We start from the raw sequence: 288358 nt of genomic DNA on the forward strand, positions 1-288358 counted from the left end.
ACAATACTTTGATATACTCAAATCTCAAATAGCTAAACTGTGAAACACCGCCATCTTGTGATGAATCAACATCCTGCAAAAAGTAGCAATGCAGTGTGTTACATATTATTTCTAAATCAAGCTGTCAAGCTGGGAGCAAACTATTTATAGAAAAAAGGTGGGTGCAATATATTTATGGAACAAACAGGTGCAACCTATTTATAAAACAAGCTGGGTGCAATCTAGTTATAGAAAAGATAGGTGAAATCTATTATTTTAATAAGGCAGATGCAATCTATAGAACAAGCTATGGTGAAAATACAGCGAGCGCTCAGGATAAAAATGCCATAAGCTGCGTGTGCACCAATATAGGAACCCTAAAACCTAGTGAACAATACCAAAATAAAGAAATGGTGCAGCGCTAGAAAATACTATATAAAAATATTAAATAAAAATAATAAAAGTGTACTTCAAATTCAATAATAATCAATAATCCAGGTTATAATTTATAGACATAAGTGAATATAGTGCTATGAAAGGCGCCAAACATAGATGTGATCTTGTGAATAGTCTATTATCCAAAAAAGTGTCCATAGATTTGTGCAGGCTTGACGCGGTCAGGTCAGCATATTAGTTCTCCATATAATTAAATTGCTCTAGTGACTTCCAGTAAATCCATGTGACTTAATCCATGCGAAAGACTGTAAGAAATGCGCACTCACCAGATGCGCATATTATATGCGCATTAAGCTGAATATGAGTCTGTAGGGAGCCCCTTTAAGTAGATCTGCCAGACAGCATGAAACCAGGATCCCTCCTCTGGACACAAGCTTCCTCTGCAGCCACGCTTCCACTGGGGTCCTCTGCAATCCTTAGCTCAGGTCAAAGCCAATAACATAAATGCCTCATAATTAGAGATGAGCGAATTTCTCAAAAATTCGATTCGGCTGATTCGGCGAATTCCAGTGTGAAATTCGATTCGATGCGAATTTCTTCGCTACGAAGATGACTTATAAAAAGGGTTTCTAGGCTTCAGAGAGCCTTTAAATTAGTGCAGAACACTGTACCTTTAATTTAAATGCCCTTGGAGATGAGGAAAGAGAAGGAGAAGGAGAAGGATGAGAAGAAGGAGAAGGAGAAGGATGAGAAGAAGGAGAAGGAGAAGGATGAGAAGAAGGAGAAGGAGAAGGATGAGAAGAAGGAGAAGGAGAAGGATGAGAAGAAGGAGAAGGAGAAGGATGAGGAGAAGGAGAAGGATGAGAAGAAGGAGAAGGATGAGAAGAAGGAGAAGGAGAAGGATGAGAAGAAGGAGAAGGATGAGAAGAAGGAGAAGGAGAAGGATGAGAAGATGGAGAAGGAGAAGGATGAGAAGAAGGAGAAGGAGAAGGATGAGAAGAAGGAGAAGGAGAAGGATGAGAAGATGGAGAAGGAGAAGGATGAGAAGAAGGAGAAGGAGAAGGATGAGAAGAAGGAGAAGGAGAAGGATGAGAAGAAGGAGAAGGAGAAGGATGAGAAGAAGGAGAAGGATGAGAAGAAGGAGAAGGAGAAGGATGAGAAGAAGGAGAAGGAGAAGGATGAGAAGAAGGAGAAGGAGAAGGACGAGAAGAAGGAGAAGGATGAGAAGAAGGAGAAGGAGAAGGATGAGAAGAAGGAGAAGGATGAGAAGAAGAAGGAGAAGGATGAGAAGAAGGATGAGAAGAAGGATGAGAAGAAGGATGAGAAGAAGGAGAAGGATGAGAAGAAGGACAGTTCTGTGACAGTTTCTGTCTATTTCTGACAGTTCTGGGACATTCACTCCATACAACTGTTTCAACCGCTGTATGGAGGGAATGTCATGGAACTGTCAGAGTCCCAGAACTGTCATTAATAGTCTATTTCTGACAGTTCCATGACATTCCCTCCATACAGCGGTTGAAACAGCTGTATGGAGTGATTGTCCCAGAACTGTCAGAAATAGTCTATTTCTGACAGTTCTGGGACATTCACTCCATACAGCTGTTTCAACCGCTGTATGGAGGGAATGTCATGGAACTGTCAGAGTCCCAGAACTGTCATTAATAGTCTATTTCTGACAGTTCCATGACATTCCCTCCATACAGCGGTTGAAACAGCTGTATGGAGTGAATGTCCCAGAACTGTCAGAAATAGACTATTTATGACAGTTCTGGGACATTCACTCCATACAGCGGTTGAAACATTGTATCTATTTTTTTCCATAAATGACATTCTGCAGATACACTTAGAGGAGCGCTGCAGATACACTTTTTGCCGGCTTGGAATTATTCTTATTTTCATCCTACTTCTTCTTTTTCTTCTTATGAGGATGAGGATGAAGAAGAAGAAGTAGGATGAAAATAAGATTAATTCCAAGCCGGCAAAAAGTGTATCTGCAGCGCTCCTCTAAGTGTATTTGCAGAATGTCATTTATGGAAAAAAATAGATACAATGTTTCAACCGCTGTATGGAAGGACAGTCCCAGAACTGTCAGAAATAGTCTATTTCTGACAGTTCTGGGACATTCACTCCATACAGCTGTTTCAACCGCTGTATGGAGGGAATGTCATGGAACTGTCAGAAATAGACTATTAATGACAGTTCTGGGACTGTCCTTCCATACAGCGGTTGAAACATTGTATGTATTTGTTTCCATAAATGGATCCATTTATGGAAACAAATAGATACAATGTTTCAACCGCTGTATGGAAGGACAGTCCCAGAACTGTCATTAATAGTCTATTTCTGACAGTTCTATGACATTCCCTCCATACAGCGGTTGAAACAGCTGTATGGAGTGAATGTCCCAGAACTGTCAGAAATAGACTATTTCTGACAGTTCTGGGACATTCCCTCCATACAGCGGTTTCCGGCAAAAAGTGTATGTGCAGAGTTCCTCTATTCTGCAGATACACTTAGAGGAGCTCTGCAGATACACTTAGAGGAGCTCTGCACATACACTTTTTGCCGGCTTGGAATTATTCTTATTTTCATCCTACTTCTTCTTCTTCTTCTTCTTCTTCTTCTTCTTCATCCTCATCCTCATCCTCTTCTTCTTCTTCTGAGGATGAGGATGAGGATGAAGAAGAAGAAGAAGAAGAAGAAGAAGTAGGATGAAAATAAGATTAATTCCAAGCCGGCAAAAAGTGTATGTGCAGAGCTCCTCTAAGTGTATCTGCAGAATAGAGGAACTCTGCACATACACTTTTTGCCGGCTTGCAATTATTCTTATTTTCATCCTACTTCTTCTTCTTCTTCTTCTTCTTCTTCATCCTCTTCTTCTTCTTCTGAGGATGAGGATAAAGAAGAAGAAGAAGAAGAAGAAGAAGTAGGATGAAAATAAGATTAATTCCAAACAGGCAAAAAGTGTATGTGCAGAGCTCCTCTAAGTGTATCTGCAGAATAGAGGAACTCTGCACATACACTTTTTGCCGGCTTGGAATTATTCTTATTTTCATCCTACTGCTTCTTCTTCTTCTTCATCCTCATCCTCATCCTCAGAAGAAGAGGATGAGGATGAGGATGAAGAAGAAGAAGAAGAAGTAGGATGAAAAGAAGAATAATTCCAAGCCGGCAAAAAGTGTATGTGCAGAGTTCCTCTATTTCTGACAGTTCTCTCACAGCTTCTTCACATGAACAGTGGTTGAAACATCTGTATCCTAAATATAAACTAATAGATACAATGTTTCAACCGCTAAACATGTGTTCCTTCTGTCAGAGAACTGTCAGAAATAGCGGAGCTCACTGCAGGGACACTTTTGCCGGCTGATCGGGAAATGTTCGATTCGCGCACCCGAAGTAGGCAAAATTTCGGTTTCGCCGCGAATCGAATATTTCCTGAAATTTGACTCGAATTCCGGTTCGCCTGGTTCGATTCGCTCATCTCTACTCATAATGTAGTATTAAAAGATAATTTATTGCTTAAAAATAGTAACTAGAATATCATCCAAGGAATATCCGCAATTAATGGTTTAAAAAAGCTATATATTAGCTGCTGAAAAACATGTGGCTGCTCAGCCACTCACTAAGATGGTCGCCGGACCTTCTTGCGGCTCCGGCGGCGTGACGTCACGGCGTACGGCTTCTCCTTGACACGTTTCGTGTGCATGCATGTTTTCAAAAGGGGTGTGCCTAACGCCGGACATCCATTATTTTCCTTATAAACCCACGAGGCGCATACATTTAGCTGGCGCCATTTTTCTGAATACCAAACGGTATTACGTTAAGCGCCATTATACTGGCGACCAAATATTCTATTTTTAAAGCGTATGCGCGGGTGCCACATCTAGAAAGATATACATATATCGGGCGCCATTTTCATGAAGCCCTAGCAATACAGGAAAACATACTTAATCAATACAGTATATACAGTGAAGGAAATAAGTATTTGATCCCCTACTGATTTTGAATGTTTACCCACTCACAAAGAAATGATCATTCTAAAAATTGAATGGTAGGTGTATTGTAACACTGAGAGATATAATAGCAATAAAACATTAAAAACAAATGCATGTCTAACAAATTATGCACTGATTTGCATGTTCATGAGGAAAATAAATATTTGATCCCCTATCATTCAGCAGGATTTCTGCCTACCAGATGTCTTTCATAAATGTAACAAAGTGAGATTAGAAGCAGTCTCTTAAAGGGAGTGCTGCTAATCTAATTTTGTTACCTGCCTAAAAGACACCTGTCCACAGGAGCAATCAAACAATCAGATTCCAAACTCTCCACCATGGCAAAGACCAAAGAGCTGTCCAAGGATGTCAGGGACAAGATTGCAGACCTACACAAGGCTGGACTGGGGTACAAAACTATCGCCAAGAAGCTTGGTGAGAAGGTGACAACAGTTGGTGCAATCATTCGCAAATGGAAGAAACACAAAACAACTAACAGTCTCCCTAGGTCTGGTGCACCATGCAAGATCTCACCTCGTGGAGTGTCAATGATCATGAGAACAGTGAGTTATCATCCCAGAACTACACGTGAGGATCTTGTCAATGATCTCCAGGCAGCTGGGACCACAGTCACCAAGAAAACAATTGGAAACACACTACGGGGACAAGGATTGAAATCCTGCAGTGCCCTCAAGGTTAATCTGCTCAAGCAAGCACATGTCCAAGCCCGTCTGAAGTTTGCCACTGAACATCTGAATGATGCAGAGGAGGACTGGTGGAAAGTGTTGTGGTCAGATGAGACCAAAATCGAGCTCTTTGGCATCAACTCAACTCGCCTTGTTTGGAGGAGGAAGAATGCTGCCTATGACCCCAAGAACACCATCCCAACTGTCAAACATGGTGGTGGAAACATTCTGCTTTGGGGGTGTTATTCTGCTAAGTGCACAGGACAACTGCACCGCATCAAAGGGACGATGGACGGGGCAAAGCGTTAAATCTTGGGTGAGAACCTTCTTCTCTCAGCCAGGGCATTGAAAAATCAAAACAGACAAACACAGGAAGTCCAGGAAGTCAGGTGCTGCCTGCCTGTTTGCTGATTGGTAAGTGCTGAGTGAGCGGGTATGGTTACCCAAGTGACACCAGCCTGCCTTGAGCTGATCAGTTGCAGGAGCACATGCAGAGGTAGAGGAGGGTGCAGTTTTGCTGTCTGAACAGTGGACCTGTCACAAGGACCACATAACCTGGACTGTGAAGAGCGGCTGCTGCAGACCCGACCGGGTCGGACTGTTAGTGAAACACAAAGCTTGAGCAGAGAGAGCCCAGAAAGAGGAGAGAGATCCAGAGCAAATGTGGTGAAGGCCAGAGCCAGCCTGAGTCTAAGCAAACGCCCAGAGCAGACTGCGGAGGCCAGAGGATTCAGGTAATTAATTTGCTGACCTGACACAGTCATCTACGTGTCATCTCTATCTCTATCAAGTGCTCAGAAGATTTTCTCTTCTTGGAGAGTTATTCAGCCTCTCCTGGTGTACCACCCCAAACCCCAGATGAAATCTCCTCTTCACCCAGCTGCCTGAGGGAATCCCTGAGTAAGAGTACCCAGAATCTGTCTCCTTAAGTTCAGTCCCAGATGGGGGCTAGCCAGGTTTCCCTCCTGAATTCCCCTTCACCTTGTCTGGCCCAGGGGGTGTGGGATTACTCACTCAGGCCTTATGCTTATCTGGCTCCTTCCCTGCCTCTCAGGCTGCGTCTCTCAGGGGACAATGAGGCTAAGAGATCCTCCCTTCCAGCTTCTCCACCTGTAGGTGGGCCCCTCTCCTGGACCCCCTCCCAGGCTCCACACTCCATCCTGCTCACTCGATCTTCCACCCAAACTCTCCTGCCCCTGGACAGGCTTGGTCACTCTTAAGGGCTGTCCTGACCCCATACCAAGCCTCCTGCTTGGGGATTGACCATGATCCCTTGAGAGTGCAGACCAGCTCCTCCTCACCTCTACCCACTGAATTCTAGAGACTTCTCCAAGTCTCTAGATCAGGGGAGGTTTCAGAGAGCTTATCTGCAGAGCCTATCAGCCCTAATCCAAATTTGACCCCTCTGGCTATTACACCAGGCTGCTATTCAGCCTCTAACTAAAAAATAATTAATTTGCTCCCCATAGCTTTCCTATTAGGGTGCTACATTTGAAGAAGAGGTATTCAGAAAATGAGGTGCTGCACAACCCGTGCTGTGCGCAATATCACTTCCTCCCAGCTCCCCAGTCAGTTATTTTTTTGGGGGGAGAGTGCAAGTAGCTGGTCTTGCCTAGGGTGCAAAATAGTCTAGTATTGGTCCTGATTGCACCTATTAGTTCTGTAAATAGATTGCACCCAGCTTGTGCTATAAAGAGATTGCACCCAGCTTGTCCTATATATAGATTGCATCTAGCTTGTCCTATAAATAGATAGCACTAAGCTTGTTCAATAAAATGGTTTTCACCTGCTTGTTCTATAAACAGATTGCACCCAGCTGTGCCTATAAATCGATTGTGCCTTGCTTGTCCCTTACAGATTGCATCAAACCTGTACTATACATAAATAGATTGATCCCACTTGTTTTAACAGAGGCTTAAAGTCTTTACTGATGCTAAAGGGTTAGGTCACCTTTACCAAAAAACTGCTTATGCAAGAGAGGAGCACATGCCTGTAGATAAAAACAAACTGTGCAGCTTTTACTAATGTTAGATAATATTCTTTCTATATGTGTAGGCTTTTTAAGTACTTCTGAAAGCATGATTGAAAAACTCCCAGAGATGGCATTATCCTGTCCTGCCTTGCTAAGACACTCCCAGCCGTCACTGCTTACCTCCATCACCACAAGGAGTGAGGTCTCAAACACCCCACACGTGAGCTCCGCTATCTCCTCTGTTTAAGCACCGACGTCTTCAGAGATGATGTGACAGGGGGGTGAGAGCATATGCAAGGGGATTTGAGACAGCTGGGAGTGTCTTAGCAACATACTAGCAACAAGGCAGAACAGGATGAAGCCTTCTCTATAAATAGATTGCCCATAGCTTGTTCTGTCCCTCTTATTCTTGATCTACACCTCCTCCCTGGATCAGCTGATACTATTTACCAATACTTTTTCTATGCTGATGACATCCAAATCTATCATTCTACCCCTCACCATATCAATCTATTCACACATCACTAATTTACTAACAGACATATCAATCACTTCCATCAATATGGAAGTCACACCACTTTCTCAAACTCAATCTATCTAAAACTGAGCTCATATTTCCTCCCCAAGCACCCCTTCCCCTGACTTCTCTGTCGTGATTGATGGCATAACTATCAGCCCATCCCCACATGCCATGGTGCTAGGTGTAAGGTATGCTAGGACTCTGAACTCTCTCTTCAGCCCCACATCCAATTGCCGTCCAAATCATGCCTCTTCAATCTCCACAACATCTCCAAAATAGGCCCTTTCTTAACCAATGACACCACAAAGCTTCTAATTCACTCCCTTGTTATATCTCACCTCAACTACTGCAACTCCCTCCTCATTGCTTTACCTTTGCATCTCCCCTTCAGTCCATCATGAATGTTTCTGCCAGACTTATCCACGATACCGATCGTTCAGTGTCAGCTATACCTTTCCGCCATTTGTTCTATTGGCTTCTGCTCACACAACAAGTAAAATTCAAAATGCTAACAACAACTTACAAAGCCATCCACAACTCTGCCCCAAGTTACATCACTAACCTAGCCTCAAAATACCATTCAAACTATCCCCTGTGGTCATCAAGACCTTCTACTTTCTAGCTACCTCATCACCCATTCTCACCTCCATGACATCTCCAGAGCCTCCCCATCCTCTGGAACTCCTTACCCTAATCTGTCTGACCATCTCCTACTCTATCCATCTTTAGGCAATTCCGGAAAGTCCATCCTGCTTCTAACTAATAAAATATCTTTTTTATTTTCTCCATCAGTTTATCCCCCACATTAATTACCTTTTGTATTTCTTGACCTTCCCATTTAGATTATAAACTCTAACGAGAGGGGCCCTCTGATTCCCTGTGTATTGAATTGTAACTGTACAGTCTGCCTTCATTTTGTAAAACTCTGTGCAAACAGTTGGCACTATATAAATCCTGTATAGTAATAATAAGGCCCCTCTCACTTGGGCAATCAAACAGGTCTACCTGTCAGTTATTCAGGTGGGCCTGATCTGAAGGTCCATGCATTCCTATGGACAGGTGGGTGTAAATAGACTTGGTCTGATCCAGTCCACAAACAAAAATCTTCAGTTTAGATGGATCGGATCGGAGGGTAGTCGGGTGTGTAAACAGACACAGGAGTCCATTTACTCCTGACCACCCATACAGCAGAGCTGGCTCCGTCCGTGTCCGCTCTGCATAAATTGATGTGGCATCTGCCCGCTCTGTTTCAATCAGCAGGGGGATCTCTGAGCATATCCCCTGCTGATCAGAATGGAATCCGTCCCATGTGGAAGGGATCTAACAATCCCTGTTGTATTCAGGCAATATTTGCCTATGCTTGAGTTCAGCTTTAAAATGTGAGAGCTGCATTTTGGATTAATCAAATATACTTCAATTAATTGGTCTAGAATATGAGCAAAGACTACAGATGGGAGTGGGGGGTTATGGTTTTATTTTGAAAGATCTGGAATATCTTGACAGATAGTTGAAATGAGCATTAACCTCAATGAAAGACCTGATCATATACTGCACTTCATATATTTTGATGGATTTCATGATTGGTACAGCCTTTAGAGCCATTAGGCCTAAAAATGTAAGGTTCGTCTTTAAAAAAGAAAATCATATATAACTAAGCTTATGGGTCAGTGTAAAGAAAGTAGTCCTATCTACCCTGATAATGCTGTGTATTACATGGATTTTACAGACTGTATCACTGGTTTAAATGGAGATGTAATAGATTGGGTGTATTCATCTACTGGGATTGAAAGATCAGTTATATACTGTACATAGAGTGATATTTATTCAAACCACATATTATAACTAAAATCATATTCATATTCATGGATATTCATAATAAAGTGCCTGTGTTTACTACAAAAAAAGTGTCTGTGCTTTATACAGAAAAATGTCCAGTGCTCAGTGCTGTGCCTCTTCTGCTCTCTATTTAATTAATCTCTTTCTTCACCCAGCAATAACTATTATTATACTCTGTGCTTCACACCCTACGTGATCCTTCACTTCCACACCAGGGAACCCTCCTGATCTCCATGACCCCCTAGTTTCCAATGGGTCATTAAGCACTTGTATCCCCCAGGGGTTAAGCCATCCAGGACCACCTCCACTTCTCAGACAATTGTAGCTCCAATGCTTGAACACACATGGCTTCTCTTCTCCCTTCATCAAGGGACACTTTTTTTGTATTAAGCACTTTGATATGAATTTTCATGATTGTGATTTTGGTTATAATACATGGTTTGGCATGAATATAGTATATAGCGCTGTACTTTAAGATCGTTTAAATATAATTTTATGTCCTAAACATAATATATCCATAAAAAAATATATACAACACTAATACTCCTTCACCACTTCAGAACTTTAAAACATCTTTAAAACATCAACAAAGTTTCTAGGATGTATCTCAAGAGCCCTGCTCTTCTGTACCTGCTGCTGCTCCCTCTGACACAATTACAGGCAATTCCTGGCTGTCAAAATGACAGCTGGGAATTCCTGTGCAGCAGGGGCAGCTGTCAAAATGCAGCTGTTCCTGTGTAAAATGACACTTGCAGATAGTCTGAGTATTGTTACACTGTAGTTAATGTTTCATTTCAATGTAGATAAAAGGTGTAAATTACAAAAGTAAAAAAAAATCCTATATAAATAGTATTTCAATTTAACCTCTTCACTCTTGGTAACCCTAATCGGTTCTAGTTAGCTCCTTCCCTTAGCTATTATTTTTCTGCTGATTTTATATGTAATATATATATATATATATATATATATATATATATATATCATTAATATTTACTTGTTATTTTTGGGTGGTGTTGCATGAAGAAATTGATGCAAAAACATTAAAAAAGCCTTTTCATTTTCAACTCTGCCATGCTTTGTACAAAAACATAATTTTAGTAAACAATAATAGAATAAAATCATTCAATGTTTATGTATTTTTGTCTAAAGAATACAATTAGAAAATAGAACAATTTTTGCAAGCGAGTAACTTTACACTTGGCATAATGCAGTCAGGCAAGTACTGTTCTCCTGGCAACCGCCAAACCCAGACACATCCATCAGATTGCCAGACAGAGAAGTGTTATTGGTCACTGCAGAGAACATATCTCCACTACTCTAGAGTCCAGTGGCAGCGTGCTTTACACCACTGCATCCGATGCTTTGCATTGCACTTGGTGATGTAAGGCTTGGATGCAGCTGCTCGGCCATGGAAACCCATTCCATGAAGCTCTCTATGCACTGCTGTTGTGCTAATCTGAAGGCCACACAAAGTTTGGAGGTCTTTAGCTATTGACTCTGCAGACAGTTGGGGACTTCTGTGCACTGTGCGTTTCAGCATGCACCGACCCCGCTCTGTCATTTTACATGGCCTACCACTTGGTGGCTGAGTTGCTGTTGTTCCCAGTTGCTTCCATTTTGTTGTAATAGCACTGACAGTTGACCATGGAATATTTAGTAGCAAGGAAATTTCAGGAATGGATTATTGCACAGGTGGCAACCTATCACTGTACCACGCTTGAATTCACTGAGCTCCTGAGAGTGACCCATTCTTTTACAAATGTTTGTAGAAGCAGTCTGCATGCCTAGGTGCTTGATTTTACACACCTGTGACCATGGAGGTGATTGGAGTACCTGAATCTAATGATTTGGAGGGCTGGCCTAATACTTTTGGCAATATAGTGTATGTAAGGGTTTACCACCACCAATTAATGACAAAGTTGTTGTTAAATAAATAGGCACAAATTGGAAATGTATAAATGTCTCTGCTCCCTAAGGGGTATATGAGAGCTTAACCCCTTCACGCCTAAGGGTAAAACAAATCGAAATGCCTAAGCACAATTTTGCAACGTTGGCATGTGTTAGTAAAACCGTATATATAATCACAACTACTTTGTACATCCAGGTGAATTATACCGGGTTTTTTTTCAGGACAAATTGGGCTTTCATTTGGTGGTAAATGGTAATTTATATCTCCTGATTTCTTTTATTATCAAAGGAAAACTAGCCCAAAATAGTAAAAAAACAAATAATTTTTTTGATTTAGCTGTGTGTTTCTTGTAACTACCATAACCTACCACCAAAGAATAACCCAAAATAAATTCTCCAGCTCTTGACGATCGCAGCGATACCATATATGTGTATGTTATTTGTTGTTTGTACCCGTAATACAGCCCAGAAACAATAGTGCGCATTTTGTTTTTGTCTTTTTTTTTTTTCCCTAAAACACACTGACATTGACACTGACTGACACTGATACCAATTTTTTTTTAAATCCTGACCTTTGACCCTGACCTTGACCCAAACAATAACCCTGGCACTGAACTAGATCAAACCTTGATCTAGGTATTTTTTCTTTATTTTTTAATATTTATTTATCTTTTTTTTTTTTTAACAAACATTTTTTTCCTCTCTATGCCAGGAGTTAGAGAGATACGATGTATCTCTCTCCTCCATTCATAGAGAGAGAATAAAACAAGGGGGCCGGGCTGCACAGTGACTGATCACTGTGATAGTCAGAGGCTATCACAGCAATCATGTGACCCGGAATCGGGAGTCCCGGATCGTTAGAATGGGACCCGGGGTTCTCAGTGACACCGCGGTCTTTGTGCTGGGTGTGTGCAGTGCAGCGCGCTACCAGCACAAAGACAGGTGCGCAAATATGCGGCCCCACGGAAAAAAAAACAGTTCCGTGAGACCGCATATTTGTGTGATGTCGGCGTCAAGGGGTTAAGCAAAATATTTAAAATAAACTTTGCTAATTTAACTCCTTTCTCCTGGCCGCAGTCATATATGCGGCCTCTCGGTGGGTGAGCCTTAACGCTACGTACTCAAAAAAACCCAGAACTTTGCCGAGAGCTCTCACCAAGCGTGCTTCTGGACAGTTACCGGTGGCTAACGGAAAGCGCTCATGCTCTATTTGCAATACAGAGTTTTTCGATCACGTGACTGCTGTGACAGCCAATCATGGTGGTCATATGATCAGAAACTCCACCCCGCCTCTAAAACCCCTTAAAGGACAAAGGGGTTAAGAAATATGCAGGGAAAGACACACAAGACAGCCCAATCTTTTTTGATTTATTTGGTTAACTTTATTGGTTATTATAACTGATAAACAACCACACTATTCATTATTAAAACGTACAAACATTAAAAAGTGCACTATTACATTTGTAACAAGTACAGTGTTAGAAATCAATACTGATTCTGGAAGGAATTGGTGTGCTTGGATACCACCACACACTTCCTAAGTGCATTTATACTTTTATTCATTATTGTAGTGCATTACTCCAAAGTGTAACTATTCAGCCCCCCCCCCCAAAAAAAAACACATATAGATTTTGTATAAGGTAAAAAAGTAACAAAAATTTGTGAATTTCATTTGCAATTTTGTGAAAAATTGACCTGTGAAAATTGGTTTTAACATCTAAGCCACAGTGAGAAGTTCAATGGACAAATCACATGACACAGTGAATTCAACTGCTACTGAATAGACAGTATCCTGCTCTAGAAAACAGCTCATTGAGTAATAGGACTATGGTGATGAAATGTGATGTATTTCCAGGTGATCAAAGGATCCATTGAATAATAATATCCAGCCCTTCATTTGTGTGATAACCATAGGACATGTGCACATCTTAATAGGGGCAGTGTAGCTTATTAAAATGTACCGTACAAAACATCTGTAAACAACAAAGCTATTGAAATGCAAGTACAATATTCTTGATTTTTTTTCTCATCTTACTTTGCTTTTCTACATTTGGGAAATCTTAATATTTACTAGAGTTCTAAAATTTTGTGGAAGCCTTTACAACAGCACAGAATTTAACCCTTCATGGGCTTCTATGCCACAACAAGAATTTCTGTGGCAAGCCGTGGTGTTTCACTAACATCTTGCGTGACTAAGTGAACTTTGTCCGTATGTCAGCCATTGCTTATGATAGAATTGGGAAAAAATCCTTCCCACAGCTTTAGAGCCAGCCATTTCTTTGATATGATCCAGTCATTTCTGGCATCTCTATGGTATTCTTTCCTTTCGATGCTAGTGGATTTCATATTGCTTTGAGGCTTATCACAGATATGATTAGTTTAAAAGCTATCACACTGAGTCGCTAACTTTCCTGTTTTGGTGCTTTGTTCTGCTCATCTGTGGTTTTCTCACTTGGAGTTGCTTGCTCATTTTCCTCATCACCCTCTGTAATGCAAAAAGATAAAATAAATATAGACGCATGAGATACATTTCCAGAGCAATAAAACTGTAGCATACCACAAGACAAGTGGACACATTTTTTTCCAGACTTTTCTCTGGAAAGCACAGGTCTCTCGTGTCTGAATCCAGAATCAGAAATGGAAGGAGGTCATTGTATTTTCAATTATTATTATACAGGATTTATATAGTGCCAATAGTTTGCTCAGCGCTTTACATTATAACAGGAGACAATACACGAGACAGTACAGTAACAATACGATTCAATACACGAGGGGCTCGAGGGCCCTGCTCCTTGGAGCTTACAATCTAGGAGATGCTTGGTCAACTTTACTTTGAAAGCAATACAGTAATAGTAAATGCTATAGTATGGATGTGTTAAGGGCATAATTCATTTTGGGAAGGCATTATCTCCTATTTCCTTTATACAACACCACATATGAGGTTGTGAAAACCATAAAGAGCAGCATAAATGAACCACAAGACTCTTTTAGCTCAGGCAGGTCTCAACCATCTCAGCAGGGTTCCAACTTATAAACTGTGCATTCTTGCTGAAGCATGTGGTCAGGTCATAGCTACCATGAGGCTAGGTGATAATTTTACATCATGCAATGACTTCTATAAATGAGGAAAGGTGGTATTTTTATTTTGTCTTACTGCTCCTTAGAGCAAAGAACAGGGTCCAGAGACATAACCAGAACAGAAGCACGGTGAGAAGACCCAAGATTTTAAAGCAACTGAAATCTTAAATGGATTTCAACACAATTGTACTTTTATAATAGTTACATAGTTAGGCTGGCTGAAAAAAGACAAACGTCTATCCAGTTCAATCATAGAAGAAAAAAAGTTATAATTTTTTAATATTCTATTTATATTTTATAAATAGGCAGCATGATATTTCAGGGATAGCTGTATTTGCTCATATTCACTTTTTTTTCTTCCCAGAGCAACATTGTCAACTCAGGGTCAGCATGTCTCCTTCCTGAGCTGACACGGACACACGCTTCAGACTTTCTGGGCAGGCCCTCTAGGTCACAATGAATGGATACCTTCCCTTCTCTGACTTGGAATGCTATCCTTCTTCACACTGATCATTTTAAGCTGACACATTACACACCGCCACTAAGGAATGACAGCTGCCTACGTAGGGCTGTGGTTACTTGTACACTGCTGGACCCTGATGACCTTACAACAGTGACACAATATGGCTTCATCTGGTCAATGGAGTCAGCCAGAATCCCTAGACCCATTGTTTATATTCTGGTGAATGGGGTCAGAGATTCTGGCTGATGTCACTGATCAAATGTGGCCTTATTTTGAAAAGGATATTAGCCAATATTCCCTGCTCCTTTATTTTAACCTCCCTGGCGGTATTCCCGAGTGTAGCTTGGGGTAAAGTTTCTGTACCAAAAGCGGTAACCCCGAGCTACACTCGGGCTTACCATGCGGCGCTGCATAGGGAGTCCCTGCAGAGCTTACCTTGTCCTTCGCTCCCGCGATGTGTCTCCTGCAGCATCCCTGGCCATCTCCTCCGGCTGATGCCGGCATCCGGCTTCTGTGTTCCGGTCCATGTGACGTCGGGACGTACGGGCGCTGGAGGCGGCGGGAAATTTGAAAATTTAAAAAAAATGTCATTTTTTTCAAAACGAATTTTACATAGTAAAACATTGCTGTTTCAAACCATTTCACATACATGTTGTCCCTAGTGCTTTGTCCTGTCCCCTGTCTGCATTTTGACTGTTCTTTCTGCCTGGAAACTTAGAAAAGTCCATGACGTCCAAAAAGCGTCCCTTTAGGTCAAAAGCGGTTTTAGATCAGCTAGAGAACAACGATAGTAAATCAGAACCACTTGCAGAATTGAGTGATAATGATTCGTGGAGAAATTCGTCATCAGACACTGAAAACAATTTTGCGACTTTGCTCAGTGATGTGAGAACTTGGCGCTATATTTCAAATTTCAGTGTTTTTGGTTTGATTATATTATTAAATTAAATGTATTATTATTATATTATTATTTTTTATGATTATTTATTAAATTATAATTTATGATTTTGGGTTTCAAATTTTATCATACCCGGGATGTTTAATAGACTCTTGTTCGGACAGATTTCAGTGAGTTATTCCTAAATATTACAGCCTACAATAAAAAAACTACATATTTCCATGCAAAATAATGGTACCGCTTTCAGCACCAAATATCTGAAATAATCATACCGCTAGGGAGGTTAAAGAGGACTCACAGAATATGTTGTTTCCACCAACAGAGCCCACAACCACTGCCAGGTACCCTTCATATGTTGAGGGCATATGGCCTAATATGGTTCAAGCAGGCTTCATGCTTAGATAAGGGTCTGTTGTGGATTTACGGAAACCCTACAACTTTTTTTAAAAAAAAAACATCGGTTGTTATTGTGCACTATAACAACCAATGACTGTTGCTAGGACACAGGCAGCTGTTTTTGTTTCTGTGTTCCCTTTATAATCTATACCAGACCCTCATCTTGGATAAGGGTCTTGTGTGAAGAAAGGGAATACCCCTATTGTTTAAAAAAGAGGGAAGCCAAGAAATGGCCATTTGTATTTTCATTTTTTGCACAAATCATAAAATAGACATTTTTGGCCAGAAGAACAGTTCAATAAACAGTATATATTTTCTTTGTGTGAGAAATATTTTGAAAACTTTGTTTAAAAAGCCTACTTTACATTTTATTTCCCCATTTAAGGCAAAAAGATAAAGTTTTCCAAAGACTTGCTATGCTTCTTAAAAGCACTTTGGACTGTTTACGCTCCAAAATGGAGTTATTTTGTGGGTGTTTCCACTGTGGTGCTCCAGGACCTCCAAAAAGGCGATAGGCAGTCAGTTAATTATATGCATAATTTTTGCACCTAGAAAGCCTGAAGGTGCTGCTAAGATTTTGGGCCTCTCTATGTGGTTAGGCAGTGAAAAAGTCTCACACGTGTGGTATCACCACACTCAGGAGTAGCAGAATGTGTTTTGGAGAGTAATTCTAAGTATGCCCATGCTGTGTTTTAGAAATATCTTATTAATTGACAAATTTGTGTAAAAAAATACATTTTCATTGTCATTCTGCATTTTCCAAAAACTTGTGACAAAAAAATAAAGTCTTCAAAAGACTAAACATACAGTATTTATTAGAAATGATATTGGGGTGTTTGCTTTTCAAAACGTGGTCATTTTCTGGATGTTTCTGCTGTCCTGGTTCTCCAGAGTCACCAAAAATGTTATAGGTAGTCAGGAAATTAAATGTGTAATTTATGTGCCTGGTTTACCCGAAGGTGCTCCTTGGTTTTTGGGCCCCTCTATGTGGCTAGGCTGTGAAAAATTCTAATGCATGTGGTTTTGCCATACTTGGGAGGAATAAGAGAATGTGTTTGGGGTGTACTTCCATGTATGCCTATGTTGTTTGTAAAATATCTTAATAATGGACAACTTTGTATAAAAAATATAAATTTTAATTTCTGAAAACTTGTGTCAAAGAATGACTCACTTTGCCTTTCAGAAAATACCTTGTAGTGTTTGCTTTTCATTTTGTGGACGTATCTACTGTCCTGGCACTTCAGGGACTCAAGAAATATGATTGGTAGTCGAGAAATTAGATACGTCATCTATGCTCCCTGAAAACCCAAAGATGCTCCTTGAATTTTGGGTCTTTCTATGAATCTAGGCTATGAAAAAGTCTCACACATGTAGTATCCTCATACTTAGAGGCATAGCAGAATGTATTTTGGGGAGTCATTTTAAGTAAGATTATGCTGGATGTGAGAAAACCTTGTAAAAAATACAACTTTGTGGAAAAAAACTAATTATATTTCATTTCTATTCATTTTCTAAAACATTGTGATGAAAAACTTACTTTGAAAAGCTCACCATACCTCTTACTAAATACCTTGGACTGTCTACTTTCCAAAATAAGGCAATACTAGGGTTTTAAGAAATGAGATAGGCAGTCAGTACATCAGTACTAATCAATTATAAAATATATATACCATAGTTTGTAGACTATAACTTTCAGACTAAATAATATACAATGATGTGGGTTATTTTTACCAAAAAAATGTAGCAGAATACATTTTAGCCTAAGAAAGATTATTTATTTCAACAGTTTTATATAAGGAACTAAGAAAAACATTTTTTTCAAGAAATGTTATTTTGTTTTTAAGCAGAAAACAAATAAATCCAATGGTGAATAAATACCACCAACCGAAAGTTCTATCTATTTAATTTGGGTAAAGTGTTGCATGACTGAGTAATTGTCATTTAAAGTGTGAAAGCGCTGAAAATTGAAAAAAGGCCTAAGCAAGAAAAGGGTGAAACAGTCTGGTCTGGAGGTGGCTAAAGGAATTGTGCATTTTTCACACCTGAGCAGAGCCTACTCCTGGTGACTTAAAAACTCTTTTTTCATGTGTTTATCAGGCACTTTACAAGTGTTTCTGCCCATGTATCAAGTTTCAGGAATTTTTTTCCTGGGCTCGGCAAGGGGAGGAGAGCAGTTTTGTAGGAAAAGAGGAGTTATTCAAGTGTACAAATGCGCGTATTTTGAATTTATAGGTGCTCTGATTAAAGTCTATTGGACCACAAATGCCTAAACACACTAAAAAAAGCACATGTACTTTTTTGAGCGTAGGGAGAAGTGGGAACAGGGACAATTAGAAAGAAATGGAATTCTGAATGTTGAGCATAGTCAGGCATAGGGAAATGCACAGAATAAGTTTGAATGGGCTTAATATTTTACTTTAAGCACTACTAAAAAAGTTGTTTCCTGAGTTAAAGTGTTACTAAACCCAGGACCCTGCATTCACTAAATCTAGTCTCCCATAGTACACAGAAATGCAATTACTATTGTAAATATAAACTGATAAATACCTTTCTAATCAGCAGTATGTAGCAGTCTTATGACTTCTATCAGTGACAGCACTGGTTACAGCTTGTAGGAGGAGATTTCATTCTCCTGTAGGAGGATGCAGGACCCCTGACCTCTGTCTGGACAGTGCTGATTGGGACTGTGCTGATAACATGCACCCTCCCAAGAAAAAAAAAAACCTCTCTAGCAATACACACCAAACTGAGCATGTGCAGCTTGCCCCCGAGCCTCTGTTCTATCAGGAAATATTTGGGAGACCATGGAAGAAGGGGGGGTTCAGGGAAGGCAGGATCAAACATCCTTTTCACACAATGTGGAGAATTAACACCTTAGGTTCCACAGTGAGTATAACAAACATGCTTTACTGCATATATAGACTGATTTTACTGTTGTGGGTTTAGTAAAAGAAAATATACATTGGTACATGTCCTCCCTGGTGTTCAGCTCCCCAGGCTCTTTGTCTGAAAATACCTTGCCTATTAAATCCGAAAATGTATTTCAAGATTCGGCTCCCATTGACATAAATAGGGTTCACATTACCGTTCCTGAACTTTTTTATCAGTTGAGTGGACATCCACGAATTGAACCCAGGAAAATCCCTAGTCAGTTCTTCAGAAGGAAGGATTGCAGGTGCCCAGTATACTTCACGTGAAAAGATGTGCCATCTGTAGCACTTTGTCTCTGTGATCTCTTTCACACTTCATCAATCTGTGACAGCTGCATTGCCTCTCTTGTAACTTCCTCTTCACCATTCTCTCACACACCAATTCTGAACATGATACTTACATGGATCTTTGGCTAACAAATACCTAACACCACTCAATTTGTATTTCCTGATGGAAGTGCTTTGATTTCAGCCATATGATAATGCTGGCCATAGATGGATCTTTTTTTTTGCACAGTACTGTACATATGAACTGTATTACCTGACAAAGAATTTGTATTTCTGTTCATTCAATCCTGAGAGATACAGTACAGCCCTGTCTGCCAGTTGAGGGGCTCTGATTTTTCTGCTGGGTAACATGCGAACAATTCCAACAGAAATTCAAAAGTACAATGTTGGTATATATAGTGGTGCTGATCCCCTGTGTGCTAGATCCATGCAGCCATTTTTATCACGTGAATTATTTTTCCCATTATGGAAGTGAGTGGAGCCTCATGTCTAAGTTTTGCTGTGGCCTCAAAAAGCCTAGAGCCGCCCCTGGCTGCAGTATTGAATGGGCTAGGAAATCCGTGTCTCAGATGGCAAACTGTGATGAAAGATGTACTGAACTGGAGCAAGTGGAAACAACAGAATCCCTTGTAACTTGTGACAGTCTGGGCTATGGAACCCTCTCACCCGGTCTGGAATCTTAGCAGAGTGAAGGGTGGTCTCTCAGTTGGGGGCCCCCTTGCTCTCTCAATCCCTCTAAGGAAGAAGTGATGCAGATGATGATGCCACAATCTGCACTAACTTCTCACACTCATCCTCACCCTCTCACAGTCTCTTTACTTCCTCCCAAGAAGTTCCTGGGCTTTTGATTATGTAGGCTCCTGCCCCTTTGCCAGCTCTTCTGGGAAATGTAGTCTCTTACAGCTTGTCTGGGTACAGAGGTCCTGCTATCAGCACACAAGTTCACTAATCCTTTGCTATGCTATATTAAATTGTTACTAAACTCACAACAGTAAAATCAGTCTGTATATGCAGTAAAGCATGCTTGTCATACTCACTGTGGAATCTAAGGGGTTAATCCTCTGCATTGTGTAAAAAGGCCATTTGATCCTGACTTCTCTGCTCCTCCTCTTGTTCAAATGTCCACGTCTTATCTTCCTGACTGAACCGTATCCATTCTGCACATGCTCAGTTTAGTGTGTATTGCTAGAGATATTTTTTTTTCTCCTGGGAGAGTGCATGTGATCAGCACAGGGCCAATCAGCACTGTCCAGACAGAGGTCATGGGTTTTGCATCTTCCTAGAGCAGAAAGAAAACTCCTTCTACAAGTTTTAACCAGTGCTCTGCTGGACACTGATAGAAGTTCCAAGACTGCTCTAACTGCTGATGAGAAAAGGTATTTAGCAGTTTATATTTACCAAAACAATTGCATTTCCATGTTGTGTGTACTGTGGGAGACCAGATATAGTGAATGCAGGGTCCGGGGTTTAGTAACACTTTAAAGTCTGTAATAACTAAACTGCAGAACACTGCCATCTTGTGGTTAATTAACATCAAGCAGTCAGTAACTGTGCAATGTAGTTACATATAGTGCTCAGCATAAATGAGTATGCCCCAACAGATTTTTCACTTTCCTTTCAGAATCTACATTTTCTATGGGACACTATACTACAAAATACTCCCACAAATGTGGGCCATTGATTGCAAACAAGATTTGTTAATTTGCACACACAAAAAAGTATTGAATGAAAGTCTTAGGAGCAATGCTAAATTTTAGACAACAAAATCCTAATTAACAAGAATTCAGCTACAGGTGAGTCTAATTATTCATTAAACAGGTATCCAGCAGACAGTTGATTATAAAAGGGCATTACTTAACAAAGAAAACCCCTTCCCATTTCATTCTGTCATTAATGGCACTACATGGAAAAGAAATGTCTGAGAAAGAAAATACTTTATTTACACAAGAAAGCTGAAGGCTACAAAAAGATCAGCAAAGCTTTACCTATTAGTCAGAATACTGTAGCAAAAGTGATACAAAAATTGCAACCGTTTCACAGAGACGTCTAGGCTGTCCACATGAGTTAACAGCTCGACACGAGTGTCTTCTGATGAGAAGGGTTGAAGAAAATTGCCATGCAAGTTCACTGCAGTTAGCTAAAGAAGCAGAAAGCCAAACTGGGGTGATTGTTTCCCATGACACAATATGGCGGACACAGCAGAGGAATGACATGCACTGTGTTGTTCATGAGGGAAGCCTTTTCTGAAACTCATGTACAAAAAAGCCTGCATAGAATTTGGCAGGGACCATGCTGAAAAAGAAGTAGACTACTGGGACTCTGTACTCTGTTTTTGGAACTGATGGGTTCAAAACTATATGGCAGCGGTTCTCAACCTGGGGGTCGCGACCCCTTTGGGGGTCGAACGACCATTTCCCAGGGGTCGCCTAAGACCATCGGAAAACATATTTCCGATGGTCTTAGGAATCGAGACACCGCTGCTGTCTCCGGCGATGTGTGGGCGGGATGATATGCTGCCCCTGTCACCGCCTCCTCGCCGCTGATTGGCCACCGGAACTGTAGCTCAGGAGAGGCACACAGGCGGCCAATCACCGGCGAGAAGGTGGAGCTTGGAGAGGAGGAGCCGAGCGGCAGCGCGCGGAGATCGAAGAAGATTGAGGGAGCTGCAGGAACGAGTGAAGAGAGAGGCCAGAGAAGGAAGACAGCTGACAGGTAAGTGCAAATTTTGCTGCTGCAGCCAGGTATGCAGGCTGTAGATGGGAGAGGGAGAGAGCGAGCCCAGGCTGGAGCAGGAGTCAGCAAGGTAAGTATCATTGGTGTCAGTGGAAGGGATAGTGCCCCATCATTTGTGTCACTAATACCAACGATGGGGCACTATTCCTCCCCCCACTGACGCCAACGATGGTGCACTATTCCTCCCCCCACTGACGCCAACGATGGGGCACTATTCCTCCCCCCACTGACACCAACGATGGGGCACTATTCCTCCCCCCACTGACACCAACGATGGGGCACTATACCTACCCCCACTGACACCAACGATGAGACAGTATTCCTCCCCTCACTGACACCAACGATGGGGCACTATTCCTCCCCCCACTGACGCCAACGATGGGGCACTATTCCTCCCCCCACTGACGCCAACGATGGGGCACTATTCCTCCCCCCACTGACGCCAACGATGGGGCACTATTCCTCCCCCCACTGACGCCAACGATGGGGCACTATTCCTCCCCCCACTGACGCCAACGATGGGGCACTATTCCTCCCCCCACTGACGCCAACGATGGGGCACTATTCCTCCCCCCACTGACGCCAATGATGGGGCACTATTCCTCCCCCCACTGACGCCAACGATGGGGCACTATTCCTCCCCCCACTGACGCCAACGATGGGGCACTATTCCTCCCCCCAATGACGCCAACGATGGGGCACTATTCCTCCCCCCACTGACGCCAACGATGGGGCACTATTCCTCCCCCCACTGACGCCAACGATGGGGCACTATTCCTCCCCCCACTGACGCCAACGATGGGGCACTATTCCTCCCCCCACTGACGCCAACGATGGGGCACTATTCCTCCCCCCACTGACGCCAACGATGGGGCACTATTCCTCCCCCCACTGACGCCAACGATGGGGCACTATTCCTCCCCCCACTGACGCCAACGATGGGGCACTATTCCTCCCCCCACTGACGCCAACGATGGGGCACTATTCCTCCCCCCACTGACGCCAACGATGGGGCACTATTCCTCCCCCCACTGACGCCAACGATGGGGCACTATTCCTCCCCCCACTGACGCCAACGATGGGGCACTATTCCTCCCCCCACTGACGCCAACGATGGGGCACTATTCCTCCCCCCACTGACGCCAACGATGGGGCACTATTCCTCCCCCCACTGACGCCAACGATGGGGCACTATTCCTCCCCCCACTGACGCCAACGATGGGGCACTATTCCTCCCCCCACTGACGCCAATGATGGGGCACTATTCCTCCCACTGATACCAACGATGGGACACTATTCATCCCACTGACATCAGTGATGGGGCGCTAGTCCTCCCACTGCAAAATTACAGTTATGAAGTAGCAACGAAAATAATTTTATGGTTGGGGGTCACCACAACATGAGGAACTGTATTAAGGGGTCGCGGCATTAGAAAGGTTGAGAACCACTGCTATATGGTATTGGAAAGGTAAGAAGTACAAAGAAAAATACTTGGTGTCTACAGTGAAACATGGTGGTGGCAGTGTCCTTCTGTGGGGCTGCATGAGTGCTGCTGGTGTTTGGGAGCTGCATTTCATTGATGGTATCATGAATTAACAGATGTGCTACTACTGCTATATTGAAAGAGAAGATGCTACCATCACTCCGTGTCCTTGGTCATCGTTCACTTTTCCAACATGACAATGATCAAAAACACACATCTAAGGCCACTGTTGCATTTCTGAAGAGCAGGGTGAAAGTGATTCAGTGGCCAAGTATGTATCCTTATCTGAACCCAAAAAAAACCTATGGGGAATTCTGAAGAGACAAGTTGAGCGTCACTCTCCATCCAGCATCCAGGCTCTAAAAGAGGTTGTTCTAAAGAATGGAAAAAGATAGATGTTGCAATATGTCGGCAACTTGTTCATTCCATGCCTAGAAGACTTGGCGCTGTCCTTGCAAACCATGGAGGTCAAACAAAATACTAGATGTAGTAGTTGTTATTGTGGAGTATATTCATTTTTACTTCAACTAATTTGAGTAAAACTGAATATTTTGTGATCTAAGTTGTAATGTAATGAGTTAAATAAATGTTCTATAAGACTCAATTTTGTAAAAATCTTGGAAATTGTTCTTGTGTTGTGTATTGAGATATTGATTAAATTCTTACTTTTCGAAAGGGGTGTACTCATTTATGCTGAGCACTGTGTATATATATATATATATATATATATATATATATATATATATATATATATATATAAAAATATATATATAATTATTTATTACAGGTACTTATATAGCACTGTCAATTTACACAGTGCTTTCCATAAAACAAATATATATATTTCTTGACCTGTTTGGTTCTGTATAGCAATTCTGTTGTTGGCTAGTTGTTGTTAGAGACAGAATTCTATGTCCTAAATAATGGCTGCTGCAAAGCCAAATGATGGTGTCACACTATGGATTGTGTAGGATGCAGAATAAACAAGCAACTGGCTATCCCAGGCTAAAATTATTCAAGGAAACCATACTTTTCACAGTGACAGACACTTACCTGATTTGTTTATATCAAGCTCTGATAACTTTATGGCTAATTCACTTGTGTTCCCTCCTGCTGAGGTGAGTATATCATGCAGAGCATTCCTTCTTCCCGTTCTCCCTGAGGCTATGAAATCTGCATATGTAGATTCCACATCAGTCATTGCTACTAAGTATCCTCATAGCAGTGCCTATAGAGAAACAAAGAAACAGATTTATGAAATATTTCACAATTTAGGAATACATTAACGCCAAATGGTCATTCCATCCCAAATTGATTGTGAACATATACCTACAGTGACCATCAAGTTACTGTATCAAAACTTAAAGCGGAACTTCCATGAAAAATGGAAGTTCTGTTCCACCTCCCCTTCCACTTCTGCTTTTGGAACTTGGATCCCTGGACAGGTAAGTGTCCTATTTTTAAATGTCAGCAGCTATGGTATTTGTAGCTGCTGACTTTTAATTTTTTTAAAAAGTGACTGCAGAACCGCTTTAAGTGTAAAAAAGATCTACAACAGCCCCAAAACTCTATAATGCAAATTCCAAGTTCTGCAAGGAAGGATGGATTTTGATCTATCCTCCCCTTCATCACTATTGGTCAACAAGGCTACCCAACACAGAGAATAGAGCATCAAAGTGTCAAGGAGAAAATTCTTCCAAATAAAGATAGAGCCAGAAAAAAAAAAGCAAAAAAAAAACCTTGTTAGGGGATCTAGCTCTTTATAAAGTTTGCTAAAAGAAAGAAAACACACACACACACATGACAAAGGATGCCTGCAGCAATATGGCTTAGCTAAATCTCTACATTATCTTACCTGCATTAAGGCAAGAAACTTCAGACAAAGACTTCTTAGGCTGCTTTTATATGGACAGAGAGAGGCATAAAAAATGTTTGGTGTAAAAATCTGGGCATTTTCCAGCTCTTATGGAGCTTCATGTGCTGCAAATAGTCTGCAATACAAGTAAGTAGCTCCGTGGACATAGGAAAATGCTCTGCTTTTTGTGCCCAGCATTTTTTATGCTTCTCTGGGTACTGGAAGGTGGCTGTTAGAATACAATAGGAGCATTGGGAGATGTATATAGACTGTATAGCATGGATGGAGGAATCAGTTAATTTTTTTTTGGTTCAGCCCACATGCCAACTTTAGGAAGCCTGTAGGTAATTCAGCTCATCTGTCCATATCATGAAATAGGTTTTTGGTGTAATGATTCTTTAAAATTATAAAATGTGTGTAGGGATCTGCTGCCCTCTACTGTTAACAGCTGTTATCACAGGATTATGTATAATTATGTAGAAACGCTGCCTGTCTCGGGGAGGGGCTTTGAAAACCCAGAAGGAGGAGGTGAGGAGAGAGAGACAGAGATCTGAGCCACATGGCCTTATATACACAGGAGCTGCTACTGCTGCTGTATTTTCACCCAGATCACAGGCAAAATACCATGCAAGTATGCATCGGGAGTTTTCTGGTAGTTGCCGGTAACTGTGGTGGTAGCATGCAGGGCACAGAAAGATGTTTGCATAGGGCTGCATATATGCTGCCTCTCGGCATTAAAGTCCACCTGCCAAGAGGCCTGCATATATGCGTAAGGACAGCAGGAAGAGGATAACTAAAGCTGCCCATAGTGTATTTCTGAATTCTTGTGACAGAATTATTTCTGTCCTATTGCTGTTATCTCATACGCACAATACCAGATAGCTAGGACTGTATGTGTGTAGTGGTCATCTTGCTGTATGTTTGTAGGTGAACCTGTTTATTGCAATATAGTTTATACACAGTTCCTGTTATTCTAGTTAACCTTGTCCCTTTTTGGTCTGGCATTCTATAGCTAGTTTTTGCTTTAGGCTCGATAACCAGCATAGGCAGGTTAGGTTTCTGTGGCCATGTCGGAATCATAGACTTAGAGTTCCAGGTAAGAAATGTAAAAGGACAGAGGAGACAGGCTGACTCTGAATTCCAGTGCCACACCACAGTTCCTACCCTGATAAGTGCCGTTCCAGGCTAGTTTGACAACAATTGGAGGATCTCCCCTGACTGCAGATCTTGTCTTTAGGTCCCCAACACAAAGATCATCCTCAGGGGTCCATGCAACTGGACATTGCTGCAACATTGATTTGGAGGTATCTTTATTAATGACTATATACCCAGGTAGATATGTGCACAATTCCACCGGGAGTTCTGTCGGGCTCTTTCCTGAATGATAAAGATATACATATATATATTTATTGTATAGTTAATGATATATGCTGGTCACAATAGTTATTCTGAGCCAAATTACTTTGACTTTGTATGGAATACTTGTTAATTTCCCAGGAAGGGAATGCCCTCTGGTCACAAAAGTCCTGTCCTGGATGGAGGCAACGCCACCTTTATTATCAAACCCACTCTTCCACTTAGCAAAGTTTTGGTTCTCTTATTAACCTGGAGGTTTAGTGCACTATCCTGTTTGGGGAGGGCCATTCCCTATACTCCCCCCACAAAAAGAGGGCTACATGTGCTGGAACTTACAACTGCATTAAATGTGTATCTTAGCTTGTAGTATAACATGAACTGGAACTCTAGTCAAAACGTTTTCTCCCGTTTTGAACTGTTGGGAGCTGGGAAGAGTTGGAACTTCTGAGATGTGTTTTATTGATGTCTGAGGACCCTTATTGGAAATTAATCTCAGTTTCTATATTTGTTACTATTTTGTCTTGGACAGATAGCGTGAGGAAACATAAAGCTTTACAATACAGGAGTGGGGGAACTCCCAATGGGGACCTATGGCCTAGCAATAGGTAAGGTGGGATTTACCAATCTTTGGGCAGTGTTTCTTTTATTAACAGTTTCAGGACAGGAAGTGCTGAGACAAATTAATTCGGGACACAGGCAGCAAAATAAACCTGACAGAAGTTCTGCTTCTTCTCCATCATAACCAAAAACTGTAAAAAGTATTTGGTTGGAGTTTTACATTGATGTACAGCAGCACAATGGCTTAGTGGTTAGCACTTCTGCCCTGCAGCTCCGGGGTCTTCAGTTTGAATCCTGGCAAGGACAATATATGTATAGAGTTTGCATATTCTGCTTTTGCTTCTATGATTTTCCTCCAAAGCGTGGTGATAGGTAAATGGGTGCCTGTCTAACTTGGCCCTAATGTGTATGTGTGTGTATGTATGCACGTGAAATAAAGATCTTAGATTGTAAATGTAAATCGTACATTGTGGGTACCATATAGATGCCTGTAATTAATAAAAATGGCAAAGTCAGAGGAAACACAAGGGCATACATTTTATGTTTTCCCAGTAAAAGGAAAAATGAAACCGTACCAACAAGAAGATGGACCTGAATAAACTGCTGGTGTAGCAGACGTTGAGTATTGCTCATCTCTATATAACGGCTGTATTCTTTGTTTTTTTTAAGACTTTAATTTTTATTTGAGTGCATGTTCATGTGCCCCAGTTTTCATTAATAGATTTTGTATGGTTAAGACGAAGACCAGTAATAGAAACCAAGTTGACAACAACTGTGTGTACCATTCTAAAAATAACAGATTAAACAGATTGCTGAGTAATGACATATTCAAAGTGATAAACTTCAGCACACTAAATGTTGTAATAAGATCTGTGCTTTTCAGCCACATTTTCTATACCAAAGGCTGTTTCTGCTCTGCAAATGAACCACATACAATAAATGAATGGAAACTGATTACAGGCAAGCTTGAAAAGTGCATCCGTTTTCTGTAATGAAGAATATAAGATACATGGCGAGGGGCTCCAGGATTTTTGTTTTCTCAGATATTAAGAAGCTCTGGTGTGGTTCATGGAGCCTGGAAGCTTTGGCAAGCTTTGGGTGGGTTAAAGCCTCCATTCCTTGGACTACATCTTATCTGGTAGCCATTATAAAGCTTGCCACCAATGGATCAAAATCAGCCACGACTGGATAAATTTCAACCCATGTGCAGCTATTCCTGTTTGAAAGAAGTCAGTTGTTACTGTGGATTGACTTCTGTTGAACAGGCATGTTGGAAAATGTTTGTCGATCAAGGGCTGCAGCTGCTGATCAGTACAATCTAACTGCTATTGTTGACAGCCAGTACCAGAATATAATGTCCGGGCTGGGGAATCTCCTCCATCCACCTTCCTTGTGTGGATAGACAAATCTGCTTGTTTTTTTCATTAAGCTGGCTGGCTGATTGCAAGAAACATGAATCATCTATGAACAGCTTTAGTCTCAGTTGTATAGAGGCCTTTTTATACAAGTATGCGAGCTGACTGTTTTAAAGGACCCCATTAGGGGACACCCCACTATTCAGTGTAGATAGTGGCTTGAACACACAGATATTTATGCTTGTTTTATGCTATGGATTTGATGTAAAAAGGCTTCCTGCATTGTTTACTGCCTTGCTGAATAAAAATTGCAGGATAAACCAGCTCGGACAGGCTCTGGTAGAGAGGCAGGTGGTGGCATAGCAGTGGCACTTCTATTTACTAAACACAAATACTCCTGCGCTTGGGGGTGAACTTGGTGTAACTACGGATCCGTGTGGAAGATCCTGGATATTGCACGCCTTGCTGCCCTCAAAAGACTGGGGAAGTCCAAAACACTGTATATAAAGAAAACAAACTGAGGGCGCACGGGCCTAGTGCATTACCTAAATACATTTATTGATAAAAGTAACGAATGGTGATATACTCACAAATGACAATGACAAAAAAGCTCATCATAAAACACAGCAAAGTCCGGTCTGCCTGTTATGATGATCCCCACAGGAACACTGGATCTCCAACAGGAGATAAAGCTGAAGCCTACCTTATCATCTTTTGAGATGTTACCCAAGTTTTCTGCTAGTGCCCTTTTTAACAAAGGATCCCCAAATAAGATGCCCAGGAGTATGCTAAATGTAGAGGGGGAATCCTAGCCAGGCTCGGGGTTACCATGATCATTTGAGCACAGTCTTTGTTTGCTTAGAAACATGGCCCTGGGAACATGTATGATTTGTTTCACCTTACAAACAAGTGATTGCAATCAAAGGTGGCCAATGATGTAACTTGGGATCTGACCTGTTGTGTTTACATTACTGCAGTGCCGAGGATCTGTCATTTAGCAATGGGAGTACAGTTGGAAGGTATCGTCGGGTGGTGAGTTATGATTGCCAAGGATTACATTACCCTATTATCATGAATGCATGAATTAAATTCCTGGACAATATAATTAACGTGGAATTACAATAGGGGATATTAATACAAATTATTTTTGTGTTTCTGTTTTATTTCAAGTTAAAGAACTTTCTTTTTTTTTAAAGGTATCTATGTGTTTATTTACATTTAACTCTTTTGGAATAGGTAAGGGTTGCTAATGTACCCCCTGTACTTAGTCTTCTGTGATGGGGATAACTGGGAGATCTCTTATTGTTGAGGGAGTATTTAGATTCCACTATAAATCCCTTTAGGCCTCATACACATTGGGTGTATAGTTGTGGTGCATGAAACTCTGGCTGTTAGGTACAGGTGGAAAGTGCTGGCAGACCATCCATCTCATGAAGATGAAGTGAAGATACTGTATAATATTCACACCGAGAAGTGTTGATTGATTAATACTCTACTGGTGCTTTTAGCCCTGTTTACATTTTCTTTTTTAATCTAATGGCAGTGTTTCTTCTAGGGAAAGTTAGCCCATATCACCACACTGATTTAAAGACTCATGTTAAAGGAAATTCCCTCATGGGGACTTCAAATACCAAACAGTCATCTAATACCTTGCTTAATCACGTCCCGTATAGACCATACCTCATTCATTTCTTCTAATGCATCATTATAGAATATAGGGTCATATTATATTCTCCTGTATTATATTCTCCTGTCCTTTTGTCTTGCCACTTTTGTGCCTTTGATTACTACTTGGGAATCCAGATCCTCACCACCCACGCATGGAAAATTCGGAGATATTCTCATAGTTGACCTCACAAAAGTACACAGAGGTATATCAGCTACTACAGACGGATGGCATGCATACTGTATCTGGGAATACCTGTATTATGAATATCAACTACCCATCAGGGAATTATTGTATGTAGTATCATCACTGAATAGAGTCATAGCTGCCAATAATCCTGGGGTTTTACACACTGTTTCACAGTGTTCCATGCAGTATTCAGGACACATCGCAAAGTGGCAGCAGGGTGCAGATTGTCAGCATTTCAGCACTTGGCATTGGAATAGCAACCGAGACCTCCTTAAAAAATCATAGGGCCCTGTATAGTTCAGCTGACAGGGTTCCCCTATGTTGGGCACACAGAGGAGAAGAATAAGGTATGCATGCAACAATAAACTGTGAAGGGGATTAAATCCTGAGCTTACATGCAGAGTGCAGAATGTATGTAAAAAGTGCAGGGGTTAGGAAAGGGTAGCATATGGAGCAGTTGCAATGTTCTGCAGGCTTCAATGCGAACATTTAATAATAACAAAAAATACAATAAGTGTCAATCAATGCAGTCACCCTAACAATGTGACGACATTACACATGTAATAAATGCAGAAAATACTCAGTGGGTGTGTCCAAATTTACAATACACCCAAATTTGCAGCTAAACACCATATTTCCTTTCCACCCCTTAGATAAATCTATATGTATAATGATGATAGGGCAACATATGTTAAAAATGCAAAAATTTGTGTTTTTGATATAAGTTGCGCTACATCATTATACATATAGATTTGATACAGCCCACCTTCCACCTCTTCCAATAATCATACCTCCCAACCTTTTGAGATGGGAAAGAGGGACCCCTATTAGCAAAAGTATGTATGCATATGAGACACATCCTGCCATGCCCCCTTAACCACTTTCCTACCGGGCACTTTTACCCCCTTCCTGCCCAGGCCAATTTTCATCTTTCAGCGCTGTCACACTTTGAATGACATTTGAGCGGGCATGCAACACTGTACCCAAACACAATTTTTATCATTTTTCTTTAGACAGATAGAGCTTTCTTTGGTGGCATTTAATCACCACTGGGGTTTTTATTTTTTGCTAAACAAACTAAAAAAACTGAAATTTAAAACAAAAAACGTTTTTTCTTTGTTTCTGTTATAAAATTTGGTAAATAAATAATTTTTCTCCTTCACTGATGTGCACTACTGAGGCTGCAGAGCTGGGCACTGATAGGCAGCACTGATGGGCATTGACAGGCATCACTTGTGGGCATTGACAGGCATCACTGATAGGCACTGAAACGAAGCACTCATATATGGCACTGATAGGCAGCACTGATGGGCACTGATAGGTGGCACTGACTGGCACTGATTGGCGGCATTGAAAGGCAGATCTGAAGGGGCACTGATATGTGGCATTGAGATGCACTGGTAGGCACTGATATGTGGCATTGATGTGCACTGATGGGCACTGGCATGTGGAATTGATGGGCACTTACAGGTGGCATTGATGGGCACTGACAGGTGACACTGATGGGGCTACACTGATCATCAGTGCCCTGATGATCAGTGTAGATGTACTCTCTGAGCAATGCCAATTACCGGCTCTACTCTCCTCACGAGCTGTCAGCGGGAGGAGAGGACTGCCGATAACCCGTATTTCCTATTTACATGTGATCAGCTGTGAATGGACACAGCTGATCATATGACAGAGCCGACGTCATCGACTCTTTACAGTGATCGTTGATCCGCTGTGACCTAGGCACCACCGACCGCCGCACCGCATGCCCCCATCATATGACATCCTCCCAGAATGAGAGAACTGCCGACCTCCAATCATTACCTTATATGGCGGGCGGGAGGCGGTTAAAGGAGAATTATACAAGAAAAATGATTAGTTAAACCCACAAGTGCTTTTTTTAACACTACTATTCCTTTATATTGGCTTTTGAAATTTACAAATGCAGCAATTTAAAAATTGGATGAAAGGTTTAGCACTGGGAAACACAGTTTGGAGCTAAGCATTAATACTTCCACGTTTGGGTATTTTTCTCAATGAAGGACTGCACTGTTATATGGAGAATTGTCAAATGTTCAATATACATTACAAGACTTAATAAAGAGGAGCTTCACCCAACTATTAGAAAACTAAAAGTCAGCAACTATATAACTGCTGGCTTTTGACCTCTTGCTGCCCATTTAACTTATATGTGTGGCAAACAAAGAGGGTGGGCTTTAATGCCACATGCCGCACATATGTGCCCATGAGCAGCAGAGCACAGTAACCAAACTGTCAAAGCCCATACTCATGATTGAGAGTTGGCAGGACAGTTTCCTGATCATGTGACCACTGTGGCCAATCACAGTGGTCACATCGTCAGCTGATCATTCCCACCCCCTGTGCATGAAGGGGCTAAAAAACATACATTTACCAGTCCATGAAGTCCACCACTGTTGTCTTTGCACCCAAAGTCATTACAGCTCTCTTTGTACCCAGATTTGGGAGCTGGCTGTCACCTCCTGTTAACAGCCCCCCCGCCCGATACAAATGCATGTGATCCTCCAACTGTACACTTTGAAAACATATCAAATCTCAAAAGGGAAAAATGTCATGCTGGATATCTATACTGATATGGACTGGGTAATGTGTTAGGAACGTAAGGATGTCCCATCATTTGATAGAAATTAACATTACCAACCTATTGAGGACTGAATTCAAAGACACCCTGAAAATCAAAGTGAAAAAATGATGCAGCAGGCTAATCCATTTTGCTGAAATTTCATTGCAGCAATTCAAAATGGTACTCAGTAGTTTGCATGGCCCCCATGTGCTTGTATGCATGCCTGACAACATCGGGGCATGTTCTTAATGAGATGATGGATGGTGTACTGGGGTATTTTCTCCGAGATCTGGAACAGGGCATCACTGAGCTCCTGGACAGTCTGAGGTGCAACCTGGAGGCATCAGATAGACTGAAACATGATATCCCAGAGGTGTTATATTGGATTTAGGTCAGGCGAGCGTGAGGGCCGTTCAATGGTATCAATTCCTTCATCCTCCAGGAACTGCCTGCATACTCACGCCACATGAGGCCGGGTATTGTCGCATACTAGGAGGAACCCAAGATCCACTGCACCAGCGTAGGGTCTGACAATGGGTACAAGGATTTAATCCCAATACCTAATGACAGTCAGGGTGCCATTATCTATCCTGTAGAGGTCTGTGTGTCCCTCTATGGATATGCCTCCCCAGGCCTTCACTGACCCACCACCAAAACGGTCATGCTGAATGATGTTACAGGCATCATAACGTTCTCCACAGCTTCTCCAGACCCTTTTACATCTGTCACATGTGCTCAGGGTGAACCTGCTCTTATCTGTGAAAAGCACAGGGCACCAGTGGCAGACCTGCCAATTCTGGTGTTCAAGGGAAAATGCCAATCAAGCTCTATGGTGCTGGGCAGTGAACACAGGGCCCACTAGAGGACATCGGGCCCTCAGGCCACCCTCATGAAGTTTCATCTGTTTCTGATTGTTTGGTCAGAGACAGTCACACCAGTGGCCTGCTGGAGGTCATTTTGTAGGGCTCTGGCAGTGCTCATCCTGTTCCTCCTTGCACAAAGGAGCAGATACCATTCCTGCTGATGGATTAAGGACCTTCTACAGCCCGGCCCAGCTCTCCTAGAGTAACTGCCTGTCTCCTGGAATCTCCTCCATGCTGTTGAGACTGTGCTGGGAGACACAGCAAACTTTCTGGCAATGGCACGTATTGATGTGGCATCCTGGAGGAGTTGGACTGCCTGTGCAACCTCTGTAGGGTCCAGGTATCGCCTCATGCTACCAGTAGTGACACTGACCCCAGCCAAATGCAAAACTAGTAAAAACAGTCAGAAAAGATGGGTAGGGAAAAAATGTCAGTGGCCTCTACCTGGAAAATCATTCCTGTTTTGGGGGTTATCACATTGTTGCCCACCTAGTGCACCTGTTGATAATTTTATTAACACCAAAGCAGCTGAAACTGATTAACAACCCCCTCTGCTACTTAACTGACTACATCAATATCCCAGGAGTTTAATTGACTTGATGCTATACTCTGATTAAAAAGTGTTCCTTTAATTTTTTTGAGCAGTGTATATCCCAGAAGGCTGATCGGTGGACCAAGACTACATCATCCTCGCCTTGATGAGGAATGAGATAGTGGGTGCAAATACTCACTGCTACCCAAATAAAAAATACAAATCAGTATTATAAATAGGGTAGGGGGTTCTTAGGATGGTGGCATGTATGAGTGAAGGACCGCTTTAAAGTAAATCGAGACCTAAAACTCCTTTCTATTGCTTTTTATTTGTTTGGAGATCTAATTTCCATAGGTTTACTAGTAATGTTTACTATTGCCCTAAATAAGTTTTTGGCTTTCATCATGCTACTAAGATGAATTTAAAAAAGAAGGCAAAATAAATAACCACTTGTTACTAGAGAAACAAAATAATCAAACTGAAAAGCTAAAAAGCAATATAAAATGTATAAAATAACATATGGTTCTGGACATCAAACTGCATTTCCAATCAATTTTTTTCCCAATCATTTTTCCCAAGTTAATAGATAAGACAGGTAAACTGTTTGTATTCAGGCTTATTTTGTTGATACCGATCAATGACACATGGGTAAACAGCAAACAGAAGTAGTATATTATTGTTAAAGTGGTACTAAATGATATCTTAATTCTTCAAAATTAATCCACACATATCCACTACTTAATGGCCCTGTAATCTATGTTTCATGAAATTGTTTCTTATTGTGTTTTTCTGCCTACTTGTGATGTCCTTTGTGAGCTCCATAACTTCTCCTTCCTCCCCTTGAAACAAGTAGTGCATGTTGGTTGTGGTCATGTGTACAGCTCTATGCACACTACACACAGGGCCGGTGTTTCCACTAGGAAAACTAGGTGGCCGCTTAGGGCGCACTGCCACCTAGGGGCGCCTGGGTGCAGTACAGGCTGGCACTCTCTCTGTGTGGGATGCTGCCACGTCATGAATAATCCTTCAGCTGAGAGGAGGGGTGGCAGAGGGGAGAAAGTTCCAGCTCTTCTCCTCCCATTCATCAGCACAGGCAGAGCTGCGCCTGAGAAGGAAGGTAATGTCTGACTCTGATGTATCATGTGAGTGTGACCCGGCTGGCCAGACATCTATCACATGTGCAATGTGTTGGTGAGTGATGACATCATCACGATCCCACAGCCTGCTCTTCTATTGCCTGCTGGGCCTGCTGATCGGTGTCATTGTTGATGGTGGTGTGTTGTGTCGGATCTGTCACTGTGTGGTCACAGCATTTTATCTTCTTCCATTGCCTGGGGAATTCCAGCCTTGGATCTGTCAGAGTGTGGATCCATTATCCTCCACTCACTGCAACTGTCCCCTTGTCACTGCCAGCCACAGAAACAGTCCATCCCTGACACGGATTTTGTCTTTAATATTGGTGCTGGTAGCATCTTATGGCATGGAGTAGTTTTGTGTACTGTTAAGTTAATATTTTCTACTGTTTTTTACAATTTTATTTATTTATTTTTTTGGGGTGGGGGCAGAGGTAGCTGGTCTTGCCTAGGGCGCAAAATAGTCTAGTACCAGCCCTGATTACACACCCCCTAGTCCATCTCAAGAGGGCTACATTCCTACATACAGTGAGACTATGGAAAAACCGATGTAGCCACCCTCTAACAGGAAGTTGGATCACAGCAGCAAAGAAAAAGGAATTTGAAGATTTGGAGGAGGCTGAGAGCAATAGAAGGTACTTTTCTGAGTGTCAGAACACATACCTTAGTAGAATTTAGTCTTTTTAAACCAGAGTTTAGTGTCAATTTAAGTGTCTGTGACCAGAATAATGTTGCATTTTGAATAATTCTTCAGTGTTATGTGTTTCTACTCTATTTTCAGCCACAGAACAAAAGTTATGGAAGGTGTCAAAAGCCAGAGATGTTGCACTGTTGATGATGACTTTGCAATCACAGCATTGAAATTTAAAAAGTAAAACAGATTTCTACAGTGTATGTAGAGCATGTCATCAACCCATTCACATTTTTAATGTGCATAATGAAGAATAATTAATATATTGTTCATTTTGAAAACATTTCCCTTACACTAAATAAACTATTGCTCCAAAAGTGGCAGCTCTAAAATATATCTGACAGTAATCAGCACGCAATACTTATAACGTCAGCTGTACACATACCGAATGTGTAAAAGGTAAAAGTATCAGGGGGTGTGGAGGCCAACTGTTCACTACAATAGTTTAATAAAGCAGAATTACTCACTTTTCGGTTTCTTGCATACAGAATCCTGGTGGAGGAGGCCTTAGGAGTGCTATTTACATCTCACTGCTGGCAGATTGCAGCCTCCATTGCTGCTTCTCTATTTATGGATTGCTATGTCATCACCTTGCTAAAGACTGTGACAGCTGTCCCTATAAGTGACGTCCCTATTAACCAACTACTAAGTGCTGGATGGAAGCACTCCCTGCAGCCTGATAATACAGTCATTGTAATTAGAAAGTAAAAAATATTGTTTTTATATATAATATTTTTTGCTTTCTACTATAAAACATATCCAATAAAAAAATGTTAAAAATGTATTCTGCTACATGTCTTTGGTAAAAATAAAAATCTCAAAATGCGTATATTGGTTTGCGTGAAAGTTAGTGTCTACAAACAATGGTATATATATACTTGAATTTGTATTTTTTTTTTATACTAGTAATGGCAATGATCAGTGACTTATAGTGGGACTGTGACAAGCAATCTGATACTAACTGACACTTTGCAGGAACTGGGTAACAGCCGTTGACATCACCAGTCACACTAGTACAGTGATCAGTGCTAATTCATTTTTTTTCACTTATATAATAAAAAAAAATACAAAACCCAGTGGTAATGAAATGCCACCAAAAGAAAGCTCTATTTGTGTAAAAAAATTATATAAATTTCATTTGGGTACAGCACTGCATGACTGCACAATTACCAGTTAAAGTAGTGCAGTGCCAAATAGCAAAAAATGGCCTGGTCATGAAGGGGGTAAAAACTTCTGGAGCTGAAGTAGTTAATATTTATATTATAGTATTTAAATACACTTTAGATTCTTCAAATCCTCTCATGATGCTTCACTGCGCATTTTCCTGCAGGAGGCATTCTGAACTAAAACTGTGTTTGTATAGGGCATCCAGTCATGTACAGGTGAAACTCGAAAAATTAGAATATCGTGCAAAAGTTATTTATTTCAGTAATGCAACTTAAAAGGTGAAACTAATATATGAGATAGACTCATTACATGCAAAGCAAGATAGTTCAAGCCGTGATTTGTCATAATTGTGATGATTATGGCTTACAGCTCATGAAAACCCCAAATCCACAATCTCAGAAAATTAGAATATTACATGCTATCAATAAAACAAGGATTGTACATAGAACAATATCGGACCTCCGAAAAGTATAAGCATGCATATGTAATCAGTACTTGGTTTGGGCCCCTTTTGCAGCAATTACTGCCTCAATGAGGCGTGGCATGGAAGCTATCAGCCTGTGGCACTGCTGAGGTGTTATGGAAGACCAGGATGCTTCAATAGCGGCCTTCAGCTCTTCTGCATTGTTCGTTCTCATGTCTCTCATCTTTCTCTTGGCAATGTCCCATAGATTCTCTATGGGGTTCAGGTCAGGCGAGTTTGCTGGCCAATCAAGCACAGTAATCCCACGGTCATTGAACCAGGTTTTGGTGCTTTTGGCAGTGTAAGCAGGTGCCAAGTTCTGCTGGAAAATGAAGTGAGCATCCCCATAAAGCTCATCTGTGGAAGGAAGCATGAAGTTCTCCAAAACCTCCTGGTAGATGGCTCCGTTGACCCTGGACTTAATGAAGCACAGTGGACCAACACCAGCAGATGACATGGCTCCCCAAATCAACACAGACTGTGGAAACTTCACACTGGACTTCAAGCATCTTGCAGTGTGTGCCTCTCCATTCTTCCTCCATACTCTGGGTCCTTGGTTTCCAAATGAGATGCAAAAGTTGCTGTCATCAGAAAAGAGGACTTTGGACCACTGAGCTACAGACCAGGTCTGTTTTTCTTTAGCCCAGGTAAGACGCTTCTGACGTTGTTTGTTGTTCAGGAGCGGCTTGACAAGAGGAATACGACATTTGAAGCCCATGTCCAGGATCCGTCTGTGTGTGGTGGCTCTTGATGCACTGACTCCAGCCTCAGTCCACTCCCCAAAAAGTCCCCAACACTTTTGAATGGCTTTTTCCTGACAATCCTCTCCTGGCTGCGGTCATCTCTGCTGCTTGTGCATCTATATCTTCCACACTTTTCCCTTCCACATAACTTTCTATTAATGTGCTTTGATACAGCACTTTGGGAACATCCAACTTCTTTTTCAATTACCTTTTGAGGCTTTCCCTCCTTATGGAGGGTGTCAATGATGGTTTTCTGCACAACTGTCGGGTCAGCAGTCTTTCCCATGATTGTGATTCCTACTGAACCAGACTGAGAGACCATTTAAAGGCTCAGGAACCCTTTGCAGGTGTTATGGCTTAATTAGCTGATTAGAGTGGGACACTTTGAGCCTAGAATATTGCACCTTTTCACAATATTCTAATTTTCTAAGATTGTGGATTTGGGGTTTTCATGAGCTGTAAGCCATAATCATCACAATTATGACAAATCACAGCTTGAACTATCTTGCTTTGCATGTAATGAGTCTATCTCATATATTAGTATCACCTTTTAAATTGCATTACTAAAATAAATTAACTTTTGCACGATATTCTAATTTATCGAGTTTCACATGTACAAAAAATGCTGCCGTTTTTTTATTCCCCTTTAGAAAATGATCTTTGAACAGCCCTCATTTTAAGTGTATTGAAATTTTTTTTTTGATGTAGTAGAAAAGACTTACAACCCCTGTTCATTTATTTTTTTCTGTCTGTGTTCCATTGACGAGATTTCCCTCTGTTTCTGGTACTGTTAATGCAACAGTAAGTGCAACAGCAATCTTTACAAAATGGGGTAATTCCCTCTTAGACAGTTATTACCATAAGAGGTGTCCCCATGGAAAGATTTCCTCAGTTATTGTTCTGGTGACAGCTGTAAAATTTTGGATTTACCATGACTTGCTGTTTCAGTGATAATGGTCCCCGAAACAAATGAAGACAATGAACCTTTCCAGAGGTTCAAACCCTTTCCCACTGCATCCTAAACTTAAAAAATGTTTTGGCTATACATTTAAGTACATCACTTTTTATCTATGAGGTTTTCTCAGTAGCTACTAGATGTGTGTGATTCGTTTTGTTCTGATGTATCCAAATTCTGAATCACAATAGTAACAAATGTAAATGAATCCTCCAAAATAACGAAACAAAATTAAATAAAAAAATTCAAATTTGATTTGAATTTGGAAACAAATATGAAATGCAAGCATATTGCAATTCTTAGATGTCAACACTTCAGCAGTCACATTAGAATAGAAAAAAAAAATCAAATTTAAATGCCAAATTTGAATTTTTTCGAATTCAGTTGAATTGGATTCAAATTTGAATTAAATTTGAAAATGAATAAAAGGAAACTAAACGAATATCAATAATAATTTAACAAATTTAAACAAAATTAATTATTAATTAACAATTAATATTAGTTAATTAACAAATCGAAACAAAATACTTTTTTTCACTCTGCACATGTCTAGTAGTCACTAAAGTTGTTGCATAAGAATTGTCAAGAAGTTATGGATGACAAAATGACATTGTACAGCATTGTGATGTGCCATACCCAAACAATGCTCAGCAGATCAGTTGACCTTCTAAGCATTGTTTGGGTATGGCCCACCACAATGCTGTACAATGTCATTTTGTCATACATAACTTGCCAATTCTTATGCAACAACTTTATTGGCTACTAGACATGTGTAGAGCGAACTATTAATTAATAACATAATAGTTCATTAATAACTATTATATTTAACTACTATTATGTTCTTTATACATTTTCATTCTAAATACTAGGCTTCATTGCAGTGTACCTATTGTTATACCATATGTTCTCTGTTAGTTCTACCAGATATGCATTAAGTAGAGCCGAAACAATACTAGATTGATGTAAAATCCAACAGGGATAGTGGGAAGCCCTCATAATGTATACAGGGGTGTGCATCAATATAATTGATGGGAGATTTAAGAAATTATCAGGTGGTAAACTGTCCAGCATCTACCAAAAACTCAGTTTTAGGTGGACTGACTCCTTCGTACTGGTGCCCCTTGTTCTGTCTCAGCAGGGGATCCTAGATTTACCCCTGCTGAGCTGGATCAGAACTGAAATGGATGTCACATGAACGGACAAATGTAAGGGGATGTGTGTCTGCTTATATCCGCCCATATTGGGTTAGGCCTGCAAAGTGGTCTGGATATTTCTTGCATTTGGCCTGACGAACCTGAATGAACCTGGATGTAAACGTATGCACTTAAAGTGCTACTAAACCCACAACAGTAAAATCAGTCTGCAGTAAAGCATGCTTGTTATGCTCAATGTGGAACCTAAGGGATTACTAGTCTGCATAGTGTAAAAAGGCTGTTTGATCCTTTCTTCTCTGTTCCTTCCCTTGTTCAAGCGACCACCACTTATCTCCAGACTGAACCATAGGCATGCACATGCTCAGTTTGGTGTATATTGCTAGAGAGGTTTTTTTTTTTATTGGGAGAGTGCATTTGATCAGCACAGGGCCAATTAGCACTGTCCAGACAGAGGTCAGGGTATTTCTATCCTCCTAGAGCAGAAAGAAAACTCCTCCTACAAGCTTTAGCTAGTGCTCAGCTGAACACTGATAGAACTCACAAGACTGCTCTAACTGCTGATGAGAAAAGGTATTTATCAGTTTATATTAACTAAAATAATTGCACTTCTATGTTCCGTGTACTGTGGGAGACCAGATATAGTGGATGCAGGGTCCTGGGTTTAGTAACACTTTAATATGTTTTTTTTATTACAACACTGAGAATACATGAGTGCTGATAACGGAAACAGACCCTACTACTACCTCTGTTATTTTAAGAAAAAACTAGGTAAACCTAGCCTATATGGGAATATGGGAACAAAGCTAAAGGAAGACTGTGCAGGAGCCTGATATTGCACCTACAATCTGCTGGTCATGGGTGCAATGCTCTGCAGGCTCCAATAGAAAAAAATTGCAAATACATTTTTTTTACCTGCAAAAATATGTGCATTGATTGTTATTTTTTTGAAAGTGAACGTATCCTTTAATGTTAAATTAGTCTCAGGGGGTTCATTTTATAATGAATCTGTGCTTTGTATTTTCGCCTGTCTCCTCAACTGAACCCATCTAGGGAAAAATTTAAAGCGATATTCCCTGGCTCCTAACACCCTCTTACAAGTCCTCTCTGCTCCTCCCAAGAAATCCCACACTCTAGCTACCTTGTCTCCTCCTCCATGCTATCCTCCAGGACCTTTCCAGATCCTCTTTCCTTCTCTACAACTCTCTACCTGAACCTATACAGATATCTTCCTTTCTGTCCTTGAAAATGCATCTCTTTGTGAAAGCCTATCCCGCTACTACTGGAATTTTACTTCTAGAACAACTCATCCCCACACAGTTACAACCATCTGTGTCACTTGTCCTTCTCTTTTAGAATGTAAGCTCTCACAAGCAGGGCCTTCCTAACCTTCTTGTGTAAATTTGTATTGTGACTGTATCGTCCCCTTATTTTGTAAAGCACTGCATGAACTCTAGATGCTATCTAAATGCTGTATAACACATGTCAACACAATTTCATGTGACACTCGCACCTCTCCTGCAGCTGCGGCACCCCCTCGTTTCCACCCCCACTTTGTCTCAGCATTCAGCAACAGAGAGGAGGACAGAATTCCTCTTCCAGACCCTGCGCTTTCTGCTTCCCAGCTTCACCCCCAGCTTCCTCCTGGCAGCAGCACAAGGTAAGGGGGGTGCACTGTGATGTAAGGGAGTCTGGGGGGTTCTTGACTTCTGATGGTGAGGGGCTCTTGAATCTGATGTAAGGGGGAGTGGGGTGCGCTGGACATCTGCTTATAATTATTGTGAGAATAATACAATCTTATGCCAGTTGAAAAGGAGGCTCATAAACCACTGGTATCATCCACAAGAAACTTTATTTGACATTGCTCAGACAGAACAACATGCCAGAATCATTATACAGTCTTAAGCCCCCTTCACACTTGAGCGCTTTGAGGCTTGAAGCTCAAAAACACGAAACAAACAAAAACACATTGTTTTCAATAGCCCTTGTTCCCATCTTAGCGTTCTGTCACGCAACATGAACTTTCTTTGTGCATTTTTTCAAACTTTTTGCTGCACGTTTTCTGCTCAGAAAGCAGCTCTCCGCTCCTTTTTCAGCAGCACTCCACACTTTTTAATTGAAAAACACCTGGTAAAAGCGGCAAAAATATGCAATTTTGCAAAAAAAAAAAAAGCTAAAAAAGGCTTGAAAAAAAAAACGCATGGAAACACAATGCTTAGGTGTGAATGTAGGCTAAGAGAAACAACTGGTCCTTTGAGGGCGACCAAAATGCTGATATGGCCCATGACAGGGATACAGTCTGCAGTGTGTGCATTTCCATAGTTTTACTCAAGTCACAATCCAATAAACACATTGGCACTGCCCCCAGTCTCTGTATTGGTCTACACATTTTTTATTTTATTTATTACAGGTAATTATATAGCACCGTCAATTTATGCAGCACTTTAGATGTACAGCACATTTATGTCAGATTGTACACTCCTTGAGGGTTAGGGACTAAGGGGTCTCATATCCATACATACACAGGCCAATTTTAGAGGAGCCAATTAACCTACCAGCATGTCTTTGGAGTGTGGCAGGAAACTGGAGAACTCAGAGGAAACCCACGCAGGGACAGGGAGAATATGCAAACTCCAGGCAGATAGTGCCGTGGTTGGGATTTAAACCAATGACCCTAGTGCTGCTAGGCAGAAGTGTTACCCCCTTAACCACTGTGCTGCCCATTAGCTTGTAACTTACTTTATGAACTGGGACTGACGTGAATGTTTCTACCCTGGGACTATGTAATATGTTGGCTCCAATTGTCATTTGGGGACAGTTGATTTCTTTATTATTATAAAATGAACTGGCATTAATTATGAAAGAAATGGTGATAAACAAAGTATTTATAATGAGCGAAGCATGACTTTTACTTCCTTGTATTTGCAATGATCAGACCGATCAGATTGCCAGTAGTATAGATGAGCAGAGTCTCTTGATCTGTCATTCATGGACATCTATTCTGTTAGTGAGCAGAATCCTTTTGTATATTTCTTGACTGATGTTATTGGCCTGATTATCGAGTAAACTGTCAAGGCTTCTCTCTAATAAAGAAGTATTATACTGTATTCTCTACCAGTCAGTAAATGCAAGATCTCACTAATTCATGGACCAGTGATCTGTAAGTGAGAGGTGGGACCCCACACTGTTAGAGAGAGCCCCCCCTCCCTGTAAACTAGCGAAGGGTCCAAATTACCCTTTTGTTAACTTTTTAAATGGGAAACATTGTGACTATTTACTCAGTGAAGCAAATCTCAGTTACCACTGAGCCCCATCAACAGTAGAGAAAATTTCTTAATATTTGATCATCATTGGTCATAATATGAAATATCTGCATTCCCTCATTGTCATAAAACATTTTTAGATTTCCAGCTGCAATTTGCTTGGTCAAATTAAATTCTAATTAGTGGTTATGGGGTAATAATGTTGCTTCTTAGCAACTATATTTTAGTAAATGAGGTCAGACATGGAATATAAGCTAAATGAAGGGAGTGGAAAGTGGGTTGCTATCCTATACAGTATAATTATTTGCTAGAAATGCCTGTTATTCAAACAGTTAAAGAGAGAGCATACCCCTGACCAGTAGCGAACTGTCTGTAGATATTATGTTCAGATGTTGGCAAGTATGGAATTTATCTCTTCCTCATGCACAAACAGCTGTTGTTTTATACTGGGTACAAGTGAAAATGAGAAATGGATAGCCTTATCAGCTGCTGTTTGGAATAAAAACTTTACTGACTAACACACCCTGTAAATACCTAGGAGGGCACGGAATGGTAGTTTGCCTGCAAACATACACTCAATGGCAACTTTATTAGGTACACCTGTTCAATTGCTTGGTAACACAAATTGCTAATCAGCCAATCACATGGCAGCAATTTAATGCATTTAGCAACTAGACGTGATGAAGGCAACTTTCTGAAGTTCAAACTGAGCATCAGAATTGGGAAGAAAGGGGATTTAAGTGACTTTGAACATGGCATGGTTGTTGGTGCCAGACAGGCTGGGCTGAGTATTTTAAAAACTGATGATCTACTCGGATTTTCACGCACAACCATTTCTAGGGTTTACAAAGAATGGTCAAAAAAAGATAAAATATCCATTGAGTGGCAGTTGTGTGGATGAAAATGCTATGTTGATGTCAGAGGTCAGAGGAGAATGGGCAGACTGGTTCGAGATGATAGAAAGGCAACAGTAATTCAAATACCCACTCATTACAACCAAGGTATGCAGAATACCATCTCTGAATGCAAAACACATCGAACTTTGAAGCAGATGGGCTACAGCAGCAGACGACCTCTCCTGTCAGCTAAGAACAGGAAACGGAGGTTACAATTCGCACCAGCTCACCAAAATTGGACAATAGAAGGTTGGAAAAACATTGCCTGGTCTGATGAGTCTCGATTTCCCTAGAGATGGTTGTGTGTGAAAAGCCCAGTAAATCAGCAGTTTTTGAAATATTCAGACCAGCCCGTTTGGCACAAACAACCATGCCATGTTCAAAGTCACTTAAATCCCCTTTCTTCCCAATTCTGATGCTCACTTTGAACTTAATCTAGTTGCCTTCACCATGTCTAGATGCTTAAATGGTGTTGATTGAAATCTCTTTTATTAAAATAAATCCAGTTATTAAAATAACCCAGGTCATTAAAGTTGAATGGGGATACAACTATGGGAGGTATGGCAGCTGACCTGTTTTTTAATTACTTCCCTGCCAGCCACCATTGAAAACATCATTGGAATGACATATCTCTCACCCAGCTTGGTACAGTGGCTGATTTTCATGGCTTTGGTGGGGTGTTTGTGTTTTTTTTTACTAATTGTAAATGCCCCTCAATGCCTGTAAGCACATTGGTGTTTACAGGCATTTGGAAGCAAAACAAACTCACTGCCAGTGCATTCAGAAGCAGCAGTGTTTTGTCAGAAAAAATGCTTGACACACCTAAATGAGTGTAAATGCATCTAAACCAGGGCTTGAAAAAGCCTCTTGCCCACTCGCCAAATGCGAGGAGAATTCCTCTGTGTTGAGCGGTGAGCACAGATGAAGCATGGAGCGACTGCACCTGCGCTCCAAGCCTCATTGTGAAGCTGAGTTCTGGTTTACAACTTTCGGTCTCCGGCTTCTGCGGCGGCACCGCCACCAAGGGGACAAGTGCAGGAGAGGTCCGCTCTCCTCCGCTGAGAGGAGACACCCTCTCCACCACCGTGGGGGACTCAGAGGGATTAGGAGTAAGTACTGTATACAACATGTCCTATCACTATAATGGAGTACAGGGGAGCTGGGATATACATTACTGTGTACATGTCATCACTTTAATGGCGTACAGGGGAGCTGGGATATACATTACTGTATACATGTCATATCACTATAATGGAGTACAGGGGAGCTGGGATATACATTACTGTATACATGTCATATCACTATAATGGAGTACAGGGAAGCTGGGATATACATTACTGTATACATGTCATATCACTATAATGGAGTACAGGGGAGCTGGGATACACATTACTGTATACATGTCATATCACTATAATGGAGTACAGGGGAGCTGGGATATACATTACTGTGTACATGTCATATCACTATAATGGAGTACAGGGGAGGGGGGATATACATTACTGTATACATGTCATATCACTATAATGGAGTACAGGGGTGCTGGGATATACATTACTGTATACATGTCATATCACTATAATGGAGTACAGGGGTGCTGGGATATACATTACTGTATACATGTCATATCACTATAATGGAGTACAGGGGAGGGGGGATATACATTACTGTATACATGTATTCACTATAATGGAGTACAGGGGAGCTGGGATATACATTACTGTACACATGTCATATCACTATAATGGAGTACAGGGGAGCTGGGATATACATTGCTGTACACATGTCATATCACTATAATGGAGTACAGGGGAGCTGGGATATACATTACTGTATACATGTCATATCACTATAATGGAGTACAGGAGAGCTGGGATATACATTACTGTATACATGTATTCACTATAATGGAGTACAGGGGAGCTGGGATATACATTGCTGTATACATGTCATATCACTATAATGGAGTACAGGGGAGCTGGGATATACATTACTGTATACATGTCATATCACTATAATGGAGTACAGGGGAGCTGGGATATACATTACTGTGTACATGTCATATCACTATAATGGAGTACAGGAGAGCTGGGATATACATTACTGTATACATGTCATATCACTATAATGGAGTACAGGGGAGCTGGGATATACATTACTGTATACATGTCATATCACTATAATGGAGTACAGGGGAGCTGGGATATACATTACTGTATACATGTCATATCACTATAATGGAGTACAGGAGAGCTGGGATATACATTACTGTATACATGTATTCACTATAATGGAGTACATGGGAGCTGGGATATACATTGCTGTATACACGTCATATCACTATAATGGAGTACAGGGGAGCTGGGATATACATTACTGTGTACAGTTTTATATTTTGGAACTTATTCTAAAGAAAAATGTAATTTCATAAGCTTTAAGGGGGCGTGGTTGGGGCGAGTTGGGGGTGGGGGTTGGGGCAGGCCGGGGGTGGGGCTGGGGGCAGATCTGGGCAAGGTTGGGTGGGGCAACTGATGGAGAGTAAGTTTTGTGACCCGCTAGTAGGTCTGGACTCGAAATTTTAACCCCTGATCTAAACGGATGTTAACATTAGGCACGATAAGTGGTTGAGCGGTAATTCGTTTTCATGGCCAGAATAAATTATTATTATGGCCAATTAAATTAATTTACACGCAAGCACTTGATGCTCCTAAATGTCTCTTAACGCGCCTAAACCGGTTTACAAAAATGCAGCTTTAGGGACATTTTGATGCTGCTTTACAACTGCCAGTTGAAAGACGTTCAGGAGTGCTGGGCAAATGCCTAGTGTGCATGAGGCCTAAATCTGAACTCTGGGCACAAAAAGGCTCATGTAAAACGATCCCTCAATAGCTACAAAAGATATATTTTTACTATGTGTGCACCAAATGCCTTTGCAAAGCCAGATATTACCTAAGTAATAATATACTAAAGTTAAAGCTGAAAGCACACAACTTTTTTATTTAAATATTTTTTTCATTAGCTGAAAAGGATGTAAATCCATTTTGTGTGCGCCGAATGCCTTTGCAAAGCCAGTTATTATCTTGTAAATGTAGCAGTGACATTGTCACACTGCTGCAGGGAGCCTCTGCAGAGAGCAGAGCTGTGGGAGAGAACCAGAAGTCCTACCCACTACAGGGTACCTGCAGAAAACTACAGGAATGGGCGGAGACCAGACCAATCACCCTGCACAAGGAAAGAGAGCAGCAGTGACCAGTCTTTATTGCTGGAAGTTCCTACACAGATTCAACATTTCACACTGGACATACTGTACATATGTGGAAGAAATGCACAGCACTTCAAAGTAAAAATATATGTGGCTTTTGTATTTGGTTGATATTTGCTTATCCTAGAGTTCAGCTTTAAATGTATACTTCAAAGTCTATGGGAGATTTAAATATATTTTGTCAACCCCCTTTCTATTGCATTGCTAATTTTCTGTTTGAAAAAAATATTTTTAATAACACCCATTAGTATGTGGTATTATCATTTGCCCACTTGTATGTTCTGTCTTGTGTTTGCCAACTGATGAGGCAGACGGCAGTGTTTATGCATAAAAAAGACAGTGTATTCCAACACAGTTCTTACAGATCTAGTGTTTTCTAAATAAAAAGACACAAAAATCCAAACACTGATTAACTGCCTAATATGATTTGTGTTGGTGCCTTCTCCGTGGGGATTGCTTGTTACATGAGGATGAATCAATTGTAACAAGTAGATTAGGGTCTTAGAAGAGCCTCTTGTGCCCAGACTGGATATCTGCAATGCCAAAATAGGCCATGGCTTAGGATGGCAAGGCTGCAAACCACCCACACATCGTATTGCTGACCAGATCCATGCACCCAGAACCAGACTGATAGCAGAACACAGAGACGATTTTCTCTACTTTATTATGTCTACAGTAGGCATACTGAACCTATGTCTTTGGGCCTGTCTTGTTCCCATTCTCGGTATGTCTTGTACAGTATGATAAATAGCCAGGCACTAAGGTAGGAAAAAGCAGCAAAACACAGTTGGCCTAAAGCAGTAGGGTGGCACATCTCCCCCACGTCTTCAATCATCTCCATCTCCAGCCAGGCTTTTTCCATTGACCACCAATATCAGTATTTGTACTGGTCACCAAGTGTAAGGGGACTCTATACTAACCACCACTGTAATTACATGGGCCACTATTGTGTCAGGGGCATTGGTGGACAGAATTCCATTGTTATATTGGTGGATAACATAAACATCCATGTTATATTGGTGGTCAGTTTAAAATCCCTTTTAAATCACTGTGTAAGGGTTGAAGACCATGCTGGACTGACTCAATCAGCCATTGATCATGGGTGGGTGGGGAAGTGGGCGAGTGAGAAGGCTTCCCTTCCAATGATTTGTGCCCAACTTGCAAGAGGGTGATGGTAAGCCCCCTTTTTGGACCCGGACTGCTGCCTCTGGGTAGGCCTTAAGGTCATTTCCACATGCAAACTAGGAAGAGTATGTGGAAAACACACACGCTGTCCAGCAAATATAAGTTGGAAGATGAGCTTGGAAATTACAACAAATTTGACAATCCAACATGTTTCGGGGAACAGAGACTCCCCCTTCTTCAGGGATGTTCCTGTATGCTAAAAAACGGGGATGTATGTCTGAATGCTAGCTCTGCTTGCTGTGGCAGCATTGAGGCTCTTGACATTGCCTCGATGAGCACAGCCAACACTCAAACATACATCTGTTTGATCTTTGTGCTATAGACACACCTGTTTGGGATTCTTCCTCATTTATTAGCATACAGGGACAGCCCTGAAGAGGGAGAAGTCTCTGTTCCCCTGAAATACGTTGGCTTGTCAAATGTATTGCAATTTCCAATAAACGCCTTCAGTATAAATGTCACCCCATCATATGAGTTTCTACCCTGGCTACCATTGTAATGGGAGACTCAACCCTGACCACCTTTGTAAGGGGGACATTTATACTGACTACCAGGGTTGTACGCTAGCCAATGGGTTCAACTACACTGACCACCAATACATCTGAGGATTCTACATTGAATGTCAATGGTCAGGGTCATGAATGCCATGGTTTACTATACCTAATAAGGTAATGGGGGCATTTACACTGAATACCAGTGCAGCAGGTGCTTTTATTTTGACTACCAATGTAAAAAGGGCATTTACACTCAATACCAATATAATGGGGGCATTTAAGCTGAATACCAATCTAACAGATGCTTTTAAACTGACCACCAGAGTGACAGCGAGATCTGCACTGACCACCAATGTAACAGGGAGATCTACACTGACCACCAATATGACAGAGAGATCTACTCTGACCACCAATGTAACAGGGAGATCAACACTGACCACCAATGTAACAGGGAGATCTACACTGACCACCAATATAATAGGGAGATCTGCACTGACAACCAATGTAACAGAGAGATCTACACTGACCACCAATGTAATGTAGTCATATACTGATCCCTAAGGTAATCATGGGGGCTGAGCTTGCTGGATGAATTTATGAATTTGTTGAGAGCATCACATGATGGGGGGGTAATGGTGACTAATTATGAGGGGGTGAACATTGGGGTGCTGGTGGTAGGTGAATATGAGGGGTCTTCACATTATGGAGCAGGGGCGGACTGACAACTCATGGGGCCCCCGGCAATAGGGGATCATGGGGCCCCTGTGTCTTTGCCCAAAAAAAAAGCCTATGAAAAAGGTACCAGGGGCATCTCATGGGGCCCCCTACTGACCCTGGGCCCTCGGGCAGTGCCTGAGTTTCCAAATGGTTAGTCCGCCCCTGTTATGGAGACTTCGGATATGGAATTAAACTTTTGCCCATTCTAATAGAAAATTAGTTCTGGCTTTACATATACTTTTGGTGGACCAAAGGTAACAAATAAAAAAAATACTGATTGAAATACAGGATTTACATTACAGAAGCTTACCGAGTACATTCCCTACAGCAGCCTGTAATCAAGGAACAGATGGCTCACATTATATTATGTCACTGGGACAGATCTCTTAATATTATTACATTGCCCATGCCCAAGGAAATCTATGTGAGAGGGAATGAAATAAGTGTACCACACTGAAGGCAAACAATGGTGCAGACTGCCTGTAGGTGTTGGATTACACTTTACATTTTTGAAAATATATTATGATATAGCTAAAGTGGTAGTAAACCGCCAACATCAAATTTAAAAAAACTTTTCCGCTGCAAAATAATGTCAAAACTCTCACTGAGAGAGTGAAGTTCCACTTTAAATGTATCTTTTAGGTGGTCTTGTTGGGTCAAACTTTTCATGTGCGATTTGTGGGGGAGGGTTAATATCTAGCTTATTCCATGCTTTGTTACCTGAACAACACAGATACGTGTATTCCACAATACTTTTAACTTATGTACAAAATCAAACCAAAAAGCAAACATTTGATATTACCAATAGCTTACCGATTCTTAGATGTGACGGCTGCATTTGTTTCCTTTTTTAGGCTTTCTTTATAATATTTTCACCTGGTGATCTGGCCAGTAAGTCTGTTGTTTTATAAACAGAATAAGCTGCCCTGCAGATATAACAGTGAGAGTTTTGAGACAAACTATTTACCACTGACAGGGGTGCTTACAATAGTCCACTTAGTCATGTAAAACCTTTGTAAAAAAAAACTGTTGCTGTAACTACTTATAAAGTTTTAGCTGGAGTTTGGCTTCAATTTGTTAGTGTATCTAAATCTGCTAGTACATATAACACTGGCCTTTCCCAGATTAACAATTCTGCTGTCCAAATGTACCCCCTTCCCCACACACTTATTCCAGAGTGGGGGCACTCTAATACAGAGGGGACAAAAGCCTAAAAAAGAAAACTAATGCAACCACCACTTTTAATGATTGGTAAGCAGCAATATATTACGTTTTTGGTTTTGGGATTAATGCCACTTTAAACTGTTAATATGCAACACTTGTTTTAAACTTTTATCTTTTGGCAGTTCAGTGTAAGCTGTGCCACTCTAGTACCTAGTATGGTCTATGTTATCCTAAAGTGGACCTTGAAGGTATGATGTACACCCTAAAATATGTCATTTATGTACCTAGTACTTTTTTCACACTCCATGGTCTTCCTTCCCTGCTGCGGGCACTATGTTCAGTGAACTGGCAATCAGTTTGACAACTAGATCTTGCACTCTGCTGGAGAAATACAGAAAGCAACTCATGTATAAACAAAACCAACTATGGGTTGATTTATTAAAATTGGATACTGTAAAAATTGGTACAGCTCTGCATAGAAACCAATCAGCCTCCATTTTTTTTTAATCAAAGTTTAATTGAACAAGCTGAAGTTAGAAGCTGATTGACTGCCATGCACAGCTGCACCAGATTTTACACTCTCCAGTTTTAGTAAATAAACCCCTGTGTGTGCAGCCTTCATTCATAAATACATTGTAACAATATTATTGTTACAATGTATTTAGTTATTTTATGTGCCGGTTCCTAAAAGGGTTAGGAAAATTTAGTTTTTGTCTCTCTCTGTAGCCAGTGGTTGATTGCTTTTTGTTGTTCTGGGTTTCACAGGCTGCAGCTTTGATTGCTCCTCCCTGCATTCCAGAACTGGAGAGAGACCCAGCCTGCAGGAACTGTCTGCCCTCCTTGGCTATCCAGTTGGAGTCTGCAAGTAGTTCAATGTGGTCCCAGCTCAGGGAGGGCTTGGGGGCTGACTGCCAAAGAGAAAACAGTCTGGAGTAAAGTCTGCTAAGGATCTGCAAAAAACACACACAGAAAGGAAAAGGCTCCTCGTGCATTACCACCAAACAAATGTTTTCAATTCCAACAGACAAATGAATACTCGCACAGCATAGTCAAGTACCAACCTTGGCCTTCTGATTGGACAGAAGGCTTTACCTACTGCCTCCACCTGTCAGCATTTTCACTGCCAGCACACATGAAGTGCAATGCAGCCTGATTGGCTCTCTGCCCTTTCTGAGTGTTGCTCTCTAGGGTATTACTGAAAGCTTATATCAAGGCAGATCTGAATACTTATATTTAATATATTTAATAACATATTTGTGAGTTTTGCATGAACTCAGTATAAAGAGCACCTCATTCTCAACAGCAGAAGCAGAGCATAGTCAATGACCAATCCTGGCCTTCTGATTGGACAATGGGCTTTACCTGTCAGCATGTTCACTGTCAACATATATGCACTAAAACACAGCTGGATTGGTATCTAGAGTTGACCTGCCCCCCTCTCCTCTGATTGTTGCTGTACAGGGAATTGCAGGAAGCTTATATCAAGACATTTTATTTATTTTTATTTATTTCAGGTACTTATATAGCGCCATCAATTTACGCAGCACTTTACATATATATATTGTACATTCACATCAGTCCCTAACCCTCAAGGGGCGTACAATCTAACTTACTTACAGTAGCTTAATTTCCAAATACATTTGTGATTTTTCAATGAGCACATGCATTAAAAGAGCTGAACTTTTTGCGGCTTAGTTATGAAGGAAATTGAGCATCCGCAAACAGAAACAAGGATTTCAGTTTGTGCTCAGATAGCTGTCTTATTAGAGGCTGGGGACACAATATTGTAGAAAATTGTCATTTTCCTAAAGCTTTCAGTGTTATATGTCACAACCAGGGGTGGACTGACAACTCATGGGGCCCCCGGGCAACAGGGGATCATGGGGCCCCTGTTTCCTCTGCCGCACTCAAACCACACCCAAAAAAGCCTATGAAAAGGTACCAGGGGCATCTCATGGGGCCCCCTACTGACCCCGGGCCCTCGGGCGGTGCCCGAGTTCCCAAATGGTCAGTCCGCCCCTGGTCACAACTGTTTTCAGCACAAACTGAATTTAGTGAATAGTGAGTTTAGTAAAGGATCTTTTTATTTTAAATAACAAATATTTTATACTTACCTGCTCTTTGCAATGGTTTTGCACAGAGCAACCCGATCCTCCTCTTGTAGGGTTTGGGCCTCCTGTCAAGTACCCCCTAGCAAGCTGCTTGCTGAGAGTACACTCTTGCAGTCTGAAGCCCGAGTCAATAGACACACACAGTGCAGCTTGACTACGCCCCCTGCTCCCTCATCACTGGTTTTGACTGACGGCAAAAGGAGCCAATGGTTCCTTCTGCTCTCACTGAGTCTAGTGAGGAGGGAGAGAGAGAGAGCAGTGCCGCTGCCCTTGGGCACAGCGCTAGAACGGGCTCAGGTAGGTATTTTGGGGGGCCAGGGGGAAGTTGCACCTAAAAGGTTTGTTTTTTTACCTTAATGCATTTTTTTACCTTTAGCCTTTACAATCACTTCATGCCCAAAAGAAAACATTAATTATATTGCAACTTATCAATTCTTTGATGTGGTGGCTGCATTAGTTTTCTTTTTTATGCTTTCTTTCCTTCATTTTCACCTGGTGATCCAGCCAGTACGTCTGCTGTTTTTCAGCAGAACAAGTTATGCAGTAGTTAGAGGGTTGAGAAAAATCATTTAACATTGATAGGGGAGCTTACAATGGTCAGCTTTGAAATATTTATATAAAATATTAATTCCAAAAGAAAAAAAAACTGTTGCTGTAACTGCTTATAAAGTGTTAGCTGGCTTCAACTTGTTAGTGTTTCTAAATCTGCTAGTACATTAAACACTCCTCTCTCCCCCAGACTCACAATGCTACTACTGTCCAAAGGTATCTCTGTTGCTCCTTCACCCAGAGTGGGGGGCACATTGGAAGTGTGTTACTGACCAGATCACCAGGTATAAACAGAGGGAACAAAAGCCTGATATAAGAAAACTAATGTAGTCACCACTCCTAATGACTGATGAGCTGCAATATATTACATGTTCGGTTTTTAGTTTAATACCGCTTTAAGGGGCAGCTCACACCACATGCTTTTCAGTTGCTTTTTTTGCATCCAAAATGCACAGAAAGTAGGTTATATGGTTGTCAATGTCATAGTTCACATCAGCGCTTGCAGTTCCAGTTGCAGAAAAAAAAGTAGAACAGGCTGCATTTTTTCTCCACAGAACTGTACTGGAACGCGCTAAAATGCATTAAAAACGCACTGGCATGCACATGTACCTACTTAAATTGAAGAAAAAGAGAGGGGGGAAAATGAACTGGAATGCATCAAAAATGCACTGGAGGGTTAAAAAAATGCACTGGAACGCACCAAAACACGTAAAAAATGCGCATGCAAAAATGCATTCGGAATGCATCTGGACTGCGTTTCTATAATGTGAACCGGCCCTAAATGGTACTAACTAAATGGTTCAATTTTAGATTTTAAGGGCCGGTTTATACTATAGAAACACAGACCAGATGTGTTCCGGATGCATTTCTGTATGCACATTTTTTATGCATTTTTGGTGCGTTTTGAAGCATTTTGCGGCATTCCAGTGTGTTTTTTTATTCACTCTAGTTACTTTTCTCATCTTTTTCTTCAATTTAAATAGGGACATGTGCATTCCAGTGCATTTTGGAGTATTTTGGTGTGTTTTCAGTGTGTTTCTGATGCATTTTACCGCATTTCAGTACAGTTCTGTTCAGAAAAAATGCAGCATGTTCTACATTTTTTTTTCTACAACCGGAACGCACTGGAACTGCAAACACTGATATGAATTATGACATTGACAACCATATAACCTACTTTCTGTGCGTTTTGGATGCAGAAAAAAAGCAACTGAAACGCATGTAGTGTGAACTGGCCCTTAAGCGCGCTTTAAAATAGTCAGGCAACAGATCTGAAGCACTTTCTATAAGTCAAATGTACATATTCTCCAGCACAGCACGGATCTCGATATGGTCCAAAAAGGTTTTTATACCAAAAAGATTACATCACAAAGAAAAGTGCAATGTTTCGGAGCCACGCAGAACCCCTTCGTCAGGCCTTTTAGGATCACATCGAGATCCGTGGTGTGCTAGCGAATACGTATACACGTTCGCCTGTGTTGTTTCCAGTCCCAGATGGTAGTTGCTACAACACCCTCTATTGATGAGCCGTACTTCCAGGAATTTGTGCGCAGCGAATATAGTTAGGGCTCATGTACACTGCGGTTGATAAACTGACGTTCAGGAGCTGTTCAGTGTTTTTTTTCATCAGCCCCTGAACTCTCCCTAATGTTTTCCTATGTGTCCATGTACACTATGTTGTTTAGTCGTTTACAGGCAGTTGAGTTTACAGTCATTTTTTTAAAACGCACCAAACTTGCATTCAGGAGTAGATTTTACCTGCGTTTCAAACGCTTGTATACGCGGTCAACAACGTTTATAAGCATTTGCGTTTACAAGCGTTTTTTAAATGTTCCATGTCCAGATGCTGTCCAGAGCCTTTTTTCATCATCAGAAATGCATGTAAAGTGTTTTCCATGTATTCAAAAGCACCTAATACACCAGTGCAGTCAGTTCCAGGTTATGCGTGAAGGAAAAAATGGTAGAACGTGCTGCATTATGCTCATGATGGGATCCATAGTGAATACAACCAGAAAAGATGGGTAATCTCAACACATACTGCTCTTTCTGCTTCTGCTCTCCCTATTCCTCTCAAAATGTCTGAAAAAGTTAATTTGTTACTATTTTTCAGTGCATTCTTGGCATTTGGGAAGGTCTCCTGAGGTTATCTTTTAAAAACGCTTCTAAACGCAAACGCACATAAACGCGGTATGCAAACGTGGCTAAACTGACATTTTTTAACCTATCAGCAGTCAGTTTCCATCATTCAGAAGAGTTTTCCAAACGTCCCGTGTACATGAGCCCTTATAGTTTACTTTCTATAAGTCAGAGAACCTGCTTCAAGCATTTCATCTATGATTTGCTCAGCAAACCTCACACTTCAGTGTCTGGGCAGATCCTGCCTCCTTTCCAGCATCTCTGATCTGGGCCAAGGAGTTTATTAATGGCAGGAAAATAGATCATCTGAAAAAACACCTAGACAGTGAATACACACCTAGACTTTTAGGAAGAACTGCAGGATCTGTTTTATTTCCAGTACACCATTCCGCTCCCTTGGCTGTGTGCATGTTCATTTCTTAGGCATCTGTAATTTAAGATCAGGCAGATGCTGTTGCCTGGCAACAGTGCATGGCCTACATGGTACCCGTCCTATGAACCAATGGCTAGCTGGATTTTTTTTTTCTCTCTGTACACATGCTACAAAAGAGGCCATTGCACAATTTTAATAATTAATGATCCACCAGGAGGACTTCAGATTTTTAGCCTAGCGTGAAGCCGCCTGGCTGCAATTAATCACTGAAATGTAACCTAGAGAGTTGTGATCTGTACAACGTGCCACCCTCGCTATCATCTAACGAGAATAGTAGTCTCTCCCCGTGAGCTGGATAATTATGGATTTATAGCCAGGACATATGCTGTGCATTGCTTACATAACACGATTAATTATTAATGCAATGTCATAGGAAGTCTTCAAATGAGTGCAGTGTCTTTTTATTAAGATGAGCCCACGTTTGGCTGTAAATCTCAGTAATTGCACAATGCATCCATCTATAGAGGAACCAGGATGCATGTCACATTCATACAAATGACACAATCACAGATCACAACTCATTCCAAAATCACAAATAGAAATAAAATCTTACCTTTAATGGTCGTCTAATGCAGAAATTGTTTCCCTGGTGGATTTGCTGATTCCAGCTGTGTGATTGTGCGGATCCTGGGATCGGTTGCTTGTGCACTGTTAGAATTGCAGGCAGACAATGTCAGTGTTCCTCATCCAGACAGCAGCTGCTGCTTCTCTTTTTTTGGAGGCTTTTGTCACGCCTGCCTAGTGGCCTTTTTTTTTCCTTTTTCAAGAAGCTTTATTTGTAGAAGGTAGAGACAAGCAGCAAATCTGGAGCATTCATAGGTGAGAATAGAGAAGTTGAATTTAGCAGGTTGAAAAGAAAAAAATTACAATAAGATGAATTTACTGTTTTGACTTTTATGTAACTATTCACTGTTATGTTAAGCCAGGAGTGGGCACACATAGAATGAACCAATTGTTTCTTTATTTAGATTTTGAAAAGATCAAACTATTTTTCAATTTTTTATGGTGAAATTAAAATGCAATCTTTATTTGTAGGTTGAATTAAAATGCAATTATACAAGTTGAACAGACAAATGTACTGTCTTTTCAAGCGAGGTTGAAATGTGTGTAAATAGAACAGCAAGATTTTTGAAGATTGGCAAAGAATACATGGGAATGCAGACCGCACTTTATCCCTCTTCCCCGAATAACCATAATTTAATTTCAAAAAATGACACACACACTACATTTCTTTTTTGGCATAAAATGTTTTGGCCGCGGCACTTTTATTGGCAATTACACATAATATAAATTAAATTTGCAATATAATTTATTCAAACATCTTACACTTTAATTATCAATCATGAATAAACTTGCTCAGTCTTTAACCTCTTCACACTGACCGAATGCAAATGTGTGGCCTCCCGGCGTCTGGGCATATTTGCGTTCTATTAAAAAAGAACATATGTGCTGAGAGCGCGCACCCTGCGCACTCCCAGCACACATGTTCGGTACTCACGGAAAGGTCCCGATCTCCTCTTTCGATCGGGACCTTTCCCGATCATGTGACCACCATGATGGCGTGTCACGGCGGTCACATGACCCTAAACCCTGCCCCACCTCCCAGCTTCTGAAAGCCTTAAAGGGCCGGGAGGCGCCAGCACCAAGGGGTTAAGGACTTCAGCTATCTGAAAATTCTATCAATAAGTCCCCCTTTTCTATAGAAAAGGTGACACAAATCACATATATAGTGCCTTGCGACAAGGAAAGGAGGGTGGGGAGCCCGTTGGCCAACTCTGACCAACTGTGGAGGATATATTCACGGAGTGCCTTTATATAATGAGCCCCCAATATTCCAGAATGTTCCAAGGTCATGTGGTTTTCCCGCTTTTTTCCATGGTCATGTGCTTAATCTCTTCTAGCTTTTATCCTTATCTGATTTCTTAACGGGGCCCTAACCTAATTTCTACCTATTTCTGAAGAGAAAATTTTATTTTTTTTATTTTATTTTATTTTTTTTTTTAATTTTAAATATAGAGGGATGGAGTCTGCATGTCCATGCTTTTGGGCTCTTATATTAGAGCCCTTGTTTTTCATTCTTATTGCATTGTAACATTTCTCTGCTTTGTCAAGTCAAAAGTAGCCATACATGTAATCCAACTGTTTGTACATTTTGCTAAAAAAAAAAAAAAAATCAAACCATCTTCTTATCATTTCTTTTGTTTTTAGGTTAAATTAAAATGCAATGATAAAAGTTTGCACAGACAATCAGTCTTTTCTCACAAGGTTTTAATGTGTGTAATATGACAAATATTTTTGAAGATTAGCTTGGAAAAAAATGATTGCATTGTAGCATTTTACTGACTTGTCAAGACAAGAGTGGTTACACACATAGTAATCTAATTGTTTCTATATTTCAAGAAAAAAAAATGGAAACAATCTCTTGCAATTTCTTTTTTGGCTGATTCAGAATGCAATTGTAGCGCTAACCTCGAAGGAACGACTGAAATTTAACCGGCTCTTTACCAAAACTAGTGCAGAGGCAGCCAGGCACACAGTGACACATTCACTCTTGCCTCAGTAATCAGGCTAGGGGATGTCTTTTTAGGATTGATGAAGAACTTGAATGGGGTGTAGGGTTGATATGGAGTACTCCAGATTCACTGAATATTCACAGGAGGACTTGTAAGCAGGTTGAAAAAAGCCAGATAAGTGCTTCCCCAGATGTGATGATAGGGGTTAATGCCTTTCCCGGTTCTTTGGCTTTTGGTGGGATCTTTGGGTCAGAGAGAGCAGCCACCACTACTGTTGCCATTATTAAGCCTTACTTCTTGTCTATGGTCTTGCCCATCTCTCTGGTTCCCTAAAGAGAGCTGCATCTGGGAGGAGTACAGGGATGCTACTGTCTGTTGTCAAGATGTGAAGTCATCAGAACTTGGGATTCTCCACGAAGACACCAGCTGCTGCAGAGTGCCTCTGATGGACTCTGTATTTACATGGACTTTGCCTCTGCAGTTACACCGGGGCAGCACATAGCTTGGTTAGGAGTAGGGATTAGGGAATTAGGAAGAGACTGTGTTTATGGGACTGTTCTGTCCATGTTCTGGACCTTTTTCTACCGTTTTGCACTTTATTCTGTAAAACTTTGAAACATTGCCCTTTTGTCTACTCTGGAGTTATTTGAAAAGGGATGTAATGCAAGTAACCGGCACAACCTTACACTTTGCCTGCCACTTGGGTCACATGGGGTATAAAGAGTGAGCACATTAAGAGTCATTCTAGTGCAAGTGTAGCACCCTCCTAGGTAGCTGGGGGAGCTAGACACCAATGGTTAGATAGGGGCTGAGCAGCAGCCCAGGTGTAATAGCCAGACTGGGGTCAAATTGTGGTAAGGGTTGAGAGGTTCTGCAGGCCAGCCCCTCTGGAATTTCTCCCTGCTCTAGAGCTTTGGAGGAAGGCTCTAGAGGCAATGGGTGGATCTGAGGAGTGGCTGGCTGCATTCTTGAGGGATCTCAGCCAATCCCCAAAAGCAGGCTTGACAAGGGGGGACACCCTTAAAAGTGTTGGAGCCTGTTCAGTAGTAGGAGAGTTAGAGGAAAAGTGCGGGTGGGAGAAAGAGAAGTGAGGCTGAGATGCAGGAGCCTGGAAGGGAGCCCAGGCTGGTAAGGGCTTACCTCCAGCTGGAGGGACCTTGAAGGGAAGAAAGCTGTGGACTTCACTGGCCCCCTGAGAGAGGACCACCTGGTGTCAGGGAAGGTGCGTCCCAGCTGATAATCCTGGTAGCAGCCACCTACCCCACAGCAGCACAGGAGAAGGACTCAGTGAGTACTTCTACACCCCCTGGGCCAGAAAGGAGAGAGAGCATTTGGGTGGGGAACCTGACTAGCTCTACACCCAGGACTGCTACATTTCATATGGCAGCTTTGGACTCCCTTGCCCAGGGATTCCTCCAGACAAGCTGGGTAAAGAAGAAGATTTATCTGGGGTCTGGGGTGGTACACCGGGAGAGGCTGGAGAGCTCTCCTAGTACAGAAGTTTTGACTTTGGGACTTGCAATATAGTTCCGGAAGTTTAACCTCAGTTACCATTCCCTTGGGCATCCCATACTCCCCTTACCATGTCCGAGTGCTACATCCCTAATACAAATTCAAAACAAAGCTCAAGGACTGGTTTTCTGTCTCCTGATACAAGTCTGAACAGAAAATGTATAGTGCCTGGCTGTGCAGGGCCATAGGGGGACCCAAATCTTTTGCAACTCCTAAAGGGGTAGTGCTACACAAGTTAAACATGTGGCTGCTATAAGCAACAGAAGGTACAGTCAGCAAGCAGCCTGTCATAACATGTGCCTGTTATAGGTGGAATTGCCTCTAGGCACGAGGGAGATGTTGTTGGCACTCCCTAGGCTGCATTCAGTCTCCCATGGAAACCAAAACAGAACTGCAGTGCAGAGGTCTCCATCCTGTACAGAGGTACGGAAGCTGCTACCAGGACTGATAGTGGGAAATCCTGAACTGGTGGCTGTCTTCAGTGTTTGGCACAGCCTGCCTAATTGCAAGCTACAGTGGAACAATCTACATTTACACAGGGACCCAAGAGTTAACTGGAGAACAGTTGTGCAACTGTTGTCCCAGAGCATTGGTGAAAAAACACTTTTTAGCCATGTACAGGGGCCAAAAACCAACGACCACCTTAAGGCTTTCAAAGGGCATAATGTCCTCATTTCACTTCCTGACTACCTATCACATTTTTGGGGGCCCTGGAATGCCAGGATAGTACAAACACCCCTTCCTATTGACTTTTTTTGGGGAAAGTAGACACCCCAAGCTATTTGCTGAGAGACGTTTTGAGTGCATGTAAGATTTTATTTTGTGCCACAAGTTTTTGTAAAAAGACAAAAAATGTTTTTTTTTTTACACAAAGTTGTCACTTTAATGAGATATTTATCACACATGCCATGGGTATATGTGGAATTACACCGTAAACACATTCTGCTACTTCTCCAGAGTATGGAGACAACACCTGTGTGAGACTTTTTGGGAGCCTAGCCGTGTACGGGGGCCGAAAACCAATTACCACCTTCAGACTTTAAAAAGGTGTAATTTCCTCATGTCACTTCCTCACTACCTGTTACAGTTTTGGAGGCCCTGAAATGCCAGGATAGTACAAACACCACCTCAAATTACCCTTTTTTGGAAAATAGACACCCCAAGAAATTTGATAAGAGGCATGGTGAGTATTTTTCAGATCTCATTTTTTGTCACAAGGTTTTGAAAAAAAAAAAACATTTTCATTTTCTTTCTTCATTTTCCAAAAAATTGTGGCACATCATGCCTAGGCATACATTTTTTTTGAGAAATCTCCTCCTGCAGCTTGCAGGCACTGACTTACGTATGCTGAGAGAAGCACCCTGCTGCTATCAGAATAAACAGATCATTGCTGCAGCGGATTGGCATTCCTGCAAAGCAAACAACGATTAACAATAATGATGTAACATTAACTCAACAAAACAACATTTGTTTACTAAAATCTGTGCCAAAAAAGTAAAAAAAAAATGCAGAATCATAGGAGCAATCTTCCCACTGACCAACCCAGGTCCCTTATACTTAGGCATACACTTTTTTCACTGCAGATGAGAAATTCCTCCTGCAGTGCTGCAGGCATTGACGTATGTATTCTGAGAGCAGCACCCTGCAGCTGACTGGGGTTCCTGTAAATAAAACCATGTTTAACAATAAAACACAGTAACAATATAGCGTCACCTTAATAAAACAACAACTTTTTATTCCTTTTTTTGTAGTTTAACTTTTTAGAACAATAATTTTGCTAGCCTTTGATTTTAAGGTCTCTTAAATGTGATGGCCAGTTTCCTGACTACCTAACATCTTTTGAGACCCATAGAATTGTATACCCTAGACCAGTGATGGCAAACCTTTTTGAGCCCGAGTGCCCAAAACTGCAACACAAACCAACTTTTTTATTTCAAAGTGCCAACACTGCAATTAACCACTTGCCTACCTGGACGCATTGACAGACGGCACTGATCGGTGGCACTGCTGGGCATTATTGATGGGTGGCACTGATGGGCAGCACTGATGGGCGACACTGCTGGGCACTGACAGGTGGCACTGCTGGGCAGCACTGACAGGTGGCACTGCTGGGCAGCGCTGACAGGCGACACTGCTGGGCACTGATGGGTGACACTGCTGGGCACTGATGGATGACACTGCTGGGCATCATTGATGGGTGGCACTGATGGGCAGCACTGATGGGCGACACTGATGGGCACTGACAGGTGGCACTGCTGGGCAGCACTGACAGGCAGCACTGCTGGGCAGCACTGACAGGTGACACTGCTGGGCACTGATGGATGGCACTGCTGGGCATCATTGATGGGTGGCACTGATGGGCAGCACTGATGGGCGATACTGCTGGGCACTGACATGTGGCACTGCTGGGCAGCACTGACAGGTGGCACTGCTGGGCAGCACTGACAGGCGACACTGCTGGGCACTGATGGATGGGACTGCTGGGCATCATTGATGGATGGCACTGATGGGCAGCACTGATGGGCGACACTGCTGGGCACTGACAGGCGACACTGCTGGGCACTGATGGATGACACTGCAAGCAATCTCACCTCTGGCAGCGTCGGTGTGGCTTCCAACCCAGCAGCTCATTCCCATCCACGCTGAACACGTTGCCCCTGGCCCCGGAGCAGTGTGGGAGCCTCTTCCTCTCTTCCGCGCCCATCCCCGGGTACATCACCCCTGGTGCCAGAGCCGCATTGGAGCCGTTTCCTCTCGTCCACGCCCACCCTGGCCCCAGAGACATGTGGGAAATGTAGTTTGATGGGGATCCAGTGTGGACGAGATCTGGATGGCCGGTGCATGCGCACTCATCATCCTCTTCTTCCTGGCGTGCCCTCTGAGATGGCTCTGCGTGCCAGCTCTGGCACGCGTGCCATAGGTTCGCCATCACTGCCCTAGACTGTGCTGTGCTGTACCCTAGACTAACACTCCACTAGTGTGTGGTAGAGGTGGAAGCAGTCCTTGATACAGAGACCAGGTTGGCCAGGACAGGAGGCACAGAAAAAACATTTGTCACATCTTATTCTGTGTCTGCTACAGACACAGCATCTTTTTTGGGGTGACTTATGGGTCAAAGTACCAGGGAAGATATGAGGAAAATGCCTTTTCATGCAGCTGGCTCACTGCATCTGGATTTGTGATTGATCCTCAGTACCTTCTGGATACAAAAGGCCTGTAATGAAATTTTAGGAAGGATCCACTTCTTCCTGTTGCTTTGTAAATCACAAAAGCATTATATACAGCCAATTGAAATATACAGTATATATATATAGACAACTTTTTACACCAGCATCTACCTCTGCGGGAAACTAAGTACGGCTTCATCATTTGGTCATTGACGTCCACGTCTTCCATATAAAGATTATTTTTGTTGACACAGAGAGGCTTTTCAATGACACCAGATCCCAGGCAAATGTGGACTGTCTTGTCTGCTTGAATGGAAGACAGGATGAAAACATCCCATCTGTCCTTCCTTTTTACTGCAAGTAATTCATGATTGCACAAGCAGGCTTTCTGCCCTTTTCAATTCAGGTGTTAACCAGTCGTTGGGCGAAGCCCTGGTGATTAGGTCGCACGATATGCCAAAGTGTATTCTGCTACATTTGTTTGGTGAAAATAACCCAAATCAGTGTTTATTATTTAGTCTGCAGGAAAGTTATAGAGTCCACAAACTATGTTATATACTGTATATTTGAAAATTGATTAATCCTGATGCACTGAAGGTCTATCTCATTTCCTGAGGCCATTAAAATTCCAGGAAAGTACAAATACCCCCAAATGATAGTCCAAGGTATGTAGTCAGAAGCTTGGTGAGTTTTTTGAAGTTGTAAATTTTTGTCACAATTTTTTGGAAAATGAAGAAATTAAAAATAAATGTTAATAATTTTTTTAATTTACTTACTGTCACCAGTACGGTAACAGCGTCATCATATACCTGGTATGGCAGTGAACAGGGACACTAACTGATGACAGTATGCAAAAAAAGCAAAAAAAAGTTTTTTTTTATTTTTTTTGTTTTTTTATTTTTTTATTACATTTTTTTCTTTTGGGTTTTCTTTTAGTTTTTTTTAAACAAACGGTGACCAGAGCAATACAGTGCGGTGATTTACTAAAACTGCAGAGTGCAAAATCTGGTGCAGTTCTGCATAGAAACCCATCAGCTTGTCAAAGCTTAATTGAACAAGTTGAAGGTAGAAGCTGATTAGCTACAATGCACAACTGCACCAGATTATGTACTCTCCAGTTTTAGTAAATCAACCCCACTCTTACCATAGTAACACTGCCACTATGGGGAAGTCATCAGGATTATTTTTTACACACTATAATTGCTTATACCAATGATTTTTACTAGCATAAACAACAATTGTTACTGAATGAATTGATTAATTCAGTAGTTACTATTGTTGTTAGCTGTGATTGGCCACAGCTAATCACATGGTACAGATGGGCTGTGAATGGCCCTGTATGTACCATGTGATCACTGTGACCAATCACAGAGATCAACACAATAGTACACAATGGATGGTGTGAATGAGCACCATTCATTGTGTACAATTGTCATGTAATCTGCTGTGATTGGTCACAGCCAGCACATGGTACTGACAGCAGCCAGTAAACTGATAGTGCCGTGGGAACTGGTTAATGATCACTGCCAAATATGGACATGAACTCTGATTTACCTCTTGAAGACTGATTGCAAATTATGGACTCTGTCTTTAATGGACTCTAAAAACTCTTTGCTGCTACTCAGGTATGATCACCCTATGGGCACTAGAGCACCTCTGTACAGGAGTTTGTGTGAGAAGTTGCTTTACCTGTATGTTTTCCTTTCTTCAGTAAAGTTACCAATAACTGCTAATGGTTACTCTGGTAGTGAAGGGGGTTAAGTACTTGGCACCTTCACTGTGGCTGGATCCCCACATTTTGGGACCGGACCCGCGGCACAGTGTACCTAAGCACCAAGCCTGAGGGTCACGGGAGAGATGTAGAGGAGCCCTCTGAAAGAGAGAGAGCAAGCATGTAGTAACAGAGTAAGGTTCATTTCCAGTATCCATTAGTAAAAAAGAAAAATAAGAGAGCCATCACATCTAAGAAATGATGAGCTGCAGTTTAATACATCTTTGTTTTTTGGATTTAATACTGCTTTAACCTCTAGCTCATGAATATTTTTCTGACTTGGGTAGATTATAAAAGATTGGAAGCACCTTTCCAGAGCTCTCTCTCTGGCTGCCTTCTGGGCATCAGCATCTGTTTTTGGTGGTTGCTGATATAGGATCCACTGCTGATTCAGTATATCTGTCCTCCTATTTTGCAATTTGGGTAACTAGCACCCCAAACCCTCTCTCCAATTAGAGTACTGCAATAATTAGTAAAGAAAACCCTTGCGACTGGAGCCTGATTATTGCTAGAGGTTTGTCAGCGAATTGTTGGATCCAGGTACAGGGTAGGTAGCCAAAGGATAGGCAGGAGGATCCAATTATTTCTGGTGGTTCCCTACAAAGTCAATACTACATCTGTAAGCTGATTAGCTCAATTTTTACATTGTTTTTCTAAAAAGTTAAAAAAAAGGGTAAGTTAAAAAAAATACATTTATACTCAAACATACACATACAATGAGCAGTAAAGTGTTATGAGGTATGTAGCACATTTCTGTAGAGCACACAAGGTTTTCTAAGCAACTTCAAGTGAAGCGGGGGCTGGAAGATCCTCAGGGTTTTGTCAGATTACACCAGTATTTCTCAACCTTTTTTCAGTCAAGGCACCCTTTAAAAATTTGAACAATCTCGAGGCACCCCATTTTAAAATGTGAAAAACTATTCTCATAGCTTTATATAATGCAGCAACATCCACACATGTAGGGTACCCAACATTCGAGGTGATTTATTCTTCCAAAGCAAATACACTTTTGAACACTGGTACTAACTAGTATTCCTGTGTTTCTCTTCTCCCCACTGAGCTAGTGTGACCCCAGCACTGATGGGCAGGGGAGGGTCAAACTAGGATGCTATGCAGGCAACCAACATCCTTCTTACCAACTGACGATGTCATTGGTTGTCAGGATGCTGGAAGGCTAGAAGGTCGTAATGGTGCACAATGAAAACATGTGGCTTTGTGTAACTAAAAGGTAGGCTTGTTCCACCTGCTGGCTTGTATACATGTTTTTAGGCATTTTGCCAAAGCACCCCTTAAGAAACCCCAAGGCACCCCAGGGTGCTGGATTATACTATGCATTGCAGCGACAAATTTGCTTTAAGATAAAATATGAAAATCTCTTCAAATCAGGTTTAAAATGGACAGTTGAGAAACATATTCTTATCTAGTGTATAAGTGTATATGAGTATTTGTACTTTCTTGCTTCCTGATTTAAAAAAAAAAAAAATTAAAATGGTGTTGGCCTTATGAGTCAGCAAACTTTGCAAAGCAGATGAGACTAAAATAGTTAAAGGGATGCTTTGCCCCACTTACAGATGCAATAAACATAAACACAACTTAAACCCCTTTTTTTTCCACTCTGCAACTGACTGCTTCTATGACAGAATCTCTCCCCTGTCCTGCCCTGACCTGGCCACTTCTGTCTACAACAGTTCACTTTCATCCACACTAGACTCACTTGCTCCTCTAACTACACGAAGTATCAGGCCCCAACCATTTCAACCGTGGCAGACTGACAACAGAAATCTTAAGCAACATAGTCGTGCACTGGAGAGATTGTGGCATAAAACCAAATCTCAGCAAGAATTCTCCCTATTATAAATCTGTTTTCTTAACATACAATTCCTCCCTCCATGCTGCCAAACAAGCCTACTTTGTCACTCTTATTAATACCTTGTCATCCAGTCTTCGTTGTCTCTTCTCTACTTTTAACTCTCTACTTTCTCCACCTCCACCCAGTAACTCACTCACTGCTTACGAGATTGCAAATCATTTTGAAAACAAGATTGATGCAATTTGTAGGGGCATCTCCACTACAGAGACATCTATCCCACTTAGCATACCTTATACTAAACCTCCCTTAATACTTTCCTATTTTGACCTTGCTACTACTGAAGAGGTCACTAAAGTTTTCTCAGAAGCCCGATTCACCACATGCTCCCTGTATCCAGTCCCTGTCCACGTCCCCTTTCAACTGCTACAGTCACCCTCTTCTTTGTCCTATGCTCCCTCACTCACATCTTTAATCTCTCCCTCTCTAATGGTGCCTTCCCCACCCCTCTAAAGCATGCCCCATACTTAAAAAGCCCTTGCTGGACCCCACCAATCTGAACAACTTAAGACCCATCTCCCTTCTCCTGTTTACCTCTAAATTCTTACAGCGTTTAGTCTACAATCGCTTGAGCTCCTACCTCACTGACAACAACCTTCTTGACCCTTTTCAGTCTGGCTTTCGCTCACTACATTCCACTGAAACTGCCCTACTAAAACTCACTAATGATTTACTAACTTCTAAAATCAATGGCCACTACTCCATACTCTTACTACTTGACCTCTCTGTGGCTTTTGATACTGTTGACCATCCCCTCCTCAAAAAACTCCACTCTCTTGGTCTCCAAGACTCTGCTCTCTTCTGGTTTTTCTCCTACCTATCACAGCGCTCCTTCAGCGTTACCTATAACTCCTATAGTCTCCTCCTCTCTACTTCCTCTTTCTGTAGGGGTTCCTCAAGGTTCTGTCCTTGGACCCCTACTTTTCTCCATCTACACCTCCTCCCTTGGTCACTTGATAAACTTCCATGGCTTTAAGTACCATCTCTATTCTGATGACACACAAATATATCTTTCTACTCCTCATCTCACCCCTTCAATCTCCTCTCACATTCCTAACTTACTAAGTGACATATCAGCATGGACGTCACTCCACTTCCTCAAACTAAATCTTTCTAAAACTGAGCTCATACTATTCCCTCCAGCCTGTGCCCCCTCCCCTGACTTCTCCATCAAGATCAATAATGCAACCATCAGTCCCTCCCCTCATGGCAGGGCACTAGGTGTAATCCTAGACTCCCATCTGTCCTTTCAGCCCCAAATCCAATCACTGTCCAAATCTTGTAGACTTCACCTCTGCAACATCTCCAAGATATGCCCGTTCTTAACCTCTGAAACCACTAAGCAACTTATTCATTCCGTTGTTATCTCTTGCCTTGACTATTGTAACTCTCTCCTCATTGGTCTACCTAATTGCAGGATATCCCCTCTTCAGTCTATCATGAATGCTGCTGCCAGACTCATCCACCTTACTAACCGTTCCACATCTGCCATCCCTCTGTTAATCCCTCCACAGGCTTCCCACTGCCCAATAAATAAAATTCAAAACATTAACAATAACATATAAAGCCATTTATAGCTCTACCCAAATTACATCATAAATCTTGTCTCCACATATCACCCAAACCGTCCTCTCTGCTCCTCCCACGACCTCCTGCTCTCTAGCTCCCTTGTCTCCTCCTCCCATTCTCATCTCCAGGACTTCTCCAGAGCCTCCCCCATCCTCTGGAACGTTCTACCCCAATCTATCCGACTATTGCCTACTCTGCCCACTTTTAATCGATCTCTGAAAACCTCTCTTCAGGGAAGCCTATTCTGCCTTCAGTTAATAACGGAATCTTCTATTCCTCCTATGAGTTCATCCCCCACAGTTATTACCTTTTGTACCACCAGCCCCTCCCACTTAGATTGTAAGCTCCAAGGAGCAGGGCCATCCTGACCCTCGTGTATTGAACTGTATTGTTGCTGTATTGTCTCCTGTTATATTGTAAAGTGCTGAGCAAACTGTTGGCACTATATAAATCCTGTATAATAATATTAATAAGCTTACTTTGTTTTGGTGGCAGTAAGTGTTTATGGAAGGAGGAGTCCTTCAGTGCATGACTTCTACTAAATGCAGTCATCCTCAGCAAATCACCCAAGCTCTAAAGTTTGTAACATTATTTCCACTTCTATGTTGCATTCTAAAGGAAACGTTTTTGAGAGAATATAGAGATTGTTATTGCTGACGTCTTCTTTTTGAAATGCTAGATGCCTGGTTGCTATGATGTTTCATTGTATTGTTAGAAACATCTAACTTTTGAAGAGATCTGGTAGAAGTCTAGTTCAGAAACTAGTTTATGGAATCCAGCCAAACAATTATAGGATGAGTCAGAAAGTTGTCTAGGGCAAAGGTTGGCACTTAGATCCGGTGGAAGAAAATCAGCTTTTACCAGGGGCGGACTGACAACTGACGGGTAATAGGGGATCATGGGGCCCCTGTGTCCTTGCCCAAACTCAAAAAAGCCTATGAAAAAGGTACCAGGGTCATCTCATGGGGCCCCCTACTGACCACGGGCCCCCGGGCAGTGCCCAAGTTTCCAAATGGTCAGTCTGCCCCTGGCTTTTACTGTTGCAGATATGGGCTTCCCCATGAAATAAAGACAAAGAAGCACACTGGACTTCTACAAATCCACTAAAATATGGTAGTATTTTCTGCAAAGTGACCTTAATGTGGTTCTCAAGTTTGGCCTACTGGTATTTCCAGAAACTATGTAGTGTTCCTGGGATTGGGTGAAACTAGGTAAGCAGAGAACCAGTAAGCTGATTTAAAGTCAGTAACACAGAAGTGAGGCACTAGAGCATGAGAAAGGCCAGACTCCCAGATCAAGCTGAGGTCAAAACCAATAGAATAGCTAGTTCAGATAGATATCAAATAAATCAATGCAGAGGCATGGCTTGAAGCTTGTGGGCCCAAATGCAAAAGTTGTCTTGGGGTCCCCCACTACCACCTGTAGCTTCCACCGTGCCAAGATACTCCATGTGGCCAAAGAGTTACTTCGGATCTTTATTTACATATTGAAAGGCTAATTCACAAGATTTTGGAGAAACTGTCCACATTTTGACATACCTCTCCAATTCCTTTAAATAACTTGGAGCAAGGGTAGGCATCCTTTGAGAGGTGGAAATTTACCTGAACAACATGAAAGATCAAAGATCACTGGGGTTTGGCACTCTAATTTTTTTTGTCAGTAGGGCAGAGGTTGGTGTCAGTAGGGCAGTGGACTGTGTCAGTCAGAAGAGCAGTGGATGACGTCATTAGGGTAGTGGATGGTGTCAGTAGGGCAGTGGATGGTGTCAGTAGGGCAGTGGATAGTGTCAGTAGAGTGTCAGCAGTGCAGTGGAGGGTGTCAGTAGGTCAGTGGTGTCAGTAGAGCATCAGTAGGGCAGTGAATGGTGTCAGTAGGGCAGTTGATGGTATCAGTAGGGCAGTGTATGGTGTCAGTATGGCAGTATATGGTGTCAGTATGGCAGTGTATGGTGTCAGTATTGAAGTGGATGGTGTCAGTAGGGAAATGGGTGGTCTCAGTACGGCAATGGATGGTGTCAGTAGGGCAGTGAATGGTGTCAGTAGGGCAGTGAATGGTGTCAGTACGGCAGTGGATGATGTCAGTAGAGTGTTAGCAGAACAGTGGATGGTGTCCGTAGGGCAGTGGATGGTGTCAGTAGAGTGTCAGTAAGCCAGTGAATGGTATCAGTAAGGCAGTGGATGGTGTGAGTAGAGCAGTGGATAGTGTGAGTATGGCAGTGGATGGTGTCAGTAGAGTGTCAGTAGAGCAGTGGACGGCGTCAATGCAGCAGTGGATGGTGTCAGTAGAGTGTCAGCAGAGCAGTGGATGGTGTCAAAAGGGCTGTAGATGGTGTCAGTAGGGCAGTGGATGGTGTCAATAGAGTGCCAGTAGAGTGTCATTAGGGCAGTGAATTTTGTCAGTAGGGCAGTGGATTGTGTGAGTGGAGCAGTGGACAGTGTCAGTAGGGCGGTGGATGGTGTCAGTAGTTTTTTATTTTTGTTATTTTATTTTATTATTTTTTTACCATTTTATTTTTTTTTACAATTGTAGTTTTAATTATTTTTTTACATTTATTAGCAACCCTGATGGGCACTTTGGTGAAATATCAGGGGTTTAAACCGACCCCTGATGTCTCACTTTTGAGACAGAGAAAGGATATTGAGGAAGCAGTGCTCAATGTCAGCCTCAGCTGCACAGATGAATGAATAGGAAGCACCCTGAGGCTTCCTGTTCATTCACAAACTGAAGCATAGAAAAAAAAGTTTATTATGCTTCAGTTATAAATGAACACACAAGTGATCGGTACTGATTGCTTACTGTGTATCCATTCAGAAAAGGAAGGGTCTGGTAAATATGACATACTTACCGGCCCCCTCCCCGCTTCCTGAAATAATCCTCCGCAGCAGGTAGTGGGGGAGGGAACAGAAGAGCACCCAGGCAGCAGAAATAAGAGAAACCCAGAAAGGAGGGGTGGCAGTGGTGGCACATACAGGAACCAATCCTTTCCATTTACCTCCTGCAGCTGCTAAATGCCGCTAGGAGGGAGAGGAGGAGAAGCTGGCTTTTAGTGGCTGCAGGAGGGAAATGGAGAGGACTGTTTCCTATATGTGCCACCACCACCACCCCTCCAGTCCAGGTGTGAAAACAAATGTGACAAGGAGGCCGCATGGACCCCCTGGAGCATGGGCGAGATTGCCATTGTGACCTCTGACACTATGTCAGTGTTGGGGTCCCTTCATGTCACACAGGGGATCCCCAGCTGCCACAGCACTACAAGACCCAGCATGTCCAGGACACACCCCTCCCCCATGCTTGCTCCTGTCACTCCTCACACATTAGATTTCCCCAGTACAGGGAGAGCTTGGGGAAGTCTCAGTCCCCCAGCCCTGTGTCCTTGACTGTAGAGTGCTCTCAGTCCCTCTGCACATCCCACCCTCCTCCCCCCATGCTCCACTCTCACCTCATCTCACTTGCTGCTCTGTTGTCTCATCTCTGGCATGTGGACTGGCTCCAGTTGAAGATAATTACCCCCCGGCTGGGCCCCAGCCATGTCTGATGGCAGATCAGGGGCGGGGCAACACATAAAGAGGGCAGTGAGGAGAGATCATCAGAGACTGACTTGGAGAGAGAGGTTAGATGAGGATTCAGGGGATCAGGGGGTGGAACCCACTCACAGAGTGGCATGGACAGGGAGGACCCAGAGATGAGACAGTCCGTGTACAGATCAGAAAGAAGCATGTGGAAGTGGCAGAAAAACAACCAGGGAACTAGTATTCCTAAAATGAGGGAAGCAATGGCAGCCCCCAAATTTCTTTCAGTACAGGTTTCCTTTAATTCTAGTATTGTAACCTGGACTGTAACTGATAACTGCTGTGGAACTTCTTCCTTTGTTGCTGTTGTATTGCTGTTCTCCAGTGTGGACAGGGTTAAACTGCAGAAGTGCAGCAGCCATTTACTTTGCAATACTTGTCTGTGGAGTGTCTCCAGTGCAGGGTCAGCAATCTTGGCTGGGTTTGATTCGATCCTGAAGGTGACTGACTGGCTTATGCAACAGAGCATGAGCCCTGTCTTGAACTTGACTTCTACTGGGTCTGGTGAGAGTAAACCATCATAAAAGTTAATCTTCTGTCTGGTGGGAACCGTTGTGCTTTCTTCAAGAGCTCCAACTTTGCCAGCCAACTTTTTTTTCATTATTCACTAGCCAGTGTGACAAAACCAGGACTGTTATTGAAAGTTATGGCTGTCTTTGTTGTACACTGGTGTTAGGTAAATGCAGCTCAGTTCTGTTGATTACTGTTGGAATATTGCAGGTGTTTAACCATATCTCTCGGGGTATCGTTGTTGTCATATTGATTGTTTGGATAACTTGCTAATCCTGTCTTCTTTTAGGCTATGCTTGGCCCAATAAATTCTTTGAAATATCTCAAGGTATGTCGGTAAGTGCCGGGTGAGCGAGGTGAATCATCTCAAGGTGTGAGGAGAAATCACAAAACAGGGAATGTAAAGAATTATGTAAGAATATATATATATATATATATATATATATATATTCTGGCATAAATGGGTATAGACACCCTAATTTGAATAACAATGGCTTAGATGTGAAGAGATCCCTTTAACTAGAGATAGCAATTTGAGTCCTGTGATGTTTAAAATTCCTGATGCAATAGTAGTCTTTGTCTTCTGCTAGCAATGGTGGGACCCATATACAGTAGTGAGTACTGGTAATTCAAAAAAGATAACAGATAGGCTGTGGTAAATGCTCGAAGCAAAGATCTTTTGGTACTGAGGTGTAAAGGTGTCTGCATGCAGTGTCTCTAGAGGAATGCAGTGTTTCTAGAGTGTTGTCAGAAAGAGCAGCAGAGATGACTGATTGACGACTGGATAGTGACAGTCCTGATGCAGTGAAGCTAATGCGATCCCATGTGGTGATTGTCGCCACCGCTGTGCTGAACAGGTATGCAGTAGTAGCCAGCAATCTGTCTCTGGAAGAGAATGGCATTCCCCCTGTGTTCAGTTCTGAATTCTGAACTCAGTGCACGAGCAAGTTCTTTGCTGTTGTCTGATGTCACAGAGCCTGTCCAGGCTCTGAAAAGATTCCAACCATATGTCAAGAAAAGATAAAAAAACCTTCTGTGTGCAGCAGTCCCCCCAGCCTCCTAATACTTACCTGAGCCCCATCGCAATCCAGTATTGTGCATGAGAGCTTCGGCTCTCCAGAGACCTGCTGCTGTCAATCACAGCCAGTGAGTCAACGAGGAGAGAGAAGGGGCAAGGCCAAGCATTGTCTCTGTGTGTGAATGGACATGCAAAGCAGTGTGGGGGGGGGGGGGGGGAGTTGGTGCTGAGAAGAGGAGAATTGTGGCTGCTCTGTGCAAAACCACTGCACAGAGCAGGTAAGTATGATATCACTTTAAGGGTTTTGTCCACTACATTTTATTCGCTACTGTAAATTTTATTAAATAATTCATTTCAAGTTAAATGCTTGTTCATTATATGATTTTTTTGACAAATCAATTATTGTAACATACTAATGTCTTTAAATTGATCGATCAACAGAACTCAACTTTGGACATTATGGCCCTGATTTACTAAAGTGCACAAATGGCATCTAGGCGCATTTCTGTAGGCTAAAGTCTGCTTTTCATTGGAATCCATCTACTTTTAGGCGGCAAAGACATTTACTAAAGAAAGCGTCTAACAAATAGATGCAAAAGTGAATTTACTAATGGACACAATGAAGGAATCCATCTAAAAAAGCAGACGTCCTAGAAGCACATCTAAAGGAATGAAAAATCACAGTAGAAACATGTTCACATTGAAATTTGCTTCCCCAAATATCTGGACTTCACTTTAAAGAATATATTCCTTTTAAAAAAATTTTTTTCAGTGGGTAAAAAATAGATTTTTAGGGAATTCATGATTGTCAAAAAATAGACGCCTTTCCAACGTCTATGCACTGATAGAAATGCGCATGTGCAGAACAAAATGTAACAGTCTAGTGTGGGCGCTTTTCTTTTAGACGGTGTTTAATAGTAAATCTCTGTGTGGAGTCCTCTGGAAGATGGCAATCGAGTCCGTCTACTGTGTTTAGTGTTAGTTCTATTGATTCTATTTTTGTTTCTAATCCTTTATAATGATTTTCTTTAATGGCTTTACATATTTTGAAGATCTAGATAATATATATTTTTGACAGCTGAATCTAAAAATAAAGGTTGGCAAATAAAAAAAAAAAATGTGAATGAGTATGGGGTACATGGTCCCGCTACTCATTCACGAAAAACAAAAAGAGTAGTGTGAAAAAAAACAGGACACGTGTCCTTTATTAAAAGAAAAGAATAAAAGAATGTCCCCCGCAGTAGATCCAATGTCAATCCCGATGTCTGCTGCTGCCACCAACCCGAAAAAAGAATTTTAAAAAAAAGGCTCCACTCCCGACGATGGGTCCTGGCCATCTGCCTCTGAGCTGACTTGACAGTTCTTAAATATGTAAGGGCGGGGCCACCCAGGGAAATCACGTATGTGACCCCACCCCAGGTGACATCAATGATGTCACCTAGGGCGGGGTCACTTGGGTGATGTGCCGGGTGGTCCTGCCCCTTACATATTTAAGAACTGTCAAGCCAGCAGAGCAGGCAGAGGGCCAGGAACCATTGTCGGGAGCGGAGCCTTTATTTTATTCTTTCGGAGCAGCGATGGGCATCGTGATTGATGTTGGATCTACTGCGGGGGACACTCTTTTATTTTCCTTATTTTAGTAAAGGACTTGTCAAAGATTGTCTCCTGTCTTTTTTCACACTACAGTTTTTTTTTGTGAACGGGTAGTGGTACCATGTACCCCATACTCATTCACATGGGGGGGTGGGATCTGGGTGCCTCCTTGCTAAAGGGGGCCTTCCAGATTCCGATAAGTCTCCCACCCACAGCCCCCCACAACCACAGCCCAGGGTTGTGGGGAAGTGGCCCTTGCCCCATCAACACGGGGAAAAGGTGCTTTGGGGGCAGCCCCTCCCTCCCAAAAGCACCCCCTATGTTGAGGGCTGGTGGCCTGGTATCATTCAGAAGGGGGGGGGGAGCGCTCTCTCATTCCCCCCCCTTTCCTGACCTGCATGCTCAGATAAGGGTCTGGTATGGATTTTGGGGGGTGGGGGCCCATGCCATTTATTTTTTTTGGCGTGGGGTTTTCCCTCAAAATCCAATTCTTTCTTTTTCACAGAGAAAGTATGCAAACTCCAGACAGGTGCTGTCATGACTGGCATTAGAACCCATGACCCAAGGACTGCAAGCCCTGAGTGCTAACCACTAACCCACTGTAACAGACAGAGTGTAAGCTGGAATGTAGAATAGTAACATGATTAAAGAGAATGAAGACATATAATTAGATTGGGAAATTAGAACTAGACATTCAAATTATTTGAGAAATAAGTCTGAAGATGTTTGACATTCGAAAATAGGATGTATGACTTTGTAACATTCATTAGGAAATGCATTAGTTGGCTGATCATTTTTGCAGAAAAAAAGGCAAGAAAATTAATAGAGGCAACAATAATAGCAACAAACAGAAAAAAAAACTAAAAAGCTATTAAAACAAGGCACACCTATGAGTTTTCTCATCTGGCATACAGTTAAACGCAAATGGGACAAACCCCGTGCTTATGCGCCACCTAGGGACCATATCCGGCGTTGCTCCTACAAATGCATCTATGTTGTCTAGAGATTTACGAAGAGAATTCCGTCTATGTGTTACACGCTTTTTAGTCTGCCTGCTAGACGTTTTTCTGACCGCTGAAGGGTCTTAACTGATTTAATTGAGTTTGACTGAATGTTCAGCGTCTGCTGTTGGACACTATTCTTAGTAAATCAGGGCCTATGTGTGCTGGCGTACCTTCCATACTACATTTAGGGTCCATGCTCACTGGCTTAAAGAAATGCCAGTGCTCTCGGCAGATAAAAAAAAAGCTAATTTTGAGCTTTTTTTGTACTAGCGTGTAGGAGCATTTAGGGCTTTTTTTTTCTGCCAGATATCCGCTCCCAAAAAAGAAAAACAGAAGGGGTTTTATTCTGCCTCCAAATGCTGAACTTAAAATATGCCTGCATGGACACATAGAATAACATTAGTTGCTTCTCCAGACAAAACGCTAAACTCCTCTAGGAGCATCGATTGTTTAATCCAGTGTGCATGGAGCCTGACTATAACTGACATTGTCACATACAGTATGTGTTGTGCAAGCATTTGATTTTCCTGGTAGAGTGTTGTTAGTGCCACTGTTGCAATAAAAAGAAAAATATGTGTTTTTAAATGTGTTTTGCTTTTGAAATGCATTCATAAAGCTTTGGGTTTGTATGTGTTTTTCATGCTGGGCCATTGAAAACAGTAAAGTATGTGTTTTCTGAAAAGGGAAGGGGAAAAGGTGTAGGTTGCATTTTGCAGCAACCTATACACAAGGAGGAAACTTTGCTGTTGAACACAATGATAGAAATTTCTCTTTCCAAACAGTAAGCAAACTGGTACAATGGAAACTGGCGCTTGGGTTTGAACTCACATACATACATTGAAAACTGCTAGTACAATGGTATGGTAATGTTCAGTATACATGTGCTGTACATGTGTGGTAAAATGCACAGATTATTATATTATTATTATATTTAATTTAATTTACACTGGGATATATATTAGAGGTGTAGTTGGTATCTATAGAAGCATGCAAGGTTAATCAATTGACAAAAAGCACAGAAATGCTGCAATCTGAGCAAGCTCTTATGGAAAATTTCCAGTTGCCCACATTTTGAGTTCAATGCTAACCCCCCCCCCCCCGCACAGAAACACCATAGAAAATGTATTATCATTTTATTCAATATTATAGTATTTCTCTATGCGTTGCTGTGGCTTGTGGTTTACTAAAATAAAATCAGCATCTGATCGGCATCTTATCAGTGCTGGCACCCAATGGCTGAGAGGGCTGACCAGTGTGTTCTGGTGGAGGGGCAGTCCCCCTGTCAGAACAGAATAGCTCAGCAGGGAGATTGCTATACTAACATCAGATAGTTAGTACAGCGAGCTCCAAGTTGATAGTGTTTACCAGGCATTCTTAGGCCCACAATTAACCCCTTGATTGCCCCTAGATGTTAACGCCTTCAAAGCCAGAGTCATTAGTACAGTGACAGTGTACAGTATTATCACTGATCACTGTATTAGTGTTACTATTAATGTCAGTGTCAGTCAGTTAGTGTACCTCCCAGCCAGCGTCAGCTAGCACCAGATTCCCCACCACAGTATCACAGTCCCACTGTAAGTCGCTGATCACTGCCATTACCAGTATAGTGCCAGAGCTGCGATAATTCCAGTATACACTATATATTGTTTGTAGATGCTATAATCTTTGTGCAAACCAATTAATATACACTTATGTTTTTTTTTACAAAAGACATGTGGCAGAATACATTTTAGCCTACATTTCTGAAGAAAGTAGTTTTTTTGATCGGATATGTTTTATAACAGAAAGTAAACCGAAATATTGTTTTCTTCCAAAATTCTTGGTCTTTTGATCTTTACAGTATATAATGAAAAATAAAAGACCCAGTGGTGATCTAATACCACAAAAAGAAAGCTATATTTGTGTGAAGAAAATTATATAAATTATAATTGGGTATAGTGTTACATGACTGAGCAATTGCCAGTTAAAGTAGCACAGAGCTGAACTTTCCTGCAAAAACAAAAAGTTATACACTGCTCAAAAAAAATGAAAAGAACACTTTTTAATCAGAGTATAGCATCAAGTCCATTAAACGCCTGGGATATTGATCTGGTCAGTTAAGTAGCAGAGGGGGTTGTTAATCAGTTTCAGCTGCTTTGTTGTTAATGAAATTAACAACAGGTGCACTAGATGGGCAACAATGAGAAGACCCTTAAAACAGGAATGGTTTTACAGGTGGAGGCCACAGACAATTTTTTCCCTACTCATCTTTTCTGTTTTTCACTAGTTTTGCATTTGGCTAGGGTCAGTGTCACTGCTGGTAGCATGAGGCGATGCCTGGACCCTACAGAGGTTGCACAGGCAGTCCAACTCAATCAATATGTGCCATTGCCAGAAGGTATGCTGTGTCTCCCATCACTGTCTCAAGAGCATAGAGGAGATTCCAGAAGACAGGCAGTTACTCTAGGAGAGCTGGACAGGGCCGTAGAAGGTCCTTAACCCATCATCAGGACCGTTATCTGCTCCTTTGTACAAGGAGGAACAGGATGAGCACTGTCAGAGCCCTACAAAATTACCTCCAGCAGGCCACTGGTGTGAATGTCTCTGACCAAACAACCAGAAACAGACTTCATGAGGGTGGGCTGAGGGCCCAATGTCCTCTAGTGGGCCCTGTGCTCACTGCCCAGCACCATAGAACTGGATTGGCATTTGTCATTGAACACCAGAATTGGCAGGTCCGCCACTATCACCCTGTGCTTTTCACAGATGAGAGCAGGTTCACCTTGAGCACATGTGACAGACATAAAAGGTTCTGGAGAAGCCGTAGAGAATGTTATGCTGCCTGTAACATCATCCAAGGCATATCTATGGAGGGATGCACAGACCTCTCAGGCTAGACCATCGCACCCTGACTGCCTTTGGGTATCGGAATGAAATCATTGGACCTATTGTCAGACCCTGCGCTGGTGCAGTGGGTCCTGGGTTCCTCCTGGTGCACGACAATGTCTGGCCTCAAGTGGTGAGAATATGCAGGCAGTTCCTGGAGGATGAAGGAATTGACACCATTGAATGGCCCCTATACTCACCTGATCTAAATCCAATAGAATACCTCTGGGATATCATATTTCGGTCAATCCGATGCTGCCAAGTTGCAACTCTGACTGTCCAGGAGCTCAGTGATGCCCTGGTCCAGATATGAGAGGAAATACCCCAGGACACCATTTGTCGTCTCATTAGGAGCATGCCCGATGTTGTCAGGTATGCATAAAAGCACGTGGGGGCCATACAAACTACTGAGTACCATTTTGATTGCTGCAATGACATTTCTGCATAATGGACTAGCTTGTTGCATCATTTTTTCACTTCAATTTTCAGGTTGTCTTTGAATTTAGTCCTCTGTAGGTTGATAATTTTCATTTCCACCAATCTATGGGACATCCTTACGTTCCTAACACAGTACCCAGTCCATATCAGTATAGATATCTAGCATGAGATTTTTCCTCATTGAGATCTGATATGTTTTCAAAGTGTTCCTTTAATATTTATTTAGCAGTGTAATTACCTCTCTGGGGTCCTATGACTTTTTTTGTTACTTTTGTAAACGTAATGTAGGCTCCAACGGACTCTTCAGCATTTGTCACTTCTGGGAAAGCTGTGTATATGTTGGCATGCATTAAACCTCATAGATATGAATTATATCAAAAGTCAAACCATGTTTTCAGTTTTATATCAAGCATGTAATGATTAGAACAGTGTTTCTCAATCAGGGTTACTCTAGAGGTTCATAGGGGTTTCTAGAGCAATAAGCAATATCTGCCTCTCCTTTAAGTTCCCACTGACACCATTGATCTTTTTAGCTATCTGTAACGGGGTATTTCCTCCCCATGACTACAAGTGTAAGGAGCGTTCTTCCCACTGACCATCACACAAATGTACACTATATTTCCAGCAGTACTGGGACACCCCTCCAAATCATTAGATTCAGGTGTTCCAATCACCTCCATGGCCACAGGTGTATAAAATCAATCACCTAGGCCTGCAGACTGCTTCTACAAACATTTGTGAAAGAATGGGTCACTCTCAGGTTAATTCAAGCGTGGTATCGTGATAGGTTGCCACCTGTGCAAAAAGTCCATCCATGAAATTTTCTTGTTACTAAATATTCCACGGTCAACTGTTAGTGGTAGTATAACAAAGAAGAAGCAATTGGGAACAACAGCAACTCAGCCACAAAGTAGTAGGCCACTTAAAATGACAGAACGGGGTTAGCACATGCAGGGGCGCACGGTGCGTAGAAGTCGCCAACTGTCTGCAGAGTCAATAGCTAAAGACCTCTAAACTTTGTGTGGCCTTCAGATTAGCACAACAACAGTTTGTAGAGAGCTTCATGGAATGGGTTTCTATGGCAGAGCAGCTGCATCAAAGCCTTACATCAACAAGTGCATTGCAAAGCATTGGATGCAGTGGTGTAAAGCACGCTGCCACTGGACTTAAGAGCAGTGGAGATGTGTTCTTTGGAGTGACCAATCATGCTTCTCTGTCTGGCAATCTGATGGATGTGTCTGGGTTTGGCGGTTGGCAGGAGAACAGTACTAGCCTGATTGCGTTGTGCCAAGTGTAAAGTTTGGTCGAGGGGGGATTATGATGTGGGGTTGTTTTTCAGGGCTTGGGCTTGGCACCTTAGTTCCAGTGAAAGGAACTCTTAAGGTGTCAGCATACCAAGACATTTTGGAAAATTTCATACTCTCAACTATGTGGGAACAGTTTGGGGATGGCCCTTTCCTGTTCCAACATGACTGTGCACCTGTGAAAAAAGCTTGTCCATAAAGACATGGATGAGCAAGTTTAGGGTGGAGGAACTTGACTGGCCTGCACAGTCCTGACCTCAACCCGATAGAACACCCATGGGATGAATTAGAGTGGAGACTGTGGGCCAGGCCTTCTCGTCCGACATCAGTGGCTGACCTCACAAATGTGCTTCTGGTCAAACATTCCCATAGACACACTCCTAAACCTTGTGGACAACCTTCCCAGAAGAGTTGAAGCTGTTATGGCTGCAATGGGTGGGCCAACTCAATATTGAACCCTACAGACCAAGACTGGGATGCCATTAGAGTTCATGTGTGTGTAAAGGCAGGCATCCCAACACTTTTGGCAATATAAAGTATCATGAGTTGTAGATATAGTAATTGTTAGCAGGGTTTCTCTGAGACCAGAAAGTTATTTTAGGGGTTCGTCTGTGTTGAAAAGGCTGAGAAAGGCTGGGTTAGAACATTTGTTAATTTTAAATTTATTTTTTTTGCCATGGAGACATAAAAGAAAGTAAGAGGAAATATCTTTAGATATAGCCCCTTTTAGACAGTTGTTATTGTAACAATTGTCTTCATTGGAAGATTTCCTGTCCTGTTCTGTCGAGACCCATAACATTTTGCATTTGCTGTTTTCTGTCCACTGTCAGCTAGATAAACAGAGATGGCGAATCTCACCTCTTGCTGATTCACACGGGTGCAGTGCAGATTGAAGCTTCACAGTTAACTGATACAGTAGCTGTTCAGTGGTTCAGGTCAGGTTTACATCAGGTTCAGGACATATTTAGATCAGGTTCAGGTCAGGATTTTATCCTGTTCACAACTGATGACATGTGAGGTTTAGAATTGGTTCCAGTCAATAGCCTGTAATCCTCACCTGAACCAGACTGCGCTGCTCAGAAATTGTACAGGACTCTTTCTCAATCCGCACTGAATCTGCACTGAATACACGCTGCCAGTGCACCAGACATATGTGAACAGGCCCCCTAGGAAGCAATGTTATTTCACATGTCATGTGACTTGGATGCTGTTCAAACAGCATCCAATCCGCATATACATATGTGAACTGGCACTAAGTGATTATTCAGTGCTGGTTCACATATGCTGTGATTGGATGCATGACATGTGAAAAACATTGCTTCCTAGGGCGCCTGTTCTCATATTTCTGGTGCAATGGCGGTGTGAAATTCAGTGCGGTTTGGAAAAGAGTCATGTACTATTTCTGAGCAGTGTGTTCGGGTTCAGGTGCAAATTACAGGCTATTGACTTCTATGGGAACCATTTCTAAACCACATATGTGTGAACAGAATAAAATACTGAGCTAATCCTGTCCTGAACGTGATGTAAACCTGACATGAACTGCTGAACAATTACTGTATCAGTTAACTGTGAAACCTGAGCTTCAACCCTACCAGCACATGTGTGAATCAGCTCTCACTAGCAATTTAAGTAGTGCCAGTGAGCTAATGAAATTCACCCATGTAGCTCTAGCCTCAGGTCTCACTCACACGGACAGGCATACCCGGCTGCCTGTGGATTCTTTCCGGCAGTGGAACAGCTTTGTGCACACAGTATTTGTGTAAAGCAGTGGCACGGCCACTTTTACAAATGATTGACCAGTACTGCTGCTGTTCACATGTAACCACTCTTCTGAGCTGGTAAATGAGAATAAAGCCTCTCACCATCCCTGGACACAGACAGTTTATGTCTAGGGCTGATGTTTCTGGCCACACACAAACTGTGACCTCCATGACCAAGCCCCCCGGTGGGCGGGGTGAAACATGTCAGAGGGTGTGGCCAGTATGGCGGCTGATGCCATTCCTCTACATTAGACTCCTGAGTTGGTTGAGCAGAGTCCATCCCTTCACTTGTATTGGCTGACATACAAGCTGGCCACACTTAATCGCCCAATTTGTATGCGCCCATAGCACAGGATCCTGCTGCCTCTAGATACGGCATTTAACCTCTTCTGAACACAGCCGCCTGTCCGTTCTCATTCGCTCTTCTAAATGAAGCCTAAAGCTGTCATTTATAATGTAGCAAATATACCTCTTTACCAAAACGTATTCCTTATCTTCAGAGTCATTACTGAATTTAAGGATTCCCAGATCTGAGTCTTCTAACATTGTGGAAAAGTGCAACACTAAAAACCTGCTCAGAAAAGAATAATTCAATTCATCGGATAGGTGACATAGCATCCACGCGTCAGCTTAAAAACATTTAAAACCTTACATTTTGTTTTCTTTCTACAGGTCAAGTTCATAACATTGTAATCTTGCAGATTCTATAGTTATCTTGTGATAGTCATTTGGGAAAGGGCTCATGTACACTGCAGCTGATAAACTGAAGTTTTTTCAGCAGCCTCTGAACTCTCCTTTATGTTTTTCTATGTGTCCATGTACACATACAGTTGCAAGAAAAAGTATGTGAACCCCTTGGGATTACGTGGAGTTTTGCATGAATTGGGCATAAAATGTGCTCTGAACGTCATCTAAGTCACAACAATAGAAGAACACAGTCTGCTGAACATAATAATACACAAACATTAGATGTTGCCATGGTTTAATTGCACATAACATGTAAACATTCACAGTGCAGGGAGGAAAAAGTATGTGAACCTTTGGACTTAATAACTGGTTGACCCTCCTTTGGCAGCAATAACCTCAACCAAACGTTTCCTGTAGTTGCAGATCAGACCTGCACAATGATCTGGAGTAATTTTGGACCACTCCTCTTCACAAAACTGTTTCAGTGTAGCAATATTCTTGGGATGTCTGGTGTGAATCGCTCTCTTAAGGTCATGCCACAACATTTCAATCGGGTTGAGGTCAGAACTCTGACTGGGCCACTCCAGAAGGCGTATTCTGTGCTTTTGCAGCCATTGTTTTGTTGAATTACTTGTATGCTTTGGGTCATTGTCCTGTTGCATCACCCATCCTCTGCGGAGCTTCAGTTGGCGGACAGATGGTCGTACGTTTTCCTGCAAAATGTCTTGATAAACTCTGGAATTCATTTTCCCATCAATGACAACAATCCGTCCAGGCCCTGAGGCAGCAAAGCAGCCCCAAACCGTGATGCTCCCTCCGCCATGTTTTACAGTGGGAATGAGGTTTTGATGTTGGTGTGCTGTGCCTTTTTTTCTCCACACATAGTGTTGTGTGTTCTTCCCAAACAACTCAATCTTGGTTTCATCTGTCCACAGTATATTTTGCCAGTAGTGCTATGGAACATCCAGGTGCTCTTTTGCAAACTTCAAACGTGCTGCAATATTCTTTTTGGACAGCAATGGCTTCCTCCGTGGTGTCCTCCCATGTACTGCATTCTTGTTTAATGTTTTCCTTATTGTAGATGTGTTAACAAAAATGTTAGCATGTGCCAGAGATTTCTGTAGGTCTTTAGCTGACACTCTGGGATTCTTCTTTACCTCATGCAGCATTCTGCGCTGTGCTCTTGCAGTCATTTTTACAGGACGACCATGCCTAGGGAGAGTAGCAACAGTGATAAACTTTCTCCATTTGTAGACAGTCTGTCTTACCGTGAACACATGAACATCAAGGCTTTTGGAGATACTTTTGTAACCCTTTCCAGCTTCATGCAAGTCAACAATTCTTGATCGTAGGTCTTCTGAGAGCTCTTTTCTGCGAGGCATGGTTCACATCAGACAGTGCTTCTTGAAACCAGTAAACCCAAAACAGGTGTGTGTTTTTTAAGGGCAGGACAGCTGTCAGCAACACATCCAATATCATCACACTGATTGGAGTCAAGGTTGGCTCATTCCTGGCTCCAATTAGCTCTGGGAGAAGTCATTAAGCTAGGGCCTCACATACTTTTTCCTCTCTGCACTGTGAATGTTTACATGTTATGTGCAATTAAACCATGGCAACATCTAATGTTTGTGTAGTATTATGTTCAGCAGACTGTGTTCTTCTATTGTGACTTAGATGACGTTCAGAGCACATTTTATGCCCAATTCATGCAAAACTCCACGTAATCCCAAGGGGTTCACATACTTTTTCTTGCAACTGTAGTCGTTTACAGTCATTTACAGACAGTTGAGGTTACAGGAATTTTTTTTGAAAGCCCAAAAATCACGTTCAGGAGTAGAATTTACAGGTGTTTCAAACTCCAAACACTTGTAACCGCGTGTAAACGCTTGTAACTGCATGTAAAGGCGTTTACGCGAGTTTGTGTTTAGACATGTTTTTGGGCTGTTCCATATCTAGATGCTGTCCAGAGCCTTTTTTCTTCATCAAAAGAATGCACAGCATTTTCCATGTATTCAAATGGACCTAGTACATCAGCGCAGTCAGTTCCATATTTCACGTGAAGGAAAAAATGGTAGAACGTGCTGCATTATGCTCATGATGGGATCCATAGTGAATACAACCAGAAAAGACAGGTAATCTCAACACATACTGCTCTCTCTGCTTCTGATTTCTCTATTTCTCACAAAATGTCTGAAATAGTAAATTATTTACTATTTTTCAGTGCATTCTGGGTATTTGGGAGGGTCTCCTGAGGTTATCTTTTAAAAACGCGCATAAACGCAGTAGGTAAATGCAGCTAAACTAACGTTTTTAAGCTACATTGTCTAGCAGTCAGTTTCCAATGGTCAGAAAAGTTTTTCAAACGCCCTGTGTACATGAGCCCCTAATGGATGTACTTTTCTTAGTAGTGGGTTAATGACCATATTCTATTGCTGAATAAATAGCTGATGGGTTTAGACTCCACAATACATTTTTTGTAAAGCATAGTTAGGTAATCAAAAAGCTTCTGAAAGAAAACACACAAAACAACAATCAAACATCATGAAGTCCCAGAACAATGGGAAACCTATGGTGCATAGATGATTACTCAATATGAATATGATTCTATACTGCTGTTCATATTTTTATTTGAGTGTATTATGCTGCCCTCTTGTGGATATATTTAAATATACACTTTATTCAACCTCTAAAGGGATCAATTTCTCTCTCTGTTGCTCCACTAGCTACTTCCAAGATACTTCTCACAGGGAGGTAAAGAACTATATTTAACATAAAATACTGATGTTATGTTGCCTATTAAAATATGTTAATATTACACATAAAAAACTAAAAGTTGTTCTTTAACACAGGCATCTTTACATTTTGGAAATTTTACACACAGGCAGAAAAATCTCAAAGTGCTGTGCAAACTGTTGGCGAAATATAAATCCTGTATAATAATAATTTCAAGACCTCTGAAACCAAAATTCAAGAACTAGCCAATGATTCTAAACATGTTTTTTCTTCATTTAGTGGTCCTAGTCTGGATGATAATAAAGTGGCAATGTGTAATTAAGCCCAGAGTAGCTGACTGTACTTCTGCTGCTAGGGGAAAAAAAATGTGCGACCAATGGCTGTACAGTTTTTGCGTCTGGATGTTATAGTCTCAGGTCTGCTGTGACTAATAGTAAATGTGTATCTGATTCTAAATAAAAATAAAGCTGATATCTATATTTTGTTGACAGGGCAGACTGACCATTTGGAAACTCGGGCACTGCCCGAGGGCCCCGGGGTCAGTAGGGGGCCCCATGAGATGCCCCTGGTACCTTTGTCATAGGCTTTTTTGAGTTTGGGCAAGGACACAGGGGCCCCATGATCCCCTTTTGCCCGGGGGCCCCATGAGTTGTCAGTCCGCCCCTGTTTGTTGAGCTTGTGTTATTAGATTTCTGATCACCTTGCTCCCTAAAGCTGAAATCCGGCTTAACTTGTAATTCTGTCTATCAGTTCTGAGATGCGCAAAACTCTGCCCCACAGTAGAACCCTGTTTAGCAGAAAAAAGACACTTTATCTTACTTTGCTGCATTTTCACTTTCGTTTACAATGAAGCCACCCTGTGACTGAACAGTGAAAAGAGAAGCAGCATACGGATGAGCTCATCTCTTTGTCACTCTGCTCTCTTCTCCTATCAGTATGGTTGCTTGCACTGCAGAACACTTGACCAGCTCCCTATAACGTTGCACCATGCCCCTCTCTGAGTTCTGCTGTACAGACTGCAAGAGGTTGATGCAAAGTCAAATTCAGGCAGTTACACTGCTTGCATTAAAAAAATGTATACATTTAGGGATCCGTTCACATCTGGAAATATGGGATCGCCGCAATTCTGTCCGCAATTCCGAATAGTGTGTTCAGGTGCCATTGATTGTTAATGGAACCTAAACATGGTGCAGTTTTGGTATTGTGGCATCTGTGGTGGTTTCTGTTTTGAGACATCTGAACTGGGAAGCTGGGTCTGTACTGGGTGGGGGAAAGGCTATACTGGGGGGGGGGGGGGGGTGTCTGTGTTGTAAAGCTGGTTGGTCTGTGCTGGACAGGCAGTTTGTACTGAGAGAGTAGGCTGGGGGGGAGGGGGGAATAAGGGATGTTGTGGTAGATCTTTATCATAAGGAGTATGGATGGGGAGTGAATTGCATTAAGCAGAGGGGATCATTTTGGTGGTACTTTGTAATATGGTCTGTGCATTAGGGCTCATTTATACTAGTGGTTGGGAAGTAGTAAAACCCCTCAGCTGAACCGCAGTTTTACCACCTCCCAACCACAGCTCCTTTAGCTCCAGAGGCAGCGGCCAGGGGTGTACACACAGTGGTCATGGTGCTTTTGTTCATGGCCATGAAGGAATTATGTCTTTACCTATTATTGGGGGCTTGCAGGCAAATTCTTTCTTCTATAAATAAATAAAAAGGAGCACCCTGGAGTTCTTTGATCTCTTCCATGTTGTTCAGGTAGGTCTCCACCTCTTAAAGGTTGCCTTCCCCTGACCGTTCTCAGTTTTGACTATACCACCTTCCTCTCAGGAGGTGGTGCGTTTCAAACTGTGCAGACACAAACCAGGCGAGGGTGTTTTTCAGAATTAAAATGACTGTATGGTATATCAAATACATTTGTGAAAAACTTAAAGAGTAACTCCACTTTTGTTGAGAAAAAAACATTTCCCTCTTGGTGATCTATGTACATTGCAGGGATTTTAGCACACTTTTTTTGCAGATTCCTGCCTTTGTTATTCTGGAGAAATAGCTGTTCGTCTGTGTCCATGTGCAGAGTGAATCTGTATGGAAGTGATTATTATTAACAGCTGCTTCACTTGCAAGCCTTGAGGAAAGTGGCAGGGTCTGCATCTCTTGATGATTTCCCTTTGGAAGCATCTCACCAAAAATTATATTTTTTGTTGCAAGGGATGCCCAAAATCTGACTTATATTTTAGTGAAGACTTCTAGGAAAATCAAAAAGCCAATCACACAAACAGGAAATTACATTTCTGGGGGGTGTTCCGTATACCATCTGTGTACAGAACAGTGTGTAAGCTGCTCAGTTAGGCCAAAATGTGTAAACACATGATAGTTTTTTCAGTGAATTTATGTTATATAACATCAAGAAAAAAATGCCAGTCTGAGTGTACACAAGGGCTGCAGTCTTGGATCCACTCTGAAGCAAGGTGCATCACTAAACATGTGCAGTTCATTTTGTTCCGAATTGAAATTTGGACACATTTTTCATTATTTGGAAATTTGCTTGTATCTGAATTTCCAAACACAACAATAACAAATTTAAACGAACCCAAATCAAACATTTTAGAAGCATCCGAATGAAACAAATTATTTGGAATTAATTTGATAATAGCCGGTTGTTAAGGAGCAGTCGGCTGTGGCTTCCTTAGCAACCATGCCTCATATAAACAAACCAGTGCTGACATTAAAATGTAAAAACAATAGCGTAGACCTCCCCAAATCCTTACCAGACCCTTATCCCAGCATGCAACCTGGCAGGTCAGTAAAAAAGGGGGGGGGGGAGCTCCCCACCCTTCTGAATCATACCAGGCCACATTCCCTCAACATGGGGAGGTGTTTTGGGTCAGGGGGTTCCAAATTCCAATAAGCCCCCTTCCGCAGACTCTCACAACCACCGCCCAAGGTTGTGGGGAACAGGCGCTTGTTCCCAACAACATGGGGACATGGTGCTTTGGGGGGGAGCACGCCCGTTCCAAAGCACCCCCCTTGTTGAGGGTATGTGGCCTGGTATGGTTCAGGAGATGGGGGCGCTCGCTAGTTCCCCCCCTTTCCTGACCTGCAGGGCTGCATGCTCAGATAAGGGTCTGGTATGGATTTTGGGGGGACCCCACACCATATTTATTTTTAATTTGGGGTTCCCCTTAAAATTCAAACCAGACTTGAAGGTTTTATATGGATTGGGGAAGGACCCCCACACTGTTTTTATTTAGAACAAATTTAAAGCCAGCAATTGATTTGTTTACATTCTGAAGTCAGCGGGGAATCCCACTGGTAGCAAATGAGTCATGGTTGTTAACCGCTTCCTACCCGGCCAATGCACATAAACGACCAGGTGGGAGCTTCGCCGTTCAGGAACGTCCTTCAGAACATGCGCACAAACACGGCTTCGTAGCTGCGCGCTCTCAGTGTGCCTGTGTCCCTTGGACACAGCGCAACACTGCTCGGCAGCAGGGCTCTCTGATTGGCCCTTCTGATCACATGACAGCTGTGTCCAATCACAGCCATCATGTAATGTCAACAATCCGCCATTCAGTTGAACGGCTCTGCCTCTCCTCACACAGAGCCCGTAAGTGAGGAGAAGCACAGCCGATCAGCGAGTACACACAAGCACATCGCCCACACATCACTCTGTCACAGTACCAGTGATCCACATCTGTGATCCACATCTGCCACAGTACCAGTGATCCACATCTGTCACAGTGCCAGTGATCCACATCTGTGATCCACATCTATCACAGTGCCAGTGATCCACATCTGTGATCCACATCTGTCACAGTGCCAGTGATCCACATCTGTGATCCACATCTGTCACAGTGCCAGTAATTCACATCTGTGATTCACATCTTTCACAGTACCAGTGATTCACATCTGTGATCCACATGTGTCACAGTACCAGTGATTCACATCTGTGATCCACATGTGTCACAGTACCAGTGATTCACATCTGTGATCCACATCTGTCACAGTACCAGTGAACCACATCTGCCACAGTACCAGTGATCCACATCTGTCACAGTGCCAGTGATCCACATCTGTGATCCACATCTGTCACAGTACCAGTGATTCACATTTCTCACAGTACCAGTGATCTATATCTGTGATTCACATCTGTCACAGTGCCAGTGATCCACATCTGTCACGGTGCCAGTGATCCACATTTGTGATCCACATCTGTTACAGTGCCAGTGATCCACATTTGTCACAGTACCCATGATCCACATCTGTCACTGTACCCATGCTCCATATCTGTGATCCACATCTGTCACAGTACCCGTGATCCACATCTATGATCCGCATCTGTCAAAGTGTCAGTGATCCACATCTGTCACTGTACCGTGATCCACATCTGTCACCGTACCCGTGATCCATATCTGTGATCCACATCTGTCACCATACCCATAATCCACATCTGTGATCCACATCTATCACAGTGCCAGTGATCCACATCTGTCACAGTACCCGTGATCCATCTGTCACAATACCAGTGATCCACATCTGTCACAGTACCAGTGATCAATATCTGTCACAGTACCAGTGATCAACATCTGTCACACAGTATCAGTGATCCACATCCGTCACAGTGTACCAGTGGTCATCCACATCTGTGCCAGTGATTCACATCTGTATCAGTGATCCACATCTGTCACGGTGTACCAGTGTAAAATTCACATCTATACCAGTGATCTACATCTGTCACAGTGTACCAGTGCTAATCCATTTCTGTACCAGTGATCAACATTTGTCATGGCCTACCAGGGTCAAATCCACGTCTGTCAGTTTACCAGTGCTCAATATCTGTCACAGTTTACCAGTGCTCAATATCTGTCACAGTGTACCAGTATCAAATCAACATTTCTACCAGTAATAAACATCTGTACCAGTGAACATCAAAATGTCTAAAAAAATTATACACCAGCGAGGAGATACTGAATATGACAGACGAGAGTAGTGGGGAACTTTCTTTGTCAGACTCAGATTCTGACTATGAACCACTTGAAAGCAGTGGGTCAGCAACGGATTCTGAGGAGGAGAGAGTCCAAACAAAGAGGTTCAGGAGATCTGAGGAGGAGCAGGCATCCACCAGTAGCACAGTGGCAAGTACAAGCAATGCAGCACTCCCAGAAGATAGGCCGGCATCCAAGGGTAATTCCATTGTCCTGGTGCTCTAGGGCCTTCAAAATTGTGATAGGTAAGCAGGAATTGAGATGTGTAATTTATGCCTCCAGAACGCCTGTAGGTCCTACTTGGATGTTGGGCCTCTGTATTTAGCCAGGCTGTGGAAAAGTCTTGCACATATGGTATCCCCATACTCAGGAATAGCAGAATGTATTTTGGGGTGTCATTTTTGGTATGTACATGCTATGTGCTAGAAATATCTTATAAATGGACAACTTTATGTAAAAAAAAAATACAGTTTCTTTCAACATTTTCTGAAAACTTGTGGAAAAAAATTACATGTTCAAAAGACTTATTATGCCTGTTAGAATATATATTGGGGTGTTTTCTTTCCAAATGGGGTGATTTTGTGGGTATTTCCATTGTCCTGATGTTCCAGGGCCTTCAAAATTGTATTAGGTAGTCAGGAAATGAGATGTGTAATTTATGACTCCAGAACACTTGTAGGTGCTACTTGGATGTTGGGCCTCTGTATGTAGCCAGGCTGTGAAAAAGTCTTACACATGTGGTATCCCCATACTCAGGAGGTGCAGCAGAATGTGTTTTGGGGTGAATCTGCAAGTATGCATATGCTGTGTGAAAGAATTAATCTGTTAATATAACAGTTGTGTGAGAAAAACTAATTTATTTACTTTTTTCATTTTCCAAAGAATTGTGGGGAACAAATTACAGATTCAAAAAACTCACTATGCATCTTACTAAATATCTTGGAATGTCTACATTCCAAAAATGGGTCATTTGGGGGGTATTTGTACTGTCCTGGCTGGTTAGTGTCTCAAGAAATGAGATAGGCTGTCACTACATCAGTTTTGATCAGGTGTGTTCAATTTACAATGATTGGTACCATAGCTTGTAGACTCTATAACTTCCACACAGACCAAATAATACACGATTGGGATTATTTTTACCAATGCAATGTAGCAGTATACATTTTGGCCCAAATTTATGAATAAAAATTACTTACAGTTGCAAGAAAAAGTATGTGAACCCCTTGGGATTATGTGGAGTTTTGCATGAATTGGGCATAAAATGTGCTCTGAACGTCATCTAAGTCACAACAACAGAAGAACACAGTCTGCTGAACATAATACTACACAAACATTAGATGTTGCCATGGTTTAATTGCACATAACATGTAAACATTCACGGTGCAGGGAGGAAAAAGTATGTGAACCTTTGGACTTAAAAACTGGTTGACCCTCCTTTGGCAGCAATAACCTCAACCAAACATTTTCTGTAGTTGCAGATCAGACCTGCACAACGATCTGGAGTAATTTTGGACCACTCCTCTTCACAAAACTGTTTCAGTGTAGCAATATTCTTGGGATGTCTGGTGTGAATCGCTCTCTTAAGGTCATGCCACAGCATTTCAATCGGGTTGAGGTCAGGACTCTGACTGGGCCACTCCAGAAGGCGTATTCTGTGCTGTTGCAGCCATTGTTTTGTTGAATTACTTGTATGCTTTAGGTCATTGTCCTGTTGCATCACCCATCCTCTGCGGAGCTTCAGTTGGCGGACAGATGGTCGTACGTTTTCCTGCAAAATGTCTTGATAAACTCTGGAATTCATTTTCCCATCAATGGCAACAATCCGTCCAGGCCCTGGGGCAGCAAAGCAGCCCCAAACCATGATGCTCCCTCCGCCATGTTTTACAGTGGGGATGAGGTTTTGATGTTGGTGTGCTGTGCCTTTTTTTCTCCACACATAGTGTTGTGTGTTCTTCCCAAACAACTCAATCTTGGTTTCATCTGTCCACAGTATATTTTGCCAGTAGTGCTGTGGAACATCCAGGTGCTCTTTTGCAAACTTCAAACTTGCTGCAATATTCTTTTTGGACAGCAATGGCTTCCTCCGTGGTGTCCTCCCATGTACTCCATTCTTGTTTAATGTTTTCCTTATTGTAGATGTGTCAACAAAAATGTTAGCATGTGCCAGAGATTTCTGTAGGTCTTTAGCTGACACTCTGGGATTCTTCTTTACCTCATGCAGCATTCTGCGCTGTGCTCTTGCAGTCATTTTTACAGGACGACCATGCCTAGGGAGAGTAGCAACAGTGCTAAACTTTCTCCATTTGTAGACAGTCTGTCTTACCGTGGACACATGAACATCAAGGCTTTTGGAGATACTTTTGTAACCCTTTCCAGCTTCATGCAAGTCAACAATTCTTGATCGTAGGTCTTCTCAGAGCTCTTTTCTGCGAGGCATAGTTCACATCAGACAGTGCTTCTTGAAACCAGTAAACCCAAAACAGGTGTGTGTTTTTTAAGGGCAGGACAGGTGTCAGCAACACATCCAATATCATCACACTGATTGGAGTCAAGGTTGGCTCACTCCTGGCTCCAATTAGCTCTGGAAGAAGTCATTAAGCTAGGGCCTCACATACTTTTTCCTCCCTGCACTGTGAATGTTTACATGTTATGTGCAATTAAACCATGGCAACATCTAATGTTTGTGTAGTATTATGTTCAGCAGACTGTGTTCTTCTATTGTTGTGACTTGGATGACGTCCAGAACACAGTTTATGCCCAATTCATGCAAAACTCCACATAATCCCAAGGGGTTCACATACTTTTTCTTGCAACTGTATGTGCAAACTTTTATAACAGAAACGAAGAAAAATACAATTTTTTCAAAATATTCGGTCTTTTTTAATTTACAGAAATAAATAACCCAGTACTAATTAAATACCACCAAAAGAAAACTCTATTTGTATGAAAAACGGATAAAAAATTAATTTGGGTACAGTGTTGTATCACTGAGTAATTATCATTCAAAGTGTGAGAGCGCTGCAAGCTGAAAATTGGTCTGGGCAGGAAAGGGGTATTAGTGCCCAGTATTGAAGTAGTTAAGAATGCCATAACCAGCCGGTTCTTAAAAAAGTCTCTCCCAAAAAAATTAAACGTCAGCAGCTACAAATACTGTAGCTGCTGACTTTTAATATAAAAACACTTACCTGTCCAGGGATCCAGCAATGTCCTCACCCAAGTCTATTCTTTAACCACTTGCCGACCGCAGATAGCCGAATGACGGCTTGACCACAGTCGGCCAGTTCTGAGAGGGCGTCATATGACGTCCTCCCAGAACGCGTCCTCCAGTGTGCCCCCGGGGGCGCGAACCTGCCGATCTCCATGATCGCTGTGTCCTACAGTCACAGCTGATCACATGATGTGGCAAAAGGCCAATCACAGTGGCCTTTTACCACATGATCAGCCGTGTCCAATGACACAGCAGTTCACCGGTAAAAGCAGTTGCCGGTTATCGGCTGCACTTTCCTCACGCGGTCATGGCATGAGGAAAGTACTGCCGATAATCGGCAATTGTCAGAGGAGGGATCGGCACCGATTATCAGGGCGCTGATGATCAGTGCCCAGCAGTGCCACCCACCAGTGCTACATACCTGTGCCCAGCAGTGCCGCCCACAAGTGCCCAGCAGTGCCACCCGCCTGTGCCCATCAGTGCTCAGCAGTGCCACCCACCTGTGCCCATCAGTACCTATATAAGATCATAACAGAATATGCAAAAAGGAAATAAAGGCTGCAAAAATTGAAAACGAGCGACAGATTGCAAAAGATAACAGGACCAACCCCAAAAAATTCTTCAAATATATTAATAGTAAAAAGGTTTGGTCCGAGCATGTAGGCCCTTTACAAAATAATCTACTAGAGTGGGTGACTGGGGACAAAGAGAAGGCAAATTTATTTAATACCTTCTTCAGCTCTGTATATACAAAGGAGCATGGGGGAGCTCTTGTCCATAATGGGCATGGTATTGACACAGCTCCAGATGATCCACATTGGCTCACAATTGATATGATCCAAAAATATTTAGACAGAATAAAGGTGAATAAAGCACATGGACCGAATGGCATACACCCAAGGGTCCAATGTGGTGCCATTATTTAAAAAGGGGTCAAAATCTTTATCAAGTAATTATAGACCTGTTAGTTTAACTTCTATAGTTGGGAAGATACTGGAGAGTTTAATAAAAGACCACATAGACAAGTTCTTGCTGGTAAAAAATATTTTAAGCAACAGACAGCATGGATTCATGAAAGACAGAAGTTGTCAAACAAATCTGATTTCTTTTTATGAGGAGGTAAGCTAAACCTTGGACAGAGGGGTGGCGGTGGACGTGGTATACTTGGATTTTGCAAAAGTGTTTGACACAGTTCCCTACACACGGCTAATTTGTAAGGTAAAGTCTACAGGCTTGGAAAAATCCGTATGTAAATGGATAGAAAACTGGCTAAAAGATCGTATTCAGAGAGTAGTGGTTAATGATTCATACTCTGAATGGTCTGGGGTCATCAGTGGTGTACCCCAAGGTTCAGTGTTGGGACCCTTACTTTTTAATGTATTTATAAACGATATAGGGTCTGGGATTAAAAATCCCATTTCAGTCTTTGCAGATGACACCAAGCTGTGCAGTGGAATAACGTCCTTACAGGATGACTTCAACTTACAAGCCGACCTCAATGCACTGTTTAATTGGGCAAATATGTGGGAAATGAGATTTAATGTTGATAAATGTAAGGTTATGCACTTGGGGGTTAAGAATATGCATGCATCATACATAATAGGGGGGGTACAACTGGGAGAATCTATGGTGGAGAAGGATCTAGGGGTTCTGGTAGATCACAAGCTTAATAATGGCATGCAATGCCAAGCTGCAGTTTCTAAAGCGAGCAAAATCCTCTCTTGTATTAAAAGAGGTATAGACTCCAGAGAGAGAGATATCATATTACCCCGATACAAATCATTAGTAATACCTCACTGAAATATGCAGTTCAGTTTTGGGCACCAATTCACAAAAAGAACATTGGGGAACTGGAGAAAGTACAGAGAAGGGCAACCAAACTGATAAGAGGCATGGAGGAGATCAGCTATGAGGAAAAATTAGAGGAACTGAATTTATTCTCTCTTGAGAAGAGGAGATTAAGGGGGGATTTGATCAACATGTATAAATACATCAGTGGTTCATATAGTGAACTCGGTGTAGAGCTATTCACCCTGAGGTCATCACAGAGGACAAGAAGGCACACTTTACGTCTGGAGTAAAAGAAATTTAATCTCCAAACACGGAAAGGTTTCTTCACAGTGAGAGCTGTAAAAATGTGGAATAGACTCCCTCAAGAGTTGGTTCTGGCCAGCTCAGTGGATTGCTTCAAAAAAGGCCTGGATTATTTCCTAGATACACAGAATATAACTGGATACTAACATTTATAGGTAAAGTTGATCCAGGGAATATCCGATTGCCTCTCGGGGGATCAGGAAGGAATTTTTTCCCCAGCAGGTGCAAATTGGATCATGCTTTGCTGGGTTTTTTGCCTTCCTCTGGATCAGCTGTGGATATAGGATTATAACTTTTTTTTTCTATGGTTGAACTGGATGAACTTTTGTCTTTTTTCAGCCAGACTAACTATGTAAGCACCTAGTAGTGCCACCCACCTGTGCTCAGCAGTGCCACCCACCAGTGCCCATCAGTGCCACCTATCAGTGCCCAGCAGTGCCGCTAGTCAGTGCTGTCAGTCAGTACCACCCATCAGTGCTGCCTATCAGTGCCCATCAGTGCCGCCTATCAGTGCCCATCATTGTTGCATATCATGCAGCATCATCAGTGCCGCCTCATCATTGCCAGCTCATCAGTGCCACCTATCAGTGCTGCCTATCAATGCCCATCAGTTCTGCCTATCAGTGCCTATCAGTGTTGCCTCATCAATGCACATCAGTGAAGGAGAAAAATTACCTGTTTGCAAAATTTTCTAATAGAAACAAAGAAAAAAGTTTTTTTTTTCAAAATTTCTTCTTTTTTTTTTTAGCGCAAAAAATAAAACACCCAGCAGTGAGTACATGCCACCAAAAGAAAGCTCTATTTGTGTGAAAAAAATGATAAAAATTTTATATGGGTACAGTGTTGCATGACCGAGCAATTGTCATTCAAAGTGCGACAGCGCTGAAAGCTGAAAATTGGCCTGGGCAGTTAGGGGGTATAAGTGCCCAGTAGGCAAGTGGTTAATCAGCTTCAGGTGCAGGCATCAGCATCTTAGGTAAGGGAAACTGACAGTGAAGCATCACAGCTGGTTTCTTACTGCACATGTTTGGAATGACATTACATTTTTTTCAAAGAAAACAGTGTGGGGTCCCCTCCAATCCATACCAGGCCCTTTCGGGTCTGGTATGCATTTTGAGGGGAACTCCACGCTAAAATTTAAAAAAAAATGGTGTGGGGTCCCCTCAAAATCCATATCAGGCCCTTAGGTCTTGTATGGATTTTAAGGGAAACCCCACACCAACATTTAAAAAAAAAAAACAGAGTGGGGGCCCATACCAGACCCTTAGCAAAGCATGAAGCTCAGCCAGGCAGGAAAGGGGGGGGCAAGCGAGGGCACCCCCATCCTGAACCATACCAGGCCACATGTCTTCAAAATGGGGGGGGGCTCCCCCCAAAGCACCTTGTCCCCATGTTGATGGGTACAAGGGCCTCTTCCCCATAATCCTGGGTGATGGGGGTCCGTGGGCAGGGGACTTATCAGGATCTAGAAGCCCCTTTTAACAAGGGGGCCCCAGATCCTGGCCCCCCATGTGAATGAATATGGGGTAAATAAAAACAAAGAGACAGTTTTTGACAAGTCCTTTTAAAAAAGAAAAAGTCCCCCCAAAGTAAATCCAATGTTGATCATGATTAACGCCAACACCACCACCGACCTGAGAAAAAAAAAGGTCGTCACTTGCCTCCTGGCATCTGACAGCTCCGGTTCCCACCAACAGTAAATTGACAAAGGGGTGTTTAGCAGCATATGTTCTAGACTGATAGGTCAAAATGTTAACTATTTTGCTGTAAGAGGAGGCAGTTTATTCACCGAAGGGCTGCACAGCGGTACAGTGATGAGTGTTCTTAGGAAACAGTGAAGCACGGAGGAGATTCCTTGCAGGTTTGGGGATGCATTTCTGCAAATGGAGTTGGAGGTGGAATAGAAGGTGAATGGGGAGAGGAAGATCAGCAAACCAGAGGCGCAGCAGGGCTGGGGCCCAGGCCAATTTTCAGCTTTCAGCGCTGTCGCACTTTGTATGACAGTTGCATGGTCATGCAACATTGTACCCATATGAAATTTTTATCTTTTTTTTCACACAAATAGAGATTTCTTTTGGTTGTATTTAATCATCACTGCGTGTTTTATTGTTTGCACTATAAAAGAGCAAACAAATTAAAAGAAAAAAGGTGTTTCTTTGTTTCTATTATAAAATTTTGCAAACAGGTAATTTTTCTCCTTCACTGATGTGTGTTGATGAGGCTGCACTGATAGGCAGCACTGATGGGCAGTGATAGGCAGCACTGATGGACACTAATGAGGTGGCAGGATAGGCAGCATTGATGGGCACTGATGGGCGACGCTGACTGATGGCACTGACTGACAGCCCTGACTGGCAGCACTGACTGATGGTACTAACTGGCGACACTGTCGGGCACTGATGGGCGGAACTGATGGGCAGCACTGCAGGGCACTGATGGGTGGCACTGCTGGTCAGCACTGATGGGTGGCACTGCTGGGCACTGGTGGGAGGCATTGCTTGGCACTGGTGGGTGGCACTGCTGGACAGCACTGCAGGGCACTGATCATCAATGCCCAGATGATCAGTGTTGATCTTCTCTGTGACAGCTGCCAGTTATCGGCAGTACTTTCCTCATGCTGTGACAGTGTGAGGAAAGTCTTGACAATAACCAGCAACTGTATTTACTCTGTTGTCTGCTGTGTCATTGGACACAGCTGATCACATGGTAAAAGGCCACTGTGATTGGCCACGCCCCCTCTCTTTTCTCATTTAGCTCACTGTCTGTGATTGACAGTAGTGGGGGCCAATGGCCAGTGAGGAGAGGGAGTCCCAGGATAGCCGAGACTCCAGTGCACATTGCTAGATTGAGAGGTGAGTATTAGGGGGGGCTGGGGGGGATGCTGCACAGAGAAGGTTTTTTACCTTCATGCATAAAATGCATGAAGGTACAAAAAAACTTTGAGCTTTTAGAACCACTTAACCCCCGGTTCACTTATATGCGGCCTTGCGGGCCGCGTTTTGCACGGGCACGAGAGCCCATTCATTTGAATGGACTCCCGCACCCGTGACACGCAGGGAAGAAGTCCCTGCACTCCTTTGGATAACGCAGCCCGCACGGGAACCTCGGTTCCCAGTACGGTTGTGTTTTCCAGTGCGGGCGGCGTGCCATTAGAACTAATGGCACCTGCCCCCAGGTCCGCATTTCTTTGTGCACAGCGGCACCAACCGCACAGATGTGAACCTAGCCTTAAAGTCGAAGCAAGTGTAAATGAGCCCTAACACTGCAAGGAGCGCTTTAGCAGTTAACATCCGATTGAATTTTCAGTTGAAATCTCTTACAATCATTCCAGGTGCATCAAAACAAAAGGTGTTAAAAATCTTACAGTTTGTTTTTTTTGGGAACCAGCTGTACCATAAGTAGAAAAGCCTGTTTCCTGCCAGTGTAAGCCATGTACCGGGGTGGGCTCCCCAGGATACAGTGAAGTCACGAACGAGGAAAGCAACCCCAACACAAGCTTTTGCCACAACAGAATTTTACTTAGATGTGGCAAATAAACACAACCACAAATGCTGGAAACATACAATACATTTACATACAACCAGCCCAAAGGCTGAGACCCTTGTGCTGCACAGCATGGCGCCTTCTGATGGATGAAGGTAGAAAGTGAAGTAATTTACCTACTGGTGGGCACAACTAAGCTGCCACACCTTACCTGTTATTACCCTAAAAGAGCAGGAATCAGTGTATGGGTGTATGGTATGGGCTAGCCTGCAGTGCAGCACAACAGCTTACAATCTTACACAAATCTACAGTATTCCCTCTCCCATAACTGGTCCTGTAGCACGTGCCTGAGTATTCCTTCTGAGCAAAATGCCAGCCTGGCTTGAGTTTGTAGGATTTTATCAGCTCTCCAATGTGAAATGTCACTTTAAGTTGTGGAGTCCTTCCAATGATCAGTAACAACACTTGTGGCCTGACACAAACAGAGACCATTACTAACTAACTATAGGCCTGGACTCAGTCTCAAGGTGCCAACACTGAAATGAGGTGCGTGCACAATCTTACCGACCCGGGTCTGCTTTTCATCCTCTGGTGACTCTGAACAGAACAAATGTGTCTCCAACAAGCATGCGGTCTCGCCGTATATGTTGCTTAGTTCCTCTGCTCTCATCAGCCTTCCTGGCAGCAATCTCATCAGCATTCCTGGCAGCAATCTCATCAGCTTCCTGGCAGCAATCTCATCAGCTTCACTTAGCTGCCGCTCTGGTTATGGAGGGACGCTTTCACACCTGGATGTCATCAGATTCTCAGCTCACAGGGCCCCTTATTCACCATGCTCCAAAACATGGCTTCTCTCTCTCCTTCCTGTTCTCTCCAACTCTGTGTGCAAAACCCCACCTCTTCATGAATATACAAATATCTATGCAGTCTAAGGCTGTGTTACAAAAACAGTGACATCTTGTGGCTAAACCGCAGAATGTCAGTCAAAACATTAATTTACTTCCACACAAACAGTGTTCAAACAATGAGAGCTGTTTCCCCATATCACACCAGCATGCTACAAAGAAGAAGCCTTGCTTTCTGTGTGGAAAGAGTGGACTCTGCTGAGGTCCGACACATCTCCTGCTGATTCACAACTACAGCTCCCCAATCAGTAGGGAGCATGAGCTTCGCTTATTGCAGAGCTGTACTATAGGTCTGACTGGGCAAGAAGCAAGTTGAACCTGTGCAGAGGGACCACTGCTTCCATACAGAAAGCAGAGGGTCCTACTTTACATCATTCTGGCAGGGGGCAGGCTTTTCCACTCAGAGTGTTGTTGCTTCCTAAAAAAAATGTTCAGACACAAATGCTTATAAATGCGATTTGCCACGTTTACAAGAGTTTTGTGTTTGAAACGCTGATAAAATCGACTGCTAAACGCAAGTTTTCTGTGTTCAAAAAAACGACTGCAAACTCAAATGTCTGTAAATGACTGTAAAGGAAGATGTGTACATGGACACATAGGAAAACATTAGGGTAAGTTCGGGGGCTGCTGAAAAAAACACTGAACAGCTCCTGAACGTCAGTTTATCAGCTGCCGTGTACATGAGCCCTAAAGAGAACTGAAAGAGGATAGAAGATTTCAATTAGGAGAGCTGGCACCAAAACAAGTACTGGCCCTTGTGCTGATCTTTAAAACAAAATATAGTAAATATATAAAAGTGTATAAAATCTGACGAGATGTGGACATTATCACAAACTCAGTACACAAGTTCAAACATCTCTGCTTCCACTTTGATGTCAATTCCAGTGCATGACACCAATATACACTAAAGATCAGCTCCTGACTAATAACCTCCGACTAATTAATATTTAATGTAATATAAATCACCTTGCACCAATATTCGGGTAATATATTCTTTCCTTCAATAAAAATATGATGCCCTTTCTGGACGATTGGACATTTCCATAGCACAAACCTATAATATTAATGCGTATTTGCTTTAGAATGGCCGCATTACATCCACATTTAGGCAGTACATTCAATTTGCATTTCATGCAAAAAAAAAAAGATTTCCGAATCCACCAAGTGCGTAATGGATAAGTATCACTCGGTCCCCTTCAGCAATCTAATCATTGCAGGTAATGGTCTACGCTTCCGACTGGATTAATGCACCTTAGAAGGAAGGCTTTAATTCAAATATGTCTCATAGTTCACAACTCAAATGGGCTCCAAGCTTCAATCTTCTACTTTAGCCCATATAATTTAATGACTTTTTCTACAGTTCATTCAAAAAAGAGTGTGCAGGCTTTCGGCTCATTTTACCTGCCCTTTCTCTACCCCCGAAGAATGAGGTCATATTGAGGTCACAGTAATTGCGCTTCACAAAACCAACAGTGGAGGGTATTTCACCCGCCAACGCCTCTTCCCTCTACCTTGTGAATTTCATAATAAATACAAATAAAAAATATATTGCATTGATAATCTGCTCTTTGTGAACACACAATGAATTTTTATTGCCGTATTCAAATAATACGCTTTCCTTTTCCCCAGTGTCACATTCCTCTCTGCAATCCTCTTTTTTTTTGTATGTGGGTATGGCATTGCTTGTTTGTGATTTTCTGTGATCTGTTGAAGGAATTTATTTCTTCAGTCTCAAAGGTAAATTGATGTGTCAAAAATAAAAATGACATGACACATTAGAGTTCTCTCGGATGACATGGAAATCAGAACTCAGCTACAGAGCCAGTTGGTAAAATAGTGCCGAGAATGTTTTTAGGATCACATAAAAATTCATGTTACATGATGACTAAAATCATTTGCATTATGGACTAGGATATATACAGTATAGTAGATGTCACTTGGCCTGGCACATTTGTGAGCAACTGCTACCTACGTTAGGAGTGTGTCTAGCGGGCTGACAATGTGGCTGCTATTTGCAGTGTCAGACAGGAAGAGATGTTACTGGCAGGATCTCCAGGCAAGAAACTTTTCAAAATATTCACAAAAAATGATATACTTAACCTCTTCCATACAGGACACTTTTACCCCCTTCCTGCCCAGGCCAATTTTCAGGTTTCAGCGCTCTCACACTTTGAATGACAATTGCGCGGTCATACAACATTGTACCCAAACTAAAATTTTACCATTTTCTTCACACAACTAGAGCTTTCTTTTGGTGGTATTTAATCACCACTGGGGTTTTTATTTTTTTCTAAATTAACAAAAAAACCCTGAAAATTCTGAAAAAAAAACACGTTTTTCTTTGTTTCTGTTATAAAAGTTTGCAAATAAATAATTGTTCTTCATAAATTTAGGCCAAGATGTATTCTGCTACATGTCTTTGGTGAAAATAACCCAAATAAGGATGTATTTTTTTAGTTTGTAGGAAAGTTATAGAGTTCACAAACTATGGTATAGATCTGAATATTGATCAATCCTGAAGTACTGACGGCCAATCTAATTTCTTGAGGTCTAAGAATGTCAGAACAGTACAGATATCCCCCAAATGACACCTTTTTGCAGAGTAGACAGTCTGACGTACTTCATAAGAGGCATGGTGAGTTTTTTGAAGCTGTATTTTTTTGTCATAATTTTTCGGAAAATGAAAAAATAATAAAAATTATTTTCACTTTTTGTTTCTACATACTGTCACCAGTGCAGTACAGCGTCATCATATAACTGGCATGGCGGTGATTACGGACACTGGCTGGTGACAGTGTGAAAAAAAATAATTATAATTTTTAAGCAAGCATTTACCTAAATGACATCGATTCATTCAGGGTTTTTTTCTTTTTTTGTGCTTAGCTGTGATTTGGCCACGGCTAATCACATGACAGAGCTGGGCTGTGATTGGCCCAGCTTGTGCATGTGATCGCTGTGACCATTCACAACTATACACACAAATATACAATGGATGGCATTAATGAAGCCCTCCATTGTATACAACTGTCATGTGACCTGCTGTGATTGGTCACAGCAGGTCACATGGTACCTGCAATGGGGCCGGTACTCAGATCTGTCATCGACCGTGTCCGAGGTACATGGCCGGTGACAGATCGCGCCGCTGCACAGATCTGCAGGCGCGCATGCCCGAAAGAACGCCATATGGCGTCCACCCGGAAAGGTGAGTGTTTTTACCGGCCGCCATTCGGCCATAGGCCGGGCGGGAAGAAGTTAAAGTGGGACTTTACCTATAACAACTTAATAAAAATAATGTTCTTTAGCAAGCAACATACATTCCACATAACTATGCTACCAAAACTAGTGTGTGCTGTAACTTGCCTCCAGCATTGTTTCTCTTTCTTATTTGCTGGAAGCTGCCATTTTGCTGAAGCCCTAACCCCCCGAGCAGCAGTAAATCTTTAGGCTGACAGCAGATCTGCCTCTACATTTCTGGCACAGTGGCAAAAAACAGAGAGCAACTGAGCATGTGCAGAGCAGGGAGAGACAGCGTATTACTGGATTTTAAACAGTATAGGCACTTATTTTTAATGTTTTACATAGCTATACCTGTAAAAGGGGCCAGCCTGAAGTGATCTAGCAGGACTTAACTTTCAATTTTCTGACTAGCTGTAGTAAACTTTGTTTTTAGAAATTGCTGAAGGACAGGATATTTATGACAGAAGAGACCCTACTAGCCTCTTATGTCATAATGCTTCCTCCTGCCTGTCAGCCATCATGTACATTTATGACCTCGATCTGTGCCTCTGCAATATGGCTTCCATGAGCATGCACCGGAGTGACATCATAGCGGCCCAGAGAATCAAGCACCCCAGGGTACAGAATCCAGAATAAAGACCAGACAAAGATGGAAGCCCCTGGGATCTTCCGGATCAATCGCAGTGCTGGAGGGCTCAGTTTGACAGGTAAGTATGCCATAATGTGCTAATAAACTGTGCATACTAGCACATTATGGCATAACCCACCTGGTGGCCCCTAAAAAAGAAGAAATGATATTGGATTTCTGCTTTAAGAAAACTGTACACAGTAAGTCAGGATGCCAAGAATACTGAATCAATTTTGGGGGTCTGTTCTGTTTCAAATGCCGCTTTATGCATTGACATACCACTTTAGACCCAGTCTGTCTGGACAGTATGGTCACCTGCTGACTCGTCACCATCCACAGGTAGCTTAACTCTTCAATAGGACATAGGAGTTGAATCCAATGCAATTTCAGCACAGAAGATGCTTTTCCAGTCTTTTGAAGTGTAAGACGATGAAGACTCTGTCTCTGTGAGTAGTTAACACTGACAGAAGGAGCATGGAAGAAATGTGAAGGGGATGAAAAATGGGGAGGACAGAGGAAAATACCAAAATCACATTAGTAAACACGATGAAGTGGCACAAAATTGCCCCTAAATGTCAGCATACTGCAAAACTATAATAATCTCATGCAGTACAAGATATACAAAATACATGAGAATGGACAGAACAGGTTCCCTGACATCACCGAAGCATAATATTTAGTATATGTAATGTTTCAGAAAACTGTCAGACACTGTGGAAATGCTGCAGTAGATAGTCAGAAACTAGGGACATACTCCAGGAGACAGTGATTGTGAGTATGCTACAGGAGATGGTCAGAGATTGCAAACATGCTGCAGGAGTGGTTGGAGACTAAGGACAGACTGCAGGAGTGGTTGGAGATCAAGGACAGACTGCAGGAGTGGTTGGAGACTAAGGACAGACTGCAGAAGTGGTTGGAAACCAAGGACAGACTGCAGGAGTGGTTGGAGACCAAGGACAGACTGCTGGAGTGGTTGGAGACCAAGGACAGACGGCAGGAATCGTTGGAGAGCAAGGACAGACTGCAGGAGTGGTTAGAGACCAAGGACAGACTGCAGGAGTGGTTGGAGACCAAGGACAGACTGCAGGAGTGGTTGGAGACCAAGGACAGACTGCAGGAGTGGTTGGAGACCAAGGACAGACTGCAGGAGTGGTTGGAGACCAAGGACAGACTGCAGGAGTGGTTGGAGACCAAGGACAGACTGCAGGAGACAGTCAGAAACTGCTAACATGTTACATACGACTGTTGGAGATCACTACCATTACAGTCCCTTAAAAAATCAATGTCTTCTACATTTATGTTCCTTACACATGGGAAATGACTGGTGCCATATTTAAAGTTGAACTCTAGGCACAAAAACATTTTTAAATATACTCCTCAGTAGCCACAAATCATATAAATCAACATTATGTTCACCAAATGTTTTTGCTAACCCAGTTATTTTCTTGTAAAATTAGCAGTGACATCATCACTATGCTGCATATAGCCCGTACAGAAGACAGAGCTGTGGTAGGGACCAAGCAAGCCCGCCCACTACAGACTGCGGAGAACTACTGGAGAGAGGTGGGCACAAGGTCTTATCACCCTGCAAAAGGAGAAAGAGCAGCAATGATCAGTCTATTAAAATAGGAAGCTCCTGCAAATAGGCAAAGTTTCACATTCTGTCACTGCACAAATCTGAAAGAAATACACAAAGGACACCATGAATCAAGCAACAATATACATGCTTCATGTATTTAGACTCAATTGTGTGGGCAGCATTGTGGCTAAATGGTTAGCCCCTCTGCCTGGCAGTACTAGCATCGTTGGTTTCGAATCCCAACCATGGCACTATCTGCTTGGAGTTTGCATGTTCTCCCTGTGCCTACATTTGTTTCCTCCAGGTACTCTGGTTTCCTTCCACACTCCAAAGACATGCTGGTAGGTTAAATGGTGCCTGTCTATATTGGCCCTAGTATGTATGAATGTGAATAAGAGACCTTAGATTGTACGCTCCTTGAGGGTTAGGGACTGATGTGAATGTACAATATATATGCATGTAAAATGCTGCGTAAATTGACAGTGCTATATAAGTACCTGTAATAAATAAATACATTTGCTTTGCTATTCTTCTCAGCAAGGTGCATTATAAAAGGTTACTACATAAAAAGAGAAGAGGAAATGAACAGTACAGAAAAAATAATGTATAATAGACTCAAATTAGGGAGGCTGTGCACCCTTAAATATACCCAGTGAAATGAATGGCATCAGGTGATGTACAGAGATAAAACTCTTCCTCCTACATAAGTTGTTCTCTTCTCTACAGCCATTCAAATCCAGAATTTAAAAATCTTGCCTGCGCTGTTGGAAAACAGGGTGGAGAGCTGAAATTACACACTACAGAGCTCAATGTGCAGAGCTCTGAGAGCTGATTAGAGGAAAAAGACACACCCCTATTCACACAGCACACAGAAACAGAGCTGAGGCTGTCAGTCACAGGCTATGTGCTAGAGTTCCATCCCGTCACCTTTTTCTGACACTTAGTGCTCTGGATTGAGAACAAGTACACACTATAGAGGGATATGCTTTGTTCATAGCTCATGCCTAAAGTTTCCAACCACTTTATTGCAACTCTGTATTCATTCATTAAAGTGGCAGTAAAGACTTTTTTTTTTCTCTTGTACTTACAGGTAAGCCTACAATAAGGCTTCCTTGTAGGTAGAGTAAATATCTCCTAAATGTGCATAGTTTAGGAGATATTTTACTTTAGCAGCGGAGCATGAGCACTGTGCTCATGAGACAGCCGTGCGAGGCTCCCACTGGCATGCGTGGGAGTGATGTCATCGCAACCTGTCCATTCAAATGGCCCTAGCCTGCGAACCCAGAAGGAAGACTGGATAAACATGGAAGCCCTGAGGAGCTGAGACAGCATTTCACTGGAGGGCTTCATTTTCACGTAAGTCTCTCACAATGTGCTAGTATGCAATGCATATTAACACATTATGCTCTTAACTGGCAGGGAGAAGATTTTTTTTGTTTTATCTTTTTGCTGTTTACTACCGCTTTAAGACGTCATTGAATGTAAATGTTATATTCAATCAGTGTAAGTAGCTGAATTTTACTGGGTATCAATCGCTTGCAATCCTCTTTATAACAGCACTCAGAAAAGGAGAAAAGGAGAGGGGGAGGACAGGGAGCCAATTATAAATGCTGTATGTAAACGTGCTGACAAGGAACATGCTCATAGGAGAAGAGAGCAGAGTGATAGATGAATTCTCCAGTCTGCTGCTTCTCCTTTCACTGTTCAGTCATGTGCTGGGGGAGGAAGAAGACCAGTAAGTGTAAAAACTGGAGCAGAAAAATTCAAGTCTCTTGCCAGACAAGGATTTGCTGTATTACCCAAGTAAATCTTAAAACTAAATGGAGAGAAACACAGGTAAAACAGTCAAAGGATTCATACTCCATCAATATTTGGACTGTGATACAATTTTTATAATAATGTTGGCTATTCTAAGCCACCACAATGGATATGAAATCAAGCAATCAACAAAACTGAAGTAAAGACTTTTAGCTTTAATTCAAGCTTTTTAACTGAAGTATCATATGAACTGTTTTGAAATTACACCCATTCATATAATGATAATTTCAATATTTTGTTGAAAATCTTTAGCCGTCAATGAATACCTGAAGTCCGGAACTCATGTTTCCTCACTAGTGATGCCTTACCAGGCATTCAAAGCAGCTGTCTTAAGTTGCTTTTTGTTCCTTGGACCTTCAGCCTTCAGTTTTGTTTTCAGTAAGTAAAATGAATGTTCAGTTGGTTGACTGGTCAGATGTCTTGCTCTTGGGTTGCTTTTTCCAATTGTGTATTGGTTCATTGCCCATCTGTATTGCAATGCATGGTTCTGTTAGTTTTGCAGCATTTGGCTGAACATAAGCAGAGCTCCATACACTTCAGAATTTATCCTGGTGCCTCTGTCAGCAGTCTTGTGACCAATAAACCTAAGTGGCCTGGTTCCACAGACAGCTATACATGCTTAAAACTTATCACTACCTCCATAATGTTTCAAAACTGAGACTGAATTCACAAAGCTTTAACAAAATATAGATGGGTTTTTATTTTAGCCAGGAGGCTATACAATTCAAATCTCATTGGGCTCAGCTGAAAAGATTGTCCCCTTAAAATGAACATCCTTATTCAGGTGTTCTGACTTTGTAAATAAAGAAGACGTTTGGGATATCAAAAGAATAAACATACATATTCACCTATGTGGCTAGGACTGAGAACTGAACAATTATATAACCAGTGATTGCTCAGTTCTCAGTCATCACTGAGCAGAAAGTGGCGAATGTCAGTGGCGCACTGAGAGGCTGAGCCAGCTGCTGTTCAGGCATTTAGGTGGACCTTGACCTTAAAGTTGAGATCCCTCCAGAGTCTGGACCGACTCTGTGACATCAACAGATAGCAAGCTTTAGTCCACTGTTGGCTGAATCTGGGTCACAGGAGTGCAGAAATAAGTGCACTCCTGTGACCCAGAAGAGAAGTACGGCCAAAAAGCCTTTCCCATACTTCTCTTTTAAGTCTATGTTACGGTATGCTTCTGGTATTGAGCTGTTTCTTCCCTTCTCCATACTCCTTTCTTCTTACCGTTCTGGTACACTGATCTTAGTTTCATCTGGCCAAAGAATATTGTTCCAGAACTGGGAAGGCTTTTAGATGTATTCTGGCAAAGTCTAATCTCTTACTATTCTTGATTCATAACAGTGGTTTGCACCTTGAAGCAATACCTCTGTATTTACTTTCAAGAAGTCTACACTTGAATAAAAACTTTGGCAAAGTCAAGCCTCCTCCTACCTCCTGAGGAGTATTCTTGATTTGGCAAAATTTTTTGTCAATGACCATAACCCTGACTGGGACTTTGATGGTATCAGACTAAATCATAGTATACTAAAGTAGTATTAAACCCTCGACATTTTTTAGCTTAATTTATTGAGCACAATAAATGAGACATAAACTACAGTATTAGCTTAAATTACATCTGCTAGGATGCTTGAAGACATTTTGGCAGACTTCTATGTATTTTGGGGAATCTTTGGAGGTGTCGGTATGCCTTTATTTTTCGGGCAGTGCACACCCTCCATGTTATTTTTTGACAGCATTTTGCCTATTAGCCCAGGAAATAGGCATTTTTGATTTGACTGATTTGACTCCAATTAATTTCATGGGTTTTATGTTTGCATCTAAAATTCTTTGAAGATTCTTCTTGAAGATTTGTCAGACAACCTTTGCTTTCTTTTCAGAATCAACATTTTCTATGGGACCCTATTCTGCAAGATACTCTCACAAAATGCGGGCCATTGATTGCAAACAAGATTTGTTATTTGCACACACAAAAAGTGTTTTTCCTAACAAATTCATTCAAGACCATGTTACAAAAATGAATACACTCCAATGAAAGTCTTATGGGCAAAGCTAAATTTTAGACAACAAAATCCTAATTAACAATAGTTTAGCTACAGGTGAGTCTAATTATTCATTAAACAGGTGTCCAGCAGACAGTTAGTAGCTTAGCAAATAAAACCCCTTCCCATTTCATGCTGTCAGCAATGGCACCACATGGAAGAAGTGTCACAAGGCCTGAGAAAGAAAATAATTTCTTTACACAAGAAAGATGAAGGCTACAAGAAGATCAGCAATGCTTTACTTATCAGTCAGAATACTGTAGCAAAAGTGATACAAAAATTTAACAAAGATGGAACTGCAGCCATCTCAGAGATGTCCAGGCTGTCCAGAGAGGTTAACACCCCAACAGGAGCGTCTTCTAATGAGAAGGGTTGAAGAAAATCACCATGCAAGTTCACTGCAGTTAGCTAAAGAAGTAGAAAGCGAAACTGGGGTGATTGTTTCCTGTGACACAATACTGTGTGCACTGTAATAATGGCATGCATTCCTTCCATGAAGGAAGCCTCTCCTAAAGCCCATGCACAAAATAGCCCACCTAAATTTTGTCAAGGTCCATACTGAAAATGAAGAAGACTACTTGAACTCTGTACTCTGGAGTGATGAGGCCAAGATAAATGTTTTTGGAACTGATTGCTTCAAAACTGTATGGCGTCGCAAAGGTGAGGAGCACAAACAAAAATGCATGGTGCCTACAGTGAAACATGGTGGTGGCATTGTCCTTCTGTGGGGCTGCATGAGTACTGCTGGTGTCGGGGAGCTGCATTTCATTGATGGTTTGAATTCACAGATATATTGCTCTATATGGAAAGAGAAGATGCTTCCATTACTCCATGCCCCTGGTCGTTGTGCACTTTTCCAACATGACAATGATCCAAAACACACATCTAAGGCCACTGTTGCATTTCTGAAGAAAAACAGGGTGAAAGTGATTCAGTGGCCAAGTATGTCTCCTGATCTGAATCCAGTCAAACACCTATGGGGAATTCTGAAGAGACAAGTTGAGCATCACTCTCCAGCATGCAGGCTCTAAAAGAGGTCATTCTTGAAGAATGGAAAAAGATAGATGTTTCAGTGTGTCACCAACTTGTTCATTCCATGCCTAGAGGACTTGGTGCTGTCCTTACAAATCATGGAGTTTGTTGTGGGGTATATTCATTTTTACATCAATTAGTAGAACTGAAGGTTTTGCAATCTAAGATATATTATTAACCTTACGTTCATGTAATGAGCTAAACAAATTTTCTATAATACTAAGTTTTGTCAAAAGTTTGGAAATTGTTCTTGTGTTCATTGAGATATTGATTAAAATCTTACTTTTCAAAAGGGGTGTACTCATTTATGCTGAGCACTGTATATATATATATATATAACAGATTATAGAATAAACTGTGCACTTTTTGTCTACAGTAACATTAGTTGTTTTAAAACTGTCTCTGGTTAAATGTGCACTTTTAGTATAGTACGTCTTTTTGCCTGTAGATTGCATGAAAATAGTTATCATTATTTCTAAACAAAGCCTTGTTTGTTTAAAAAAAAAAAAGAAACTATTGTAATATTTGGGTATTCTAAGTGATCTCAAAAGAACTGTGGAATCAATAAGCCCATTGCTAAAATGTAAACAGATTACACAGATACAAAGGGGTATGAGAGCTGAAGTGGTTAAAGACTGTTTTTCCATTTTCACTTGAATGTACCTTTAAGGATTCATTAAGCTTCTTGTTTTAATAGCTCTGCCAATTATCTACAAAAAGAACAAAAATTTTTTATGCTGCCTTGAACCTTCTCCGTTTTGAAGGCATCTGTACCTCACTAACCACAGACTGTATTAATGATTTAAAATAATAATACACAACCACAATGAATGTTCATAATGAAGGTACTGTACAAACATTACCATGAGGAATTGCTTATTGGAAATTTTAATAAACCAGCTTATCTGATGCAGGCAACATTATAGTTTGATTTTATAAATTGCATCATTCTTGAAAATATCATTAAAGGGATCTTTTTTCTTCAGATCATTGTTTCTTTTTTTATCTGCTTTTTGATGTGACCTCAGACTTTCTATATGACAGAGAAGGAATGAAATATAAAATGTTCTTTAATTGAACTTCACTAAAGTCAAAGAAAAACGTTGTCCTATATATTTTTATTAATAAAAACTCCAGGCAAACAGCTAAACAGGTGAAAGACATTTGTTTGCTAAGTCTCAAGATCACAAACCTTGCGAGTTTCATACCTAGGTAGTTGACACATGTAGTACTAACCTCTGAAGTAGCCACTGGATGTATTGGGTCCCCTGTTCCTGTGCCCACGATTATGAAAATAGCACCATGCACTCTAACACACTTGGCAGAGAGGGGGAAATTTGTATACAGTTACCGGCCACTGTATTAGGTACACCTGTTCAATTGCTTGGTAACACAAATTGCTAATCAGCCATTCATGTGGCAGCAACTCAATGCATTTAGGGATCTAAACATGGTGAAAACGACTTGCTGAAGGTCAAATTGAGCATCAGAATGGGGAAGAAAGGGGATTTAAGTTACTTTGACTGTGACATGGTTGTTGGTACCAGACGGGCTGGTCTGAGTATTTTAAAAACTGCTAATCTACTAGGATTTTCACGCACAACCATCTCTAGGGTTTACAGAGAATGATCCAAAAAAGAGAAACTATCCAGTGAGTGGCAGTTGTGTGGATGAAAATGCCTTGTTGATGTCAGAGGTCAGAGGAGAATGGGCAGACTGGTTCGAGATGATAGAAAGGCAACAGTAACTCATGTTGATATGGAACAAAATCTCTGAGGAATGTTTCCAACGCCTTGTTGAATCTATCCCATGGAGAATTAAGGCAGTTCTGAAGGCAAAAGGGGGTCCAACCCAGTACTAGCAAGGTGTACCTAATAAAGTGGCCGGTGAGTGCATGTACTGTTAGTAAATATACCCCAATGTCTTAAGGTTTATAGACACCAATAATGAAAAACATGACTAATGCTTTTTTTGGCCATACTTCTCTTGTGGGTCACATGAGTGTACTTACTTGTGCTCTCCTGTGACCCAGAATCAACTGACAGTGGGTTAAAGCCTACTGCCAGCTGACAACACAGAAGTTGGAGCAGATACAAAGATAACACCTCCTGCTCTCTAGGAATCAAACCAGGGGTGGAGGAATCGAGGAACCTCAAAACAATTCCACCAGTGCATGGATGGATGTGCAGCTCTACAACAAGGCTGGGGAAGCCTCGCTGATACTGTGAAGTGAAGCAAAAAGAAAGAGCGCACCAACCTTGCACATTATCTCAGTAAATCAGTGATTTTATTAAATAAAATATATATACTCACAAACAAGGATGTAAAACAAGCATTACAGATCCTCAAAGGAACTAAGAAATGTAGAGCCAATGTGAGTCATGTCACGAGGGTAGACTCTCAAAGTGAGTCTGATGCATTTCGAAGGAAGCTCTGATGAAGAAGGGTCTCCCTTTGAAATGCATCAGCCTCAACTTGAGAGTCTACCCTCGTGAAATAACTCACATTGGCTCAACACTTCTTAGTTCCTTTGAGGATCTGTAATGCTTGTTTTACATCCTTGTTTGTAAGGATATATATTTTATTTAATACAATCACTGACTTACTGAGGTAATGCGCAAGGTTGGTGCGCTCTTTTTGCTTCACTTCACAACACAGAAGTTGGTTCAGGCTCTGGAAGGACCCCAACAATAATGTTGGGATCTACCCAGATGCCTGATTGGCAGCTGAATCAGCCTCTCAGCACACTGCTGAAAGCCTGAGCTAGCAGCTCCTGCTCCCTCCATTGCCCAGCACTCTAATCAGCTCTGGAGGAGCACAGCAGAGAGCCTGTGACTGACAGTCACCACTCTCTGCTCAAATCGGGCTGAGAACTATGATATCAGCGATCATGTAATTGCTCATTTCTCAGGCATAGCATCAGACCAATGCTGCAGCAGGGAGGTGAGTATGTATGTTTGTTTTTTAAAATCCCACACTTCTCCTTTAAGCAATAGCAAGATATGCACTGCAATAAGGTAAACAGTAGAAGAAATATACTGCAAAATGGATAAACAATAGAAGAAATGCACTGCAGAAATAATAATTGGTATAAAGCACAACCCTATAATGGGGCAATCCAATGGGGAAGTTATACCACTACAATTGTTCAGCAGTCAATGTGTAGTAGTCAATTTTTTTCTGCTGGTCAGCTTGTTGAGGCCAAAAACTTTTACGCTGGAGTGCTCAGATTAGTGCTCCTGTAAGAAATGATGCAGGTGCTAACAATGTGTTACCTGCAGATACCTCTGTCCCTTTAAACCCATTTACGTGGAAAAGCACAGGTAACTGCAATGATACACAGAAAACAATAATTTTCTGTGTGTCATGTACAGACAAATACACAGTGTTACATGTTTGCATAACATTGCACTGCTCTGTTTTGTTCTGCATGGCAATCCACAGAAGCACAGCATGCTACTGTGCAGTGGTATGAATGAAGTGTCACACTGTACACTTCAAATGAAGTTCACAAAAAAAAGAGAGCTGTGATGTGCATCACACCTTTCCCTGCTGCACTGCTCTGCAGTTCTGTAGATTCATAGGACAGATATAGAGGATTGCAGATCCCAGGAGACTCTGGGGCAAAGGGGGACTGAGGAGAAACAGTGTAGGGGGTTTTCTGAGGAGATGATTGCACAACCAGCTGCTAGCAGACAGTTCACCACTGCACCTGAGAAAGAAAGACACAGCGTCAGATCTTCTGGGACAAAACACTGTGTAGGCAGCTCTGGTGTGGGCTGTAGATCAGTGTGACTAGGTCCTTAAGGTCAAAGTGTCGTGTGGTTTTGGCCAGCAGCCTCTCACCAACTCCTATGTCAACAGATGATCTCTTTCATATATACTGGGTGAAGCACAATTTGTGTCCTCAGCATCTTTCCCATTGATCAGGCAGCAGGAACTATCGGCATCCATGATGCTCTTCGATGCCCCAGAATATCTGCCACTGTGCCTTTCACTCTCAAGTGCAGTGGCAAACAGTCTGGATGTGCATTCATTTCCTCAGAGAAGCCTTCACACTTCTTCTCCTTAGCCCAGGAAAATGGAACAGGAAACCACCTCCCTCTCTTGCCCCCAGAGTCTTCTGGGATCTGCAGTCCTCCATATCCATCCTATCAATCCAATGCAATCTATGTGAAACTGCAGTGGCTCCTCCCCCTGGCCGAGGCTGCACAAACTCCCTTGTTGAGCAATGCAGATACCTGGGTTACCTCTTCATCTCCCTCCTTAAATTAAACCACAAATCGTCATCATCATTTCTTCTGTCCATTTAGCAGGAAGGTGATCTAGAAGGCGGTGTAATTTTGAACCAGGAAGTTGTAAAATGATCTTTCTGGCTGTGCAGTAAGTCAGGAGGACTGATTGTTCTGAATTACACATTCTCTAGAAGTTAACGGAGAAGTAGGACCAAAGCTCTTTTGGCCCTACTTCTGTGGATTTCAGGAGTGCAGTTCATTCTGCACTCCTTGACCTGTTTTCAGATGACAGTGGGCTAAAGATGTTACTCAGCCGATCCAGGATTTGGAAAGTCCCAACCATATGGTTGGGATCCAACCAGATTCTTGACCGGCATGCCGCTGAGAGCCTGAGCCAGTCACTCCCACCCCTTCTACAGTCTGGTGCTTAAGTGAGCTAAGATACCAAACAAAAAAGCAAGATTATTGCACTAGTTCAGATGGAGGGACCTAGCAGAAGTTCAGCTACCTTTGGACCAGCGTGATCAAATTCTGATTTCTATCATAAAAGAGTGAAAATCTCTTTGGAACGAATTCACACACCACTAATAATATATATATGGGCCGGCACGTTGGAGCTCAGGGATGAAGAGTGAATTCTTAGTATGCTAAAGTGATCACTAAATGGATGATAGGAGCAGCAAAATAAAGGTTCCTTTGAGAAATCCAGGTTATTATGTCTGCATGCAGCGTCCCTATACTGTGAATAGCAGAATGAGAGATTTGGGGCATCTGCCCACTCATAAGTCCTGGTTACTAGGGCAACGTCCACAATGGTTGCAATGCAGGCTCTGAGATGGATGGAGGATGGATACTTGGTTGGCCGGCCGAATGTTGAAGTCAGCAATCTGTGTCAAAGCCCGCACACTTGCTCAAGCTGCCGAACAGGAACAATGTTCGGCCTCTCAGTGTTGCCCGGCGATGCAGATCCACCAGTTGTAGCATGGCTGCGGTGGGCAAGGCCGTGGCAGTTTATTATCCCTTTGTGTAGAACAGTGGTCCCACCACTCTGTAGATGATTCCAGGAGGGAGAGAGAGCCTGCCAGAAGCAATTTTATATATAGCCTCTCCCACAGTCCACTTCGCTGACAGAATTCTGGGATGTATAGTCTAAAGAAGACTCAGAAGAACAAGGATGGCTGCCCACAGGACTACAAGTTCCAATGTCCACTGCTCTTGATCCAGGAAGCAGAACTACCCTGCTCTATAGTCAGGAAGTGAGGTGAAAGTCTGAGTGTAGCACAAGAGGGGAACTAGCTGATCTGTGGTTCCAAGGATGATGTCTGTCCTCTGTTTTCAGCTTGTAACAGCCGGAACCTGGTTACATCAGCAAAGGTCTTTTTCGATTCATGAGTGATAAAAGATCTAGCTGGATGTACTGTATACTGTTCATGCCATACAAACACACTTGCCTTAACCCTTCCTCAATCCAGATTGCATTGCCAATCATTGCTAAAGCCCTGAAGAAGGTGGAATCCTTTCTCCGAAATGCTTTGACTGTATCTGTTGTGTCTGACAAATAAGGGTTTTAAACAAATTGCAAGTGAGATGAGATTTTGTACTAGGCACTCCTAATCACACACTGGGCATTTATCTGTTGGGCAATTGGATTATTGTGATTAGAAATGCAGGAGCCTAGGCCCAGAACCGGGTCCTTTCCTTTACCTTAACCACTTAGGGACTGCTTATCACAGATTTATTGCTGCTGAGCTGAATCACATACTGTACATGTACGTGATTCAGCATTTCTAGGTAGGGGGAGTGTGCTGTGGCTGTGCTGTCATTCACTACAACACAAGCTGATCAGCAGGTCCAGGCCAGTGATTTACGGCCAGGACCCACTGATCGGCTGGGCGAATGACAGAAGAGAGGTCTGTGTTGGTACACCACACAGGGCTCTCTACGGAGGGCAGAGATGTGGCTTTTTTTCTCCCTGCAAAGCTGGGAGTAAAAACAGTCACATTGCTTAGTAAAAGAAGCACACTTTACATTTGTTATGCACATACTTGCCCAAAGTGTTAATCCCTTCCCAGCCAGTGTCATTAGTACAGTGACAGTGTATATTAGCACTGATCGCTGTGTTAGTGTTACTGGTGATGTCATTGCCAGTTAGACAGTTACCACAAAGTGTCAGGTATTGTCAAATTGCCCGCCACACTATCACAGTCACACTATAAATCACTGATTGTTGCCATTACTAATATAAAAATAAATAAATAAATCTTTCAATTTACAATATATACCATAGTTTGTAGACACTATAACTTTCACGCAAAACAATGAATATACGTTTATTGGGATTTTTATTGGGATTTTCTTTTTACCAAAGACATGTAGCAGAATACATTTTGGCCTAAATTTATGAAGAAATTAGATTTGTTTTATAGCAGTAAGTAAAAAAATATTTTTTCATTTATATAATATAAAATAAAAAAACAGTGTTGATCAAATAACACCAAAAGAAATCTCTACTTGTGTGAAAAAAAATTATATAAATTTAATTTAGGTACAGCATTGCATGACCACGCAATTACCAGTTAAAGTAGCGCAGTGTCGAATATCAAAAAGTGGCCTGGTTGTGAAGGGGGTAAAACCTTCCGAAGCTTAAGTAATTAAACTAAGCTCCAGCAAAGAATTTTTGACACCTTTATTGTAACCTCTATCCAAAGTGGTCCAGCGCTATCACACACCTACCAGAATGTATTATTAGAAGCATTTTTGGTTATTTTACTATGTAAATCTGATTAGTAAATTCCTATCTTTGCTGACAGTTTGTAGCTGACAGAAAACAAATTTGATTTTCCGCTTGCAGATATTTAGAGTACATATAATATCATATTGAAATACTATAGTGCATTGCTTGTATTGGCCAGTGATATCTACAATCATTTAAACTATACACTATAATTTCAGAGAAGTCTTTTTAATTACACAGGAGACCTTGGAGACCCGACTCTATAATTAAGGCTGTGCATTTCTCCACTATATACTTTTCCTTCACATTTGGAAAATGGTATTCCAGCCATAAATTACTGAAATATATTATCACAGTCATCTATTAGTACAGTATGGCTTTACTGTTGTTTAAAGAAGTACTTAGAAGCCTTGCTTAATTACATTATATAGTTCCTCACCTTATTAACTAAAGTAAGGCTGTTCTGTAGTAGATTAATCTTGGACAGCCATTAAAACATGTCTAATTAAGTGGAGGGAAGAGACAGTATTAGAAGATACATCACTTCATTCTTACTTGAGCCCTCCATACAGACCAGCTTATGATTCTTCTAACTGAACCACAGAACAGGGATTGCTTTATTTCTAATTGCTTTATTTTGTTATAATTCTATGATTCTCCTATCTTTAGTTGCACATTTGTTCCTGATAAACAGACATAAAATAGGAGGAAGAATATTTGTGGCACCTTTTGGTCTTTTGATAAGGATCCTTGCATCTGCCTGAAAAAACATTAGTGAAAGTCATAGGGGTATTTGCCTAGAGCACAATCCCTCCAGGGACACTCTGAACCTGAAAACCTATGTTGCAGATCTCACTTTCTCTACTCTGATGCACCCAGGGCTTTTTTTCTCAGAGAACAGTTGCAGGAACTCAACCATGTCCTCCCCAAAACACCCCCCACCAGACACAAACACATGCACAAGCAGCATGACATAGTAGGTGTGGCCAGAATTCAGGAGTGCATTACACACAGTGTGCAGAGTTCAGGGGTGTGCTATACACAGAGTGCAGAGTACAGGGGTGTGCTAGGTACAGAGTGAAAAGTTTAGGGTTGCATTACATACAGAGTGCAGAGTTCAGGGGTGCACTACATACAGAGTGCAGAGTTAAGCCCCCTGCCACAGCTGCTCACCTCAGCATCCTCTATCGACATCTCACTTTCACCGCTCTTTATCTCTGACCTCTGCACAGAACCCCCTCTCCGCTGCCTTCATCTTTCCCCTCCTCCTTAAAAGCTCCATCATCTTCCATGTATCTTACTTTTGCTGCTGTATTAGGCTGAAGCACTCTGAAGTACCTCTCTGCCTCTCTCACTTGCAAGAAGATCATCCAGCGGGGGTATCAGCATCTGGGTACCAGGGAAAAAAGAAGATCACAGAGAGTGCAGACTACCATGCAACCTCTCCCACTCATGACTGCACTGCTCCCCAGGCATCTTCATCTGCCTTGTCCCTGCCCTGCACTCAGTGGGATCTGCTCAGGAGATCTGATCTGTTGAAGCTGCTGGGAAACAAACTATTATTTGTAAACACAGAAGCTGGACTTCTGTGTTTGCAAGGGTTAGTGGTGAGCAGAGAGCAGAGGGTCTGAGCGGAGGTGGCGGAACTGATTTCCACCAAGTTCCAGCTGAATAAAAAGCCTGGGACACACCCATGTTGGTATTATTCCCAAGGTGAAAACTCACCAGATAATAGGACCTCACACAATGAAAAGGTCAATATAAATTTTTATAGTTATCATGGCTGGCATACAAGTATCCTGGATCTTCAGTCTTGTTCCAACAGCATTTTCATGTGAGGTAATGCTGGCTTTTTATGAATGATGATTTTACTTTCATAGTTTTAATAAAATGGTAATACACCAATAGAGCTCCCTCTTTTTTTTATAATTTACTGTGACCAGAAGTTTTTACTGTTTTGAAACAAGGAGGACTGACGATAGAGGATGTGTATAAAACAGCAATGCTAATTGTACAAATGCATATTTACCTCTTTTTACACTGTGATGTCCTACTATCTGGTGAGGTTTCACCCAGAGGTTATGGTGGTGTTCTGTTCACAATGATTGTTAGAGCCTGGCCACAATCTTGGAGGCCAGATTGTTCTTCTCCTTTGGTTGTGAATGGCCAAAGGTTTAGTCTCACTTCTAGAGAGCATCTTGCAAGCTTCTGTAGAGATTCATACTAGAGCAGACTGTTTTGTGAGGTTTTTAATGTTTTTATCATTAGTTGGCATAACAGTGGGTGGTGTCAGTAGCGGGATAGTAGATATCTGTTTTATTTCCATGACATAAGCTTGTGTTATTCACTCTGCAAACTGGTTCTCTCTCGTTTTCATTTTTTTGCACTCCATATGTACATGTGTTATATGATAAACTGTATATAGGATGTACAGTACGATCATATCTATCTAAATGGACAGCTTAATGTCTGTATACATGAGATGTTAGCAAAGCTATCACTTTTCTGCCTTCAGAACCATGTGTGTTACCTGTTCTTGTCAAAGCTTTCAGAAAGCAAGTCCCCTTCTCAGGGAAGAAAGTACAGCTTACTACAATTGAGGATTTCAAAATACATATATTGTGTATCATGATGCAAAAATGTCAGTACGAAGACATTTCTCCAAGCTAACATCAGCTTCAAGCCTGCTTTGGAGGTTTGAATGTGATTGGTGATGCAGAAAGAGAAGAGGTTTAACAACATAGGCTTTGGGAAGTGTAATCCTTCTGCTCACCGGATGACCCTCTAATAAGGCAGAGCTGACCCTCTACTAAGGCACATGTTCTTATTCTGCAAGGTATTGCATACAACATTAACATTATTATACATGAAACTAACTTCCTAATTTTAGCACAGTTGCTGCCTTTGCTGCATAATTTTATTAGCTCATGGAGTCCTTTCTTTTGTTGCTTGGAATAGTTCTTTAATGGCAAGCTACAGGCAAGTGAGTTTTTAAAATGTATTTTGATTAAATCAAAAATGATGAGCTGGAGGGCCGGGAGATGTAAACTTTCAGTACCACTCATTTCCAGCTTGCTATAGAAAAAGGTTGTATGTAGTGGTCCCCTCCTGCCAGGCTATTTTAGGCTGGGTGCACACATGTCCGGTATATCGTATGTGATTCGCACAGGAACCACGCCACATCCCTGTGCAAATCACATGCGAATTGTGTGCGGTTGGAGCCATACATTTATTAAGACTCAAATCGCACCACATCCGCACTAAAAAGGTGCAGGACCCTTTTTTTGGTCTGCACTAGAATCGGATCGCATGGGTATTCACACCCATGCGATGCGATTCTGCACATCGCACCGCATTTTGCGGACCAATTTTGGGGTGTTGTTAATTTAACATAAAGTTCGCATGAACGGGGTGTGATTGTGATGCGGTGTGGAATTTGCACAGAAAACACTGCAAAATCCATACCGCATCACTATGAATCCAGGCTGTAAGTGGTAATAAAAGCAAATAGTTTTTTTACCTTAATGCATTCTTTGCATTAAGGTAAAAAAAACTTTCAAAAGTTGCTCCCCTCCACCTCTGTTAAACACAGTGCTGTGCACTGGAGCCTTTGTCGCCTGCTGCTGTCAGTCAAATTCTGCGAGAAGGGAGTGGTGATGGGGTTGAGCAATGCTATGTGTATCTATAGAAACACACAGCCCAGCTCAGTATTGAGCCTGCATGGATGGCAGTCCGCTTGCTATGGGAACACTTGGAGAAGAGGAGGAGTCAAGATCACTGGTGGGCAACCTCAGAAGAGGAGGTTCAGGGTCAATCTGTACAAAACCACTGAACAGAACAGGAAAGTATAACAAGTTTTTTTACTTCCAGAAAAACAAAACAAAGCTTTCCAACCCCTTTAAGAAATATTGTGGCTAAGGGATTCTTAACAAAATATGAAGATGAATATGGATTTTGTAGCCTAGCTGCACTGTCTATAGATAACTGGTGCATGGCCTATGTCAAAAAATGGTAATTTTGAAAACTGCTGTCAATATAATGTTAGTTTTGGTATTTGTTCTGCAGACTCCTAATGGTTTATTACATTCTTAAACATGATGGGTAATCATAGCACTGCTAAGTAAACCAGTTTCAGCAAAAGTTACAGGGACAATTGACCTTGGTGCTCTTCCCATTGGTGACTGCCCTCAGTGCTACACTCATTGCTTTGAAAATTAGCCAACTTTTACAAATATATGACAAATCTATGGTTATTCTGGCCTTTCTGGTCGGGCCTTTGGCTCTTTGTAAAACTTTAGCCACTAAAGTCTATGAAATGTACAACCTCAAAGCCAAGCTGGATTAGCTTTGTTTTATCGTCATTTAAAGATAATGTACCATGTTCACAATATGTTTGTAGATACACATGTATATCACATAAGTTGTAAAGTTATCTATTCAATGTGTGTTAAGGTATGTATACTTTATGGGGCAGCCCCATATTTTCTCAGTATATATTCAGGCCCTTCCGCTTGCTTTACAGTGCTACACAATGATTGTGCTTTTATTTACTAAAGGGGTAGAGGCCATTCAATTTGCAAAGTGAGTACTTATTTGGGAAAGAGTATGTTCATTGAGTAAAGTGAGTATTGGTAACTATGATGAACCTGTGTTTGGTTGAACATTTTCTTTGCTATTCCAACAGCTTGTACTTTTTAATTTGAATAAATAGAGCAGGGAGGTTTGTATTACTATCCACTCTCTCTATTTGTCCTGGAACAGAAAGTGATAGAAAGGTATATAGGGGATATATTCCAATGGGGCCATCTATTCAAATAACAACTCCAAAAGAAGGGTTTTCCCCTGACTTAGGAGCCTTCTTTTCTCTTTCTGTTGGGTCGCAAAGACAGGAAGTGGTAGGAAATTTCCCCAAAGCGGCATAGACACTAAAGAAAACCCTGACAAAGATTTTTTATTTCCTGCTCAATTCAAAACTAAGTAAGAAATATTTTGGTTTGTCTTGTACTTCAGGTAAAATAATACAACATATGCCAAAATATATTTTAAGCCAAAAATACTTCTGCTTTAAACATTAACTTTTCTCCATCATTAGTTTTTCTTTTTAACCTGCTAATTGCAATAGCACTAACGAAATGATTCTATAAATAATGTATTGGATTCCCAATTAGCTTCAGTAATTAAGGCGTTATACCAGAAAAATGGTTAAGCAACTCCTATATCATAGATCACATGCAGAGATGAGGAGTTTCAGAAGTTTGCTTGGTAAATGTAATAAAGATAAATAAGCATACACATAATAATTATTCATTCATAATTACATATTTTACTAGATGCTTACTCATAACAAATTAATGTATGCAATTAAAAATAATTTTAACCCTCCAAATAATTAGTCATTGAAATTGCAATTTAAATAAGATGTACTGACTGAGTTGAATTGGTAATTGCATTACATTATTTATATGTTCATGTACTTCAGCTGTAAATGAAGGATTAATATAAAGCTGATTGCTGGGACTATGTAGTATTTCTTATCTGCTAAAATGTTTACTGTGGAATTGTTCATAATTTCAAATTAAATGCTTGAAAAGGAAGAAAAACTCATTTTGCTTGCAAAAGCAAACTACTGTTTTATAATCTGCATTGTACATAATGAAGCTTTCATTAAGGATCAAAATAAACATGTATTAAAAACCTGGGACGGAACTGAGGAACTGCCTCGTTATGTTAACATTGAAAATAATTTCCTAGTTAGTCCTTTTTTTTCTTTAATGAATATAAAGTATTTAGCTGTGCTACTTACTTTTCCATACTCTATTTTGATGATATGTCCTGTAAATGGTACTACTAGCGTCAAGCAGAGAAACACAGAGAGATAATTCTACTATGATCTTTACAAAGACCTTTGTCTCTGTCGCTTGTCTGCATCAGACGGTCACTGCTACTGCTCCACAAACTTTCTTTTTTTTTCTCCTTCTTGTGTGCATCAATGTCATGCACTGTGTGACAAAACTGGCTACTTTTAAGATGAATCAGATGATGTCTTTTTGCTAGATTTGAAACTTTTAAATATATATACAGTATAGTATGATAAGGTTCTTCTGTAGTTGTTGTAATAAACCTACAGATATTTTAATAGTCAAAGAGACTCCTTTGACAATGATAAACCGCTCAGGCCAAACAATAGGATATTAAACAATATAATGGTCAAAGGTTTAAAGTGGTAGTAAAGTCTCCCAAAAAAAAAAAAGAAGAGGTCCCCTTGTAAGTTATCTTAAAACAAAGCTGTCCAGCAGTGTGCTATCACCGCTAACAGGGCTTCCATTTTCACTCGGTCTTCCTTGTGGATTTGTGGGCTCTGACTATTTGAATGGCCGAGCCACGATGACGTCACTCCCACGCATGCATACAAGAGTCATGGTCATGGCACAGTGATCTGAGTGGCATACTGAGGTGTACTCTGTATGCTTTTAATTCAGAGCACTGCATGCATGTGTCGGTGACCTCGACAACTACTGAATTAGAGAATATCTCCTAAACTGTGCGGGTTTAGGAAATATTCAATGTATTCATTGTACCTACCGGCAAGCTTTATTATAAGCTTCCCTGTAGGTACAAATGACCATGCTGTGCTTACTACTGCATTAAAGTAGTTCTAAAGGTTGTGCAGCTCCTGTCCCCCCTATAGTTACCTGAGCTGTATTTTGATCCAGTGCTGTGTACGAGAGCAGAGGTTCTCTCTCCTCACTGGATAGAGAGGCAATGGTTCCCGCTGCTGTCAATCACAGCCAGTGAGGAGAGAGTTGGGGCAGGGCCGAGCTGCACTCTGTGTTTCAATGGACACACAGAGTTTGGCTCAAATACCCCCATCGAAAACAGCTTGCTATGGAGGCATCCAGTAGTGGGGAGGTGCCACGATTGGGGAAGATGGTCTGATTTCAAGGCATCAGGAGAACATATGGAAGTAGTGGGAGTCCCAGGGATCTGAATGGAGGTAGTAGAATAAAGGAAATTTTTTGTACGGCAGTAGCAGGAATAGGAGAAGGGAAAGAAAGATTGGAGGGAAAGAGAGAATAGTAAGAAAAAAGGAAGAGTTGGAAGCAAGGATTGAGGAGAAAGGTCATAGATATAGAACGGAAAGTTGGAAAGAGAAGGGAAGAGCTATATGGACCGGGGTAAATCATTAGGGGGGGTGGGTAAGAGGTGGGCTGTGGGGAGGCGGGATTGGAAAATTTCAGGGGAAAGCTTGTATTTTTGGATGTAAATGATATTTTGCTGTGTTTTTGTAATGGAAAAAAAAAGTTTAATAAAAGATGTAAATAAAAAAAAATAAAAAGAAAAGAGAATCAGTTTAATGAGTTTAGCCCGGCTTTTGGCTACTTTTTTTTAACTATCCCCCCCCAAAAAAAATACTCATCTGAAATCTGAAACTGTCCTCTACAGTAATATGTTATTGTTAATCTCCTCCATGTTCTGGATGTAATGCCAGTGTCACTCAACCTGGAATATTGAGGACATACTGTAAGTGTAGGGTTCATAGACATACTCTGTGAAAGGGAATCACCAGGGTGCCCAGCATTCACTGTGTAGTAGTGTAGAGAATGTTGCCGCCATCATCATGCAAGTACAGCTCTCGGCATTATTGAGAGCTTCCTAGCTTGGAGAAGAGGCAAAGCAGAAGAGGATCCTGCAGCATCAGGTGACTGATTGAAGACTTTTGGGAAAGGTTAGTAAAAGAAATAGCATAAAATACAAGCTTAGGGGACATTCAGTAGGGAGAGGAAGGAGGCAATGGTAGGAAAAGTCACAAGCTTGGAGTGGGACTAACTGCCTATTGGTCTTTATCCTCAATACTTCTTGAGTCACTGACCTGGAAGAAGAATGCAGCAAGTCAGAACTATAATGTACACTTGTTTTGGGTCAGTGACTGAAAAAGTATTGAAGGCAGAGGGGCAGTATGACAGCCTTGCAAATAGTGTTTTCAGAAAGAGAGCAGTATATGCAGCCCCTGTGTCTCTTTCATTCTCCTTCTTAAGGGCCCATTCACATTAGAACGCAGTGTGGGAGACCTGCGTACCACGCTGTTTTCCCGCACCACATTGCAGTGGGTGTCAGTGCAAAGTTAATGACACCCCAAACACATGTCGCAAACAGAGTGCGTTTGCCGACATCGGATTGAATAGTATAAAATTACCATGCAATAAAGTTGCAGTGCGCTTCAAAAAGTAGTGCATGCACTGCTCTTGGTACAAGGCAGTGTGATTTCAGTCTATTCAAAATTAATGGGCTGAAATTTCACAGCAAAGAACGGCATGTGCATCACAGAGCAACCGCACAGCGTTACAGTGAAATTGAAATGCAGTTCTGAATGTGAATGAGCCCTAAAGGGTATATCTGGGCAAAATAAAAATTAAAAAAATAAATACTTTATATCTCTGTAACACATGCACATGTCACTGTTTTCTCTCTAAAAATGCTACAAGTACAGAAAAATGCCTGTTGATCCTGCCAGAAATCTAGTGTTCTCCTAGCTCTCTGCCGGGGCTGACAACACAGTGCTCCTGCTACACTGAAATCCCAGCAGTGTTGTCAGCCTTGCCTGATGTCTCCCTTGCTGGACTATAGAACACCTTTTCCTCTCCCTATTATCATAAGGTAAAATGGAGGTGTTCTGAAGTCCAGAAGGGAAGAACACAGATAGGGAATATTGTATGAAAATAGGGAGTCACACAACACTTGCCAGCCCAATTACCATGTGTAGAAATAATAGCTTCAGCTTATCTCCTCCCAAGCCACACCCCACTGATGCGTTTCACCCTCCCACAGGCCCATGGGAGGGTGAAACGCAACAGAGGGGCATGGCTTGGGAGGAGACAAGCTGAAGACTTTTTCTACACGTGGTAATTCAGCTGGCAACTGAGGTGCAGCTCTCTGTTCTTTTTGATACTCATTTTTGGCAGGCAGGATTCCGGTACCCAGCAGCATTGAAGCCACCAGTTGCCTGTTTGTGTTTGGAGTGGTGCTCTTCATTATTTCTTAGGGTCACAGGGAATCTTGTATAGTAATATATTGTAAAGATGTAGTTTTGTAGACCTAGACTAGGCTCTTTAGCTTTTTTAAAATTCATTCATGATCCTTATATATGTTCTGCTTTCAGGCACTGCAAGGAAAATCAAATGCATTGAACTGTTGTTTGACTCATAAATTGGAAGAAAGTGGATACATGACCCTGAAAAGATAGCTTATAGCTGTTTTTTATATTAATTGTAACCTTTTCTGAAGTGGCTGAGATAAACACTTCACCTTACATTCAGGTTCCTCAAGATGTTGCTCCCTCAGTACATTTACCATCACTGTCTGATTAATTAGGCAAATTAGGGAAATTAGCACATTAATTAGGAAAATTAGCACATTATGAATGCCCTTGTGATGGTACTGATAGGGATTTCCTTACTGCCCCTGCAGTTCCAATAGCAAGAACTTCCTTACATCCAGGTATTTACCAACAGAAGAGGGCTGTAAACTAGCACTAGGATGAACTGGCTTGTAATAGATATTGTTCTTCACGTTTTGCTCTACATTAACACCTGATAAAGACATATATCTGAAACTCCTTGCCCTACATGTAGATACAACATTTATGCAAAATAATTCTATCCCCCCATCTCTTGTGGACCACAACTGCCCTAAGAAGGGTTGAATGATAACCTTTTGAACAGGTACTATTCCCTGTATTGTCTAGATCAATATAATGTATTAAGAGTTATGACCAGTTTGTCTGCAGTGTGTTGCAAACAAGCAAGCAGGATGGAAAACACTTTAAAAACTCTCTTGACTCCTCTTAGCAGCAGCAACATACTGTACATCTCTATCAACTGTTCTGTTTTTGGATTTACAGTCTAGGTGTGGATGGTTAACGCTCTACTTTCAGTTAAGCACAGGTCCCCCAGAACAGTGCCCAGCCCCCCATGCCATTTATTTGACAATTCCTTGCTTAGTAGCCTAGAAAATAGCCATTACTGTTTTCTTTAGATTTGGCTCCCATTTACTTCAATGAGGTTCAAATTTGATACCTGAACCTCAGTAAGGTTCAGTGAATCCACCCCAAACTGGACAGGTATATGCAGCTTATCATTTATTATAATTTATTATTATAAAGCAATATATGAAATATTAACATACTGTTTCTAATTTTCTATTTGATAAAGAGGACTTATCTTTAGATACATATGCAATTTTCATGTTACGTACATGCATGCAAAATAATGTTGCTCTGTATAATGTGACAAGAGTTTATTAATATAGAGAGATCTGCCTTAAAAGAAGGTTCTAATGGTCGTAATGGAAAAACATTAAGGTTGCCATCTGTCTCTCTTCATGGGGACAGTCTCTTTTTTGAAGGGTCTGGCCAAAGGAAACAAGCACCGCGAGCATGTTTTTGCCCACGAGCTTGTGCAGGATAAACATTACAATGTGCACGCACCTAAGGAACCCCAGCTGGAGTCAAATAATGATGGGTAAAATACCACTAGTTTTTCTCTGTGCATCAAGTACTCTTGACCTCTGCTTTCCATTTGTCTCTTGCTCCTGATCCCCGCACTCTGTGCACTACTTACTCCTCACCTCTCCTCTCCTTCCATTACTTTCTCCTGACTCCTGCACTCAGTGGATTACACACTTTTGACCTATAGCAGAGTAAGCTGACTTTGTATTAATCATACCCCTTTAAACCCCTCTGTTACTGCATTTTTGCGACATACACAAGTTGTGGCGTGTCACTACCCAACGTTGGCAAAAGCATTGTGGGCCTTTTTTCTACATATCTGTGATAGTTTCAGGGAGTGTCAAAAATGTGGGCTTGATTTTTTGAATGTGAACGTGTTCAGTGGAGTGTCCCCAGATGTCATTTTGAAAATCTGGTAACCTTACAAATTATTACAGTGTAAGACATTTGGGATAGAGGTTGTGGATGGGATTCATTTTCTTCATTTTAATTACTTTCCTGTTGAAAAAAATAAAGAAAAAACACCAAAAACTGCCATGATTAGCCCTCTTTAGTCCAAGGTGGTAACAAAGGATTATGTAAGTAACATGTAACATTGTATTAAGAATAATGATAAACCACATCTTTAAATGTCTTTCATTTTAGGTGAATTCAGAATTACAAATGCTTTTAGTATCATACCAAAGTCTACTATATGCTTTAAACATTTCCTCCACAGTACGACAACTAAAATAGAACTCTTACCAAAAATGTTTTTAAGGTAAAATAATCTAATCAATGAGACACATTGCATACCTGACATAGATACTAATAAAAGTGCTTTTACTGCTGTCTGTGTCGCTGTTTGAGAGATTCGCCTCCCTTTCTGTTTCTGTGACACATGAACACATGACAGGACATTAACCTAATGAGGAAGCAGGCAGTATAAGGCAGTATGAAAACTTAATATAGGTTCTTTTTCTTGCCTATTCAGTTTAAAACTAGAAATATAGGCCTAAGTTCATATATACATTTGGTAGAGTGATTCCTCCCTGCAAATCACATGCGGTTTGCTTGAACACCAATGCGGTTTTGATGTGATTTCCCAACTGCTCCATTTTGGATTCTGCATTCTCTATAGGTTTTTCAGAGACTCACTCACTCTCACTCTCTCCCTCTCTCCCCCCCTCCTCTCTCTCTCTCCCCCCTCCTCTCTCTCTCTCTCTCTCTCCCTCTCTCTCCCTCTCTCTCTCTTTCTTTCTCTCTCTCTCTCTTTTTCCCTCTCTCTCTTTTCTCTCTCCCCCCACTCATTTCTAGTAGCAGGTTGTACATCCTTTTGCCTTCAGAGCTGTACATCCATGATGCAAATCTCCTGCTCCACCACATCCCAAAAGATCTCCATTGTATTGAGATCTGGTGACTGTGGAGGCCAATTGAGTACAGTGAACTCATTCTCATGTTCAAGAAATCAGTTTGAGATGATTTGAGCTTTGTGACATGGTGCATTATCCTGCTGTAAGTAGCCATCAGAAGATGGGTACACTGTAGTCAGAAAAGGATGGACATGGTCAGCAACCATAGTCAGGTAGGCTGTGGCGTTTAAACGATGCTCAATTGGTACTAAGGGATCCAAAGTGTGCCAAGAAAATATACCCCACACCATTACACCATTGATACAAGGCAGGGTGGATCTATGCTTTCATGTTGTTTACTCCAGATCTGACCCTATCATCTGAATGTTGCAGCTGAAATCGAGACTCATCAGACCAGGCAATGTTTTTCCAATCTTCTATTGTCTCCCCCCACTGTGTGAATGAGTAATGGGTACATAGTACAGAAAAGTTAATTTAGTAAATAAACACACCACACATTGGCTAAAAACAAAAGAAAAAGTCCCACTGTGTAAATCCACAGTAAATCATATTGTTCAACACTGTAGGTCCAAGTCAGTCATGGTGAGCGATGCCCTGCTGAAACAAAACATGCCAACCTGTGTTTTTGATGCACTCTCACTGCGAAGGACATTTCCTGACCTGATCTTGATATTTGGTCAGTGATGCCACCTGGAATCCTCTGTACCTTTATTTACATTTAGTTGCCATTCCATATAATTTTCGGTGAAGGGTCTGATTTGCATTTGGGGGGAGGGGGGAGATCAACATTATTTTTTTGTTTTTTTTGCGAAAATGTGTACCTCACCCTTTGGTATGATATGAAGGTAACGGTCTGGTATGCATTTTCAGGGGGATCCCCCACACTTTTTTGGGGGGTCCCCCTTACAATCCATATTAGATCATTATCTAGGATAAGGATCTGGTATGAATGTTGATGGCAATCCTGACTGTTCTGTTTACAAACAGAGAAAAGTAGCTGGAAATGTAATTTAGCAGCAATGTAAATGGTACATTTCTTTTTTTCTGACAACTTCACCAGTAGGTTTAAGGCACCCCTAAGCATTATATTTATCCAGTTGCAGACTGCATATTGCTGGTATATAGTGACAAAGTGGCTCTCCTCTGTTGGATCACATACCTAGTATGTCATCTGGTACTTCTGGGTAGGGGGTGTGCGTGCACGCCACTAGTGCATTGGCTGTGCTGTGATTAGCCAATGGATGACCGCCGGATCAGCGAGGAGGAAGATGGAACAGAGCTCTGCATATGTAAACAATGCAGAGCTCTGTCTTGTCAGTGGGGATGTGGCAGTATTTGTTTCCATGCAAAGCAGAGAATAAAAATTGTTATATCACTTAGTAAAAGCAGCACACAGTCCACACATAAACACTGGTTAGGCACACATTTGTGATTAGGGAAGGAATAAGACAGGGTAGGTGAGGGAGCAGGATGAGGGAAGGGTCTGTTTTTTTTTTTTTTTTTTTTTTGGGGGGGGGGGGGGGATGGAGAGCAAGGGTTATTGGGCGGTTTATATGGAATCACTTATTGGTTGTGATATAATAATTAAAGGTTGCTGTAGTCTTAACAAAGAAGAGAGCACTGATCACTGTATTAGAGTCACTGGTTCCCACAAAGTGTCAGACTGCCTAATATATTATCACAATCCTGCTATAAGGCACTGATCACCGCCATTACTAGTATAAAAGAAAAAAAAATACAGTATATATACTATAGTTTGTATAACGTTTGTGTAAACCAATAAATATTCACTTATTTGGATTATTTAAAATCAAAAATATGTAGCAGAATACATATTGACCTAAATTTATGAAGAAATTAGATTTTTTTAAACATTTTTATTGGATAAGTTTTATAGCAAAAACTAAAAAATATTGTTTGTTTTTAAAATTTTTCAGTCTTTTTTCATTTATAGCGCCAAAAAACCCCCTCAGTGGTAATCAAATACCACCAAACGAAAGCTCTATTTGTGGAAAAAAAATCATATAAATTTTTTTGTGTATAGCGTTGTATGACCACGTTAACCACTTGCCCTCCAGAGGATTTACCCCCCTTCCTGACCAGGCCAATTTTTGTGTTTTGGCACTGCACACTGCATAAATTTAATTGACATTTGCACGGTCATGCAATGCTGCACCAAAATGAAATTTACATCCTTTTTTCCCCATGAATTGAGCTTTCTTTCGGTGGTATTTGATCACCTGTGTGTTTTAAAATTTTTGTGCTATAAAAGAAAAGAAAGACAATTTTGAGAAAAAAAAAACAATATTTTTTACTTTTTGCTATTAAACATGTCCAGTAAAAAAAATTTCAAAAACCAGATTTCGTCATAAATTTATTCTGCTACTTCGTTGTTACAAAAAAATCCCAATACGTGTAAATTAATTGGTTTACGTGAAAGTTATAGTGTTTACAAATGGAGATGTATATACTGGAATTTTTTTTTTATTACTAATGGCGGTGATCAGCACCTTATAGCGGGACTGCGGTGGGCATTCTGACACTGGGGGGAACTGACTTGGTGTCACTGACATCCCCAGTGACACCAATACAGTGATCAGTTGCTAATAAAAAGCACTGACACTGTACTAATGGCACTGGGCAGGAGATTGCGGGAGGAAGGAGGGGGGCCAAACATCAGGCTCACTTCGCTGTGGCGAACTGAACCAGAAGTGGGAGTGGGTACCTGTCAAAACCAGGTACCCTCTCTCACCTCCCCCAAAAAAGGTGCCAAATATGGCAGTGGAGGGAGGAAGGAGGCGAATAAGCAGAGCTTCCACTTTTGGGTGGAACTCCGCTTTAAGAACTGTACCTGCACTCACTGGGAACTGTTGTCTAACTGTTGTCTATTGCTGCAAGTGAGTTGCACCTGTCACTGCTAGAGTTTCTGTGCTTATTGCTGCAAGTGTTTATTACGCCTGTTACCGCAAGTGTTGTTGTACCTGTACCGCACCTGTTGCCATCAGCGATTATACTAGTGCTGACTACTGTGTTCTGCAAACTTCCTTGTTACTCTTTAACCTGATAACTCCTAACTAGAATAACTGTTAACCCTCATTGGAGTCTGTGTGCATTGCTAACTAACACTGGGTACCCTACTCCTGGCCTAGACCAGAGGCAAACAAATATGTTCACTATAATAGCCCTTCCCCAGCTGCACATACTCACCTTTCCTTTACTGCAGCTCTGTTTGTATGTCGGGAGCAGGGGAAGGCATACAATATAAGCAACAATTTAATTTTGCTTTGTGATTGGCCTAACAGAGTCACATGCAGTAAGTCACATGCTCCTACCTACCAGGTATTACCCTGTAGCTGAGCAGAGTGGTTGGGATTGAAAAAGGTTAAGTATGTGCTGTTGAAGAAGGGGAATAAAAGAATACCTGTTGTCTTACCCTGCATGGACAAAACACCTGTGTGCTTTAACCACTTGCTCTCCAGAGGATTTACCCCCCTTCCTGACCAGGCCTTTTTTTGCGATACGGTGCTGCGTACTTTAACTGGCAATTGAGCGGTCATGCAACACTGCACCCAAATTAAATTTATGTCCTTATTTCCTCACAAACGGAGCTTTCTTTTGGTGGTATTTCATCACCTGTGCAGTTTTAATTTTTTGCACTTTAAAAAAATATCAACAATTTTGAGTAAAAAACAATATTTTTGACTTTTTGCTATTAAACATGTCCAATCAAAAAATTTAAAAAATCGAATTTCATCATAAATTTAGGCCAAAATGTATTCTGCTACATGTCTTTGCTAAGAAAAATCCCAATATGTGTAAATTATTTTGTCTACAATTGGCGGTATATATACTATAATTTTTTTTTTATACTAGTAATGGTGGCCATCTGCAACTTATAATGATAACGGGACTGGGGGGGAACTGACTAACTGCCACTGACATCCACAGTGACACTAATACAGTGATAAGTGCTAATAAAAAGCACTGACATCCACATTGACACTAATACAGTGATAAGTGCTAATAAAAAGCACTGACATTGTACTAATGACACTGGAAGGGGTTAACATCTGGGGCAATTAAAGGGTTAACTGTGTGCTGTGTGTGGTTTACTGTGTGATGTGTGCTGTGCTTTACTATGTAAGCTCGCTGCTGAGACATGCAAAGCAGTGTGCAGGAGATGACAGGGGAGAGATCTGTATTGTTTACATACAGACCTCTCCCCCCGTCAGTGATACTCGGCAATTGTTGGGTGCCAGCGGGGAATCACCGGTCGGGACCCGGTGATTGACAGCTGAGGCCACCAATGGCGGTGCGGGTAGGGTGCACGTGACACACACCTTCTACCTGGAAATACAAAATCACGTATATATATATAATATATATATATATATATATATATATATACAGTATATATATATGATCTTGCTCAGCCCTGCTGCCCTGTAGCAGTAGTTCTGCTATAGGGCGTTCGGGAAGCAGTTATAGGAAAGCTAATGTCTGCAATATTTACTACTGCTTCAGCAGTCTGGCATCTGCTAGGTCCCTTGCTGGCATCTTCTCTCTGTCTTCAGCCATCTTGATTGGCTACTGCGGAAGGACTTCACTCCTGTGCATGCACAGCAGTTCAGTCATTCCTGCATACAGTCACCGTGCAAGAATATAAACTAAGTTGTGCATGCGCAGCTCAATGTACCTTCTACAAAAGACTTTGAGCAGGTAAGTACATGTATTTTATTGTAGAAGAAACATGCATGTCTCTTCTGCAGTAAAGATTCTATCTCAGTTTTTTTTTCATGTTAGACTTTAGTTCCACTTTAAGACATTTGGTGTTGCTGGGTATGCAATCTATAGTATGAAATACAACTAATCTCACTGCGTGGCTAAAACAAATATACTTCTTCTTACGTCTATATTGTATTTATGAGATATGTCACTCAAGTGTCAGTAATACTGACTGATATTTGCTGCTGTTTTTAGAAATACATGTCACATTTACTGTAGTCTTGGAATATCAAATAGATCTGTAACACATTGCTTACTAAAATTTACTTGAAAATAAGTTCAGCTGAGCGAAATAGGATTGCTGTAATAAAATAATGAGAAACATGGTATGTTGTTCTTTTTAATGGCATATTTCTCATTGCATCATTAACTATATTTTACTCCAAAACATCCTTGATTAATGAATTGATTTTGCTTGCCAATGCAAACAGCTCCAGGGCAGACATAGACATTATTTATTTTTATTTGCTTCTAATATGTCAATTTTTCTTCCTTATCTGTCAGCTCTCACAAAAATACATAAATCAAAAACTAGAGAAATACAGATACTAATAAGATATAATTGTTGTGGGGTCTGTCCCCTTTAAAACCTAATGCAATTACAAAGCTCCGTCTTGTCTGCTTTGGGTCATATTTGCATGCTATGTAATATATATATGTATATAGCAATATATATGTATATACTGTATATAAAGTATGGAGACAGTACACACAAATATATATATATATATATATATATATATATATATATATATATTTATTATTTGGTAATTCTTTCTTGCAGCATTTTCATGTTCAGTATGCCAAGTACTAAACCATAGTAAATATTCAAACTCTTGCAAGGATAATATCATAAATTCTGAGGACAGAAAAATAAATGCTAAATAAAAAGGTATAATAAAAAAACTAGAGAAATACAGATACTAATAAGATACAATTGTTGTGGGGTCTGTCCCCTTTAAAATGTAATGCAATATTTTGGGTCATATTTGCAAAATATATATAGATATATATATAAAAAAGTATATATAGAACGTACTGTATTTAAAGTATATAGAAAGTACACACACATATATATAAAGACACACACACATACAGTGCTCAGCATAAATGAGTACACCCCAACAGATTTGTCAGAAAACCTTTACTTTTCTTAAAGAAGCAACATTTCCTATGGGACATTATACTATAAAATACAAATGCTGGCTGATTGCAAACAAGATTTGTTATTTGCACACACAAAAAAGTATTTTTCCTAACAAATTCATTCAAGACCATGTTGCAAAAATGAATACACTCCAATGAAAGTCTTAAGAGGAAAGCTACATTTTAGACAATAAAATCCTAATTAACAAGAATTAAACTACAGGGGAGTTTAATTATTCATTAAACAGGTGTTCAGCAGACAGTTGTTTATAAAAGGGCATTACTTAAAGAAAACCCTTTACCATTTCATGCTGGAAGAGAAATGTCACAAGGCCTGAGAAAGAAAGTAATTTCTTTACACAAGAAAGGTGAAGGCTACAAGAAGATCAGCAAAGCTTTACCTATCAGTCATAATACTGTAGCAAAAGTGATACAAAAAGTTAACAAAGATGGAACTGCTACCATCTGACAGAGACATCCAGACTGTCCACAGAAGTTAACACCTCGACAGTAGGGTCTTCTGATGAGAAGGGTTGAAGAAAATTGCCGTGCAAGTTAACTGCAGTTAGCTAAAGAAGTAGAAAGCCAAACTGCGGTGATTGTTTCCCATGACACAATAAAGCATACATTGCAGGGGAATGACATGCATGGGTGTCGTCCACGAAGGAAGCCTCTCCTAAAGCTCATGCACAAAAAAGCCCACCTAGAATTTGCCAGGACCCATGCTAAAAAAGATGAAGACTACTTGGACTCTGTACTCTGGAGTGATGAGACCAAGATAATTGTTTTTGGAACTGATGGCTTCAAAACTGTATGGCGTTGCAAAGGTGAGGAGTACAAAGAAAATTGCATGGTGCCTACAATGAAACATGGTGTTGGCATTGTCCTTCCATGGGGCTGCATGAGTGCTGCTGGTGCTGGGGAGCTGCATTTCATTGATGGTATCATGAATTCACAGATATATTGAAAGAGAAGATGCTACCATCACTCCGTACCCTTGGTCTTCACACACTTTTCCAACATGACAATGATCCAAAACACACATCTAGGGCCACTGATGCATTTCTGAAGAAGAACAGGGTGAAAGTGATTGAGTGGCCAAGTATGTCTCCTGATCTGAACCCAATCGAATACCTATGGGGAATTCTGAAGAGACAAGTTGAGCCTCTCTCCATCCAGGATCCAGGGTCTAAAAGAGGATGTTCTTGAAGAATGGAAAAAGATAGATGTTGCAATATGTTGCCAACTTGTTTATTCCATGCCTAGAAGACTTGGTGCTGTCCTTACAAATCATGGAGGTCATACAAAATACTAGATGTAGTAGTGTTTGTTGTGGCGTGTATTCATTTTTGCATCAACTAATTTGAGTAAAAGTGAAGATTTTGTAATCTAAGTTATATTATTAACCTTACTTTCATGTAATGAGCTAAACAAATGCTCTATAAAACTCAGTCCAAATTGTGGAAATGTATCTCGTGTTCATTGAGATATTGATTAAAATCTTACTTTTTTCAAAATGGATGTACACATTTATGCTGAGCACTGTATCTCTCTCTCTCTCTATCTCTCTCTCTATATATATTATATATATATTATACACATACATAAACACACACATTTATGTCATTAATTGGTAATTCTTTCTTGCAGTATTTTGATTTTCAGTATTCCAAGTTACACGTATGGTAATTATTTAAACTCTTCATGCAAAGATGATATCAAAGGTATTGAAAAAATACGAAAAATAAATGCTAAATATAATGGTATAATTAAACAGCCCAAAATTTAATCAGGCAATGCTGAATATATTAAGATTTAGCCCAATTTTAACTTTTAAAAGGAAACATTGCCTACCGATGGGAAATTTAGCCTTTAACATAATTTTACATATATTAACTGCATCTGAAAAAAAAGCATTTTGCAGCTTACTAATTCTTAGATATGATGACTGCATTTAGTTTCTTTTTTCCAGATTTTTTTTTTATATTCATCTGGTGATTTTTCAGGTAACACACTTCCTGTCAGATGACTCACCCTACCATATCAGGACTCCAAACATGGGTCAGGACTACAGACACGTCCCCTCTCTTCTTCTCAATTGCATGGAGGGGAGGGGTTTTGTAGCTCCCAGAGAGAGCTGGGAAAAATGTAACCACTTGCACTCCAGAATTTATCCCTCTTCCTGATTAGGCCATTTTTTGTGATATGGAGCTGCGTTACTTTAATTGACAATTTCACAGCCATGCAATGCTGTATATAAATGAAATTTATGTCCTTTATTTCCCACAAATAGAGCTTTCTTTCGGTGGTATTTGAGCACTTCTGTGTTTTATATTTTTTGCGCTATAAACAAAAAACACTGACAATTTTGAAAAAAAAAAAAAATAAAACATATCCAGTAAAAAAATTTTAAAAATCTAATTTTGTCATAAATTTAGGCCAAAATGTATTCTGCTGCATGTATTTGCTAAAAAAAATCCCAATACATGTAAATTAATTGGCTTACGTGAAAGTTATAGTGTCTACAAATGGCACTATATATACTGGAATTTTTATTTTTTTATACTAGTGATGGCAGCGATTGGCGACTTATAGTGCGGCGGGTATTCTGACACTGGGGGGGAACTGACTAACTGCTACTGACATCACAATGACACTAATACAGTGATCAGAGCTAATAAAAAGCACTGTCACCATACTAATTACACTGGGCAGGAAGGGGTTAACATCAGGGGTGATCAAAGGGTTAACTGTGTGCTGTTTTTCATAATGTGCTATGTGTGTTTTACTAGGGAAACCTGCTGCTGTGTATTTCTCTGCTGTGAAGAGAAATACATAGCAGCATGTTCTTGCTAGCAGGAGAGAGACCTGTGTTGTTTAAATACAGATCTCTCCCCTGTCAGTGTTACTTGGTGATTGCTGGGTGTCGCCGGGAAATCTCCAACCGGGACCAGGTGATTGACATCCATAGCCACCAATGGCCCCCTACCTGGAAATGCAAATCACATATATATATGTGATTTTGCGCAGCCCCGCCGCCCTGTCGGAGTAGTCCTACTATAGGGCGGCGGGCAAGCAGTTACCTTAACTGATAAAATTGTGAAAGTCAAAGTATACAGAAAATTATCTGTTGACATGATTTCTAGCAGGACCAATAGGTATTTTTTTTATCAGATACAACAAAAAACTGGTATTTCTAAAAGACCAAAATGTGACATACCCTTTAAATATGATTGTCATTTTATTTGTTTTGTGTGAAATAAAAAAATGTAGACATTCCAGAGGTAATATTTAATATGCACAAATCATTACATATTTAACATTGTTTACATTTTTACAAATGTGAAATTATTTACCATTAGAACATGATAGCTTAATATATTTTCTTCATATATTACTATATGGAAGTTATCTTACACAAACACACAAGCTCTATGAAATGATCAAATTTCTTCCACAATTCTTCCCTGCAGAACTAATATTTTTTATTTGAATTTGATCTTATATTAAACTGCACATTAAAATAATAAAAGAATCAAAAAACATTAAATTTGGAATAGTAAAAAAGATTTTTGATTCCCCAATTCCTTTTAGATTCATCCCTTTTGCTTTTTAAATCTGGATATTGTAATTTTTTTGTATTGCCCATGGAGCCAATTTTAGTGCTGCAAAACATTAAAACATTGTAAAGTGAATATATGCCTATTTTACATATTCTATATGTTCTAAATGCTAAAGTTAGAAGTACATATCCTTTATAGGGGTGCAGGCTGGAGACAATTTACTTGGCTTGAAGACAGTGCTCTTCAAGGCCTGTCATTGTCATCCAATCACAAAAACTGAATCACTGGTACCTGGAGGCAACCCAGGGTCTGCATGTTAGCAGGAATACTAGTTTATATGCCTTGCTTTAGCTGACAGGTTCACTTTAAATACTGTAATATATATAACTATCAACCCAGTACAATTGTTCAAATTATAATCCTAGCAATATATAGAAAGTTGAGGCTCAAATCAGTACTACATCAACAATATTATAACAATCCAACAAACGAAAAAGTCTAATTGGACTGTACACTTTTCAGGAACCACACAGGGATCTAAAATGTATAAATTCACCCAGTTTATATTAACCATTTGCAGACCGTATAACTCACATATATGATGGCAGAGCAGCTCTCCTGCCCTGGATCATGTATCTAGTACGTGATCTGAACACTCGGGCAGGGGGTGCGCCCGCATTTGTTACAGCACATGCCAAACACCGGGTCCCAGGTCAATGATTGACTGCCGGGACCCAGTGATCCGCACTAAACACAGCTCTGTCATTGTAAACAATACAGATCTGTGTTCACTAATAGCGGATCTAGTTGTTTTTTCCTTTCCTGCTAAGCAATAATAAGAAAAAACACACACCCACATCACTCATTCACAGTTCCCTGTGCACAAACTACAACTACCATCAGCCTTTGCGGCTGACAGTTTGTAGTACTTAATGGACTGCAGGGTTGCTGATGAGCAACTTCTTAGTTCATTCACAAGCCCTGCAGATTGTAAACAGTCAGAACGTATCAGAGGTACGGGCTGAAAGGTGCAGGGTTTGTCTGAAAGAGTCTGGCATTGCACTCCTGGTCCACTGATCATAGGTGCAATGCTTACCAGGCTCCTTAGGGAAAAAATGATAAATGAACAATTTTTACCAAAAGGTGAACTTATCCTTTAACCACTTGCCCTCCTGAGGATTTACCACCCCTTCCTGACCAGGCCATTTTTTGCGTCATGGCGCTGCGTTACTTTAACTGACAATTCCGCTGTGATTGGCCTCTTAAGTCATCATGTGATCAGCTGTGTCCGTAGGACACAGCGATTACAGAGATCAGCGAGTGCAGGCCCCTGGGGGTGTGTGGGAGGGCACAGTCTGGGAGGACGTCATATGATGCCCTCCCAGAACTGGGTAACCACGCTGTAGCCATCATTCGGTCCCAGCCACCAGATGAATCCTCCTCTCATCCAGCTATATGAGGGAAATCCTTGAGCAGGGGATCCAGTGCCTGCCATGTTAGATTAAGACAGTCCTGGTAAGATGCTAATCTGGTTTCCCACCAAAGTGCTCCTTCCTATATCTGGCCTAGGGGGTGCAGGTCTACTCACTTAGTTCTTTTCGTATGTTGCTGGTGAATTGGTGGCTGCTACCAGGCCTTCTAGCTGGAACGCACCTTCCCTGCTACACAGGTGGCCCTCTTTTAGGGGGCTGGTGAAATCCAAGCTTTCCTCCTTCCAATGTCCTCCTCCCGGAAGGTGAGCTCCTCTCCCATCTGGGCCCCCTCCTAGGCTCCTGCTCTCCAGCCTCTCACCTCTCCATCTTCCACCTAAACTCTCCTCCAACTCTCTCCCCTGCTGAGCAGGCTCAGTTACTAAAGGCTGTCCTGGCCCCTTGCCAAGCCTCCTGTTGGGGATTGGCTAGGATCCTCTAAAAGCACAGGCGAGCCATTCCTCATCTCCACCCACTACTTCTAGATCTTTCTCCAAAGTCCTAGAGCAGGGGAAAATTCCAGAGAGCTAGTCTGCAGAGCCTCTCAGCTCTGACCTGAATTTGACCCATCTGACTATCACACCCAGGCTGCTTTTCAGCCCTCCTGAGGGAAAATAGAACCTAGAGCTCCCACTAGCTACCTAGGAGGGTGCTACACTCATGTTTAGGTGGACCAACCATTCTTCCTGTAAATGGTTGGTAATGTGTATGTATGCAGTAGGACATTGTTTGCTCATTACACATGCAGGCTCTGATTTTTGCTTAGTATCAATACAAAAGGAATATGATTCTCTGATTGAATCGCATTCTTTACTTTGTCTGAAAAAATAGTCTGTTTGTAAAGAGTATTTACCTTACTCAGCAGTTGTAAAGCATAGTAACTATTCTAATTTTTGGATGCACAGATTACCATAACAGGAAGCATTTATATTAAATAGATAAGATGCAAATTGTTTCTTGCTAGTGCTATGTTTTGTTATACAGCCGTGGGTACTTTTCTTTGGATCACTTTAGGGTCTATTTATAAAAATTTGCATAGCAATTTGTCAAGCAAAACTGCATGTACATGCATTCTGTGAAAATTAACAAGCATTCACTTGTTAGTTTTAGGGTCAGTTCACACTAGAATTCTGTGCGCTCTTCTGCAGAGTGACACAAAATAAAATACACCGTAATTTAAATTACATTGAATGTACACAAACATTTTTTTCTTAATTGATGACCTAGAGAGAGTTCTTATATTCCCAGAACATTGTACATAGGAACACATGTCTATGCTAATTGCCTCATCACTACCTAACTTAACTATATGTTACAAATTGATAAAATACTCCTTTATATTTTCTGTTATGGTGCTAATGATTTAAATCAGGGGTGTCCTACCTTTTGACTTTCCTGGACCAGTTAATGATCACTGATATAGATGATGGTAATAAAACTTCATTTTTAAAAATTAAAAAAAATATATATACATTTTTTATTAACTACATTTTTTTATTAACAATAAAAAAATGTTATTATAAAGGTAACAGAAAGCAACATAAAACTTGTATGATATTTGCCATATACAGCGGCACAGAAGGTCTCCTGTGCTGGATCACGGACCTAGTACGTGATTCATGTTTTTGATAAACTAACGCATCAATATCTGGTTCGATGCATGTAGTAGCAATTCTCAATGGATTCTCAATGTGCTTTTCAAATATTTTGGTTCAAACTTTACCCTTCGTGTGCTTCATCCTTGAAAATAGTTGCTCTCAAATAGAGATGCTGCCGAAAACTGATGACATGAGTAAGGTGTGATTGTGAAGAGTGGGAGATTTTGCTTTGGGAAGATAAGACTTATAACAGTCCAGTAAAAAGACACTGTCATTTTTTTCTACGGCCACGTTTTCTCTAAGTGTAAACTCATTTTTAGAAAAAAAAAAATTCTGCAAAAATCAACTATTTTGAGTACGTTTTGTGATTTAGTGTTGAGGCACAATCATAGGTATCTTGGTCCCATGGGCAGGAGGTTGGACACACCTAATTTAAATAAAATCCAATGATTTTCCACTTTATTTGGTTAAGTAAGTATGAATTCGAAAAGAAAAAGCAAATTCAACCTTACCTTAAAGCCCCGTACACAAGATACAAAAAAAAGTCAGAAAAATACTGCTTTCAAAGTGATCGTATGATAATCTGATTGCTAATACACAGCAACTGTCCGAAATTACTCGAAGGGACAAGCACGAATATTTTTGTCTTACGAAAGCAGATCATAGGATTTTCGCTTAACCAGTACAGTTTTCTCCTGAAAATACAATACAAATATATTACAATACATTACATCACTTCTGTCGTACAGAAATTTTCTTAACTTTAGTAACTGATTCACTTTTGATATGAGACTAGCATGCAAATAAAAAAAAACGGATGATCATTCGTCTGATATTCTCAAGGGCTTTATCTGTCATTTGTGTTACAATCTTTTAATACATTTCTGTTAATGTGTTACAATCTTAAATTACATTAATTTTTCCCCCTACCCTTATCCTTCCCTCCCTATTTTTTAATCCCATTATACATACGTTTCTCCTTACACTCTTGAGGTTGAACTGGTAATGTCGCTGGTCCTTCAGTGGCCGTGCTGGGTGGTCCTTAATCCTGGACAGTGCTGTGCTCACGTAATGGCTTATCAGAGCTGCTATGTCCAGAAGAACTATAACTATGACCTGGGCTCACAGGAAGTGGCAGTGGTGAGTCTGTGGAGGACATCACTTGAGAGAAGGTGATTATTGCAGCCAGAGCTTTATTTATTTATTTTATTTTTAAAGCTGCTGGGAGGTGGAGGGGGGGGGATTTTTTTTGTGTTTCATTTATAAAAGGTGAGGCTTCAAAGTGCAGATATAAAAATGAAACACTATTTAATAGCAACTGTGTATTCCTGTTTCCTGTCATTTTTGTATAAAAATAATCAAATGCATTTACAACAAGTGCTCTTGAATTTGTATTGACATCACCCTCTGCCAGGCACAGACTGGGAAGAGAAAGGGCAGCAGTAGGAACGAACCAGACTCCAGACTCTGCTGCATGCACATACTGACGGGGAACTGTCAAACAAGAGAAGAGAGCAGATATAAAGACTTACCAGTGTGTTATTTAGCTATCATTGTCTAGGCAGGATATAGGGAGATAGGTGACACTGTATTACTTATCTCTAAGGCCCCGTTCACATGATGCGATTTGGTATTGTTGCAAAATGTGCAATGCCCATTTGGGTGCCATTATTCCTAATAGCACCCCAAATGTGGTGCGATCCTGCCACATGTGTCACATGACAGAATTGCATGGCAATCACGGAAAAATGTGCCTTTAAAAATCGCACTAAGCTTCTTGCCCAAAAATGAGCTGGAGGTTTTATGGGAGACAGATGTGCATAGGGTAGCCCATTGCAGTGAATAGGCTGCCCTATTGATCATGTGATAATTGTACAGTAAACAAATGCTGCTATATGATATGTGAATAGGCGTTCAATTGAAGATTATGTCACCCTCATGGTTGCTTTGTCTGCAGAAGTGTATAAATCACAAAAGTGGCTAGACAAAATAAAAAATCGCTTGGCAGAAAGTAATATTCAGATGTGTATCTCATATGTGTACTGTTTGCCTGCAGTTCATCTTTAAGCAATATTGTAAAACTGTGTGTAAAAGCAGATTTATTTATTTTAATTATTTGTTTAATTATCACTTATTGAACAATAATCAATACCAAAGTAGGCAGTAGCCACATACAGTATAGCTTTTGCTCGTTTTATGACCATATGTTTACAATATATTTAACAACCCTAAAGCAACATAAATAACATAATGGCATAAATAGCACTGATGCATTGTAATGAAGACATAGAAACCCATTATGTTTATATAGTTTGCATAGCTTATCTATTGAAAGCCAGAAACAATGATGAGTGAAACATTTTGCCATTCAGTCACTAGAGCGCACTGCTGCTCTGAGAAAAAAATAAAAGCAAAAAAATATATTACCCATGCATACGAGTAGCATGCTGAGCAGCTCTATTTTACGATCTCTTTTTCTACTAACAACTGAAGTATGAGACCAGGCTGGCATGAAGAAACATTTTATTTTTTCTCACATGTAGGGACAATTTTCCAAAAAAAAAAAAATTTTTTTTTTTGCTCTCGGTTTTTTCAGGTCTCCTGTAAGCATGCAAAGGAAGCATACAGATTTTTTTTGTTTGTTTCTTGAGCATGTAGGGGGTCTACTTTAGAGAAAAACAGGTATTGTTACGGTTTCCAAGGCTGCCAATGGTCTTTCTGTATACAGGATGCAATGAAACTTACCTTATACAAAACAAATCTATTTTTATATAGATTGCAATCTGCAGACAAAACCTTGGAAAATAAAAAGTGCTGTGATGGACATTTGACAGAGGCTGAGGGTGAAGATATTTGAGTAGAACTAAAAGTACATCAGAAGGTTTATTTTTTTATGACAAACTCAATTGAAATGATTTAATGTTTTTTGTTTGGTTTATTATTTTTTGTCATTAGGTATAACTAATCAAAATATAACAGATTTTCACTGCAAGCTGAAGTGGCTTTTTAGGTTTAAAATAATCTTGTCAAAACAACACGCACAATTGTTTTTATTGATAAATTTCATTTTAAAAAATTCCATTTACGTCTGTGAAATTAATGACTCTAATGACAATAATAATAATTATAATAAAAATAATAGTAATACCAAATGAGGTTATTCCAAGCAATTAACAGTCTAACTGTGAAAATAAACTCATCATTCCCAAAGAAGCAGCTTAATTAATTCCTATGGGGTAGCTTGTCCTGTTATGAAACTTTGGGAAGAATAGACTGGGATGAGCTCTTGTTTCATTAATAGGAACTGCTGAAGTTGGAAAATTAAAATAAAAAATACCTTATAGTGCTAAAAGGGTAAATAACACATGTCTGGGTCCAGAGCATCTCCCTAGCCCCCATCCTGTCTTCATAGCTTATATTGATATAAGATTCTTCAAGCCCCATGGGATGATTAGGTTTCAAGCAATAAAATAATTAGCTAACAAATCTATATCAATGGACTTTACTGCTACAGACCTTTCAGGAGACTAGTAGATTTGTTTTTAAATAACATTGGACTTTAAGGGATAAATATAATTCATATGATTAATCTGCATTTATTAAGGTTTTTTTTACATATACATTATAGAACATATAATTTATGAAAGTATAATTTTTTACTCCATGTATATTCTTAAAGATTTTAAACAGATTTTAAACAGAGTCAACATGCTGTCACATTACTGATGGGCAATTGGCTTTTTATAATTCTTGCTTAATTCATCTCTAATATAATAACAATTCATTGCTAAAACATTTTCAGTTCCTCCCTGCTTGACATAATTACAATGTTAATAAGAAGAATTAAGGTAACTGTCACTATATTAATTGCCACAGGTGACCATCATTCTATCTATCTGAAGTAACACATGGCTAAAATAATATGTACTTGACAGATCCTGTAGCGTAGCAGCTGAGCTAGGTAGATGGATATTTGGGACACAATAACTTTGGTTAAACAATGATCACATAGTTGATCAAATTCATCATTATCCTACCACACCTGCCAGCTATGAATTGCTGCTTGGCTAGGACAGTCTGACTGGTTGTGAGAGCATTTGTACATTTGCCTTACAGCTGCACTCGAGGAAACCAGCTAAATACTCTTTATGAAATACATATAAAGGAGCTGTTTTACCTGCCAAATGATTTGTATTTATGTCCATTCAGTACTGAGATTTACATAGCTCAGCCTGAAAGCACAGCACTGTCTTGCAGGGCTGCAGTTAACCTCCCTAGCGGTAATCCTGACTGTGCCTCGGGGTTAATTTTCAGTACCAAAATCGGTAACCCCGAGCCACACTTGGGATTACTCTATAGTGCTTCTCCTGCGATCCACCGATCCTTACCTTGTCCTGCAATCCTGCAATGTCCTCCTGCTGTGTCCTGGCCACATCCTCCGGCCGATACTGGCATCCGTCTTTCGGGTTCCATTCCCTGCGAGCATCGGGACGTACGGGGGCAGAACTGGCAGGAAATTAGAAAAAGAAAAAATATGGCATACACACAATACATTGTAATCTGTTAGGATTACATTACTGTATTAAATCATTTCACATACATTTTGTCCCGAGTGCTTTGTCCTGTGCCCTGCCTGCACTTTTACTGTTCTTTCTGCCTTGAAACTTGAAAACGTCCATGGCATCCAAAAAGCGTCCCTTTAGGTCAAAATCGGTTTTAGACCAGCTAGAGAACAGCGATAGTAAATTAGAATCACTTGCAGAATTGAGCGATAATGATTCGTGGGGAAATTTGTCATCAGAAACTGAAAACGATTCTGCGACTTTCCTCAGTGATGTGCGAACTTGGCGCTTTATTTCAAATTTCAGTGTTTTTGGTTTGATTACATTATTGGATTAAGTTTATTATTATTATATTATTATTTTTTATGATTATTTATTATATTCTAATTTATGATTTTGTGTTTCAAACTTTTTAGGGATGTTTACTAGACTCTTGTTTGGACAGATTTAAGTGAACTATTCCAAAGAATTACAGGCCTACAATATAAAACAACCAATTTCCATGCAAAACAATGTACCACTTTGACATTCAAAAATATTTATTAGTTAGACCGCTAGGGAGGTTAAAGGGGAACACAAACATTTGACCTAAAATAATGAATACTTTCATAAATACAGTACTTGCTTAAGTTTTTTCCAGTATTTCAATTTCCTTTGATGTTCTAAAATAAATATTACTGTCTTCCTTTACTCTACTGGCCTATTTCTGGCTGTGGAACAGTAGGCGACATGGTCATTTCCTGCAGGAGCCATGTTTTTTAGATTCTGATATGTAGTTTTTGAGTCTACAGTTGAAACTACAGAGGTGACATCAACACATTCACAATGCTAATGCTGCGTGGGATTGAATAGATTGCAATTAGCACTTGATCCCACCACTTCATGCCTATGTCACCCAGTCTCACCTTATTTCTGAGCCCTGCTCTGAGTATCTTTTGATACAGACTTTCTGACTTCAGGAAATGTTAGCCTCACTAAGCTCTGCCTCTATTAGACTTAAGGCTGGTACACATGGGCCGAATATTGGCCGGTATCGACCGATTGAACAGAAACAACTGACATTCAGCCCGTGTGTACAGCAGCCTGTCCAACAGACGCCAGTCTAATGACTGGCTTTTATCAGATGGGCATGCTGGAAAACCAACATCCGATCAGCACTTTCAGCCAATGTCTCTGAGCTCCGACTGGGGTGGACTGGTGGATGGTGGAGGGGCAGTCCCCGTGTCAGAACACAATAGCTCAGTGGGGAAGATCGCCACACTAACATTGCTTAGGTAGTAAGGCGACTTCTCAGGTTTTTGTCGTTCAGCCCACTGGGTTGAATGAAAAAAAAAAAAAACTCAGTGTGTACCTAGCATTACATATAGTAATGCTATGAACCACCCTGAAACTACATTAGTCCTAAAGAATCATGGGACCTAAGCCTTTGACTAAACAACTAAAGAAGCAGCTTCAGACTGATAAAACTCATCTCTGCTGTCTATAACTATTAGTATGTTATCTGTTAGCACATTAGCATTGCAGCACAATAGATTGACTCCTTTATCTGCTTCTTTCTCCCCCCAGTCTAAGCTCTGCTGTACAGAGGACTAAAAGAGGCTGATATCAATTCAAATTGAGATACTTGCAGGGGTCGCATTTAAATTAAAAACATTTAACAATGTATTATTGAATACAAAGGTGTAATATCTGTATGTATTATATCTGCCTGGATTTCTGCTTTAAAAGCAGCAGACAGGTCAGTATAAGGCATGATTGTTTTTGGCATTTTTTTAGCTCACACTTCAATCATGCTGCAACCTAGTTTGACCAGGGTCTGTTTACAGGATATACTTCCAGTGAATATACAAAAAGATGCTTTCAGCTTGTTCAGTACACCTATATATATAGAAATGGTACTTTTACACCAAACCTTGCAATAAAGAAGAGAGAAATGCCAGAGAAACAATGGTTATATAGAAATTGTGATGAAATTGCAATAATGTGCCTGGCTGCATGCAGACTACAGCAGTAGCAGTAACAAAGAAAAATAAAAGAAACATTATTTTATAAGGTTATTACATTGCTCATAAGTCATGAAAAATATAGTCTACCAAAAAAGGTACAAAACCAGAATAATTGTCTAATACATTTGGCACAGAAACAAAATTCTGTTATACAGAAAGAAGATTGTGAATTGCCAAAATTATTTTCTCATAAAACTAGGTAATATCAGTTTTTTGTTTTGTACAGCAAAAACGGATATTCAGAGTTTATGGTTGAATTAAGAAAAAATTAGAAAGTAAATCTGCCCATGGAAAAAAACAAAATTCAACCGGATTAGCAGGAACTGGAAAAATTTAGATCCCTCTATGGGTAGGCTGGTTGTACTGAAGTCGATCTATCAATCAACTTCAGTACAGCCAGCCTGTTTTTTTTTTCATTCGATCACTGCTGCCATCTATAGCCGTCAGCAGTGATTATTGTATTCTGACGGCTGGAAAACATCTGGCTGTTAGAATACAACAGCTGCGCTGGAGGGATTCCCCCATTAATACTGACTGTGTTGATGAGGGAATCGAGCGATTTTCTTTCCTTCAGCCCGTGGTTGAAGGAAAGAAAACTGCATAATGTATGAGCTGCCCAAGCATTTTGTTTTATAAATGAAAATATCCTTAACTTTTAGAGACTTAGTATTATCATATTGAGATCATAAAGAACTATACATAACTATAATGCAGCACAAAATGTGCTGAAAAACTTGTTTTGTTGCTTACAAGGTAGTATCAAAAAGTTTTGAGACCTGTAACACACCAACAGATGGCAGCACAAGGCTGCACGCACAGTTACAGGGAGCACCAAAGTTCTTAAGTCAGTGTACCAACAGACATCATTCTGTGTACATCGGGAGCTGTACAACTGGTGCTATTCTGACCACGTGCATTACCACACCTGCTATTTTATCATGGACAGCAAGTTAGAACAAAGAGCAAATGTGAAATTGAGCATGAAACTCAGCAAATCTTCCAGATGTTTTACAGGATTCAGCAAGGTTACGGCGAAGCAATGAGTCATTCCAGGTGTTTTGAGTGGCCAGGTCCCCAGTCCCCAGGCTGCCGAGCCAGGAGCAGAAGGAACACTGGGTCAAAGTCTGCCAAGAACTCCATCATTGTGCCATGGATGACCTGTCCTTCATGTCGAGGATCATTACCGATGTACAGGTTTCACGCAGAATTTCACGATTGCTTTTTGTTCTAACTTGCTGGTCAGAATAGCACCAGTTGCTTAGCTCCCGATATGCACAGGATGATGTCTTTTGGCATACTTAATTATGAAGGTTGGTGCTCCCTGTGACTGTACGTGCAGCCTTGTGCTGCCATCTGTTGGAGTGTTACAAAACTAGTCTCAAAACATTTTGATACCACCTCGTACTTCCCATTTGTAATTGGTGTTTGATACTTCCCATCTGTTATTGGCTTTTAGTGTCACTAAAACGGCACTAGTAGCAGTCAGGGATGGTTTTCAGTGCCCTGACTCCCAACCTTAATCAAATTCTAAAATGTAAGGTATCACTAAACACTCTTAAAAATTCTATATTTAATATCATACAGTAGATAAGCATCACCATTTTTGTTAGGTCTTTTTTTAAATCACTATAAGTAGCTTAGATTTTAAAACTATGTATATCTTGACTGCTAAATTTAATAGCTTCTGGTCTGTGCCTATTCTGGTCATGCCTCCAATGTCAAATGGCGTGAGTGTTTTTAATTAATAAATAAATCACAAAGGCAGTCTGGCTACACAGATTTGTCACCCAAAGGCAAAAATGCACCTAGTGGCAGGATTAAAGCCTAAGTGCAGCCAAGATAAAAAAAACTAACAAACAGAAAAATAGGTACAAGGGACATAACTTAACTGTCAGTAGAATGTGTCCCTTGTGCTGATGACTCTTCTTTTAGTTGAAATCCTCCTGTCCATGCCACCCCACACCCCCACCACCTCTTCCCTTATGTCTCAGTACAGTTGGGATTAATACAACTAAGGGGCTTTCACAGGCTCTCATCAAGAAAGCCTGACTATGCCCACCCTTACTGTCCAACTTCACCATTAAAAAAAGCTGTACTATACTTTCAAGGAATGAAATAGTATCTAAGAATGGAGATTGGGAGGATGATTGATAGATCTGCCTCCTCTGGTCCATAGATTGCTTTTCATTCATGTAGTACAGCTTCAATGAATGGAGCAGAAAAGGTGGACATATTCAGACTGTCTTTATAAGGAAATGTATACTGTATAGGGTGCGCTTGTTGGAGCCCAACCTCTGTAGCTGTAAGATAAAGGTGCCAGATGGATATCAGGGATGGATGGATGGGAGCAGTAACACTTAGGCAGCTCTTCTTAGAGTGGAAGCAAGGCTCTAATGCAGTAACAAGAAAAAGAGAGGAAGGCGCCTCTAAGTGTAGTATTGACAATTTATTCAGTAAACAATTTAAACAGTAAAAAATTTGCACTTACAAGATAAACGGTTAAAAAGGCTTATCGTGTGGTAATTAGATCCAGGTGGGACATCCAGCCGTCCAGCAGCAAACTATGCCTATAGGATCAGGAAGTAGAGACCAGGATGTGCCTGTGCATCAAAAATGAAGCTTGGAGAGCAGAGTCAGATGTAGCAGGTGAAGGGGGCGTTAATGCATTTCAGAGCATGCTCAATAGTCTCCTTCTTCAGACCTCTGTTTTTTATTTTGGCTGCAGGGAATATTGAGGAAGAGATAGAGAGCTTTAGAAAAGTACATTACATCTACTATTACTGGATTTACTTTGTTATGGTCTTTCATACACTATAACCCTGAACCTAACTCTAAAACCTAACCTTTAATCTGGTCTAAATCCTAACATTTAACTTTACACAAACTGTAACCTAACCTTAACAATTAACGCTTAACACTTATCCTTAACTCTAAAACGTAACCTAACTTATAACCTCCTAAAACCCAACCTAAACCTTTAACCCTACTGTAATCAGAAGAGCAGGGTTTCAGTGTGTTAAACATAACAGTAATCAATTTCCTTTCCTTTGGTATCTGGATAACATCTACAGTTCTTGTTACCTGCTTTTTTTTACTTGTTTGTTTTCTTAAATAATTGGGTGGATGGTTCAGGAGATAATTTGGTTGATGATAGTCAATGGTTCAGGCGCATGCTGTAGTGACCTTGTGCAGCTTAGCGCATTAAATAACTACAGAAGTGAAGAGCACACATATAGAATCACACAGAGTAAACTAGGTATAGATTGTGTTTGTATGGATTTCCTTTTCAGGCACTCAAGTTTCTTCCCAAATACATACTGGTAGGTTAATTGACATACTGTATAATCAAACTGGCCCTAGTCTGAATTTTCTACTGTGCCGTGGCTGATTTCAAACCCAATTGCTGAGAAATTTAGGAGGCTTAGATGCTGACTTAACAACCTAGCCTAGTAAAAATCAACAACTACTACTGCTACCTGGTGTGATTTGGTTAAATGAATCCTTCCTTTACACTAATGTCCTTCATTACCCTATTTTAATATAGTCACTATTTTCTGCACCATTTCCAGTTCCAATGCATTATTGTTCATGATCTGATGCCCAAAACCAAAATAGGTGGATTTTTATTACCTTGAATGTTCTAATGCTCTCTCTTGTTTATGCCTTTCTTAATACAAGGAAATATCTTGCTAGCTTTAGAATATGCATACAGCAATATATACTGTTATTTATTATTATTATTATTATTATTACATCGAGTTTATATAGAGCCAAAGGGTTTGCTCAGTGCTGTACAATAGAGGGGGGACAATACATGAAACATTACAGCAACTACAAACAGCACACGAGGGGTTATAGGGCCCTACTCTTTCGAGCTTACAATCTAGGAGGGAGGGGGTAGTGGTATTTATTTATTCTATTATCTATTCTATTATCTACAAAGATACCTATGTACCTCTTCATAACTGATTCAACCATTCTTCCCTAAATTGCTGTGTATGACAAACAATATCTTCACCATGTGTATATGTCAATGCTCTCATGAATGATTTCAAGAAAAATTTTTCAGAAACAAAAAATCTGTTGAATGTTTTACACAAAAAAGAGGCATTTAAAATATTGCAAGCTAAATAATTTTCTTTGTAGAAGTATTGGGCAAACATATTTCATGTCATGGGGTTGATTTACTAAAGTCAAATAGGCTGTTCACTTTGCAAGGGAATGTTCCCTGCAGATTAATGAATGAAGTGAAGCTCTGATGACTTCCATCATCCAATCATGTGCAAGCAAACATTTTTTTAATTAAAATTTTCCTTTGCAAATTCAGTAAGCTAAAGAAAACTTCCCTTGCAAATGAAAATGATGGATAGAGAAGACAACTCTGCTGGTCAGGTTTTAGAATGGAAACAAGATATGGAAAGTAGAACTCAGCAACCCACATAGACAAATATATCCAGATTATCTCCAACTTAATATGTCATGGAAAACTCTAATTCAGTCACTTTGTGGCATGTAATCAATTCTTTCTATAGCCCCTATTGGCAGCTTAGTACAGTGACAGTGTCTAGTGTGTAGATGAGCTGCCTGTAGCTGAAGAGTCCAAATAGGATCCAGAGCAAGTTTATGGTGTATTCTTTGCAAATTCAGTAAGCTAAAGAAAAATTTCACTTGCAAAATGAAAATGATGGACAAAGAAGACAACTCTGCTGGTCAGGTTTTAGAATGGAAAAAAGGTATGGAAAGTAGAACTCAGCAACTCACATAGACAAATATATCCAGATTATCTCCAACTTAATATGTCATGGAAAGCTCTAATTCAGTCACTTGGTGGCATGTAATCAATTCTTTCTATAGCCCCTATTGACAGCTTAGTACAGTGATAGTGTCTAGTGTGTAGATGAGATGCCTGTAGCTGAAGAGTCCAAATAGGATCCAGAGCCTGTTTATTGCATCTTCAAATTATCAACCATTCATGTTACCAAGCTTTGTAACCAATCTTTGTTTGTTACCAATCTTTTTTGGTCCCAACTGATACATTGAAACTTACGAGCTCCATTAAAAAGCTGAGGACATGTTGTGGAGGGACAGACTGCACAAGATAAGAGTAGAAACTAATACTCCTATTATGCTCATGTAGTAATTGTACTAGAGTCCATAAAGACCAAATAATCGTCTATATAAATACACACATACAGAATTACATGCATGTCTTACGGATGGAGGGGTTTGGCACTCTCATCAAACCTGTGTAATATTCAAAAGTAGTCACATGATGACAGTCTACCTAAATGCAGACATGGCCATCATGTGACTGTAAATTCCATCAGGCATGATCATTGTCCAGTTAATGATAACCAGATGGGATATAATTTGACATCCATTCAAAAAACAAGCATCAGCATGTAAGGTCCAACATGATCTAATTTGGGAAATAATTACTTAGTGTATTGGTAGCTTTAGATACTATTCCTCTGGAAAATAAAAGTTCCTGAATGCCAATATGGGTCAATATCTAAATGATCCGTTTATTGAACAGGCAAGCATTTGACCATCTATTGCACTGAACAAAAGATTGATTTATGTATGTTCACCAAAAGTCATGTTGTATAATCTAAAACCTGCACAATGTTTGCAATATAGTAGTGTATCATCTTTAATTGAATACAGATTATTTCAGATAAAAAGTTAATTATGTTGAAATTTAAATGAAGGACATAATTTTACATGGAAAAAAACACAGACTAAAAACCTAAAAATAAGATTAAGGGAAGAAATAATGCATGTGAGTAATAGGTGCGCAGAGCAATACCAAATCAATGTTAATGTCGACGATAATGTGCTCCATTTCTAAAATGCACTCTCTTTCTCTCGTATCTGCCTACACACAATCTCCCCATTTGCACAATTCTGTTATAATGATATCTTTTAGAGGTTTATGTCACATTAAGGTCTTTACAGATTGATTTTAAACAGCCATATGGCCCAAGCATCTAAATTGTGACTTTGCTAATGTATGTTTTCATAGCCAAGAACACAACATGATTTTACATGCATTAAGAATTCTGGGAATCATGCTTAATTTGACAAATAGGCTTCTGCTTACATCAGTTACAAAGTTACAGATACATTTAACGAGGACTCGTATGTCTATATATTAACCAATGCAGCCACCTTAATGCTTCCAAGAGGCACTGGAATAATGCACCAAATTTGATACGGCACACAAGTCGTTAAAGGGGATCTGAGCAATTTAACCTTATTCTGTAAATTGTATTCCTTTTATTCTTTTAACGGCGTCATTGTAAGCAAGGCTCTTGTTTAGATTTAAATTGGCTATCCATTAATAACTGCACTAGCACTTTTCATTCCGTAGAAGAGATAATCAGATAACTTAATGTTGTTTTCCTTTTTTCCTTTGTATATATAAGGCAGAATATCAGCAATATGCCTCTAAATAGATCAATGTTAAGTCATTATGGGGCAGGCGACTGAAATGATTTAGAGCGATCAACATAAAAAGATATGTAGTGAGTGATCATTTGATGTTGGCTTATAAGATTCATATGGAGTTTATTATGGTTTCCATGTAAATGAGCATATATTACTCTGCCTACCTTGTATATCATAGCAATACAAGCAAAAAAGATTAAGACTGATACAGCATGAAGATTCTGACTTGCAGTAGATTACAAGGATGTCTTCATTTTATATGTATTTAGGAGGAGATAAATCTGATATAGCTTAATCATTTTATGGTTTATGGCCCTTGTAATTGAGGTTTTATAACCTCAGACAATATGGCTTTAATGACACATCTACTAAAATAATAGGGATAAAAGAAAACAAATGTAAAAAAACACTGTGTAAAGGTAGGTTTTGGTTAACCGTAATTTATTTAGTGGTCAGATGTTACTATAGCTAGTTGTCATACCAGTAGTAAATATAATGTAGGCTATTTAGCAGCTCCATCTATGGCTGTTAGAATCAGCTGCACAGAAAAGGTATTTTGCCTTGTTTTGAGATCCAGATGATATAGAACATGTAGTGTCCTATATTTATTAAATCATTGTGCACCTCAAACCTCAAGCAGACAGAAACCTCCTCTATATTTTTGGGTGCTGAGAGATACTTCTGTCAGTTTTATCTCTCGAAATCAGTCACTAATACCCAAGGAAGCAGCCTTCTTCCTTCTATACATGTATTCATGGCAAATAGGGATGAGAAAAATTGACAGCTTTTTATTTCCCCACAATTTAGCCTAAGATTGGGAGATCTCAGTGAAATTACACCACTTTGACATAATGCTTTGAATTTCAGGGAATCTGAAATGAATGTGTTTTAGGGGTGCAGTGGGATTTTAATAAGAAAAACAGATCAGTAAAGCGCACTACAGGGTCCAGTCTGACAACCAGCAGTCCATGGTGTTAGCATGATCCGGGGGCTGCCCCTTCAGCAAACCCTATTCTGCTATTCCTTTATTGAGTGGGATTTTAATGGCTCCTGCTGGTTACATAAGCTGCATTCAGGTATCCCAGACCTGCCCTTGTGCCAAAGAATGGCCCTTCATTAGCCTTAATACACTTTTTTTTACAGAAACAAACAGAACAGACACTGAAAACAGTAAAATGAAATATTTAAAACAATGGTATACAAATAGTCATCAAATACTGTAAGCAAAAGAGAAAGACAAATAATAGAAAGAACATTTAATAGAATGAACACAACTTACCTAAATACACCCCCCACACCAAAAAACACCTTTTAAAAAAGAAAATGCAGTATACTATTTTCTTACAAGCAAATTATGCATTCCAAGCAAAATTGAGAGTTTCAAATTGAGAAAATTTCACTTACACAATTACACAAAACAATTACACAAAATAATTAGTGATTTTAAAAGCTAAAATAATTCACCCAAATCACTTTGTTCAAGGGGATATTATAGGAATGGTTCACTTCATAGAAATGCAGTCCATATGTGTTTCTGTATGTGCATTTTTTACGCATTTTTCACGTGTTCTGGTGTGTTTTTGATGTGTTCTGGTTCATTTCTTCCCCTCTCTTTTTGTGCAACTTAAATAAAGACATGTGTGTTCCGGTGCATTTTGGTGCATTTTTTATGGATTTTACAGTGTTCCAGTACAGTTCAGTGCAGAAAAAATTCAGCATGTTCTAGTTTTTTTATGAAACTGGAACGCACTGGAACTTTGCCATTGGAAACCATGTAACCTACTATCAATAAGTTTTTTGATGCAGAAGAAAAAACTGCATTGGACGGCATGTGGTGTGAACTGGCCCATAGGCAGTCATTTTTCAAATACCAGGACAGTGCAGACCCGTTATTGTACACACCACGACATGAAAACAGAAATAAACCCAGAGGGTGTGATTAAACCTTACCCTAACTACTGCTGCAAAAGTTGTATTTTAGACACTGGAGAAACAACTTCGAAACCCCCACTATGCATTAAGTGTTCTATTTCTACTGAAAATGTTACATATTTTAGCAAATACATCATCCGCACAAAGTTTAAAATAATTTTCAATTATTCTTTTTTAGGAATACTGTAGAACACAGATGTACAGGATTACATAGCATGAAAGATACATGCAAAGCTTGTATGTGTAGATGTGTATGTGAAGGCAACATCTTTGCAACACATGAACATTTCCACATGTTTTATCTATTTAAACATGCTGCATGCACAGAAGAAGAACATTTTATGTGTCAGAATAGGGATACATTAATGTGTCTGGGTTTGGTTTGTGGGATATTCATCAAACACATTGTGAAGTCCAAAAACTTCAAACCAAAGCCCATTGAAGTGCATTGGAGGCAAATTGTAATAATCAATTCTGGGCATATTTATGGCTAATATGCAAGGTATTGTCAATAAGGGCATGGGGAACGGCTATGTACCCTTGCAAAAAAAAACAACAAAAAAGCTAAAAAAATATAGTACATTAGAGATAGAGTTTTCATGTAATTTGAGGGTGACATGGGAAAACACAACTCCTTTAAGCTACATTTTTGAAAGATGCCTTTAAACCTTGGTGTTACAAAACAACACTATTTACATTTAGTTTGGCCTAAATACAATAGCAGCACTCTAATCTGGTTCATTTAAACCTTAACCACTTCCTGTCCAGACACTTTTACCCCCTTCCTGGCCAGGGCAATTTTCAGCTTTCAGCGCTATCACATTTTGAATGACAATTGCGCGGTCATGCAATACTGTACCCATATGAATTTTTTACCATTTTTTTGAGACAGATAAAGCTTTATTTTGGTGGTATTTATTCACCGCTGGGATTTTTATTTTTTTTACTATGTAAATGAAAAGTCCAAAAATTTTGAAAAAAAGTGTTTTTTTAAAATAAAATTTTGCAAATAAATAATATTTCATCATAAATCTTGGACAAAATTTATTCCGTTATTTTTTTAGTAAAAAAAAAAATCCAAATTAGTTTATAACCAAAAATTATAATTTTTAAACATTTTTTTTTACATTTTTATATATTTCTCTTTCTCTCTGTCTGCATTCTTGCAGTCATTGAGAAGTACTGAGTGAGCTGTGATTGGTCACAGCTTGTCACATGGTACAAGGCTGTTGTTAATAGTCTTGTACCATGTGACCTCTGTGATCATTCACAGATTTCACACATAGTAAGCAATGATGTCACAAGACATCTTGACATCTTGCTTACTACTTTGCATGTGATCACTGATTTGCCAATCAGTGATCACATGATTGAGACCTTGTACAGAGGTCCCGTCCGACGATCGGTGTTTCACTGTGTCCGGAGGACACAGCGGGCACCGGATCGCGGTGGTGCGCGCTCCCAGGGAGCGTGCACAGCTAGAAAAGGCGGGTGCCATTTAGGAACAGCAACCCGCCCCTGGACTGCCACCGCCCTGCCGTTTATAAACAGCAGACGGACGGCAAGAGGTTAAAAAAGAGATATTAGGCAGTTTTGGGCATAACACCTGATTTTTTTATCCAGCCATGTATGGATAAAGTGAGTTTCATGTTAACTTTTCTGGTTTGTGGTCAGAGTATCTCTTTAAGCACTTGCCTTTCAGGAAGGTTTTACCCCCTTCATGACCAGGCCATTTTTTGCTATTCTGCACTGAGCTACTTTAACTGACAATTGTGCAGTAATGCAACACTGTACGCAAATGAAAATTATACAATCTTTTCCACACAAATAGAGCTTTCTTTTGGTGGCATTTGATCACCGCTAGGTTTTTAATTTTTTTACTATATAAATGAAAAAAGACTGAAAATGTTGATTAAAAAAGCACATTTCTTCATGAATTTATGCCTAAATGTATTCTGGTACATGTCTTTGGTAAAAATAATCCCAATAAGTGTATATTATTTGGTTTGCATGAAAATTAGCATCTATAAACTATGGTATATGTACTGGAATTGTTTTTTATACTAGTAATGGTGATCAGTGACTTATAGTGGGACTGTGACAGTGTGGAGGGCAATCTGACACTAGTCGTGGAGTACACTAACTTACAAACTGATACTGACATCAATAGTGACACTAATACAGTGATCACTGCTAATACTCTACACTGTCACTGTACTAATGATACTGGCTGGGAAGGGGTTAAAGTGTAACTAAACCCACAACAGTAAAATCAGTTTGTATATGCAGTAAAGCATGCGTGTTATACTAATTGTGGAACCTAAGGGCTTAATCCTCTGCACTGTGTAAAAATGCTGTTCAATCCTGTCTTCTCTGATCCTCCCCTTCTTCCAGTATCCCCCTCTTATCTCCTGATAAGACATATCATGTGGAGTCACTCTGCACATGCTCAGTTTGGTGTGTATTGCTAGAGAGGGTTTTTTTTCTTGGGAGAGTGCATGTGATCAACACAGGGCCAATCGGCACTGCCCAGACTGAGGTCAGGGGTTCTGAATCCTCCTAGAGAAAAATGAAAACTCCTACAAGCTTTAACCAGTGCTCAGCTGGACACTGATAGAAGTCACAAGACTGCTCTAACTGTTGATGAGAAAAGGTATTTAGCAGTTTATGTTTACTAAAATAATTGCACTTCCATGTTCTGTGTACTGTGGGTGACCAGTTATAGTAAATGCAGAGTCCGGGGTTTAGAAACACTTTAACATCTAGGGGTGATCAAATGGTTAACTGTGTGCCTAAAAATGTATATTGTGTGTATTATGTGCTGCTTTTACTAAGTGATCTTGTTGGGTTTTTGTTCCCTGCTTTGCAGGGAAACAAGCAAAGAAACAAAAAAAAAGCAAAATTGCCTGTCAACCAACACAGAGCTCTCTTTTGTGAATCATGGACTTGATCAGCAGGTCCTGGTGATCAATCATAGGCCGGGACCTGATGATTGGCTTGTGCTGTAACAAACCACAGCACAGCCAGAATGGTGGGCACACACGCATGCCCTACCTGGAAGCACTGATCACGTACCAGATACATAATTCTACACACAGCGGCCACCCAGCAAATGTAAGTGGGAGGGGGTTGCTAAGCAGTTAAAGTGTAACAAAACTGTAGAGTTTCAATTTAACATCTAGGGGTGATAAAGTGGTTAACTGTGTGCCTAAAAATGTATATTGTGTGTATTATATGCTGCTTTTACTAAGTGATCTTGTTGGAAAATATGTAATCTCTAAGAAATTAGAATGTTTTATCAACTAATTTCCATCTCACTACATATACAAACTGCTGCCCTGTAATTCGCTATTGTCTAAGTCAATGCCTCTGTTAAGTTTATAGAAATATCTAACATGTCAAATAAACTTTTGATCAGTCTTTTAAGTTACATTCTTGAAAGATGCCTTTAAGCTTTAGGTGGTGTTACAAAACAATACTATTTACATTTAGTTTGACCTAAATACAATAGCAGCACACCAATCTGATGTACTTATTACAGGTACTTATATAACACCGTCAATTTATGCAGCGCTTTACATATATATAAATACATTGTACATTGACATCAGTCCCTCAAGGAGCTTACAATCTGAGGTCCCTAACTCACATTCATACATACACATACTAGGGCCAATTTAGACAGGAGCCAATTAACTTACTAGCATGTTTTTCAGAGAATGGGAGAAAATGCATGCAGGTACAGGGAGAACATGCAAACTACAGGCAGGTAATGCCATGGCTGGGAATTGAACCAACAACCATATTGCTGCTAGCTGGAACTGCTAACCACTTAACCACTGTGCTCCCCATTTAAACTAAAACGCTATAGATACATTTAAAAACAAAAAGCTAAAGCCCTCAGTATTGTAGAAATCGCCTGTTCTCACAACAGTTTACTAGTATGGTCTGTGAGCTTTTTTTGCAGTATAGTTATATAATTGGTAAGGTTGAATAAAGACACCAGTCCATCCAGTTTGACTTGCGTGTGTGTGTGGTTATGCCATGACCGCTTTCCATTTCCCTGAACATCTAAAAGTTTTTTTTTAAATTAATCTACATATATTTATCCTTATCATTACTACTCTAACAGTAAAGAACCTTTTATGCATTTTGTGATTGAACTGCTTCTCGTCCAACTTTATTGTGTGGCCTCCTATTTTTAGAGATCTTAGGTAAAAGTTCCCCCCAATACTAGAATCCTCATTTAATGATTTGTATTTTGTGATCAGATTCCTTCTTAAGAGTAAGTTCTCCATTCAAAATAAGTTTAATGTCTGTAATCATTCTTTAGAATTGAGGTCCTTCACCCCCCTTATTAGGTTGCTCTCCTCTGGACTCTCTCCAGTTCAAGCACATCCTACCTGTGGATTGGTGACCAGAATTGGACAGAATACTCAAGATGTGGCCGGACCAGAGTTTTGTAAAGTGATAGAATTATAGTTTTATCTCTTGAATAGCCTTTTTAACCTTTTTAATGCATGCTTGTTGCAGGACTCCCAGATCCTTTTCCATTCCCAATCCTCTATATTGTTTATTACGAAGTTGAACAGAATTGGTCTCTGGACAGAGCCCTGGGGTACCCCACTCACTACTTTAGACCGTTCAGAAAATATGGAATTAATCACCACCCACTGGTAACCAGTTTTCTATCCAGGTACATATAATCTAAAGACCCTAATTTGTAAATAAAGTGTTTATGGGGTACTGTATCAAATGCCTTAGCAAATTCCAGATACACTACAACAACTGGCCTTCCTGTATCTAATTCACAGCTTACCTCCTCAAACAATGTTAAAAAGTTGGTCTGGCAAGAACGGTCCTTCATTAATCCATGCTGGTTACTAGTAATGATACTGCTTTCATTTACAAACTTCTGGATATGGCCCCTTATAATTCCTTTCAATACTTTACATACTATTGATGTTGGACTGACTGGTTTGTAGTTTCCAGGAATATATCTTGGCCCTTTTTTGAATATTGTTTGCTTTTCGTCAATCAACTGTTACCAATCCAGTCAGTAAACTTTCCTTAAAGTTTATAAATAACGGTCTAGCTATAACTTGGCTAAGCAATCTGATCTTGGTGATTTATTCACTATAAATTTTTTGAACACTGGTTTCTGTCAGCCACAAAGATACATTCAATATACTGTCATTATCACTACATTTTTATTTGTAATAATTGAGGAGAAGAATGTATTTAATACAGTTGCCATCTTCCTATCACTTAATCAACTTCCTCTGCTCATTTTTTTATGTTCCAATATGTTTCTGACCTTACCTATCTACTATTAGTATATTTGCAAAAACTTTTAGGATTTTTCTTTACTCTCTTCAGCAATTTGTCTCTTGTAATCTATTTTCGCTGTTTTGATCATGCTCTTGCATTTCTTACTGCGTTTTTTTATAGTTTTGGAATGCCGATGATGACCACTCATCATTTTTTCACATTGAAAATAATGTTAACCTTAATATTCAGCTACACAGGTTTGACTTTTGTTCATTTATAAAACAAATAATAGGGAAAACGAGCGCTAGATCTGTATGGGTCAAGCAGCTGGCACGCTGTGCATCCTGTCGCTGCCCGTCAGAGAATCTGAGTCCAGATGTCCTAATCCAGATGACCGGGTTGTTTTCATCATTAACATGCGCTTACTATAGCGCTATCTGGTTATTGCAATCTATACTCATATCTACCACCAGTGTCACTACTACCGCCTTCGTCTGATATAGACTGTCACCCATATATCACATACCTACTTACGGAATATTGAACTATTGATCAATCTTTATTCGCATAATGATTATATATAATGTTTCCATTACAACTATTTTGGTATAGATTTATAAATAGCAATATCCATCTTAGTGCTGCATGTTATTATATATTTTTTTCATTTATATTTGTTTGCCACTGGAATGCACTGACAAATGAAATTTTTATTATATCCTTAAAACACTATCACATTTCATCAGTGTTCTTTGTTGCAAGAATTGGATCCCAACTGGTATCATGTATCATGCAATGCAGCTTAGTAAAGTGATTTCTCAACAAAATAAAGCATGGAGACATGGGTGGATATGTGAGTGTGCTTTAAATATAAAAAAATTAATTAGATAACATTTTTGGTTTGTGATGCTCAGATGCAGTGTAGTTTCCACTTTAAGAGAGCAGTGTCTACAAGCCCTAATCTGTCCCTATGCAGTTTATCAGCAACACTCCTTATGCTTTCTCTATTACAGCTAATCGTATAATGTCAATATGGCTGCTGGGAATCCTTCCTTGCTATAGTGAGGGGCTGGCACATAACAAAATTCTATTTGACATAAGTTCAGAGCCAAGTAATTGCATTATTGGTGTTTGTTTGCTATGGCCACATTAACACACCTTGTCCACATACTATTAGGCTTCATGTACATGAGCCTACCCTGGCCGCAGGAAAATGCAAATCGTGGCAAAAAAAGCGGTACTGCGGTTGGCGCGCTTTGCCGCGGTGTTGCTGCGTTTTTTGTGTTCCCACAGTCGGTGGTCAAAACTTTCCTATCCTGAACGCAATTCTTTCACGTTCAGGAAAGGGAGATTTAACCTCACCTGAACGCAGCAGCTCCTCAACTCTGCTAAAAGCCTATGTGTACATGGACACATAGGCTTTTATGGAGTTGAGTTTAGGAGCTTTGCCAAAAAAATGCCAAAAGCTCCTAAACTCGAGTTTAGGAGCTTCTCGTGTACATGAAGCCTGCATGAGTTGGGTTTGCCTTGAACCCATGCTCAACCCAAACCTAAAGCATATCCCTTTTCCTGAAATATAGTGTCTCTTACCTTTCACCTTGACATGACCACACAGTGTATTTTTGGTTCTAAAGTATATGTTGTCAGCCCTACCTACTTCATTCTCGATGCATTAGAAAGTGCACAGACCTCTCCTCATCACCCTCCCTGCCTTCTTCCACATCTCCGTAATCCATCATTTAACACATACAGTGACAGCTTGCTTTCTGAGCTGGGTGCTCACTATAAAGAATGCTCCCAGCACAAATACAACTGTGCTCAAAAGTTTGCATACCCTGGCAGAAATTGTGAAACTTTGGCATTTATATTGAAAATATGACTGATCATGCCAAAAACTGTCTTTTATTTAAGAACAGAGATCATATGAAGCCATTTATCATTACATAGTTGTTTGGCTCCTTTTTAAATCATAATGATAACAAAATCACCAAAATAGCCCTAATCAAAAGTTTAAAATACCCTGAAATGTTTGGCCTTGGTACAGACACACAAGGTGACAGACGCAGGTTAAAATGGCAATTAAAGGTTAATTGCCCACATCTGTGGCTTTTTAAATTGCAGTCCATGTCTGTGTATAAATAGTAAATGAGTTTGCTAGCTCTCACATGGATGCACCGAGCAGGCTAGATACTGAGCCATGGGGAGCAGAAAGCAACTGTCAAAACACCTGCATAACAAGGTTAAAGAACTTTATAAAGATGGAAAAGAATATAAAAATATATCTAAGGCCTTGAATATGTTAGTCAGTACTGTTGTGTGCCTGTACCAAAGCCAAACATTCCAGGATATGTAAATTTTGAACAGAGCCATTTGGGTAACTTCTGTTATCATGATTTAAAAAGGCGCCAACCCTCTATGTGATGATAAAAGCCTTAATATGATCACTATTCTTAAATAAAAGACAGTTTTTGGCATGATCAGTCATATTTTCAATATAAATGCGAAAATGTCATGATTTCTGCCAGGGTATGCAAACTTTTGAGCACAACTGTATGAACATATGTGCATATGCTTATTGGCAAGGGGCTAACTTAGTATTCCACTGCCGAATACTCTGTGGTCACTCAAGAGTAAACTTCACCTTCAGCCAAAATTTTTCATTTTGTTTTGAATAGAGCAGAGAAAGTTTGTACTTATAGCCTCTGTCTGTCTGTTTTTTTTGTCCTATAATCCCTGTTTCCTCTAATGTCCTGCCAGTACAGGTATTGATGGAAAATCTCTTCAATTTGGATAAAGAAATCCTCCTCCCCTCTACATTCTCAGGAGTTCGAAGAAGAATTACCACTTCTGCTTTTTTTTTACTTGCAGTTTTATTCTCTGTGACACCCTGTATTTCTTGTACGGACTTTTGTATAAGTATAGACAGTGGGAAACATAATTCACTTTATAAGTTCAGCTCTCTGTACTTATTGGATTACATAGTTAAGCAAGCACCTGCTGATCTGATAAGTATCATGCTCAGCATGGAACCTTAGATATAGAGCACGTGTTAAAATGTTAGTATAGCCAAAACCTTTTTTTTCCAGATAGCTATGTCCCATTGAGCACATTTCCTTTCGTTTACTTGCCTCCTGGCAACAGAACAGAAGACACAGGGAATCTCATCATAGTGAGTGGAATTCCCATATTAAACATTTGCCACTAGAAGAAGTGTCCCCATTGGAAGTTCTCCGCTCACCTCTTACAGTGGTAACAACTTATTTTGGATTTTCCATCACTTTGTGTCTCAGGGACAGTGGTCACAAGAACAAAAGACAGGGTGAATCTTCCCAGTGGTGACCCAGACTGCAATAAAACATTGAGGGGTAAACCTTCAATGCCCTCTCCAAAATGAAAACAAAATGATCTACCTTTAGCCCCAGTTCACACTGCTACGACTTTGCATGCGGCTAGTGACACATAAAGGTGCATGACAATGGAAAACCCTTTTATGCCAATTGCAGCAGCTCCAATCAATACAACTTAAGTCACAGCAATTATTAAAAAGGTTTTTGCACTACTTTGATGTGACCTTCATGTGAATTGAGTTCAATAGACTCCTCAAGTCGCATGAAAGTCTTAAGCAAGTTGCGCTGCTTAGTTGCACGGTAATGGGGTTGCAGCAGTGTGAACTGGGCCTAAAGCAAACTTTAAAGGATAAGTTCACCTTTTGGACAAAAATAATAAATGCACATTTTTTTCAGGTCATAAAAATGTGCATTTATTATTTTTGTCCAAAGGAGCTTGGAAAGCATTGCACCAGCAATCAGTAGATTGCTTGTGTCATGCAGGTCTCCTGCAGACCTGTCAGAATATCTGCTTGGATGTACGGTAAAGCAGATATCCTGACAGGAAGCTCCACAGCGCTGTGGTATTTCATTGAAAACTACAAGCTCACAGATGCTAAGGCTGTTCGGACTTGCAGTTTATTCATTAACAGACGTCCGTGAATAAATGACATGGCAGTGTGGACGGAGCCCCACACAACCGTGCTGTTTTTAAATCTGACAAATGGTACAGGGAAACTTCTCCCCGTACTATATGTCACAGGGAGGGGGGGCGGCAGGTGCTGCTGCAGCTATGGGAACATGTTACATGTTCCACCCTAAAAACAGGTAGAATATGTAACATGTTCAAAAGGTGAACGTATCCTTTAAATTGTTATTAAGACAATTTAAAAAAAAAAATAACAAATGTCATACTTATGTGCTCTGTGCAGTGGACTTGCACAGAACAGCCCGATCCTCCTTTTCTTGGGTCCTCTCTAGCACTCCTGGCCCCTCCCTCCTGCCGAGTGCTATGGGGGAACCCAAGCAGGCTCTCTCCCAAGCCGCTCCTCCGCATGTCCATTCACACACAGAGCCGTGGCTTGGCCCCCTCTCTTTCCTCAATGGTTCCCGCTGCTGTCTCAGCCAATAAGGAAAGATAGCCCCTGGAGATCTAAGGCTCTCATGCACAATGCTGGATCATGATGGGGCTCAGGTAAGTATTAGGAGAGGCTGGGGGGGATGCTGCACACAGAAGGTTTTTTGTATAGAATACATAAAGGTAAAAAACCTTGAGCCTTTACAACTACTTTAAATAATAAAGTACTCATTTATAAAGCTGTTATGCCAGCTTTATAAATGTCATAGCAAAGATACTCCTGTGCCCATCCAACAGCAGAATGGGCTGATCCACCCATCTGCAGATCCAGACTTGCCGTGTGCGGCAGAAAGTTGATATTTGTATGGCCACTTTCAGAGGTTCATGAATTTCTCAATAAAAGAAATAAAATGCATTGTATTTTTAACACCTTAGTGACTGAAGGTAAAAACAAATGTTAATGGCTAAACACAATTTTGCAACTTTGACGTGTTAATAAAGCTGTACATATTGCAACTACTTTGTGTATCCAGGTGGATTATGCCTTGTTTTTTTGTTAAGGACAAATTGGGCTTTCTTAGTTAGGGTAGAGCTTATTTAAAGATAGGGCTTGGCATGTTAATAGGGCTAAAGGTAAATCTATGGGGAAATTTTCTTCTTCAGCCTCTACTTACAATTAATAGCAAGGCTATCCCTTTGTACTGCCTGTACCCTTACCAAGTAACCAAGTACCTGTTTCATCACTGCACCCCTCCTGTTGCACCACTACACCCCCTCATGAACACCCGTTCCACCACTGCACCCACATCTTTTCTACCACTTCACCCCCTCCTCTTCCACCACTGCACCCCTCCTCTTCCACCACTGCACCCCCTCCTAAGCACCTGTTCCACCACTGTTCCCCCTCCTGTTTCACTACTGCATCCCCTCCTGTTCCAGCACTGCACCCCTTCCTGTTCCACCACTGCATTCTCTCCTCTTCCACCACACCCCCTCCTGAACACCTATTCCACCATTGCACTCACATATTTTCTACCACTGCACCCCCTCCTCTTCCTATACTGCACCCTCCCCTGTTCAATGTCAGCCCCTTCTGAGCACCTGTTCCACCACAGCAGCCCCTCCTTAGCACCTCTTCCATTACTGCACCCCCTCCTGTTCCACCACTGCACCCTCTCCTGAACACCTGTTCCACCACTGCACCCCCTCCTGTTGCACCACTACTCCCCCTCATGAACACCTGTTCCACCACTGCATCCACATCTTTTCTACCACTTCACCTCCTCCTCTTTCACCACTGCACTCCCTCCTGTTTCACCTCTGCATCCCCTCCTGTTCCACTATTGCACCTCCTCCTAATTCACACTGCACCCCCTCCTATGCCACCACTGCACCGCCTCCTGAACACCTGTTCTACCACTGCACCCCCTCCTGTTTCACCACTGCACCCCTTCCTGTTCCATCACTGCACCCCCTCCTGAGCACCTGTTCCACCACTGCACTTCCTTTTCTTTCACAGCTGCACCCCCTACTGAACACCTGCCTCTTCACACTATTTCCCCTGTTGCTTCTGGTGGGGTGAAGCTAAATGATGGGGCTTCTACCCTCAAGGTACAGGCTGTGTAGGAGAAACTCTGCAGCAGCCCGACGTAAAAAAAATTGGTGGGCGGACACCCAGGAAGACGTGGTGCTGTCAATGCTGCTGTAGATAAAAAGTGGACTGAGCAGTGTGAAAGAGCAGCAGCAGTGACAGCAGAGTTCCTTGGATAGTGTAGCCACGTCCTGTGACATTGGGATACAGAGCGGGACATGGCCATTGTGGTACGACTATCTGAAAGACGGGTCTTAAGTATGCTAGTGTGACAAGCAGGACGAGTGGACCCCCTGGAGCATGTGTGGGGGTCGCTATTGCAACCCCTGTGACCCTTCAAGTTCCACCACTGTTTCCCGCAAATAAGAGGGCCATTTTTTGGCATAAGAACACACTTCTAAATCAGAGTTTCTCAACTAGGGTTCCTCCAGAGTTTGCTAGGGGTTTCTTGAGCTATCAATTTCTGCCTCTCAGATAAGTTCCAACTGACACCAATGATTATTTTAGTAATCTGTAGGAGGGTGATTCTTCCCAGTGAGCATAAGTGTAAGGAACATTCTTCCCATTGACCGTTACACTAATGTTTCATGAGATACAGATATATTAACTTTTAGCAGGGGTTCTCTAAGACCAGAAAACTATTGCAAGAGTTCCTCGGTGTTGAAAATGTTCGGAAAGGCTGTTTAAAGTAACATCGTTGAACTGGAAGAACCAGTTAAAGCCCATGTCACCCTTTCAAATCATCAAAACCAATTTAATTTCATCCTCCAAGTAGACTCCAATGCATTTTGAAGAAACTTTAATTTTATAACAAAATACCCTGATTTTCATCAAAATTACACCCTGAAACACTCATTTTGCTCACCACTAATGATTTCTGAATATTACATGAGTTGCAGGAAATATTGTAAATCCTCTCTTCAGCCATTCAACCCTTCTCTCCCTTGTGCTCTGCTTCTAGATTTACCTGTAAGAAAACAGAAGAGGTCAGGTAAGAAACAAATATCACTTAAAGAAATTTGGAGTTCCAAAAACAAAACAATAAAACATACTCACATCCCTGCTGCAGAAATGGTCTGATGCTGCAGCTGTCCACCGCTAGCTCTAAACCTGAGAACTTGGTGATCACATGACCAATGAATGCTCAGTTTTCAGTCAGCTCTAAACAGAGAGCATTGACTGTCAGTCACCACTCTTTGCTCTTCCCCTCCAGTGCTCACTGGAGTGCCGGGTTGGTGAAGGGAGAGGCACAGCTGGCTTCAGCTCTCAGCCACTTGCTGAGAGCATAAACTAGCTGGCAATCAGGTAGCTAGGTGGATCCTGACACTATGGTCGGGATCCTTTCATAGCTTGGAACGGCACTGTGAGGTCAACCGACAACAGACTTTAGCCTACTGTTGTCTGACTCTGGGTCACTGGAGTCTAAAAGTAAGTGCACACCTGTGACTCAGAAGAGAAGCTTGGGTAAAAAACTTTGGCCATACTACTCTTTCAAATACAAAAAGTAAATCTTTTGTTTTGATGCTACCTTTTCCTTTCCTGCTGCTACAGAAACTGTCCTTCCTGGTATGTGTGATAGTTACGACTAGGAGCGGACTGACCTTTTGGAAACTCGGGCACTGCCCGGGGGCCAGGGGTCAGTAGGGGGCCCCATGAAATGCCCCTGGTACCTTTTTCGTAGGCTTTTTTAGTTTAGGCAAGGACACAGGGGCCCAATGATCCCCTATTGCCCGGGGGCCCCATGAGTTGCCAGCCCCTGGTTACGACTCTGATTATAAGCCTGCTTTTCCAGCTGCTGGTGTCTGCAACCTCTTTCCATATATTTCTGCGTTGTGTTTGTTCCCCTGGGGTAATTCATAAGACCAGGCAAGTTGCCACTATAAGATTTTAGCTTACAGATCAGCTCAAAAACAAAACTGCAGAAGATAATAGCAGGTATCCCGGTCCCCTGAAGTGAGCGTAAATGCCTTAAAATCCATGTCTGGCTGGAAAGAGTGAACTTTCTTAATTAAAAAAATAAGTGGTATGTGCTGGAGCAGATAAATGTGCACCTATGGTAATTGTCCCTTTGATGCTCACATAGTACAAGTAAACCCTACTCGTTCTAATAAAAGCAATGCATCCAATATGATAGCAGAGTAGGGTAATGTAATTTCCAGTTGTGCTCTAATTGCCGTCGTTCATAAACTGCACATATTTTTACAATGAGCTATAACGAGATAACAGACCATCTTTGATTTTCTGGAAACATTTACTATCTTGTAACATAATGCTCTAACATACCTGGTACGAATTAAAAAATGTGAGTGATTGTAACATTTTGAAGGAAAAATAGTTCAAGTGTTAACTTCAAAAGCACCAGAAAATTGAAGTCATGTGTTACAAGAGCAAAAGATATTTCTTTAAGTAATACCTTTTCTGTAAAAGTTGCTTAATATGATCGTAAAATCTGCACCGACTTGTAATTTAGAATGTTTCATGATACCCATAAAACAATAGAGTCTAAGTGGAAGTGTCTGTGAAACAAACGTATTGCCATACATGTGTTTATTGCAAAGAAAGTAGGGTAATCATAGGGACCTGCACTGCCATGAGTTATATTTAAAGGTGCCCTATTTACAATTAGCATTTATTTACACTAAGTAGACAGTAAAACATGGCAGCACATTTCAGCGTGAATACATAACATGCACAGTGTGACTATTAATAAAGGAATTGGATACGATCTGCTATCAGGCTCGTACCTAGGGAATCAGTGGAGTACTGTTTCCTGGTTTATAATAATGAATTTTAATTGTGAGGGGTCATTTCAATTATACCATGTACACACAGTGGTAGACGGAGTTCTTTCCAGCTGTATCAGTTCTTTCTTGTGCCTTTTTTTCTGCTCAGCATGGCGATCAATGAGCTTTATATATAAGACAGATATCAACGCTGAATAATATTCAGCTGACTGGATTGGAGGACATGCCTCAATGAGTACATGAAGCATGCCAATGCCATTGAGAGTTTAGTAGGTCCCTTTTGTTGCTCCATAAAGGTTATGATTTTGGTATGGTTATCACGTCACCTATTCACATTCCCAGGCAAAGAGATGTGAACATTTTAATATCTTTCTGTATTCTGCACCATGAGCAGTCCCTGAATTTATTTCATATCACCCATAATGGCAGTGACTACGTAGCTGCTAGCTACACTTAGAGAAAACCTGTACTGAGACAAACATTTGGGCTACCATTGCTGATTTCTAAAAAAGTAAAGTTGTTTGGGGTTCTTTGGTTCTAAGGGCCTGTTTACACCAGATGAGTTGGGACTGCATTGGTCAGCCTTGCCCAGCGTAGTCTCAGTACAAGTCAAGGCTGAAAAGCCATGTTCCCTATCATGCCAGTCCACTCCACCACTACGTGGTTTGTGCTGAAAAAAAACTTTTTTCAGTGCAATGTGGTGTAACGTAATCTATCACATCGTACTGCACTGCAGCCAATAGAACTTAATGAAAAGAAACATTGTGATATTTCAGTAAATTTCCCACAAACAAAAGAAAAAAGTAAACAGTGCAATGCACTTGGATTGGTACATTAGCACTGTTCCCCCTAGCATACACCAAGAGATGTGAGTTTTGTGCAGCTGCTGGTGTGAATGAGCCCTAATACTTTTTAAATAGCTGACATGGAACAAGTGTGCAGATTATAATGTCATAATTACAGAGCTCCCATGAAGGTGTCAGTTTGGGAGAAGTGTTAATAGAGTGATAAGTAAGTGGTATACGCTGCATTAAAAATTGTATCTAAATTGTTTAAGGGGTGTAGCATATGGTAAGGTTGGATTTATAAATGCGCGCAGTAAAACAGGGCTTGGACAGACATAGAAATTTGTGCAGATCATTTAACGAATAAGAACATATGCAAAAAATTGGTTCCAGGATGCAATAGAAGTGCTATTGTACAGCATACGGACATATAGAATAAGTAAAGATACTGAAAGTTTGCAGTAGTGATTAATCAATCTGCCCATCTTTATGCAGACTGTGGTGTGCAACTGCCATTTTTCATCCAAATTTTCATGTGGCGCAGTGATGAAAGGATTGTTCCCTTTTTAATGGAAAAAACAGAATGATAATTAATGAGCTGCAGATAATTTCCAGCTACCATTGCATACAGTAATGAACACTTTGGACACTTAGATGTATTTTTCCATATATTGTCTTACTGTCACTGACTGTTGAATAGGTCTCATGGCTTGCAAATGTTGGGTTGTGTATGACAAGTCTTATACTTGGCCTTATTTATTGATGAGTTCCTTTTAACAAATGCCTTTCTGAAACAGAAACATTTAGCTAAAATTACACTAAACTCTGGTTTAAAAACAAATCTTTTCAAGTTTGTAATCCTAACTCAGAAAAGTACCTTCTATTGCTCTCAGCATGGGTGTAGCAATAGGAGTCGCAATGGTGGCCCTGCTCATGATCCAGTAGGCCTGAGCAGCGAGAGGAACAGAGACAGGAGGGGTGGTGGGGGCAGCATTTACTAGACCTGATCAGCTGTATTTTCCTGCAGCAGCTGAAAGCTCGCTTCTCCTCCTCCCCCACCCACCGGCATCCAGCTGCTGTAGGAAAATACAGGTGATCAGGTCTAGTAAATGTTGCCCCACTGACTCCTCCTTTCCCTATTCCTCTTGCTGCCCAGGCCTACTGTGCACTCCCAAGGTCCCCCCCCACCTGCAGCACTGCTGACTTCCCCTGCCTATTGCTGCAGGAGATGTCCAGGATGCAGAGCAGTGGAAGGGGCCAGTAAACATGTCAATTTTATAATGAACACATCCAGTGATTGGTACTGGTCACTGTGATCATTTATACCAAACGATAGAAAAATATGTTTACTATACTTCAGTTTGTAAATGGACAGGAAGCCGATCATTATAGAGCACTTTCCATTCATGCACTTTCCAGTGCAGCTAAAGTTGGGGAATCTCTGTCCTCAGTCCTGTTCTCTGTCTCAAAAGTGAGACATCAGAGGCCTATTTAGACCCCTGATAATTCACCAAAGCCCCCCAACAGGGCTCATAAAAATACTGAAAAAAAGTAAAAATTTGTATTATAAAATATTTAAAAAAAAAATTAAATTGTAAAAATAATAATAAAAATAAAAAACTATTGACACTGTCCACTGCTTTACTGACACCAACCTCTGCTCTGTTGACACCGTCCTCTGCCCTACTGACAAGTTCACTGCTCGACTGATACCATCCACTGCTCTACTGACACCAACCTCTGCCCTACGGACACGTCCACTGCTCTACTGACACTGTTCACTGCTCTATTGACACTGTCCACTGCCCTACTGACACACCGTCCACTGCCCTACTGACACCATCCAGTGCTCTACTGACACCATCCACTGAAAAATTGACACTTTTCATACACTGTCCACACACCATTCATTGCCCTATTGACACTGCCCACACACTGTCCATTGTCCTACTGGCACTGTCTACTGCTCTACTGACTGACACTGTCCACTTTTAAGGTAGGCTAACTTTATATTTTTACATGTGTTACATTACATTTGTTTTACATTTGTTTTATTACATTTTTCTAAGTTTTCCTTACTATTTAATTATGTCTTGCTAATTTAGTTGTAAAAAAAAGAGCGCAGAACCCCAATGATCTTTGATCTCTTTCCTGTTGTTCAGGTAGATCTCCACCTCATAAAGGTTGCCTAACCCTGTTTTACACTGTGTCACATGGTAAAGGCTCTTGCTACACCACCCTGTATAGGTAATTCAGTAAACCCAGAGTGCCTGGGCCGGCCAGGCTGGAGCCCACCCAGGCCTGTGTCGGGCCCTCTGAGTTTCTGGTTTCACCTACACAGGTTGATGGGGCAAGCATGCAGTGGAAGCGGTGGGTGGTAGTGGGGGCCTCAAGGCAAGTTTTGTATCAGGGCCACAAGCTTCAAGCTACACTTCTGGCTCTCAGACTTCTCCAAGTCTCCAAATATCTTTTTTTGCTCATTTGATCTGACTTTCTGTTGGAAGGTGGCTACATTCATTTTCCATGGTCCCATTTTATGTAAAAACATAGCTACCCTCTCTTGCTCACTTCTACGATGGACTATGAACTAAGAAATATGGGATATGTAGTGTCAATAGAGCAGAGCACCACTACTAAAGTGCATTGCTTGTTGCAAACAAATTGAAATGAGGCAGAAACGTAGAGGTTCAAAAGCTCATTGAGGATGCTACAAAGACACAGAAAAATACAGTGAGAAACAGTTTAATGAAAAAAAGATTACAGGGCCAGTAATAATGGATGTGTATGGATTATTTTTGGTGAATAGGGATTTAGTTTTGGGTCACCTTATGAAGGATTTCTGTATTACTTATGGATTTAACTAGTACTCCTTTTTTTGGTTTAAACAGGAATATATGGACAATAAGGATACAGTTGTTTAAAATTAAACCTGCAATAAAGAGGAGAAGCTAAAACATTTCCTTGATTACTGCCATTGTGGAGGATCTTGGGAAACTGATGTAAAGAGAGTGTCCTTGAGAGATATAGCAATATCAAAATTGTAGGACTAGTGTAGGTTTTCTAATCTTCCTAACTGTTACTTATAACTTATACTGTAAGTTCCTGAAGGCACCACCTACAATACAGTTTTTAGTACAGTGAGAGGCACAATAAGATATAAGCCAATCAGAATTTCCTGGCCTTGCCACACAAAGTATATAAAGCAATTTTAAAAAAGCATGGTCACAAAGCTGAGTCAAATGCTAACTACCTAAAGGAGTCAACAACATTTAAAGTGGTTGTAAATCTTTACATATACCCAATGAAGTGATTGGCCTCAGGTGACACACAGAGATGAAACAAATCCTCCTACATAAGTTGTACCTGATTATCAGTTCATCCACTGCTCTACTGACACCAACCTCTGCCCTACGGACACGTCCACTGCTCTACTGACACTGTTCACTGCTCTATTGACACTGTCCACTGCCCTACTGACACACCGTCCACTGCCCTACTGACACCGTCCAGTGCTCTACTGACACCATCCACTGAAAAATTGACACTTTTCATACACTGTCCACACACCATTCATTGCCCTATTGACACTGCCCACACACTGTCCATTGTCCTACTGGCACTGTCTACTGCTCTACTGACTGACACTGTCCACTTTTAAGGTAGGCTAACTTTATATTTTTACATGTGTTACATTACATTTGTTTTACATTTGTTTTATTACATTTTTCTAAGTTTTCCTTACTATTTAATTATGTCTTGCTAATTTAGTTGTAAAAAAAAGAGCGCAGAACCCCAATGATCTTTGATCTCTTTCCTGTTGTTCAGGTAGATCTCCACCTCATAAAGGTTGCCTAACCCTGTTTTACACTGTGTCACATGGTAAAGGCTCTTGCTACACCACCCTGTATAGGTAATTCAGTAAACCCAGAGTGCCTGGGCCGGCCAGGCTGGAGCCCACCCAGGCCTGTGTCGGGCCCTCTGAGTTTCTGGTTTCACCTACACAGGTTGATGGGGCAAGCATGCAGTGGAAGCGGTGGGTGGTAGTGGGGGCCTCAAGGCAAGTTTTGTATCAGGGCCACAAGCTTCAAGCTACACTTCTGGCTCTCAGACTTCTCCAAGTCTCCAAATATCTTTTTTTGCTCATTTGATCTGACTTTCTGTTGGAAGGTGGCTACATTCATTTTCCATGGTCCCATTTTATGTAAAAACATAGCTACCCTCTCTTGCTCACTTCTATGATGGACTATGAACTAAGAAATATGGGATATGTAGTGTCAATAGAGCAGAGCACCACTACTAAAGTGCATTGCTTGTTGCAAACAAATTGAAATGAGGCAGAAATGTAGAGGTTCAAAAGCTCATTGAGGATGCTACAAAGACACAGAAAAATACAGTGAGAAACAGTTTAATGAAAAAAAGATTACAGGGCCAGTAATAATGGATGTGTATGGATTATTTTTGGTGAACAGGGATTTAGTTTTGGGTCACCTTATGAAGGATTTCTGTATTACTTATGGATTTAACTAGTACTCCTTTTTTTGGTTTAAACAGGAATATATGGACAATAAGGATACAGTTGTTTAAAATTAAACCTGCAATAAAGAGGAGAAGCTAAAACATTTCCTTGATTACTGCCATTGTGGAGGATCTTGGGAAACTGATGTAAAGAGAGTGTCCTTGAGAGATATAGCAATATCAAAATTGTAGGACTAGTGTAGGTTTTCTAATCTTCCTAACTGTTACTTATAACTTATACTGTAAGTTCCTGAAGGCACCACCTACAATACAGTTTTTAGTACAGTGAGAGGCACAATAAGATATAAGCCAATCAGAATTTCCTGGCCTTGCCACACAAAGTATATAAAGCAATTTTAAAAAAGCATGGTCACAAAGCTGAGTCAAATGCTAACTACCTAAAGGAGTCAACAACATTTAAAGTGGTTGTAAATCTTTACATATACCCAATGAAGTGATTGGCCTCAGGTGACACACAGAGATGAAACAAATCCCCCTACATAAGTTGTACCTGATTATCTGCAGCCCTCTCTTCTCTACATCTGTTTAAATTCCAGAATATACACAGCAGTTCTCAGATCCAGAAGGCAGGGGGTGGAAATCTGACGTCACACACTGCATAGCATAGAGCAGAGAGCTGAGCATAAGATTTGCTATGCTATAGGGAATATTTAAAAATGACAATTGTGCTTAAGCAGTACCCAGAAATTAACTTTTTTCTTAAATTTCTCCTGAAATACAGAAGGGCACTTCTTGGGATGTGACTTTGCCTAAGCACTACTGTGCCTACAACCTGCTATTTTAGCCTGTAGAACAAGGAACACATCTCTTATTGTAAGTAATGTTCTTTGTGCTATTTTTTTCTTAATTTCAACTAAAATTAAGTTTTAAATCTGTATGTATATTTTGCTTACAATAAAAATTTTATGTCAAATACTGAAAATTCTATGCAGTCTGTTGTATCTTTATTGAACAATAGTTAATTTTTTACATATACTATGTGAAAGTAAACTTTGCATAAAATACACATATGTGGCCGTTCGGCGTGTGAGCATTAACCCCGAGTGGCTGCATATATTTGGCCTTGTTAAAACTACTTTCCACACTGAGAACACACTCCCTGAACGTTCCCATTAGCTGGCGGTGATCGGTAAGCTCTCAATGCATACTAGCGTTCCAATAATGCAATTGCTGTGACAGCCAATCACAGCGGTAACATGACTCGAAGGCTCACCTTCACCTCCCGGCTTTTGTACACTTAAAGGGCCAGGAGGCCATTGGGTTAAACCCTAACTGGATGGTATTTAGTTTGCTAAATCACTGTGTGCATCATAAACAATTTTTTTTAAATCATAAAGTACAATTATTACCTTTTTTATCTCTTTTTGCACTCCATCATCAGGTGCACCTTATCGTTCTGGACTGGCTTAATGTGACAATAGTAGAGCATACACAATGTGCATTGGCACAGCCACAGTCTTAACCAGGGGATCATGTGACAGGGTGACATTGCAGGAGCACAGCTGAGAGATAGTTGTCATCTCATAGAAGAAAGGGCCTGAACCAGGCCCCTAATGGTAGCACCACTAAATATTCTTTAACCCCTTCATGATAGATTGTAAAACAAATCTTAATTTCTGAACACAGTTTTGCAACTTTGACATGTGTTAGTAAAACTGTATATATCATCACAACTATTTAGTGCATCCAGGTGAATTTTACCTTTTTTTCATGAAAAATTGGGCTTTCATTTGGTGTAAATGGTAATGGATATCTCCTGATTTCTTTTATTATCAAAGGAAAACTAGCAAAATATAGTAAAAATATTGTTTTTTAATTTATCTGTATATTTCTTGATATTATTATGACCAACCACCAAAGAACACCTAAAAACAAATTCTGCTGCTCCTGATGATTGTTTTGTTGTTGGTACCTGTAGTAAGGCCCAGAAATTATAGAGCACATTTTGATTTTTTTTTATCCTATCTAAAAAACATTTACACTAACTGATAATGATACTAAGTTAAAAAAAAAATTCAGTCCTAACAAAAATAAACTGACCCTGACCTTTAACCCCGAAATTTGACTCTGACCATAACCTTTGACTCTCACCTTGACCCTAACCCTGACCTTAACCCTAACCCTGGCACTGACCTAGATCAAACCATGATATAGCCATGTTTTTCTTTCTTTTTTATTTTTAACACACTTATTTTTGTTAACACTTTTCTCCTTTAGCAAGGAGAAACAAATAAACGGTATTTGCTAGCAGGGAGAAAAATTACAATGTATTATTTCTCCTTCCAAGAGTAGAAAACAACACAGGGGTGGGCTGATCACTGTCATAGCCAATCAGAGGCTATCACAGGGATCAGCTGATCAGAAACCTGAACCGTCCAGCTCCTGATAATTCGTACCAGATCTGGAGCTCTTTGTCTCTATGCTGGGAGCGTGCTATTCAGTACACTCCAGGGGTAGACTGACCATTTGAGCACTCGGGCACTGCCCGAGGGCCCGGGGTCAGTAGGGGGCCCCATGAGATGCCCATGGTACCATTCATTGTCTTTTTCCTAGGCTTTTTTGGGTGTGGGCGAGGACACAGGGGCCCCATGATCCCCTATTGCCTGGGGGTCCCATGAGCTGTCAGTCCGCCCCGGTACACTCTCAGCACAAACAGGGCAGCACATGTATGCAGCTGTGTTTTCTTGGAAGGGGTTAGATAAATGATGCATATTTAAAAATATTGGAAACAACTTTATTAATTAGTGTTTATGTTTACTTTCATTTTATTTATTTATTTATTTCGGGTACTTATATAGCGCTGTCAATTTACATATATTGTACATTCACATCAGTCCCTAACTCTCAAGGGGCGTACAATCTAAAGTCAACGTTATCCATTGTAAAATTGAAACTAGTGTTGGGTAGGGCAGGCATTTAGACACAGAAGTTAAAGCAGTAGTAAACACCGCTTGGTGACTTGTACCTGCTTACCTGTAGGTACAAGGAATATCTCCTAAACATGCACCGTTTAGATACTCACTGTTCCTGCAGCTGGTGACATCATTGATGCATGCATGTGCTCTAAAGGAATGTCATACATGCTGTCCCTTCAGAGTGCTGTGCCTTGACCGTGGCTCCCATGTGCATGTACGGGGGTGATGTCATTGAGGCTCGGCCATTCAAATGGCTGAAGCCAGTGAACCTGGAAGAAAGAGCAGGTGAAGATGAAAGACCTGTCAGCAGTGAAAGCATGCCTTGGGAGAACTTCATTTTAAGGTAAGTCTTTCATAATGTTCCAATATGCAATGCATACCAGCACATTATGACATTAACTTGCAGGGGACCACATTTTTTTTTATTGTTCATGACTTTACTACCACTTTAACCAGAATTCAGACATGTCAAGTGGAAGAGTCTTGAGCCACTAGAGATATAACTCCAAGATAAAAATACGAGAGCTCTATCATACCTACAGACACTAGATAAATATCTGTTGTCCACAAACAGTTCATCAGTCAAATTGTCATATGTTTTGAGGTTCACACAGTATACACACACCAGACAAGATATGTCATTTAAGTGATCCATCAGTGCCAAGGAAAGTGAGGAACACGGTGCTCAAATATATCTGACAAAAAAACATGCTGCAAACAAAACGACACATAGGGGCTGTCAGTTCGGCAGTTCTTTTAAACTCTGAATATTTGAAGCTTTTCAGTGAGCAATTGTTGTATGGAATAGTCATTCTAAAGCACCAAGTGTTGTATTGTTGCTTCAACTACCTTGTCACAATTGAATTATTTTTTATGTTTCTAAGAAAATGATCTGCTGTATTGCATATATGGACTGACGAAAAATAGCTAAGAGAATCAGTCATGACTGTGCATATGCAAGACTCTGAATACTCTGCCTTGAATTGATTAAAATAAACTTACTTATGAAAGATTCGTATTTCTCTCTTTTCCCTCTTATGCACTTCCATTTACTTTGTGGCTTTCTTAAGGCCTCTTTCACAAAAAAATGGATGTATATGGACGATCATCTGTTTATATCCGCATGCGTCAATATCTGTTTTTTTTTGGACTGGATCAAAGCCGTATTTTTGTTTCATTAAAAAAATGGAATGAATGAAAAATGGATGTAAATGGACATGGTGGATGCAAAAAACTGATGTAAATCTGATGAAACATGAAAAACTGTTCTGTTTTTTCTTTGAAAAAATGTGACTGAACTGATGAAAAAAACATAATGCCCATGTGAAAGGGTCCTAAGTGTCAGTTCCCCCACAATCTTCTAGCTTTGAATGTACAGAGCATTTGGTCAGGCAACTGGCAGGCAGTGATTGTCAGAATTCTGGTGACCTCTGATTCTTGTACAGAAGCTGAAGTGTGAGACTCATGTATTTAAGACAAAAAAGGTTTGAGTATTTGCTTTTCAGTGGACCTGCACATTTACTATATTTTAAAGCATAACAAAATGTAAACATTTTCTAGAACACTTGGCAAACTTTACAGTACGCACAAGTGCCCTCATTAGGGAGATTCCTCCTCTGTATTTGCCCTGTCTATCATTGTGGCCGAGAGTAAAAGAAAACCCCAATTTTGGCTTTTTACCAAAACAAGAATAGAGGGGAAATCAAACAATGGGGATACCATATTTGGTGACAACCATGGATTCCCTCAATTTGGAGTACCCTCCTCCTACTTCCGGTTTTGGCTTTTGGACAGGAAATTAAGGAAAATTTCTCCATTGGGACACAGATGGCAAAAAATGACAGGGGCTATAAAAAAAGTTTTGCCTTTACTTCTACTTTAACAATGAAAATTAAACTTAACAGTTTCTGAGCACCACAAACACTATTTAATTAATTTTTAATATTCAAAGCAAACACATCCACCCATGTTTCCATTTTTTCCATTCATTTTGTTGAGAAATCACTTTTCAAAAACTCCCCCCTTACATTTCTAGCCGCGACCGTGTTAAATAAGGGCAGATGATTTATGTTACTTCCCAGAATCCATCTGCCCTTCACTAAGGTGTGCAGGTAGGAGGGTGTACTTAGCCCCTCCTTAACTCCTACTGATGAAAAACAAATACCCTTCTGGGATGTATAATTTTGGCATAGGCCAGAAACCAGTAAGTAACTGAAGAAATGTAAAGAAAAAAAGTTTAAAACAAGTAAATATAATCTTTCCTATCTATTTACTAAGGCTAGCAACATAAGGATCAAAAAATAGTTAAAGAAGAGCTGCAGTCTCTCCTAATGAACAATTCAATAAAAACATCCCTGTGCTATTTAAAAAATGTTTTTTTAAAATTTAGCTATTGTGAATATTTTCCATGAAGTGATTACTCGCCAGATCTGCTGTTTACTTGCCCCTGATGACATGCTCTTGGTGGCCATCTTTGGTGAGGGCATCTGAAGCTGGCACCAATGATTTCCAAGATATAGTTCAGCTGTTTTATCCAGAATGCACATCCCGATCCTGAGCATGTGCACAAGGGACAGTGCCTGGCACACAGTGTTGTCAACAGGTCATTATAGCAATGGTGGCAGAAGTTTCTGCCCTTTTGGTATAACGACTTGTAAATAATACTGTGTGCCAGAAAGTGAGATTGGGAAACAGATAAAGCCCCGTAATACACTATTAGCCTTCTCTTGGACTCCTGTGATACATGACACCGATATCCGAGGAGTCCAAGAGAATCGCCTAATGACGTAATTGCCTAGGAATCTAGAACCAGAAGTGCCACTAAAATAAATACATTTAAAAAAGGTACATATATATCCATTTAGCACTGTACTGTGGAAGTGAATTGTGATCTGAGGGAGGTGTCAAAATGGGTGAAGCTCCGCTTTAATGTTGATTCTGAGAATTTAGTTCTGCTTGAATATTCAGATTATAAATCCAACTGTAATTAATTTTTTGGTAAAGGTCTGTTACAACTTGGGTAAACCATTAATATTCAGTACTCTTTTAACATCTGATCAGTCAGTCAAGAACCCATCTTGCATCAAAACAAAGGAAATGAGTTTTCAGGAAGGCAGAATTACATTATAAATGTTTAAAATTAGACATGTCTTTCATAGCCATATAGTTTGAATTGTAAAGCTGTCCTTTGGGTATGCATTAAACTTAAAGTGAAATAGCAACCAGACTATGCACACTAAAGTATGAACATATACAGGACAAGCAGCAAAAGCACTGTAAAATAAGCCCTCATTCTCCTCCGCAGCTACAGACATTGTGGGGTAATGGTTTTTAGAGTTCACAACAGAAGCATAAAAATCTTTTTTTTTTCTGTAGAGCAGATTATTGGCAGCCTGACAGCCCTCTAATATAAACAAGCAGCCCATGTTTTAGTCCTCATACACACTGGACGTTTTTACAGCGGCTGTTTTTGGCTTTTGACGATTTTTTCTACAGCCAGTAAACTCCCCAGCATGTTGTCCTATGTGTCCATGCACACATAGACTGTAATCAGCATTTTTGGCAGGGCTGTTTTTTGGCTGGAAAAAAAACGAGAACTAGTGGGTTTCTAGAGGGGTTTTTTAGCTGTAAAATGCTCTAAAGCTGAAAAATGCAGTAAAACGCAGCAAACCAGCGTTTTTGGACTTTTTTGAGCAAAAACAATTTTGGCGGATAAAAAAACGCTAAAGAGCGCAAACGCGAAAAAACACAGCAAAATGCGGCAAAACGCCACTACTTGCTAATGCAAAAAATGCAGACTTTAACATGACTTTACACAGCTAACGTTATCAGTGTTATTAAAATGCCCCGTGTGCATGGAGCCTTAAAGCTGTTTGAAACCTTACTTCATAATTGTGATCTTTAAGAATCCTTGAGAATTAAAAGATTCATATTGCCTCATGAACACTTCTACTGCTGCTGTTTTTGGCTTCTCACATTTTTTCTACAGCCAGTAAACTCCCTAGCATGTTATCCTATGTGTCCATGCACACAAAGACTTTAACCGCCTCCCAGCCGGCTCATAAGGAAATGACGGGCCCAAGGCGGTTCTCTTGTTCTGGGAGGATGTCATATGATGTCCTCCCACTCTAACCACGTGTGCGTGGCTCCAGGAGTGCACAGCGTGGCAATCGGTGGTGCGCTGTGTCCCTTGGACACAGAAGATCACCGATCAATGGAAAGAGCCGAAGATGTCAGCTCAGTCATGTGATCAGCTGTGTCCAACCACAGCTGATCGCATGTAAATAGGGAAATGTCGGTTATCAGCATTTCTCTCCTTATGAGCTGTCATGCTGACAGCTTGAGAGGAGAGAAGAGCCGGTAATCGGCATCCCTCAGAGGGGACATGTACTCTGATCATCAGGGCACTGATGATCATTGTGCCCTGATGATCAGTGTAGCCCCAGCAGTGCCACCTGTCAGTGTTCATCAATGCCAGCTGTCAGTGCTCATCAATGCCACCTGCCAGTGCCCATCAGTGCCACATCAATGTCACATATCAGTGCCTACCAGTGGACATCACTGCCACATATCAGCCCCCATCTGAGCTGCTTTTCAGTGTCACCTACCAGTGCCAGTCAGTGCCACCGATCAATGCCAGTCAGTGCCACCTATCAATGCTGCCAATCAGTGCCGTCTATCAGTGCGCATCAGTGCCGCCTATCAGTGCACATCAGTGCCCATCAGTGCTGCCTATCAGTTCCGCCTAACAGTGCCAGTCAGTGCCACCTAACAGTGCCATCTATCAGTGCTATCTATCAGTGCCGCCTATCAGTGCCGCCTATCAGTGCCATATGAGTGCTGCCTTTCAGTGCCCATCAGTGATGCCTGTCAATGCTCATCAGTGCCAACTATCAGTGACTCCACATCAGTGCCCATCAGTGCCCATCAGTGCCACCTATCAGTGCCCATCAGTGCAGCCTACCAGTGCCTATCACTGCAGCCTCATTAGCGCACATCACTGAAGCAGAAACATCACTTATTTATAAAATTGTATAGCAAAAACTAAGAACAAAATGTTTTTTTCAAAATGTTTTAGTTGTTTTTGGTTTATCAAAAAATAAAAAACCCAGAGGTGATTAAATACCACCAAAAGAAAGTTCTATATGTCTCAAAAAAATAATAAAAATGTCATACGGGTACAGTGTTGCATGACCGCGCAATTGTCATTCAAAGTGCGGCAGTGCTGAAAGCTGAAAATTGGCATGGGCAGGAAGGGGGTATAAGTGGATAATCAGCATTTTTCGGCAGAGGCGTTTTCTAGCTGGGAAAAAAACAGGACCAGTTGGTTTCAAGAGGAGTTTTTAAGCCGTAAAAATGAATGGCATTTTTGATCGTTTTTTGAGACAAAATTATTTTTTTTGTGTATAAAAATACTAAAAAAAAGTGAAAAAAAGTGTAAAAACGCAGCTAAATGCTAGGCTTTGCACTTATCATAGAGAATTTTGACTTTGCAAAAAATCTTCCCCTTAGCTTAGTCAATAAGGAGAAGTTCAGTCGACTTTCATCATTCAAATATGTGCAAGCAAAAATAATGTTTTTTTTTTCGTGGACTTGAGTAGGTATTCTTTGCAAAGTGAACTGTCACCACATTCACTAAATTAAGTATACATTTTCCTGCAAAGTGAACATTCACTTTGGAAAGTGAACATACACTGCTCAGAAAAATTAAAGGAACACTTTAAAAACACATCAGATCTCAATGGGGAAAAGTATGCTTAATATCTATACTGATATGGACTGGGTAATGTGTTAGGAACATAAAGATGCCCCATCGTTTGATGGAAATGAAAATGAATAACCTACAAAGAGGACTGAATTCAAAGACACCCTGAAAATCAAAGTGAAAAAATGATGCAGCAGGGTAGTCCATTTGGCTGAAATTTCATTGCAGCAACTCAAAATGGTACTCAGTAGTTTGTATGGCCCCCATGTACTTGTATGTATGCCTGACAACATCGGGGCATGCTCCTAATGAGATGATGGATGGTTTCCTGTAGTATTTCCTCCCAGATCAGGACCAGGACATCACTGAGCTCCTGGATAGTCTGAGGTTCAACCTGGCGGTGCCGGATGGACCGAAACATGATATCTCAAAGGTGTTCTATTGGATTTAGGTCAGGCGAGCATGGGGGCCATTAAATGGTATCAATTCCTTCATCCTACAGGAACTGCCTGCATACTCTCGCCACATGAGGCCGGGCATTGTCGTGCACCAGGAGGAACCCAGGACCCACTGCACCAGCGTAGGGTCTGACAATGGGTCCAAAGATTTCATCCCAATACCTAATGACAGTCAGGGTGCGATTGTCTAGCCTGTAGAGGTCTGTGCATCCCTCCATGGATATGCCTCCCCAGACCACCACTGACCCACCACCAATACGGTCATGCTGAATGATGTTACAGGCAGCATAATTTTCTCCATGGCTTCTCAAGACCCTTTCATGTCTGTCACATGTGCTAAGGGTGAACCTGCTCTCATCTGTGAAAAGCACAGGGCGCCAGTGGCGGACCTGCCAATTCTGGTGTTCAATGGCAAATGCCAATTGAGCTCTATGATGCCAGGCAGTGAGCACAGGGCCCACTAGAGGACATCAGGCCCTCAGGCCACCCTCATGAAGTCTGTTTCTGATTGTTTGGTCAGAGACATTCACACCAGTGGCCTGCTGGGGGTCATTTTGTAGGGCTCTGGCAATGCTCATCCTGTTCCTCCTTGCACAAAGGAGAAGATACTGGTCCTGCTGTTGGGTTAAGGACCTTCTACGTGCATGTCCAGCTCTCCTAGAGTAACTGCCTGTCTCCTCGAATCTCCTCCATGCTCTTGAAACTGTGCTGGGAGACACAGCAAACCTTCTGGCAATGGCAAGTATTGATGGGCCATCCTGGAGGAGTTGGACTGCATGTGCAACCTCTGTAGGGTCCAGGTATTGCCTCATGCTACCAGTAGTGACACTGACCCTAGCCAAATGCAAAACTAGTGAAAAACAGTCAGAAAAGAGTAAGGAAAGATGTGTCAGTGGCGTCCCCCTGTAAAACCATTCCTGTTTTGGGGGTCATCTCATTGTTGCCCATATAATGCACCTGTTGTTAATTTCCTTAGCACCAAAGCAGCTGAAACTGATTAACAACCCCCTCTGCTACTTAACTGACCAGATCAATATCCCAGGAGTTTCATTGACTTGATGCTATACTCTGATTAAAAAGTGTTCCTTTAATTTTTTTGAGCAGTGTACTTTGTTCCTTTAGTAAATCAATCCTAATGCATACACAGAGGTTACTTTCAGTTACAACTGTGTGTCAACACAATTCATAGATCCTACAATTATAAACAAATCTTGACTCTTCAGGTAAAAGTCAAGCTTGCTCCTGCCTTCTTACCTCCCAAGCCACCCTATTGGTCTGTTCCAACAAAGGGGCAAATAAGAAGATAAGTAGCAAATAGGGGGTTGAACTAAGACTAAGTTTCAAAGGAGCAGCTGATATTTGCAAATGTCTGTGTCTGCTGATTGTTTTGGCATGCACCTTACACCACATGTAATTACTGCCTAAATATTATTTAAACACACATTCAGCTTTAATTGGTTGAGTTTTTGATGTTTATTCAACTGCCTCTATTATCAGGCAAGTAATAACTAAATTAAACATTCCCCCCACTAGAAGTGATGCACCTACTCTCCCCATTGTTCATTGATGCTTTTCAAACAGGAAACAGTTTTCTTCAATTTTCATAATCCTAGCCTCCACAATATTGCTTTACTAATTAAATTGCCCCATCGTCAATATTTGAGCATATCATTGAAATACTCCTTGAAAGAGCAAAGCAGGAGCCAAGTGTTTTGTTACCAGCCTGACTCCTTGCCCTTAATATTAATCTAAACAGTCTTTGCTGTGTCTGCCAAAATATTAATACCATAATTCCTCAATGTCATCCTTCACTTACGCAGGCAGTGTTTTACTTGAGACTATATTTGACATCTGAGCATTTAAAGACATCTAGATTAGCAATCTTGTTATTTTAGAAGGTCGTGCAGCAAAGAGTGGATTAGAGTTAAAAATATTAATTTTTCACAATAATTACATATGATATGAATTAACTGAAGATGGAAAAGCTAATCAGTGCTCTGTTTATACATTTAAATTTGAAAGGAAAAATACAGCAAATGAATAGACACAAAGGGGCTGATTTACTAAAGGCAAATAGACGACTCACTTTGCACTGTAGACGTTGCACTGTAGATGGGAAATTTCCCCAGGACTTAGTGAATGAAGTGAAGCTTTGCTGACTTCCATCATCCAATTATGTGCAAGAAAAAATGTTTCATTTTTTTTTTCTCTTACATGTGATTGGGTATCTTTGCAAGTTTCACCAAATCCAAAAGAAAAGATTCTCTTGCAAAGTGCAATTTCCATTGCAAATTTTACAGCCTATTTGAATTAGTAAATCAACCCTAAAATGTCTATAATATTTTACTATGGAGCAACTAGAGTAAGTGTGTTTTTTTTTACCCTGGGCAAACAGGCTGTTTTCTTTTCAAGGGAATTTGCACTTTGCTAATAAATTTGTCTCAGAGCTTAGTGAGTGAGGTGACGCTGTGCTAACTTCCATCAGCGAGTCATATGCAAGCAAAACCATGTTTTTAATGTTTTGCTTTCATGTAATCGGGTATTTTTTACAGAGTGAAACTTTACAGAGTGCGCATTCACTAAGCTCTGGGGCAAATTCCCTGGCAAAGTACAATTTCCCTGGCAAAGTGAACAGTCTATTTTCCTTTAGTAAGTCAGCCCCATTTAGTTACATGCTTATTTCCCTTAGTGGTTGCTTATTTTGCTTGTTTTGTTTTATTTATTGTATGGTCATATCAACTGATGTGGATGAAATGACAGCATTTGTCTCTCTGTTATTCTTCTCCAATATTTGTTAGTACAATATGTATATCTTTTTGTTTAACCTCTTGCCGTCCGCCTGCTGTTTATAAACGGCAGGGCGGTGGCAGTCCAGGGTCGGGTTGCCGTTCATAAACTGCACCCGCCTTTTCTAGCTGTGCGCGCTCCCTGGGAGCGCGCACCACCGCGATCCGGTGCCCGCTGTGTCCTCCGGACACAGTGAAACACCAATCGTTGGACAGGACCTCTGTACGAGGTCCCGATCATGTGATCACTGATTGGCGAATCAGTGATCACATGCAAAGTAGTAAGCAAGATGTCACTTGTGACATCATTGCTTACTATGTGTGAAATCTGTGAATGATCACAGAGGTCACATGGTACAAGGCTATTCACAACAGCCTTGTACCATGTGACAAGCTGTGACTACTCACAGCTCACTCAGTAATTCTCAATGACTGCAAGAATGCAGACAGAGAGAAAGAGAAATGATTGCTTTTACATCCTATATGGGTGTAAAAGCAATCAGTGTAAAAAAAAAAAAAAAAAAAAATCTTCATCACCCTCCACAAGTAGTACAGTGTCACCATGGTGACAGTGTACTGCTAGGGTGACAGTATGTAAAAAAAAAATAATAATAATATAAAAAAATTAAATAAAATGTAAAAAAAAATGTTTAAAAATTATAATTTTTGGTTATAAACTAATTTGGATTTTTTTTTTTACTAAAAAAATAACGGAATAAATTTTGGCTAAGATTTATGATGAAATATTATTTATTTGCAAAATTTTATTTAAAAAAACACTTTTTTTCAAAATTTTTGAACTTTTTCATTTACATAGTAAAAAAAATAAAAATCCCAGTGGTGAATAAATACCACCAAAATAAAGCTTTATCTGTCTCAAAAAAATGGTAAAAAATTCATATGGGTACAGTATTGCATGACCGCGCAATTGTCATTCAAAGTGTGATAGCGCTGAAAGCTAAAAATTGCCCTGGACAGGAAGGGGTAAAAGTGTCCGGACAGGAAGTGGTTAAATGAACGTATCTTATGCACTGTGGTAACATGCATGTTTTAACAGCACCATGTGTTGCAATGCCACTTATTTTAATGAATAGTAAAGCACTTCCATGTGTTTGTGATGCACTGTGTTGGAAAACATACAGCAGGTCCAAATTCAGGTTGTAGCAGTGCAATGACAACCATTGAAATGGGCTGCTTCAGTGCACGAAATGCTAATGTGCATTAACACATGAACAAAGCATATCCCTGTATAGTGTGTACTTGTCTCAATCCAGAGTACTAAGTGTTATTTCTCTTTGCTGCTTCATTCCTCTGCTATCAGTACGAATCACTTCTGAAGAGGTTTCGTGACACCAAGACAAAAATGGTGATAGGGGAGGGCACAGCGTTTGATTGACAGCCTCAGTTCTTTCTGTGTGCTGTGTGAAAGGGGGTGTGTCTCTTCCCTCCAATCAGCTCTCACTGATGTAACTTCAACTTCCCGCCCCCTGCTTTGCAGAGCTTAGAGATCTTCTGTAAATTCTGCACTTTGAATGGATGTAGGGGACAAACAACTATAGATAAATATGTACTATTTATGCTGGATTATTTGTTTCATCTCTGTATCACGTGAAGCCAGTCATTTCACGGGGTATATGTAAGGGTTTACAACAACTTTAATTCAAATATTTATATAGCAGTGTCAATTTACGCAGCAGTTTACATACCGTACAGCCGCATCAGTCCTTGCCCACTAAAGATGTTCACACATGGATTGAAATTTGGCAGGTTAAACAGGGACTGGCCAAATTTTGATCCATGTATGGGCACTCTGGTTGTACGGAAGTATCAGAACACAATAGCACAGCTGGAATGGTTCCTCCATCCACATTGAGTATGTGGATGGAGAAATTAGACCTTTTTTTTTCAACCCACTGGTTAAATGAAAAAAAAAAGATGAATGCATGGGCTGCCTAAGGTCTCTATCTCACATACATACATACACATACTGGGGCCATTGCATTAGCATTTAGCGGTGTTTTGCTGTGATTAGCGGTGTTTTCCCACCTTTGCATCTTTTAGCATTTTTTTTACCAAAAAAAATCTTTTTTTTTTGTCAAAAAAACATCCAAAAACATTGGTTTATGTCGTTTTACCGCATTTTTCAGCGTTAGAATGTTTTTACAGCTAAAAAACTCCTAGAAACCCACTAGTCCTGGGTTTTTTTCCCGACAAAAAACGTCCCAGACAAAAAACGTCCCAGCCAAAAAACGTTGATTACAGTCTATGTGTGCATGGGCACATAGGATAACATGCTGGGGGGTTAACTGGCTGTGGAAAAAAATGGCAAAAGCCAAAAACAGCAGCTGTAAAAACGTCAAGTGTGCATGAAGACTCACAGGGGAGAGTCCTGTGTGTAAACAGCACAGGTCCCTCTCCTGCTAGCAGTAACATGCTGCTTTGTATTGCTCTACCGGGAACAGAAATACACTGCAGCATGTTTCCCTTGTAAAACACACACAGCACACACAGTAAAACAGAACACAGCACACAGTTATCCCTTTGATTGCCCCAGATGTTAGCTCTATTTGTGGGAAAAAAAGAACATTAATAAAATTTGCATGCATGAACGCGCAATTGTCAGTTAAAGTAATGCAGTGCGTATCGCCTGGTCAGGAAGGGGAGTAAATCCTCTGGAGGGCAAGCGATTAAAATACAATTTATAAGCAAATACTTGAGTTGTATATTGTAAATGTAGTATGAATAGAGAAGGAACATTGAAGTGTACTTCCAGACATTTCTATTAATGTAAACTGGCTGCCAGATGATAACTCAGGCACAATAACTATGCAGGATATAGATGACAACAGTTTGCACACGGCTTTACAAAATAAAGGGAAACAGTACAATTACAGTGCAATTCAAAACAAGAAAGCTAGAAGGGTCCTGTTCATGAGAGCTTCCAATCTAAAAAGAAGGGTAATTGGTACAGAAGTTAATAAATGTGAGAGGAATGAGCTGATAGAAAATTAACAGTTCAGTTTTTAGGTGTTGGAGGGATAGGCTTCCCTAAAGAGATAAGTGTTCAGGGATTGCCTAAAGATGGAATAGAGTAGGAGGTAGTCAGACAGATTGAGGTAGGGACTTCCAGAGGATGGAAGAGGCTCTGGAGAAATCCTGCAAGTGAGCCCTGAAGAAGAAGACAAGGGAGTTAGAGAGCAGGAGGTCTTGGAAGGAACAAAAATTATGGTTTGGGTGATATACATATAAAATTGGTGATGTAGCTTAGGGCAGAGTTGTACATTGTTTTAATGTTGTTGTTAGTATTTTGAATTTTACCCCTTGGGCAATTGGAAACTAGTGGATGGGTTGACAGAAAGGAGTAGTGGACAGGTAGATGAGTCTGGCAGCAGCATTCATAATAGCTTGTATAGAGGCAGGCCTATAAGACATTACAAAGCAGCTGCACAACGTTTTGACCAGAGTGCCCTAAAACCCGAAGAAACCAGATTGCTCTACTGTGCAAACAGTGACCAAACCCCACATGGGCACATCCCTTCCCTCTCCTCTTGCTTCCTCATAGGTCACAATGTTTCACTGGTCAGGCAAGACATTTGATGAAAAAGTGTAAGTATAAGAAATTAAATTGTTAGCATAAAAGCTGCTAGAAATTATCCAGTAAACATGCTAAATAAAAAGTAAGCATAGACAAATGATGGTTTATGTTTCACTTAAAAAAAGTCAGTTTTCCCAAAAGCTTTTGCTCTTTGTGTGCTGCAACAGATGTGCAGTAGTTAGGTAGATTTTAGAGAGGACAGGGAAAGTTATATGCTCCTTCTATTTCATAGAATAAAATAATCTATATGTTCATTGCTGAAAACAATATTTCTCTGTATTTTGACATGCAATTACAGACACATACGGACTGACAACTCATGGGGCCCCCGGGCAATAGGGGATCATGGAGCCCCTGTGCACTTGCCCACATTCAAAAAAGGCTATAAAAAAGGTACCAGGGGCATTTCATGGGGCCCCCTACTGACCCTGGGCCCTCGGGCAGCACCCGAGTGCTCTATTGGTCAGTCCGCCGCTGCATAAGTGTGTTGTATATTTGTGTGGCAGATTAAGGAGAGATTTGAGAGTGTTAACAGGAACTGTTAGAATCTTGGGCTGATAGCTGAAAAAAACAGATACTCATTAGATTATTTTGGGTGCTTTTTGTCAGTAAAATAGCTACCTTGTAAAGGTGGTTGGTGTGGATCATGGTGACAAAATAGTTTAGTAAAAAGTGTTTAAAGCAGTTCATTTATTGACTACAATATTGTATTTTGGGAGGATTACATGATACTTTAATACTGATTTCTAGATTTAAAAATGTCTGTTGGGGGTCCTGTTCAAATTGTGGCCCAGTGTAAATGATTTAATAAAGCAAACACATATACTACAATCCCTTGGGGTGTTTTTATCTGAATAAATGGCAGTACAATGTTAATTTCTACATTTCTAGATTTGAAAATGTCTGTTGGGGTTCCAGTTTAATGCCAATTATGAATACTGCGAAGGTAGGCAAAATAATTTTTGTGTTAATTTGTTTCTGGAAATAATTGACACTCTAGCATTGAGCTCTACATTTTACAATGTCTGTTTGGGATCCTGCACAAATTGTGACCCAGTGACACATATTTTTATACTGTGAACACAGGCACAATTTCTTGGACTGTTTATGCTGTGAATAAATTACATTCTAATGTTGTTATCTAGATTTGAAAATGGCTGTGGGGGTCCTGTTCAAAATGGGGCCTCGTACAAGTGATTATATTCTGTGCATTTATCTACTTCATTATTTTGTAGGTTTTCTTTTGCAAATAAATGACACTGTAATGTTGATAAAAAAACAGATACAATCAGCTCAACCTGTGCTAATAATTAGTGAACATAAATAATACCAATAAATTATACCAATAAATTGTTGCTTGCTCCAACACTATATAGGTGATTTCATAACACCTCAAAAAAACATATACCAATTAAAATAGCATAGCACAACAATGTAAATACTGTGAATAAAATGTCATAATGTAACAAATCAGTCTTTTGCGACCGTGATATATGTAAACACCACCTTGCAAAAACTGTGACAGAAAAAGCTTTAACCTCCTCTTGTGCAGAATGTGCCTCTACCAAACAGGTGAAATACAGTTGTGGCCAAAATTATTCAACCCCCACTGAAATTGAGTGTTTTGGCCAGTTTGACATTGCTTTTGATCATTCAGTCATCTTGCTTACATTTACATTAAAGAGGCACTTGTAGGTCAGACAAATATAACATAACAGTTATAATGAAATAACCACAAATGTCTTTTCTGTGCTCACAGCATTATCAGTTTTATTCAACCCCCAAGTGACATTCAATCTTAGTACTTAGTACAGCATCCTTTTACAGTTATAACAGCTTTTAAACGTGAAGCATAGCTTGACACAAGTGTCTTGCAGCGATCTACGGGTATCTTCGCCCATTCTTCATGGGCAAAGGCCTCCAGTTCAGTCACATTCTTAGGCTTGCGCACTGCAACTGCTTTCTTTAAGTCCCACCAGAGGTTCTCAATCGGATTTAAGTCTGGTGACTGCGATGGCCACTCCAAAATGTTCCAGCCTTTCCTCTGCAACCATGCTCTAGTGGACTTGGAGGTATGCTTGGGATCATTGTCCTGTTGAAAGGTCCAACGTCTCCCAAGCCTCAGGTGTGTGACGGACTGCATCACGTTTCCATCCAATATCTCCTGGTACTGAAGAGAATTCATGGTACCTTGCACACGCTGAAGCTTCCCTGTACCTGCAGAAGCAAAACAGCCCCAAAGCATGATTGACCCTCCACCATGCTTCACAGTAGGCAAGGTGTTCTTTTCATCATAGGCCTTGTTCTTCCTCCTCCAAACATAGCGTTGATCCATGGGCCCAAACAGTTCTAATTTTGTTTCATCAGTCCACAGAACACTATCCCACAACTTTTGTGGTTTGTCCACATGGCTTTTGGCATACTGCAGTCGACTCTTCTTATTCTTTGGAGACAGCAAGGGGGTACGCCTGGGAGTTCTGGCACGGAGGCCTTCATTACGCAGTGTGCGTCTTATTGTCTGGGCTGAAACTTCTGTACCCACATCTGACAAATCTTTTCTCAGTTCCTCAGCAGTCACACGGGGACTTCTCTCCACTCTACGCTTCAGGTAGCGCACAGCAGTCGAAGTCAGCATCTTCTTTCTGCCACGACCAGGTAGCGTTTCAACAGTGCCCTTTGCCTTGAATTTGCGAATGATGCTTCCTAAGGTGTCTCTTGGTATGTTTAACATCTTTGCAATCTTCTTATAGCCATTGCCCTTCCTGTGAAGAGAAATCACCTCTTCTCTTGTCTTCCTGGACCATTCTCTTGCCTTCACCATGTTTGTAACCACACCAGTAAATGTCTAGAAGGAGCTGAGTATCACAGTCATTTTAAAGCTGCCTAATTGGTGCTTATTATGCTTGATTGCTGCTCGGTGACATCCACAGGTGTTTTCAATACCTGATGGAAAGCACCTGTATGAACCTCTGTTCTTCAGAGTGGTAGTCTTTAAGGGGTTGAATAATTGTGGCAATGAAGAAACCACATAAGAACCATTTACTACTGTATTACATAAACAATTGATGTCATTTTAGTTGCATTTGGGTAGTTACAACGTCCTTGTAGGATTTGATTCTGAATACAATTCCAAATGTACACTATAGTCCCTAAACCCCTTTACAGCATTGGGGGTTGAATAATTTTGGCCACAACTGTACATGCTCACCTCATTCTAAGGCCTCATCAATGGGTGAAGATTTGCTTATCATACCAAACTATATACGCAACTTGTGTACAATCAGAACAACTCCTTCTCCGGTCCTCCTCTTGGCACAGATTTAAAGCACTTACTCCCCTCTGATGGACTCAAGCATCATACAGTATGGGTAACATAGAATGGAAAAGCAGAACCATAGTGCTCCTATTTTAAAACTTTAATTTGTGCCCCAAAAAATGTTAAACACTACAAGATAAAAAAACAAAAAGGCTTTGACTCCATGTTACAATCATGACTCATGACATCGAATTGCAGTATGGCCACCAAAAGAGGTCAGGGGCTCGGCTCCTCATGCCCCATGGTTGGGCTTCCTCAGTAGGTGAGCATGTATTTCACATGCTTGGCGGAAGCACATTTTGCCCGGTGGTGTTTGCATATATCATAGTCACAAAAGACTGATTTGAGACTTTCATGTTGATGTCTAGATTTAAAAATGTCTGTTGGGGAATGGGCCCTGCGTTGGGCCAAACACAAATTTTATTGCTGTGCTAATAAGCCTGATCCGATGCTGGCCAGGAAACTCAATTCTGTGGGGAAACCCCATAAGCCGATCCAATTACGACTTCCCGTGGGTGGCTGTACTTCTAATCCCCAGCAGATTGTCTCTCGTTTCGCGGACTTTCTTTCGTGCCTTTATGCCAAACCAGATCCCTTCCCTGTGGCTCAGGCAGAGGCATTCTTTCAAGACCTCCAACTTCCTGGACTATCTGAGGCAGCACAGAAGGCCGTCAACGCCTGTCAGGAATGGACTTGCCAGTAATGGTGGGACTCACCTGCCTTGTGGGCTGCAGTACCAGGGCTGGCCAGCGGGTGCTCCCAGCAATCAGAGACTCAACCCTGCAGCCAGCCAAACACCTGAAGCTGATCATGCAGGTGTATTTAAGGGATGGCCAGACCTGCTGTCTCTGCCTTGGTGTGTGTTTTTCCTGGGCCCTGTATCTTGTTACCTGCATTCCTGTTCCTGTTCCTGTCTCTGTCTGACTGATTCGTTGCTGACCCTGCCTGATCCGGACCTCTGCTGACTTCTCCTGTTTGATCCCTGGCTTGTGACCCCGACCATTCTCTGCCTGACCCCCTGTTCCTACCTGCCCGATTGTTATTGACCCGGCCTGCCTGACGACGCTTGCATTGTATGTATTATCTGTGGGTGGTTTGGTTTGGTTCATTTGCACTGTGTTATGTTTTAGTATTGCACTGTGTTTATGTATTGTTAGTGTTAATAAATTATATTGTTTATATCATATCTGAAGCCTGCGTTTCCCTGCATCAGTTCACATACCTCTGGTCATACCCTGGAGCCCTGACAACGCTGGTGTCACCGTACCGGAAGTGCTCCAAGCTATTAAATCTCTACGGTCTACCGCAGCCCCGGGTCCAGACTGCTTTTCTGGCCTCTATTATAAGAAATTTGCAACCCTGTTAGCACCCTTCTTGGCTGACTATTTTAATGAGTTACGACAGGGCTCATTGCCCTCTCTGAACGCGCTTAGAGCTCATATTTCCATGATTTCTAAGACGACCGATGATGTGCAGGAACCGCAAGCCTTTCGGCCCATTGCTCTTCTTAATGAAGACATGAAGATATTGAGCAAGATTCTTAGCTTTCGTATCAATAAATACTTGCGTAGCCTGATCCACAGAGACCAAGTGCGTTTCGTCCCTGGGAGACAGGCGGGTGATAATGTTCGTAAGGTGATCCATCTTATACATTTTCTACAACAGAGGAAAATACCAGGATTTTTACTGTCCTTAGACATATATAAAGCCTTTGATTCTCTATCCTGGGAATATCTGCAGTTTGTGCTGTCTCGCTGGGGTTTTGGGGACTTTCTTGGATTCAAGCCTTGTATTCTTCCCCTTTCGGTTTCCGTTAAATACGCTGGGTATTTCTCAGATCCCTTTCCTATTTGGCGAGGTACGAGACAGGGATGCCCCCTGTCCCCGGTGCTCTTTGTCCTGGAACTTGAGCCGTTGGATATGGTGCTCCGGACTGATTGTAATGTATCGAGGGTTCCATCTGCGGGACAGGAGTTCAAGTTGAACCTTTTTGCAGACGATGTCCTCTTGACTCTCACTAATCCCCTGACAACGCTTCCAAATTTGCAACAGGTTCTTGAGCGCTCCTCTTTGATTTCGGGTCTCTGTATCAATTTGAATAAGACAGTCGCACTTAATATTACTTTGGCCTCAGATCTGTTTTCGTGCCTACAGTCCCACTTCCCTTATAAATGGGCCTCTTCTTCTCTTGAATACCTAGTCATTCGCTTGACCCCCCACCTATGACTCACTGTTTGCTGCAAATTACTATCCATTGCTTCGCTCTGTGTCCTCTCTTATGCATTCTTGGCAATTTCCGCACCTATCATGGATAGGACGGATTAATTCAGTGAAAATGACCATCTTGCCGAAATTGTTATACTATTTTTGCACCCTTCCAGTGCGGGTTCCTCCTCATTTCCTTCGGTTGCTTCAGGCAAAGATTATGCGTTTTATCTTGGCTGATAAATGCCCCAGAGTTTCCAGAACTAAGCTTTTTGTCCATAGACTCCAGGGTGGCCTTGGGGTTCCCAATGTAACTAAATATTATCAGGCGAGCCAGATCGCCCCGCTATCTATGTTGCATGCTTCCTCAAACATACCTCTCTGGGTCCTGCTGGAATTACCTAATTGTGCCCCTATTGCAATTTTGACGCTTCTATGGCTTCCCCCTGCCCTGCGCTCCACGGCACTGAGTCCAATTTTGCTCAATGGCTTACAAGTGTGGGACTCGGTATGTTACTACAGTGGCCTAATGTCACCTTTCTTGCCTTTGCTCCCAATTTATAACAACCCCCTCTTTCCACCGGGTTTAGATCAACCAAGGGCATTTTCTTGGTGGGTGGTCAACGGTTTTTCACAAGTACGACACTTTTTGACCTCTTGGTCCTTCCCCACCTGGAATTCTCTTTGGGAGTCACAGGATGTCCCTCCGGCGAATTTTTTTTATTACCTTTAATTGCGGCATTGACTGCTCTCATTGCGGGGCACTTCTGTTTTCCCATACCAGAAATCTTCCTTTGAACTGCTGTGCCAACAGCGTCCATGCGCCCCGGGCCTTATCTCCCTTCTTTATGCAGCCTTGAATAGACGCTCCTATACTTCTCTTTCATATGTCGTTCAGTGGGAGTGCAACCTGGGAGTGGTTGTGGATCCGGAGGACTGGAATAGGGCTTGGTCGCTTGTAGCTAAATGCTCTTTTAATACTACCACGCTGGAGGCAGCCTACAAGGTGTTGTTTCGTTGGTATTGGGTTCCGGCTTGTTTGGCACAGGTGAACCGTGCCTGCAGTGATTGCAACACTGCAGTCTTTATTTTAAATATTTTGGTAATAATTGAGGATAGAGAGAATTTTTTTATCTTATTTTTTATTTGCACACCAACTATGCTATCACACTGGTTGATTCGTTTTACTTTGACGGCTTAGGCTTTATTTTTTTCCTATAGCTTTAGATCTTTTGTGACTTGCTGCTAAACCCACCAGTCAATTTATGCCTGTTACAATTGGTTAAACAAATCAGGTTCAGATGCTGATGCTGCTATGTTAAGGCAAAGTAATAATATTAAAATAAAAAATGTATATCACATACAAATTTTGTGATGCCAGCAAGCAGTGTGTATAAAGTTCTCTGTTAAAACTGTACTGTTCTGTAACATATAAAGCTTAAAGGAATCTCCCAAGTCAGTAATTAAAAGAACGGATTGATGTTTTTCCAATCTCACCCCCAAAGTCACATAAAAAGGAGGATCCTCTATTCACTAGACAATACATTTAAACATTTTTTTTGCATTGGAACATGATCTCCATCCCCGTTGTGCAATTCTCCCCATGTCCCCATTTTTGACAATCCCTCTAGAGTAGCTTATACAAAGCTCTGTCTGTTTTTAACAAGTATTTAGGTAAGTGTGTTGTGAAGATCTCACAGCTGCTGCTTAAAGCAGAACTATAGGTAAAACTTTTTTTTCATTATGGATAGAGTAAGGGAGGGTTACAACACCTGTCAGATTTTTTTTTTCCATCTGTGTCCCATTGCAGAGATTCCCGTTCACTTTCTGTCCCATAGCCAAACAGTAAATGAGAGGAAATCAATGCAAATTCAGGAAATTCCTTGGGGACCCCCAGGACACCAGAACCTCTGTCCCCATTGGAAGATTTCCCCTCTATTACTTTTCTGGGGACAACCCAAAATTTGAGATTTTTCTTTTGCTTTCACTTTCAATGATAATGGTAAGCAGTAGAAATAGAGAGGAGGAGTATCCCTAACAGGGACACAGACAGCAATAGAAACTGACAGGGGTTCTAATCCCTCTCCACTCTCTCCAAAACTAAAAAAAAAAGCTTTGCCTTTAGTTATACTTTAATTCACTTTTATTAAAGAGAGAGCTCCGTTTTGTGAACATTATGTAATTAATTTTATTAGGCTGCCATCCATCTCCCCAAAATCTAAAGACTTTCTTGTGGACTATTGTGTGTAGTTCATATTCAAGGTGCTTAGTATGTTATATGAATATATTTTGTAAAAAGCTACTGTATGTTGGTTATAATACATAGGTTATGAGGCTGTTAAGTTTCTAATGATTTTACTTGGTTAGTCCAAACTTGCCAGGTAGACTAAAACTTGTCTTCTTTCTTGACTGTCTAACAACGCCACCCCCTGTGGAGTCTTAGTATATGCACGTCCATTGGGTAGAAACATATTTTGATTGATATTAAAGTGTTACTAAACCCACAACAGTAAAATCACTCTGTATATGCAGTAAAACATGCTTGTTATACTCACTGTGGAACCTAAGGGGTTAATTCTCCACATTGTGCAAAAAGGATGTTTAATCCTGTCTTCTCTGATCCTCCCATTCTTCCAGTGTCTCTCAAATATCTCTTGATAGAACAGAGGCTAGGGACAAACTGCACATGCTCAGTTTGGTGTGTATTGCTAGAGAGTTTTTTTTTCTCTTGGGATAGTGCATGTTATCAGCACAGGGTCAATCTCCAGACAGAGGTCAGAGGTCCTCCATCCAGCTACAGGAGAATAAAAACTCCTCCTACAAGCTGTAACCTGTGCTCTACTGTACACTGGTAGAGGTCACAAGACTGCTTTAACTGCTGATGAAAAAAAGGTATTTAGCAGTTTATATTTACTAAAATAATTGCATTCCCATTTTCTGTGTACTGTGGGAGACCAGATAGAGTGAATGCAGGGTCCTGGGTTTAGAGTCATTTTCTAAGGTGACAATCCTTATAGTAATCTCACATTGTATGTATAGCCATTTTGTGAATAGAATAGGGAGAGTATAAACCTCTGCAAGGTTTTTATTCCTGTCTGTGTCCATACTATTTGGATTCACCTTCTCTTTCTGTGTTGGTGACAATTACCACTGAAACAGAAAGTGATGGAAAATCCAACATTTTAGAATTCTCACCAGACAAAGAGTCAAAGATAAATCTTCCAGTGGGGACATCTGATTCAATGACAACTGAACAATTGGCCAAAGTAATAAACAACGATTGTCCACAACAATTGGCCATTTGAGAAGGGGCTGGGACAGGATGGGGTCTCTAGGGGATTCTGAGATAAGTGGTGAACTTGAAGATTGAGTGATGATGAAAACAAAATATGCAAAAAAAAAAAAAATTAAAATAAAAATGTCAATTATGCAAAAAGTGGCATCTGATTTTATCAATTAAAGCACAAGAGGTATCCATGAGACGTACAGCACACTAAACAATATAAAATTGCTAAAATTACTTACGGAGTTTTTCTTCTTTTCTATGCAACTGAGCTTAAAATTATGAATGACTAATTGAATTGGGAGTAAACAGGAGGTGATATTGTGCTTTATTTACTAAAGCTGGAGAGTGCAAAATCAGGCCCACTTCTGCATAGAAACCAATCGGCTTCTAACCTCAGCTTGTTCAATTAAGCTTTGGCAATGAAAGCTGGAGAAGTAGGCCTGATTTTGCACTCTCCAACTTTAGTAAATAAACCCCAATGTTACCATGAGAAGTGCACATTTTCCACTGGAGGTGGACCAAGCAGGAGGAGGTGGTGGATCAAAGATATCACTGGTGGAGATTTAAAAAGTGCATTTTGACCTTACTTATTAACTAAAGGTATTAAATAAGGGGTTGAATAAGGATAAGGGGGCTTTTTTATTAGAGGCAACACATAAGTATTTTTATCACTGCAAAAAAGGATTTATGTTGAAAGCACAAGATGATTACAACAAGAATGACTGTTAGAATATACTGTATTTCCTCAAAGAGTTACTATTTAACTTCTGTTCTAACTGCACTATTGGCGCTCGATCAGCACTATAGTCAGTAGTGTTGATCAGTGTAAGTCTCCCCACTGTCAGAATACAATAGCTCGGAGCAGAGAATTCCCATATCCAACTCGAATGTGTGCATGGGAGAATCAAGTCAGTTTTTTTCATTCAACCCACAAACTAAAGCAAGTGGGAGACAATACACTGCTTGGCATTCTCTATCTTAGTGACAAATTAGCTTCTCTTTTTCATTATTGTTTATAGTACCTTTTGCTGGAAATCTAGGGTATGTGGGTACTTGTTAGCCTTAGCAAAAGTAGATGCAGGAGGGGTAGTTTGAAGATACAGTTCTATCCTACAGTACTATCCTCCATTTTCAACAATAATTTCACAACTACACACTATGTGGCTGATTTACTAAGGGAATAATGCATGTTTATTTTGCGAATGTAATTTTTATTTAGCTTAGTGAATGGGGTGTTCTATTATCCAGTTATGTGCAAGGAAAAATCTTGTTTTTTAAATTGTCCTTGTATATGATTGGGTGTGCTTTGCAAAGTGGAGTTGCACCACATTCACTAAGCTAAGTGGAAATTTGCTTGCAAAGTGAACATACTCTATTCCTTTAGTAAGCCTATAGAATAAAGTGGCAGGAAATATAATACACCTCACCTTTTAAAAAATATATTACGAGTAAAGTGGCAACACAAAAGTACATTTAGGACTCCCCAGTCTCTTCACTATCATCCTTCTCTTTAGCAAATTATATACTGGTGGGGCAGACATGATAGTGCTGGAGCTGTGTCAACCAAATAAAGAGCGGAGGTTTGTAATTTCATATACATGTTTGAATAAAGTGCAGATGATAATGTCTGGTTGCATAATTTTATCATTAAAAGTGTAATAACAAGCATAGGTGGCTATGGAGTCTCAGTGGTGTAAGTCAGTATCAAATTCCATGGCTTACTAGGGCACAAGGATAAATTAAAAAGCACAAGACAAGACTAAGTTAAAAACTGGACTTCATATTTTGTCACAGTCTGGGGTCCGGCTCGGAGATCAGTAGTTATATCAGTAAAAAGGCTCCCTCTGACCAGCTGGACAGGTGCAGCTACAGGTCACCCTTGCGGGTGGCACAGGCTCACCCAAGGTGCAAAGTCTAAGCATTAACTGGTGTTCACCAGAGCTCCAGATGGTGGAGATGGCTCACAGACCTCAGTATTGCCCTACTTGTAGGTGAGCAAGCTAGGGTCCAGTAGCAAAAATAGCAGGTAGGGATCAAGCATAAGTTTATCCAGTAAACAAGCCAAAAGTTGGTAACACGTGGTCGCAGGTTGAGATTAAGCAAAGGCATAGTCAATTAACAAGCCAATGGGTGGCGGCAGGAGTGACAAGAGTGAAATATTGGCAGGACAGAGCAAAATATTCTGGCAAACAGGACGTGCAGAGACAAGGGCTTAAATAAGGAAGCTCATGGGAAGAGCAAAGAGTTTATCAATCACGAAAACAAGACAAGAAAGTTTAAGCAATCAGACAGGGAGCTGTCCAGTATCTCTGGGTGGCTCAACAAGAGGAGACATTACAAGACATGGCAGAGTTTGCAGGTTCAGACCCAGGTTCAGACATATTTATTGGTCTATTCCATTTAGCTTTTAGTTTTTATTTAGGTTCTTTAGGACTTTTAGAGTATTCAGGCTCTTGTGGGTTTCAATTCAAAATAACAAATCCAGCTGATTTTAGTAGGTTTGAGATGTATACAAAAAACCTAATACACAATCCTAGATCATGAGCTCCAATACTAAATGCCAAACCATAGTTTCTTCCCCAAACTATAAAGCCAGTTCATACTTTGTACTCATTACACTACACCTAATTTATGTTACCTAATTGCTCAAAACTAACCAACTGCTAAAATATTTTAGTAAAAATGAGGGAGTCTGAATCTGTAAAAGTCTAAAGAAATTAAATCTCAAATCACAAATGTCTGGGGCTAAGAATGACTGGAACATGAATAACTAGGTTTCAAAATGCAACTTACATGATCTCACTTTTTCAAGCTTGTGCCCTGGTAAGATAATGGGCAGTGGATCCAGAGGTTAATAATAAAGTGCTAATATCTAATCCTAAACATGTTTATGGGCAGTACATGTTTAAGGTGTAGTTTTTTTCCCCCTAGACTTTAGGGGTGGGAGATTACCATGTTAGGGCATGGCAATAGTAAAATAACTTCTTAGCCTTCACTTCAGAATGCTGAAAAAAATCGTGTGTAAAAGAAGAAAAAAGAAAGAACATTTGTGATCTGCCTATTCCCATTATAAAGTGCTCTCAACAAAAAAGAATAACTTCCAACTTTGAATATGTCTAATGTAAAACTAGTTGCAAAACTTACTTTTCATTACCTCTTCCTCTTGAAGCTTTCAGTGGATTTGAAGAGGATGCTTTGAATGGTGCCCATTACAACAGAAATGCCACAATAAGACTCACCTTCAAGGGTATACACCATGTTCAGGCAATTCAAATTCTCCATAATTTGGCTAATGCCATATATGAATAAAAGGCTACCCTTTGATTTCCCAAATATACACATCTATAAGAAAAAAGTGTTGAATCCATATTAAAGTTAAACTGCTGTAAAAGTTTCCATTGCTATTCATAGGGTGACTGCTAAGGTTTGTTGGGGGTAAGAAAGACAGCCTAACCATCAAAGAGAAATGAATATGAAACTGGCATACAAAAATAACGACACCTCCATACATATTTCTGTGAGGATGGTACGGAATAAAATGGACACCTCCTTCTCCTCTTATTAAGTACAAATGTTCTACTCATTTTTTTCTTTTAGGCCTATTATTATTATAAGTTGAAATAACATTTTATCTAGGAATTTAGAATACATGAAGAGACATTTTAAATAGGCCACCTGTGAACTTGAAATCAAATGAGGTAATATCTGTGTGGAATCATGACATTAAAATATGGACTGGAGCTCAGATCTTTCTGGTCTGATTTGAAACCTCCGTCTTGCTTCTCACGCAAGAAAAAGGGACCTGGATAAAAGAAACAGAGGCATGATTAAGAGCTTACATTGGCTCTTAGCGAAACCCGTATTTTTAAAACGAAGGAAGAAAGTCTTTATTTGATCAAAAAAAGATATGCTAGGCAAATGAATCTCAAAGATTACCTTTTGCCATTAAAAACTCTGCAACCTCAAGAATGGTTCTAATGAGGCCGAGCAGTTCAGGTATCAAAAGTAGATTGTGCAAACATTTGCTGTGCAGAAAAATGAATTCTCATTCTGTGTCATCCAGAAGAGTTGATGGATGTTTGTCAGAGCATTCATGGGGATAAAAACATGAAACCATCTTACCGGCAACAAAAATCCAGTAGATAAATACACATCTAAGAGTCTCACACACTTTTTGATTACATGTATTATTTTCAACTGCATTGCCACTAAAGATCTTTGACTTTTAGAGGTGAAGTATTAATATCGGCTTTGTGCATTACATGCCTGGTTATAAACTCAACATTTTCCTTAATGTAAATAACCAAGAAATCTTGTGAGCCAAATGATGTGAATTTCATGCCATGACTGATTGCTTTGTGCAAAACCCAGGAATGTTATAATTATTAAAGAGACAATATTGGATCTAGATAATGTACTGAAAAGGGAAGCATAGTTTGTTTTTTTTTATCCTAACATTCGTGAGTAACACAGCCAAATTTCATATTATTAAATTAATTTTAGCAATATAAAGACAGTGACTATAAGAAGGTGTAACATATTTGTCAATTTACAACAGGTCTCATAATATTGTACCGGAAACACCAAGGGATATATTTATAAATGTTTTCCTATAATATTCACACAACTTTTATCCAGGATTCATTTTTCTAACTAGATTAAATTGGAAACTTGTGTTGGAATTGGAAAATGTATTTTTCTGTTGGGGTGCTCCAAGGTTCTGTCCTTGGACCTTCTTATTCTTGATCTACACCTCCTCCTTGTGTCAGCAGATATCCTACCATAGCTTGCAAAACCATTTCTATGCTGACAACGCCAAAATCTGTCTTTCTGCCCCATCACTCTCCTCATGCATCACTAATATGCTAACAGACATATAAATACCTTTCACATGTAACCATCTCTACCATCTCAACCAAGAATAGTGTATGCCAGTTAAAGCTATTTTATTAAAAAAGGATTACAATACTCACATGTGTTTATGTACCATAGGGCTAATCAGTACAAGCCTCTCATCAGTAGTAAGTACAATATGTGGTGACCTCAGCCTATCTGGCTCCACCCCAGCGTGATTAATTAGGAAGGCAAAAGAGTAATAGATATATTGTCAAGTATTTGTGAAATTAAAACATGTCATTTACATCAATCTAAAAATGTTAAACAAAATGTTTATGCACCTTTTTTCTTAGCAGTCTCATGACTGATATGTCCTCTTCCTATGCTTCAGGTGCTGTGGGTCGATCCTCAAATCAATGCTCATTAGCTTGCACTGATGGCACCTGTCTCAGGAGCTCTGTGACTCCCTGGAAAAAGGTGGAAATGTCCCCAAGGTTGTAGGCAGAAATAAAGGGATGATTAGCACCTCTTAACACTGGAAGTTAGGTGGATGGGGAGGTGAGTTGGGAGGCAGGCTGAGAGCTGGGCAGATAGGTGCGCTGGGAAGTATACAAACTAGAGTGTACAGGACATAGGACAGCTTCCAGTAGACTGATACAGGGTGCAACAGGGCTAACCATGGGGTGTGGTGATAAACTGACTATGGAGCTACAGGCATCCTGTAACTCCAAAAGGAAATGAATGTCATGCAAACTGACCACACCAACAGATATCTGCCTCTGTGTTTGTCATGGTAAAATTGCTACAGTAAAGAGAGGGACTAGCAAGATAACCCAGTATTGAGTGTAAGAAAACAAAGCCAAGCAAGAAAATTAAGGAATAAAAACTGAGCAGGCTACACTTGCACATTTATACTTCTTGAACGTCTAGTCTACAACCATCTGAGCTGCCACCTTATTGAGAATAACCTTCTCGATCCCCTTCAGTCTGGATTTTGCCCACAACACTCCATAGAAGCTGTTCTCCTAAAACTCACAAACGACCTACTAACCGCGAAAACCAATAGTCACTATTCCGTACTCTTGCTCTTGGACCTTTCCGCTGCCTTTGACACAATTGACCACCCCCTCCTTCTCAAAAAACTCTATTTACTTGGTCTCCATGACTGTACTCTCAGTTTGTTCGAATCTTACCTATCTAACCGCACCTTCAGTGTCACTTATAACTCTACTTCCTCCTCTCCTACTTCTCTTACTGTCGGGGTCCCCCGAGGTTCTATCTTTGGACCTCTCCTATTCTTGATCTACACCTCTTCCTTGGGTCAGCTGATAGCTTCCCATGGTTTCCAATACCATTTCTATGCTGATGACACACAAATCTATTTCTCTACTCTTCAGCTCACCCCATCAGTTTCCTCACGTATCACCAATTTGCTAACAGTGGTGTGACATCAGACTGGATGTCACACCACTTCCTAAAACTCAATCTATCCAAAACTGAGCTCATAATATTTCCTTCCCCACGTACATCTTCCTCTGATTTCTTGATCAGGATCAGTAGCACCACTATCAACCCATCCCTGCATGCCAGGGTGCTGGGTGTAACCTTGGATTCTGAACTATCCTTTCAGGCCCACATCCAGTCCCTGTCCAAATCATGCCGCCTCCACCACTGCAACATCTCCAGAATATGCCCCTTTTTAACCAATGATGCCACAAAGCTCCTAATTCACTCCTTAGTTATCTCTTGGCTTGACTACTGCAACTCCCTCCTCATTGGCTTACCTTTAGATAGGCTATCCCCCTCCAGTCCATCATGAATACTGCTGCCAGGCTCATCCACCTTACGAACCATTCAGTGTCTGCTACCCCTCTATGCCAATCCCTCCACTGGCTTCCACTCATCCAATGAATAAAATTCAAAATACAACAACTTACAAAGCCATCGACAACTCTGCCCCTAGCTACATCACCAACCTGGTCTCAAAATATCAACAAAACCACTATCTTCGATCCTCCCAAGACCTTCTGCTCTCTAGTTCCCGTGTCACCTCCTCCCATGCTCGCCTCCAGGACTTTTCTCGAGCTTCTCCCATCCTATGGAACTCTCTACCCCAATCTGTCTGGCTGTCTCCTAATCTATCCACCTTTAGACGATCCCTGAAAACCTTTCTCTTTAAAGAAGCCTGTCCTGCTTCTACCTAGTAAACTGTCATTTGTTTCCTCCATCAGCTCATCCCTCCACAGCTATTACCTTTTGTATCACTCAACCCTTCCTCCTAGATTGTAAGCTCTAACAAGTAGGGCCCTCTGTTTCCTCTTGTACCAAATTATATTATAACTGTAATGTCTACCTTCATTTTGTAAAGCGCTGCTCAAACTGTTGGCGCTATATAAATCCTGTATAATAATAATAAATAATAATTTATACAGTTACATTTCATAGAAGCACATGTCATAATACATTTAGAGGTAACATGTACTTTAGCTAATGTATACTGACACTATTAAATTTAGTCTGGGCATCAAGGCTTCAACAGGACACAGTGGATTGCAGATCACAGTATCCAGCAGCTTTGATTGGCCGGGGGATCATGTGATTGTAATCACAATGTCAACAGAGCTGTTATGAGTGAATTTCATTCATAACAGCTGTGTTTCACATAGGGAGCTGTGATTGGCCCACAGCTATCACATGGTACCTGGGGCCAATCTCAACACCGTGTACCATGTGATTAGCTATAGCCAATCACAGATCACTAGTCATAACAGCTGTCATGAATGTAACCCATACATGGCAGTGCAAAATATTGCTGTTACAATGAACTTCACCCCCCCCTCCAGAGTAGTAGAGTGTTATGATGCTAACTACTCTGATGAAAGTATGGAAAAAAAAAAGAAAAAATGTTAAAAAAGAAAAAATATAAAAACAAAATTCAAAATTGATTAAAAAGGTTTTATTTATTTATTTATTTTTACATACTGTCACCAGTCTGTATCCCTGATCACTGCCACACCATGATGATTCTATATTGCACTGGTGACAGTATGTGAAAAAAAGCCAAATTTTATTTAATTTCTTCATTTTCAAAAAAATTGTGACAAGAAGTATGACTTTGAAAAACTTACTGGGCTTCTTACTAAATACCAGTACTTTCCAAAAATGGGTCATCTGGGGGGGTATTTGTACTGTCCTGGCATTTTAGGGGCCTCAAGAAACAGGATGGGCTGTCAGTACATCAGAATTGGTCAATTTTCAAATACCATAGTTTGCAGACTCTATAACTTTCACACAAACCAAATAATATATACTTACTGGGATTTTTTTTTTTACCAAAGACATATAGAAGAATACATTTTTGCCTTAATTTATGAATAAATGTGATTTAAAAAAAAAAAATTCTATTGCACGTTTTATAACAGAAAGTAGAAAATATAATTTTTTCTTTTTTTAAAATTTTCAGTCATTTTTCGTTTATATAATAAAAAATAAAAATCCCAATGGTGATCAAATACCAAAAGAAAGCTCTACCTGTGTGAAAAAAAATTATATAATTTAATTTGGGTACAATGATGCATGACTGTGCAATTAACAGTTGCAGTAGCGCAGTGCCAAATAGCAAAGAATTACCTGGTCATGAAGGGGGTAAAATCTTCCAGAGCTCAAGTGGTTAAGGCGTTTCCCACTGCCAGCTTAACCCTTCTCTTCTTTTTTCTGCAATAGAATGTGTCTATGATAAAATCTCACCCTTTTCCTGCCTCTACCTACAAACGTCTGTCTACAACAGTTCCCTGTCATCCTTCCTGAACATACTGGCCCCCTTCACTACACATAAAATCAGGCCCAGACCAATGTATACTGACACTACTAAATTTGGTCTGGGTGTCAAGGCTTCAATAAATTCTTTTCATGAAGGGTATCATGTAAGTTCATAAACATCAGGAAACTATGGTAAAGGAGATGTTCCTATAGGGTAGCAAGGTGGACTATAAGTTTTACCCCTATTTGTCTCTTGCATACAATGCCTAATTTTAATATTGGCTGGAGAGTACCATACACCCCCAAAAAGCATGACTGTAACAACTATTCGAGTTTGCATTATTTACAAACATTGAGAATATATGCTGAAATTGCTTCTCAGTTTCTTCCTTATTATTATCAATGTGATAGATAATGAGAGCTTCCAACACTCTCACAGTTTCTATTACCAAGAATGGTGATACTATACTGCAAGAATATCAAAACACGCAAATCAGCTGCATCATAGAGAATAACTCAGTATCAAAAAATATCCTTAAGATGTTCTTCGACTTTAAAAGGAAATATCAGATTAACTACATTTGTTTTTTATCTAATGACTCTTGTTCCCCAGGGATAAGATTGGCACAAAGTATGACTAGTTGTTCTCCACCTATCCTCCTCCAAAGACACTAATGTACTGTACATAGGTGGGTGACCCAAGAATGCAAGGTGATGGGATTATAATTTCTAAAGCTGGATTGGGTCCACACACCCAACCTTCATCTAATGTCTATATCTAACTTTAATCCAATGAACAGAAGAAAAGAATGCTAGAAAATAAACTAATGTATTATGCAATTTTGGCCATGTGCTATGTTGACAGTTTTAGTTGAAAGTGGTTGTTTTAATAAATATTATCCATTTATTTTTCACATAACTATTATAATTAATACATTCACTTAATGATGATATGTTTCATATAATGGCACCATCCTAACTAAACACCCAAGAACAAAAACTTTTTACTTAAAACCACATTAATATTCAACAAGCTGCACGCACACTTCAGCCAATCCAGTTAATAAGACCAATTAAATGACGGTATTAACTATTAATTTCTACACTTAATAATGTGGTACATAGATGAAATTAATGTATAATAATTGAAAATGTATAAAATTAGCTAGCTTTAAATGGAAATAAAACTAAATAATTCATTGATGTTTAATGTGGTGGAAAGGATGAAGACCAAATTCTATGGATGTTTTAAGACACACCAATAATTCCTCTTTGCTCTTATAGGATATATTTCGTGCTCTAGATAGAACTGCAGCGGAACCAAGTGTCAAACTTGCCAGTTCAGGTTAATTCTTTTTATTTCTTCTTGAAGCAAAAGCAGGCTCGGAAAGTTAAAAAAAAAACATAGCTTTGCAATGTTCTAATGTAATCCCACTTCAAATATCACTTTAATTGTGCATGACCTTGACTCCAATGATTTTGCTTCAACAAGTTATACACATTCTTTATGTTAATTGATCTGACCTCCAGGTAACCCTAGGGCGTATCTCAAACAAGTACAGTATTTGTTGTGCCAGCCAGTATTTTCGACCACATTCATTTTGCTAAATTGCACTTCTTTAATATAGAAACCTGATACACAGTGGTTCTTGCTAATTATGTATTTCACTTTCCTTTTCTCTTGCAAAGATTCTGACCACTTTATATTTTTGTACATTTCCACATTGTGGTTGTCTGGTCAGTTTTATGGCGGTTCCAGGAAACATAAGTATTTACTTGTGTTTATGATTTTCTTGTTAAGCATCATTTAGCAACATTTTAAATAATAATGAAGCAAGTAATGATATTTGAAAGCAAAAATGTAGATTATTTTTTTTTAAATTAAAGTGGTTGCAAAGCTTTATTTTTTTTAATCAAAATAATAGATATGTCATACTTACCTGCTCTGGGCAGTCTCAATCCTCCTCTTTTTGGGCCCCTACTAGCATTACTAGCTCCTCCGCATCAGCGAATGCCTCCATAGAAATCTGCTTCCTATGGGGGCTCTGGCCGAACCAGCTCTTCTGCTCGCGTTCATAGACACAGACAGCAAGATTTGGCCCCACCCCTGCAACCTCGTTACAGAGTTTGATTGACAGAAGCACGTGCCAATGACTCCCGCTTCTATTGATCTTTTTTGGGAAGAGGGACAGAGCAGAGAAAGATGCTGTTCTCGGGCACAGCGCTGGATCATGATGGGGCTTAGGTAAGTATAAGGGAGGGCAGGGGGGATCCCAATCACAGTAGTTTTTTTACTTTAATACTATATATAGAATTATTATTATTATAAAGGATTTATATAGTGCCAACAGTTTGCTCAGCGCTTTACAATATAACAGGAGACAATACAGCAACAATACAGTTCAATACAAGAGGGATAGGAGGGCCCTACTCCTTGGAGCTTACAATCTAAGAGGGAGGTATGCATTAAGGTACATAACCTTAGGGATTTACAACCACTTTAAAGTGCTTTGAAATGTAGTCAACACTTACAAATACCGTATGTTTATTATATTTGGTTAAATATCTATTAGACATAAACATAGCTGAGAAAAATGTTGATTCCAATTTCTGCTTTTAATCCTTGCATAGAAACAAAGAAAAGTGATGACAGAAAAAAAAACAATGGGGTCCATCGAGTCTGCCTGTTTTTCAAATTTATTTATGTATTTATATTAGCTTTTTAATGTATTTATTTTAGCTTTTAATTAGCTTTTTGTCCGTATGATGTATGTTTGTCTCAGGCGTGTTTGAAGCCACTTACCTTTGTCTGACTCACTAACTCTGCTGGAAGTTTACTCCAAGCATTGACTACACTTTTTCAGTAATATAAATAACTTTCTAAGATTAGTTTTGAACATTCCTTTTTTGAGTTTTGAACTCTCCTCTGACATTTGAGGTTATACCCCAGTGTTCTTGATGTTCCTTTTATACTGAAAATACTAATCCACTTTCCTCAGTGTAAAAGTCTATGTTACCTCAATATTTTATATTTCTTATATGTGCCAGCTGTACCATGTACTTGTGTTAAAAAGTATCCTGTCCTCCTTTCATTGCTTCCTTTGTGTGATATACCTGGTGTCAGGGGAAGACTGACAACTCATGGGGCCCCCGGGCAATAGGGGATCATGTGGCCCCTGTGTCCTTGCCCAAACTCAAAAAAGCCTATGAAAAAGGTACCAGGGGCATCTTATTGGGCCCCCTACTGACCCCGGGCCCTCAGGCAGTGCCCGAGTTTCCAAATGGTCAGTCCGCCCCTGCCTGGCGGTAATTTTGCTTTTCTGTTTTAGACTGACCATGATAGACATGACAACACATCCATCTCAGCCTGGATGGTTTTCTGGCTATGCTGACAGTTCAGTCTGTCTGTACTTCAGTGTTCAGACTTGTGCTGACACACCCTGTACACAGCTAATGACTGCTAAGATCAGTGTTCTGCTGCTTCTCTGCCTCCTACTACTCCACTCAGTCCTCACCTCCACCTCACCAAGCCCTCTGAGAATAGAGGTTACATGATCACTTATAAAAAAGAAAAATAGTGTTTTTTTTTTATTTTTTATTGTGTTCATGCATATACACACATATTTTGCCTTTTCTTCCCATTTCAAACTGAATGGATTGTTTTACAAGGTAAGTGTTCATATACAGTCCACTTTAAGAAACACAGCTATAGACTGCACAAGAAAATGTTTTGTTTGTGTTTTTAAACTTAAAAAAAAATATAAAAGTTACAATATATATATATTCACATATGGAAATTGCAAGTAACAGTTTATATAGATAAAACACATACTATTGAGGTATTGAGTTTAAAGCAATCCTGCCATTACAAAAGAAGTGAAGTTCAGCACAGGTAAACATGTGTAGACACTATAAGGTGCTGGTGTTAACCAAGTGCCCAGAAACCTCCCTAAATATTCAACAATGTGGGGTTGAATAGACTTTGCCCTTTGCAAGTGCAGGTGCAATTTGTAAGTGCAGTTGCTCCAAATCTTAGTAAATAAGGTTAAGCTTCACTTTGCAAAGGATACCCAATCACATTCAAGAAAAATAAAAAAAAACAGCATTTTTGCTTCCACAAGTCAGCAGAACTTCACCTCATTTACTAATCACTGAGGCATCCGTACTTGCTGAATGCAACTGCACATGCAACATGCACAGTCCACAAGTTTGTGGACACCTGACCATCACATCTATATGAGCTTGCTGGACATCTGACTCCAGAACCATGGGCATTGATATGCTAAGCTGACACCACCATACCCTTCCCCAGCTGTTACAACCTCTAATCTTCTGAGAAGGCTTCCCACAAGATTTTGGAGTGGTCTGTGGAAATATTCAGCCAAAAGAGCATTTCTGAGGTCAGGTACTGATGAAGAGAAGACCTGGCTTATAGATGGCATCCCAATTCACCCCAAAGGTATTCAGTGGGCTTTAGGTCAGGATCTGTGCAGGTCATTTGAGTTCCTCCACACCAAACATGTCAATCCTTGTTGTTATGAACCTAGCTTCAAGGACCTCAAATGAAACATGTGGACATATGGTTGGCCATATAGTTGATCAAACCAGTAGTATCATACAATGCCAGATTAAATGAAACATGAAGAAAACTTTGTGAATCAGGGGATGAAATCCAAAAGGTAATAACAGCTTTAAAGAATCAAAGAATCAAGTGAAATGTTCACAGTTGCTTGATAGGCCGCTTTTATCATACAATAAATTATATTGTAGCTTGATGAAGCAGGTTTTTAGGCATCTACTTTTTCACCAAAGTGAACCTAGATAATTCACATAAGAGTTTTAAGTCATCACTCAGCAAATCTGCACTCTCCAATACATACTAGTTTATGGAATGCTGGTGGCACTACTGCAGCCTGCACCAGGATGAACTAAGAAAACATCAAGCAAGAAAGTACCAAAAAAACAGAGCCTCCTAACTAGTGTAAGTGAATGAAAGGCAACTTCTGACCAGTTTATATGGTATTTCCTGTCAGGGACAGTGCTTCCACTAGGCAAGGCTATCCTAGGGTACATTGCCGTCTAGGGGCACCTTGGTGCAGCACAGGCCAGCACTCTCTCAGAGTGGGACAATGCCATGTCATGAATGATCCTTCATCTGAGGGGAGTGGCGACAGAGGGGAGGAAGAAAGGAGAGATGAAGGCTAGTGTAACAGCTGAGCTGCCGCTACTTCCAGTGTTCCTCTTAGACTCAGTCCCTTACTGCAAGTCAGATGCTGGCTGCTGATCACTGTGGAGTTCCAGCCTTTCTCTTCCCATTCATCAGCGGAGGTGGAGCTGTGCCTACAGAGAAAGGTAATGTCTGACTCTGATGTCTTGCACCTGTGTGAGTGTGATCCATCACATGTGCAATATGTCAGTGAGTGATGACATCATCACGATCCCACAGCCTGCTCTTCTAGTGCCTGCTAGGCCTGATGATCTGTGTCAGTGTTGGTGGTGTGTTGTGTCGGATCTGTCACTGTGTGGGATAGCTCAGTTCAGGTGTTCTCTGTATGTGTGTGGACTGGGCTGCCTGCTGTCACAGCATTTTATATTCTCCCATTGCCTGGGGAATTCCATCCTGGGATCCATCATCCTCCACTCACTGCAACTGTCACCCTGCCACTGCCAGTCACAGACACAATCCATCCCTGACACTGATTTTGTCTTTAATATTGGTGCTGGTGGCATCTTATGGCACTTATTTCTGAAAATTAAAAGAAATTTATCAGTTTCATGTTTTGTTTATTTAATATTTTCTACAGTTTTTAAATGTTTTCATTTTTTATTTTTTGGGTGGGGGCGGGGGGTGCAATTAGCTGGTCTTGCCTAGGATGAAAAATAGTCTATCTCCAGCCCTGTTCCCAGTTACAAAAACTAAATTCATACTAAATCAGGTCTGTTTTGTGTATCTGTTTTATATCTTTCAGTTCTTTAAGCATATCTAAATTCAAAACTATTTTTTGCAGCTTATCAGCCCTTAAATGTGGTGACTGCATTAGTTTTCTTTTTTCATCTTGTTCCTTTATTTTCATCTGGTAAACCTGATAATTACACACTTCTAGTCCTACAGTGGCACCACATGCTGACAATACAGTTTCCACACATCAGCCATGCTTATCACATTAGGTTGCTCAGCTGATTTGACCTTCAAACACATCTTCCCTTCATCAACATTGGGGGAATTGTAGTTTACAGAAGATAGTTTGAAAGGAAATTAACACTGTTTGTGATTTTGGTTCATCTTACAGGAATCTACAAGATCACAGCATTTCTGGCAAGATTAACAGGTATTTTCCTGTACATGCTGAGAATGTACTCAAAAATATGAAAATATAAAATCAATGCAGCACCCAAATCAAAATACTGGTAAGCTGCAATATTTTACAGTTTTGTTCTCTGGTTTAGATATCCATTAACTTCAATGTGGTGGCTGTGGACCTGATGAGGAAAGTATTGTTCTAATGGGCTAGTTTTTGGTTGGGGTGTACAACAGATAGATTTTAATTTTTTTTGCTAGTATATATGACATTACCTGCCTTAAAAACCTATCCTTCCAAGCAAAACTGTTTTCTGAGCTGACCTTAGACTTCATATATCCTTGGTGGTGTATTGAACAGTTCCCTTTATTTGCATAATTGAAAACTTTCAACTCTTTCTTGAGGAAGTTCATTAACCAACTTTTTAATATGCTATTTTTGTGCACATTAATAAAGCACTTTTAAGTGCTGTTCTTATATTTGGTAAATGTACAAGTTGTACCAATAAATAGATTTAATTCTTTTTACAATAGGACTACCTATTATGTGCTATCAAACCGATTATCAACTTCTAAGTTACTTGGTTTGTTTTGACAACAAAATGATTGTATTAGCATGATTTACATTACAATTGTATCCATTTACTAAAGGACATAACCAGCCTGCCTACAAGATAGAGACAGAAGACATATACATTTTACTTAGAACAAAGAACCTTGAAATACCCTTTCATATTTTATGCTCTGCTTTCCTTTAATGTTTTACACATGTCATCATGGTCAATAGTTTTTCTGCCAATGTTAAAAGGAAATTCTCCAGAATAATGCGCTTCGGAACAAATAGAGAGTAAATGAAAGGCACTTGGAGTAGGCAGTTTTGCGTAAATGCTTTTAGAATGTTATTAATTATAAATCCAATTTTTACCACCTTCTCCTGCCAGATAAAGACTTGCTGTATCCAATGTCAAAGCTTGGGACAGTGTGTCTCTTTGATACATTTAAACAATATATAATTGAATTCATCTTGTAAAACCATATATATTTGTACCAACCGTGAAGATGGAATGAGTGCTTTGTAACAATGAGGGACTGACCTGATGGAAAGACTTGGTGGAATTCTTCTCATGACCTTGACCTCAAAAATACCAATCACTATGTAGAAACTTTAGAAAATATTGTTTATGAGTACAATTAATAAGGTTAAAGGAGAACCCAAACCAGGATACATACCAGCAGACATTGTATGAACTTGTCCTGGCTGGTTTCTGATTGTCAGCCTAGGCAAAGAATGAATATTGCAAATCCATTTTCCCATGATGTAGCAATTTTCTTTAATAAAAGGTAGCAAATGGGGGAGAACTTAGTACTGGATGGAGTTTAAAGTGTGCTATGTTGCCACAGAAGCAATACATTGAATCAGATAGGCCGTTATTTTCTGATACAGGCTGAAAGCTTTGATTGACTATATTTTTTCCTCCAAACACCCCAGCCCAAAAAAAAACAAATGCAACCTTTCACAAAACAATACAAATAATAGTGAGGTGACCCAAGAAAAAATATGGGGGACCTACAGTATGCACCTTCATCCTCCAAACAATTATTCAAGGATATCTAACTCAAGAACAAAGGTCTAATTCATTGTAGCTTACCAGTCCTTAGATGTAGTATCTGCATTGATTTTTATTTTTTCAGGTTAAGAACCTTTTCAGCAAGTAAAGAAAATACCTGTTGATCTTGCCAGAAATGGAGTGTCCTTGTCACTTCTTGTGACCTGAACTGTTATATTTTTCCCACATTTCCCCATCCCCCAAGTAATGAATATGAACAAAGGCAAACATGTTTGAAGTCCAATCTGTATGACAATCATGGCTTCTACCATAGATACATTGAAGGAGTCAGAGTAGTCACCTAGGGACAAGAAGTGCATTATTCACAGGATTTTCAGGTGAAAATAAAGGGAATAATGCCTAGTGCATACATTTGGTTTTTTGTTTTTTTGTTTAACCCAGCGTGCTGAACAAAAAAAAAAAAAACACAGAGTTTGCCATACTAAGTAAGAGATGTTGGTACAGTAATCTCTCCAGCTATGTGTTTGGGTTTTGACAAGGGACTCCCCCCCCAACAGAATACACTAATCAACCAATCAGCTATTGGCTGCAAGTAATGATAGGATACTGGTTTTCCAGCATGCTCCTTTGAAAAATACTAGTCCTTGGACCGTCTTCTGTTGGAAGGACAGCTGGACACATGGTCCAATAATCAGAACGTGTGTACCCAGATTAGGTCTGGAAAAAAAAAAAAATTTCATCCTCATCTAAAGAATGGTTTTTGGGGTTTAGTAAGTTTGCTGAAAGTGATCCTTTAGCATAATGCTATAAAGGACAGTATGGTTGGCAGTCATCCTACTTCCCCTCATTATACCTTTTCTTCAGTCCTCTAAAAACCCCAATGTCCTGCTTGGTGCTTTAGATGCTTATCACCAACCTAATGCAACGTCACATTTAAGGAATGCCCAGACCTATACAAATACTAACAGGGTTGTGTCCTGAACCTTAATACATATACAATTTAATTACTGCTGACATTTAGTCAACTTTACCAGTTGGTAGTCAGAAGCCAATTGAAGTGTACAAAGAAAAAAAAAAAATTTGTTACCACATCTTTTATATAGATAAGTGCCACAGAGTTTGTGTACATACACATACACACGCACACTGCATAGGTTCTTTCTTTCCTACTTTGTAATGTCAAAATATACAGCTTTTTTTATAATGTTTTAATTTTTTTACATTTTAATTTTTCAACCAGACATAAACCAGTCTCTTTCATTAGGTTAGGAGTGTGGGTAACATTTTCATTGATACAATATACTGTAACTGCAGTGGTCTGCATTCATTGACTGCATTGCATGCAGTCAGCACATCCATTTTAGTACATGTAGTATCTGAAATAAGAGCAATGTAAAGCATCCAGTGAGTAAAATACTAGCAAACACTAAGGCTCGCTCATCTTGACTTAAATCAGGTAGCAAGCTAGATGCGGTGAACTCAGAGTTCTGCTTGACAGAGATGCATTTGATTGATGTATCTGGTATGTATGAGCCCTTAAAGCAATTCTGTGCAGGTGACAGTTGCCTTAGAGTAGGGAGGGTAAGCAGCACATACATTACTTTTATGCACAACTACCCCATTAACCTGCCACAACCACCTGTGAAGTCACTACAGTATGTAATTAGGTACACAGGAACTGGTGTAAGTCAAAGTACACAGAATCTGGGGGTGGGGGGGGGGGGTCAGGAAAATGCTGTATTTTCAGCTGGTGGTATAGTTATCTCATTAGGAAACATGGAACAGGAACTCCTAGACTTTACCTGAGCTGTTGGAAGTGCAGATGGACTTGTGCAGCAAGACAGGTCCAACTACATGGCCCACAGGATTACCTAGCTAGAGCAGAGACAGTGCCAGTACACAAGTGACAAACAAGAACAGAAGGAGTCATAATCAAATAAAACAGGATAAGCATACAAGCAGACAAGATCAGAAGCAAAGCTAATACAAGTGAGATACTGGAATCAAATCAGAATATTCAAGACCAAATGGCCTAACTCAAAGGTACAAACATACTGAAAACTAAAGTCAGTACAAGCTAAATCAGATGAATTTACCAGCACTGCCTGGTGAAGGCAGAGGCCATAAATAGCCACCAACACTCAACAGATGATGCAAAGGTAAAGACAGAATGAGAACAGTCCTAACAGGCAAAGCACACAATACTTTAGGGGCCTGTTAACACTAGAAAGCTTTTTGGGAAACCCAAGTTCCATATTGGCTTCCTATATCGCATTCAAATCTCACTGTCCTTGCGATCATCAGCAGGTCTCAGTGCAAACGTAAGGACACTCCAAATGCAGGTTACAAATGCAGTGCACCTGCCTGCGCCAGATTGCATGGTATAAAAGTCCCATGCAACCTAGTTGCAGTGTATTTCAAAAAGTAATGCATGCACTACTTTTGGTGCAGTGCAATTTCAGCCCATTCAAAATGAGTAGGCTGAAATCGCACTGCACAGAACTGCAATGGAATCAGAACTGCATGCAGATCACAAAGGAATCGCAGCACAATTCACATGCAGTTCCTATTGTGAACTGATTCTAAGGGGAATACACAGCAGACTTGTAACACCAAGCCTCCATTGGTGAGAATGATGTTACTAAGCACATCTCCAAATAAAACCATAGAGAACCATAGTAGTTGCCAATTTAGGTGTACTATTAGTATTACCTAGTAATGTCTCATTAGCAAAACACATTTTCCCACGTTTTTTGACTTCTACTTATTTTTCTATAGTAATTTCCAGATTTGAAAAGAAAGTCCAAAGGTAAAACTTTGCAAATCCCTCCCCCCACCCCTTCCCCTGAATAATATCTATAAACTCCTGTTAAAAATGTTTTGTAAATCAAGTTTGCAGCAAGTTCCTATTCAACACATTTCAACAGCCTGTGGAGTAAATTTGACGCTATGAACTTGTCATTACTTCAAACCCTTTTAAGGGTTGGGTGAGTTGGGACATAGTTTCCCCTGCAAGTATGTCACTTCCCCTTGTGAAAGGCTTAAAGGGAGATGGTCTCGTGTGTGTGTGGGGGGGAGGGTGGAATCTGGTGTGGGGCCCATCTTTTGGGCCGTGACCCTCTGCAGTGGGACCTGTTGAAGGGATACCGTGTGCAGGTATCCAACATCACAAGCGATGACCAGTTCAGTGTAGCTGTACTTAGGAAACTGGAATCAGGCTGAGTATGATTCAAATAAAGTTTATTAATGTGCACAACACCAATCCAACACTAACAGACCATAAGCAAAACAAAAGTGAAAAATAAACATGACAGTGAAACAAAACAAAACCAACAACCTAACTATAATACAAACTATAATACACTATATACAAATAGAGGAAAGCTAACATAAACAGGGCATGACGAGGACTGGTACTGGGAACATGGGAAGCAGAGATGGGGTAACAGGATCCAGGGAACAAGATGCAAGGCGCATGATAAGGCAGGGATCAGGATAATCAGTGAGAAAGTGTATAACTAACAGACAAAACACTGAAGAACAGATTCAAATCAAGGGAGGGATTATTTACCTTCCCAGCAGCCAGCATAAGGTGGAACCTAATTACCAGGATTTGCTGGCTGCTGGGAGACACCCACTGGTGGCTACCAGAGTTGAGCCTTTCAGCTCTGGGAACCACAGTGGTAATGAAGTGAAGGTGTACAAAAGGAGTAGCAGCCGCTCAGCAGTGGAAACGGGTGATGGTGACAAGTGATGGGAACCCTGGCACTGGTGGGAATAGGCATACTTTATGTTCCCCACCTAGGGGCTTTGTCTCCATCTTGTAGCCTGTTGCAATATAGGGGTCACCTAGGACCTGACCTGGGGTCACAAGAGCAAGGACTAAAGATACAGAGCTGAACGTGTGAACTAAAGATCACAGTGTCAAGTGAAGACATGAGAAGGCTGATGGAGTTTAAGACATGCTTAGCAGTACTTGTTCAAAACGCTACAGTGTTCATTATCAGGGCAGATAGGAACAGACCTAGCCAATGGGGAGGGGACATGATCCTTCGGTAAATGTGTGGGACTACAGTGTCAACTTCCCTCTAGCCTAATAGTGTAAATGCCTATTTGAGGCAGTATCCATCCAATTCAGTAACACTTACACGTCTCCTTCCTGTACTCACTTTGTAACTGGGGAGTAAAAGAAGCAGCACATCTAATTTTCACTCCACTCTTACCTCCTATTAGCATGCAGCTTGCTCCGTAGCACAGCTGACTGGCACTTTTTGCTGGTGTTCTTTCTCCCAGTCTGAGCTCTGCTGCACAAGGCTGCAATAAACTGACAGATTAAGGCACTTACACTGATAAATCCATATAGTTGATCTGCACAACCAATGTTGCTTGTAAAATCTTGAATTTATTCATAAAACCACAGTGTACAGTATGCATAATACACTTAGTTGACGTGTTTCATCTTACACATCTTTACTTATTATTAAAGCTGTGTAAGCTGAAACGCGTCAACTAATTGTATTTTGCGTACTGTACACAGTGGTTTTCTGAATAAATTCAAGATTTTGCAAGCAACATTGGTTGTGCTGATCAACTATTTAGATTAAGTGCTTTCAGAGGAATGACTGAACAATGTGCACCCTTGAGCTTCATTTGATGGTTTAATGGGTAGTAGCACCATTTTCCTTTCTTTTTTTTTATATGTTGTTGGACTTACACTGCTTGCATTTAAAAAAAATGAAGGACCTAGTAATGAATACAGAGCCTTATTAATTTGTGTCTTTATGCTGTATCTGCCTAGAACTCAACTTTAAGTATCTACCATTTATTTAGGGCCTTGGCATAACTATAAAGGTGATATAGTGCTACAAAATGCAAAAGACTAACATAACATTATGTATAACAATTACTTTTAAGAACACATCTCTCTATGTTATGACCGCTCTTAATATACTTTAATTATGATGATAAATTTGTACACTTTATAGATTTTAGTAACTGATTGCTGTTGAGATTTTCTCTTCGGTAAATTACAATAAACCCACAGCAATGGCAGTCAATCAATGAATATTCATAACCTCGACAGGTTATACAACTGGAACCATCGATAAGAGACAAAATGAAGACTTGTTATTTTTAAACATAATCGAGTTATAGGAAGCAGTACTACATACACAACCTGCATGCCTGGCCTAATAATAAATTGCTTCATTAACTATAACCATATCAGCCCTTTCCCATTATTGTAATTTAATTGTACAATGAATGAAAAAAGGTAGGAATACATCATTTGACATAAAGGCATGTAGTGGATAATTATCATAAATGCACTGACTTAATTGTGCTATTCAGCATTTGTAGAGGAAATGTAGTAGAGTACACTGATAAAAGAGGACCGATAGCAGCTTGACCAGAGGAAGATTATTAGTGGATGGATGTTGTCATGTCTTATCACTGCTTGTCTGCATCCATCATAACATCTGAATATCACAGCCTCAATAGGCTCCTGCAATCGTCTGAACATCACAAAGCTGCAGTGTATATTGCTTAATGTGGCATCTAATGTCGATAACTAAAGCTATAAAAGGGAAATTTCAAATTCTAACATGTTTTCAAATGATACAGCTGTGTCACAGCCAACATATTTCTATACATAGGCTGCTAAAAATGTATGGGGGTGTCAAAAATAATTTGTATACCGAATAAAGTGAAAGAGCTGTTATAAAATCAAAATATAACAGTAAATCTTTTTCTTATGTCCTGAGACTGAGAGTCAGTAATGAAGAGTTTATGCCTAACGCCCTGGCAGGTGTCCTCTCCAAACTGTTCATTTGGCAGGATGATTGACAGCAGCTCAATGAAGCACAACATAGGGCTGGGAAGCCTGGGGGGAAATTTGGCATCAGTTTTATATCTGTTACAAACAACACAGCTAATAGAGTCTGAGCTGTAAGAGCATTCAAATAAGCAGTCATTACAGTGGATATTAATGTGCTAACCTCAGAAAGATTATGTTACTTTAAAGAATGTATAAACAACTCAAAGCATAATACTTAAGTGCAGCCAAAAAAAACCCAAACAAAAATCAGCACAAGGAACATAACTTACAGTCAGTAGGATGTGTTCCTCGTGCTGATTATTCTTCTTTAGTTTAAATCCTTCTCTGTCCATGTCCCCACCAATTTCGAGTATAACTGGGGTTAGTACAACTAAGGGGCTGTCACAGGATCAGTGTAATCAAGAGAGCCCCACTATGTCTAATACTATGTTTTATTCATAGAAGCTGTAGTATGGGTGGAAAGGGTGGACATAGTGAGAATCTCTTGATGAGTGACAGACCCTTGGTTGTATTAACCCCCACTACATCAAAAGATTATCACTGTGAGAACAGGGGGTGGGGGGAGGATATAGATGGGGGAGTCTCTCAACTAAAAGAAGAGACATAAGCACAAGGGACAAATTCTACTGACTGTAAGTTATGACCCGTGTACTGATTTTAAATTTTTTTAAATTTTGGCTGCACTTTGGCTTTAAAGTGATTCTAAAGTCTTAGTGTTTTTCACCATAATTCATTCTGGAGTCCCCTGCCAGCGTTCTCTGTTCCTTCTTCTTCCAAGTGCCCCCGCAGCAAGCTCATTTCTGATGTCACACAGTGGGAGGAACAACATCAGTTCCTCCCATTGTGTCTGGGGGATCTGATGCTGCCAGGCACATCTTTGTTGGGCTTCCCAGCCAGACAGCAGAGCTCAGTAAAGGTGGTGGCGATGGGATCCCCTTCCACCACCTGTTAAAGTAAACCAGCAATTCCATAGCTGCCGGACTACTTTTCTGAAAAAGAAAATAGCCTGCTTGAAAAAATGATACTGGGATCATTGTTGTAGCTAGAGATGAGCGAATTATTCAAAAATTCGATTCGGCTGATTCGCCGAATTTGCGGGAAAAATTCGATTCGATGCGAATTTATTCGCCGCGAATTTAACTTATTAAAAGGGTTTCTAGGCTTCAGAGAGCCTTTATATTAGTGCAGAACACTGTACCTTTAATTTAAATGCCCTTGGAGTCTGCTGGGGAAGAGAAATAATACTGTCAGTCTGTATGACGTGCAGATGAGTGCCGTCGATCTTAGAATCACCGCACACTTCACTCATTTGGGCAGTCACGGGGCACGACAAAGAAGAAGAAGAAGAAGAAGAAGAAGAAGAAGAAGAAGAATGAAAAGAATAATGAAAAGAAGAATGAAAAGAAGAAGAAGAAGAATGAAAAGAAGAATGAAAAGAAGAAGAAGAATGAAAAGAAGAAGAAGAATGAAAAGAAGAAGAATGAAAAGAAGAATGAGAAGAAGAATGAAAAGAAGAATGAAAAGAAGAATGAGAAGAATGAAAAGAAGAATGAAAAGAAGAAGAAGAAGAATGAAAAGAAGAATGAGAAGAAGAATGAAAAGAAGAATGAAAAGAAGAATGAGAAGAATGAAAAGAAGAATGAAAAGAAGAAGAAGAAGAATGAAAAGAAGAAGAATGAAAAGAAGAAGAAGAATGAAAAGAAGAAGAAGAAGAATGAAAAGAAGAATGAAAAGAAGAAGAAGAAGAATGAAAAGAAGAAGAAGAAGAATGAAAAGAAGAATGAAAAGAAGAAGAAGAAGAATGAAAAGAAGAATGAAAAGAAGAAGAAGAATGAAAAGAAGAAGAAGAATGAAAAGAAGAAGAAGAAGAATGAACAGAAGAATGAGAAGAAGAATGAAAAGAAGAATGAGAAGAAGAATGAAAAGAAGAATGAAAAGAAGAAGAAGAAGAATGAAAAGAAGAATGAAAAGAAGAAGCATGAAAAGAAGAAGAATGAAAAGAAGAAGAAGAAGAATGAAAAGAAGAAGAAGAAGAATGAAAAGAAGAATGAAAAGAAGAAGAAGAAGAATGAAAAGAAGAAGAAGAATGAAAAGAAGAATGAAAAGAAGAAGCAGAAGAATGAAAAGAAGAATGAAAAGAAGAATGAAAAGAAGAAGAAGAAGAATGAAAAGAAGAAGAAGAAGAATGAAAAGAAGAAGAAGAATGAAAAGAAGAATGAAAAGAAGAAGAATAAGAATGAAAAGAAGAATGAAAAGAAGAATGAAAAGAAGAAGAATGAAAAGAAGAAGAAGAATGAAAAGAAGAAGAAGAAGAATGAAAAGAAGAATGAGAAGAAGAATGAAAAGAAGAATGAAAAGAAGAATGAGAAGAATGAAAAGAAGAATGAAAAGAAGAAGAAGAAGAATGAAAAGAAGAAGAATGAAAAGAAGAAGAAGAATGAAAAGAAGAAGAAGAAGAATGAAAAGAAGAATGAAAAGAAGAAGAAGAAGAATGAAAAGAAGAAGAAGAAGAATGAAAAGAAGAATGAAAAGAAGAAGAAGAAGAATGAAAAGAAGAATGAAAAGAAGAAGAAGAATGAAAAGAAGAAGAAGAATGAAAAGAAGAAGAAGAAGAATGAACAGAAGAATGAGAAGAAGAATGAAAAGAAGAATGAGAAGAAGAATGAAAAGAAGAATGAAAAGAAGAAGAAGAAGAATGAAAAGAAGAATGAAAAGAAGAAGCATGAAAAGAAGAAGAATGAAAAGAAGAAGAAGAAGAATGAAAAGAAGAAGAAGAAGAATGAAAAGAAGAATGAAAAGAAGAAGAAGAAGAATGAAAAGAAGAAGAAGAATGAAAAGAAGAATGAAAAGAAGAAGCAGAAGAATGAAAAGAAGAATGAAAAGAAGAATGAAAAGAAGAAGAAGAAGAATGAAAAGAAGAAGAAGAAGAATGAAAAGAAGAAGAAGAATGAAAAGAAGAATGAAAAGAAGAAGAATAAGAATGAAAAGAAGAATGAAAAGAAGAATGAAAAGAAGAAGAATGAAAAGAAGAAGAAGAATGAAAAGAAGAAGAATGAAAAGAAGAAGAAGAAGAATGAAAAGAAGAATGAGAAGAAGAATGAAAAGAAGAATGAAAAGAAGAATGAGAAGAATGAAAAGAAGAATGAAAAGAAGAAGAAGAAGAATGAAAAGAAGAAGAAGAAGAATGAAAAGAAGAATGAGAAGAAGAATGAAAAGAAGAATGAAAAGAAGAATGAAAAGAAGAAGAAGAATGAAAAGAAGAATGAAAAGAAGAAGAAGAAGAATGAAAAGAAGAAGAAGAAGAATGAAAAGAAGAATGAAAAGAAGAAGAAGAATGAAAAGAAGAAGAAGAAGAATGAAAAGAAGAATGAAAAGAAGAAGAAGAAGAATGAAAATAATAAGAAGAAGAATGAAAAGAAGAATGAAAAGAAGAAGAAGAATGAAAAGAAGAAGAAGAAGAATGAAAAGAAGAATGAAAAGAAGAAGAAGAAGAATGAAAAGAAGAATGAAAAGAAGAAGAAGAAGAATGAAAAGAAGAAGAAGAATGAAAAGAAGAAGAATGAAAAGAAGAAGAAGAATGAAAAGAAGAAGAATGAAAAGAAGAAGAAGAAGAAGAATGAAAAGAAGAAGAAGAAGAAGAATGAAAAGAAGAAGAAGAAGAATGAAAAGAAGAAGAAGAAGAAGAATGAAAAGAAGAATGAAAAGAAGAAGAAGAAGAAGAATGAAAAGAAGAAGAAGAATGAAAAGAAGAAGTATTCCAGTACAGCAAAAAGTGTATCTGCAGAGAGCTCCGCTATTTCTGACAGTTCTCTGACAGTTCCTTCACATTTACAGCGGTTGAAACATTGTATCTATTTATTTCCGAATAAAAACATCTGTATCCTAAATGGAAACAAATAGATACAATGTTTCAACCGCTGTAAATGAACTGTCAGAACTGTCAGAAATAGCGGAGCTCTCTGCAGTGACACTTTTGCTGGCTGATCGGGAAAAATTTGATTCGTGCACCCGAAGTTTGCTAAAATTCGGATTCGATGCGAATCGAATTTTTCCTGATATTCGAAACGAATTCCACTTCGCCAGGTTCGATTCGCTCATCTCTAGTTGTAGCCTCAACCATGATCTCAGTATAACAACTTCAATACCAGGCCATATATATATTTATGGCTGTGTTGAAGAGGTTAAATAAAATGTGATCAAATGGAAAGCATCTATAACTTTTATTTTCCAAGGGTTAAACAGCTTAAACTTAGCTTGGAAAGATACTGAAACCCTATGTACAGACTATGCCTTGCATTCAAGGGACAATGGAATCTGTCTGAAGTCTAAAACAGTAACTTGTGCAGCACTGTTGTTGTTTTAGGCAATTTTTACAGCAGGTAAGGTTCACTTTATACAAGGAAGAGCTGCAAAGCTAGTACTACTGTTATTGCAAAAAACTATTTGTGACTTCAGAGAAGCCACTTTTATAAAACAGTTTACAAGAGAAGGATCCAAGGCTTTTTGGATTAATTAATTTACAAAAAAAAATGAAGGAAACATGTTAATTAAAAATGAATATTAGTAAAACAAATGAACAAAGATGTAAACATAATCATTAAAAGTCAAAATTACTATTTACAAGTTACAAAAATCAAGTAGGATACCCATTAACACTCAAAATCCCCTTATATTTTATGCACACCACATGCAAGAAGTTAGGTGACATTCAATTAAGTAAAACAATGATTCAACATTTTCATGGGTGCCCTTGATTACTCAAAGTGATGCAGGTTGGTTAGAAAACACTCTAAACCTTAATGAGCTTATACAACTTTTTATGACCCATGTCACACCATTCAAAGTGGGACAGACACAGACACCTAGCTGGCTGGTTGTGTCCGCTAAAAGTTTATCTTTGAACATCACAATTTTCTAATGGAGAAATCAGAATTGCAAAACAGTCTAATTCCACTCAAACTTATTATGAACCAAGTGCTAAGAGCTACTAGAGAATGGAGAGATGCCAAGTAATGGGATACTAAGGACAATTGCTTTCATGTATTAAACACCTCAGTGCAAAGTTAAAAGAGATATATATTAATATACAATCATTTTTGTTCACGATATAACATCAGTATCAGTTACTTATTATCTTTTATTAGTGGAAAATATGTAGAAAAACATTTATAAAGTATTTTTAAAAGGCAGAAAATATTGAGTGCAAGAATACATTTCTGCACTTTACAGAATATGAAGAGCATTCACATCAATCCGTCCTGGAAGATTTGTATTTACTATGCCTCTACCCTATTGGATTCTTGAGGGTCTCCAGTGAGAAATAAACCACAAAGCCACTCTTATAATTGATTCCTTAAAGGTTTTCACTGACCAAGACATATCTCTGTTTTATGGCAGGATACAGAAAGGATGAAGCACCCACCAGTTGCTTGTATTTATGACAGCCACCAGTGGGAGCTATCAACTCCCACTGCCAAAATGGTCACTGAACAAGCAATGAAGAAAAAAGGAAAATGCAGGCAGAGGGCAAATATCTAGTCACCAGTAGTCATTGGCTAGTTATGGCCATGGGGCCATATTTGGTCAGTGATTTCATGCTAATTCCCTGCCTTGTTTACATGGCCGGGTGGCATCAAGGTTTGCTAAGTACCTCACTCTCTGCTTCCTTAGTAATTATTGACAGCAATAATACCGCTACTACACATGACTTTTGGATCCCACCAAGTGGATAAAAAACCTGGCATTCGGATGAACACCTGTACAGTCAAAGTTCAGTCCAACTTGTGTCTCATCTCTACCTTTAACATTGCAAATCTTAACTGTGTGAGTTTATTTACATTTTTATTTTACTACTGGCTTCAGACTAAGCAAGTTGAGCACACTTGCACAGTAAATTTGGCAATCTGCTATTTATTTACTGATCAGCCAGTTGCCGTTTTCTGGTATTGTTGCAGATGGTCCTAAAAATATAGTATATTGATATTCTAAATGGTAGAGAAAACATTTTATTTTTAAATGTAAACAAATAACATTTCATAGTTTTACTGTACAGTAGGGTTTCATATGATAACCTAGTTTCTGTACGATAAGATCAGTGTGATATAAAGTAAGATGATGGCAGACCAGTCTGCTGCATATCAAGATGTTACATAATAAATCAGCTTGGTATACATTTTCCCATTTCCCCAAATAGAGATGTTCTAGGCATTTGTAATAGTAATACTAATAATAAAACATTAATTTAAATGCTTTCTTCACCACTAACACTCTAAAGTACGTATTGGAAACAAACACCAATACATCTTTTCAGTCCAATTAATTGCATAACTTTGATATTTCAGAAATCTGGAAGCATTTAACACCACGTTATGATCACTAAAACCAAAAAAAAATGGGAACAAGAAACATGCAAATTGGAAGCAGAAATTTAACTACTGCATGTGAATAATTACACATCAACCACGTCTGCTAATAAAGGCAGCCAGCATTCATGTGGCTTGCTACAACTTGCATTCTGGGAGCATTCTACTGGAAGCTTGTTTGTACTTTTGGACATAAAAAATCTGCGGAAATAATTACAAGTGAGAAACGAATAAACACAGTAAGTAAACACATTGCTTTAACAAGATGTCTTGCCAACTCCTCTCTATTTGTCCAAAAACTTGCTTACAAAACTAACCCATAGATAACAACAAAAGGATAAGGACTGCTCAAGGGAGAAAAGTGGATATTTGAAGCATGAAAAAGACAACTCACTTATACCAGTATGATTCTATATGATTCTTAACAATAAATAAAAATATTTATTGACAGACATTGAGAACACATACTGATTGGTGCCCTGAGTATAATTATTTTGTGATTCTATATTTAGAATGTGCATTTATTATATGATATATTATAATTAAGTATCAATTATTTGTTTAGTAAACAAAAGCCCTATAAATAAATAATATATCAAAAGGTGTTTATAAATAATTATACTTAAAGCCCATTAGAAGTTTAACAGCTTTTTATCTATGTTGTACCCACACATACTATGATTTGTGACTGATAATACATACTTCTCCAGTGTTCTATGCTGTCAGATTAGTAGCGTAGTGGAAGGCACATTTACTCACCATGCTGTGATGCATGTGCTTCTTTTCCCAGAACTCCCTGGTTCCAAGGAGTATAAATGCCACAGCTTTCACCCCCTTAGCAACTTAGAGAGACCACACATAATAAGGCAAAAGTAGCTGGGCAAGTGATCTGCAGGTAGGTGAGGGGTCCTCCACTTACCTCTGCAACCCCAGTCCATCCACAAATTCATAACTCTCACCGTTGAGGACCCCCCCTCCATCCACAGCTCTCACCTCTGACCCACAATTCCATTATCCACACCTCTTACCTCTGTCACCCCCCCCCCCACCAGTTATAACTCTCACCTTTGTACCCCTCTTTCAGCCACAGCTCTAATCTCCTTAACCTTCCACCTTCATCCACAACTTTCACCTCTAAACTCTTCCTTCCTCCATCCATAGCTCTGCTCCCCCATCCTCCCACAACTCTCACCTCTGCACCCCCCCCATCCACAGCTTTAAGCTCTGCAACCCCACCATCCACAGCTCTCAACTTTGAATCACCCTCTCCACTCATTAACAGATCTTACCATAATTCCCCTTGTTAAAGCTTCTTAATCCCCAGTCTGTACCTCTTAAACCTGAAATGCCCTCCATTGAACAGGTTTCTGCACGCCGCAATCCTCCTCATCCAAGCCTCTTTTTTTCCACCCTCCCTCCATTTACATTTTAATCTCTTAAACCCTGACCCACCTCTCCCATCTTAGTTCTCAGCTTTAACCTCAATTCATCCACAGCTCTAAACCTTTGAACCCCCCTCCATTCCATCCACAGCTCTGATCTATGAAATCCTCTGCTTCCCATCCATAGCTCTTAACTCTGCATCCCCCAACCAACTCTCATGTCAGCATACCCTGATTCTCCCTTCTCATACCCCTCCATCCACAGCTCTCACCCCTTCCCCCCCATCCCATCCACCCACTCCCTCCATTTACAGCTTTCGTCTCTGAAACTCTCTCTTAATCCAGAGCTCTCACCTTTTCCATGCACAGCTCTCATCTCTGAACCCCCTTTCCCCATAAACAGCTCTCCCCATAATACCCCCTTGTTTAAGACTCCACCACCCCCCATCCACAGCTCTCACTCCTGCATCCCCCTCCATTAAGCAGGTCTCACCTCCGTATACCCCAAATGCCCAAGTCCAAATCTCTTTACCCCCCTCCCTCCATCCACTGTTGTCACCAAAAACCCCTCCCTCTATCCAGAGCTCTCCCTTCTGACCCCTCCCTCCCCATGCAATGCTTTAACATCTGAAACTCCCCTTCCACAGCTCTAGCCTCTGCTCCCCCCATCTACAACTCTCACCTCTGATCTTCCCTTCTCCATTTACAGCTCTCACCACTCCCCTCCATTCACAGCTCTCACCTCTGCATCCCAATCCCGTTGTAACAGCCTCGTCATACCCCTCCATCTACACCTATCACCCCTGCATTACCCAATCCCCCCCACAGCCCCCATTTCCCTCCTTTCATCCACAGCTTTCATCTTTAGACGCCTGTCTCCAATCAGAGCTCTCACATCTATCTCCTCCCTCTCCATGCTGAATTCTCTGTAATCCCCTCTCTATCCATTTCTCTCACCTCTGAACCCCCCATAACATCTTTAACCTCTGAACTCTTCTCCCCGCATCTATAACTCTCATTTCTTTCTTCTCCCTTCCTTCTTCCACAGCTCTCACCTCTGTAACCCCCCTCCTTCCGCAGATCTCACCTTTGAACCTTCCCTCCCTCTATTCACTGCTATCATCTTTGAACCTCCCCTTCATTTATAGCTCTCATGTCTGCAACCTCTGCCTCAATCCACATCTCTAATATTTGAACCCCCTCTCCCCATCCAAAGCTTTAACCTCTGACCCACCATTATTAAAAGCACAGCTCTAACCTCTACAAATCCTCCTCTATCCACAACTTCCAGATCTTAACACTTCTCCATCCATGCTTCACTACTCATCTGTTACTGACTCCAGCTTGTGACCCGTTTTTGCCAATATCTGAATGTGGTATATCCTATGTGTATTGCCAACTGTACTCTTGGATGTCTGATACCAAAGCTTTCAAGCTCCAGTCACCAATTTCTGCATTCAGGCACTTGTGGCTTTCTATTGTCTTTGCAAAGCCTGTCATAGTTTCCAAGGATGCTCGAACTGGAACTGTACAAAAGGCCGCCCTTGTTATTTTGTCTCCTCATTCAGATATGTGACAATGTAGCAGGATAACAAAGTTGTTTACAATTGTAAGGCAGGGGCTTAGAATTGCCAGCCTGCAACCAGAAGTCACAAGATCTCCAGGTAAGAAATATATAAGCAATATATTCACAAAATACATTTGGTTAATACAACTAAAGTTTTGTATAGCAGTCTAAGCAAGTAACTACTCCAGTTACTATATAATTCACGAGGATAGTAAAGTAAAAAACCTTCCTTTGCCTTCACTGAGTGAGCCAAAACCTCCTTTATTTGTGTCTTAACATAGTCCCCTCCCAGACACTGCAGATCACAGTGGGAGGGTTTCAGTAACAGAGGTATTGTTTCCAATTCAGAAGACATTTCTTAAATACAGTGATGATGTCACAAGGGGGTGGGGTCACCCCACACCCTTGTGACATCATCATGCACTGTGATTGGCCAAAGCATTGCACCTGACCTGTGGTCAGGTGCATTGCTTTGGCCAATCACAATGCACTGTCAGGGTGCAGTGTGTTGTGTGGCACGGTGGGCGAACAGCCTGCCGAATGCCCTTACCGTTTGTGCGTTTGCCGAACACACGAATAGCCGATGTTCGAGACAATCTTATGTTCGACTCAAACATAATGCTCAACACTAGTGGCCAGTTGCTGACTGACAAGCCTTGGGTTTATGAATCAATAGTGACAATCCTAATAGTCACAGCCCCTGTAACATTTTCCATCCCACTGTATTGCAAGCAGGCACGGCCGACATGAGAGTGGAAACTTAGCTCTGAATTCAGTAGCAGGGCAGAATAGTTTCCACCCATCACAGAGAGCAGCATTAGATGGACTTCAGTGGCAGGCTCCACAGGTTTGTGGGACTTTGCAGGGGATTAAGCCAACACTGTTTAGAAGTACTTATAATTAATTGTAGCATATATTTTGTTTAAAGGGAGACCATAGTTCTACTAAGAGGGATGTATGCATTTAGGCACAATATCAAACATAATGGGCCTCCCATTTCTATGTCTGCCCATGTCATTTCATTTATATATTTGTCTGAGGATATATGTATATTTACCTTGTGTACATTTATTTTCTTTTGGCTGACTGGTTACCTCGGTAGATGTGATGATCACAATGTCCACAAAGCTGTGAATCAACGTGATTCATAACAGCTTTGCTTCCATTACTACTGAGCTGTGATTGGCCTACAGCTAGCACATGGTACTTGGGCCAATCAGAGCACCCTGTACCATAAGATTAGCTGTAGCCAATCACAGATCACTAGTATTCTGAACTCTCATGAACTTAACCCATTCATGATAGCTTATAGCATTGCTAGTGCAATGTACTTCATTGCACCAGCAATTAAAGTGTAAAAAAAATCCCTGTTCACCTCCCAGAGTAGTTCAGTGTTACTATGGAAACACTGAACTACTCTGATGATAAAAATAATGTTAAAAAATATGTAAAATATTGAATAAAAAATTATTTAAATTTTTTTTAACATATTGTCACCAGTCAGTATCCCTGATCATTACCAAATCTGTCATATCATGATGTTGTACTGCGCTGGTGACAGTAGTATGAGGATTGCCATGGCTGAGTCTCTCAGAAAATGCTAGTTGCCTACCATAAATCTTTATCTGCATACATTTTGCAAATCATTGGGTTTTGAAGCCAGAGGGTCAGTATGATATCAAGGAAAATAGCATTTTCAGTAGGAAGCTGCATAGCAGCCTTTTTTCTCTCATTGTTCTCTCACTGCAAATTTCCGTTAAAGCAGAAATGCCATTCTTCCATTTGTTATTTAAGCAGTATATGCAAAACAAAAAAGGCATGCAGAAATTCTCTGCAACTAAAAAAATACACACATTAAAATCTTTAAATTATTATTAGGCACAAGACAACTAAAATTGTTTTCACTTTGAAACAATCAACATCCAAATATTTTTCCAGAAGAGAAAAAGAGAAAGAATGCTCATGAAATGATTTATAATTTGTGTGTTCTTATTCTGCTTTCAGATGGACACTTCCTAAACCAAATGGTTTATACATATTATTTCCAAAATATATGTTTCCACGAATGCTACAATGAGAATGAATTTCAATGTCTACTGCAGACAAAAAGATCCAGCACAGAGAGGAAAGAACATTGGACAGAAGCATACATATTTATACAGCGAGCAGTAATGTTTCCCCCTATGACTTACAAAAAAAAGAGAAAACATTATATTTACCGCTACATAGAAATTTGTGCAAAAGTGCATATAAATAAAAAGTATGACTTGTGTCAAATATATTAAATACAGAATGTTTAATAAACAGAATTAGAACTTGTTTTTCATTAACAAAAGTAAAATGTTTTAAAAAGGAATAATGGAGAAAAATATGAAATTAAATTTTTTTTCTCATCCCTTGCATTATTTCAGAAGTGGATCTATAAAAATATCAATATGAATAAAATGACTTTGATATCGTGGTCATTTCACATTGTTTTAATTATTTCTTGTAAAATCCAAACACTTAAAGAGGTAGTAAACTCAGCCGCCTTGTAGGTAAATAAACATTTGGGCTATTGGTGAAGTCACCACAATATACATCGCTTTATCAACTCCTTATAAATATGTTATTAACACATATTGTTGGTTTACTTTCATTTCTTTTGAAGCCTGCAGAAGCCAGCGCCATATTGGCTCTTCTCTTCTGCATCTAACGGTCTATCGCTTCCGCCCTCTTTCTATGCTGCTAGCCCATAATCTTGTGCATATGCAGTAAGACTTAACCAGGCTTCAGAAACTCGGCCAAGCATCAGCACTTTCACGATACTGCACTGCAATGCCGCAAGTGCTGATGATAACAGGATGGTAGGATGCCGCCTTACCTCACAGCACACTGATCATGCCATGACTGAAGGAATAAATGCGCATGCGCTGGTGACATCAATAAGGAAGGAACTGGCTACATCTTTTTACAGGCTGAAGTACAGAAAAGACATGGAACAGTAAATTACATCACACTGTTTATATTGAACAAAACTATGCATTGTGAGTTTTCTACCACTTTAGGTTAAAGGACCAGTAAGTTGCAAAATATTCTCTTCTGATAACTGTATGGGGTTAATACAAATATTAATGTCCTGCAAGAGCGACAGTGGTGGGTTGGGACAAACTATAACAATGGAGGTGGTGCAGGCCTGAGCACAGTTGTAATAAATACACTGGTGAAAAAAATTAAAGGAACACTTTCAAAATATATTAGATCTCAATGGAGAAAAATATTATGCTGGATATCTATACTGATATGGACTGGGTAATGTGTTAGAAACATAAACATGCCCCATCGTTTGATGAAAATGAAAATTATCAACCTACAGAGGACTGAATTCAAAGACACCCCAAAAATCAAAGTGAAAAAATGATGCAGCAGGCTAGTCCATTTTGCTGAAATTTCATTGCAGCAACTCAAAATGGTAGTTTGTATGCCCCCCATGTGCTTGTATGCATGCCTGACAATGTTGGGGCATGCTCCTAATGAGATGATGGATGGTGTGCTGGGGTATTTCCTCCCAGAACTGAACCAGGGTATCCCTGAGCTCCTGGACAGTCTGAGGTGCAACCTGGCGGTGTCGGATGGACTGAAACATGATATCCCAAATGTGTTCTATTGGATTTAGGTCAGGCGAGCGTGGGGGCCATTCAATGTTATGAATTCCTTTATCCTCCAGGAACTGCTTGGATACTCTTGCCACATGAGGCCAGGCATTGTTGTGCAACAGGAGGAACCCAGGACCCACTGCACCAGCGTAGAGTCTGACAATGGGCCCAAGGATTTCATCCTGATACCTAATGGCAGTCATGATGCCATTGTTTAGTCTGTAGAGGTCTGTGCGTCCCTCCATGGATATGCCTCCCTAGACCATCACTGACCTTCCACCAAAACAGTCATGCTGAAAGATGTTTCAGGAAACATACCATTTTCCACGGCTTCTCCAGACCCTTTCATGTCTGTCACATGTGCTCAGGGTGAACCTGCTCTCATCTGTGAAAAGCACAGGGCGCCAGTAACGGACCTGCCAATTCTGGTGTTCATTTGCAAATGCCAATTGAGCTCTATGGTGCTGGGCAGTGAGCACAGGGCCCACTAGAGGACGTGGGGCCCTCAGGTGACCCTCATGAAGTTTGTTTCGGATTGTTTGGTCAGAGACATTCACACCAGTGGCCTGCTGGAGGTCATTTTGTAGGGCTCTGGCAGTGCTCGTCCTGTTCCTCCTTGCACAAAGGTGCATATGCTAATCCTGATGATGGGTTAAGGACCTTCTATGACCCTGTTCAGCCCTCCCAGAGTAACTGCCTGTCTCCTGGACTCTCCTTCATGCTCTTGAGACTGTGCTGGGAGTATTCCTTAACTTTTTTTGAGCTGTGTAAATAACACATTCAAAGAACTAAGATTATGACTTCTTATGATTCTGTAAAGAGTGCTGAAGCAATTGCATTCAACACTAGGTAATTGCCACCAGTACATTCAATGCAGGACCAATAGTCCACTTTAGAAAATAACAGTTATTACATTAAAGTAGAATTCCAGTCAGAATACCTCCAGAACAATTACTTTGTAGTTCCCCATTACTACCCCCACAATAGAGTGAGGGCTAATTGCTCATTGTAAGGAATAAGCAGCAAATTTACCTTATAGTTTGCACCTTTAAGATCTGGTTCCACAATGCCCTTCCTCTTTGCTGGTCATCCAGTCATGGTCTCTCCAATGTCATCATGTACAAACCTGAACTGAGGGAATTAAAAACTAGGTAACAGTAGACAAAACAAGCAATTAACACTTGCTGTGCACAAAAGGGGTGTGGAATAACTTTTTTCGTTGTCTGAGTGGAGTTCAGTTTTAAGGATAATGGCTAGCAGTTAATAGAAAGGGTTACACACTTCCAGAACATAAAATATGTGTTTCAGGTGCTTACCTCTCAATTGTAAGTTTTAATCTCTAAAAGGCATTAGACAGAAGAAAGAACTAAAGACCTTGACACATTACTCATTAGATGTGCTTGCCCTGAAGGACCACTCATTTTGTCCTTATGAATAAGCTCATCTAGTGCATAAAGTGTTAAGGTCTTTAGTTGAAGTTCTACAGTCCAACTCCTTCATGCGAATAAAATGCACCATTGAGTATTGAGCACCTTGAACATGTTTTATGTTCTGAAAGTTTGCATATCAGAATCTGGTAATGTCTGCAGTACTAGTGTGTAACTGGCATTGTATGGGGAAGCCAAATACTTTCTTATGGCAGAAGTTTTTAAAGAAATCTAAGGTTATATTTAGGTTTTAGGAAGTTATAGAGTTGATTTACTAAAAGCAAATACATTGTTTACTTTGCAAGGGAAGTTGCATTTAGTGACGCTCTGATGATTTCCTTCATCCAATCACATTCAAGCAAAAATGCTGTTGGGTTTTTTTTTTATTATTTTCTTTGCATGTGATGATGGAGTTCTTTGCAAAGTGAAACATTATCACATTCACTAATCTTTGTGGAAACTTCCCATGCAATGTGCAACTTCTCTTGCAAAATACAACTTTACTTGCAAAGTGAACAACCTATTTGCCTTTAGTAAATCAACCCCTATGTCCTGTTAAGTTTCAACATTTAAACCCAACTCCATGTTAGAGTTTAGCTTTATGGGTTATTGACTAGGGTTGATGTTTATTCTTAAAGCAAAGCTCCACCCAAAAGGGGACGTTCCACTTTAAAGACTGGTCCCCCGCTTCCCATTAAGGATTGGCACCTTTGGGGAGTGGGGGGTGGGAGAGTGGGTACCCGACATTGACAGGTACCCCCGCCCACTTCTGCTGCAATCGCCTAGGTGACCGGAAGCGAAATCTGTCTTCCCCCCTCCCTCCCTGTAGTCTTCTGGGACACGTGACAGGTCCCAGAAGACTACAGGGCCATTCATGAAGTGCAGCACTACTTGCTCCTGCGCATTGGGCACCCAGCTGTGAAGCCACAAGCTGTCACAGCCGGGTGCCCACACTGAAGATGCCGGCGCCTGGAACACCAGACGGCTGGTGAAACGGGCTGTTGGGAGGACACCGCGGGATCGTGGGACAGGTGAGTGATTGTTTTTTAAAAGTCAGCATCTACAGTTTTGTAGCTGCTGCCTTTTATTTTTTTACAGTGTGAGTGGAAATCCTCTTTAAGTGATGCTAAGGTTTAAGTGTTACGTGCTCAATTTAGGAGTTGTGCTTCATAGTTTAGCTAAGGGGAGGGGTTAAGTTAAGGGGTTAAGATCACTGTACCCAGCTTGCCAAGAAAGCATGCATTTTAGTAGCTTCCATGGGCCTTGTTGTTTTAAAAAACTCTGCTGAAGATGTTTTACTTTTTAACCTAAGGTTCTAAATGATAAACTAGTATTGTTGGTGCTATCAACCGATCAGTCTCTGTACATGCAGCACAGGAGAATGAAAGGCATCATCCTGTTGTTAGTAGCCAAGTGTATGGAAACATTAGAAGATAATGCCTTTGTAACATTGATATCATTCTGTTTGAATGGCTAAGAAATGGCACAGTGTGACAGCTGCATAAAAAAATCAGCCATTTTAGCTATTGCTTTCAAGCAGTGTGAGCAAATAATTGAACTTTCTGTAAGACAGGGACAGCAATGCAGCTGGACTAGAAAGAATGCTCATTCTCTGCATGTAATGACTACATCTACGTGCATAATATTAAGAACTAAACTAATAACACACAATGGACAAAATATTAAGCATATTACAGAACTTAAAAGCAATATATATCACCAAGAAAAGTGATTGTGCATTCAATAGTTCAGTATATTTTGACAATTAGAGATAAGCAAATTGCAGTAAGATCACTCTATAGATCATCCAGCAGTATGGACCAAGATTCAATTTATGGGCTGGATATTCCAAATGTGCCTGTGGTATAGTGAAATAGTAAAGAAGATATTTGGACCTCTTATCATTTCACTTAGAGCACTGCAGAGCCTGAAGTACCCTTTTTATCTTGCAAAAAGTCTGCAGTCTAGTACAACGTAGTTAGTCATACCCTGGCCCCAGCAGTGTGAGCAGGATTAACTAGGGACCCAACTTTTATATACAGTCAGGACCATAAATATTGGGACATCGACACAATTCTAACATTTTTGGCTCTATACACCACCACCATGGATTTGAAATGAAACGAACAAGATGTGCTTTAACTGCAGACTGTCAGCTTTAATTTGAGGGTATTTACATCCAAATCAGGTGAACGGTGTAGGAATTAGAACAGTTTACATATGTGCTTCCCACTTGTTAAGGGACCAAAAGTAATGGGACAATTGACTTCTCAGCTGTTCCATGGCCAAGTGTGTGTTATTCCCTCATTATCCCAATTACAATGAGCCGATACAAGGTTCAGAGTTCATTTCAAGTGTGCTTTTTGCATTTGGAATCTGTTGCTGTCAACTCTCAAGATGAGATCCAAAGAGCTGTCACTATCAGTGAAGCAAGCCATCATTAGGCTGAAAAAACAAAACAAACCCATCAGAGAGATAGCAAAAACATTAGACGTGGCCAAAACAACTGTTTGGAACATTCTTAAAAAGAAGGAATGCACCGGTGAGCTCCGCAACACCAAAAGACCCGGAAGACCACGGAAAAACACTGTGGTGGGTGACCGAAGAATTCTTTCCCTGGTGAAGAAAACACCATTCACAACAGTTGGCCAGATCAAGAACACTCTCCAGGAGGTAGGTGTATGTGTGTCAAAGTCAACAATCAAGAGAAGACTTCACCAGAGTGAATACAGAGGGTCCACCACAAGATTTAAACCATTGGTGAGCCTCAAAAACAGGAATGCCAGATTAGAGTTTGCCAAACGACATCTAAAAAAGCCTTCACAGTTATGGAACAACATCCTATGGACAGATGAGACCAAGATCAACTTGTACCACAGTGATGGGAAGAGAAGAGTATGGAGAAGGAAAGGAGCTGCTCATGATCCTAAGCATACCACTAGAGATGAGCGAATTATTCAAAAATTCGATTCGGCTGATTCGCCGAATTTGAGGAAGAAATTCGATTCGATGTGAATTTATTCGCTACGAATTTAACTTATAAAAAGGGTTTCTAGGCTTCAGAGAGCCTTTAAATTAGTGCAGAACACTGTACCTTTAATTTAAATGCCCTTGGAGATGAGGAAGGAGAAGGAGAAGGAGAAGGATGAGAAGAAGGAGAAGGATGAGAAGAAGGAGAAGGATGAGAAGAAGGAGAAGGAGAAGGAGAAGGATGAGAAGAAGGAGAAGGATGAGAAGAAGGAGAAGGAGAAGGATGAGAAGAAGGAGAAGGATGAGAAGAAGGAGAAGGATGAGAAGAAGGAGAAGGATGAGAAGAAGGATGAGAAGAAGGAGAAGGATGAGAAGAAGGATGAGAAGAAGGAGAAGGATGAGAAGAAGAAGGATGAGAAGAAGAAGAAGGATGAGAAGAAGGAGAAGGATGAGAAGAAGAAGAAGGATGAGAAGAAGAAGAAGGATGAGAAGAAGAAGTAGGATGAGAAGAAGGAGAAGGATGAGAAGAAGAAGAAGGATGAGAAGAAGAAGAAGGATGAGAAGAAGAAGAAGGATGAGAAAAAGGAGAAGGATGAGAAGAAGAAGAAGGATGAGAAGAAGAAGAAGGATGAGAAGAAGAAGAAGGATGAGAAGAAGGAGAAGGATGAGAAGAAGAAGAAGGATGAGAAGAAGAAGAAGGATGAGAAGAAGGAGAAGGATGAGAAGAAGAAGAAGGATGAGAAGAAGAAGAATTCCAAGCCGGCAAAAAGTGTATCTGCAGAGCTCCGCTATTTCTTAGCGGAGCTCTGCAGATACACTTAGCGGAGCTCTGCAGATACACTTAGCGGAGCTCTGCAGATACACTTTTTGCCGGCTTGGAATTCTTCTTATTTTCATCCTACTTCTTCTTCTTCTTCATCCTCATCCTCAGAAGAAGAAGAAGAAGAGGATGAGGATGAGGATGAAGAGGAAGAAGAAGAAGAAGAAGTAGGATGAAAATAAGAAGAATTCCAAGCCGGCAAAAAGTGTATCTGCAGAGCTCCTCTATTCTGCAGATACACTTAGAGGAGCTCTGCAGATACACTTTTTGCCGGCTTGGAATTCTTCTTATTTTCATCCTACTTCTTCTTCTTCTTCTTCTTCTTCATCCTCATCCTCATCCTCAGAAGAAGAAGAAGAGGATGAGGATGAAGAAGAAGAACAAGTAGGATGAAAATAAGAAGAATTCCAAGCTGGCAAAAAGTGTATCTGCAGAGCTCCGCTAAGTGTATCTGCAGAGCTCCGCTATTTCTGACAGTTCTCTGACATTCACTCCATACAGCGGTTGAAACATTGTATCTATTTGTTTCCATAAATGGAAACAAATAGATACAATGTTTCAACCGCTGTATGGAGTGAATGTCAGAGAACTGTCAGAAATAGGCTATTTCTGACAGTTCTCTGACATTCACTCCTCAACCGCTGTATGGAGTATTGAATGTCAGAGAACTGTCAGAAATAGCCTATTTCTGACAGTTCTCTGACATTCACTCCATACAGCGGTTGAAACATTGTATCTATTTGTTTCCATAAATGGAAACAAATAGATACAATGTTTCAACCGCTGTATGGAGTGAATGTCAGAGAACTGTCAGAAATAGCGGAGCTCCGCTATTTCTGACAGTTCTCTGACATTCACTCCATACAGCGGTTGAAACATTGTATCTATTTGTTTCCATTTATGGAAACAAATAGATACAATGTTTCAACCGCTGTATGGAGTGAATGTCAGAGAACTGTCAGAAATAGCCTATTTCTGACAGTTCTCTGACATTCACTCCTCAACCGCTGTATGGAGTGAATGTCAGAGAACTGTCAGAAATAGCCTATTTCTGACAGTTCTCTGACATTCACTCCATACAGCGGTTGAAACATTGTATCTATTTGTTTCCATAAATGGAAACAAATAGATACAATGTTTCAACCGCTGAGCTCTGCAGATACACTTAGCGGAGCTCTGCAGATACACTTAGCGGAGCTCTGCAGATACACTTTTTGCCGGCTTGGAATTCTTCTTATTTTCATCCTACTTCTTCTTCTTCTTCTTCATCCTCATCCTCATCCTCAGAAGAAGAAGAAGAGGATGAGGATGAAGAGGAAGAAGAAGAAGAAGAAGAAGTAGGATGAAAATAAGAAGAATTCCAAGCCGGCAAAAAGTGTATCTGCAGAGCTCCTCTATTCTGCAGATACACTTAGAGGAGCTCTGCAGATACACTTTTTGCCGGCTTGGAATTCTTCTTATTTTCATCCTACTTCTTCTTCTTCTTCTTCTTCATCCTCATCCTCATCCTCAGAAGAAGAAGAGGATGAGGATGAGGATGAAGAAGAAGAAGAAGAAGAAGAAGAAGTAGGATGAAAATAAGAAGAATTCCAAGCCGGCAAAAAGTGTATCTGCAGAGCTCCTCTATTCTGCAGATACACTTAGAGGAGCTCTGCAGATACACTTTTTGCCGGCTTGGAATTCTTCTTCATCCTCATCCTCAGAAGAAGAAGAGAGGATGAGGATGAAGAAGAAGAAGAAGAAGAAGTAGGATGAAAAGAAGAATGAAAAGAAGAAGAAGAATGAAAAGAAGAAGAATGAAAAGAAGAATGAGAAGAATGAAAAGATTCTTCTTCTTCTTCTTTTCATTCTTCTTCTTTTCATTCTTCTTCTTCTTCTTTTCATTCTTCTTTTCATTCTTCTTTTCATTCTTCTTTTCATTCTTCTTTTCATTCTTCTCATTCTTCTTCTCATTCTTCTTTTCATTCTTCTTCTCATTCTTCTTTTCATTCTTCTTCTTTTCATTCTTCTTTTCATTCATTCTTCTTCTTCTTTTCATTCTTCTTCTTCTTCTTTTCATTCTTCTTTTCATTCTTCTCATTCTTCTTTTCATTCTTCTCATTCTTCTTCTCATTCTTCTTTTCATTCTTCTTCTCATTCTTCTTTTCATTCTTCTTCTTCTTTTCATTCTTCTTTTCATTCTTCTCATTCTTCTTTTCATTCTCCTTTTCATTCTTCTTCTCATTCTTCTTCTTCTTTTCATTCTTCTTTTCATTCTTCTTCTCATTCTTCTTTTCATGAAGAAGAAAAGAAGAATGAGAAGAATGAAAAGAAGAATGAAAAGAAGAAGAAGAATGAAAAGAAGAATGAGAAGAAGAATGAAAAGAAGAATGAAAAGAAGAATGAGAAGAATGAAAAGAAGAATGAAAAGAAGAAGTATTCCAGTACAGCAAAAAGTGTATCTGCAGAGAGCTCCGCTATTTCTGACAGTTCTCTGACAGTTCCAGCGGTTGACAGCGGTTGAAACATTGTATCTATTTATTTCCGAATAAAAACATCTGTATCCTAAATGGAAACAAATAGATACAATGTTTCAACCGCTGTACATGTGAAGGAACTGTCAGAGAACTGTCAGAAATAGCGGAGCTCTCTGCAGGGACACTTTTGCCGGCTGATCAGGAAAAATCCGATTCGCGCACCCGAATTATGCAAATATTCGGATTCGACGCGAATCGAATTTTTCCTGAAATTCGAAACGAATTCCACTTCGCCTGGTTCGATTCGCTCATCTCTACATACCACCTCATCAGTGAAGCATGGTGGTGGTAGTGTCATGGCGTGGGCATGTATGGCTGCCAATGGAACTGCTTCTCTTGTATTTATTGATGATGTGACTGCTGACAAAAGCAGCAGGATGAATTGTGAAGTGTTTTGGGCAATATTATCTGCTCATATTCAGCGAAATGCTTCACAACTCATTGGACGCCGCTTCACAGTGCAGATGGACAATGACCCAAAGCATACTGCAAAAGCAACCAAAGAGTTTTTTAAGGGAAAGAAGTGGAATGTTATGCAATGGCCAAGTCAATCTCCTGACCTGAATCCGATTGAGCATGCATTTCACTTGTTGAAGACAAAACTGAAGGGAAAATGCCCCAAGAACAAGCAGGAACTGAAGACAGTTGCAGTAGAGGCCTGGCAGAGCATCACCAAGGATGAAACCCAGTGTCTGGTGATGTCTATTCATTCCAGACTTCAGGCTGTAATTGACTGCAAAGGATTTGCAACCAAGTTTTAAAAAGTGAAAGTTTGATTTATGATTATCATTCTGTCCCATTACTTTTGGTCCCTTAACAAGTGGGAGACACATATGCAAACTGTTGTAATTCCTACACCGTTCACCTGATTTGGATGTAAATACCCTCAAATTAAAGCTGACAGTCTGCAGTTAAACATAAATACCAGTATTGTACCGCTCTCCAATATATTCTACCTCATGTGATATTATGATTCCTGTGTATACCACCAATGATCAAATAATTTCATCAATCAATAATACTTGAATATATAATTTGTGTAAATATATTAAATATTCTATAAATGTGAAAAAACAAATAAAATAGAAACGAAAAAATGTAGAAAAATAAATAATTAAGTGGGAATGATAGTTCTCTTCTGTGTAAATGAGATGGTGTTATTATTCAGACTGGATTGTGTAATGAGTCTGTGTCCACTGCGTGAACCACTCTCTCCTCTCTCCTCTCCTCTCTCCTCAGCACAGCCTTCTCAGTGGGATTTTCTCCGCTGGCTGCTTGGCTTAATCCTCCATATATGGAACATAAAGAGAAGGGAAAAGAAACATAGTGTCTTATCCGGGATTTCAGTTGTTTATTATGCTTTGATTTCCCACTCACATTGTGTAAGATAAAGTATCGCTTTACATGAAGTGTATCCAGATCGTACTATGGTCAGCCTTATAGGTGTGTCTGCCTTCAATGTGTATACTGGCCGTTCCTCTGTGGATGCGTGATGACGTCACCGCCCCTCCCCTACGCGTTACGCTATAGGGACTCGTAGCTTCCTCTGGGGGATGTAGTTTTGCATGCCATCATGCACAGAGTCTATTTATAGTCACCCTTCTGGTGATCCTGAGTTGTCAGGGTTTCTTCAGCAGGTCCAGTGGTCAGGGAATTTGAAATATCCGCTCTTTTCTGTGCAGCTCATGTTCTATAGCTATAGTTTCAGCAGTGGGCTCTAATTGGAATAATTCCCCTTCCAGAGAACTCCTGCTTCTTTCATTAGATCTCCACAAGGCCTTGACAGCCTAAATTGTGGTTACCTATTTGCTACATTGGAGGCCTTTGGATTTGGTCTCACGTTTATCTCTTTATCCTTTGTTGTTTGCCTTGGAAATCGAACCTTTGGTGACTGCTATTCGCTCTCATTCTGGCATACATGGCTTTAATAGGGGTTGCCAAGAACATAAATGTGCTTTATTTGCTGATGGCGCACTTGTATATATGTATATTTCTAACCCAGCAATGGGCAAACTACGGCCCGCGGGCCGTATACGGCCCGGCGGACCTTTTAATCCAGCCCGCGGAGCTAGGCTCCCGCTAGGCTCCTCTCACAGTCCGCCCTGAATGAAAATCTGTCTCCTATGAGGATCTGTCCCCCTCGACGTATCTGCGCATGTGCCGGAGATCGCGGATCGGCTGCTAATGCCTGAAACTGGCACATGCGCAGATACGTCGAGGGGGACAGATCCTCATAGGAGACAGATTTTCATGCTACACCGGAACGGCGAGAGGAACGCGCGGAGCAAAGGTAAGTGAATTGACACAGGGGGGACTTAATATGGGGGATGAATTAATATGGGGAATGAATTACTATATGGGGGATGAATTACTATATGGGGGATGAATTACTATGGGGGATGAATTACTATATGGGGGATGAATGAATTACTATATGGGGGATGAATTACTATATGGGGGATGAATTACTATGGGGGATGAATTACTATGGGGGATGAATTACTATATGGGGGATGAATTACTATGGGGGATGAATTACAATAGGGGGGATGAATTACTATATGGGGGATGAATTACTATGGGGGATGAATTACTATATGGGGGATGAATTACTATAGGGGGGATAAATTACTATATGGGGGATGAATTACTATGGTGGGGATGAATTACTATGAGGGGGATGAATTACTATGGGGGATGAATTACTATATGGGGGATGAATTACTATATGGGGGATGAATTACTATGGGGGATGAATTACTATATGGGGGATGAATTACTATGGGGGATGAATTACTATGGGGGATGAATTACTATATGGGGGATGAATTACTATGGGGGGTGAATTACTATGGGGGATGAATTACTATGGGGGATGAATTACTATATGGGGGATGAATTAATATGGGGGATGAATTACTATATGGGGGATGAATTACTATAAGGGGCATGAATTACTATGGGGGATGAATTACTATATGGGGGATTAATTACTATGGGGGATGAATTACTATGGGGGGTGAATTACTATGGGGGATGAATTACTATGGGGGATGAATTACTATATGGGGGATGAATTAATATGGGGGATGAATTACTATGGGGGATGAATTACTATATGGGGGATGAATTACTATGGGGGATGAATTACTATATGGGGGATGAATTACTATATGGGTGATGAATTACTATGGGGGATGAATTACTATATGGGGGATGAATTACTATATGGGGGATGAATTACTATGGGGGATGAATTACTATATGGGGGATGAATTACTATATGGGGGATGAATTACTATGGGGGATGAATTACTATGGGGGGTGAATTACTATGGGGGATGAATTACTATGGGGGATGAATTACTATATGGGGGATGAATTACTATGGGGGATGAATTACTATATGGGGGATGAATTACTATGGGGGATGAATTACTATATGGGGGATGAATTACTATGGGGGATGAATTACTATGGGGGATGAATTACTATATGGGGGATGAATTACTATATGGGGGATGAATTACTATATGGGGGATTAATTACTATGCTTACTATGGGGGAATATTACTATACTTACTATGGATGACACATACACATCATTCATCTACTCTTGGTCCGGCCCCCGGGTCCAATATATGAACCCATTGCGGCCCTCAAGTCAAAAAGTTTGCCCACCCCTGTTCTAACCCTTCAGTTACCCTGCCAAACCTATTCTCATCGCTACGCAATTTCTCTCAATTCCCCTGGGCTAACCCTGAATTCCCAAAAAACAATGGCTCCTAACGTTTCCTTGCCCACTTCAATACTGAGAGACCTCCATGATACTTATAACTTCCAATGGAAAAAGAGCTCCCTTTTTTACTTAAGGATTCATTTAACATCCTTGATCGCGGACCTCTATTAAGTCAACTACCCCCCACTCTTTAAATGTCTCTGTGACGATCTTTGGGCAGACTACTCCTTGTCTTGGTTTGGTAGACTTAATTATATAAAAATGACTTTCCTACCTAGGATCCTTTATTATTTTTGAACTCTGCCCATATCGGTCCCGAGAGGAGAATTACTGTGATTAAAAACTGAAGTGTTTCAGTTTATATGGGGAAATCAGCGACCCCGAATGAATAGATCAATATTATATGCTTCCAAACCTAGAGGTGGCCTTGGTCTCCCGAATGTACAGGCATATTACCAGGTGTCTCAAATCACTCAGCTCTCTTACACTAGGACTAAAGGTTTCCTGCCATCCTATTGCAATTAGCTCCTTGATGTGGATCCCTAGCCATTTGTGACCTCCTATACTATGCCACTCTTTGGACATTTGGGATATGATACAGCATCATAAATCACTGGCATCTTCACATACCCCATTGGCCCCAGTCTTTTGCAATCCAGAGTTTGTTCTAGGACTAATATCTGCCTCATTCCAGTGGTGGCTTAACAAGGGCCCTCTGAGGATCGGGGATTACCCCAACGGGGATCAACCACACTCCTTACAATATTTTGTAGATACGCTTCATCTGTCTACTAGTGAAACATTCTGATATTATCAACTTAGATCCTTCATAAGTTCTAAGCTTGCTTTATTAGATGGGCCCCTCACTCTCATGTTTGAAATGTCCAAAATGCAAGAGGCCTCTTACGGGGATGGATTTCTGTGCTTTACGCTTCCCTCACTGACCCAACTATCAAACTTTCATATGTGCCCCAAAGGGAGCGAGACCCAAATTTTACTTGGGAATTGCCCGACTGGCAGGATGTGGTTTATTGCTTTGTCCAAAATATCTATCAATACCACATTGTTAAACACAAATTATAAAACCTTGCTACGCTGGTATTTGGTCCCTGTCCGCTTTGCCAAAATACAACCCACTGCATCCCCATTTATTTTCGACGCTGTAGGCAAATGAGGACTATGTGCCACATATGATGGCAATGTCCTATAGTGGCTAGATTTTGGATCAGAATGTTTAATTTTATTTATTCTATGACGGGAGTGAATATCCACAGATCCCTGGAGGCATCATCAAGATAAGTGTACATATTTGCCAGGACACCACGGATCTCCAAATAACATCCAAATGGTTTTTATTGAAGGATGGTCACATTACAGCAAAGAAGTGAAACGTTTCAGAGTGGTGCAGGACCACTTTACTGGGCATGTGATGATCATTACATGCCTGGCAAAGGATTCCTGCAAGGCTCCAAAATGTTGAACTTTTTTGCTGTCATGTGATAAGTCTTCAATAAAAAACATTTGTACATTATTTGGAGATCTGTGGTGTACCGGAAAATATGCACACTGATCTGTGTTGCTTTCAGTCTCCAGCTGGTTGTTTCTACAGCACCTAGCATCCTCAAACGTATTTCAGGTGTGCAATATTGACATATGTTGTCATCAAGGCCTCCTGCTTGCATTGAGATTAAGAAAGGGAAAAGGAAGAATAGAGAAGACAGTTGGGGTGGTGGGAATCAAAAGGAATTGTCCCATGGAGTTAACTCCCTGATCTCTGGAGCTTTTGGTTGATTATTTGGGCACAAAACACTTTGTATTCACAGCCTCCATTGATAGAAATCTTGCTCTGGGCATGATATAGTTCCTTACTAGGAACATTATATCACATGTGGCATGGATACACATCCAAAAATCTCCTGCAATTTTTGCATGTAAATAAAAAAATGTATTCCCATTGGCTCCTGCTCAGCAGAGGTCAGTGAAGATTGGATTTTCTACAAAGAAGGGTGGGAGCCTTCTCTTCAGTTCAAAGATGAAATGACCCCTTACCAATTCAATGACCAGGTACAATTACTTGTAAGAACAAATTGATGAATTTGGAGATTGCTAAGTCTGTCAATATCTCAATAATTTTTCAGTTTGGTAATGTTTTTCTGTTTATAGCCATTCTGAATAATTAAAATAAAAATAATAATACCAGTGCTTAGTTTACTACACCAAAAGCTGATGCACCAAACAAATCCTGAATACAGGATAAAGCTAAAAATGTAAAAAAGAGGTGCGCATGCCCCTTTAAATCGTTAGATCACATAAATGAATAACTAAGTTCTATTATAACTGTGTAATGTGAACATATATCATAAGTGAAGAAAAATGCATAGTCCAAATCCACATAATCTCCAAGTGACTTAAAGAGTACAGTGATGAATAAAAACAAAAGTGCTTCAATGTGCCAAAGTGCTTCCCCATTTCCCCATGATCTCACAGTAAAAGAGATTACATTTGCTTTTTCAATACAAAGGAACCAATGCTCCCACTTAAGCTCCAAATGGGTCAGTGGCCCCATCAATAAATTGCAGCAGCAACAGTGTCCCCACACAGGAATCCCTCAAGCATCCTTCAGACTGACAAGGTGCCCCTTCTTCCGGGTAGGACAGCTCGGTCCCGCCTTCTGGTCCGGAGAGGTCCCAGTGTCTGGTGCGCAATGTGCGCCCAGCATACTTGCTTGAAAAAGCTAGTGTGATCTCTCTTACTGTGAGATCATATCCATCCGGTAAGAGGCTTTAATGTGGAGAAGCACTTTTGTTTTTATCCAACACTGTGTGCTTTAAGGCATTTGGAGAATATGTGGAGTTAGACCAGCAATGGGCAAACTATGGCCCGCGGGCCGTATACGGCCCGGCGGACCTTCTAATCCGGCCCGCGGAGCTAGGCTCCCGCTAGGCTCCTCTCACAGTCCGCCCTGAATGAAAATCTGTCTCCTATGAGGATCTGTCCCCCTCAACGTATCTGCGCATGTGCCGGAGATCGCGGATCGGCTGCTAATGCCTGAAACTGGCACATGCGCAGATACGTCGAGGGGGACAGATCCTCATAGGAGACAGATTTTCATGCTACACCGGAACGGCGAGAGGAACGCGCGGAGCAAAGGTAAGTGAATTGACACAGAGGGGACTTAATATGGGGGATGAATTAATATGGGGAATGAATTACTATATGGGGGATGAATTACTATATGGGGGATGAATTACTATGGGGGATGAATTACTATATAGGGGATAAATGAATTACTATATGGGGGATGAATTAATTACTATATGGGGGATGAATTACTATATGGGGGATGAATTACTATGGGGGATGAATTACTATGGGGGATGAATTACTATATGGGGGATGAATTACTATATGGGGGATGAATTACTATGGGGGATGAATTACTATTGGGGGGATGAATTACTATAGGGGGGATGAATTACTATATGGGGGATGAATTACTATAGGGGGGATGAATTACTATATGGGGGATGAATTACTATAGGGGGGATGAATTACTATATGGGGGATGAATTACTATGGGGGATGAATTACTATATGGGGGATGAATTACTATAGGGGGGATGAATTACTATATGGGGGATGAATTACTATGGTGGGGATGAATTACTATGGGGGGGATGAATTACTATGGGGGATGAATTACTATGGGGGATGAATTACTATATGGGGGATGAATTACTATGGGGGATGAATTACTATATGGGGGATGAATTACTATGGGGGATGAATTACTATATGGGGGATGAATTACTATGGGGGATGAATGAATTACTATATGGGGGATGAATTACTATATGGGGGATGAATTACTATGGGGGGTGAATTACTATGGGGGATGAATTACTATGGGGGATGAATTACTATATGGGGGATGAATTAAAATGGGGGATGAATTACTATATGGGGGATGAATTACTATATGGGGGATGAATTACTATATGGAGCATGAATTACTATGGGGGATGAATTACTATATGGGGGATTAATTACTATGGGGGATGAATTACTATGGGGGTGAATTACTATGGGGGATGAATTACTATGGGGGATGAATTACTATATGGGGGATGAATTACTATGGGGGATGAATTACTATATGGGGGATGAATTACTATGGGGGATGAATTACTATATGGGGGATGAATTACTATATGGGGGATGAATTACTATGGGGGATGAATTACTATATGGGGGATAAATGAATTACTATATGGGGGATGAATTAATTACTATATGGGGGATGAATTACTATATGGGGGATGAATTACTATGGGGGATGAATTACTATGGGGGATGAATTACTATATGGGGGATGAATTACTATATGGGGGATGAATTGCTATGGGGGGTGAATTACTATAGGGGGGTGAATTACTATAGGGGGGATGAATTACTATATGGGGGATGAATTACTATATGGGGGATGAATTACTATGGGGGATGAATTACTATATGGGGGATGAATTACTATGGGGGATGAATTACTATATGGGGGATGAATTACTATGGGGGATGAATGAATTACTATATGGGGGATGAATTACTATATGAATGATGAATTACTATGGGGGGTGAATTACTATGGGGGATGAATTACTATGGGGGATGAATTACTATATGGGGGATGAATTAATATGGGGGATGAATTACTATATGGGGGATGAATTACTATATGGGGCATGAATTACTATGGGGGATGAATTACTATATGGGGGATTAATTACTATGGGGGATGAATTACTATGGGGGGTGAATTACTATGGGGGATGAATTACTATGGGGGATGAATTACTATATGGGGGATGAATTAATATGGGGGATGAATTACTATGGGGGATGAATTACTATATGGGGGATGAATTACTATGGGGGATGAATTACTATATGGGGGATGAATTACTATATGGGGGATGAATTACTATGGGGGATGAATTACTATATGGGGGATGAATTACTATTGGGGATGAATTACTATGGGGGATGAATTACTATGGGGGGTGAATTACTATGGGGGATGAATTACTATGGGGGATGAATTACTATATGGGGGATGAATTACTATAGGGGGGATGAATTACTATATGGGGGATGAATTACTATGGGGGATGAATTACTATATGGGGGATGAATTACTATGGGGGATGAATTACTATGGGGGATGAATTACTATATGGGGGATGAATTACTATGGGGGATGAATTACTATGGGGGATGAATTACTATATGGGGGATGAATTACTATATGGGGGATGAATTACTATGCTTACTATGGGGGAATATTACTATACTTACTATGGATGACACATACACATCATTCATCTACTCTTGGTCCGGCCCCCGGGTCCAATATATGAACCCATTGCGGCCCTCAAGTCAAAAAGTTTGCCCACCCCTGAGTTAGACTATGCATGGACGCTAATTTTTCTTCACTTATGAGATAAATGTATATTTGATATGATCATTGATATATGTTCACATTACACAGTTATATTTGAATTTAGTTATTCATTTATAAGCACTAACGATTTAAAGGGGCATGTGCATTTCTTTTTTACATTTTGAATAATTAAAAGTGGCGTGGAATCAGAAAACTCAAGAAAAGACTGCTTACTATTCAGCAAAAGAAGCATGAATTAAAAAAGTAAAAATATTCATATTTTTCAGTTGGCACTACAACACTTCACACGTGAAAAATTCATTTTAATGCTCACTCCAGGGGACATTATGATTAACAGTATTTTTCTCATGAACTTTATGTTTCAACATTTTCTTATGAGCATAAAATATTAAAATATTAAAATAGCTTCCATGCCTTTTATTTTAAAATCAACATCACTTGGAAATGTGTTTTTATAATACAGCAAATGATTTTAGTAGATATGAAGACTTCACAAAACAAACAAGGAAAATCTTTAAAGAAAAAAATGGATGTTATTTATTAAATATGTTGCTTTTTCAACCATTCTTAAGCTTCCTTTTACAGTTTTAGTTAGCTTTCTCTGGGCACAGCCTTGAGCACTTTCTACAGCTTCACAATAAAACCCTTCACATAAAGAAAACTTTTTATAATATATGGTACAACAATTCCCAGTCAAGTTACTTAGCGGTTTCCAAATGTCAGGATGGTATCCTAAGGCTCTTTTCTGCTCATGAATAATGTCTGATTTTACCTTTTAACCTGGCAGTATTGTTAGCTTTCTGTCTCCACAGTGCCCCCTATAGCTCCTGTTGCATTCACGTGTTCTGTTTATCTTCTGGATTTAAAGCCACATTCAAATTACATAATTGGCATATTTATTTTTGTATTCTCTCAATACAAAAGAAAATATACACAAATGTCTATCTTTACTTGAGGCTGCTTGCCTAGAGTCATTTTAGTCATTTGCAAGGTGTGGGATAGTCAATAGACACTAATTTTCTAATTAATTATAAAACATCACCAATAAATTAACCTTAACAACCTATAGGGGTTATTTACTAAAACTGGAGTGTGCAAAAACTCATTCAACTCTGCACTGAAACCAGCTTCCAGCTTTTATTTTCAAAGCTTAATTGAACAAGCTGAAGTTAGAAGCTTATTGGCTACCATTCATAGCTGCACCAGATTCTGAGTGCTCCAGTTTTAGTAAATCAACTATATATATATATATATATATATATATATATATATATATATATATATATGTACACTGTATGAAAAACATTAGAAGCAATACAGGCACTCAAAGGATGTGGCACAAGGAGTATTGATTAGAAAAAACTGTTTTTAACAGACAGCAGACATTTCGGTGGTTTGGGACAGGTCCCACCAAAACGTCTGTGGCCTATTGGAAAAGCTCTTTCTCATCAATACTCTTTATGACTTCATGTGCCAAATCTCATGAGTGCCTGTATGACATCTAATGTTTTCTAATGATCTCTGAATGTGCACGCAAGCCTCCCTGTTTGACATTTGATTTACTAACGTCAAATAGAAGAGGTGAAAATTCACTTTGCAAAGAATACCCAACCATGTGCAAGGAAAGTAAAAAACAAACAAACCCCCAAAAAATTGCATTTTTGCTTGCGCATGATTGGATGCTGGAAATCAGCAAAGCTTCATCTCATTCACTAATTCCTTGCAAAATGCAACTTCCCTTGCAAAGTGAATAATCTATTTTCCTTCAGTAAATCAACCCCAGAGCACAAGTACCATTTGTTTCATATTGAGCTGAAGAAATAAGCTTAAGTTATGTTTTACTACAACCTAAAACTCCACTCCAACTAATACGTTTTTCTCTTGAAGTGGTTATAAAGGCTCAAGGTTTTTTACCTTCTGTGTGTAGCACCCCCCCAGCCCCCCTTATACTTACCAGAGCCCCATCATGATCTAGCAATGTGCACAAGAGCCTCAGCTTTCCGGGGATTCTCTCTCCTCATTGGCTGAGACTGCAGTGGGAGCCATTGGCTCCCACTGCTGTCAATCACAGCCAGTGAGCCAATGAAGTGAGAGGGGGGCAGAGCTGAGCAATAGCTCTTTATGTGAATGGACACACAGAGCAGTGACTCAGGACCAAGCCTGCTTGGTTGCCCCCATAGCAAGCTGCTTGCTCTGGGGCACTCGGCAGGAGAGAGGGGCCAGTAGTGTCAGCAGAGGACCCAAGCAGAGAAAGATCAGGGATGCTCTGCGCAAAACCACTGCACAGAGCAGGTGAGTATGAAGGGATTGTTATTTTACAAAAAAGTGCCTTTACTATCACCTTAATTTTAGATAAAGTGGTAAAGAATTAGAATCTCTGTTAGATTTTACATGCTGTCTGCATCACTCTTATGGAGAGTTCTCTCCATTTCCTGTTGATGCCTGTCTGATGCTTGCACCTGGACAGGTAGCGAGGAGATGTCTCCCCAATGAGGACAGTGAACACAAGAAGAAAACACAAATGAGATTTTATTCTTTCCCCAAAAAATGTTTGTATTGCTGTTTTTGTCACTGTTGGAGAGATTTGCCCCGGTCACCATTTCCACCTGAGAGAGGTTCTAACCTTTCTGCCTGAAGGTGGGCTTCAAAAGAAACATACTGCATAAATATGTAGGCAGCCATCACTAAGTTTCCTTGAGAAAATGTTAGTTTACTAGTTGTCATACTGATCCAGTGGCTACAGTTACATCTGAATCACTGCTCATAAACAAGTGTAGAGATCTGAAGCTCTGACTTTGATTTGACTTTGCTCATTGTATGATTTTTCTGGGTCATTGACTAAGAAAGCTAGGTGAGTGCCATTTTTATATGGAGACAAGCTTCCAGGTCTGCTTTGACTCTTAGTAACAGGGTGCAGTGATTAGTGAATTGTATAACTATATTGAATTATTTGACTCTAAAGCAACAACAGGCATATGCATCTTAAAACGTGTTCTTTTCAGCAGTGTTAGGGTGATTCTCCTGGTAGGTGATATGGGGTCTTCCAAGGACAAGTGAGGTGACAGCATGGTCTTCACCAGAGCACCCTGCAAGGAGTGATTGGTGGGAAATCCTAGTATCTCCAGGCTACTTTGCTACAAACCAACACCAGGCCACAGGCCACAGCCCACAGCAAGAAAGTAGTCAGTGTCCAGGCAGAGTTCTAGGCAAGCAGCAGGCAAAAGAATCAGTAGTGTCAGGCAGAGGGCAAGTAAGGAAGCATTTTTTCTTTTAGATGGCAAGGCAGGAGGCAGACAAACAAGCTGGGTCATCAACAAAGGCAGAAGACGGGTGCAGAGTTAGGCGAACTGGGTCAGAAATTGATAATCAGGACAACAAAGTCTTGTCCACAGGGTAGCTGGTAAAAATACATGCTAACATACACCCCAATGCATTCTCATGCTTGACCAGCCATAGCCACAAGTCCATGAGCCAGCAAGCACGCACACACGAAATGCTCCAAATACACAAGATGATGGGCCATGGAAAAAAAAAGGGGGGGCGTGAAAAGAGATTCACAAAAAAGTGGTTACATTATGGACAGAATGCGATACAAAAAGTAGTTCCAAAAATTATGCTTTATTACACAATACACATGTGGACAATTAGGGTAAATACCCTGATTCACCATCACCTTAGTATGAGATAATACAAAAACAGACCTAAAATCACATAAAAACAGTATCAAGACTGGTCTTTGTAATAATGTGTTGCAGACGTAGTGACAAAGTACTGTCTAATACATTTACAGCACCAGCACATTGGTTACACCACCATGTAGGGAGTGTATCAAAAAAGTATACCATATAGGCATGACATGCTTAGCAATAATGGCTGATAGCAAGCACCAAGTAACAATGATATTATTACCCATAAACCTAACCAGGCAATGTGGGTGAAAAATAGTAAATGCATATATAAGGATGCAGATGCGTCTATATTAACCAGATGAGGTATTGCAATAATTATGATTTAAGGCAGAAGTAGGTGGTGAAATATAAAATTGCATTAGATATGTCCATATTGCATGGATACAGAGTCAGTAATGAAAAAGTGGATTTCCTCAATATAATAGAGGCAGGGGCTGACTGACAACTCATGGGGCCCTTGGGCAATAGGGGATCATGGGGCCCCTGTGTCCTTGCCCAAACTCAAAAAAGCCTATGAAAAAGGTACCAGGGGCATCTCATGGGGCCCCCTACTAACATGGAAGCCAGCCATACACGCTGGCCACGAGCGGTGCAAGGCTGCACAAGCACCAAGGGAGGAGCGGAACCCATCAGATAATAGTCCTGATGGTGGCGGCTGCCTCCGGGACTACGCCTGGTAACCCAGACAAAGGAAACAATGAAGGAGTATCACCTATGGCTTGAGTGGTGAGTGAATTGTTGCACAGCAAAAAGGAATAAGGCGTATGTCCGCCATTTATTACGTTTACTATAAGGAATATACATTGATTGACTGTCCATATGTTACCTATTTGTTACAAGATGGGGACAGTATTTTTCACTATATAGGTGCAAGGCACCCTACATTCATTACAAGATACGGAGGACCCAGCAATTTACACAATCACATCACTACTAAGGTGGTTAACAGCCCGCATGCCGCAGTGAAGAAACCCCTTGGAGCAGGGCCCTGCTACCTCCATTAGATTGAGGAAATCCACGGTGACTTTTTCATTACTGACTCTGTATCCATGCAATATGGACATATCTACTGCAATTTTATATTTCACCACCTACTCTTGCCTTAAATCATAATTATTGCAATACCTCAACTGGTTAATATAGACGCATCTGCATCCTTATATATGCATTTACTATTTTTCACCCACATTGCCTGGTTAGGTTTATGGGTAATAATATCATTGTTACTTGGTGCTTGATATCAGCCATTATTGCTAAGCATGTCATGCCTATATGGTATACTTTTTTGATACACTCCCTACATGGTGGTGTAACCAATGTGCTGGTGCTGTAAATGTATTAGACAGTACTTTGTCACTATGTCTGCAGCACATTATTACAAAGACCAGTCTTGATACTGTTTTTATGTGATTTTAGGTCTGTTTTTGTATTACCTCATACTTAGGTGATGGTGAATCAGGGTAATTGTCCACATGTGTATTGTGTAATAAAGCATAATTTTTGGAACTACTTTTCGTATTGCATTCTGTCCATAATGTAACCACTTTGTTGTGAATCTCTTTTCACGCCTCCCCCCCCCCCTTTTTTGTATGCCTGTTTTTTGGTTACTGGGCAGAAAATATATGTCTGGAGATATAGTATATTATATTAATGAGCCTCTGATCCTTTTCTTTACCAGTAATGATGGGCCATGGCCATGGCTGTACCTACATACATCTTAGAGGTACTGGGACAAGAAGAAAGCATTTTGTTATATAAAATTGAAAAAAGCATGAAAGCTCTGCGATACTATATTGATAATTTTCAGAATTCTGAAATAAGCAGTATGTAAATGTGGTTTATTGCACATCAGTGTCTCAAAAATAAAAAGCGCACATTCAAAAGTTAAACAACCACAAAAACATATATATTTTTCTTTTAAATGAGCAGTACCGTTCCTTAGATTGAAAGTAAATTGCTGATTTGTATGGAAATCTGCAACTTGGGTGGTGTGGGGGGTGTCTTTTTTTTTATTTAATGATGTCTAAAGGAAGTAATTTACCTACCACATACTATCCTAACATTTGTATACTTACAGTATGTTGACTGGATTTGAAAAAGAACCCAAAGATGTTATAAGATTTTATTCTCATATATGAAAGAGAATATGTTTTATTGAATTTATGCCTTCAGTATTGCCTGGGACAAAGTCACCTTTCTAGACTTCAGCATTTTGATAGATGTGGAGCACAGGTTAGTCACCATGTCATGAGCTGACCTCACTATAGAATTTTGTCTAAAGGAGTTTTCCTTGAGTTCGAGGCACTGTTAGATGTGAATCTTGTAAAAAATGTCACTTTTCAAAGGAAGGTATTACAGTCCATTTAGTAACAGATATGCAATATATATATATATTATATATATATATATATATTTCCTACCATTTAAAATTTGATCAACAGTTTATGTTGTCTGACAAAAGGTGAGTTTTTCACATCTATGATATAATTTATGTATGGTTTTTGGTAGACAACTTAAGTTAAGCATGATGGGAGGCTTGAACATTTGTCCTTCTTTTGACTGCTACAAAAAATGCAACACACTGGAAAGATGGACTACATAAGCCCTTACTGGAACTAGAGGCCAAATGGATCTACAGATGTAAGGCCAATGTTTTGCTGCTCGGTAAAAAGACAAAATCTGGATTTTGAATTTTTCCTAGTTTTAAAAATATCTTTATCTTTTTTCCACACTGTTTCATACATTATTAACATTCTATTTTTTATAAAAAAGATTAACTGGCATTTTAGATTGTGCTATAAATGATGCTTAAAATGATTGTATAAAGGATATTTCCTTTTAAAAAATGTCTGATATTGCCATTTGTATCTCATTTTTAGGAAAATATCTGATTCATCCTCTTTAGGAGACTCATATAAGCAATCGTTTTTGAACTTGTATTTGTCACTGGAAAAAAATAGGCTGTAAAAGTAGAGCAATAATACTTACCAGTCCCATTGTCAGTGAATCTAATTTTGTTGCAAATCTACACCCACTACTAGGATCTTCAGCATCCAATACTTTTGTGTGTGTCAGAGACCTTTGTCTCCCAGGTGCAAGCAAGTTACCAGATTTCTAGTGTTGTAGGCTGAAGATTCCTGGTAGGACATTACTGTACATAGGGCAGTGTTGCTTTAGGTATTTTAATATATATATATATATATATATACATATATATACAGGGGTGGACTGATAACTCATGGGGCCCCCGGGCAATAGGGAATCATAGGGCCCCTGTGTCCTTGCCCAAACTCAAAAAAACCTATGAAAAAGGTACCAGGGGCATCTCATGGGGCCCACTACTGACCCCGGCCCTCGGACAGTGCCCGAGTTTCCAAATGGTCAGTCCGTCCCTGTATATATATATATGTATATATATATATTATACAGTGAAGGAAATAAGTATTTGATCCCCTGCTGTTTTTGAATGTTTGCCCACTCACAAAAAATGATCAGTCTAAAAATCGAATGGTAGGTGTATTGTAACACTGAGAGACAGAACAGCAACAAAAAATTCAAAAGAAATGCATGTCTAACAAATTATGCACTGATCTGCATAATTGCATTCTGCTTTGGGGGTGTTTTACTGCTAAGGGGACAGGACAACTGTGCTGCATCAAAGGGATGATGGACGGGGCAATATACCATCAAATCTTGGGTGAGAACCTTCTTCCCTTAGCCAGGGCATTGAAAATGGGTCGTGGATGGGTGTTCCAGCATGACAATGACCCAAAACACACGCCCAAGGCAACAAAGGAGTGACTCAAGAAGCACATTAAGGTCCTGGAGTGACTTAGCCAGTCTCCAGACCTTAATCCGATTGAAAATCTGGGGAGGGAGCTGAAAGTTCGAGTTGCCAAACGTCAGCCACCAAACCTTAATGACTTGGAGAGGATCTGCCAAGAGGAGTGGGACAAAATCATTCCTTAATTGTGTGCAAACCTGGTGGCCAACTACAGGAAACATCTGACCTCTGTGATTGCCAACAAGGGATTTGCCACCAAGTACTAAGTCATGTTTCGTGAAGGGGATCAAATACTTATTTCCCTCATGAACATGCAAATCAGTGCATATTTTGTTAGACGTGCATTTCTTTTAAATTTTTTGTTGCTATTCTGTCTCTCAGTGTTACAATACACCTACCATTCGATTTTTAGACTGACCATTTCTTCGTGAGTGGGAAAACATTAAAAATCAGCAGGGGATCAAATACTTATTTCCTTCACTGTATATATACATAGTACATTACAGTTGTTCATTGACAACACTTTAAAAGCGATTTAAAACTTTAAAAAATTTGAAAACACTTTAAAATGCTCACAAGATTTAGCGTACTCAGCATTCTCTGTGATTTTGTTGGATGATGATGTCTCCTCCTGCACCACAGAAGTCAGAGGAAAGGAAGGTATATTATAATTTTCCCTTACAGATTTTTTTCCCCCCTAGTTATTCAGGAAGGGAGAGAGGGGGCAAATATAAACGGTGGATCTTGTGCTACGTGCAAGGTCTGCTTTAAGTGTTAATGTGCTATAAATTAGTGCTTGTGAGGGATTGGCAGTCTTTAGAGGAACATAACTGACAATTATACACTTGCTGGTAAGCTTCCAGAAGTTATGTGGTCTGGAGAAAACACCTTTAAAAATCCATGTTATGTCTATATGGTAGTTAAATGTATTTCCAGTGAACACAGTTTGGATTCACTTTCTGAAATATAGAGCTGCAAGAATCCTCCTTGCAATTAAATTTTGAGGCATTAATTGTACAGCTGGGGGACTCTGGATTTAGTAGCACTGCTTGCCTACAGTGAGGGCCAGTTCACACCATGCCCACATCTGAATCGCACAGGAACGCGCCTTGCATTTCTGTGCGATTCAGAACACATGGAAAATGCTCTACACCTACGATCTGCTGTGTGTGTGTCAATAATAAGTTGACACAGTGCATTTGCTTGTACCCTGTACTTGTGGGCAGCACAGTGGCTAAATGGTTAGCAATTCTGCCTGGCAGTACTAGTGTCGTTGGTTTGAATCCCAACCATGGCACCACCTGCCTGACGTTTGCATGTTCTCCTTGTGCCTGCATGGGTTTCCTCTGGGCACTCCAGGTTCCTCCCATACTCTAAAGACATGCTGGTAGGTTAATTGACTCCTGTCTAAAATTGGCCCTAGTATGTGTATGTATGAATACAAGTTAGGGACCTTAGATTGTACACCCCTTGGGCTGAAATCACACAGCACAGAACTGCATGTGAATTGTACAGGAATGAAGAGTGTGTTCCTGTGTGATTCAGATGAGGGTATGGTGTGAACCAGCCCTGAGACCAAGAGAGGGAAATGCATGGAGCAGATCTATACAGTACTATGGTGAGCCTTGTCTTTGAGTCCATATTTGTTGAAATAAGGCAGCAGCCCAGCAGGTGCAGTGACATATTGTATCATATGGTTTGTGTATGTATAAGTGTTTTCAGACAAGATTCACACAACATTCACCCAGGATTCACATATTCTCACCTAAATCCAATAAGAATCCTGGGTGAAAGTTGCATTAATCTTGGATGAAAAAAATAATAAATTGACCCCAGTGTTATCTATTTGTAGCACTACCCCTTTAGGAGTTGAAAGAGATTTGGGTCCCCCTATAGTCCTGCACAGCCAGGCAACATGCATTTCCTTCACTCAGACTTGCAGCAGGAGACAATAACCAGTCCATGAGCTTTGTTTTGAAATTTTATTAGGGGATTTGGAACTTGGATGTAGTAAGGAGCGTATGGGATGCCCAAGGTAATGGCAACTGAGAAAAACTCCTTAGAAACTATGTACAAGTCTTTACAGCATCTCCTGTAGTACCACCCCAGACTGCAGTGTGAAACAGTCCTGGGTAAGATAGCAAATCCAGTTCCCCACTATAGTGCTCCTTTCCCCTTACTTGCCCAAGGGATTTAGTTTTACTCACTTGTTCCCTCCCCTGTGCTGCTGGGTCGGTGACCACCTGCCAGGCCTTCTAGCTGGGCTGCTCCTTCCCTGTGGTCCGCATTCGGGGGGCCAGTGAAGCCCTAACTTTTCAGCCTTCCAAGGTCCTCTGTCTGCAGGTGAGCCCCTCTCCCATCTTGGCTCCTGCCTCCAGCCTCACATCCTTCTCTCTCTTTTCTACCTGAACTCTCCTGCTGCTGAGTAGGCTCTGTCACGTTTAAGGGTTGTCATGGCCCCTTGCCAAACAAGGCACTAGCAATAATCACTGTGTTCTCCGTGCAGGAGCAGCTTCCCCACCAGGAGAACATGTTGACTGCGAGCAATTCCCCTGTCAACACTGTCTGTGCTGAGGGGAAAATCAAGTGAATTTCTTTTCTGCAACCCCCTGATTTCCTGGTTGCAGAAAAGAAATTTGCTCCATCTATGGCCAGCCTAGCCTAGAGCAAGGGCTTGCCTAAATGCCTACAAATTGAAAATGTTTAGGTTTGACCTCAGAATATATGGTTTGGGTAAATCTAAAGGAGTGTTGTACAAGAAAATTGTATAATGTATGGCTAGGCTGAAACTGCTACTGACTTAAGCTGCCCATAAATTATGCAGTTTTCTTGTTTTATGTACAATCCTATTTAGCTTTACCTTCAACTATGTAGTGCAAGGGCCTGTCTGATTGGATACAAATTGCATATGTTGTTTAGGTTTGACCTCATATTATATGGTTTTTGGTAAATCTAAAGGAAAACTGTACAAGAACGTATGTATGTATGTATGTATGGCCAGCCTTTGACTGCTACAAAGTTTGGTTTAGGCCAGTTTGGTTTAGGCCAGCATGGTGGAGTCTGTATATTCTCTCAATGAGTGGTTGGATTTCCTACAGGACTTTTTATTTACTCTCACACTCCAAAATCAAGGCTGCTAAGTTAATCGGCTTCCATCTAATTTATCGTAAAAATATGTGTACATGATTTATACTTTTAGTTATAAATATTATTTACTAAAATGATTTCATAATATATATATATATATATAAACCATACAGTATATTACTGTTGTTATAATTCACTAAAATTATTGCACACTATTTCGATATAGAATGCTATCATGCTATTGCACAGATAAGGTACATAGTTGAAGCAAACGATTCTCTTAATAAAAAACAGGATTATATAGAAAAAATTATCAGATTTTCAGTCTTAGATGTAATCAGGTAATTCTCATCAAACTGACAGTTCCATATCAAGAAAATAAAATGTGTCCCCCTAAGCTTGCTGCTTTTTGCAGAGAAAGTGAGTGACCCAAACTTTAAGAAGCTAAGCATTGCATTTTTATTGTTAGAGAGGAAAGAATTTGAATCATTGTGAAATGACATTATAAAACCTTTCAAAGTAGACTACCCAAACAGGCTATCTTTTCTTCATCAAACTCACTAACATGCAATGATTAAAAATACATACATTATATGTAACAAAAATGAATATTCAACAGCTTCAATTCTATATCTGCTTTTCTATTTTTAATATTCTTTTTTATTCAGTATGTATTTTTTTATGTATGGCTTAGTGTTAATTATATATCATGCAACCACTAGATGTCTCCAAATCTCCTCACCATTTTGTTCTAATACATACATAGATTGTTATTTAAATTATATATATATATATATATATATACACACATATACTGTATATATATATACACACACACACACACACACACACACACACATATTGCTGCCTTTAGAATAATGATCATTACAGCTTTTTGTTTCTCTTCACTCTCCCTGTTTCATTGTTTTATTTAATGCAAATTATCCCTACTTTAGAAATGATTGACAAGAGAAGTTGTGGTGTGAAAGCGCACTTTAATAAAATACAGAGAAATGTAAACAAACAGGTTGGAAAAAATAAACTAATGTAGCAAACAAATTACTCCAACATCCACAGCATTGTGCAATTAAAAAATATGAAGTTTTGTCAGTTTGGTAATTTTAGTGAAACAAATTGGTGAAGATTCCTTATACTGTAAATAGGAGAAATCTATCTAAATTGAGTTAATACATTTCCCTGCATAGCTTTATAAAATATTAAACTGCTAAATAAATATTTTTCTCATTGTTCAATATTTTGCGTGCCCCGGAAATTACTGTATGTGATAGACCAGAAAACAATGACCACAAAACAAGAGAGGGCTAAGTCAGAGATATTTGAGCAATAGGTGCACAGGTTAGCTAAGGTAAAACCAAGAGTCACGACCAGCATAATGACCAGTTGATCCAGGGGTTAAAACCAGAAGGTCCTCAAACCAAGCTGTATAGCAAAACTTACAAACAAACTAGGAGTCAAAAGTCAAAGAAAAGGTAGGATAGCATTCAATCACGATCAAGCTCAACAGTAAGGAAGATCCAAACTCCCACTACAAAATTCCTGCTATGATAACATTTCAATGACCAACCTGATTGTCATGCACCGCCCGGCAGTACCTCTAGTGATTTACAGAACGGGATTCACCAGGAGGCAGAGTCTAAGCCCCAACCTGCTTATTCACCAGAGCCCCTGATGGTGGGGATGGACTTGGAGCAAACCGAGACCAGGTCGCGACCCCTGAGTGCACCAAACTGTGGTAGAGGGGACCACCGGAGTTATGTAATGGAAGAGAGCCTAATGTGAAGAGGCTGGTAGGCCCGGGCAGGGGGACTGGATCCATGCAGGATGGATGGACGGATAGCAGTGCAGGTATAGTGTAGTCAGACGGGCCAGGTCAGTCACAGCGGAGTCAGGATGGTACAGAGCAGCGGGCAGAGAATAGTCGGGTCACAAGCCAGGTTCAGCAACAGGAGGTCAAGCAATCAGGGGTAGGCAGAAGAGAAGTCAAACGAGCCAGAGGTCAGGACAGGAGAGGTCAACAGGAACCAGGATCAAGCAGGGTCGGCAACATGGGATATCTCTCAGCAGGGAACAAGGAACAAAGACCATACGGCAACTTGAGTCTGCACAGGGCTGGTTTAAATAGCGCACCCTGTGCTGTCATTGGTGCCAGGCGCGTGTCCGCGATCGCGAGTGCGCATGCGCAGCCGCCGTTGCCTATGTCCTAGTGCCCGCTGGCTAATGCGCCTCGGCGTTCTGCACATGTGCCGACTTGTGCGCCGCCACGATTCCTGACACTGATGATAGAATCTGGTGCCCGTTAAGGTCAATCAGCCAATCAGGACACATACTTTAGCACATGACATACACATGGGCAGGCCCACTGGGCCCTGGAAGTAGCAGGCAACAGGTGAAAGTACCGTAAAAAGGAAAGTGTAGCTGGAGGAGAAACCTCAGGAGATCCAAAGGAAGGCAGAGACAGTACACCTACATTCCTAACAGTAATGCAATATTATTTATCTTGTTTATTTCTGTTGTAAATGAATATTAGTCAATTTAAATGTACACATGTCATTCTATCTGAAATGATTACTTGGTTACTGATCTACCCCAAGAGGTGACCAGAAATGAGATTGTTAGACGGGTAAGAAAAGGCAGTAGATATAACCAGTTATACAAACATGTAAGATAAAACAAAGCTGCCCATATATTGACATGTAAACTGATAAACAGATTAAAAAAGCACCAGTTCAGCAGGCCAAGGATAAGTACTTGAAACAACAATACAAAAAGGACAAGAACACAAGGAATATGTGCAAGTGTGTCTGCGGCAGACAAAGTGCTCATGTGTCTTAAAGAAGAAGAAGAAAAATCTGCAACAATTTGGCTGTCAATAAAAAACAATTATGGCATCATGCTGTTAATTTATTTAAAATGTATGTAAAGCCAAAACCTTTTTTTATGGATAGAGTGGTGAAGGACCAGGACCTTATAGTAAGAGACAATTGGAAGTTTTGCCCTGCCATGAAAGTAGAAATCAAAATCCTCAGACGGAGGAAAAATATAAGAAATTCTGTTGATAAAGTGCATATGGAGAGATTGGTGTAGGGCTTGCAGGCATTGGCAGGTCGTGGCAAAATGCTTTGAGAATTTGGGGGTGGTGGAAAGGAAGGGTTTTGACTCAAAAGAAAATGAATACAACCAGCTGTTGAACGGTATCTCAATATAAAGTCTAACTAACAGTTTTGAGTTCATACCAGCAGGAACACATTGGGAATTAAACCTTATATTGGACATTAACATTTCAGTATAGTGTTTTGATCTTTATATATATATATATATATATATATATATATATATATATATATAATGTTTTTTTCTATAGTCCTGATTTTGGAAGGTGTACGCAGGCTATGGCCATAAAAATCTATCACAGAAAGATAAAGATAAAAATAAACACCTATGAAAATAAAAAGTAAAAAATTAATAAACAAAATAAAATGAGTGTAAAAAAAGAAATTGCAGATGGGAATCTGACACTTGAAAGAAACCCAGGCCAGAAAATTTTCACTAGATCATATAGGAGAGTGGTTGCAATGCAAAGAGCTTGAACAAAATGGGGCTCAGACTGCCTGACTATAATGCGGATGGTTATAAGTGTAGCTTTTTTGCAGCTCCAAATGACAGGTAATGTCCAGTGCCAGCTGGAGCTAAACTGTTGAGCCAGTGCACAATATTTGTAGCTATTGCTGGTCAAATTTCACACTCTATTTCTAAGAAAAGCTCTAGTCTTTCTTTCTTATATTGTGGTCTAACTAAGCTGATTATATACTGTCCTTCCACTGAACAATATGTGTGACTATTGTCTTTAAATAATAAATTCTAATGTTTATTTCAAGATAAAACCTCCTTTGTCTCTCTCTCTTATATTTCAGCCTATGCATGCTTCTTACACACTGTCCAGCCACTGAAAAATATTTGTGGCTATTGCATTTCAGATATTTATTTATTTATTGGAAGATAAAAACTCCCTTATCTATTTCTACTGTATGTGCTGTCTATTCAAGTGTTTGGGCACTGTCCCGATGTTAGCCAATTTCTACCAAACACACACATGAAATATATTTGTAATATTTTGGAGATAGGAGGGGCTTTGAGAAATGTATGGATGTGGTTTTGAAGTGCTTTTGTGCACTCCTTTCTGACATTTTACTAAACTAATTAGTCTTCTCATACAACACTTGCTGAAAAAGATTGTGAATAAAGAGAATACGTGAATAAGCAATAAAGATCTAATCATTAAAAAAAAAGAGAAACCTATGCAAGAAAAGGTGGCTTGCTGTAGAGACAAAGCATACAGATGAAATATAATGCGACAGAGATAGAGATCCAGACAAATTAACTAACAAGTTGTAGATCATAGCAACATATCTGATGTTTCTTCCCACTCTTCTTTTCTTATCTTTTGCATAATCAACACAGTATCAGCACATCACTACGTATTGGAAGAAAGTGACCCTTTGGGGGGTAAATAATAAATAAAGAAAAACTGAGTTCACAGATTTAATGACATGGGGATTTCTTTTTGTAAGGAATTTAAGCAAAAATATCAAATATTTTCTCCTGTGCAAGCTAACCAAGTACCACAGCTTTCCTTCAAGAAGTAACAGCAGAGACCGAAAAAATCCTCATTAGTAATGCAGGTTTATACAATTTCACAAAAGATCAATCTTTGGCCTGGGCAAAAACTGTTATAATAGACAAACACAAATATGCAACTGGATTGGTATAAACAAATCTCCCCTGCTAATCTGCCAATATTTAATAAATAATTTCTCATAATTGCTAGTCAGGCTTTTAGGGTAAAGGTAATCGTGAAAAAAACCAAGGGGACTTACTACCATAAAACACCTAAAAATATGAGATGCCCTCCTGGCAGGCACACATCTGAGACTAATCATCACTAGTCTACCATTGTATAGTAAAGACACCATACATTTAGTACCACAAATTGAAGATATGCACATACTACAGAATGGAGAACAGGACCGATGTTAATATGAGTTTGATTTAAAACTGTTCGATTTTATTAAAAAATACAATATTTTACTTATGGCATCTCCCATTGCCTACAGAAGCAGGGTGTGGCAATGGGTTTGTGTTGTGCTCCCTCATACACCAACTTATATCTGAGGGGGTGCCATATTTTTTCCAATGACACCTTGATTAAATACCTGTACCATGTTTATCATGACACAGGTATAATGACCATGTGGCACGGTCAGTGAGAACTATATGGTCTGGGAATGCCAGTGAGAACTATTGAATGGGTTTATGAACTGCCTTAACCTTAATTACTTTATTGTGCATTTTGCCATGTCTTGTGACCTAAAGTGTACTTCACCCTTGCAGCCAAATTGGGATAACACCTACCTAATATTTCTTACAGGTACCAATTCACATAGCATAACTTAAAAAATAATAAATAAAAAAATCACTGCTCACATTTTTACTTGCATTTTTTTCTGAAAACTCCAAAACTGGTTTTCCTCATTATCATTTTAAGGAAGGGAGTGGGAAATTAATATTTGCCACAAATAACCCTCACTGATCTCATTATTTGTCAACTAAACTTAAACACTGTCTGTCCTAACAAATGGTTAAATCTCAGGGTTTGGGTTCTGCATTGTAAGTCTCACTTTCAAACTTTCAAATTGTTTGCAGTAAATTACAGTCTGACCAAAGACCTGCTCCAAAAAAGCAACTAAAAAAAATATATATATATTTTTAGGGGTGATATGTGAATGGGAACACATAACAAATACTGTGTATTGTAGGGTGTTCTCAAATCTGACTGCAAAAGTGGAACTATACTATGTTGTCTTGAATGTCCCCAACATTTTTTCAACGAAGATAGCACTCTGGCGAGTACATTATATTATTAGCTGACTGCCAAAAAAACTATTTTACATGCCAGAACTATCAACGAACTTCCCTTAGTAAGGAGTATTTCTTACAGTCAATACTTACTCAGTTACTTATTGATGAAAATGACTCAAAAAGAAGCGAACATATGAATAGCAATAGTATTCTAAAAAGCTTTTAAACAAGTTAAAAAAACAAGATGTTGCTCCTTGTTCACATCTATTTCAATGGTAGACACAGTGAATGGCAGACACAGTGAAACTAATAACCCAATAATACTAGAAAACATAAGCATGTTGGAGATACGTTATGTAAATTATGATATGTTCTTACAATTGACTCCAAGCTAAACACTGGAGAAACACTCCAGAATCTGTTTACAGATGTGCAACCTATACAGTATCAGGACAGAGTAGTTATAAGCCGTTATACAGAGTATTCAACAGGAGAAACATGTAGAAGCAGGAACATGCCCAAATGTGGCTATTCCAATTATTGTATGTATCTGAACACAAAACAACATTACTTTGCCTAACAATAGTACTTTTGTTCCCAAACAGTATGTTGATTGCAAGACAATGAGGGTTATGTACACGTTGAATACCAAAGTTGCACGTAAAACACATATCATATTTACTCTATTGATAATGGTGTTATGACAACCTCTATTGGTGGACACAGTGCTCTTTATCATCATTATGATTAATCCTGTGTTTCTTTCTTTGCCCTTAACAGAATCCATCAGGATTCCAATTGGAAATTAAATGGATCCATAACCCTACAGCGACTTTTTTTTGCCAGAATTAAATTAATTTAACAGTTTTAAAGTAGAAATTCACTCCCTCAAAAACAATTTTTTTTTTTTTAATCCTTATACTGCTGGAATTAGTTAAGAGATAGAAAGATATATTATATTTATTTATTAGTTGAACAGTAATTACTGGCACTCCTCCTGAGCTTGTAAATCTTCTTTATTAAACAGATGCAACAGTGCTGACTGTTTTAGCCACAAATGGCCTTAGTCATAGCAATATTATTTTTTTGTTGCTTCCTGGTTTCTGGCCAAATGATGTAATACATCCCAGAAGTCTTCAACGCTAGGGAAAGGTGTTTTGGCAAAAGAATGAAGCATGGAGACATGGAATGATGAGTGAGTTTGCTCTGAATAATACAAATAAATTGAATAGTGTTTTTGGTTTGTGGTGCTCAGATGCAGTTAAGTTCCACTTTAAGCCTTGTTTGTGAGAACCTTAAGGGATAGACATTGATATTATATGTTTATATATTATATGTTTATTTATTGTATATTATTGCATCATGTAATTTGTATATTATAAATTTGAACATTTTGTATGGTTTTTACTGGATTACTGCAGAGTTGATGGTTCATACAATATATAACATACCTTTTGTATTTTTGCACAAACTGAGGATTATTAGGTTCCTGTGGTGATGATATGGTTCCTTCAATGTCCTTTAATGTGTCTTGGAGGACTTCACACTACTGTGTTCACCTTTATTTAACATAGTGGATGACAGTCCATTTAATATCATGGATGACAGTCCTTTGGTAGGAGATTGTCCCTGTTTCCCTCTTACCTGAGATTGCTTGGGATACTTACACATCCCTCTCCAAGCTTGAAGTAGCCACTAGGGACGAGTTTCCAATTTGGTTCAAATACAGGTTCATTTTTGAACTTTGCTTTGATAGGTGTTTGTGACTTTTAGCTTGCTTGGTGGGAGCCAAGCAATATATATATGTAGGGTAGTGCTGGGAAATAATAGTGGCCACACAAGATATTGACACTTTGGGCCCAATTTGGACATTTTCACTTAGGGCTGTACTCACTTTTGTTACCAGCAGTTTAGATATTAATGGCTGTGTGTTGAGTTATTTTGAGGGGACAGCAAATTTACACTGTTATACAAGCTGTACACTCACTCATTGTAGCAAAGTGTAATTTCTTCAGTGTTGTCCCATGAAAAGATATATTAAAATATTTACAAAAATGTGAGGGGTATATATATATATATATATACACACATATATATACAGTGGGGCAAAAAAGTATTTAGTCAGCCACCAATTGTGCAAGTTCTCCCACTTAAAAAGATGAGAGAGGCCTGTAATTGGCATCATAGGTAGACCTCAACTATGAGAGACAAAATGAGAAAAAAAATCCAGACAATCACATTGGCTGATTTGGAAAGAATTTATTTGCAAATTATGGTGGAAAATAAGTATTTGGTCAATATCAAAAAGTTCATCTCAATACTTTGTTATATATCCTTTGTTGAATGACAGAGGTCAAACGTTTCCTGTAAGTCTTCACAAGGTTGGCACACACTGTTGCTGGTATGTTGGCCCATTCCTCCATGCAGATCTCCTCTAGGGCAGTGATGTTTTGGGGCTGTCGTTGGGCAACATGGACTTTCAACTCCCTCCAAAGGTTTTCTATGGGGTTGAGATCTGGAGACTGGCTAGGCCACTCCAGGACCTTGAAATGCTTCTTACGAAGCCACTCCTTCGTTGCCCGGGCGGTATGTTTGGGATCATTGTCATGTTGGAAGACCCAGCCATGTTTTATCTTCAATGCCCTTGCTGATGGAAGGAGGTTTGCATTCAAAATCTCACGATACATGGCCCCATTCATTCTGTCCTGCACATGGATCAGTTGTCCTGGTCCCTTTGTGGAGAAACAGCCCCAAAGCATGATGTTGCCACCCCCATGCTTCACAGTAGGTATGGTGTTCTTTGGATGCAACTCAGCATTCTCTCTCCTCCAAACACGACGAGTTCTGTTTCTACCAAACCGTTCTATTTTGGTTTCATCTGACCATATGACATTCTCCCAATCCTCTTCTGGATCATCCAAATGCTCTCTAGCAAACTTCAGACGGGCCCGGACATGTACTGACTTAAGCAGGGAGACACGTCTGGCACTGCAGGATCTGTGTCCCTGGTGGCGTAGTGTGTTACTGATGGTAGCCTTAGTTACGTTGGTCCCAGCTCTCTGCAGGTCATTCACTAGGTCCCCCCGTGTGGTCCTGGGATTTTTGCTCACCGTTCTTGTGATCATTTTGACCCCACGGGGTGAGATCTTGTGGGGAGCCCCAGATTGAGGGAGATTATCAGTGGTCTTGTATGTCTTCCATTTTCTAATTATTGCTCCCACAGTTGATTTGTTCACACCAATCTGCTTGCCTATTGCATATTCAGTCTTCCCAGCCTGGTGCAGGTCTACAATTTTGTTTCTGATGTTCTTCGACAGCTCTTTGGTCTTCACCATAGTGGAGTTTGGACTGTGACTGCTTGAGGTTGTGGACAGGTGTCTTTTATACTGATAACAAGTTCAAACAGGTGCCATTGATACAGGTAAGGAGTGCAGGACAGAGGAGCCTCTTAAAGAAGGTACAGGTCTGTGAGAGCCAGAAATCTTGCTTGTTTGTAAGTGACCAAATACATATTTTCCACCAAATAAATTCTTTCTAAATCAGCCAATGTGATTGTCTAGATTTTTTTTCTCATTTTGTCTCTCATAGTTGAGGTCTACCTATTGTGCCAATTACAGGCCTCTCTCATCTTTGTAAGTGGGAGAACTTGTAAAATTGGTGGCTGACTAAATACTTTTTTGCCCCACTGTATATACACACTGTATAGTAACAGTTTTTCTACCACTGCTGCATATGACAGCTTCCTACTGTCAATGGTTGTTATGGAAGTAGAGGGTGCCAGCACCCACCGCATTTTTATCAACCAGTGATATCACCTGGCCCCATTCATTTGCTGTCTGGGAATCCCTTCCCATATAAACACAGGTGCTGTGATAGTGTCTGGTATCATTTTCCAAATATGGTAACATGGCTATTTTTGGCAATTACATCACCAAGTATACCACACTCCTTTTGATAAAAACGAAAAAATAAAAAATTAAGTATGAAATCCATAGGAGAAGTAACACATAAGGAGGAGTATACCCTGGTGATGTCATCACACTATTCAGGAGCAGGCTCATTCACACTCACAGCTGAGAGGAGAGAGATGCTGTGCAGGTGAAGTGTGAATGACAGGCAGGATTAATAGCAATACTATATATGCTGGAATGTTGTTTTTATGTGAGTATGTTGTACTAATAATAATAATAATAATAATAATAATAAACTTTATTTTATAAAGCGCATACAAAGGTAACTTCTCAAAGTGCTTTACAAAGAAAACACAAGAAATACACAGGATAAAATAAAGGAAAAAAGGGACAATAAAAAGTTTGGGGCATAGCAATAGAAGGCTCTGTTTTCCATCAAGTGTAGATGAGTAGGGGGGACACACAGAAGACCAGAATTTGGGGAGCGGAAGTTATGAGGTGGGGAGTAAGTTGATAAAAGTTCAGAGAGATAATGGGGTGCCAAGCAATGAAGTGCCTTATAGGTGAACAAGAGGATCATAAAGTCTATGCGGAACCTGGCAGGTAGCCAGTGCAAGGACTCCAGGGTAGTGGTAATATGGTCCCTTGATCCAGACCTAGTCAAGATTCTGGCTGTAGAATGTTTAACTACTTATAATTTAAATACAATTTTGGACACAGTAAATACTATGTTGTATTACTTGCTAGCTTGTTAAGGATTTCTTTGGTTGCTGGGTATGTAGATACTTTGAACCAGAGGATTTTAGTCTTAGAGACAGTTAAACCAATATTAGACTTCCAATCACTTAGTGATCCATATAGCAGGGTGAGCACATTTCCATAAACGTGGATGAAGGTCATAATTTATGACACACGCTGAATAGTCTTTCTGATGATTGTAGTTGCTTGAAAGATTTTTTTTTTGTATCACAAGTGTTTTGTGAGGTGATTATTGGAAGAACACCTAAAGGATATTATTATTTGGACTGCACTGTGGACTATATACAGTATATTATTTTGTTCTTTATTAAAATACATCAATGTGTATAACACTTTTTTGGTTTATGTAGAGATTATTATATACACTGCTCAAAAAAATTGAAGGAACACTTTGAAAACACATCAGATCTCATTGGGGAAAAATATCATGCTGAATATCTATAAAGATATGGACTGGGTAATGTGTTAGGATGCCCCATTGTTTGACAGAAATGAAAATTATCAAACTACAGAGGACTGAATTCAAAGACACCCTGAAAATCAAAGTGAAAAAATGATGCAGCAGGCTAGTCGATTTTGCTAAAATTTCATTGCAACAACTCAAAATGATACTCAGTAGCTTGTATGGCCTGCACCTGCATGTATGCATTCCTGACAATGTTGGGGAATGCTCCTAATGAGACAACGGATGGTGTCCTGGGATATTTCCTCCTAGATCTGGACAAGGGCATCACTGAGCTCCTGGACAGTTTGAGGTGCAACCTGGCGGCATTGGATGATATCCCAGAGGTGTTCTATTGGATTTAGGTCAGGCAAACATGAGGGCCATTCAATGGTATCAATTCCTTCATCCTATAGGAACTGCCTGCATGCTCTCGCCACATGAGGCGGGGCATTGTTGTGTACCAGGACTAACCCAGGACCCACTGCGCCAGCATAGGGGCATAGGGTCTGACAATGGATCGAAGGATTTCATCCTGATACCTAATGGTGGTCAGGGTGCCATTATCTAGCCTGCAGCAGTCTGTGTGTCCCTCCATGGATTTTCCTTCCCAGACCATCACTGACCCACCACCACAACAGTCATGCTGAATGATGTTACAGGCAGCATAACATTCTCCATGGCTTCTCCAGGCTCTTTCATGTTTGTCACATGTGCTCAGGGTGAACCTGCTCTCATTTCTGAAAAGCACAGGGCGAAAGTAGCAGACCTGCCAATTCTGGTGTTCAATGGCAAATGCCAATTGAGTTCTATGGTGCCGGACAGTGAGCACAGAGCCCACTATAGGAATGGGGTGCTCAGGCCACCCTCAGGAAGTTTTTTCTGATTGTTTGGTCAGAGACATTCACACCAGTGGCCTGCTGGAGGTAATTTTGTAGGGCTCTGGCAGTGCTCATCCTGTTCCTTCTCGCACAAAGGAGCAGATACCGGTCCTGCTGATGGGTTAAGGACCTCCTATGGCCCTGTCCAGCTCTCCTAGAGTAACTGCTTGTCTCCTGGAATCTTCTCCATGCTCTTTAAACTGTGCTGGGAGACACAGAAAACCTTCTGGCAATGACACGTATTGATGTGCCATCCTGGAAGAGTTGGACTGCCTGTGCAACTTCTGTAGAGTCCAGGTATCGCCTCATGTTGCCAGTAGTGACACTGACCCTAGGCAAATGCAAAAATAGTGAACAACAGTCAAAAAAGATGAGTAGGGAAAAAAATGTCAGTGGCCTCCACCTGTAAAACTATTCCTGTTTTGGGGGTCATCTCATTGTTACCCAGCTAGTGCACCTGTTGTTAATTTCATTAACACCAAAGCATCTGAAACTGAAAAACAACAATGGACTTTTGTCCTTTTTGAGCCAGGCTGACTATGTAACCCTCACTTAACTGACCAGATCAACATCCCAGGAGTTTAATTGACTTATTATTATTATTATTACATCGAGTTTATATAGCGCCAAAGGGTTTGCTCAGTGCTGTACAATAGGGGGGACAATACATGGCACAGTACAACAAAAACAGACAGCATACGAGGGGTAAGAGGGCCCTACTCTTTCAAGCTTACAGTCTAGGAGGGAGGGGGTAGTGGAACAATAGGAAGTGGCTGAGGGGAATGAAGTGGTGGGAGGAATGAGGGAGAATGGCCGTTAGGTGAGGGTGGGGTAGGCTTCCCTGAAGAGATGGGTTTTGAGGGAGCACCTGAATGTGGGGAGGGAAGGCGACAGTCGGATGGATTGGGGCAGTGAGTTCCAGAGGATAGGGGAGGACCTGGAGAAGTCCTGCAGTTGTGCATGGGAGGAGGAGACCAGGGAGCAGGATAGAAGGAGGTCCTGTGAGAAGCGAAGGGTACGGGTAGGGTGGTGCTTGGGGATCAGGTTGGTGAGGTAGTCAGGGGCAGTGTTATGAACGGCTTTGTAGGTCAGGATACTATACTCTGATTAAAAAGTGTACCTTTACTTTTTTGAGCAGTGTGGAATATTGCACACATTAGAATTCATACTCCACCCCTTTTTTTACATTCTGGATGACAGACCCTGCACCCCCCCCCCCCCCCGAACCCTCCACAACCATTGGGTGAAGGTTGTGGTGAAGAGGGCCTTGTCTTCATCAACATGTGGACAAGGTACTTTGGTAGGGGGATCCACTCTACCAAGGTACCATGTTGAGGGCATGTGGATTAATAAGGTACATGTTGCTCAGATAAGGGTCTGGTGAAGAAATGTAGGGGATCCCACACTTTTTTGGCCTTTTGATTGGATTTAGGGGGAACATGCCAATTTTTTTATTGTGTGTGGGGTACCCAATTACCATCCATACCACACCATAATCTGGGAATCCCCAGCCTCTTTGTTTACAAACAGAAGTAAGAGACCTGGAGCTGTCATTTTAAATCAAACTGATTTTTTTTCTTTGTAACTATCAGTTTTTCCGTAGTAGGTTGTTTACATCATACAGATGTGCCACTTCACATGTGCTGGGTATCCCCAGGCATGTTATTTAAAGGAATTTTAAATTTTTAATGTTGCCCTTTAAGCATTACTATTATTATTGTTATTATTATACAGGATTTATATAGCGCCAACAGTTTGCTCAGCGCTTTAAAATATAACAGGAGACAATACAGCAACAATACAGTTCAATACAAGAGGGATTTGAGGGCCCTGCTCCTTGGAGCTTACAATCTAGGAGGGAGGGGCTAGTGGTACAAAAGGTAGTAACTGTGGGGGATGGACTGGTTGGAAGAGTAGAAGATTCCAGTATTAGCTGAGGGCAGGATAGGCTTCCCTGAATAGACAGATTTTCAGAGATCACCTAAAAGTGAGCAGAGTAGGCAATAGTCTGATAAATTGGGGTAGAGAGTGCCAGAGGATGGGGGAAGCTCTGGAGAAGTCTTGGAGACGAGCATCGGAGGAGGAGACAAGGGAGCTAGAGAGTAGGAGGTCTTGCGAGGAGCGGAGAGTACGGTTTGGGTGATATTTAGAGACAAGATCGGTGATGTAATTTTGGGCAGAGTTATAAATGGCTTTATACGTTATTGTTAGTGTTTTGAATTTTATCCGTTGGGCAATGGGAAGCCAGTGGAGGGATTGGCAGAGAGGGGTGGCAGATACAGAATGGTTAGTAAGGTGGATAAGTCTGGCAGCAGCATTCATGATAGACTGAAGAGGGGATAGCCTGCGATGAGGTAGGCCAATGAGGAAGGAGTTACAATAGTCAAGGCGAGAGATAACAAGGGAGTGAATAAGTTGCTTAGTGGTTTCCGAGGTTAGGAATGGGCGTATCTTGGAGATGTTGCGGAGGTGAAGTCTACAAGATATGGACAGTGATTGGATTTGGGGCTGAAAGGACAGATAGGAGTCTAGGATTACACCTAGTACCCTGGCATGGGGGGAGGGACTGATGATTGTGTTATTGATCTTGATGGAGAAGTCAGGGAAGGGGGCATGGGAATAGGGAGGGAATACTAAGACCTCAGTTTTGGAAAGACTGAGTTTGAGGAAGTGGAGAGACATCCATGCCGATATGCCACTTAGTAGGTTAGTAATGCGAGTGGAGACTGATTTGTGTGTCATCAGCATAGAGATAGTACTTAAAGCCATGGGAGTTTATCAAGTGACCAAGGGAGGAGGTGTAGATGGAGAAGAGAAGGGGTCCAAGGACAGAACCTTGAGGGACCCCTACAGAAAGAGGGAGTGAAGAGGAGGAGGCAGCGTTATAGGTAACACTGAAGGAGCACTGCGATAGGTAGTTGGAGAACCGGGAGAGAGCAGAGTCTCTGAGGCCAAGAGAGTGGAGATGTTTGAGGAGGAGTTGATGGTCAACCGTATCAAAAGCCGCAGAGAGGTCAAGTAGTAAGAGTACGGAGTAGTGGCCATTGGTTTTAGCAGTTAGTAGATCATTAGTGAGTTTTAGTAGGGCAGTTTCAGTGGAGTGGAGTGAGCGAAAGCCAGACTGTAAAGGGTCAAGAAGGTTGTTGTCGATGAGGTGGGAGCTCAGGCTATTGTAGACTAAGTGTTCTAGGAGTTTAGAGGTAAATGACAGCAGGGAGATGGGTCTTAAGTTGTTCAGCTTGGTGGGGTCCAGGGACGGCTTTTTAAGTATGGGAGTGATGTGCACATGCTTTAGAGAGGAGGGGAAGGCACCAATAGAGAGGGAAAGATTGAAGATGTGAGTGAGGGAGCATAGGATGGAAGAAGAGGGTGACGTAGTAGTTGTGAGGGGACAGAATCCAGGGGGCAGGTAGTGAGATTATAATCGCTGCTCCCAACCAAACAGAATTTTAGAAAATATTTTTTTGCTTTGGTGAATGTTCCCCAGGGCAGTGCTCAGTCCCCTCATTCCATTTTTTTGACAACCCCTTGCCTCTTAGCCTAGAAAATGGCAATTTTTAAATATTCAACTCCTTTTGACTTCAATGAGATTGAGATTCAGCACTCATGATTGCGTAATGTTCAGCAAACCAGCTCTGAATTGAACCCATACAGACAAGTGTCACCTCAGGAAAGGGGTCCACCATAACCCTGAAATGTTAGTGTATTATGGTTTACTCTGCATATTTGCACACTGTTCTTGCAACATGACCTTATTAAAATCTCAACGTTCATTGGTTAAAGGCTGGCTTGTTCTTCAAAAGGTTTAGATTAGTGTCCTCACTGAGGAGATGCATTTTGTCCTGGCAGTTACTGGAACATATAGAAATAGGAAATGCATATTTTTACTTGTGTAACAAGAGCAGTAGGTTTCCACTGAAGACCTATGGTCTGGTTACAACTGTCTAATAGGTCCCTTGGCTTTACGTGGAAGAGACTACCAATCACTTCCTACTGTGTTTCCAAAACAGGAAATAATGGGAAATCTTTCTATTGTGTCAGAGAACAAAAAAAAACAACAAAAAAACAATGTCCTACTCTATCCAAAACTAAAGGAAAGATTTTGCCTATACAGTAGATACACTTTAATTAGTTATTGATAAACAATTGATTGCTGCACACAGAAACAAATGTGCTGCAAAGGTGTTACTTGCCAAGAAGTAGCTAAATCAGGAGATAATCAAAGCATGAATCCATAATGTATAACGTATATACTTTCTATAATATAAACTTTATATTACATTTGATTAAAAAAACTTTTATTAGCAATGTAATGCTCTAAAGTATTAAATAATATTAAACATCATAATTGCTAAAGAGTTTTAATATTAGTATATACACTATATTGCAAAAAGTATTGTGACGTCTGCCTTTACACACACATACATTTTAATGGCATCCCATTCTTTGTCCAAAGGGTTCAATATTCAGTTGGTCCACCCTTTGCAGCTATAGCAGCTTCAGCTCTTCTGGAAAGGCCGTCCACAAGGTTTAGGAGTGTGTCTATGGGAATATTTGACCGTTCTTAAGAAGCGCATTTGAGAGGTCAGGCACTGATGTCGGACAAGAAGGCCTGGCTCGCAGTGTCCGTTCTAATTCATCCCAAAGGTTTTCTTTGAAGTTAAGGTTAGGACTCTGTGCAGGCCAGTCAAGTTCCTCCACCCAAACCCACTCATCAATGTCTTTAGGGACTTTGCTTTATGCACAGGTGCACAGTCATGTTGGAAAAGCAAGGGGCCATCCCCAAGCTGTTCCCACAAAGTTGGGAGCATGAAATTGTCCCAATTGTCTTATTATGCTGATGCCTTAAGAGTTCCCTTCACTGGAACTAAGAGGTCAAGCCCAACTCCTGAAAAACAACCCCACTCCATAATCCCCCCTCCACCAAACTTTACACTTGGCACAATGTAAGCATGGCAAGCACCATTCTCCTGGCAACTGCCAAACCCAGACACATCCATCGGATTGCCAGACAGAGAAGCATGATTCTTCACTCAAGAGAACACATCTCCACTGCTCTAGAGTCCAGTGGCAGCGTGATTTACACCACTACATCTGACGCTTTGCATTGCACTTGATGATGTAAGGCTTGGATGCAGCTGCTCGGCCATGGAAACCCATTCCATAAAGCTCTCTACACACTGTTTTGTGCTAATCTGAAAGTCACATAAAGTTTGGAGGTCTTTAGCTATTGACTCTGCAGACAGTTGACAACTTCTGCGCACTCTGCGCTTCAGCATGAGCTGACCCCGCTCTGTCATTTTATGTGGCCTACTACTTCATGGCTGAGTTTCTGTTGTTCCCAGTTGCTTCCACTTTGTTATAATAAGACTAACAGTTGTCTGTGGAATATTTAGTAGCAAGAAAATTTCAAGGATGGACTTATTGCACAGGTGGCAACCTATCACAGTATCATGCGTGAATTCACTGAGCTCCTGATAGTGACCCATTCTTTCACAAATGTTTGTAGAAGAAGTCTGCATGCCTAGGTACATGATTTTATATACCTGTGGCCATGGAGGTGATTGGAACACCTGAATCCAATGATTTGGAGGGATGTCCCAATACTTTTGGCAATATAGTGTATGTGTCAAAAAAGTTTGAGCCTCAGTTCCAGTCACCTCAGTCATTGGTACTCCATTCTAGACATTTCTACAGCCAGTCAGACAAGCATTAATATCAGGTAATTGCCAAAGGTAAATAACATAGATGCAATTGTGGACTCTCCAGCGTATACATGTCTAAACAAAAATGGTATGTTGCAACAATATTTTCCACTTTTTAATACTATTTTATGCCATTAAACAGCTTTGTGGTCATGACAATTTGTCAAATATGTTTTCTGTGATAAGCAAAATGCTATGTTTAGGACATGTTCACTGAGAGGCCCTGACCCAGGAAGTTGCAGCAACCTATTTTGGTTTCATGGTCTGAATCAACCTAAAAAATAAATATTTGTTCTTTGTTCATAGAAATTAGCACTGTTTATATGTGTGTGATGCTTTAATACATCATGTTACTGAGAGAGTGTATATATTTATTTACTTGTTCAGTAGTTGCTGCATGATGATATAAAGTGAAAACGTAGCTGCAGCTAAATGTTCTACTTGGGGCATATACCTGTAAGAGAGTCCACAGATGCATCTCTGTTAATCACATTTGGCTTTTACCTGATGTTAATATTTGTCTGATCGTACATAGGAATATCTTGAAACACTTACACAGTGTGGATGTGAGGATCAATACTTGTGGACAAAAATGTTTTCAAACACCTATATATTATTTCAGCACTTTGGCAATTATAATGTTTAATGGTATGTATTACTTAGTATTACAGTGTTACTAGTTCCTGTGCTGTATTGGGGCCCCACTAGTCTTCTTGGTCTTAGAAAAGTTTATTGAATTAGAAGATAGATACTTTTTACATTGTTTTGTTAATTCCTCTTTTGCTTATGTTCACATATCCTTAAGCTTACATTTGTATCAAAGAAGAGTCACTATTACAGTATTTTTGTTGTTATTATTATACAGGATTTATATAGCGCCAACAGTTTGCACAGCACTTTACAAAATGAAGATAGACATTACAGTTACAATACAATTTGGCACAAGAGGAAACAGAGGGCCCTGCTCGTTAAAGCTTACAATCTAGGAGTATGTAGTCTTATATTGTTGAGTCCTCTAACTCCATATTAAGTGGTAAAATCACTTTGTAACATGAAGTTAAAACTGGCTATGTAGTTAAGCCTTCAGGATACACCTGCATACACTATTTTAAAAGCTCAGATATTCTATTAAGCTATTCCGTTCTCACGTTTTAGTTGCTACTTTAATTCTATTCCCATTGGTCTCTAAACCCACAACCAATTATTGTTCTTGCTTCAACCTAGTATAATAAGACATTTTAAGTTAGTGACTATGTACAACCTTCCAGCTACCATGCTGTCAATCTATTGCGGGCACAATTCCTAATAGCTTATAAAATTCTAAGGTAATCAGTAATGATAAATGACAGGGTCAATTCTGATCAACATAGATGTCACTAAGAATAATTAAAGGGTTAGAAATGTATACCTTGCAGGGAGATAAAAATTCATGATCCTTGTATTGCCCCTGTATACAGTAAATGGCTAGTAAGCATTTATATAGAATATGTGATTATTATATGTGGTTCTGTTTTGGGCTTCACATTTTAAAATGTCAATAGGAGATTGGGAGAGAGCTTAACGTAGAAAACTAATTTAATGAGAGGATTGGGAAAATTTACGTACAAAGAAAAATTAGAATAAATGTTTAGTCTAGAAAAAAATATCTAAGAATTGGCTTTTTTACTAAATTTAAATATAACCTAAGCCGTTATTAAGAATTAGCAAATGAACATTTTATACCAAGGACTATACCAAGAATAAGAGGACATCAGTTTCATTTGCTGGAATAAAGATTTTAACATTTGTTTGAAATGAGGTTCTTCAAAGTAGGAGTTAAAAAAATACAAGCTAAGGCTGTGGAAAGCTTTGCCACTTGATTGCCCTTAAAGGGCCATGCCACATGTGTGAGACTTTTTTTACAGCCTAACCACATGGAGAGGCCCAAAATGTAAGATCACCTTCAGGCTTTCTAGTGGCATAACGTACGCATCTAACTACCTGACTACCTATCACATTTTGTGAGGCCTGCTGTACCAAGACATTAGAAAAACCCACAAAATGACCAAGGTATTTTTAAGTGGCATGCTGAGTCTTTTGAAAACTTAATTTATTGCCACCAATTTTTGAAAAATGTGAAAAGAAAATGAAAAAGGTGTCAGTTTATTAAGATATTTTTCATACACAGCATAGGAATACTTAGAGTATGAGGATAATACATGTGTGAGACTGTTTCAATGTTTGGAAGGGTTATTTACTGAACATTGCATGTTGTGCATCACAAAAATCAACCAATTGTATCAAAAACATTGTACTGTAATAGTTTCCTCTGTACAAGTGGTCAGAAAATATAGCTTAGTGCAGCATCACCTGTAACTGCCCCATTCCTAAGAGCCAAGAAAGCCTATCCTACTGGTATGTGACTGCCCATAGGAATGTCATGTTCACTGGCTAAGAAGAGCAATAGGCTGAACAAAGGGTGAGTGCTGTGAGATGAAATGGGTCAAAAGCCACATTATACAGCCTTTGTTTACAAGTGCGATCACTGTGATTGGCTAGATCTAGAGATGGGAAGCCCTGGAAAAAGAAACTGAAAAAAGTGTGAAATATGTTCTTTTACAATGATAAATAATATATCTGTCTTGGAATGCAGTCTGAGATTCTGCAAAACATATCCCTTCTGCAACATGGTGGCAAGGTCTCTGCACAACACAACCTCTAACACCTCTTGCATCTCGTTTACTGCAGATTTCTGCATTTTCTACTGCATGTGAAAAATTTGGTCTATATTTGATAATATTTGTACCAAATCAAGAAACAAATTGACCTGTGAAAGAATAGAAAAGCTTGTTTCAATCCATGCAAACCTTAAAGCAGAACTTCACTCAAAAGGGGAAGTTCTACTGTTCCTGCTCATCCCCCCTCTGCTATATTTGAAACATAATTTTTTTGGGTGGGAGTTTTAACAGGTACCTGCTCCCACATCCTCTCTGATCACCTAGGCAATCTTAGCAGAAATTCTCTTTCCCCTATCCCTGCCCTCAGACATCACAGGCCCCAGAAGGCTGAGGGACCTTTCACAAAGTGCAGAGTAGCTCACACATGCACAGTGAGCAGCCTGCTTTGAAGCCACAAGGAGTCATAGCCAGCTGCCCACAGTTAAAATGTCAGAGCTGGGGACCCGAAAACCAGTGAAGGACCAGACTGGGTGAGGACAGTCATAGATCCATGGACAGGTGAGTGGCTGTTTATTAAAAGTCAGCAGCTACAGTTTTTGTAGTCCATTCTGTTGAATGCGTTTTTGGCATCAGCTGACAGCAGGATCACAGGGACGTCCCCCCACCAGAATACACAAATCAGCCTACAGCCATTTCCTGCAAGTGCTGATAAAATTCTAGTTTTCCAGTTGGAACATTCAGCAGGAGCTGGTTGTTAGACCAGCTTCTGTTGAACAGATAGAGGTACACATATGCCGAAAGTTGGTAAGTCCTTGCTGAAACGAAAGGCTTTTTGTTCATTTATACCCAGATTTAGACTTAAAATAACACAACCGTTTAAAGATCGTAAGGAGACATTAACATAGCAGAAAAACCTTATATACATTAAAAGTACCATTAACCCCCTTCCATGTTCCAAAAATGTTTAACATCATAGAACAAGGAAAACATGCAATTAACAAGAAAACAACCAGGAGCTACTCTCCCCAAATGGCTGCGAGCTCCTGTATGTGTCCAGCACATAGAAGGTCAGGAGTTATACGGGAAGCCAGAGAAAGTAGATTTAGGAAAACATTCCTTGGACAACAACTGATAGAAGAACATGAGAAGTAATAGCCGCAAAGAGTCATAGCCGGGTGCCCTCAGTTAATATGTCAGAGCCAGGGACCCGAAAACTGGTGAAGGACCGGATCGGTGAGGACAGCCATGTATTCCTAAATAATAGGGGCACAAGGGATATAAAGTGGGGACAAATAAAAATAAAAGGAGTGTATACAAGGGGGGAAGGGAAGCTTGAGAACAGAGAGTGTGACTGGAAGGAAGGTGGGGGGGGGGGTCCCAGTAAGGCAGGAGCATGGCTATCACACAAAAAAGTGTGATTACACATGTAAAGATCAACCCTCAGCCATGGCCTTTCCATATTCCTGAGAAAGAGTGAAGTCCACACAATAAAGCCAAGTCTTTCTAAATTTCTTTTATGTTTGACAAGTTTACTAGCATTCACCCTGTGCTGTTTATTAGCCCACAAGAAATGTCAAAACTCTGAATGTCTAATTTGAGGAAGGAGTCTGGGATTTTGATTGGGAGGCTCTGTAATAAATAGAGGAGGTACAGAATGATATTCATTTTTAGGATTCTGTTTCTCCCAAACCAGGAAAAGATGTGTCTGTCCTTCTTTTCTGTTTTTTCCTAATCGATGGAAGGAAAAAAGGAAGTTTAAAGATAAAGTCCCTTCTAGTGAGTGAGCAATTTTGACTCCCAGGTATTTAATAAAATATGAAGCCCAGTGAAAAGGGAAACTGTTACAAGTTCTGGAGCGGTTTTAAAGGGATATTAATATTTAATGCTTCCAACTTAGATATGTTTAACTTGTAGTTAGACAAATTAACATAATCCTCCAATTCTCTCTGTAAATTTGGGAGGGACATTCCAGGACATGGGAGATAAAAAAAGATCATCCATGAAGCCTGTCATCTTATTGTCAGTAGAATTGATACACAAACCTTGCACATTTTTATTCCCGTGGATGGTACATAGAAGTGGTACCAATGATAGAATAAAGATTAAGGGGGAGAGTGGGCAAAATTGTCTCATCCCAATACCCAGGTCAAAATAGCCAGAAAGTGATTAATTAACCCTCACTGCTGCACAGGGGCAGGAATAGACAGCATCTAGACATATGGTTGCTAAGGTCAACATGCTTCATAGTAAGTAACAACAGCCCACTCTGTTGAATGCCTTTTCAGCAGACAGCAGGATTATAGGGTTTCTTCTCGCATTGGCTAGATGGATTATATTCAGGGCCCTTGTAGTGTTATATTTCACCTCACTGTTACCATACAAAATTTTGCTTGTGAAATATAGTTAAAAGGTATTCTGATATTTAGGAATATTTTACTTCTGATATTTGGGATTATAAACTATTGGTGTTACTGTGACTTTTCTACTTCAAAGACCTAGCCATTGTTTTCCTTGTCACATCACACATGGGTTGTAAACAGCAGCCTTATGTAAACCATCCAATCAGGCTGTGCCCAATATACATTTGCTAGGTTTAGTGACCAGTTAGGGAGAATTATTTAGGCCATTGTACAGAAAGGAAAGGGAGATATAATGAATTACTGCCAAGCTGAGCTCTCTTTATCCTGGGGCACAAAAGCTTTCAGTATGACCAGACTTGAAACTGAGATGTAAACCAATTACATAATTACTGTGCTGTAAGTATGATTTTGTGTGTAATTGTAATTAGCATGTAACCCACTATACTTTTACTGAGCATTGCATTGTAAATACTGTTTAGTGTGTTATTTGCAAATATTATGTAACCCTATCAATAAATGTATATTGCAGATTGAACTACTTCCTTTGTCCAAGAATCCTCTGATCTAGCTGTGTTTATGTAAATACTTTTATAGTGATTAGAATGTATTCACATATACACTTAACCCAGTTAACAAAGGAGTAGCATTAAGCCCACATGGTCTAACTGAATAATAGTGTGGAGATGGACTAGGAGCCTATCAGCTTAAATTTTTCATAAAGTTTTTAAAGTCTACTTTAACTAGTGAGATTGGCGGATATGAGGAAAATTGGTAAGGATCTTTGCCTTACTTTGGAATCACCACAACAAGGGCTTGTTGGGAGTCTCTAAGGAGGGAAACTTCCTCAAAAATAGAATTGTATGATTGCACAAAGTGGGAGGTTAAGAGTACTGAAAGGTTTTTAGTACAAGACTGAGAAGCCATCAGGGCCAGGGGGCTGATGGATTTTAAAGCCTGAAGAAATTCCTCCTACAAGATCAGTTGTTCCATAGCCTCACTAGCAAGTGAAATGAGTGTGGGCATACCTGAAGTCTGTGGGTAGTGTCTTATTCTGTCATATTTCTCTTGAGATGTCTTTTAGAAACCCAACAGAGCAATGTTTTCTATATATCTCTATACTAAGAGAAAGGTCTGAGCTATCTCTCGTGAAGTGTGAAGTCTGGAGTCCTGTTTGGTTTCTAG

At 40.4% G+C, this 288358-nt stretch overlaps 1 protein-coding gene and 1 long non-coding RNA gene across 3 annotated transcripts; one reads left to right on the top strand and one right to left on the bottom strand.

Annotated features, from left to right (window-relative positions):
* Nucleotides 1–12651: 12651 nt before the first annotated feature.
* PKIA (cAMP-dependent protein kinase inhibitor alpha) lies at nt 12652–57760 on the bottom strand. 2 transcript variants are annotated; one of them, XM_089661016.1, is made up of 3 exons: nt 57592–57760; nt 24615–24789; nt 12652–13777 (listed from the first exon to the last, which is right to left on the bottom strand). In XM_089661016.1, exons 2-3 carry the CDS (start codon nt 24760–24762, stop codon nt 13695–13697), a joined length of 231 nt encoding a protein of 76 aa, XP_089517142.1. In that variant the 5' UTR covers nt 24763–24789; nt 57592–57760; the 3' UTR covers nt 12652–13694. The 2 variants fall into 2 exon arrangements, with proteins under 2 accessions (XP_089517142.1, XP_089517141.1); XM_089661015.1 differs by lacking the exon at nt 57592–57760 and adding an exon at nt 36817–36951.
* Nucleotides 35592–235920, top strand: LOC149437172 (uncharacterized). The gene is made up of 5 exons (XR_016308163.1): nt 35592–36293; nt 42353–42488; nt 230490–230749; nt 233461–233556; nt 235464–235920. It is a non-coding gene; the product is annotated as an uncharacterized LOC149437172 (long non-coding RNA).
* Nucleotides 235921–288358: the final 52438 nt, after the last annotated feature.

This window comes from Staurois parvus, unplaced genomic scaffold, assembly GCF_062004578.1.
Source record: "Staurois parvus isolate SC_StPar_1 unplaced genomic scaffold, SC_StPar_1.0 ptg001302l, whole genome shotgun sequence".
NCBI classification, from domain to species: Eukaryota; Metazoa; Chordata; class Amphibia; order Anura; family Ranidae; genus Staurois; species Staurois parvus.

What these genes read in the sequence shown, in the direction of transcription:
- PKIA (XM_089661016.1), bottom strand. Translation starts at nt 24,762, where the DNA reads ATGACTGATGTGGAATCTACATATGCAGATTTCATAGCCTCAGGGAGA. An exon ending in GCTTGATATAAACAAATCAG is followed by an intron (nt 13,778 to 24,614) that starts GTAAGTGTCTGT and finishes TTTGCATTACAG; the next exon opens with AGGGTGATGAGGAAAATGAG.